This window comes from Lepidochelys kempii, chromosome 6 (assembly GCF_965140285.1).
Source record: "Lepidochelys kempii isolate rLepKem1 chromosome 6, rLepKem1.hap1, whole genome shotgun sequence".
Classification (NCBI taxonomy): Eukaryota; Metazoa; Chordata; order Testudines; family Cheloniidae; genus Lepidochelys; species Lepidochelys kempii.
The window spans coordinates 14718164-14999882 of record NC_136385.1 but is presented as its reverse complement, the minus strand read 5'-3'; the positions used below and the strand labels follow the sequence as shown (position 1 = coordinate 14999882).

At 51.9% G+C, this 281719-nt stretch overlaps 9 protein-coding genes and 4 non-coding genes across 22 annotated transcripts in view; 8 read left to right on the top strand and 5 right to left on the bottom strand.

Annotated features, from left to right (window-relative positions):
* The window catches only part of PATL1 (PAT1 homolog 1, processing body mRNA decay factor), a 22693-nt gene extending 17256 nt beyond the window's left edge, over positions 1 to 5437 (top strand). For all 4 annotated transcript variants that reach the window (XM_073346867.2, XM_073346865.2, XM_073346868.2 and 1 more), the window contains 2 exons: positions 3580 to 3729; positions 4234 to 5437. In XM_073346867.2, the coding sequence (XP_073202968.1) occupies positions 3580 to 3729; positions 4234 to 4255 (172 nt within the window). In that variant the 3' untranslated portion in view covers positions 4256 to 5437. The remainder of the gene's footprint in view (positions 1 to 3579; positions 3730 to 4233) is intronic.
* An 11714-nt stretch (positions 5438 to 17151) lies between these two features.
* Positions 17152 to 43186, top strand: OSBP (oxysterol binding protein). 2 transcript variants are annotated; one of them, XM_073346862.2, is made up of 14 exons: positions 17152 to 17587; positions 30559 to 30767; positions 33534 to 33784; positions 34988 to 35186; positions 35708 to 35810; positions 36129 to 36183; positions 36609 to 36740; positions 36947 to 37192; positions 37423 to 37543; positions 39480 to 39583; positions 39875 to 39970; positions 40573 to 40745; positions 41023 to 41243; positions 41337 to 43186. In XM_073346862.2, the coding sequence occupies exons 1-14, from the start codon at positions 17271 to 17273 to the stop codon at positions 41477 to 41479; spliced, it is 2370 nt and encodes a 789-aa protein (XP_073202963.1). In that variant the 5' UTR covers positions 17152 to 17270; the 3' UTR covers positions 41480 to 43186. The 2 variants fall into 2 exon arrangements, with proteins under 2 accessions (XP_073202963.1, XP_073202964.1); XM_073346863.1 differs by lacking the exon at positions 17152 to 17587 and adding an exon at positions 18203 to 18281.
* A 4618-nt stretch (positions 43187 to 47804) lies between these two features.
* Positions 47805 to 47877, top strand: TRNAV-UAC (transfer RNA valine (anticodon UAC)). Its single transcript has one exon. It is a non-coding gene; the product is annotated as a tRNA-Val (tRNA).
* Positions 47878 to 48425: 548 nt separating this feature from the next.
* Positions 48426 to 48498, bottom strand: TRNAK-UUU (transfer RNA lysine (anticodon UUU)). The gene has a single exon. It is a non-coding gene; the product is annotated as a tRNA-Lys (tRNA).
* Positions 48499 to 87759: 39261 nt separating this feature from the next.
* On the top strand, positions 87760 to 88386 carry LOC140913175 (proto-oncogene Mas-like). The gene is given in 1 exon segment (XM_073349096.2): positions 87760 to 88386. A coding segment is annotated over 1 exon segment (627 nt).
* Positions 88387 to 100625: 12239 nt separating this feature from the next.
* ACY3 (aminoacylase 3) lies at positions 100626 to 138513 on the top strand. 2 transcript variants are annotated; one of them, XM_073350590.2, is made up of 7 exons: positions 100626 to 101004; positions 133524 to 133775; positions 134425 to 134620; positions 134702 to 134795; positions 136847 to 136954; positions 137278 to 137387; positions 138278 to 138513. In XM_073350590.2, exons 1-7 carry the CDS (start codon positions 100979 to 100981, stop codon positions 138467 to 138469), a joined length of 978 nt encoding a protein of 325 aa, XP_073206691.1. In that variant the 5' UTR covers positions 100626 to 100978; the 3' UTR covers positions 138470 to 138513. The 2 variants fall into 2 exon arrangements, with proteins under 2 accessions (XP_073206691.1, XP_073206692.1); XM_073350591.2 differs by lacking the exon at positions 100626 to 101004 and adding an exon at positions 132773 to 132869.
* On the bottom strand, positions 115619 to 115701 carry TRNAL-UAA (transfer RNA leucine (anticodon UAA)). The gene has a single exon. It is a non-coding gene; the product is annotated as a tRNA-Leu (tRNA).
* Positions 121057 to 121139, top strand: TRNAL-UAA (transfer RNA leucine (anticodon UAA)). The gene has a single exon. It is a non-coding gene; the product is annotated as a tRNA-Leu (tRNA).
* A 13368-nt stretch (positions 138514 to 151881) lies between the features above and the next one.
* Positions 151882 to 157465, bottom strand: LOC140913793 (calcium-binding protein 2). The gene is made up of 6 exons (XM_073350589.1): positions 157220 to 157465; positions 154812 to 154842; positions 154073 to 154216; positions 153154 to 153263; positions 152888 to 153035; positions 151882 to 152034 (listed from the first exon to the last, which is right to left on the bottom strand). The coding sequence occupies exons 1-6, from the start codon at positions 157463 to 157465 to the stop codon at positions 152006 to 152008; spliced, it is 708 nt and encodes a 235-aa protein (XP_073206690.1). The 3' UTR covers positions 151882 to 152005.
* A 16561-nt stretch (positions 157466 to 174026) lies between these two features.
* GPR152 (G protein-coupled receptor 152) lies at positions 174027 to 181556 on the top strand. Its single transcript, XM_073350588.2, has 2 exons — positions 174027 to 174109; positions 178073 to 181556. Exon 2 carries the CDS (start codon positions 178120 to 178122, stop codon positions 179074 to 179076), a length of 957 nt encoding a protein of 318 aa, XP_073206689.1. The 5' UTR covers positions 174027 to 174109; positions 178073 to 178119; the 3' UTR covers positions 179077 to 181556.
* Positions 181557 to 182192: 636 nt separating this feature from the next.
* On the top strand, positions 182193 to 211449 carry LOC140912448 (coronin-1B). Of its 2 annotated transcripts, none has more exons than XM_073346859.2 (11): positions 182193 to 182384; positions 184416 to 184618; positions 185141 to 185263; positions 185514 to 185643; positions 188086 to 188267; positions 188761 to 188880; positions 189382 to 189486; positions 189717 to 189862; positions 190032 to 190089; positions 190435 to 190713; positions 210459 to 211449. In XM_073346859.2, the coding sequence occupies exons 2-11, from the start codon at positions 184418 to 184420 to the stop codon at positions 211029 to 211031; spliced, it is 1917 nt and encodes a 638-aa protein (XP_073202960.1). In that variant the 5' UTR covers positions 182193 to 182384; positions 184416 to 184417; the 3' UTR covers positions 211032 to 211449. The 2 variants fall into 2 exon arrangements, with proteins under 2 accessions (XP_073202960.1, XP_073202961.1); XM_073346860.2 differs by lacking the exon at positions 210459 to 211449 and adding an exon at positions 191559 to 192541 and having other exon boundaries at positions 182197 to 182384.
* A 681-nt stretch (positions 211450 to 212130) lies between these two features.
* RPS6KB2 (ribosomal protein S6 kinase B2) lies at positions 212131 to 219755 on the bottom strand. 4 transcript variants are annotated; one of them, XM_073346854.2, is made up of 15 exons: positions 219274 to 219753; positions 218358 to 218392; positions 217974 to 218094; positions 217228 to 217296; positions 216989 to 217136; positions 216677 to 216734; positions 215648 to 215748; positions 215468 to 215558; positions 215224 to 215314; positions 214809 to 214916; positions 214356 to 214418; positions 213939 to 214016; positions 213344 to 213451; positions 213136 to 213248; positions 212131 to 212700 (listed from the first exon to the last, which is right to left on the bottom strand). In XM_073346854.2, the coding sequence occupies exons 1-15, from the start codon at positions 219343 to 219345 to the stop codon at positions 212529 to 212531; spliced, it is 1428 nt and encodes a 475-aa protein (XP_073202955.1). In that variant the 5' UTR covers positions 219346 to 219753; the 3' UTR covers positions 212131 to 212528. The 4 variants fall into 4 exon arrangements, with proteins under 4 accessions (XP_073202955.1, XP_073202956.1, XP_073202957.1 ...); XM_073346855.2 differs by lacking the exon at positions 219274 to 219753 and adding an exon at positions 218815 to 219227; XM_073346858.2 differs by having other exon boundaries at positions 212614 to 212700; positions 213109 to 213248; positions 219274 to 219755.
* A 14901-nt stretch (positions 219756 to 234656) lies between these two features.
* On the bottom strand, positions 234657 to 264185 carry CARNS1 (carnosine synthase 1). The gene is made up of 10 exons (XM_073346853.2): positions 263973 to 264185; positions 257928 to 257946; positions 256758 to 257010; positions 256221 to 256310; positions 247325 to 247812; positions 246805 to 247003; positions 245879 to 245964; positions 244790 to 245021; positions 242624 to 242895; positions 234657 to 240045 (listed from the first exon to the last, which is right to left on the bottom strand). Exons 1-10 carry the CDS (start codon positions 264086 to 264088, stop codon positions 238810 to 238812), a joined length of 2991 nt encoding a protein of 996 aa, XP_073202954.1. The 5' UTR covers positions 264089 to 264185; the 3' UTR covers positions 234657 to 238809.
* Positions 264186 to 281719: the final 17534 nt, after the last annotated feature.

Here is a 281719-nt window from a genome sequence, read left to right as displayed (position 1 = left end):
TAACAAGGTCAGCTCTCAGACTGCTGCGCTGGGCATCACAAAATGCGGAAGAGATGGCCAGCCCTCTGTGGAGATAGAGGCGGTTAGGGACTATTTAGAAAAGCTGGACGTGCACAAGTCCATGGGGCCGGACGAGTTGCATCCGAGAGTGCTGAAGGAATTGGCGGCTGTGATTGCAGAGCCACTGGCCATTATCTTTGAAAACTCGTGGCGAACCGGGGAAGTCCCGGATGACTGGAAAAAGGCTAATGTAGTGCCAATCTTTAAAAAAGGGAAGAAGGAAGATCCTGGGAACTACAGGCCAGTCAGCCTCACCTCAGTCCCTGGAAAAATCATGGAGCAGGTCCTCAAAGAATCAATCCTGAAGCACTTGCATGAGAGGAAAGTGATCAGGAACAGCCAGCATGGATTCACCAAGGGAAGGTCATGCCTGACTAATCTAATCGCCTTTTATGATGAGATTACTGGTTCTGTGGATGAAGGGAAAGCAGTGGATGTATTGTTTCTTGACTTTAGCAAAGCTTTTGACACGGTCTCCCATAGTATTCTTGTCAGCAAGTTAAGGAAGTATGGGCTGGATGAATGCACTATAAGGTGGGTAGAAAGCTGGCTAGATTGTCGGGCTCAACGGGTAGTGATCAATGGCTCCATGTCTAGTTGGCAGCCGGTATCAAGTGGAGTGCCCCAAGGGTCGGTCCTGGGGCCGGTTTTATTCAATATCTTCATAAATGATCTGGAGGATGGTGTGGATTGCACTCTCAGCAAATTTGCGGATGATACTAAACTGGGAGGAGTGGTAGATACGCTGGAGGGGAGGGATAGGATACAGAGGGACCTAGACCAATTGGAAGATTGGGCCAAAAGGAATCTGATGAGGTTCAATAAGGATAAGTGCAGGGTCCTGCACTTAGGACAGAAGAACCCAATGCACAGCTACAGACAAGGGACCGAATGGCTAGGCAGCAGTTCTGCGGAAAAGGACCTAGGGGTGACAGTGGACGAGAAGCTGGCTATGAGTCAGCAGTGTGCCCTTGTTGCCAAGAAGGCCAATGGCATTTTGGGATGTATAAGTAGGGGCATAGCGAGCAGATCGAGGGACGTGATCGTTCCCCTCTATTCGACATTGGTGAGGCCTCATCTGGAGTACTGTGTCCAGTTTTGGGCCCCACACTTCAAGAAGGATGTGGATAAATTGGAGAGAGTCCAGCGAAGGGCAACAAAAATGATTAGGGGACTGGAACACATGAGTTATGAGGAGAGGCTGAGGGAGCTGGGATTGTTTAGCCTGCAGAAGAGAAGAATGAGGGGGGATTTGATAGCTGCTTTCAACTACCTGAAAGGGGGTTCCAAAGAGGATGGCTCTAGACTGTTCTCAATGGTAGCAGATGACAGAACGAGGAGTAATGGTCTCAAGTTGCAGTGGGGGAGGTTTAGATTGGATATTAGGAAAAACTTTTTCACTAAGAGGGTAGTGAAACACTGGAATGCGTTACCTAGGGAGGTGGTAGAATCTCCTTCCTTAGAGGTTTTTAAGGTCAGGCTTGACAAAGCCCTGGCTGGGATGATTTAACTAGGAATTGGTCCTGCTTTGAGCAGGGGGTTGGACTAGATGACCTTCTGGGGTCCCTTCCAACCCTGATATTCTATGATTCTATGATCTCCTAGTCCCTTCTGGCCTTATCTATAAAGGGCTTCACCCACCCACCAGCCCCTGGGGTTCAGTCTGGAAATGAGAGATTGGTGGTCAATTGTTAAGGCACTGGGTGTGGCCAAAGTGGTGACCAGTCTGGACTCAGATGATTCCTAGAGTTCTTCAGAGTCAGCCACTATTCATTAGCTGACTTCTTATAGGCCAGCTAAGCTGTCTCTGGGAACTGAACTGTGGCCTGCATACCCTATTGGATCCTCATATGGGAGCATGACTGAGTGATTGCTACTTCTCAAACAGTCTCCCAGTGGCATTTCAGCCAAGTTGGTGGAGGCTTTTTGAGCTTTTTCTAGTAGGAACCATTGCTTAGGGTTTCACTGTCACATGATGGTGCTTCCTTCCTGCTTCTTGACACTTACCCTCTTTCACTTTTTGTTTGGCTTTGGTTTCATTAATGGCTACGTGGCAAAAAGTTTCTTTCTGGTCTCGTTGAGTGCGTTTTACATGTCTTGGGGTAGAATGTCACCCTTCTTCCATGCTTAGACTAGGCCCTGGGCTATAGCACACTGTGTATCCGCTGTGCTAACCCAGCAGGTCCAGCTGCTTTGGACACTTGCAGTTTCTTGTCTTGGGGGCATCTGACTAGAGGTGAATAAACTGACCATCAAGCTTCCTTAAGCCAAAGTTAACAGGAGGAGATTTTAACAGGAGGAACAAAGCTTGCAGTAATTGCATCGCTTGTGTGCGTCCACATCTTTGCTACTTGTGTCGGCGGTGCACGTCCTCGCCAGGAGCACTTGCACCGATTGAAGATGGCTCCTGAAAGCCAGCAACAGCCAATGTAAGCAAGACAGTGTCTACACTGATGCTGTGTCAACCTAACTTCATTCACATTTCAGAGTAACAGCCGTGTTAGTCTGTATTTGCAAAAAGAAAAGGAGTACTTGTGGCACCTTAGAGACTAACCAATTTATTTGAGCATAAGCTTTCGTGAGCTACAGCTCACTTCATCGGATGCATACCGTGGAAACTGCAGAAGACATTATATACACACAGAGACCATGAAACAATACCTCCTCCCACCCCACTGTCCTGCTGGTAATAGCTTATCTCCCCCCCCCCCCCCCCCCCAAACTCACTCTCCTGCTGGTAAAAGCTGTAGCTCACGAAAGCTCATGCTCAAATAAATTTCCTTTTCTTTTTCATTCACATTGATTCTATGCTGCTCATGGAGGGGGAGTTATTAAGTTGTTATAGCAGACAAATTATGTTGGCGGGAGCAAAATTTTAGTGTGGACTCTTAGTTAGGTCAACATGAGCTGCCTTGTGTGGACCTCACTCTGTAGTGTAGACCACAGCTTAGTCTGGTTCCCCTGAGCAACTTTCCCTCTTTACCTCTCTTATCCTTCTTGAGAGAATCCCTTTCTAAATAGCTATAGTCCTTTTGATCTGCCATGTGCATGGGCCTCTTCCTGGTCATGATGATGTCTCTTAATGACCCTCAGTTGTTTGCAGAGGAATGGCTTATCTGGAGCCATTCTGTTTCCTTCCTGCTTGTTTTGCCTTGTCTTCTCTCTTAAACTAAACCAATATAGTCCTATAGCAAACATCCCAATAACCAGGTCAACATACAGAATTAATAAATTATTGCAGAGCGTCTTCAATTTGGTCACAACTGGATTCCTCAGTGAAACAGACCCTATATACCGTCAAAACCTTGTTGAAACTGCCAGTCTCTATCTGCTGATAGGAGGTCATCTCACAGAATCTAGCTGGGTTTAGGAGAAGCCAATTAGGCTATCAGTAGAACTCCCATTCCTGTGCTTCTTGTCATCCACCTTGACCGCTAAATCCTGCCTGGGGTTGATGCAGGGAAGCTCTGTCATCTTGCCACCTACTCACACCTTCATCTGTGCCCTTCTCCTTGGCAGGACGGAGCTGATGTTCATGGCAACCCGAGAGCTTCTGCGGATCCCTGAAGCAGCGCTGGCAAAGCCAGTATCCACCCCCTCTAACCTGCTGTCCCTTTTTTCTCGCTATGTTGATCAGCAGAAGCTGAACGTGCTGGAGACAAAGTTGCAGTAAGTCCCTGTTTCTCATCTGGTTTAGTGCTGTGTTTGCTGTCCTGCTTCCCATGTGTAATAACAGGGAGGGGGGCAGGGAGTTGTGCAGTGGCAGTGAGGATTTGAGTGACACTCAGCAAGTGAGGAACAGGGAGTCAGGCTCTGTTGTCTGGAGCTGGGTGGATGTCAGATGCTTGAGGGTGGGGAGGAAGGAGTATGGCTGGGGAAGAGGTGACCAGGAGATATGTAGAGTTAGAAGGGTGTGGAGGGGGAGATTCAGGAGTTCAGCCCTGCTCTCCACAGTTAAACCATCAGGGATTTTAGGAGAACAGAAAAGTGGGAATTGCCAATGCTGGACAGGCAGCGATGAAGACCAGTGAAGGTGGCGGGGATCTCAGTGGTGTTAGATGAGGCTTGAATGTCTGCATGTGCTCCAGCCAAGGAGGGGACACCGATCTCCATCACACCCTAGTACTGCGGCTATCTAACTCTCTCTTGTTCTTGTTTCCTCTGCCCTGCCAGGTTAGTGCAGGGGATACGGTAGGAGGTCTTGACAGGTCCTCAATGCCGGCTGCCATCCTTGCCGCCGCCGCCACCACCACCACCAGAGGATTGCAGTGGAGGAGGGGAGGCAGTTGCTCCCCTGAAGCAAAGCCTTGTGGGATTTTTCTCTTGGATATCTGGCATGGAAGACCTCTCTTATGCTCTGTGAACTTGGTTGGGTGTGTGTTTGGTTTGTCCTCCCACCCTTCGCTGCTAGGTTGCAATTCGGCATGTCCTTGCTGTGTTCCCATTTCCCTCTGCATCTTCACAACAGCTGCTGCTTTCTCCCAACACAGCCCTGTCTTCCCCCACCTACCACATTCAGGCTACTGAGGGAGTGGTGAGGAACCCACCCTCTCCTCCTTCCTGCCCCCCTGTCAATGCAGAATCCAGATAGCCAGGGAGACCACTAGTTGTGGGGAGAATCCCCATGTGCTCTGGAAGGTGGAGTTGGGGGCCTAGAGAGACATCTGTTGCCCAATGTCTCCTAAATGTTTGGAGGGTGTGACTTTTAGATGACAGGATCAGAGGGACAGTCTCTTTCTTCAATTTTTGCTCATTGGCTAAAACGTGAGAATCTGCTGGCTACTCCCCACCCCCATCCAAGCACTGAGATTTGGTCCCACCCCTCATACTGCACAGGGTGGGCTCTCCTGTCCCAGCTTGTCTTGGGCCTCTCATTCTTTCTGAAGTTGCACAAGCTGGGCTCCCCTCTGTCACCCCTCCTAGTCCTGTGACACAGTGAACACACATCTTTGCACACTTGCCTTGTCTTCCTGAGAATCATTTTGCACCCCTCTCTCTCACACCTGCCCCTTGGGTCAGGCCCATGCTGTCAAGAGCCCTCCAAGACAATAACCAAGGGGCCTGGCTTTGATCCCTAGTGGATAGAGCCGCTAATCTGAATGAATTTTCCATACCCAACCACTGCTAGATCCTGCTGTTTTGCTCCTTTTGGAATGTGGTGGGGTTTTTAATCTTACTTTGCTTTTAACAACAAAAATATTTGCACATGTAGGTATTCTACAACCAGTAAACTCCTCCCTATTAATAACCAGCTGCCCCTCCCTCCTAAATCCGCTGCTTTCTCCTAATCCCTCTCCCCAAAGAATTCTCCCCTCCAACCAAAACCACCTCCCCATAACTACTCTCCATACCCACAGTCGCCCCCCACCCCACACCCTCCATTTCCCTCACAACCAATCGAGTGGACCGTTCTTTTATTATATTATTCCTTTTTTGTGCTTTCCCCCTCCCTCCCTCCCTGTTTTTGGTTCTGATGAAAATAAGTTTCTAAATTTACATTTTTATAGGGTATTGTAAATAAAAATGAATTGTATACTTGGGGGAGAGTAGAGTGCTTCCTTCCACTTGGTGGTCTTGTGCCTCTTGGAGCTTTTTCCATCATCCCAAAGTGCCTTCCAGACAGGCTATCAGCAAATATCTCTTACCTCTAAAGCCTGAGGTGCAGAAAAGATTTTGATAGAGGGCTCTTTAATCTAGTGGACAAAAGTATAGCAGTATCCAAGACCTGGCACTTGAAGCTAGACATTTTCTGACTGAAAATAAAAACTTGTGCCTCAAAAACGAGGGTAATCAGCCATTGGAATCACTAGCCGAGGGCTGTGGGGGAATTCTCCATCTCTTTGTTGTTGAATCAGAATTGGACATCTTCCTAAAACAATATGCACTAGTTCAACCAAACATGGGCTCAGTGCAGGAATTGCCAGGTGCCATTCTCTGGCCAAACTGTGCAGGAGGGCAGACTAGCTGATCATAATGGTCCCTTGTTATACTCTGTCTTGATCATAGTCTTGGGAGTGGAGTGGGGGAGCTGTTTAACAGGGCATAGCACCACTACTGAAAGTTACGGCAGGATGTTAAGAACATCTCCACTGGAAATTGCAGGACTTGTCAAATCAATGTGAATCTTCAAGGCAGAACCTGACCAGGACCCCACTGTTACCATCTTGTGAACTTGCCAACTTTTGTGAAAAGTGCCAGGGAGGTTTTAACAACCAAGAAGTCTGCACTTCTGTTTCACGTCTCATTTGGAAAAGGGGACGTGTGGGCTCTTGCTACTGATTCAGAGGAAAGAACATATCCTGAATCATCAATGCTGCTCCCCTTAATAGCAGCCAACTTAACCTTTGAGGTCTCCCATCTCTGTGCTGACAATCCTGCTTAGCAGGTGCAGTTAGGCACTCTCCCCTCTTTCTGTACCTGAAGTGGAATGGCTGGATGATGAAGTTGTTCCTAATGGAATCTCAGTGCAAGCATCAGTTACCTACCAAAGGAGCAGCCTGAGAAAGTGCCAGGGCTGATATGTTCAGCACCCAGAGCTACATGTGAAATCAGATCAATCTCCGCTAAGCTGCCATTTGTACATGATATGGGTACATACTGGCAGAGCAAGAGCTGAAAAGATCACATCCCTGGGGACAGGTGGCCCTGCCACCCTGCATTGTTGAGTACGTCAGCCGCTCTGTTCTGAACCAATTGGAGTGGTTTTGTTTCAGGGGTATGCAGTCTCCTGGGCAGCTATAGATGGAAGCACCCTTTTCTCTGGGCCAGGGTTAGCCGCAAGGATTCCAGGTGAATAAGGAAGTAATGGCTCATTTTAGCAATCCAGCAGCAAGCTGCTTTCAGTGGAGAGTGATGCTATGGAGATAGGGAGTTCTTCAATGTGCTTCCATTGCCAATCACCATCTCCTCAGACCTCGATTTGGCCTCAGCAGCTGCTCTTCATTTAGGGAGTTCATCTCAACCAGCATGGGGGGGGGGGGGTGCAAAGATGATGTAAAGCTGGTTGGTGTTTCCCTGGTGCTGGCATTTTAGACCATGTTGTTCACGTAGCTCTTGAATACGGACCCAACCTCTCTCTGACCCTAAGGAACTCCGGAGGGGGAGGATCGAGTGGTCATAGTGGCACAACTGAAACCCTCTAAGTGCAATCCCACGGGCCTTTGCTGCTTGTGAGGCAGAACAGCAGGATTTCATGGTTACTGTAGAGAGGTCCAGCAATGGGAGACTGTGTAGCTAGTAGGAATGGGTAGGAAAAGGATTTCCTGTCCTTTGAGAATTTGAGGTTTCAAAGAATTTTGCCCTCCCAACTCAGGGTGATTTCTAAAATATGTATAAAGAACAGGAGGACTTGTGGCACCTTAGAGACTAACAAATTTATTTGAGCATAAGCTTTCGTGAGCTACAGCTCACTTCATCGGATGCATGCTGTGGAAAATACAGTGGGGAGATTTTATATACACAGAGAACATGAAACAGTGGGTGTTACCATACACACTGTAACGAGAGTGATCAGGTAAGGTGAGCTATTACTAGCAGGAGAGGGAAAAAAAACCTTTTGTAGTGATAATCAAGGTGGGCCATTTCCAGCAGTTGACAAGAACATCTGAGGAACAGTGGGGGGGGAGATGTGTAATCCACTCCCAGTCTTTATTCAAGCCTAATTTAATGGTGTCCAGTTAGCAAATTAATTCAAATTCAGCAGTCTCTCGTTGGAGTCTGTTTCTGAAGTTTTTTTGTTGAAGAATTGCAACTTTTAGGTCTGTAATCGAGTGACCAGAGAGATCGAAGTGTTCTCCGACTGGTTTTTGAATGTTATAATTGTTGACGTCTGATTTGTGTCCATTTATTCTTTTACGTAGAAACTGTCCGGTTTGGCCAGTATACATGGCAGAGGGGCATTGCTGGCAAATGTACATTGGCCAAACTGGGCACCTGAAGCCAATTAGAGCACCTGAAGTCACCTGATAAAAACCCCCTGCTTCAATCAGCCAGGGGAAGGAATTGGAGCAGAGTGGTTTGGAGTTGGAGCAGAGAGCAGTTTGGAGGAGTTAAAGTAGAGGAGAGTTTGGAGAAGTGCCGTGGCTGGCTAGAACACCAAAACCCCAGGTAAAGATACACCTGCCTTGTGCACAGAGAGAGGGCAGGAAGCCCCACAAGCTGAAGAGCAGGAGAGGGAAGTAGCCCATGGGAAGGAAGCACTAGTTCAAGTGGTTTGCCACTATCCCTGGGCTGGGACCTGGAGTAGAAGGCGGGCCCAGGTCCCTCCCTCTCCACTACCCTTCTCTGAGTTACTAGTGGGACAGTAGATGCCCTAGTTCAGGGACAGGAAACTGTGCCCTGAACACACCTCCCCTCACCCCCTCAACACCCCCCACACACACACACACGAAGAGGAAGTGTGGGACCCATCATCATCATCCCAGCGATTTGCCACAATATTGAAATGGGATTTTGAAACTTTTTACCCAAATTTTTTGAGTCAGATTTGTCAAACTTGACCCTACTTGGAAACAGTTTGGGGTTTGATGAATAGGCATTTTTTATTTAAAAAAAAAATTTTTTTTTCAAGAAATTCCTGACCATCTCTTACATCTGTCAATAACACCAACACTGTCTGTTCCACAGAATCACAGAATCATCCGTGACAGATCAGGGTGGTGGTGGTGGTGGTGGTGGGTGACTCTTGTGAGGGGGACGGAGGCACCCAGGAGGTATGCTGTGTGCCAGGGTCCCGTATTCAAGACATTACAGAGGGATTGTCGAGGATCACCACCCTTTGACTCCTGCCCCCTACTGGTCATCCATGTGTGCACTAATGATACTGCAAGGTATGACCCTGAGCAGATCAGAAGTTACTACAGGGCTCTGGGAATAAGAGTGAAGGCGCTGGAGGCGCAGGTGGTGGTCTCTTTGATCCTTCCGATCAAGGGTAGGGGGCCAGACAGAGACAGACACATCCTGGAAATGAATGCCTGGCTGTGAGGATGGTGGCGCCAGGAGGGCTTCAGCTTCCTTGACCATGGGATGCTGTTCCGGGAACTAGGATTGATAAGCAGAGATGGGATCTACCAATCAAGGCAGGGGAAGAGCATATTTGAATACAGAGTGAGGAGGGCTTTAAACTGGGTTCAACAGCAGCAGCTGACAAAAGCCCACAGGTAATTCCAAAACATGAAGACCTGGAAGAAGGGTTGGAATCTGGGTGGAGCATGGGCCATTACAGTAGGGGTAAGAGAGAACATAAGGGAGAAATCAAATCAGTATCTTAGATGTCTGTATACTAATGCAAGAAGTATGGAGAATAAGCAGGAAGAACTAATGCTAGTTAATAATACACAACTATGACATAGTTGGCATCACAGAAACTTGGTGGGATAATACACAAGACTGGAATATTGGTGTAGATGGGTACAGCTTGCTCAGAAAGGACAGGAGGGAAAAAAGGGAGGTATTGCCTTATCTATTAAAGTATACGCTTGGGCCTAGGTTAAGAAGGAAATAGACAGACTTGTTGAAAATCTCTGGGTAAGATTAAAGATTAAAAAGGGTAAAAAACAAGGGTGATGTCATGGTAGGGGTCTACTACAGACCACCTAATCAGGAAGAAGAGGTGGATGCAGCTATTTTTTTAAACTACTAACAAAATCATCCAAAGCACAGGACTTGGTGGTGATGGGGGACTTCAGCTACCCAGACATATGTTGGAAAAATAACATTGCAAGGCACAGATTATCCAACAAGTTCTTGGAAGGTATTGGAGACAGTTTATTTCAGAAGGTGGAGTAAGCCGCTAGGGGAGAGGCTGTTCTAGAACTGATTTTGACAAATAAGGAGGAACTGGTTGAGAAGTTGAAAGTGGAAGGCAGCTTAGGTGAAAGTGATCATGAAATGGTAGACTTTATGATTCTAAGGAATGGTAGGAGGGAAAACAGCACAATAAAGATAATGGATTTCAAGAAGGTAGACTTTAGCAAACTCAGGGAGGTAGTAGGTAGGATCCCATAGGAAGCAAGTCTAAGGGGAAAAACCGTTCAAGAGAGTTGGCAGTTTTTCAGAGAGACATTATTATGGGCATGAGAGCAAACTATCTTCCTGCGTAGGAAACATAGGAAGTATGGCAAGAGACCACCTTGGATTAAGATCTGAAACTCAAAAAAGAGTTCTATAAAGGGTGGAAACAAGGCAAATTACAAAGAATGAATATAAACAAATAACACCAATATGTAGGGACAAAATTAGAAAGGCCAAGGCACAAAACAAGGATTAAACTAACTAGAGATGTAAAGGATAAGAAAAAACATTCTACACATACATTAGAAGTACAAGGAAGACCAAAGACCAGGTAGGCTCGTTACTCAGTGATGATTGGAGGGGACGGACAATAGCAGAAAATGTGGAAATGGCAGAAGTGTTAAATGACTTCTTTGTTTTGGTTTTCACCAAGAAGGTTAGTGGTGACTGGACATATAACATAGTGAATGCCAGTGAAAATAAGGTAGGATCAGAAGCTCAAATAGGGACAAGTTAAAAATTACTTTAAAAAATTAGATGTCTTCAAGTCACAAGTGCCTGATGAAATACATCCTAGAATTCTCCAAGGAGCTGACTGAGGAGGTATCTGAGCCATTAGCAATTATCTTCAAAAAGTCATGGAAGACAGAAAAGATTCCAGAGGACTGTAAAAACACAAATATAGTGCCCATGTATAAAAAGGGAAATAAGGACAACCTGGGGAATTACAGACCAGTCATCTTAATGTCAGTACACGGTGGAGCAAATAATCAATTCACAAACACCTAGAAGATAACAAGGTGATAAGTAACAGAATGGATTTGTCAAGAACAAATCATGTCAAACCAACCTAATAGCTTTCTTTGACAGGATAACAAGCCTTGTGGATAGGGGGGAAGCAGTAGATGTGGGATATCTTGACTTTAATAATGCTGTTGATACGGTCTCTCATGAAGAAAAGGAGTACTTGGGGCACCTTAGAGACTAACAAATTTATTTGAGCATAAGCTTTCGTGAGCTACAACTCACTTCATTGGATGCATTCAGTGGAAAATGACTGTCTCACAAACAAACTAGGGAAATGCAACCTAGATGGAGCTACTATAAGCTGGGTGTATAACTGCTTAGAAAGCCATTCCCAGAGATTAGTTATCAGTGGCTCACAGTCAAGCTGGAAGGGCATATTGAGGGGGCCTTGCAGGGATCAGTTCTGGGTGTGGTTTTGTTCAATATCTTCATCAGTGATTTAGATCATGGCATGGAGAGTACACTTATAAAGTTTTTGGATGATAACAGTCTGGGAGGGGTTGCAAGTGCTTTGGAGCGGGGTTCTCAATCTTTTTCTTTGAGACTTACCATGCTATAAAAACTCCACAGCCCACCTGTGCCACAACAACTCTTTTTCTGCATATAAAAGGTTGGATATTCGGAAACACTATTTCACTAGGAGGGTGGTGAAGCACTGGAATGGGTTACCTAGGGAGGTGGTGGAATCTCCATCCTTGGAGGTTTTTAAGGCCCAGCTTGATGAAGCCCTGGCTGGGATGATTTAGTTGGTGTTGGTCCTGCTTTGAGCAGGGGGTTGCACTAGATGACCTTCTGAGGTCTCTTTCAACCCTAATCTTCTATGATTCTAAAAGTCAGGACTGGCATTAGTAAGAAGCAAGCAGGGCAATTGCACAAGGCACCACACCACAGGGTGCCCTACGAAGCTAAGCTGCTCAGGCCTTGGCTTCAGCCCCGGTGGTGGAGCTCAGGGCAGTGTGGGCTTTCTGCCCTGGGCCCCAATGAGTCTAATGACAGCCCTGTTTGACGGACCCCCTGAAACCTGCTCACATCCCTACAGGGGGCCTCAGTCCTCTAGTTGAGAACTGCTGCTTTGGAGGATAGGATTAAAATTCAAAATGATCTGGACAAACTGGAGAAATGGTCTGAAGTAAACAGGATGAAATTCAATGACATGCAAAGTAGTCCACTTAGGAAGGAACAAATCAGTTACACGTCTACAAAATGGGAAATGACTGCCTAGGAAGGAGTACTTCAAAAAGGTATTTGGGGGTCGTAGTGGCTCACAAGCTAAATATGAATGAACATTGTAACACTGTTGCAAAAAAAGCAAATATTATTCTGGGATGTATTAGCAGGAGTATTGTAAGCAAGACACAAGAAGTAATTCTTCTGGTCTACTCCATGCTAATTAGGTCTCACTGGAGTATTGTGTCCAGTTCTGGGTGCCACATTTCAGGAAAGATGTGGACAAATTGGAGGAAGTCCAGAGAAGAGCAACAAAAATGATTAAAGATCTAGAAAACATGACCTATAAGAGAAGATTGAAAAAAAATGGGTTTGTTTAGTTTGCAGAAGACTGAGGGGGGGCATAACAGTTTTCAAGTATATAAAAGGTTGTTACAGGGAGGAGGGAGAAAAATTGTTCTCCTTAACCTGTGAGGATACGACAAGAAGCAATGGGTTTAAATTGCAGCAAGGGTGGTTAGGTGGTCATTAGGAAAAACTTCCTGTCAGGGTGGTTAAACACGAATAAATTGCCCAGAGAGGTTGTAGAATCTCTATCATTGGAGATTTTTAAGAGCAGGTTAGAGAAACACCTTTTAGGGATGCTCTAAATAATACTTAGTCCTGCCTTGAGTGTAAGGCACTGGATTAGATGACCTCTCGAGGTCCCTTCCAGGCCTACAGTTCTATGATTCTCTGACCAGGCCCTGAAGCCTGACAGAGAAGACTAGGGTAGATGGGGTCTTCTATTCACAGGCCCTCTCTGATCTAGGAGCCTCATTGTAGAATAATATATATGTTGGGCTGGAAGGGACCTGGAGAAGTCATCAAGTTCAGCACCCTGAGCTGAGGCAGGACCAAGTAAACCTAGACCATCCCTGATAGGTGTTTATCCCACTTGTTCTTAAAAATCTCCATGATAGGGATTCCACAACCTCCCTTGGAAGCCTATTCCAAAGCTGAACTACTCCTATAGTTGGATAGTTTTTCCTCATATCTTACCTAAATCTCCCTTGCTGCAGTTTAAGCCCATTATGCCTTGGCCTACCTTCAATGGACATGGAGAACAATCGATCACTGTCCTCTTTATAAAAGCCCTTAATGTATTTGAAGACTGTTATCTGGTCCACCCTCAGTCTTCTTTTCTCAAGAGTACACATGCCCAGTATTTTTAACCTTTCTTTGTAGGTCATTTTTGTTCTCTGGACTCTCTCCAGTTTGTCCACATCTTTCCTAAATGTGGCACCAACTGTAATGGTTGCAATGCTGTTTGCCTGAACTTGCACAATGTCTGAAACGATTGCTCCTTGTGAATTGCTCCATTCATTTCAATGGCTGCTCACTCAGAGGATACTACTTCAAGATCATACTACTTCGAAGTTATGATTATTAACTATTGCACTGCTTGTTACAATAAGTAAGAAAGGAAAGTACATAAGGGCAGGTGTGTGAAAAATGTATGACCTAAACCCTGGTATAGACACTGCGAGGTTGACAGAAGAATTCTTTTGTCAACCTCATTACTGCCTCTCAGCAAAGTGGATTTACTACAACTATATAATATGGAGCTATACCTATCTCATAGAGCTGGAAGGGACCTTGAAGGTCATCAGGGTCCAGTCCTCTGCCTTCACAGCAGGACCAAGTACCATCCCTTATTTTTGCCCCAGATCCTTAAATGGTTCCCTCAAGGATTGAACTCACAACCCTGGGATTAGCAGACCAATGCTCCAACCACTGTGTTATCCCTCACGCCCTAAGAAGAACCCCCTCCAGTACTGTAGTGTCTGTGCTACAACACTACAGTGGTGCAGCTGCAGCAGTGTAGCTTAAAATTTCTAGTGTAGATATACCCTAATTTAAGAAAATCCACGTTATACTTGGAGTGACTGCTCATGCTGGTGCTACAAATGGGTAGTCTCTGGCGATACCACCGCTCCTTCCTACAGTCAAAAAGAAGTGAAGTCCAGGGAGCACAGCAAGGCATCTGACTCCCACTGAAGGGATGCCATGTCCAAGGATCCATGGATGCAAGATGTTTTGTTAGAGGAAAATATTAATGTTGCAACGTGTGTGATATTTGTAATAGTTGTTGCAAAGAAATTCTAGTATAGGCTGGATAAGTGATGATGTATTTCAGTTTCAAATGATGCAATAACTTTGTATTCAATATTCCCTATTGAATATCCACCATTCTTGAACATCAACATGTAAAGACATGTTTTAAAACACAGTTTAATTCACTTTAATTAAAATACTGGCCGACTGTTAAGAATACAGAGTAGGGTTGGAGGGCTGGGAGTGCTTGGTTTGAAAAAAGGCAGCAAGGATCAGGATGAGAACCACTGCTCTAGGAAGCGATGGTTGGGCCTTGGAAAATGCCCGTCACGCCTCATGGGCCTGAGAAGGAGGCGGATTGGGTGGCAAAAGGAGATAGACACCAATCCTAGCCTATGGGAGATGGAGGGAGAGCAAAGGGTTTTTTTGGGAGGGGATTCTCATGAGTGTCTGGCTGCTGCTATGTCCCCTGGAAGGAGACAAAGAGAAGGGATGAGAAGAGAGGCTAGGAAACGTCCAAGAGCTGTCACTAGCAAAAGGAGCCAGAAAGAAGAAGGGTGGCTATTTGTTTCTAGAGGAGATGAGAACCAGTTATTTGAATCCAGACGGGATGGCTTTCAGATCAAAGATGTTATCAGTAGCAGTGGTGTTACAGCAGCCTTGGAAAGGAGGATCCAGGCTTCAGACGGTGCTGCCAGAGAAGGATCATTCCTCCTCTAGACCTCAGCCCAATTCACATTAAGGCTGGTCCAGCCTTGACAATGGGCTTAGCTTGGCTGAGAACCCAGTGCAACCTAAAGAAGGAGCCAGCTGGAGAGGGGGACGGGGGGGAAGGATGTCCAGCCTCATCTGGGCCCAGCCTGTTAAGCTAAGGGAGACCACAATGACCAGGGAACTTACCCTAGCAGCAACGATTTCCATCTCCACTCCAGTGGGACAGGGTACACCTGAAAAAAATGATACATGAACAAATGATACCTGGAGTGAAGCATAATATCAAATGTGCACAGATGGGAAGGTGCTTTAAATAAATACTTATTCTATACACCTAATTAAAATGAGGCAATGCAGCCTTTGAGAATACCTGCTGCTACCCCAGCGGCTCACAAAGAAAAGCACAATTCTAAAAGTGAGCAAAGTAGTGAGAGCATCCACTGTGTGTAATTAATTAGGCAATCACCTAGTTATTGGCTTGGGCTAAGATCCTCAAAGGTACTGAGGTGCCTAACTCCCACTGATTTCAATGAGTGTGAGGTGCCTAAATACCTGTCAGGATTTGGGCCTCTCTTAGTCAGTAACAACTCCTCACAGTTACTGCAGATCAAGTGATGACTGTCTGAAGAAATCAAGGTGCACTTGAAACATGCAATGCCCATATGTACAATACACCAAATTCTTCATTATTTGTGTTAACAGTGCCGTGATCTGGTAGCAGCATCATCTAACCACACACAATTTTCTTATGCTGTTTCTAATCCCATCTTCTCAGTTGAGAGTGTGTGATGTCAGAGTCTGCATGGCATTGGATTGGGAGGGGTTTCATGGTGTATTTGGGGTTTGATCTTAGAGGAGGCTTGGAAGTTTGATTGATTTCACTGTTACACAGACAAACTGATGAAACATATTACCATCAATAATAATCAAAATGTACAGATGGGCAAAGTAAGCAAAATGCTGCTTGAGAACTTCTTAGAGTTTGATTTAAGGATATTTACTTTGTATATGTTGACATGTGACGCTGACTTCCTCTGTGACCTTGGGCAAGTCTCTGTGCCTCCATTCCCCATATGCAAAAAACAGAGATAATAGCACTGTCCTGCCTCTCAGGGCTGTTTGCAGGAGAAATACATTAAAGATTTTGAGGTGCTTTGAGATCTACTGATAAAAAGCTCTATATTATTATATTCTGCATCCATTAGTCATTGTCCAATCCTGACTGGGCGGTAAGGTGCAGTGTTTCATGACAGTGGTGCATTTGCCATCTTTTCCACACAATTATGCTTTTTGTTTTCTTCATTGCTCTTCATGGAACAGTTTTTTTCTCACAGCTGATAGGGAAATCCTTATCTTGAACTTCTTCATATTTTGGTTGTGACAAGCAGAATATACTTTTCCATCATGCTCTCTTTTCCAGGCTCTACATGTCTCCTAATTTCTGCCTCTAATTTATGGTCAACCATTTGGCCAGGGTCTGTGGATTTCCCTTAATGTAGAACAGCTTGGTGGGACAAATCCATGCAGGGATAGGGGAGCAGCCTGGCTTCAATTCACTCCTCCAGCCCTATGCCATCCTTTTCAGATGGTGGTTTAGGAGCCTGTGTGTCTGTGGGGCTTTGATCGGGGAACTCGGGTTCCGTTCCCGGCTCTGCCACAGACAGCCATGTGACGCTGGCTGAGTCCGTTGCCATCCTGAGCCCATTTGCCCAGCCATGACCTGGGGCCTCAAAGAGGCCAGACCCAGCAGATGGCGACGCTGGTAAGTCATGCTAGGGTCCTGGCGTGGGGACAGGTCAAGGGTCAGCGATTGGCAGTCCAGGGTGAGAGTAACTCAGGGTCAGGGGTCACAGGTCACCAAGGTCAGAGGTCACCGAGACCCTGGCTTGGACACGTCCACGAGCCCTACTGCTTCCTGGATAGGTTGGCTCCTGGTTCAGCCAATCCCAACATTAAACTGGTGGAAACCCCGCCTACTGGAGCCTACCCAGTCAATCAGACACAGGATGAATCACCTCTCAGTGTGTGGCGTCGCCTTATCAGCACCTCCCCCAACCAATAACGTCTCTGCTCTACGGCGACGTTAGCTTATCCCCGCCCACATCTCCCCATTGGACGCAGATAGCGACGAACAGGCAAAACAGCCAGGGGGAAGGAGGAAGACTAGGCCAATGGGATGGCAGTGATGGCTATCGCCAGCCAATACGCTGCCAGGACCCGCCCAGCAGAGGCCGCTGTGCCAATAGGAGCGCACGGGCGGGGCCGCGGGGCTGGCGGGCGGGTCTCTTGCCCCCGGAGAGGGGTAGCGCTGCCAATGGGCAGAGCGCGGGGCGGGTGACGGCGCAGCGCACGGAGAAAGGAGGGGGGCAGGGCACTTGGACTCCGGCGCGACGAGCTCTCGGACGCGGCGCGAGATGTCAGAGCTGCGGGCGGCGGGTCCCGGGCCCGGGACAGGCCCAGCGGCGGCGCCCGGACCCTCGGCACCGGCCGCGGGAGGCGGCGGAGGCTCCGGGCCCGGCCCGACCACCCCGCTCCCCTCGCCGGCACCGGGCGGCGGCGGGCCAGGATGCCCCGTTGGAGCGGGCCCGGGAGGGGTGACAGCCGCTTCCGGGTCGGCCAGCTCCGCTTCCGGGTCGGCCCGCGAGGGCTGGCTCTTCAAATGGACCAATTACATCAAAGGGTATCAGCGGCGCTGGTTCGTGCTGAGCAACGGGCTGCTGAGCTACTACAGGTGAGACCCCGCCCCCGGGCCGGGCCCCGCCCCCAGCCCTCCTGCCCCATGGCAACGGGCTGCTGAGCTACTACAGGTGAGACCCCGCCCCCGGGCCGGGCCCCGCCCCCAGCCCTCCTGCCCCATGGCAACGGGCTGCTGAGCTACTACAGGTGAGACCCCGCCCCCGGGCCGGGCCGGGCCCCGCCCCCAGCCCTCCTGCCCCATGGCAACGGGCTGCTGAGCTACTACAGGTGAGACCCCGCCCCCGGGCCGGGCCCCGCCCCCAGCCCTCCTGCCCCATGGCAACGGGCTGCTGAGCTACTACAGGTGAGACCCCGCCCCCGGGCCGGGCCCCGCCCCCAGGCCTCCTGCCCCATGGCAACGGGCTGCTGAGCTACTACAGGTGAGACCCCGCCCCCGGGCCGGGCCCCGCCCCCAGCCCTCCTGCCCCATGGCAACGGGCTGCTGAGCTACTACAGGTGAGACCCCGCCCCCGGGCCGGGCCGGGCCCCGCCCCCAGGCCTCCTGCCCCATGGCAACGGGCTGCTGAGCTACTACAGGTGAGACCCCGCCCCCGGGCCGGGCCCCGCCCCCAGCCCTCCTGCCCCATGGCAACGGGCTGCTGAGCTACTACAGGTGAGACCCCGCCCCCGGGCCGGGCCCCGCCCCCAGGCCTCCTGCCCCATGGCAACGGGCTGCTGAGCTACTACAGGTGAGACCCCGCCCCCGGGCCGGGCCCCGCCCTCCTGCCCCATAGCGATGGGCTGCGGCGGCGCCACTACAGGTGAGACCCTGAGCTCATTTGTGCTCTGTGAGCTGACCTTCCCCAGAGCAATGGGTGCTGACCTACTACACCCCGCTGGAGATGGGTCCTGCCGACTGAGTCCCTGCCCCACCCCCAGTGGTACGTCCCAACTCCTGAGCTATGGGTGAGACCCTTCCCCTGACAGCAGTGGGGTCCTAAGCTGCTTCAAGGAAATCCCTATTTCCCTTTCTGAGCTAGACAGTCTCCTCACCACTGTGTCGTGGCCTCCCTCCCCCAAGCTACTGCAGGTCATGCGGACTGCCTCCCATTGGGACCCCATCCTAGGGAGAGTGATTTAGCTCTGCAGCTATTATCCCAACCCTTCCCTCACACTGATACTTCTCCGGGCCTGGGATGTCCCAACAAAGAGGCTCCTTTTCCCACCCAAAGCAATGGGTTCCTCGGGTACTGTATCTCTTGCTCTATATCCCCCTCCCTGTCTAGAGCTTGCTGGGAAGGGCCCCTTTTACATTCTCCTAAAGTAGCATTAAGCTGCTCAGTTCCTGTCCTCACATCAAAAGACTTATACATTAACTCAGATAGTGATTATTTCCCAGTAGGGGGAGTTCTCCCCTTCTGCCCCTCACAAGAAAGGTTGTTCTTGTAGTTAAAGGACTGGATTGGGTCATTCAGTTCCCTGCCGTGCTACAGACTCCATGTGTGACCTTGGAGAAGCCAGATGCTCTGTGCCTCATCTGTAAACTGCAAATAATATTACCCTGCCCTGCAAGGGTGTGGTGATGATGGGCCAGATAAGTACGTAAACCAACAGACTTTTTCAGGTAGCAAGGTCCCTGCCCCCACATGTGAGGAAGACTCAAAACCCCTAGGGAAAGAGAGAGGACCCCCTTGCTTATGCCCTGAACAGTGGGCTTATCTGCTGCTACAGGTACCTACCCTTAGGAAGAGACACCAGTCATGCCCCCCCCCCCCACCTTTGCAATGAGCTCCTCAGTTACAGGTACTGGTGGCAACCCCTGCAGAGAGAGTTTCCCAAGAGCACCAGGTTCCATGGTTGCTGTAAATATCAGGGATCTTCCTGTACAACAAGACCCCTGTAGAGAGAGATAGTAGCAGAACTAGAGGGAGTTCAGAGAAAGGTGATGAATATGATCAAGGCCTGGATAACTCTCCCAGGCAGAGAGATTGAAAAGACTGGGATTGGTACTTTAGAGAAAAGGTAAATGAGAAGGGTCATGGTAAAAATCTATAAAATAATCACTGGTTTTGAAAAGGGGAGATTGGGAGCTTCTGTTCTCCGTGTTTTCTAACACTAGACCAAGGGACATTCAAAGTCAATACTTTTTTCACACCAGTGTGGTATTAGCCTGTGGAACTCACTGCCACATGAAGTCACTGAGGTTCAGAATTTAGCAAGATTCAAAAAGGGATTGGACAGCTATATGGAGATTAAGAACATCCCGATTAATTAAAGATTTTTGGAAGGGATATTAAAGATTGGCTTAAGTCTGAAATTTATTAGGATGAGAGGTTTCAGAGTAGCAGCCGTGTTAGTCTGTATTTGCAAAAAGAAAAGGAGTACTTGTGGCACCTTAGAGACTAACCAATTTATTTGAGCATAAGCTTTCGTGAGCTACAGCTCACTTCATCAGGAATGCATCCGATGAAGTGAGCTGTAGCTCACGAAAGCTTATGCTCAAATAAATTGGTTAGTCTCTAAGGTGCCACAAGTACTCCTTTTCTTATTAGGATGAGAGGAGGCCTAAGGTAGGAGACAGATTATCCCTCTCCTGCCATGGCAGCGTTCTTACATCTTCTTGTGTGCTGACCACTGGTTGAAACAGAGTATGGGACTAGATGGACCTTGGACCTGATCCAGTCTGGCAGTTCCTATCCTTACCCCCAGAGCAGTCAGCTACTGGGGATGACTAACCAGAAACCCCCTCTGTCCTTGTTACAAATTCCAGCAAATAGATCCTCTTCCAGGAGATTCCATCCCATCCCCATCTCTTGGTAGCTATGGGCTTTTCAGCTAACACTGGCACTGGAAAACCTAACTGAGGCTCCTGTGGGAGAGATCTACTCCCATCCCCTTTTCTGTGCAAAGAGCTTCTAACTAACAGAGATACAATGATCTTACCTCCTGAGCATCTGTGGAAGGAGACACACGTCCAGACTAGTGGGTTCCTTAGCTACTACAAACACATGGGCAACCAGATGCCCAAACAGAGCAGCAGACTCCTCATCTACCGTAGGTATTTGGGCATGGGAACTCCCTCCCCTGCCTGCCCTCCAAGGGAAAGACAAACCCTTCCATATCTCCACCCAGCACAATGGGCTGATGGTCTGTTATAAATATGGGGGCGACCAGGGCCACTCACTCCACTTATTCCCTGGGACTGCCACCCTCCCCCATCCAAACCCAGAGCAACAGGTTGCTGAGCTATTCCAGCTACAAGCAGAGCAGTGTTGCCTAGTGGATAGAGCACTGGACAGGGACTCAGGAGACCTAGGTTCTCTACCCAGCTCTGCTACTGGCCTGCTGGACCACCTTGGGCAAATCATTTCCCCTCTGTTTCCCCCATCGGTAAAATGTGGGTAATGATACTGACCACTTTTGTAAAGCACTTTGAGATCTACTGATGAAATTACTAGATAAGAGCTTGGTACAACAACTGGCTCAGCCCTGTCCCAGGGAGAGACCCCCTCCTCCCCCAAAGATCAATGGGCTTCTCAGCTGCTAAAGATAACTCCAGCAAGAGAGATGTCTTTTGTCCTGGGGACATTCTTCTCATGAAAAGCAATGAGCATTCAGAGTGCTGAGATACTTAGGTAGAGAGATGCCTGCCCAAACTCTTGCTGGATAAAGATCTCCCATCCCCCTGCTGAGTCTGCTCCCTCCCCCCAGCACTCACCCAGCCAGAGTTACTGAGCAAAGGTACAGGGGCTGCCCTGCCCAGTCACCTTAACTGGGCTCGCTGGACAAATGGTTCCTAAGTTATTGCAGAGACTGGGGTTCCCTCTTGCTCAGAGTCACCTCCCTCCTCCTCACTGAGCTACTGCCGGGGCCAGAATTTCCCCTCACTCAGTGGGGAGATTCCCCCATGTTATCCCTTCCTTGGAGCAATGCTGCTACAGATGAGGGGTTCACTGCCAGTCGCTGCCCCATCTGAACTCTCCTCCTCTCTCACTCAATCATAACCCCTATGTACTGAGGCCTTCTCTTCCTGATGTTCCCTCTGAGGCCCAGCTGGCTGAGTAGAGCCCCAAGAATTCGGTAAAGTAGCGGGAGGGTGACTCCATTGTTCTTTTGGTTGGTGGCTGGTGCCCGTTAGGAAACTTCAGGGCCAGGAGGCCAACTCTAAGTCTGTGCACTCGCTCAACACCGTTCTGCTATTTGGCCGGTAGAGAATTGAGCAGACATCATTCACATTCCCTTGTTCAGCTCAGTTTTGGGGCATCCTGAGCTGCTGGAAAACCCTCCTGCTGCCAGCCTGTAATTCCCCTTCCCCAAACTGGGAGATGGCACCTCGTTTCCATACCTAAACTGGGTTACACACACACACTGAGCTAGTGACCTATAAGTAGCACTGGCAGCTGCTAACCCTAAGCCTCTTGCAGCCCATTGTACGTTGCCCTGCATCCCCTAGGTTGACACCCTACCCAGAATCACAGGCTACGCACAGCAGCCCCCGGCATGGCAGTTGGTCCATAACACGTCTCCTGGGTTCCTTCCCCACTCTGGGGACTAATCTGAGCTTTAAACAAAATATTTCTTGTTCTAAGTGCGTGGATCAGTGAGGTGTAAGCTCAGGGGATGTGTGGTCAGTCCAGCCCTCTAGTGCCTTGCACCAGGAGGGAAGTGGAAAGCAACCTCTCTGTTTGGGTGAGTGGGGTAGCAAGGGCATCGCCCACCCAGCCAGAGGGGCCATGTGCACCTCCTGCCCCCTCTGACTTTTGGAACTCTGAGGCAGCTCCAGTCTGCTCCTTGTGTAACAGTGCTGCTCAGTCTGGCTGTTTGTGGGTACCTAGGCAGTAAAGTGCTACCGTGTGGGTGGAGGGATTCTGTGCTCTGGGCCCTCCAAGATGCTGGGGTGGGAATAAGGACTGCTCTCCTGTACCAGGGTGAGCAAGTTAGAACCTTCTGTAAAAACCCACTGAAATCTTTCTCCAGTGCCGTCTTCCCTGAAGGATCTCAAAGTGGTGTTTAGATTGGATTCAGGGATCACTGAATTGGAGTTGGCCAACATGCCCAGGTTCCGGTGGGGAGTGTGATAAGATTTGAATCACCAAGGCCATTTACATCAGCACTTTGTGCAGCCCGGTATCCACCACCACACTGGGGCCTTGAGTCACTATTTCCTCCAGGGCATGCCTTCCTGAATTTCTCACGCTACTGTTTGTGGTGCAGGGGTTCTGAAACTGGGGGTTGGGACCCCTCAGGGGGTCACGAGGTTATTACATGGGGGGGTCGCGAGCTGTCAGCTTCCACCCCAAAACCTGCTTTTCCGCCAGCATTTATAAAGATGTTAAATATATAAAAAAGTGTTTTTAATGGTGTTGCACTTAGAGGCTTGCTATGTGAAAGGGGTCACCAGTACAAAAGTGTGAGAACCACTGTTGTAGCACCTCAGGGTTCGCTGAACATCTCCCATCTGACCTGGCTTTGCATGCTTAGGTTTGGGCAGCCAGGAAGTAATTTCATTGCCACCTGCATAGTAAATATTTTCAGGTAGAACAAAACTGTTTGCACACCCTGCCTGTAGCTGACATCTGAGCCCCAGAGTCTCCACAAGGGTTAAAAACTTTACCAGGGGCCTGGATTGGAGAGAGAGGGAGGGGGTGGTTCTTCCTGCCAAGCCCGGCCCTACCCCCCCTCTTCCATCTCCTGACTGTTGGGCTCTCAGTACTCTGCTCTACCCCAGCCTCCTAGCTGCTTCGGGTGTGAGTGTATGGGGCTATGGGTACACTACACATGCTACAGCTGTGGCTACCCCGCTGTAGCACTGTACTGTAGAGGGGGCTTTGCAGCTGCAGCTACCCCACTGTATAGGGTGACCATATGTCCCAATTTGGCCAGGGCTGTCCCCTTTTTCAAATCTGTCCCAGCCGTCCCTACTTTTTCACCAAAACTGGGCTCTTGTCCCAGCTGCAAGGCAGAGCAGAGAGCAGCGGCTGCTGCTCGGGGTTCAGCTGAAGGCAGCGTAACCCTCCAGCAGCAGTGGAGAAACGTGATGCTGGCAGGCAGTGCTGCCTTCAGAGCTGACTCCTCCTCCCCGCCCAGGCTGCACAGAGCTCAGCAGGTCAGCCCCAGCTGCTGGCGGCACAGGGCTTGGCAGGCTAGCCCCTGGTGGCATGGGGAGGGTGGCTCTGGGGACAGCTCGGGCGAGCCCTCTGGGTGGGGGCAGCTCTGGCAAGCCCTGGCCATCCTGTTTTTACTTTAAGAAATATGGTCACCCTATCGCTGTAGCCCTGGACTCGAGAGGGGGGTTTGCAGCTGCAGCTACTCTGCTGTAGTCCTGGACTCGAGAAGGGGGTTTTCCTTTGAGGTAGGAAATTCACATCCCCTAGAGGTGGCAACTAGGTCCATGGAAGAATTCTTCTATTAGCCTAGCTGCATCTACCCCAGAAGGTTAGGTTGACCTAACTGCAACAGTAGACATGGAACTTAACAGCCCTGAGTGACGTAGCCAGATTGATGTAATTTTTAGGTGTAGACCAGTCTGCTGCTTTATTGCTTTGGGTCCTCCTGAGGGCCTGCCACAAGGCCTGCTTCTGCTCATATCTTTCCTCAGCAGCAGCCTAAGGGAGAAGGACAATCCAGTGGTCAGAGCACTAGCCTGATACTTGAAAGACATAGGTTCAAATCCTGGCTCTACCACAGACTCCCTGTGTGACCTGGAGCAAGTCACGATGCATCGGTGAAGTGAGCTGTAGCTCACGAAAGCTTATGCTCAAGTAAATTTGTTAGTCTCTAAGGTGCCACAAGTATTCCTTTTCTTTCTGCAAATACAGACTAACACGGCTGTTACTCTGAAGTCTGTGTGTGTGTCTCTATTTTACAGATGTCAGAGTGGCACTGCCCAGCTTCTCCGGGGTGTAGTGGGAATGTTAGATTGTGAAGTGCTCAGATGGTGATGTAAGTGCAAGTAGCTGAGACAGATTCTTGAGACCCTCACTGTGGTCCAGAGGGCTGGGAATGGCAGCTATGAAACTGACAGGTTTCAGAGCAGCAGCCTGTTAGTCTGTATTCGCAAAAAGAAAAGGAGGACTTGTGGCACCTTAGAGACTAACCAGTTTATTTGAGCATAAGCATCCGATGAAGTGAGCTGTAGCTCAGGAAAGCTTATGCTCAAATAAATTGATTAGTCTCTAAGGTGCCACAAGTACTCCTTTTCTTTTAGCTATGAAACTGACCAGCATCTTGTTATGTCACTCTGCTGATGCTCAGGAAAGCCATGAGCAGAGACACTGCAGCCTCAGGAAGGCAGCCCTGCATTTGGTCATGTTGGGAGGATTTTCTTCCCAACCTTAAGGGCTAGAAACATCATTTCGTAAATAAATGAAAGCTTAAATCCTCAGAAGGCGGTGACTTATCCTCCCCACTCTTGACACCAGGTCTATGGCATCTCAGAAAAGTCCCAGGAAAATGGTTCAGGAGTTATGTCTCAGGCAGGCATCTTGATTATAAACTGTTTAAAGTGACAACACAGAGGAAGGGTGCCCAGCCTGGCTGAACCCAGGGTGGGGTGGCTGCTTGTTAGCTGTTCTCCTCTAGGTAGCCCTGTATTATTCATAGAGTAACTAGAGCCTGGAGGGTAAGAATAGCTGGCAACACAAGCTCATGTTACACAGCTGGGGGTGTGGGAGGGCAGAATGCACAGTTCCCCTCCCCCAGCCTTCTTGTCTGATGCTCTCGAGCAAAGACTTCCAGGGTTTAGAGAGTGCTCAGGAAAAGTGGCAGCCCCTGAGATAAAGCAGCTCACCCCCATGTTGTCTTCTCCCCCATCTCCAAGAGGGTGACCTACATCAGCTTCCTTGGTGTGCCAGCTATAAGCTGCCAAGGCCAGGGGGAAGGTGTGAGTGTGTGCCAGCCCTTGGCTGCCTAGGTGTTGCTTGGTTATGCAGGCAGGGAGATGGCCCCGCATTGTACCACAGCGATACAGTGGGAACTTTGAACTCATCCTGAGCTGGGGTGGGGGAGGGAAAAGTTGCAGCGTGAATAACTAGATTGGCTGCTGAAGAGCTCATGTGACCTTCAGGGCAGGGAGGCTGTGTGTTCTTGCTAAAAGTGAAGTTGAGCCAGCAGGGGGCATATGGAGGGGGGGAAGGGAGATCCCTTGACCTTAATGGGGGGGGGGGGGAAGAGAGGACCCACCCTTCCAGCCATGCTAATTCTGCCATGGCTATTTGGGGGCCTTTCTCTTCCCATCACTATTGCCCAATCAGTGAGATCAAAGGACAGGATCTAGCAGGGACATCTCCCCTGGCCAGCTCTGGAATTTCCTGCTGGGTGGTGGGTGTTCTGTGCATGCTCCGCTCCCTGCATTACTGGGCATGTTGACAGCAGTGTGTGATGTGGCTGGCCGGAAATTCACTAGTCCACTTGGTTAATATTTACTTTGGGGGCGGAAGACTGTTGTGTGAACTCTGTGAAGCCACATCCACCTGGGGCTTAACACCCCCAAAAGCTCGCCAGTCTGGCCGAGTCCCAGCAGTGAACATAAAATCCCCAAAAAGAAAAGGAGTACTTGTGGCACCTTAGAGACTAACCAATTTATTAGAGCATAAGCTTTCGTGAGCTACAGCTCACTTCCTCAGATGCATATCGTGGAAACTGCAGCAGGCTTTATATATACACAGAGAATATGAAACAATACCTCCTCCCACCCCACTGTCCTGCTGGTAATAGCTTATCTAAAGTGATCATCAGGTGGGCCATTTCCAGCACAAATCCAGGTTTTCTCACCCTCCACCCCCCCACACAAATTCACTCTCCTGCTGGTGATAGCCCATCCAAAGTGACAACTCTTTACACAATGTGCATGACAATCAAGTTGGGCTATTTCCTGCACAAATCCAGGTTTTCTCACATGTATGTATGGGGGTGGGGGGGATGTGAGAGAACCTGGATTTGTGCAGGAAATAGCCCAACTTGATTGTCATGCACATTGTGTAAAGAGTTGTCACTTTGGATGGGCTATCACCAGCAGGAGAGTGAATTTGTGTGGGCGGGTGGAGGGTGAGAAAACCTGGATTTGTGCTGGAAATGGCCCACCTGATGATCACTTTAGATAAGCTATTACCAGCAGGACAGTGGGGTGGGAGGAGGAATTGGTTCATATTCTCTCTGTATATATAAAGTCTGCTGCAGTTTCCACAATATGCATCTGATGAAGTGAGCTGTAGCTCACGAAAGCTTATGCTCTAATAAATTGGTTAGTCTCTAAGGTGCCACAAGTACTCCTTTTCTTTTTGCGAATACAGACTAACACGGCTGTTACTCTGAAACCTGTCATAAAATCCCCAGCCATCTGGCTTGACTAGTGTGCGGCTGGCTGGCTGGGCTAAATTATCAGGCCGTTCTATGAAGTTCAAGATGTTGCCCTATTAATAGAAATGCCTGCCAGTGTAGAGATCACATGAGCATAGAAAAGCCTCCCCACCCAGACTCTTAAAAGGGGATAGGCCTGGCCCATTAATAGAACAAACTGGGAGCCACTGCCAATGTGGGGGGTGGCATGGGAGGCGGAGAGAAATGCCTCTGGAGCTTGCCATATGCTAGTGAAAGCTGGCAGAGAAGAGACCTGGTTAATAATGTCCACATAGCAGGGAGCTCAAATCAGAATAAACCACCAGCATATGGGGTGCCCGGCACTCCACAACCACCTCTCTCGCTGATTCTGGGGTGAAGCTGCTAAGGTCTCAAAACCCCCACCTTCTCCTCCTTGGCTGGAGTTCTGTCTAGGAAAGAGGATGGGATGCTGGGGGAACAGGTGGCTGCTGAGATGGTGCCATGTCATAAGAACAGATATGTTGGGTCAGACCAATGGTCCAGCTAGCCCACTATCCTGTCTGCCAACAGTGGCTGGCACCAGATGCTTCAGATGGGGTGAACAGAACAATGCCAATTATCAAGTGAACCATCCAGTCCCAGCTGTTGGCAGTCAGAGGCTTAGGACGCCCAAACCATTGGGTTGTGTCCTTGACTATCTTGGCTAGTAGCCATTGATGGACCTATCCTCCAGGAACTTATCTAATTTTTCTTGAACCAGATTATACTTTTGTCCATCACAACTTCCCCTGGCAAAGAGTTCCACAGGTTGACTGTGCATTGTGTGAAGAAGTTCTTCCTTTTGTTTGTTTTAAATCTGCTGCCTATTTATTTCATTGGGTGACCCCTGGTTGTTGAGTTATGTGAAGGAATAAATACTTCCTTATTCGCTTTCTCCACACCATTCATGATTTTATAGACCTCTGTCGTCTCCCCTCTTAGTCCTCTCTTTCCCAAGCTGAACAGCCCATGTCTTTTTAATCTCTCCTCATATGGAAGTTGTTCCAGACCCTTAGTCATTTTTGTTACCCTTCTCTGTACTTTTCCCAATTCTAATCTATCTTTTTTGAGATGAGGCGATCAGACATGCACTCTTTATTCAAGGTGCAGGTGTACCATGGATTTATATAGTGACATTATGATATTTTCTGTCTTACTATATCGCCCTTTCCTAATGGTTCCTAACATTGTTAGCTTTTTCTACTGCCGGTGCACATTGAGCAGATGTTTTCAGAGAACTATCCACAATACCTGCAAGATCTCTTTTTTAAGTGGGAACAGCTAATCTAGACCCCATTGTTTTGTATGTATAGTTGAGATTGTTTTCCAGTGTGCATTAGTTTTCACTTACCTACACTGAAATTCATCTGCCATTTTGTTACCCACCTGCCCAGTTTTGTGAGAGCCCTTTGTAACTCTTCAGTCAGCTTTGTACTTAACCATCTTGAATAATTTTTTGTCTACAAACTTTGCCACCTCACTGTTTACCCTTTTTTCCCAAACCATTTATGAATATGTTGAACAGCTCTGGTCCCAGTACAGATCCTTGGGAGAACCCACTGTTTACCTCTTTCCAGTGTGAAAACTGATGATTTATTCCTACCCTTTGTTTCCTATCTTTAACCCAGTTACCGGTCCATGAGAGGACTTTCCTCTTATCCCATGACTGCTTGGCTTGCTTAGGAGCTTTTGGTGAGGGACCTTGTCAATGGCTTTCTGAAAATCCAAATACACTGTATCCACTAGATCACCCTTGCCCACGTGTTTGACCCCCATCAAAGAAGTTTAATAGATTGGTGAGGCATGATTTCCTTTACAGAAGGATTCTTCCCCAATATATTGTGTTCGTCTATGTGTCTAATAATTTTGTTCTTTACTATAGTCTCCACAAATTTGCCTGGTACTGAAGTTAGGCTTAGTGGGCTACAATTGCCAGGACCAGCTCTGAAGCCTTTTTAAAAGTCAGTGTTACATTAGCTATCCTCCAGTCACCTGGCACAGAGGCAGATTTAAGTGATAGGTTACAGACTACCGCTATGGCTTAGTGTGGGGATCTCCTTCTCATGCTCTCCGGTGAAGACTGATGCAAAGAATTCATGTAGTTTCTCTGCAATGGTCTTGTCTTCTTTGCATGCTGCTTCAGCGCCTGGATCATCCCGTGGCCCCACAGAGAGTCTGGCAGGGTCCCTGCTTCCCCTGCACTTCCCCCCCCCCCCCCCCAAAAAAAGTTGCTGTTTAGTTTTTGAATCTTTTGCTAGTTGCTCTTCAAATTCTGTTCAGCCCAGGGGTGGCCACCCTGAACCTGAGAAGGAGCCAGAATTTACCAATGCACATCGCCAAAGAGCCACCGTAATATGTCAGCAGCCCCCCCTCCGCTCCCAGAGCCACCTTCCCGATCCGCTGTTTCCTGGCATGCCGGAGGAGGGGGGAGGAGCAGGGCATAGCAGGCTCAGTGGAGGGGGCGGGAAGGGCTGGAGTGGGGGCAGGGCCTGTGGCAGAGCCAGGGGTTGAGCAGTGAGCGAACACACACACGCCCCCCCGCCCCCCCCCCCCCCCACAGTGGAAAGTTGGCGCCTGGAGCTCCAGCCCCAGAGTCGGTGCCTGTACAAGGAGCGCATAGTAACTTCTGAAGAGCTGCATGCGGCTCCAGAGCCACAGGTTGGCCACCCCGGTTTAGCCTGCCTAATTATACTTTTACATTTGACTTGCCGGAGTTTGTTCCTTTCTGTTTTCCTCAGAAGGATTTGACTTCCAATTTTTAAAAGGTGTCTTTTTGTCTCTAACCAACTCTTTTACTACTGTTTAGCCATGGTGGCATTGTTTTTGTTTGGTCCTCTCACTGTTTCTGTTGTTTGGGGTATACATGTAGTTTGAGCCTCTATTATGATGTTTTTAAGAAGTTTCCATGCAGTGTGCAGGCATTTCACTCTTGTAACTGTTCCTTTTAATATCCATTTAACTATCTTCCTTATTTTTGTGTAGTTTTCTTTTTGAAGTTAAATGCTACTGTGGCTTGTTGTTTTGGTATTTTTCCCCCTACGAGGAGGTTAAATTTAATTACGCCATGGTTGCTATTACCTAGTGGTTCAGCTATGTTCACCTCTTGAACCAGATCCTGTGCTCCATTTAGTTCTAAATCAAGAATTGCATCTCCCCCCTTGCGGGTTCCAGGACTAGCTGCTCCAAGAAGCAGTCATTTATAGTGTCTAGAAATTTTATCTCTGCATCCCATCCGGAGGTGACATGTTCCCAGTCAATATGGGGACAGTTGAAATTCCCCATTATTATTGGGTTTTCTGTTTCTGCAGCCTCTCTAGTTTCCCTGGGTATTTCACAAGCACCGTCAGCATCCTGGTCACATGGTCAGTAGTTTATTCCTATTGCTATACTCTGATTAGTCAAACATGGAATTTCTATCCATAGAGATTCTATAGTACAGTTGGATTCATTTAGGATTTTTACTTTATTTCAGTCTGCTTTCTTTCACATATAAAACCACTCCCCCACTAGCATGACCTGTCGGCTTTCCCCCAGCCCTTAGTTTAAAAACTCCTCTGACTGTCTTAATTTTACATGCCAGCAGTCTGGTTCTGTGATGCCCATCTCAGTGTTGACTTGGGTTACCCATTGTTTGCCTTTGTTCCCCAACCTTCTCCACCATAATTGCAGATCGAAAGCGGAGATGCGTCACACCTGTCGTGGGACCATTAACCTAGCCACAGCCAACATCACTGTGGAGGACTCCTGCAACTTCATCATCTCCAACGGTGGGGCACAGACCTACCACTTGAAGGCCAGCTCAGAGGTGGAGCGGCAGCGCTGGGTCACGGCCCTGGAGCTGGCCAAGGCCAAGGCTGTCAAGATGCTGGCTGAATCAGGTAAGTGGTGCCATGCGCGGCTTCTCCGAGGGAGCTCTGTGGAAGAGGAGGGAGGGACCCAGTGGTGGTGCAGTGCAGAGGACTTGGGGGAAGCTAGGAATGCGTGAACATGAAGACTGAATTCCCTTCCTCTCAGGGGAGGGAGTGCTCTCCTAGGTGGGGCTTAGGGTCCCAGGGTGCAGTGCTGTGTGTCAGGAGGCGGGATCTGAGACCCCTAAGTAATTGGATCTCCCAACTCCTGTAGCTACCTGCTCGGAGCTCTCTTGGGAGCTGCAGATGATGAGAACCTCGCACCTGAAAGCAGCACCAAACGCTTCACCCCAAGATACCAATCACCTTTCCATTTTAGGGATGTGATGTGTAGCGTGGGGGTCGATACAGTTTTACAATTGGGATTCCTGGCATGTTTCGTTCCATCCTATTTAGATTTTCAGCTCCTCGGGGCAAAGACCACGCGTCTCCAGCCTTCCCCAGCACCAAGCCCATGGTTCTCCAGTCACTGCTCAGTGCTGAACTGCGTGCCCGATGCCCCATGGCAACACACGGCCTGGGGGCTCGTTGCCTTCCAGTTTGCTTTAGCATAAGGGGCAGATGGACCCTGCTTTACCCAGTAGGCTGTTCAATCTCTGGTAGAGCTGTATCTCCACAACTACACCCTGTTTCTGTATCGTAAATCTGCCTGGCTCCCCATCCCATGGCTAAGCTGCTGTGTTCTGCAGCAAGAGGCTTTTGAGGCCGTTCTTCCCCCTGGGCTGATGTATTTAGCTCCACTGAATTTTATTTCCCATGGGAACACGGGGGTCTGACTGTGGCTCAGCTACCGCCTCGCGCTGTCTGGGGCTGTGGCATGAATGCACATAAAGATCTGCTCATGCACTTACATTGGCTCTCCACACTCAGGCAGCCGCTGCTTGGAATGTTCAGGAAAGTGAAATCAGCACCCTTGGTAGGTGTCCAGCCATACCCAGGGGCTGAGTTTTGTGTGTGACAATCGGAGTTGTCTCTGAACCTCTCTAATAGTGTCAGCTGTTACCTCCCTTAATACAAAATCCCAGGTCTTCTCTGACTGCTGCTTGAATGGCAGCTGTCACTTTCGCACCATGTAACGTAGAACAAATGATGGAACAGGTCTGGAAAATGAAAGATTACTTGCAGTTTTGAGGCGGGGGGAGAATATCCCAATTTTTCTATACCTTTTCCAGATTAGCCCCTATGGACATAGCAAATGATTAGCTATATCTGTTTGGGACAGTATGTACAGCTGCCAGCACAGTGAGGTATCATTCCTGAGTAGTGCCTTTGGGAGCGACCCCCAATACAGTTATTTAATGTAGCTCTGCGTTGGCCTGCTTGGGATTTCTGGACCTCTTTTTTTTTTTTTCTTTTTTCAGGACAACGTAGACCACTAAAAGATCAGCTGTCATGTCTTTACTGACTTTGACAATGCTAAGTCTTGATTACAATCTCTGCCATCTCTAACCGTGAATTCCAAGATTCGGGGCTCTGGTATTCCTGAAATGTCTTTGTTTTCTGAGTTCTAATATATACCCTAGTGTTGACTCTCATACAAGATGTGTGTTAAACAGCAAGCTAGCCACATGGTCAGATCAGATCTTTCCCTTAAGATTTCCTGGCTTGATCTGTTCTGATAGTGTATTGGACTTGGATAGTGTCTTGGATAGACTTCTTGGAGCCACTTATGCAGTGAACAGCCCTGCCCATTACTGTCATCCTGGCTTTAGAATAATCATTTCAGATTCTGTTTTGAAATAGAGGAGAGCGCAACAAATAGCCTGTCTGGAGTAAAAATATTCTCCGTCTTTAACTCCAAATCCATGCCCCTTCTCAGCTGTCTGGGGAGCAAGGTGAGCTTTACGCTATGGCCTGTGGGTGAGCAGACATGTGCTGTTAGACCAAGGAAGGAAGCTCAAAAGCTCCTGTCTGCTGAAGCTCTGCCCTAACAGTTCAACCAGGGCTCCAGCACTTCAGCTGCTGAGATGTCACATGGGTGGAAAAGGCAGCGTCCAGTCTGCTCCGAGGGTAGAACCGGGAGCTGAGACATGTTGGTAGCTGGCACGGAGCATAGGTGTAATAATTCTTGCCAAGCAATTGGGCTGCTGCATTGAGCGCTAGCTGAAGTTTTGTGATGTGGCTTATGTAGATTGCAGTACGGGAGCCCAGCTGCCAGCATGGATGGGTCACTAGCAGTGGTTCTGTAACCCACAGCCACTCAGCCTGGCACTCTGTGCCCACCAGCGGTGGCTGGGCCACAGATGGAGCCATGGCTAACAGAGCTGGCTCTTTTAGTCCAGGTAGGAGTGGCTTATGGTTTGAGAACCGATGAAGTGAGCTGTAGCTCACGAAAGCTTATGCTCAGATAAATTTGTTAGTCTCTAAGGTGCCACAAGTCCTCCTTTTCTTTTTGCGAATACAGACTGAGACGGCTGGTACTCTGAAAAGAGGTCCTAGGGTCAGTCCCCACTGCTGAGGCCCCAGCCAGGTGCTATAATTCCAACCTGAGCAGCCATTGGATGACAGCTGCTGTCAATCATTACTGACCTCCAGCTGGATTGGACAGGATGAGGCACCATTTCCCCTGAGCTGTCCAATCCACTACCATCACTTTGTGGAGACAGAATGTAGGAAGCGCTGACTGTGTGTGGGGAGCAGGGGAGGGTTTGGTAACACACTTGGCTGGTCGGTGCTGAGTATCCCTTCCTGGCTGGATGTGATGTGGCTTGTCCTTGACCCCCCCTCCCCCCCCAGATGAGTCGGGTGATGAAGAGTCCGTATCACAGACAGACAAGACGGAGCTGCAGAACACACTGCGCACCCTGTCCAGCAAAGTGGAGGACCTGAGCACGTGCAACGACCTGATTGCCAAGCATGGCACGGCGCTGCAGCGCTCCCTCAGCGAGCTGGAGACCCTCAAGCTGCCCGCTGAGAGCAACGAGAAGATCAAGCAGGTCAACGAGCGAGCCACACTCTTCCGCATCACCTCCAACGCCATGATCAACGTGAGTGTGGCCAGCTGCGGGGGGTGGAGCACATGGGAACTGCAGGGATTACACACCCCAGCGTGCACTGCTCCAGATTGGAGAGGCTTCTCAGATCAGTGCAGAACTGTGCATGCTGGATCATGTGCTGTGTGGGGCAAGCAGCCATGGCCTGGGTCTGTGCGACACAATAAGGCCCTGATCACTATTGCAGTGAAGGCGATCTCTGGAGCAGGGGGCAGATGTATTGTCCTCTGTAAATCAGTACAGGTAAACTACGGGTTCCTGCATTGCCATCGGAGCCCTCTGTTGGGCAAAACACGAGCACCTGTGGCCTACGTGCCCTCCCTGTTATGGTGAATGCCCTGCGGTGCCTATCTAGGGCTTCTGTGGCTATTGCGATCAGCCCCTGCAACAGCACATTGAATTGGGTCGCCTGGTGGGCAGAGAAGAGGTGTAAAAGGATGTAAATCCCTTGCACCCTTTTACACCTCTGCCCACCAGGCAGCCTGATACAGTGTGCCACGCTGGGGGTTGATCGCAGTAGGACGTAGGAAGGGATGGGGATGGGGCAGGATTCCACATGGAGAACGGTTCCAGCTCAGCTCTGTGATTTTCTAAGAGGCCAGTGAAGGCATGGTTCAGTGATCGCTCATCTGGCCATAGAGGGTTGAGGTATCACCGCCCTGGTGTCAGAGGGAGATGGGAAACCCAGTTATAGGATGTGGGGTGTGGGAAGTTCCCAATATGGGCTGGTCCCCAGAAGGGAGCTGGGGCTGTGAGGGAAATGTGGATCTATGCTCGCTCAAATGACTGATCCAACGGTGGCTTCAGCTGGGAGCCCCCTCCATTTCTCTGCCTGCTGTCCCAGCTTTGTAAGCTGCCAAGCACTTGCCAGGGAGTCTCTGGCCTCAGAGCTGCCTCTAGTCTTCAGAACCTCAGCACAGGGGCTCACAAGGAAGATGTTGTCTTGACTGGCCAGAAGGAATTATCGTCTGGGTGGCTACAAGGCCACTTGAGCTGGGGTGGTGGCTGGGACACTGCCAATGGCTTGAAAATTCCCCTGCAGCTCTTGTTTGTCCACAAGGGGGCAGCATTGCCCCGGGTGGGAATAAGAGGCATCTGAAGCCTACCAACGCATGCTGAGCAGACCCCTCTAAGGCAGCGCTTCCGGGGCAGGGTGGAGTACAGAGCTGTGGCAGTGACCTGTGCTCTTCCTTGCAGGCCTGCCGAGACTTCCTGATGCTGGCGCAGACGCACAGCAAGAAGTGGCAGAAGTCCCTTCAGTACGAGCGAGACCAGCGCATCCGTCTGGAGGAGACTCTGGAGCAACTGGCCAAGCAGCACAATCATCTAGAGAGAGCCTTCCGAGGGGCCACCGTGCTGCCAGCCAGCACTCCCCGCAGCGGGGGCTCCGCTAAAGGTCAGAGGGCAGGGCTCCTTCCCCGAGGCTGCACTACAGCTGTCTGCTGTTGCTCTTGCTGGGTGATGCAAGGACTGGTGGGATTGGGAGCTCTCTCTCAGGCATCTCCATCGTTATGCACTGCTCCCTTCTAGAGCTCCCCCTGCTGAGAGAGGCTGGGACTGGAGTAGCCAGGAGCTTCTGCCACAGCAAGTGATCCTGCCCTGCTCCTGCTGGAAGAGATCAGGACTGAAGTAGCTGGGAGCTCACCCCAAAAGCAGCACTGCTGCCCCGCTCCCAACAGTGCCCTCTGGTCTGGTGGGAGAGGCTGGGGCTGGAATAACTGGGAGCTCCCCTATAGCCAGCACTCCTGCCCTGCTCCTTGTAGCACCCCCTGCTGGGAGAGGCCAGGACTGGAATAGCTGGGAGGTCCCCACACAGCCAGCACTGCTGCCCTGCTTCCCATAGCACCTCCTGCTGGGCTCCAGGCAGATGGAGACTGAAGACTCTCGTGTATAGCTTGCCACCATTCCCTCTTGCAGATGAATGCTGCCCAGGGAAAGGAGACCTGAGCGACGAAGATGATGATAATGAGTTCTTTGATGCACCGGAGATCATCACCATGCCGGAGAGCATGGGCCACAAGTGAGTGATCTCGGGCTGAGTCTTGGGCATCGTTCTCCCTACTCCTCTGCCTAGCAGGGAGGATGCCCCTTCCCTACGCGTACATCTGTGGATGATCATGTAGCTCTGCTTCTGCTGGTAAGCACCATACTGTAGGTTACTGTGATGAAGAGGGGTAGCTATCAGCATGGCCTGGGCCTCTCCACCTCCCTGCCATGTCCTGTACCATTCCTTTGCTCTTCAATGTGCATCAGACTGAGAAAAGCCTCTGATGGCTTGGGGGAGGGAGGGCATTGAGGGGTGCAATGTGCTGACTTTTGTTTTCTCTACTTCCTGTAGACGCACCGGCAGCAACATCAGCGGCGCCAGCAGTGACATCAGCCTCGACGAGCAGGTAGTTCTGTACCCAGGGCAGGTACAGTCTTGTTGCTGATGGAAGCCCCCAGAGAGAGAGAGAAGCTGTCTGGGGGACATGGGCAGATATCCCAAGGAATGTTCCTGGCACTGTTGACTTGAGCTTGCTGGGTGCTTTAAGCAGGCATGAAGCCAAGGGCCTGACAGGCAGGGCTGTGGGTATGGGAGTGCATGAAAGCTGAGTGGGGGAAGAACTAGGCCTTCTGGGAGTGGAGTGGGAGGAGATCTGGTGGACTTGGTCAAGCAGGGTGTCCCAGGCATAGGAAGCTGCATGGAAGGAGGCTGGAGGTAGAGAGAGGGACATGAAGGGAGGGAAGGAGTCAAGACTGAGAAGAAGTCATGCAGGGCCAGGAAAGCCTGCAGACCGGCTTTCCCTTGGTCATGCCAGCATGGTCTTGCCCTCAGTACAAACATCAGCCAGAGGACACGAAAAAGGAGAAGAGAACTCGGATTCCCAACAAGCCGAACTACAGCCTCAACCTGTGGAGCATCATGAAGAACTGCATTGGGAAGGAGCTCTCCAAGATCCCCATGCCGGTGAGTCCCCCAGCCTGCGGGGGTGCTCTGGGGCTAATCCTTTGAAAGAGGGTGACCTCCAGTTTTCTGAGGAACAGCTGGGACTGAGGCTGCAAATTGATGAGCCCCATTGATCTAAGGTTGTTAGGTTCCCAGTGCTGCGGCTCCCTGGGCAGCCAAGATCCTGGGCTCCTCTCCTGTCTCTGACTCCTCTCTCCTGCTCCCAGGTGAACTTCAACGAGCCTCTGTCCATGCTGCAGCGCCTCACCGAGGACCTGGAGTACCATGAGCTGCTGGACCGAGCAGCCAAGTGCGAGAGCTCCCTGGAGCAGCTCTGCTACGTGGCCGCCTTCACAGTCTCCTCTTATTCCACCACCGTCTTCCGCACCAGCAAGCCATTCAACCCTCTCCTGGGGGAGACCTTCGAGCTGGACCGGCTGGAGGAGAACGGCTACCGCTCCCTCTGCGAGCAGGTGTGAACAGCCTCTGCCCTAGAGGGCAAGCCAGGCTGCCATGCCGTCTGTGCTGGGGCTCCTTAGAGATCTCCTCCAGCTGGAGCTCCTGGTGCTGCCATCCCTCTCTACCCAACCCCAGGGCCCCACAGTTGTGTCTCTTAGAGAGAGCCAGGTGCTGGGCTTGGGAGTGGCAAGTAATGGCACAGGTCCCTTGGCAACTGTCTCGTTCTCTCCCTTATCTCTCCCAGGTAAGCCACCACCCTCCCGCTGCTGCCCACCATGCTCACTCCAAGCACGGCTGGACGCTTCGCCAGGAGATCAAAATCACCAGCAAATTCCGTGGCAAATACATATCCATCATGCCCCTCGGTGAGTCCTGGCCACCAGCATCCCTACTGCTAGGCACTAGGGAGGGTTCCTCGAGCCATGGCAGAGTGTCCCAGGCCCCTTAGTGGGGGTTTCTATCTCCACTCCCCTTGCTGTTACCCTATGTGCCAGCGAGGGTCTCCAGCCCCTCCTGTAGTGTTGTCAGCTGCCCAGGAAGGAGGATGGTAGAGTGTGGTGAAGATGATGCCCCCTCTCCTCTCCCAGCTCAGTGCTCCTTCTGCCCCAGCCCATCGCAGGAACATGCACTGGAGAGCCAGATTTCTGGGATCCATTTCCACTCCACCACTGCCTTGCAGAGTGATCTTGAGCAAGCCACCCAGCTGCCATGCCTCAGTTTCCATAGTGGGAATGGCCTGAGCTGGTGGGGAGCTTGGAAAGCACGAAGCAAGTGCCACTGCAGCAGGCTAACCCCAGCCACACAACTAAGGTGACATTTATAACACCTAGCTCTGACCTAGAGCTTTTCAGCCATAGAGATCAGGGTCACAACCCCTATTTTACAGGGGGGAACTGAGGCACAGAGAAGGGATGTGACTTATACAAGATCACCCTGCTGACTGGGGCACAGCTGGGAGCTAAGCTTTCTCTAAGCTGCGCGACCATGCAGCAAGCTATAAAAGGGCCACGCAGGCGGGGAGAGGCGCCCCTCGCCCAGCCCAGCCCTGCTGCAGCTGCCAGTCCAGGGAGAGGCGCCCCTCCCCCAGCCACTAGCTGCTGCAGTGAGAGAGGGCTGGGGGAAGTCCTCTCTCCCCGTTGCAGCCCTGGGGCAGCCTGCACCTCAAACCTGTCATCCCTGGCTGCACCCTCTGCCCCAGCCCTGAGCCTGAACCCCTCATCCCCGGCCCCACCCCGGAGCCTGCACCCCCAGCCAGAGCCCTCACTTCCCCACACTCCAACCCTCTGCCCCACCTCTGAGCCCCTCGGCCCCACGCCCGCCACACATCACTTCCATATTGGTGCACGTAACAAACTTCATTCTGCACATGGATGTAAAAAATTAGAGGTAACATTAGCTGGGATTAGAACCCAGGTGCCCTGACTCTCAGCCCGGTCCAGTAGGCCACGTTGTCTGAGTTTCTTTGCCAGTGGAAGGAACAGTGAATATCATGGGTCTGAGGGAGTTCTAGTCAATTGGATGGTAACCCCAGAGTGGTGGGGGATTGGTTGTACAATTGGAGATCTGGAAAGCTGCTTATAAGCTGTTGAGAAATCGGCGTCTGCAGTATTTGTTGGAGAGTGTCTTGCTCTTTTATACCCCTTGTGCAAGAAATCAGACATGCTCTGGGACCCGTCCTTCAGCCCCCTGGCTGCTGCTCGTGTGCTGCTTCCTGGAATTGGTTACATGGCACAAGCATCTGTCCAGAAACCGTGTTAGACATAACGGCAAATACACACATCGGGCTGAAACCACCAAAGTAAAGGGAAGTGCCGCTGCGTGAACGCAGTTGGTCACCTCTGAGGAGATTGGAAAACAAATGAGCCCGGCAGTGTTATGGCTCCTGCAGGGACATCCTCAAATCCAGTGCTTTCCCCATCCCCCGCTCCCTACAGTGCTCTCTTCTGGGAGAGGCTGGGGCTGGAGTAGCTGGGAGCTCCCCACACAGCCAGCTTGGTACTTCCTAATTGCATGGCACATGTGATTGTAGGATAAAAGCAGATTGGGTTGCTGTTAAGTGTTGGGCTGGGTGAAGTCAGGTTCGTGTTGCATTGGGGGCTCTTCTAGAGATGGGCGGGAGGCCTGGATGGGCGCAGGTGTGTGCTGTCTGCAGCATTGTAAGGCAGCCGCTGGGGTTAGACTGGCCATTCCCTTCCCCCATTTTTACTGCTTCTGCAGCGTGGGTGGGTGGAGTTCGTCCTGTCCCAGCGCGGAGGGGGTGTCTGCTAACGGCTGTTCCAACCTCCACCTCCCTGTCTCTAGGTACCATCCACTGCATCTTCCACTCCTCCGGCAATCACTACACATGGAAGAAGGTGACCACCACAGTGCACAACATCATAGTGGGCAAGCTATGGATAGACCAGGTGAGCAGGCGGGTTTGGGAACATGTTCACGTGGCAGCACTGGGAGGCAGGATTCCTGGGTTCTGTTCCCAGTCCTGCAGCAGCGTGGATGGGAACAGGGGCAAGTAAGTCCAGGAACGGGTTGTACAGCAGCAGCCAGGACCCCTGGGTTCTATTCCCAGCCGTGTGACTTGGGCTAGGCACCTAACAGCCATGGCTTAGTTTCCCCATCACTACCATGGGGGTGGGGGCTTGGAAAGTGCATCGTGAGTGCTGCTGAGCCTAGTTAACCCAAACCTTACTCCCCTGCAGTCTGGTGAGATCGAAATCATCAATCACAAGACGGGCGACAAGTGCAATCTCAAGTTTGTTCCTTACAGCTACTTTTCCCGGGATGTGGCCAGGAAGGTAAGAGGGGGATTCATGGCTCATCCTCATCCCGAGTCTCCTCCCCCACCCCCGAGCAGGGTGCAGTGCTCATCGGGGCAGTGCAGGAGAGGGGCTTGGGGGATAGAGGAGGGGAGAGAACAAAAGGGCCAGGTGCTGTGGGGCAGAGGGGGAGACAGGATGGGAAAGGACCTGTGTGAGCTGCTGCCCCATGACAGGTGAAGGAGAGGGCAGCACGTGGGGTGTGACATGGCAGCTACATCTGGGGAGTGACCTGCCCAACCAGCCCTGTATTGCTGGCTCAGCTCCAGTCCCAACTAGCTGTTCCTCTGGGGTCAGGAGCGCGGAGATAACGGGGCTGGGGGTAGATGGGATCTGGGGAATCCATGGAGGGCGCAGTGGGTCTGGGGCGAGGAATCTGGTGAACTCCTGAGCGGAATGATGGGTTAATGGAGAGGAAGGGGGTGGAATATGGTGAATTTCTGGCTCCTGCAGCTGGCTTTGGCTGCTGGGAGTGGCACTAGAGGCTCATATGGGAACTTCCCCATCTCTCTGCTCCTGTGCTGGGTGGCTGGGGAGACAGCTGCACCCAGTGCCCCACTTTGTACTTTCCATCCCGGCAGGTGACAGGGGAGGTGACAGACCTCTCGGGGAAAGTGCACTTTGTCCTGCTGGGCACCTGGGATGAGAAGATGGACTGCTTCAAGGTGCTGCCAGGCAGTGGGGAGAACGGTGCTGAGGGGAGGCAGAGAGCCGAGGAGAGTCGGGTCCTGCTGTGGAAAAGGAACCCCCTCCCGTGAGTGAGGGCTGCTGGGCTGGGGGTGTGGCGGAGACACTGGGGGCTAGATGGTCCAGCATAGCCCCGGCTTCCTTCTGGGCTGTCTGAGATGCAGGTGCCGGCTCACGCCTTGCCATCTCTGCCCTCCAGTGCAGAGATCAGGGATTCCCATGGGACAGGGAACCGCTTCCCCACAGGCGGAGCAGGCCGCAGGGCTGGAGGGAGGATGCCATGCTGGCAGGATCTTCAGGGGTCGCGTCCCCCGGCCGTGTCTCACCCTTGTCCCTCGGCACAGGAAGAACGCGGAGAACATGTACTACTTCTCTGAGCTGGCTCTGACGCTCAACGCCCTCGAGAGCGGCACCGCCCCCACTGACAGCCGGCTGCGGCCTGACCAGAGGCTGATGGAGAACGGGCGCTGGGATGAGGCCAACGCCGAGAAGCAGCGGCTGGAGGAGAAACAGCGCATCTCCCGCAAGAAGCGCGAGGCCGAGGCTATGAAAGCCACGGAGGATGGTAAGGAAACTGTTGGCTCCCTGCCCCTCTCCTCGCCCCAGGCGGCGCTGGTGTGTCTGACACCCCTCCCGCCAATCTTCCTTCCCCCTCCAGGCGCTCCCTACGACCCCTACAAGGCTCTGTGGTTCGAGCGGAAGAAGGACCCTGTTACAAAGGAGTTGGCGCACGTGTACCGGGGAGGATACTGGGAGAGCAAAGAGAAGCAGGACTGGAGCTCGTGTCCGGACATTTTCTGAGCTGGAAGTGGCAGGATCAGCAGCAGGAGGAAGAGAAGGAAAGAGGATGGAGGTTGAAGGGAAGCAGCCGATCATGTGACTTCCTTGCCTAGCGCTTTCCTCGAGTGTCTGTCTGTCTTATCCAATCGCTCGTTCCGAATCAATCACCACAAGCAAAAGCCAGTGGCGGTGATTGGCTGGGTTGCCTTAGCTGATTGACACTGACATTGATGTCTAGATCCCCGGGGCTGGTGCTCTGTGCCCCAGGTGGCCGTGTCCCCCAGCTCCCTTACGCGGCTGTCTGTCTGTCCAGCTTGGCTCAGCCCGACTCCTCTGGGAGCTGTGGGAGGGAAGAGCTCTGGAGCTGTTAGAAAAGGACTGGCCCTTGTTAACACCCTTAGACAAGGGGATGCACACAATGGGGCTGTGGGACAGAACAGAAGCCTCCCAATGTACTTCCCATGGGGTGGGGGGCTGTTTGCGGGAGCTGGGGATATCCTGTATCTCATTATTGTGGTGGGGAGGGGTCAGTCTCTCCTCCCTTAGGCAGGAGCTAGGGGCACCCAAGTGGCTGGGGGAGCCTGGTGAGTGCCCATGGAGACGGAGGGATGTTGTGGCAGGCAATGCAGAGCCATAGCTCCTCTTCCATCCCGGAGCAGGGGATGAGGCTGTGACTGGCCTTGCTCTCCGAGAACCCTGTCTGGGGCAGTGTCTGCTGAACTTTCTGTCTGATTTCAGAGAGGGCTGTGGGCAATGAGACCCCCACCCCCTCTGCTCTCCCCTCCTCTCCCGCCAAGAGGCACCCACCCCACTGTCTTCCCCCTCCCCATGTGCACTCTGGAAGGTGGGGAGCTGCGGTGGGGGTGGAGCATCCCTCTGGCCAAGCGAGCGCCTGTTATATAGCTGTATATTATATATATGTAGAGAGAGCTAATATTTTGTTTGATTTCTGCCCCCTCCTCCCACAGTGGGTCTCATTTTTGTAACACCCACATCTCATGTCTCCTGCACAGTGAGTACCCATGCTCTGTAGAGCTCCCACCCAGCCCCTCAGGCACAGCACTGGTCTGGGGGAGAGGGGGAGGAGGTGCTTGGGCCCAGAGCCATACTGGCTTTGGGCTAGGGCCCTGCTGACTTGGGATAGCATCCCTCCTTCTCCACTTGGCCACTCCCCCCCCATGTTAGTCACCTGCCCCTTCCAGCAGGAAGGATGGAGGCACTGATAGCGGCCACAGTTGGATCCTGAGGTTCAGAGGTGCTGCCAAAGCAGGAGAGGATCGGGCAGGGCCAGGAAACAGGCCAGCCCCAAAATCAGAGGGGCGTCTCTCTGCAGCCCTGAACCTGGCTGAGAATCACACACTGAGGTGCCTTCCTTGTATGTTTCATTCTGGGTTCGTTCTTTTCCCCCCTTGACTCCACCACCTCTGCCAACCGGGTGAGGGGGCAGTGTTCGTATAGACTGCTGGCTGGACGGGGCAGGTCCCCTCTCGCCGGCTGGGTGAGATGAGGCCAAGCCCAGTGCTAGCTGATCCCTGCTTGTTGGGGCAGGAGGAGGCACAGAGGGGGCATGGGCCCTGGATTCCCATGGGAGGGACACTGGTAGATTTAAAAAAAACTAAAACAAATCCCTCCACTTCTAGTTTTGGGGTTTTTGCCTTACTGTTTTTTTTTCTCTTTTTTTTTTTTTTTTTTCCAAGAAAACAACTAAATTAAAAAAACCTGAAAGCCCCACGGGGGTGTGTGTGTCACTGCCAGCTGATTCACTGAAGAGACCAGCTCCTGGCTGGGTTGGTATGTAGACCTGCTCCTGCCCAGCTGGGATGCTGGGGCTGAACTGGTCCCTGGCTTGGGGCTGTCTCTGTGGCTGGCTGCTTCTGCACAGGGACTGGCAATCAGGATGTTGGTCCCAAAGTCCCCTCCCCCTCTGGTTATAGTAGGTTCATCTGTGTACCTGGAGCAAGAGGCCCTGGAATGAGTGAAGACAGCCACCCCCCTGCTTTTCCTCCCTGACTTGTGTAGGTGTCTCTCTCCCCCTCTTCAGCATGCAGGCCTTCAGGCAGGCTGTATATGGTGACAGAGGCCTGCAACGCCAGGATGTGCTCCCTTCAAGCCACTGCCCAGCAGAGTTGGCGTAGGCTCAATGGAAAGATTGAGGGTGTGGGTATGATTTTGCAATGAGGGGGTCACAGGCAGAGGGTAATGAACCTTCCGCCCCGCCCCCCCCTTTCCTTCTCCATCATAGATGCACTTGGCTTCCCTAGGACCCCCACTTCCTGGCTTTTGCCAGTCCTTCCTAGGCTGGTTAGAGATAGGCCAGGTCCAGTCCATACCCCTTGGTTCCCTCTAGTCAAAGCAGTGGTGGACAGCTGTCCCCTGGTTCAAACAGGGCCACACAGTGTCAGGGGGTGAGGGGCATTAAGTGCTGGCCTGGCAATGTTTTAACAAGGCCCTCCTTTCAAAAAATCTTCTGTCACTGGCCCATCGGCTACTCCATGGCAGGGGGGGCATTCCCCTTCCCTCTGCCCCCAGAATGCCCTGTTGTCCCCTCTCCCACACATCCCCCCCTTTCACACTCTGGCTGTGCTCATGTTAGCAGCATGCACACAGCCCTGGTTAGAAGCTGTTCCTTGAAGCACTGGTGAAGCAACTAGGCCTGTGGTCACTAGTTGTGGGGGTGATGGACCCTCTCTGGGTTGGGGGGTTAGGTGGGGAATCTAGGGAACCCCCCCCCCAGTGTCCCCACCAGCATAGGAGAGAAATAGAGCTCCCTAGGCTGATGGGTGGGTGGGGCATGGCTCCAGCCTCCTCTCTCAGCTCTGTAGGTGCTGGTGCAGAGGGGTTTGCAGCACCCTAAGTCCCCAAATCCTCTTGCACTGGAGGAAGGCAGCGGTGTGTCCTAGGACCTGTAGGGGGTAGAAGTGGGAAGTTCCCCATTGCAGCAGCACCAGATAACAGCGGGGGGGCTCTCAGAGGAGTGAGCTGCTTACCAAGCTAAGCTAGCCCTAGCCCTAGGGTGTAAAGCCAATTATTCTCTGCTTCCCCTTCTTCCACTAACCAATTTTGCTCCATGCTACACCCCTGCGTGTCCCCTAGAGTCAGTTTCAGACCATAATACTACATGCTTCCCCTGCCCACCCTGGCTAGAGGACTGGGAGTGGGAGGCGCAGGGCAGGGATCCTCAGGGATAATCACCAAAATAAACTGACTCTCATAATGCATTGAGGGGAGCAGGGGGAGGAATTGCACCCCTGTAGCCTCCTGCTGCAGAAGCAGCATGCGAGGGGGTGATCCTTCCTGGCTTAGCCCTCCCTTTGCACCAATTTATGGTGCAAGGAAAGAGTGAGATTCATCCTGCTACTCAACCCTCCTGCTTCAGTGTGACTGCTACATATCTTCCGCCCAGAACGCTGCAGCCTCCTGCAAGCTGAAAGGTTGGGGCAAAGCTGCCTTCAGAAATAATGACACCTAGTGCTAGTTCATCAGCAGAGCAGGGTTATCCCTGTTCTAGAGTGGGGGAAACTGAGGCACCTACATAGCACTGGTAGGAATTAGCCACTGGCCTGCAGGGTGACATTGGGCAAGCTGGGACTAGAACCTGACTATCGTGTGCCCATCCACTGATCTATCCAGTAGACTATGCCATCCACCATGTATTTAATTAAACACATACAGCCCTGGGTGAATGCAACTGGAGCTGCTGCAAAAGCAGGGCACTCACTGCAGGACCAGGGCTGGCTGGCAGAGGGACACCCCCTCCAGCCTGGTTTATGGCTACCAGCCTAGCCCAACTGTAGTGTTGCCAAGTCTCAAGGAGGAAAAAAAACCCAGCACTGCCTCTCAAACCACACAAAATCCATTTCAGAGGGAGGGGAATGGGATCAGGGCTTAATTTGTAGTGAAAAGGCTGCCCCCGCACAAATTAAGCCCTGCATAAACACCAAAGGGGGCAGGAACAGTGGGAGATTTTCCTCCTCCAGCTTCTAAACGAAAAACTCAAATGTTTGCAACAGGGTTTAGCAAGATGGGGGAGGGGGAGAGATGACACACACGCACCTCTGTCTTTCCATAGTCAACAGCCAACACTGACTAGGAAAGGTCTTCCCCACCCTTCAGCCTGAAGCCTCCTTGAGGATGAGTGGGGTGAGCACTAAGCTCTGCTAGCACATGGAGGGAGAGCCAGACTGTGAGCGAGGGGCAGGGGATGGCCCTAGGACACCCAAGGGAGGGAGCGAGGCGTGGGAGGTGGTGCCAGGGCCATTCTCTGGGTGACTGACCCCAGCCAGCGGGACAGAGGAGGCTGCGGCAGGAGGTGGGGTCGGCAGCACATGTCCTGGTTGACGGCAGCACTGCATTGGGCTCATGGACCTGGGGGTGGCCGGCCAGGCCCCTATGTAATGGGCTGGGACCGCTCCAAGCTTGCCGCTCGACTCCCCTTGCAGTGCCCTGCGGAGAGAGGAGCAGAGGCAGGTTCTGCGCCAGCAAGGGCTGGCTGGGTTCCCATCCTGCTTTCTGGCTAGAACTGCCACTTCGTCATGGGTCTCAGGGCCTATTGTGGCCTCCTGGCACTGCCCTCTCCCCCTCCCACCCCTGCTTCCTACAGCAGCTCTCAGTGCCTGGAAGCCCAGCTGGGGGAGCCACAGCTGCGGGCACCAGAGCCCCCAGGGCGGAGCATCTGGTTGGGGCAGAATCCTGCACTCTCCCCAAGGTCAGCCTGACATCCCCATGCAGGGGGCTCTCCTAGGGGCAGCAAGAGGGTGCGGGGGGAGACCCTGCTTGCCACCCTATCTCCGGGGCAATGGATCCCAGGGGAACAAGGCAGGGGAGTCCCTGCCACTGCCTCCCCATCCTTGCATGCTGTGGTGTACAGCCACCCTCACTTCTCGCTGCTGCTGGCAGCGGGCTGCTGCCTTCAGAGCCGGGCGGCTGGCGAGCGGGTGGCTGCTGGCTGGGCTCCCAGCAGCACAGAAGTGAGGTGCCTATTGCATAGAAAGCCCAAATAAGCAATCTCCCAATAAAAGCAGCGCAAAACCCTGCGGGCCGTGGCGCCTCAGAAATTAAAGAGACTAAAAAGCCCAATTCTGCCTATTAGGGCCTGACACCCCTGAGCTGGGGGCTGCAGTTGTCCAAGTCCTTCTGCAGCAGCGCTGCAATGGCCGCTGCCGGGCGCCAGAGACCACTGCGGAGTCACTCGGCTGGTCCTGGCTGGAGCCCAGAGCCGCGGAGCCACAGGTGGCAGCCTGGGGAGAGACCAGCTCCGCCCTCGCCCCCTGCTCCCCCAGACCACGTGCAGTACTGATCCGCCCGGCCCCCTCCCTCCAGCGGCCAGCCGGGGCCCAGACTTCTCTTCAGCCACTGACCCCACCACCCCCAGCTTCCCATAGACCCCCGGCCTCACCCACTTGACTGTCCAGCAGCCAGCTGCTCCCCCCACCTCTCCCCTGAGAGACCCTCCTGGGGCCCCCCATCTGGCCCCACCCACTCTCCCTAGACAGCCCCTTTTTGCATCTCCCCAGCACCCCATTACTCAGCCCTGCCCCCACCTAACATCCCAGACAACCATCCACTCCCCTTTGAGCCAGCCTCCCCTGATACCCTGCAACCTTCACTCACCTACCACTGACCCCGCGCTTAATCCAGCCCTCCCCCAGACCCTCCCCCCCCCCACTAGCACTCCCCCCGTTCTGTGCAGCACTGTCTCCTAGCCCTTGCACTGCCTGGGGGCAGGGCGCGTTGTTCACGCAGGTAGGGTGCTGGAGGTGGTGGTGGCCTAGTGGGTATTGCACTGGGCTAGGATTCAGCCCTGCCTTCCAGTCTCAGCCTGGCCAGGTGACTCTGAGTTATGATTACCTTCACCTCAGTTTCCCCATCTGTGAAATGGAGGCAGTGACCTTGCCATCCTCTGTAAAGCTATGTGAGAGCTACCGATTAAAGAGTGGTAGCTAAACACGTGGCATTATTATATACCAATTATTTTAGTCACTCTATAACGGGCGCAAATGGGAGCAGCAACAGAGGGGGAGCATTTCTGGACATGGCTGGTTTTTCTAGGGTGCACACAGCTGGCTGGCATTCACCATAGCTCTGGGATCCTTCCCATCCCCACTTCCCCAGCCCCATGCATGCAGACTTCGCACCCTTCTTGGGGAAGCAGCTGGTCATAGTGAGTGATCTGCAAGCAACCACCGCACTGACCCTAGCTGTGTGGTTTCCTGCAGCCAGGCAGGTGCTCTGAGCACTGGGCAAGGTGAACTCCCAGCATCTCCTGGGCCTGTCCACAGCAGCTGTGTTCCTCCCAACTGCTGTATGACCCCTGGCCTGCGAGAAGGGGAGCCACCCTACAGAAGATGGTTTCATAGTGTAGTGGTTATCACATCTGCTTTACACGCAGAAGGTCCTGGGTTCAAGCCCCAGTGGAACCAACTGTGGCTCATTTTACAGGCAGCAGTGAATAATGCTAGTGAGCCCTATGTACCTCTCCTCAAGAGTTGATTTTATCCCCCAGCAGGGGAGAGGTGGTGTCACCCACTGTTTCTACCAGTTGCCCCTGATTGAACGTACTACATCCAGCCCTGGGAGTGCAGGGCTCTGTCATTTCACTAGGGACTGGCAAAGGTCCCAGCACCAGCCCCCACTCCAAGCAGGGCAAAAGGGATCAGTAGAATCCCCACCACCACTCCCAGGGGTGATCAGAGGGAGGAGCCAATTGCCCCCTCACAGGTGTCTGCCCCTGAACCCTGACCCTGCTGGTGACATTCCCTCCTGGGAGAAGAATGTAACTGCCCCTGGAGAGAGAGACAGAGAGAGCAGTGCCAGAAGACTGGAGTAGATAGGTAAGGGCCAGAGGGCGGCTGGGGTAGGTGGTCAAAGGGTCACTTGGTCCTGGCCGTTTCCCAGAACCACCCCATGGTCTGCAGCCTCTGTACGTCTAGGTGAGGCAAGGAGATGGGGGATAAAAAGTCATTGGTATCACCCAAACAGGGACTTGAACCATGGACCCTCAGATTAAAAGTCTGATGCTCTGCCAGCTGAGCTACCCAGGCAGCCACCTGCTGTCTTTTCCCACAGCTGAGAATCACTAATCCAAGCAATTGTATTAGCTGCAGTTTCGATGCATTTGTAGCCACATCTGCATGTTCATTTAAACAACACGGGACGTCCAAAACCTGGGGAGAAAACATACAAGAGACAAAAAAAGAAAGAAAGAAAGAAGGCGACGAAGCAGCAGCTCTTAGATAAACTAAATTATATCAGAAGCAGGAGCTTGAACCTGGCTACCCCCCAAAAAAATTATTATACCTAACCCTGGCCTGCATTGTGCTTATCTTCCAGTTACCTTTTAACCACCCCTGGAGTCCTAGGGCTTTGCCCCTTCCTCCATCTCTCCCCAAAAGGCTGTCGTGGATGCAGGAAAACTCCCTGGTGGCTGCATGTGGACACAGTGGCCACATCTGAGAAATGCTAACCCTGCATTCCCTTTGTGAAACTTCCCTGGGTCCTGTTTATCGGGCACACACTGAGCAGCGCCCTGAGCTCGAGCATGCCACCCAGGTGTAGAGCAAATTGCACTCTGTTCTAATGCATTATTTGAGAAATAGGGTATGATCTGCTAAATTCATATGCCCTAGTGTGTTTGAGACACACCAGTTCAACCGAGGTGATGCCCAGCCACACGCAACCACTGAGATTACCTTCTTCACCTGGGGGACTTGGTCCCATCACTCTCTTACAAACTGTTACACTGGCTCCCCATTTGCCATCACAGCAACATTAAGCTAACCCTCCTTCTCCCACATTGTGGGGGCGGGTGGGAAACCAGGAGTTCCCAGTCTCACCACGCTCTCCTGCTGGGGTAAGGAAAGCTAGATAAAGAGCCACCCCCAAGGTGGGTGTAATGCAGACATGATGACCATTGAGTACATTCTCTTCTGGACTCCATAGGAGATGAATGCTTCAGAAGGGATGGGATGGATCATAGCTAAGCAGGAAAGCAATGGAGCTCAGAGTGGCCCCAGAGGGCTTGAGGTAGAGAAGAGGGAACATCTGCTTGTCCTCACAGCTCCCCACCAGGCTGCTGAAAAGACATGAAAACCCGCAATGAGAGAATCCTTATTCCTCAAAGCAAAGCTCACTATAGCAAAAACAGCAATAGGGCACTCACCAGACCAGTGGGCCTTAAGCGCCAACGGATGTGTACCTGCCTAGGTTCATGTCCCACTTTTGGTAAAAGTGATCCTTTTCCTGCTCTCAAATCCTCTGTTCAGCATAGAGGTCACAGATCACAGGATTCAGATCTCTTCTCGGAAATCGCTCGGGCTGAGCCAAAAGCAAGCAGCCCTCCAACCACTAACAAAGGACAGCAGAATTCAAGGCCAAGTCATGTCAGGAAAGACCCAACCATTGAAAGAATAAAGTGTTCCTCATGAGACTTACAGCACGTAGGTTAGGGTCCCATCCTCACCACCAGTTGTATCTTTTGCTCTTTAAACCCCCCACCCTCCCAAAAAATGAAGCCTGGCACAGCTGAGTCCCCCAAAAAAAACAATTTACTAAATGCTCATAAACAAGCTAGGCCTGGCTATTCACCAGTGGCAACTCATTACTTTTTCGAGATGTGAGGCACAAGTCACAAATAATTATTTTCACTCCCACCCAATGTATAATTTATTAGCTATTAAAAGCTGGCATTTATAGTGAAGCAGCAGCAGGTGGACCAGTCATCAGCTACAGCTTCTTGCGCTTATGCACCATGGGGCCCCCATCCCCATCCCCTGCAGCATAGACTTAAAGGCTACAATCCTGCCGTGGCCGCACCAAGCCATGGCTACCACAACACCACCATTAGAAAGGGATTCCTGGGCATGGTAAATTGCCATGGTAACAAGGCAGCTTCATGAGGCACTCTTAGCTATACCAACGTTTGGGCCTCCCACAGCATGGCATGCTTCAAACTTCCCAGTGGTGCATTTCACTGCTGGAGAGAGTGAGTTTTGACATTTTAATCAAATCACAATTTGTCCTTAAATCAGTATATATTTATCAGTTAAATGACAAAAGAATATGCCAAATGTATTCGGGAGCTTTTGGAACTTCTTGGTTCGGCTGTGCCTCACTTGCCTGGACTGATGAGCCCCCCCGCCCCGCTGCTTACCCACCACTACTCTAAGAACATAAGAACAGCCAAACTGGGTCAGACCAATGTTCCTTCTCGCCCAGTATCCTGTCTTCTGACAGTGGCCAACGCAAGGTGCCCCAGAGAGAATGAACAGAACAGGTAACCATCAAGTGATTCATCCCCAGGGACACCCAGAGCATGGGGTTGAGTCCCAGCCCATCTTGGCTAACAGCCACTGATGGACCTTTCTTTTTTGAACCCCTTTATAGTTTTGACCTTCACAACAATCCCTGAAAACAAGTTCCACAGGTTGACTGTCCCTTGTGTGAAGAAGTGCTTCCTTTTGTTTGTTTTAAACCTGCGGCCTGTTAATTTCATTGGGTGACTCCCAATATAATATGTGAAAGAGTAAATAACACTTCCTTATTTGCTTTCTCCACAACTGTGATGATTTTATAGATCTCTATTATATCCCCTCTTAGTTGTGTCTTTTCCAAGATTAAAAATCCCAGTCTTTTTAATTGCACCTCATACAGAATTTGTTCCATGCCTTTAATCATTTTATTGCCCTTCTCTATAGCTTTTCCAAGTCTATCTTTTTTTTCAGATGGGACGACCAGAACTGCACAAAGTATTCAAGGTGTGGGTGTACCATGGATTTATATAGAGGCATCATGATATTTTCTGACGTATTATCTCTCCCTTTCGTAATGGTTCCTAACATTCTGTTCCCTTTTTTGACTGCTGCAGCACATTGAGTGGATGTTTTGGGAGAAATATCCACAATGATCCCAAGATCTTTCTTGAGTTGTAGCAGCTAATTTAGACCCCATCATTTTGTATGCATATTTGGGATTATGTTTTCCAATGTGCATTGCTTTGCATTTATCAACATTGAATTTCACCTGCCATTTTGTTGCCCAGTCAGCCAGTTTTGTGAGATCCCTTTGTAACTCTTCCCAGTCTGCTTTGGACTTAAGTATTTTGAGTAATTTTATATCATCTACAAATGTTGCCACCTCACTGTTTACCAGATCATTTATGAATATGTTGAGTCTTTGGCTACTTGCTCTTCACATTCATTTTTGGCCTGCCTGATTATACTTTTACACTTGACTTGCCAGAGTTTTTGTTTATGTAGGATTTAACTTTCAGTTTTAAAAGAATACCTTTTTGCCTCTCACCGCTTCTTTGATTTTGTTGTTTAACCATGGTGGCACTTTTTTGGTGCTCTTACTATGTTTTTTAATTCGGGGTATACATTTATTTGAACCTCTATTGTGGTTTTTTTTAAAGTTTCCATGCAGCTTGCGGGCATTTCGCTTCTGTGACTGTACCTTTTCATTTCTGTTTAACTAGCTTCCTCATTTTTCTGTACTTCCCCTTCCTGAAATGCTACTGTGGTAGGCTTCTTTAATGTTTTCCCTACCCACAGTGATGTTAAATTTAATTACATTATGGTCACTATTACCAAGTGGTTCAGCTGTATTCACATCTTGGACCAGATCAAGAATTGCCTCCCCCATTGTGGATTCCAGGATTAACTGCTCCAAGAAACAGTCATTTATCTCTGCATCCTGTCCTGAGGTGATATGTACCCAGTCAATATGGGGATATTTGAAATCCCCCATGATTACTGAGTTTTCTATTTTATAGCCTCTTTAACCTCCTGGAGCATTTCACATTCACTATCACCATCTTGGTCAGGTGGTCGGTAAAATATCCCTACTGCTGTAGTCTTATTATTTAAGCATGGAATTTCTATCCATAGAGATTTGAGATTTTTGCTTTATTTGTCTCTATGCTTTGTTTCACATATAGTGTAAGTCCCCTAGCAGCACGACCTACTCTGTCATTCCTGTATATTTTGTATCCTGGTGTTACCATGTCCCATTGATTCTCATCATTCCAACAAGTTTCTGTGATGCCTGTTATATTAATATCCTCATTTAATACCAGGCACTCAAGTTCACCCATCTCAGGATTTAGACTTCTAGCATTTGTATACAAGCACTTATAAAATTTGTCACTTTTTAGCTGTCTGCCATTATGCAATGTAATTGAATGGGATGCTTTCATTTGACTGTTTCTCTTCAGTTTCTACCTGTACTTTATCAACTTCTATCCTCTCCTTCTTACTAGGATATAGAGAATCCCCATGAAAAGATCCCCAGAGGGATGTCTCTGCCTTTACCACGTGCTCCTCCGCACCTGTCAGCTTTCCCCCAGCCCCCTTAGTTTAAAAACTCCTCTACAACCTTTTTAATTTTACATGCCAGCCATCTGGGTCCGTTGTGGTGTTGATGGAGCCCATCCTTCCTGAGTAGGCTCCTTCTTTCCCAAAAGGTTCCCCAGTTCCTAATAAACCAAACCCCTCCTCCCTACACCATCCTCTCATCCATTCCTTGAGACCCTGCAGCTCTGCCTGTCACTGGCCCTGCACATGGAACTGGAAGCATTTCAGAAACATGGAGGACCTGGATTTTAATCACTTACCTAGCAGCCTAAATCTGGCCTCCAGGACCTCTCTCCTACCTTTCCCTAATGTCATTGGTACCCATGTGTACCACGATCACCGGCTCCTCCACAGCACCGCACATAGCCTGTCTAGATGTCTCAAGAGATCGGCAACTTTTGCACCCTGCAGGCAATTCCCCATGTGGTTCTCCCAGTCATCACAAACCCAGCCATCTATATTTCTAATAATCAAATCCCCCATTACTATAAGGAAGAGACAGGTAATAACTGGGATTCCCTCCCTTGAAGAGGTATCCTCATTGCAAGAGGATACTATGACATCATCTGGAAGGAGGTTCCTAAATATGAGATCATTTCCCTCCACTTCACTTTGATGTTCTTCTTCTCTGAGACATTCATCCTCCTCATCAACACAGAGGCTGTCAGACTATGGGTAGGACCACTCTGCTGTGTCCCGGAGAGTCTTGTCTGTGTACGTCTGTCTCCCTTAGCTCCTCCAGTTCAGCCTCTCTGGTCTCCAGAGCCTGTACTTGGTCTCTGAGGGCCAGGAGATCCTTGCATTGAATGCACACATACGCCACCTGCCCCCAAGGCTAGCAATCAGACATTCTGCATTCAGTGCAATAAACTCTGCCACTGGACTTCTACTTGCATTCTCTTTTTACTCCTGCAGCCATATTCGTTGGGTTTTGTTTTTGTTTTGTGGGAGGGTCTTTATTGGCCTAAGTCTAGAGACTGTTCATCAGGTGTATCTGGCTTTCCCACTCCCTTGCAAAACTCCCATGTTCACTAGCTCCTCTGGTCACTTAGGAGCGGGCTTTCTAAAGCCCTGAGTAGCCCCACTCCCGGTAAAGGGTTGATGGGTACTAAATGGTTTAGGGATCAAAGCCTAGTTAAGAAGCTCTCAGCTTTGCCTAGCAGGCCAGTAGTCTCAGCACATGGCCCCCGAACAAACAGACCACACTATATACTTCAGTCAAGCTGCAAGCACACAACAAACTGACAACAAAATCACTCCAAGGTTCACATAGTCACTCCTACTTCACCTGGAGAACTCCCTCGCAAAACTCCCGTTAGCTGCTCCTGTTCACTGGCTGGGATCTGGTCCCTTCAAAGACATAGGACACGGTGAGCACCACTAAAGGGCTCACAAACTATTTAAAGACATACTACCCTATTCCTATTCACTATAATCCACCACTCCCCAACCCACTACGGTGGGTAACATTCATCCCCTCCCCTTCACTGACTCTCCACCCCCCAGTCTAACCATCACCCCCATTCTCTGGGGAGTTAACGCTGTGACCTACCCATCACCCCAGCTTCCCTCTCCTTCAGCAAACATCACACCCCACCTGCCCCAGACCTCCATCGAGCAACATTTCCCCTGAATGCATCCGATGAAGTGAGCTGTAGCTCATGAAAGCTTATGCTCAAATAAATTTGTTAGTCTCTAAGGTGCCACAAGTCCTCCTGTTCTAGTTCCCCTACAGTTGGGGAGCTGGTCCCTTTGCACTGTGCTACAATAGAGAAGTGGCCAGCAGGTGTCACTGTGAGATCAAGGAAGAAAAGGAAGATGTTCTTTCGACCCAGCTATCACGTGCTCATGGCATGTGGCTCAGAGGCACTAAGTCAAGGATGGTATTAGCCAATGGTCTATGTTAAGTGTAGTATACACCACATTAATAAGTATTATGTGCCTGGTATTACTCACTCACATCCACACAAACACACAAATAAATGTGTTAGTCTCTAAGGTGCCACAAGTACTCCTCATTCTTTCTACACCTATATACGTGAGTGTTGGGAAGTTTTGTTAACCAACTGTATTATGCTTTCCCCGCAGTTCTGGCACACACATCAAGTATCCCACAACACTTTGCAAAGCTGAAGTCAGCTTTGACATTAGACAATAGGAAACGTATCAAAGGCAAAATACTTTAATGTGTTGCCAGGGTACAAGCTGATACCTTCGCAGACCAGTACCTGGAATGCTAATATCCAGAACAAAGATAACGAAGGTACAGAACAACAAGTTAAGGAACTGGGACAAACTGATGGATTGGATTTTAGTGACTTTAGAAAGTTTTGTAACTTGTAAAATCATCTGATAAATTCTGCTATCTGGAATGTGTTTCTTTGAAGCACATGTTCTGTGTAAGGTGAACATGCAGTGAGAATTTGCTTCTGAGAAGTATTGTACTGATTTGTCTTTAGACAATAAATTTGGCTAAGTTCATTTATTTGGTCTCTTGAACATTTTAAGAGCAAACTGCGAGTGTGGTCAGACAACTGGCTACACCTTTTAGTCAATAAATGGGAAACAGAAGGGCAAAAATAAAAATCAGTCAGTGATTAAAACAGAAAAAGCCATTATTTTTCACGGCTGGTTCAAGGAAATTTGGTGTGAATCACATCAATTGTTTTTGGATGGAAAGGAAATTTTGGGAAGAAAAGTACCACATTTGGCAACATTCTGGGGGTTTTCATCATCCAAATAAAAGTCATTTTTCAATGACAACCTCAGAAAAAGAAATCTGAAAAATCTGGGGGGAAAAGAGCAAGAAAAGAGTTTCCAAAAATTTCATTGAAATTTAAATATATTTTCCAACCAGCTCTGCCTGAGCCATGTGCAAGGGCCAGAATGGTGAGGGGGTAGGCACTCTGAGCCCCAGGGCCTGTATAGAGGGACCTGTGAGCTCTGCCCTCTGCTGTTTGGAAAAAGAAACAAAAAATGTGGGTCCATCAATAGCTCTTCCTTGCAAGCAATCTGCAGGAAGGGGATGTCGAGAAAATGAGAAGGAAACTCCAGCCTTTCCCTTCACTGGGCCCCTCTCTGTGAAGGGCTCACTTCTTCCTGCTCTTCCTGAGATGCTAAAGGTCCACCTTGCAAAGTGAGATTCTGTAATGTAGTAAAAAGAAGAGGAGTACTTGTGGCACTTAGAAACTAACAAATTTATTTGAGCATAAGCTTTCGTGAGCTACAGCTCACTTCACCGGACGCATATTGTGGAAAATACAGAAGATGTTTGTTTTTATACACACAAATCATGAAAAAATGGGTGTTTAGAAATAGAAAATAACAGAACGCCACTAGCCGTCACCTTCAGCCCCCAACTAAAACCCCTCCAATGCATTATCAAGGATCTACAACCTATCCTGAAGGATGACCCAACACTCTCACAAGTCTTGGGAGACAGGCCAGTCCTTGCCTACAGACAGCCCCCCAACCTGAAACGAATACTCACCAGCAACCACATACCACACAACAGAACCACTAACCCAGGAACCTATCCTTGCAACAAGGCCCGTTGCCAACTGTGCCCACATATCTATTCGGGGGACACCATCACAGGGCCTAATAACATCAGCCACACTATCAGAGGCTCGTTCACCTGCACATCTACCAATGTGATATATGCCATCATGTGCCAGTAATGCTCCTCTGCCATGTACATTGGTCAAACTGGACAGTGTCCACGTAAAAGAATAAATGGACACAAATCAGATGTCAAGAATTATAACATTCATAAACCAGTCGGAGAACACTTCAATCTCTCTGGTCACGCGATTACAGACATGAAAGTTGCAATATTACAACAGAAAAACTTCAAATCCAGACTCCAGCGAGAGACTGCTGAATTGGAATTCATTTGCAAATTGGATACAATTAACTTAGGCTTGAATAGAAACTGGGAGTGGCTAAGTCATTATGCAAGGTAACCTATTTCCCCTTGTTTTCCTAACCCCCCCTTCCTTAGACGTTCTTGTTAAACCCTGGATTTATGCTGGAAATGGCCCACCTTGATTAGCATACACATTGTAAGGAGAGTGATCACTTTACATAGGTTATTACCAGCAGGAGAGTGGGGTGGGGGGAGAGAAAACCTTTTGTAGTGATAAACACCCATTTTTTCATGATTTGTGTGTATAAAAACAAACATCTTCTGTATTTTCCACAGTATGCATCCGATGAAGTGAGCTGTAGCTCACAAAAGCTTATGCTCAAATAAATTGGTTAGTCTCTAAGGTGCCACAAGTACTCCTTTTCTTTTTGCGAATACAGACTAAGACAGCTGTTACTCTGAAACCTGTAATGTAGTAGTTACTATGCCTGCTGTATATCCCAAAGGTCCTGGGTTAGAGTCACTGGATTTGTGCTGAAGTGACAGTTTTCATATCCAACCCCATGCTGTGATTTCCAGGGACTGATTGTGTTGTGATGGAGTTTTCCAGGCCCTTGATCATTCTCATAACCCTTCTCTGAATCCCAAGATCCTCTTGGAGATGGGGTGACCTGAGTGGCCACACCATTTATTTATACGCAAAAATATTATAATAGTCTTAGTATTATTCTCCATCTTATTCTTTATTCATCCTGACTGAGTGAAAAGATACTGCATTGTATTACTCCAAGCATTCAACAATCACAGAAATGGAGGGCTGGAAGCGACTGTAAAGGTCATCTAGTCCATCCTCCCTATGTGGAGACAGGGCCAAGTGTACCTAAACCATCCCTGACAAGCGTTTATCCAACCTGTTCTTAAAACACCTCCGATGATGGGGATTCTACAACCCCCCTGGAAGCCTGTTCCGGAGTTTAACTAGCCATATAGTTAGAAAGCTTTTCCTAAGATCTAACCTAAATCTCCCTTGCTGCAGATGAAGCTCATTACTTCTTGTCCTTCCTTCAGTGGATACAAAGAACAATTGATCCCTCTCCTATTTATAACAGATTTGAAGACTTATCAGGCCCCCCCTCAGTTGTCTTTTCTCAAGACTAAACATGCCCAGTTTTTTTTAAACCTTTCCTCATAAAAGGTTTAGAAAACCTGATCTATCATTTTTGTTGCTCTCTTCTGACTCTCTCCAGTTTTCCACATCTTTCCTAAAGTGTGATGCCCAGAACAGAACTCCAGCTGACGCATCACCAGTGCTGAGCGGAGAGGGACAGTTACCTCCCGTGTCTTACATACAACACTCCCGTAAATACACCCCAGAATAATATTAACTTTTTTTTTTTTTGCAGCTGCGTCATTGTTGACTCATTCAGTTTACTCTAACCCCCAGATCCTTTTCAGCAGTACTGCCACCTAGCCAGTTATTCCCCATTTGGTAGTTGGCGATTTGATTTTTCTTTCCTAAATGAAGTACACTAAACTGGGAGGAGAGGTAGATACGCTGGAGGGGAGGGATAGGATACAGAGGGCCCTAGACAAATTGGAGAATTGGGCCAAAAGAAATCTGATGAGGTTCAGCAAGGACAAGTGCAGAGTCCTGCACTTAGGACGGAAGAATCCCATGCACCGCTAGAAACTAGGGACCGAATGGCTCGGCAGCAGTTCTGCAGAAAAGGACCTAGGGGTGACAGTGGACGAGAAGCTGGATATGAGTCAGCAGTGTGCCCTTGTTGCCAAGAAGGCCAATGGCATTTTGGGATGTACAAGTAGGGGCATTGCCAGCAGATCGAGGGACGTGATCGTTCCCCTCTATTCAACATTGGTGAGGCCTCATCTGGAGTACTGTGTCCAGTTTTGGGCCCCACACTACAAGAAGGATGTGGAAAAACTGGAAAGAGTCCAGCGGAGGGCAAAAAAAATGATTAGGGGACTGGAACACATGACTTATGAGGAGAGGCTGAGGGAACTGGGGATGTTTAGTCTGCGGGAGAGAAAAACGAGGGGCGATTTGATAGCTGCTTTCAACTACCTGAAAGGGGTTCCAAAGAGAATGGCTCTAGACTGTTCTCAGTGGTAGCAGATGACAGAACAAGGAGTAATGGTCTCAAGTTGCAGTGGGGGAGATTTAGATTGGATATTAGGAAAAACTTTTTCACTCGGAGGGTGGTGAAACACTGGAATGTGTTACCTAGGGAGGTGGTGGAATCTCCTTCCTTAGAAGTTTTTAAGGTCAGGCTTGACAAAGCCCTGGCTGGGATGATTTAATTGGGGATCGGTCCTGCTTTGAGCAGGGGGTTGGACTAGATGACCTCCTGAGGTCCCTTCCATTCCTGATATTCTATGATTCTATGAAGTACTTGCACTTGTTTTTATTGAATTTCAGACCAGTTCTCCAATTTGTCAAAGTCATTTTGAATTCCACTTCTGTCCTCCAAAATGCTTCCAACCCCTCCCAGCTTGGTGTCATCTTCAAATTTTGAAAGCATATTCTCCACTCCATTATTCAAGTCATTAATGAAAATATTGACAAGTACCAGACCCAAGACTGATGCTGGCAGGACCCCACTAGATACACTTTCCCAGTTTGACAGCGAACCATTGATAACTACTCTTTGAGAATGGTCTTTCAACCAGCTGTGCATCCACCACAGCAATTGTCATCTGCACCACATTTCCCTAGTTTGCTTATGAGAGTGTTGTGGCACTGTGTCAAAACCCTGATTAAAAATCAGGATATATCATGTCCACTGGGTCCCCCCATCCACTTGGCCAGTAATCCTGCCAACAAAGGAAATTAGGGTGGTTTGGCATGGTTTATTTTTGACAAATCCACACTGGTTATTCCTCATTACCCTATTATCCTCTCAGTGCTTTATTGTTTAATAATTTGTTCCAGTATCGTTCCGGGTATCAAAATTAGGCTGACTGGTCTATAGTTCCCCAATTCATCTTTGTTCCCCTTTTTAAAGATAGGTACTATGTTTGCCCTTCTCCAGACATATGGGATCTCTCACTCGTCCTCCAAGCATTCTCAAAGATAATTGCTAACAGTCCCAGCCCCCAATGTATTTGAAGACTGTTATTAAGTTTCTCCACAGCCTTCTCTTTTTTAAATTAGATACGCCCAATTCTTTCAACCTTTCCTCTTAGGTCATATTTTCCAAACCTTGCATTTTTGTTGCTCTCCTCTGGATTCTCTCCAATTTGTTCACAGCTTTCCTAATGTGTGATACCCCAACCTGGACGCTGTTACACAATACTCCAGCTGAGGCCTCATCAGTGCTGAGTAAAGCAGGACAGTTACCTCCTCGTGTCTTACATACGACACTCCTGTTAATTAGAAACCATTCCTTCCCCAAGAATGACAAGAATCATAACCAAATGGGGGGGGGGGAGCAACAGTGAGAATATTTGGAACTATCAACTATTCTCTTAAGAAAAGAAAAAGAAAAGAATCTCAAGCAATTGAAAACCCCTGATAGCAGCAAACGCTCTACGGAAAACCAATACTCTTTAGATCTTCAGTCTAATGCACTCTCAACCAAGCTATTTCAGCTGCCACAGGTCAGGCGGGCATGGATGCCAGTAAGAAAAAGCCAGACATGATGGACATCTGTGTGATGTTCTGTACCTCGTGGGAACACCCTACACCCCCACGTTCATCTTTAGAAAATGATTGTGTGGTATCCAATGCAAAGTTTGTCATGTTGGGTGTCTTCGGAAGGCTTGTGATGCACCGAGCATTGTTGTTATAGTGATGTGATAGTAATTGTTGTTACAGCAATGTTATAGATTATCATTTCATGTATATAGTTATGAGGCTGAAAATGTGTCTTCGTGGCTTAAAATAAACCCAGGCAAAAACTCTCCAAAAGCAAAGAGGCAGTTCACACCTCCTCAGGGCATGTATGGGACAAACCCAGCCCAGCCTCACAGGAACAAAGGACACTGGCCTAGGCAGCAACAAAAGGATCTTCCCCCCAGAAGTCACCCCCGCCTCACCTTTGGTCAGTTTGGGACTGCGATGAGGTAATGCTCACTTGACTCTGAGGTGGGGGGGCAAAGTCAAGAGGGAAGAAAGGACATGATAAAAGGAAGAGACGTTTGCCATGCTCTTCCTCTGTCTTCCACCTACATCTACAGACACCACCACGTGACTGAAGCGCTGATCAAAGGGGAGAGGCTGGTTGAAGGGCAACCAGCCAGTCTGTGGTGAGAAGCATCTAAGGGTACGTCTACACTGGAAACTTCAAAGTGCTGCCACGGGAATGCTCCCGTGGCAGTGCTTTGAAGTGCGAGTGGTCGTGTGCGAGCGCTGGGAGAGCGCTCTCCCAGCGCTCCTGATAATCCACCTCCACAAGGGGATTAGCTCCCAATGCTCGGAGCCTGTCTACACTAGCACTTTAAAGCACTCAGACTTGCTGCACTCGGGGAGGTGTGATTTTTCAGCCCCCATGAGCCAGCAAGTTAGAGCGCTAAAAAATGTAAGTGTAGACATAGGTTAAGTTTGTAAGGGCATTGAATCATAGAATATCAGGGTTGGAGGGGACTTCAGGAGGTTATCTAGTCCAACCCCCTGCTCAAAGAAGGACCAATCCCCAACTAAATTGAAAGTGTTAAGATCAGCTAAGAATGCATTTTGCTTTTATTTCATTTGACCAAATCTGACTTCTTACGTTTTGTCTTATGATCACTTAAAATTTATCTCTGTAGTTAATAAATCTGTTTGTTTATTCTACCTGAAGCAGCGCGTTTGGTTTGAAGTGTGTCAGAGACTCCCCTTGGGATAACAAGCCTGGTACACATCAATTTCTTTGTTAAATTGACAAACTTATATAAGCTTGCAGCATCCAGCAGGCATAACTGGACACTGCAAGATAGAGGTTCCTAGGGTTGTGTCTGGGACTGGGTCCGGAGATATTGGCTAATGTCATTCACTTTCAAGTAGCTGGGAGCAGCTGACATGCCAGAGGCTGTGCATGAACAGCCCCAGAGTGGGGGTTCTCCCAGCAGAGCAGGGTAAGGCTGGCTCCCAGAGTCAAGGATTGGAGTGACCTAGCAGATCACCAGTCCACATAACACCAGGGGAATGTCACAAGCTGACTCTAGTGAAGCAATTAATCCAGGAGCATACATGACAGCAGGCATTAAGAGGGAAATGAGAAGGGCCAAAATGGAGTTAGATGAGGAAATAGCTAAAGGTGTAAAAAATAAACAAGAGATTCTTGAAATAGATCAAGAAGCCTGTGAAAGAAATTGGTGGACCCATGGGTCACTGGGAGCTAGTGGGAGCAATTAAAGAAGATAAGGACATTGCTGAGAAGCTAAATGAATTATTTTATTGGTTCTCATTTCTGTATATTGACTTTTGACCTGCCTTGGAAGATAACACCAGGGCTGCAGATCGGGACAAATCACGTGCCCAATGCTGAAAAAAAGACTATGATTGTGATGGAAGGACACAAGAAGATGGAGGTGACAGAAGAAGGCAATTCCTAAATTCCTTCTGTCTCCCTGCCCCTTTCTCATAGCTCCTTTGCCCATACCTTCTCCTTTATCCATTCAATCTGTCCCAAATTCATACTGGACTTAAAGATATGAAGGAGGAGTTTGCTTTTTACCCCATCTGGGTTGTACCCACCAAGTGGCTCCTTTGTCCTTTCTTCCCAGTTTGGGACGACCTTATCTCACTTTCCTTCACCCTTGTGAGGACTGATTGAAGGGCACATTAGGGCTTAAACAACTGTGTTTCTAGGAAATCAATGGCTTTTTCCAAAAAGCAACCCCACCTGAACAGGGACTTGAACCCTAGGCCCTCAAATTAAAAGTCTGTTGTGCTATCAACTGAGCTACTCAGGCTTTTATATAGCTTTTTTCGCCCTGCATATTAAGGAACATAAGTCACTCAACTCCAGCCTAGAAAACAGAGACTTCATAGAAGAGAAGGAGATTCCCAGACATGGGGCTTTTTGCAGAACACACATTTCAACCCCCACCTAAACATCTTTCCTCATGTGAAATGAAGTTTACAGACACGTGGCAGTTCGCGCTCTAGACTCACCATCCAAGACAGTAGAATGTAAGAATAATGCTACATGCCCCCTTTTAGGGCTTCTCCCTGAAAAGAACTCAGATTTTTCCACTCTGCTGTAGACCCTGACACTCAGGTGAGATGCCTGCGTGGGTAGGAAGGAAGAAAGGAAGGAAGGAGAAGGAAAATACTCCCACAGGAAGGTTCTATAGCGTAGTGATTATCATATAGGCTTTACACGTAGAAAGTCCTGCGTTCAAGCCCCAGTAGTGACAATGTTTACAAAAATCCAACATTGTAGTTTTCAGGGGCTAATTTTGTTTCATTGGGGCAGATGGTGTTTGTGTGACACCACCAAGCTGGCTCCAAATGCGTCCCATTGCAGAGGAGTATCACCAGCCTCCAGCATTATGAGACAATCTGTAATAGCCAAGTGTCTACTATTCTTCAGACAATAGAATCTCACGCAATTTTTTTGCATCTTTAGATACGCTTCTTCTCATATTCAGTATAGCCCACCCCAAGAGGTCAAATACCTGTTGTAAACCCTGTGTCCCAAAGCCCTGGAGAGAAGGGACCTGAAGCAGAGCTCTGTGTAATCAGAAAAAGCTGGTCTCTTTTGCCAATAGAAGTCAATTCAATAAAAGGCATTGTCACACCCACCGTGTGCCTGTCATAATGCAGACGCCCTAGGGACAGCCAGATGGGGTGATGGTCAGCTGCAAAGGGCTACATTTGGAGTCAGCTCAATGATGGAGAGGTGACAGCGTCACAAACACTGTCTACCCCAGCAAAACGAAAATCAGCCCCTGAAAATTGCTGTGCTGGATAGGCGGGGTCTTAAACACCCACAGGTCCCAAGACAATACAACAGAATCTCGCACAATCTCTCTGATGCCTTAATCATAGGTCAGACCCCAAAATCAGGAGATTGGCTACATGGTAAAGTTATTAATGATGTAGAAATGTTCACTTTTTTATTTGGAAAGGAAGAGGATGATGTATTCATAGCACATGAGGATGCTGAGCTACTAGCCCTTTTGTAACTAAGAAAGATATTAAATAGCATCTGCTAGGAGTAACCATTTTAAAGTCAGTACGCCCAAACAGTTTGTACCCGAGTCCTAAAAGTTGGCTGAGGAGGAGATCTCTGGTTCATTTTTAATAAGTTTTGGAATACTGGGGAAGTTCCAGAAGACTGGAAGAGAGCTAATGTTGTGCCAATATACAAAAAAGGCCGACGGAATGATCCAGGTAATTATAGACCACTTAGCTTGAAATCAGTTCCATGTAGGGAGATCAATTGTATGGTCTTAAACTGGATGGTCCTGTTTTTGAGAGGCTTTTCCCACATCCGGTACTGAGACAAAACTGGATGTGGTTTTGTGGGGTATCAGATGGGGAAACGCCACTCCGCCCTCTCTGGCTCTTACAAATTACACCTCTCCTATGCTGTGACCGCAAATGCATTGTCACGTTGATGGGGGCAGGGTAAGGCTGGCAAGGGCTGGGCCACGCCTTGTTCCCAGAATGTCCAGTATTCCAGGAACATGGCCTCCTTCGTACTACTGCAAAATACTGGAAAAGCTGATACACGATTCAATCAGTAAAGACTGGGAATATAATTAATGCCCATGAACCTGGTTTTATGGAAAGTCAGCCTTATCAAACCAACTTGATATTTTTGGATGAGATGACAAAGTTTGGTTGATAAAGGTAACATATATTTAGACGTTTGTGAGACTTAGCACTACACAGCATTCTGATTAAAAAATTAGCCCTATCCCACATCAAGAGGAACCATCTAACCCCTCAGGAGCAATGGGATCAGCTCTCTCTTTTTTCTGTGATACAGGCTTCATCCAGATACCAGCTCCTAGGCATCTCGTGATGTGTGACTTTGGGTGCTCTCCATGTGAGCAACTTTGTGGTGTGATGGGGTAGCGTGCCAACCTCAGGCCTGGAGAAGAATTCAGGGGCGTGGTGGTATGAAGTAGCTCCTTCAGCACTGCTACAAATATCCTTCCCCCCGCCCCCCAAGCCCCATCCAGTCCAGATCAAGGAATTCAAGGGAACGATTATGACAGGGTCTAGAGAAAAAGCTAAACCAGACCAAGTGAGTTAGGGGTGGCCTAAGTTAATCATTTACTTTAGTGTTGTTCAGTGTGATGACTGAATGTCAAGTGGAGTCAGTCACGATTCACTATGTGAAGAACTGTGGAGAGAAAATGGTTTTTATCCCTATTGTTAAATGGAGATATTGGGGGGTAAAACATCTCAACCTGAAGTGGGGTTTGAACCCACATGGGCATATATCTATACAATCTTAATTCCAATGCCTTAGCCACTCAGCCATTCTAGCAAGTGACCTGCTGGCCCTTTTGCCATAGTGCCATTTATTTCCTGGAGCAATGACTCACTCACTGCAAGGTTTCCTGACTCTTTAGTGAGTCAGGGGTAAGCTGTGAGGACAGGTATTTCCTGTTCTCTCCCTCATACACTTTCAGCTCTGTTCATACCTCTCTAAGCTCCATCTCTTTCTTCCTGACTGTAATTTGCAGAGATCCTGCCTACCACAGCTGCAAGGATCACCTTTAAATAGAGTCCTGAGGGGCCCTTATCCACCAGCAAATTGCTTAGTGTAGTGGTGTGCTTGGTTCTTTTACATGCAGAAGTCCTGCTTTGAGCAGGGGGTTGGACTAGATGACCTCCTGAGGTCCCTTCCAACCCCGATATTCTAGGATTCTATAAGGAACTGAGTTTGAGGCTCATGCCAGTAGAACCAGCAGCTCCTCTTTGAAGCACCAGTGTTTAAATAGGACTACTGTACCCCTTTACTCTGCATTTCCATGGCTTCTTCTCCCCAGTCCCCTGTGGATTATAGCAGGGAGGTGAAGGCAGTGGAGGAAATGGGATTTGATCATCAGGCAAGGGGAAGTAGGGTGTGTGGTGACAGTGTAAACTGCTTGGTGACTTGCCTGCCGGGTGTCAGCGTGGGGGACACCAAGACAGGCGTCTGATGAGCAGTGAGGAGGAGCTTGCAGTTGTGGTCCATGTTGTTACCAGTGATGTGGGGAGAGATCCTGAAAGCTAAACATAGGGTGACCATATGTTCTGTTTTGGCTGGAACAGTCCCTTTTTTAAGCCCTGTTGGTAAGAGCAAACGAGACAGATGCACAGTTTTGCCAAAAAAAAGATAGGATGCGACCCCTAGCAGGGTGCGGAGGACGTGTGCAGGGGGCGGGGAGTGACAACACCAGCCCCGCATGGCAGGAAGTGCTCAGGAGAGCAACTCGGGCCAGGCCAGCCCTGTGTGGGAGGGTGGCAGGGGATCTCGGGCTGTTCCATGGGGGCCTCAGGCTGGCCCTGTGCAGGCAGGAGGCAGGGAGAGTTCGGGCCAGCCCCACGTGGAGGGGGGCCTTGGACCCCACGTGGTGTGTCCCATTTTCCCTTTGGGAAAATATGGTCACCCTACTAATTGTAGACTGCTAGGTCAAAGGCTCCAGGACAAGGCCTCAGCAGTAGCGCTCTCTGAAATGCTTCATTTCCCGGACCAGTCCAGCTAGGCATGCGGAATGCCAGGGTCTCCATGTGTGGTTGAAAAAAAATGGTGCCAAGAAGAAAAGTTTAAGTTGATTAGACACTGGGGAACATTTTTGCTGGCCGGCTCCACCTGCATCAAAATGGAACCAGATGGCTGCCAAATGAATAAACAAGATACCAGAGGAATGTTTAAAGAGAGAGACATGGGTACTGCAGTGGTGCGTGCGCGTGTCCAGGAGAGGGGATGCTGCATATTACAAGCAAATAGGCGACAGGGACAGGGAATTTACACAGGTAAGTTCTGCAGAAGGTGGAACCATATGGGGCTCCCAGCAAAGACAGGCACATTTCACCACCCAACAGAGAGGCCCACGGGAGGCTGCTCAGGAATTTGGAGTGTGCGGGCAGAGAGGCGTAGCTAGGTATTGTTTTAGTAGAGGTGTGTGTGTGTGTGTGTTCTTGTTCTGTTCGGCTGTAGAAAAGGAGAAGGAAGTCCACAGATGCCATGCTTGTAATACAGTAAGAGATAGAGAAGCAGCTAGAGCACCAACAGAATAGCTTTTATAGAAAAGGCATCCAGTAAAGTGGACAGTGCTGAGGAAAGATGGAGTGTCTGAGGATTGACCGACTATAGTGAATGCCCTACACAGATCACCTAAAAAACAGGGATCTGAGCATGTTCTGGAATGATGAGTCCTTTTGAAATGAAAGGCCAACTATGCCAAGTGTCAGCCCACCATCCACTGCTGTTTATCAGATTGATGGACTGTGTCAGCAGGAAGATCCCAATAGGAAAAGGCGAGAAGCTGCTCTATGCAGATAATACAGCAATAAAGGCATCCTCAAAAAAAGGATGGTAGAAGAAATGGTAAACCAGTGGTTTGACCAGTAAGCAAGAGTGGGATGAAAATGAGCATGACTAAGACTGAGGTCAGGTGGGTCAGTAGAGGTGCGACAGCCATTAAACCAGACTGAGCAGTTCAAGGACCATGGCAGCGGGGTTATGGAAGTTGGCGAGTCTGAATGGGAGACCCAGTCTAGACTAGGGAGTGCTGGAAGAGTGTGGAATAACATTTCAGATGTTGTCTATGAGAAGATTATGCCACCAAGAATGAAAGCATAACTGTACAGAACAATTATGCATCCTCCAATGCAGTATGGTGCAGAAGCTTGAGTGGCAAAGAGATGGCAGGTTCAACACCTACAAATGTTTGAGATTAGATGCCTTCACACCAGACGAGGAGTTCATGAACACAATGAAAGCACTGTGGGGAAAGTCAATGTTCATGATGTGGCGGACAAAATCCAGAAAGTGCAATTTTGCTGGTAGGGACCTATACAGAGGATGAATGAAGGAGACCTGGTGAAGAGAGCATGGAAGGAGAAGGTAGCAGGAAAGAGACCCCAAGGAAAATTGAGGAAGCGATGGATGGATGGCATCAAAGAAGATGGCAAGCAGGTGGACCTTAGTGCCACCTAGGACAAAAGAAGATGGTAGATGATGGTATTTCAACCAGACCCCAGTCAATGGGGTAATGGAAAGAAGTGTGTGCAGAAGTGACAGAAGCAGCAAGAAACCACAGAAACAGACACAAAGAAGAAGCAGAAAAGCCAAGGACACAGCCAAGACAAGCACTAGGAACACGGCCCTGAGCAAAGCTAGGAGACAGATTTTGGGCTTAGTGCTGCCTGGAAAGGTGCTGGGAATCATAAGCAATAACATTGTCTCTCATTGTTTGATTTCTACTGTGTTCAGGGGAACAGGACTTTGTACATTCTTTGTAACTGTAACAGAGTTGGCTGCCTCCCACACACACCCTCAGGGCCAGGGGTAATTCTGCAACACCCTGCCTCAGTTTCCCTTGCTCCTGGGCTCCTCAAACTTCACACACAGGCTTCTTTCTGTGCAAACATCCCTCCTTAGGTTCTGGGTTTATTAATAGTTCAGTTACAAACAAAACTTAAAGTCTCAATATAAAGTCCACACCATCCACCTCAGTTCCCTGCTTTACGCCAGCCACTCCCAGCCCTACTTGGCTGGAGTCTTGTTGTCCTGGTCTCTTAAACTCCTCTGTAGTCATCTGCTCTCTACAACCTGCTGGAGTCTAATTCTCTGCAGCTCCCTCTGCCACAGCTACCCTCCAGCTCTTTATAGAGACCAGCTGCCCTCTCTCAGGCCCCATGGCAAGGCTGCTAATGAGGCACAGATGTGCTGGATCTGTTCCCTCTTAAAGGGACCCCATTCACCCTGCAATAATAAACAAATAAGACTGCATTAAAGAAATGCTTAATTCCATCATCAATTTCTCCTCCTAATTAGAGCAACCCACCAGACTCCAAATGTTTGCCTATTCACCCAGGCTGAAAGAGGGAACTCTCACTCTTGAAAAATACAGCAAACAGCCTAAGGTAAGTTTTCTATAAAATGTTTTCCAGCAGAATTCACATCCTTGGTGTGGCCAGCTCTGGTGATTTTACCACAAGGCTCATGATATTTGATCTTCTTAAACACCTACCTCCTGGAATTATGAGAGTCTCAGATTTAATTTAAGGGGAAAAAAAGTGAATTGTTAGCTTTCGTGGTTGTAGAAAAAAGCTGCAAAATGTGAACTCAAAAGGCTCCAAACCCAGGATATCCATAAAGGAACATAATATAAGTTTGGTTGTTTTTACTCTTGATTGAAAACAATCCCAGGAGTTTTTGGGGCCCGATTCACAATTTATGAATGTTTGGAGCTGGCATTAGCTCTCCCTGTTCATAGACTGCTGACATACTACACCATTATGAAAAAACCTAATTAGAGCCAAGCAGCAGCTCTGCCACCATAGGCAAGAATTGCTTTCTGTTTCAAGTTCTTCTAAGTGCTCTAATATCCACCTGTTATTTGGATTGCCTTGAAACTTCATGTTCCTCCAGACAATGTGGGGTAGGGTGAGTGTTCCCAATTTGGGGTGATTTGACTAACAGGTCCCTGAAATACGTCCCCCTCCAAAAAAGAGCTTTTCTTAAGATTGACAAATTCTTCCAATGTTTTTTTCCCCTAGACCTGGGATCAAACCACAGCTCGGATTGTGGCCCAAATGATCTCAGTCTCCCAGCATTTACTCCAGCCATTGTACGATGCACACCTCCTATAGAGGAAGCAAAAGTGACAATGGTATTCAACAAAGAATTTCACTGTCCAGCTATCAGAGTAGCAGCCGTGTTAGTCTGTATTTGCAAAAAGAAAAGGAGGACTTGTGACACCTTAGAGACTAACAAATTTATTTGAGCATAAGCTTTTGGATGAAGTGAGCTGTAGCTCACGAAAGCTTAAGCTCAAATAAATTTGTTAGTCTCTAAGGTGTCACAAGTGCTCTCCAGCTAGGCACTGATGCTCATGCATCAAATGGATTACACTGTGCATGTTATCTACCTAAACTTGATATCTTTTTTGGATGAGATTACAAGTTTGGTTGATAAAGGGAATAGTGTTTGATCGCAATGGTCCCTTCTGGCTGGAGTCTACGAACTTTAAAAATTCACATTGTTTGAAATAATCCTTTAAAGGTCATAACACATCCCAGGATTTACATGGGTCCTGCCTCCAGCCCCCAGAGATGCTCTGTACCAACCCAGAATAACACATAAACATCTGCAGTCTTTATACAATGTACTCCACGGTATCGGTCACACACATGCACTTCTCATATCTCTTTTCACAATCACAACACTGTGGTGCTCTTCAGCTTAGTCCCCAGATCTCATATGGCCATCAGATCACACTGCTGTCAAGGCGCTCCAGCTAATGCCACCACCATTCAATACACCTCCACCTCATAGCGACGGCAGCTGATGTGTTTGCTGATAATGCCCAGGGGCTATTGCCAGCTCCAGGGGGGCAGAGTTAAAGTTGGGTTAGTGTGGACCTTACCTCTGCATTTCCTGGTTTCCAAAGGTTTGAGTTTTGCTAAACTGTTCTGGAAGGTGTAACAGGGTGAATTTGCCACCATAGCATCTGCTCATGCCACAGTGCAACTTGGAAACAGCTCTTCTGCTCTAGCACCGCCTGTTGTTCATCATTTGTGGTCTGCAGCTTTCATGGCCCAGCCCTCTGGACAGGTCACCTTCCAGTTCAGTCCCCTTCCAGAGGTAGCAAAAAAGGCCAAACAGAAAACCCAGTGTCTACTGGCCTCTGTGCCAAGCTCTCAGCCCCCATCTGGGACTGATCAGTCTCTATGTCTTTTAGCCCTGAAGCTTGTACCTCCGCTCTTGCTGGGGGGTCAGGAGAGGAACCCACGTCCACCCTCGCCTTTGGGTTCCAGCCCAGGGCCCCTATGTTAGGCAGCCAAGGACAGCACCGTGCAATAACCCCACCACTTCCCTAGGCTGCTCCTACCTTCTCCCTGGTTGTCGGCATCTCTCACAGGCTGCAGACTCCACTGCTCCTGCTCTGGAGCTGTCTCCTCACACAGCTTCTTCCCAGCCAGCTGCTGAGAAGCATCCTCAAGTCCACCCCCAGCCTCTTCAGGCAGTTATTAGCTCTGTCCTTAGATCAAAGCCCTTCCTGCTAGAGCTGGGTTCTCACTGAGGCCAAGTGCAGGCCCTCAGCCAGCTTCTCCTCCACCTGGCCCTTCCATCCGCCCTTTCCCCATCAGGCTTGCGAGGTCCAGCACAGCACAGCACACCACCCCTCCCCTGCTGAATAAGGGAAGAGGCAGCATACATGTTGGTCCCCTTCCCAAAGCTCATCCCAATTGCCAGGGAGAGAGGGGTGCCATGTCCCACCCACTCTGCAAGGCTCCTGGTCCTGGGCCCTTAAAGAAACAGTAACAAGATTTCCTCCCAAATACGACTTATAACCCAGACCACTTTCCATCTACCAATATCTCCTATTCCCAAGGTCCTTGGACTCTATCTCTCATAGAAACACAAGGGTGGAAGAGACCTTGAGAAGTCATCAAGTCCAGCCCCCTGTAGTGAGGCAGGACCAAGTAAATCTAGACCATCCCTGACAGATGTTTGCTTCCCATGAGAAAGGAGTGCTGCACCGCTGTCCTTAAGGGTAAAACACATTCCCCAGCAACCTTAACTCATGAGTCTACATAGATAGACAGGTGCTGATCCTTGTAAATTACACTTCCAGTTCATATTCTCTTTGGTTTTCTTGGTTGTACCAAGCAGCTGCCCAGAAAGCAGCTATTTTGTGTGTGATCATGAGCCACATGGCAGCGCATGATCCAAATGATAAATGAGGCTGTTTATAAAAAGCTTTTGAAGAATGTCCTTGTTGTGTTTTCTGCTGGCAGGCCCTGTGGTCTGAAGTCAACAAGCAGAAGGTGGTGACAGAGGAGCTGTCTGCTGGTCTCTGCTGACAGTGAAGGGAGCTGACTGAGTGAGCCAGCACCTCATTTGCATGTCAGCTGTGGATAGTTTGAGGACATTGGGGTGTAATCTGGCTCGGTTTTGCATTGGGAGCCAATATTTTAGAGATTACTTTATCAGGAACCACCTGGGCATGAGCTGGTCACTGACTAGGTTCAAGGGTCACCCTAACAGGAACTAGGGTTTGCTGAGGTTGGGTAAGAATCATAGCCTATCAGGGTTGGAAAGGACTTTATGTAGTTCAACTATGTGCTTCCAGGAGTATCAAGCCCCAACTTTTGCCCCAGATCCCTAAATGGCCCCCTCAAGGATTGAACTCAAGCCACTGAGCTATTCCTCCACTCTGGGAGAGACCTGGGAAAGCTACAAACCTAGTGATGAGAGAAATTGTGTGTGCCTAGCTTGCTGTTGTGATTATCTGTTTGTGAGGTAGGGAGTGAGGTGGGTTCCTTATGCCACTGATTCTCTTATATTTGAAGAGGTGACATTCATAGGGGCCTTCTGTGGGCAGAGTCCAGCAGCAGTTCTGGTTACCTGGTCAGCAGGGGCCAGAAAAGCGATAGGTGAGAGCCCCCGTACAGGACAACAGCAGACTAAGAGCAGTTGTGTGGACTATGGTAGAGCAGAGGAGTTTATGACAGCCGTCATGCCAGTCTGAAGACTCTAGTAAGGCCTTCCTGTCCTAGCTGCTGCACTTATTATGGAAGGACAGGAGGGAGCGCCCTAGAGCTGCCTAAGGAATGGGGACTGTGATTTTTCCTGGCACTTCTGGAGCCGCAGATTGTGAGTGAGGAATTTGGGGACCCATTAACTGGGGTGGGGACACAGAGCTGGAAAACCTGCATCAGCCACTCGGGGACTGTGATTCATGCTCCCTGAGGTAGCAGGTGGTAGAAAGTGTTAAATTGCAAAGTTTGTCCAAGTTCACCCTGTCCTGCCCTTTTCCTTCCTCCAGTAAAGTTCTTCTGTTTAGACCTCTGTTGAATGTGCATGCAAGTGGGCATAGATTTGCCTATCAAAAGTGCGCTGAGTGGATCTGGGTTCCTAGATTACTGGGTGGAGGCTAGAACCAAAATTAAGCAAGTTGTAGAGAATCCCCTAGATCAGGGGGTGGGCAAACCTTTTGGCCCGAGGGCCACAGCGGGGTGTGAAACTGTATGGAGGGCCAGATAGGGAAGGCTGTGCCTCCTCAAACAGCCTGGCCCCCTGCCCCCTATCCAACCCCTCCCACTTTCCACCCCCCTCAGAACTTCCCACCCCTCCAACCCACTCTGCTCCTTGTCCCCTAACTGCCCCCTGGGATCCCACCCCACTATCCAACCGCCCCATTTCCCATACCCTGACCGCCCCAGAACCTCCGCCCCATCCAACCACACCCTGCTCCCTGTCCCCTGACTGCCCCCCGGGACCCCCTGCCCCTTATCTGACCCCCTGGCTCCCTTACCATGCTACTCAAAGCAGCATGTCTGGCCACCGCGCCGCCCAGCCAGAGCCAGACACACTGCCCAGCAGGGGAGGAGCCGGGGGCTAGCCTCCCTGGGCCAGGAGCTCAGGGGCCGGGCAGGACGGTCCAGCCCGTGGGCTGTAGGTTGCCCACCTCTGCCCTAGATAGAAGGACCCGGCCCCTATTGTTGCCAATGCAGTTGGGAGCAGGTTACATGCTTACGTCACTGCAGCTGCTAATGAACCAATTTCTGCCCAAATTGAGACAATCACAATTCTGGGACACCTGTGAAAAATGATTTTTCTGTGACATCACCAGGCGTTAACATGGCCACAAATAAACCCTGTGAATGAAGACCAGAACTTGAACCCCTGCTTGCGCAATGAGTCAGGATAAGGGCCCTGCACATGGCATGAGCTGCTCCTGGGAGAATGTGAGGCTGTCACGGGTGCATGGGTTCAGTGCTCTGGAACTACTCGGAAAGAAGTAGAGACAGGCCCCTCTTGTAGTGGGACACCGCTGAGGGCACACTCTCACCAGGGCAAGTCTCCTCAGCTTCAGCACCTCCTGTGTCTGACCTCGGAGCATTCAGCACCCCTGCTCCCTGAAATGAGCTCCCTGCAGTGAGTCCACCTAGATGGGACCTGGGGAAACCTTATGCACCCCCACTTCACAGTCAGCAGTGACTCCCAGCCAGCGTGGAAAATAGAAGGGTTTATTAGACATCAGGAACACAGCAAAGAACAGTGCTTGTTAGCACAGAAGGGTAGAAAGATTCAGCCAAGTCCATCTTGGGGAAGCCCTGGGCTATCCCCCTGAGTCCCACACCAGGAGACTGACTCGCTTCCAGCAGCCAACCCTCAGTCATGCCCAGTTGCCCCTCCTCCGCCCTTTGTCTCTTTCCAGGCAAACCAGTCACCTGGCCACCACCTCTGGCTTTGTTCTTGAACTCCTCCGCCTAGCTCTTGCAGAGGATGGGCCCTAGTCATCCCTTGCCAGGATACAGAGGGTCCAGCTGTTGTCTGGGCCCAGCAGCTAGATGGCAGTCACACCTGCCTGCTAGGGGTCTCTGCAAGTATCACACACCCTTGTCCCGCCACCTAGATACTTGTGCAATACGCAGGGGAAACAGGCACCCACACTGTTCATACAAAACATTAAGAAAATTCCCACTTTGTCACAAAGGTCTATTGTGTTTTCTATCTGAGGATTGAGGCTGGGTCTGCCCCATCTACACTAGAAGCTAAACATGTCTGACCCCAGATGAGAGGAGACTGGCAACCGTTGTGAGCCGTGAGTCATTTCCCTAATGTGCACAGGGGGCAGATAGGCACCTGCATCTTGAACCGTGCTCTTATAGCCCTTCAGGGGTCAGCGAGATGTTCTGGTTTGGCAGATGCCCCTTGTTCAGGAACTCCAAGATTGCAGAGCATCCCATATTGCATTCACACACATCCCTCAGTGTCATGGGAATCTGCATAGTGATAGGCAGAGCCATCAAGGAATGCAAAGGTTAAAGCCAGACTCTCATCCTTAAGTCAGTCTCCCACCCCCCTACTGGGTTATCTGCCAGGCCGAAGCCTGCTCTGGAGGCAGCGCAGTGTAGGAGCTGACAACCCCACCCCCATTGGTATGCTCCCCTAGCACATCCCAAGGCATTTTGGGTGCCTACCATGATGAAGGCATGGGACCTTCTCCATCTCTGCTGGCAGCTCAAATATTTCCACCACCCATTCAGAGGGAGCCAGGGCAACAAAGGCACAGAGAGAAGCCCTGTAGTGAGGCAGGCAGCTGCCCCATTCCTGGAGAAGAGAGCTTAAAAGCAGCCCTAGAGAGGGCTGCAGCTGGGAAAAGCTAGGCTGATTGGGGAAGCAGCCACAGCTGGGGCCAGCCCAATCAGGGCCCAGGTGACCCTGCTTAAAGGGCTGTAGGCCAGGAGCTGCAGAAGTCTCTTTCCAGTTCTGAAGAGAGAAAGGCTAGCTGCCTGAGAGGAGGGTACCTGAACTGAAGCAGGGTTGGGGAGCTCCAGCCTGGTAACTCCCCAGGTTGAAGGCCTACAGAGGTACTGGGGCTGCAGAGATACAGCCTGGGAATAGGCAGAGGCAGCAGGTCCAATGATGAGTGGCCATTGTAGACTGCAGTCTGCCCCAGTGAGAGGGGGCTAAATGAGGATGGGCAGTAGCCATTGAGGCATGGTGGGTTTAGAGGGTTGGGGGTTCCCCTGGGAGGGGAAACCCAGAGCATAGGGGTACTGCTGGGGCAGAACTCTAAGGTAAAGGGCACCAGGGTCCAGGAGGGACACAGGGCCAGTGTCAGGTGAGACACTGGCCTGCAGAGGGCTCTCAATATGCTGGAAAATAGCTAATTCCCAGATGACCAGAAGGAGGTGCTGTGCTGGTGAGTCTTTGCTCTGTTACAGCCCCCCCATTCTGTCTATCCTCCTCACCCTATAGCACAAGGGTTGGTGGACATTTGCCCCCAGGCTCCACTCTGGCAGAGGCCCTATGTTCCCATTTGCCCTGTGTGCTGAACCTTTTCCATATGCCACAGAGTCCCACATCCAGGTGATGAGGGGCCCAGTAGCTTCCATGGGGCAGCTCTGATGGGGCATAGGGTGAGGCCTCTGGGGCATGCTCTGTGAGCTGGGGGTGGGAGGCAGATGGCAAGAAGCGGTCCCCATGACTGGCACAGATGGGCCCTCCACCCAGATGCAATGAGGAATGAGCGGGCACTGGGTAGCTGGGGCTGGTGCCCTCAGCAGCAGCTGCAATGCCAATCAGACCTACCCCACCCCCTCTCTGGGAGAAGCCAGGATGGGCTGAGAGTGGGCACGGGAAGAGCAGACCCAGCCGCAGACCGAGGGAAAGGGACAGTGGCTGGATGGAGAGAGGGTGAGATGTGGGAGGGAAATCCCCATCCCAACCCCTCCTGCTCTGGCTCAGGAAGGTGCCTCCTTACCCTCCTCAGAGGTGAACTCTGAGGATGAACCTCTGAACTCTGGGGCTGCACTGGCTAAGGACAGCAACCGTGAGTAGGGTACAGAGAAGGGATGGGCACATCAAAGGGACTTTTGGGTTGCGGGACTGTCAATGAGCATGACAGGCAAATCATAGATTGCGCATCCAGTCCTATTATTTTTGCCCCACAATTCAGTTACCAAGAAACATCCACTGTGGGATATTGGTCTCTCCCTGCCATCCTCTCATACACACGCTTGTTAGCAGAGAGCAGGTGACTCAGACATGGCCAGTGATGTGTTTCACGGATCATTCCAGCCCCTCCCGAGCCTCATAGAGCTATAGAGGGAGAAGGGAACATGAGGGTCATCTAGTCTAACTCCCTGCCAAGGGATTTGGCCTGGAACAGCCAGATCCCAAGGAGTGGGAGTGAAAAATATCCAGAGATAGTGCCCATGAGGTTTGCTAGGGTCAGAGAGAGCCATGGAGAAAGGTTGATGGGTGCGGACCAGCTTGGACACAGAGAGAGAATTAAACACAGAGGGAAAGATGCATAGACAGAGAAGGAAGAAACAGAAATGGGAGGGGCTGTTGCCATGTCTAGGTAGAGAATGGCAGGTGGGATAGATGTGGTGGGGGAAGTGGAGAGTGAGAAGTTATGTCTGACTAATAATGGCAAAGAGCACATAATCCATCTAGCAGTCCCTTACCTTCCTTCCTCCAGCCCCTGGGGCCTGAACCGGGTGTTTGTGGAAGCAGGGCTGGAGCCGATCCTCTTTAGAATCTCAGTGTCTCTCAATCACTAACTCCTGCAGGATCTTTCTGGGAAAGTTTTCTGACCATTTCCCTGCCAGTCCCTGTGTAGCAGCCAACACTCAGTCCCTGCCAGGTCTTGCAGAGAAATATCTTCCCTCCTGCACCTGCTGGGGAGAGCAGGGGACACAGCTCACAGTATCAGGAGGTCTGGTGATCACTGGGTGGTTTGATGACATCAGGCAGTAACAGGACTCTGCACATTGCTTCTGAGCTTCTAAATGTAAAGGAAATGGCTTGCCCAAGATTAGGCCTCCTGGGACAGATATCCTAGAAAGCTACATTTATCATTAAAGGTTCCTAATGTATTGAGGCTGTAACCCGGCTATGTTAACTAGCATGGAACTTAGTACCTTCATAATTACTCCATTTTCCTCTCATTTTTCCAGTTAATATATTTCTGTGATGTTTCAATCATGTGACATCATACAGACTCCTATATGGGTCATTGGTACAGCTGGAACCTTTAGTTCCATCACACTGACCTCTGCCCCTTGAGCTAATGCAATAACTGATAGCAGTAGTAGGTTATGCTCTATGTGGGCCAGCAGTAGAAGGGGATGAGACACGCACTTTGCCATTGGGCTTCACAGCTGTTTGCTGGCGGCAGAGGAATGGCAAGACTCAGGAATGGTGGGTTCCATTCCAGGCTCTGCAGGGGAGTGTGCTCTTGTGGGCACAGACTCTCCTGCCTTTGTCTCCTCCCTCAGCAAGTTGTCCCAAGCTCCTTGCCCCATTCTCCTTGTTCAGCCAATCCCAGGCTCCATAGGCACCGACTCCAGGGGTGCTCTGTGGCTGGAGCACCCCTGAAAAAAAAATAGTAGGTGCTCAGCACCTGCCAGTCAGCTTCTCCCCCAGCACTTCCGCGGTGGAAAGAAGTTAAATAGTGGGAAAAGTGTGTGTAAGACAGGGTGCTCTCCGCTGCCCTTTCTTTTTGGGGGAGGGGGGGAGGATTAAAAATGGGGGGGGGGGGAAAGCAGGATATTTCCCACCAAAATTAAATTTGAGGCTGGAACTGCTGTGTTTCTAGGAAATTAGTGGCTTCCCCCCAACCCCACCCAAAAAGTCAATGTTTTCTCATTCAGATTTCACTGTACATATTGGTAAGGCCAGTGAATGCTGGCCTAAAAGCAGTGACACACCAAGGAAGTGAAGGCAATGCAAGACTCAGGACTTTTTCCTAAATGCACACTTCAATCCCACACAAACTTCCTCCTTCTAGTGAAATGCAGTTTGCAGGCTCGTCTTACAGTTCAGCCTCTAGATCAGGGTGCTGAACATATGGCCTGCAGGCCAGATCCACTCCCTCCCCCACCCATGGAACCGTTTCATCCAGCTCACAGACTTCCTGTGAATTGTCAGGCTTGTCTACATGACCCCGCACTACATGCTATGGGGGTGTTATTTGTAGAGCACACCAGTGTGTTGAGCTCTAACACCCTTGTGTATGTCCTGCTAGTGTGCATTGATGTAGTCCTATTTCAAATGCACACTAATAAACATTTAGTGCACCTGAGCAGGGTCCACCTGGAGGAGTTAGGGTGCAATACAGATCACTGCTGTAGTCCAGACTCCAGGGCCATGTAGACATGCCATTCATTTCTTTATGAGTATGATGGTGGCCAGCTCATTGTGGGACCCTCATGTCTACCTGAGGGTGGGTTCAAATCCTGGTGAGTAGCATTAGTTTGTACTTTAAGACCAACCAGGACTGCTGCACAACAATCCAGCAAAACCTCACAAACGGGTGTAGAACCACTTGGTCATACTGAAGAGTCATAAGTCTAGTGGAATTTTTGAGGAAGTGTATGCTAAAAGCTGCAGAAATAGTGCGCCCAGAGAAGCAGCAAGTGTTTGCAAATATCCACCTCTCAAGAAACACAATTGCTGAGAGAAGCAACGATTTAGCTGAGAATTTGAACAGTCAGCTCTGGGACAAGGCTTCACCGCCTCCTGGCACTGAACCTTGGAGCCTCCAGCACGGGTCTGGTGCTCTGACAGCTGTGGAACAGCCCCTGGAACATGATTCCAGGCCTTGACATGCCAGGAAAGACCAATTGTTGAAAGGGCTCTAGGCGATGCTCCAGGCGATGCTCCAGCCATGCACTGCACTAGAAGTGCCATGCATGAAGGAGAGGTCTACACTAGACAAATGTCACAGCAGTAGGTCTCACATGGGAGAGTTAAGGTTGTGGTGGTTGTTTGGGTGGAACTCTGTGGTGTGGAATTGCAAACTTCACTGTGTACATGCTAGGCTTGTTACCTCATTTTTTAATTCTAATGTGCTCAGAAGGTGAATTTAGAAGACGGGTGTCAAACTCATTTCATATGGCAGGCCTGGTCTCTGCCACTTGGCACAGACCACCTTCAGCACAAGTTATTAAAATAGAAATAGCTAAAGACAAACCATGTTGGCAATTACCTACATTTATTTTAGATTTTGACTGCTACTGCTGCTCCCAGATACCTGGCATCTCTTAGCTTGAACCACTGCATCATCATTTAAAGCATCTGTTTGGGCTGAGGCTATCTTGAGTATCGAGATCAGGTGTGTGTGACTTAGTTGAGAACAGCATTTAAATTTGTAGATGATGGAGAATACTTGTTCACACACGTACGTGCTCCCAAACATGGAAAGAAGTCTTGAAGCAAAGGACTTCCGTTTGGGATAATTAGATCCCAGATATCGATAAAACTCGGGCACACCGATAGCGTAAAGCTTGCCCTTCCACCGAGGGGGACACACAAGTTCCATTTGAAGCTCCTCCGGTACATGATGCACAATGACTGGAAATAGTGTGCTGAAAATTGCAAACTCTCCTTCATGGTTCCTGAATCAGAGAATCATTCTTGTCTCAGTTCAGCAATTTTGCCCATGTACCTTTCTGTGGCCTCATCACATTGAGTCCCAACAGTGTCAGGTAGTGATTTCAAGGCAGGGAAAATGTGCTACATAATGCTGCTGAAGAGTAATTTCAAAGGCGTGAATGGTAGCACAGAATTCTGTCCCTTCTTGGTTGCACTCCTGCATTCTTATGTTGAGTGGGTTAAGCTGCTGTGTAAAATCCGCCATGAAAACTATGCCTTGAAGCCGTTCATTGTCCTCTAATTCAGTGACACTTTTCACTTCCTGATCCATGAAAAATTGGATTTCACCATGCAATTCAAAAAGTTACTTCAGCCCAGCGTACTGGCTTAGCCAATGACTTCAGTGTGATACAGCAGTCCATGATGACTGTCCCATTCTTTCAAAAGCTGGTGGGAGACCTGAAGCTCAAATAAAATTTTCAGTTCTAACAATCACATCCATCACATGATTCAATTTCAGCACTTTTACTACCCAGAGCTTCTTGATGTGAAATGCAGCGAAAAACTGTTGGTTATGATTGATTTGCAATTTGACCTTCAATTTTCTCACAACTCCAGCTTTCTTGCGCATCACTGAGGGTGCTCTTTCTGTGTCTGGACCCACAGCTCTTGTCCAGTCCTCATCCAGTTTGTTCAGAGCTTCCGCCAAGTTGCTGAAAAGGTCATTTGTTGTTACTGGGTCTCTAACAGGAATCAATTCTGAGATAATACAATAGAATCCCACAGTAGTGCTGTTAAAGAAGAAAGATTTTTTTTTTTCCCCGTGGATGATTTGGACAAATAAAAAGTTGTTTCTGAATACATTTTTCCATGGAAAGATTCAAGTTTTGAGTGAAAAATTAAAAACCAAAATATTTCAATTCTGAAATGTCACTATTGTTGCTTATGGGAGATGTAGTTCAAGTGCCTCTAATTCCCATTTTCCTCTATAGACTTGGCTCCCAGGTCAGACTACATCTGCCATGATGCACCACAGTTTTCCCTCTTGGTGAGAGGGGGCAGTTCATTACGGTAGTCACATGGACACAGTGCATAGTGGGAGATTTAGTTTAGCAGGATAGCCTGGCCCATAGAGAATGGGAGCATGAGGTAAAAACCAATTACAACTCCCATGAGGCACCACAGGGGATAAAAATATTGTTGTTTATGCTTAAAATATTTCCATCTGTGGTGTTTAGTTGTCTAACAAAAAAATAAAAAAATACAAGGAAATTGGACATTTTTTGCAAAAAATTTGATACAAAAACCTAATTTCTCAACAACAAATAATGTAGATTGGAAATTTTGGCCCTCCCCCACCTCCCATATTTCTCTACACCATAAACTCAGCTTTCTACAACATCTAACTCAAGCAATTTAATCTTGGGCAAGTCATTTCCTTTATGTTTATGAGAGCAGGAGCAATGTGCAAAGCCCTGTCGCTACCTGATGTTATCGAACCACTCAATACTCATAAGACCTCCTGACGCTGTGATCATAGAATCATAGAATATCAGGGTTGGAAGGGACCCCAGAAGGTCATCTAGTCCAACCCCCTGCTCAAAGCAGGACCAATTCCCAGTTAAATCATCCCAGCCAGGGCTTTGTCAAGCCTGACCTTAAAAACCTCTAAGGAAGGAGATTCTACCACCTCCCTAGGTAACTCATTCCAGTGTTTCACCACCCTCTTAGTGAAAAAGTTTTTCCTAATATCCAATCTAAACCTCCCCCACTGCAACTTGAGACCATTACTCCTCGTTCTGTCATCTGCTACCATTGAGAACAGTCTAGAGCCATCCTCTTTGGAACCCCCTTTCAGGTAGTTGAAAGCAGCTATCAAATCCCCCCTCATTCTTCTCTTCTGCAGGCTAAACAATCCCAGCTCCCTCAGCCTCTCCTCATAACTCATGTGTTCCAGTCCCCTAATCATTTTTGTTGCCCTTCGCTGGACTCTCTCCAATTTATCCACATCCTTCTTGAAGTGTGGGGCCCAAAACTGGACACAGTACTCCAGATGAGGCCTCACCAATGTCGAATAGAGGGGAACGATCACGTCCCTCGATCTGCTCGCTATGCCCCTACTTATACATCCCAAAATGCCATTGGCCTTCTTGGCAACAAGGGCACACTGCTGACTCATATCCAGCTTCTCGTCCACTGTCACCCCTAGGTCCTTTTCCGCAGAACTGCTGCCTAGCCATTCGGTCCCTAGTCTGTAGCTGTGCATTGGGTTCTTCCGTCCTAAGTGCAGGACCCTGCACTTATCCTTATTGAACCTCATCAGATTCCTTTTGGCCCAATCTTCCAATTGGTCTAGGTCCTTCTGTATCCTATCCCTCCCCTCCAGCGTATCTACCACTCCTCCCAGTTTAGTATCATCCGCAAATTTGCTGAGAGTGCAATCCACACCATCCTCCAGATCATTTATGAAGATATTGAATAAAACCGGCCCCAGGACCGACCCTTGGAGCACTCCACTTGATACCGGCTGCCAACTAGACATGGAGCCATTGATCACTACCCGTTGAGCCCGACAATCTAGCCAGCTTTCTACCCACCTTATAGTGCATTCATCCAGCCCATACTTCCTTAACTTGGTGACAAGAATACTATGATCTCTGTGTCCCACCGTGCAGAGTGGGCCAGACATTTCTCTGCCTACACTTGGCAGGTGCTGGGTGTCAGATACTCCATAGGGACTGGCAGGGACATTCTCCATGTCTGGATAACAAATTATTACTTGGAAAACTTTCCCAAGAAGATCCAATTTGGAGAATTGCAGTTAGTGACTGTGAAGTGGATCTGGCCCAGCCCGGCTCCTGTAAACACTCAGTTCAGGCCCCAGGGAGGAAAGAAGGTAAGGAACTGCTGGATGGATTCAATGCTCTTTACCACCATTAATTAAACATGATTGTTCTCTCTCTCTCTCCGGCTATCCACTTCCCCCGGCCCCACCCCATCCCCAGTGCTCTTCCTTGTCTCTACATGGCCAACATCCTGTCCAGTTTCTGTTTCTCTGTCCTTGTCTGTCTGTCCAGCTCAGCCCCTGTGTTTAATTCTGTCTCTGTCACTTGCTGTCAGTCCAAGATGCTCCCCACCCATCAGCCTTTCTCCAGGTCTCTCTCTGTCCCTAGCATCCCCCATGGCCATTATCTCTCTCGATATTTCTAACTCCCACTCGTTGGGATCTGGCTTTTCCCGGCCAGGGGCTGGGGAGGGGCTGGGATGACCGGTGAAACAGCGCTGGGGATGTCCGAGTCACTGACCCGCCTTTGTCTGTTCTCTGCTAACAGGTGTGTGTGAGAGGGGGAGAGGGAGAGACCGGCATCCTGCAGCAGAGGTTTCATGATGGCAGAGTTGAGCACAGTGTCCCTTCCCCCAACATTGTTTGGCCTAGATTATGAAGTGGAATATAACGAGACTGGATGCCCACTGGCTGATGCACCACCAGGAATCATCTACAGCATCACTGTGCTCATCTGCCTGTTCGGGCTGGTGGGGAACAGGATCGTGCTCTGGTTCCACAGCTTCCACATTAAGAGTGTCCAGGACTTGAACCCCAGTCAGCACGGTTCGTTGTTTGACCAGAGAGAGACAGGCAACACCAGCAAGGTCTGAACTCAAAGCTCCTTATTGAAGAGTGCACACAACAATAGAGAGCAGCCCATCTCCAAAGAGAACCAGCCAGCCTCTAAGTAAAACTAATAGGTTTTTATAGACAGTTCCGTCGCGTCACAGATTTATTCATAAAGCAGCCCACCCCTCCCCTATGTTAGTTAAAATCCTCTTTCTCTATTATGCATGCACTTCTACCCCCTTATTGTAGATAACTTTTAGCAAATCGCAATGCTTCACTAATTTTCTTATCGGTATGGGTGTCAACCAGGAGACAAGGAGTTAAGAACAGACATAACACAAAAACAAGGAGTGGAAAACAGTGCCTCCTATCTCAACAAACTGTTCCCAGAACATTTGGTACAAAAACGTAGGAATGCAGGCCTCCCCTTTTTTCTTACTCCCTGCAACTTAAACAAGTATTCTTTCATTCTACTTATTTTTTTTTTTAGGGACTTTTCCAGCAACCTTTATTGGCCTGACTTTGGTTCGGTTGGCATAACTGCTTCATATTTAATTTTTTTTACCTAATAGTCCCCCCTTTGCCCCTAGAGTGCCATAGGGGAACTCTTGGGATATACTGGTCTCTGTGTGGAGTGACTTAGAAATATTTACTGGTTGGTAGGGCACAGCTTGGTACCCATTTAACAGCCACATCTTAACATAACATACAAAACTATTAGGCCACAAATAATTACAACGGCACTGCGAAGCAAGTTATGTAACTAGCCACCTATGTTTGGAACCCAATTGAACAAATTGCTCCACCATGAGTGGATTCGCTTTTTTTTATGTTTTTTTTTTTTTGCAACTCGCATAAGGTAGTTTGCTCTTTCTTAGGTGGCGTTATAAACGTCCGGAACATACACACAGCATTCTTGCCCAATTAACGCACATGTTTCTTTTTGAGAGGCTAGCAAATATTTAATGCCAAGCGGTTTTGGAGAACCATCTGCCTTAGTTTTTTTTGATTGGTTGCCAAATTTACCAAGGCATTGGCAGTAGTATTTGCCATTATTTTTAACATTTTTTGAAGTCTTATGACTCCTTCCCCAATACGCCAGGTGGCACCTCCCCAGGTGAAGACAAATCCTGCACAAGCACTCATCCAATCATTTAGGGCGCACCAAGTAAGGGGGTGTGAGTCATTCACATTTTTTTAGCCCTTTTTACATTTTTGATTTTTTATTTTAGGGAGACGTGTGCGGTATACTACAGGTGGTTCTAACCAAGCCAAGTAGCAGGATCCTCTCCATGAAGGAGGGAGGGCTAGGTATGCCTTGTTACCACACACCCAGTATACTCCAAAAAGGGTAGGAGTGACTTTGGACCAGGTATTATTAATAAGTTTGTACCATTCGGTCCAAGATGGGAGGAGGGAGAATTTAGCCATGGAGATCGTTAGAGGAACATAAACACATAGTATGAGTTGGCAGGTTATACCCAAGCGTACAATTTATAACGTAATGCTTAATTAACTTATGTCCTTTATATAAAATATTTTTTTTATGCAGATTGCACTTGTTACCCACGAATTTATACCACGCGGAGGTGCAAGAGGTTGCCCCATTCAGGAGAGAGAGATTAGGACCTCTTTTACTTCCAAAATGAGTGCCATTAAAGTAGGCTGCACACTCACTATTACCCAAAGCTATTTTCCCTTCTTTTAATAGGCACCATTGACCAACTTGTTTTTAAACTATTAGATACTTGCTTTTAGAGATGCCGGTATCAGCCCAGGTAATATTTTAATTGCCTGAAGAATTTTTTTAGGACGGGGTCCAGGTCATATTCATTGCACTAAGGGGAATAGGAACCATGGGAAGACCTTTGTGGCTATCAGCTGGCATTAATGAACAACCAGCATGAGGTGTTTTGTAGGGCTGGCATACAAGATTTCATTTCATGGGCAAGACGAATAAATGTATTAGAGCTGTGTGATTCTATAGTTTTAACTTTTTGTACCACCAAAAAAGAAAAATAACAAATAACAAACAAGTTAAAAACACAAGAACCCAGCTTAAAGAGCAGGGCCAATTTTTTTTAAGAGGACACTACCAACTTAAGGTTTTTCTTAGCTGCAGCCAGAGCTTCAGGTCACCCAAAGGAGTGGTAGTCCATTTGTCTTGAGCACAGATGTCGTCCGCTTCTGATTCACCCGGTTTACGGTGGGGTGAATGTGCATAGCTCCCTCGAAGTCCAACGCCATCTGCTTCTGGGGAACCTTTTTCCAGGTCAGGTTCCCTAGAGGTGCAATACAGGTTAGCTCCATCAGTGGACAAGGGAGAGGTTACTAGCATTTTACTGGTTTCAGAGTAACAGCCGTGTTAGTCTGTATTCGCAAAAAGAAAAGGAGTACTTGTGGCACCTTAGAGACTAACCAATTTATTTGTGCTCAAATAAATTGGTTAGTCTCTAAGGTGCCACAAGTACTCCTTTTCTTTTAGCATTTTACTTTGTCCTTTCCCCTGCTGTCCAAAAGGAGGAAAGGAAAAAACCCAGAAGAAGGGACAGGGTGATCAGTAGTCGAAGTGAAGTCATCTTGATGTGGAGGGGTCTTTTTGCAGTAAGAAGCATGGGTCTAGGCAGTCAGTCCTTGGCACTTTACAGCAGTGTTGGTAGTTAGCAGGACTTAATAAGGGCCTTTCCAGCATGGGGCCAGAGTAGTCTTTTGTTGATGGACCTTTCTGTAGACCCAGTCACCTGGTTTTAACAAATGGCAGGTTTGCTCAGGATTCTTGGAGCAGGACTTCTTTCACCTGTAAATGCAGAGACCTAACACATTTCATTAATGTCTGGCAGTGTTTTACAGATCTCATAGCTGCTTGGCACATTCAAGCCCCCCTCTTTCTTGGCTGTCAGCCAAATCCTAGCTGTGAGTAGTGTCCTTAGGCAGGCCAGCGTCTTATTTTTTGGACCGAGCTACAGCGATGAATTAGCTCGCCCTTTTGAGGTTTTTTGGGGTTTTTTTGGCTTTTATTAACCTGCCAAGGAAACTTTTTATTTACATACCTTTGTTTAAAAATGAACACATATACATTGCCCATTATACAGCACTTTAGTCTTATTGTTCAATGTATGCCACATACACCCTTCTAGGAAAATGACTTTATTACGGAGCTTTGGAGCAACAAGCCAGGACAAGCACACCCACTTTTGAGGAGTCCACTTGGTACAACCTCTGGTGTCCAATAGCTTTTTTTCTTTCCCAACCCTCTGGCTAGAAATTTGAGGTAGCCAGAAGGATCCCATGTATAATATGGGGAGTGGGTTAACCTTTCATGTCCTTGCTTCCAAAGACTGTTGGTGTGTGAATTTTAACAATTTTTTTTTTTAATTAAAAGATCTGGACAATTAAATTTTTTTTTTACTTAAGCAAATGTATTAAACTTTAATATATCACATTTTCCTGATATTATTCAAACACTTTGTATTCCAAGTTGAATAAAACAAGTACCTGCATTTTGATTTAACCCTTCTATTTAATTTTACACTAAACTGTCCTATGAAAAATTAAACACAGCAATTCTGGCCACAAGACAAACACCACAAGACAGGACATAGAACACAGAACATAATTCCTATTGTGCTAGTAAATTCATGAGATGTTGAATTGCTTTTCAGCTGGCATTAGTTTTCTCTGATTTTTTGAAAGACAAAAAGAACATAGATCTACCCCTTCTGGGCAGTCAGTCATTACTTAAAATATTTCCTTTTTATACAAATACCCTTGATAAATGCAGGCAAAACAGAGGAATTACCCATATTTTCTTGTATTTGTTTTATAGGCAGCCCATCAGTTAGGTAATTTACATGAAAACAAATTTTTTTCAGCTTGCTTTTGGATTCACAGCTTAAAGATTGTTACTTTAAAAAGGGCACAATAAACTTTACCAGACTTTTGATTGCCTTTTACTTTTAACTCCTGTCTTTACAACACAACTCTAAAAAGGAAAACACCAACTATTGTAGCCCCTTACAGTGTAATAGGATCTTAATTAAGTAGCATTATATATTTACATTTTTTATACATTTGGGCGGTTAAATTTTAATAAAACCCCATATGTTCTTTTAGCTAATTTGACTAAATTTTTTATAGCCAAATGATTTCAATCACATAGTTTCTTTGCCTGGATTTATTTACAGACATTTCTTTTAAAAAAAGGCCCATTTTCCTTTCAGAATGGCTGCAAAGAAACCAAAAATTCTTTTTCTTTAGCATTTTTACAAATTTCAACTGATAATTCCCTCCAGCAACTACAGAGTTAACTTTTCACTTCAACTGTCTACATCCTCAACCTGGCTGTCTCCGACACCTGCTTCCTCCTCTGCTCGACTACTTATCTCATAGCTTATGTGGTGAAATATCCATTTTGTGTGAAGGTTGTTTTTATTTTCATAATGTTGCTATTTAGCATGCTGGCTCTGTCGACGTACAGCACCAGCCTGTACCTCCTGATGGCCATCAGCACTGAGAGGTGTCTCTCCGTCCTCTACCCCATCTGGCACTGATGCTGCCGGGCAAAACGCTTGTCTGCCCTTGTCTCTGCCCTGCTCTGGGCTCTCTCCATGCTGGTGTCCTGTCCAGTGGGTGTTTTTTGTATTGTTCTTTTAGATGAAAACTGTGTCAAATCCTTCCTACCCATCTTTGTTCTGAATGTCCTGATATTCACTCCCATCATGGTTCTGTCCAGTTTGACCCTGTTCATCAAGGTCCAATATAGCTCACAGCAACGTCAGCCAGGAAAACTCTATGCTGTTATCCTGCTCGCCGTCCTCTTCTTCCTCCTCTTCACTGTCCCTCAGAGTGTTCAGATCTTCCTCTCTTATCGTAACACATACAATCCCAGTGAGATATTTCATGTGCTGGCCTCTGCAAGCAGCAGCACCATCCCATTTATTTACTTTCTAGTCGGGAGCTATGGGAAGCGGCGATTCTATGGCTCCATCAAGATCTCACTCCAGAGGGTTTCTGAAGAGAAGACAGATTCCAGAGAAGATGGAGAGACCACGAGTGCAGAGCCAGTGGAGGCGGTCACTTAAATCCATACAGCACCCAGCCTGGGAGACCCTGTTCTGAGGATGGAAATTTCTCTAGATCCCAGAATCAAAGAACTCAGAATGGGAAAGGACTTGGTAGGTCACTTGCTAATTCTTCCCCATGCCCACCCAGAGCAGAGTCCTTCCCTAGAGGAGAGCCCCAGGGTTCTGTGCAGTTGTAAAGAACAACAATGGGTCACATGAGGCCCAATCTGCTCCCAGTGGAATCAGTTTGGAAAGTCCTATTGACTTGAATGGGATCAGGGTCTATTATGGTCTGATCTGCTTTGTTCTAAAAATGCCTCTGACATGTAATTTCAGTTTTGGTGGCAAGTTTTCCGTGGTATCACCTGGTGAGTGTTATCTCTTCTGTAAAGAATTAGTGTTGAGAACATCTCGCAGCCTCCCCACTTTCCCTGTAAATATGCTGAGTAAAAATTCAATGGCCTGGAGAAATGGTGGGGGGGGAATAATAGTAGCATGACTAGGACTGTCCCCATGTAACTCATTCCCCAGCCAGCTCCCTGTGCAGACACACTCCCATGAAAGGCAGGGGATCGTTCCGTGCAGCTCTGGACTCCCGCTGATCCCAGCTGATATTTGAATAGTTCACCTTTATTCCAATGGAAATAATACAAACTAACAATCTACTAATCAAATTCAAACTCCTCTACTAATATTGCCAGGCACCAGCGCTCCAAAATGACCAGGCTAACTGCCAGGTATTGCTCTCTAACTCCTCTTTCTCTGTATTCACCCCAGCCTTGGTGATTTGGGGAATGTGAGACAATCTGGGGAATTGATTTACAGGGTATAAAGTTGTTGTGAGTGTTAGGGGGCTTATTCCTTCACCCACTTACTTCCCTGGTCCTTCTCGCATGAACAGAGAGGAACAATACCCGAAGTCCAAAGGTGCAAACAATTCGATGTTTATTGGGGTGAACTTCCAGCAAGCATGATTCCAGTTTCCTTCCTTAATATCCTCCTTCCCAGCTCTGACACCACAGAGCCTCACACCTGTGTCCCTGTTCCCATTCCTGCCCTTAACCAAACATGATTCCAACTTCTTTACTCCCATTCCCTGTTCCCATTTCCCCCTTTAGCAAAACATGATTCCAATTTTCTTACCCCCATTCCCTGTTCCCATCTCCCCCTTTAGCAAAACATGATTCCAATTTTCTTACCCCCATTCCCATCTCACACACCCACATGCCCACCCACACCCAGTCACTTCCTCATTGACTACAGATTATATAGTAAAACTTGAGTTCTGCTTAACTATACCTTAACCAATCATTTTCCTGAAATTTAACTAACCAATCCTAACATATTGTAACATGATTATGTAACCAATTATATCCCACCACCTCAATTAGTTTACACCCAGAAAAATTAATTATACAGCAGACAGGAACAATCACAGAACCAGACAGAGATTATAAAGACAAACAATAGCAAAGTGGGAACTATAATGACAAAACAATACAGAAGTGAGGATTTCACATCCCAGCTATTGATAAGTGAGTTCTTGCCAGACAGGATGCTATCAAACTAAGTTTCCTTTTACATTTTCTAGGCACTTCCCTTTCTCTGGAGGTGATAGGAATACAATCCTGTCCTGATAGTGCCTAACAGCCCAATAGCACCTTATTTCAATGTGACTAGTTTGGAATGTGAGGATGTGACCGTTCGCTTCCCAGCTTATGGCTGCCTCTGCTGTTTAGCCAAAGGCCTGAGCCTAAGCACAGGGCCACAAACTGTCACAGTAAGAGAAGGCCCTTACACTGGCAGACAGTGGTTTTGATTCTTTCTTTTATACCTCTAGAACTAGCCAAGTGATAAGAATACACCTAAATTCTGAGAGTATAGGCCTTTACAGACAGGCCTGAATATCTATATCCTTACATGAACTCTCTGCATGTAGCCGTATCTGGCTGCAAACATCATTTTGATTCTACAGCTGTTTTATTGCCTTGCTACTGCCTCTGTACCTCCATCTTGGACTAAATCCCAAGGGTTGGGGGCCCAGGGATACTCTTGTCTAACTTCGATGGTCGTCCATTCAAACGGAATCCCCCTGGAAACGGAGATGGCTGATGCCCAGGGCACACCCTTGTTTCAAGTGTGACTTCCATGGGGAGGTCACTAAGCAATAGATCACCTGGTGAGGGACTCTGAGCACCAAGGTTTCACCTGGCAAAGGAGATGGGAGGTTGTAAAAGAGAGGGTTTGTCAGTGGCCATTTTAGAGACCGAGATGAGGGCACTGACTGCAGGAGAGAGAGAGAGTGCCTGGCTCAGAAGATGAGCCATGTGCAGGATTGGGGACCCAGGACTCCCTGAGGGACTCTGACCTTCACCCAAAGCATACACCAGCATGGTGAGGAAAGCGAGGCAGGGAAATGTGCCTAGATTTCTTATTGCTTTGTCTAGATATGTATATTTCTTGCACTAGCTACCAGAAAGAGTGATTGGTTTGAAACCCTTTTGCAAAGCTCGTGTGTCTGTTTGTTTCACTATCACGACCCCCTGAAGAGGTGAACTGTAAACCCAGAGTGCTCAAAAGTTTGGCAATCTGGGAAAGGGTGTGTCTAAGCTACTAGGGAGTCTGGGGCGGGGTCAGCACTGGTGCTGGGGGTGAGGGCTGCTGGGCCATCTGGTCCCATTTCTGTGAAGGGCTAACAGAAAGAGAGCCTGGGCCCAGGAAATGTGCCAGACAGGCCAAGGGGAGGGAAATGCTGCAGCCTACTCAGACTGAGGGACGCTTGAGAGCACAAGGGGCCCGTGGGGTGGGACCCAAACCCAGCAGCCTGGTGAGCGTCCAGCCAGGGGAGCTTTGCTAGGGCTGGATGGGACAATGTGATTAAACACTGTGTCACAGTCACTTTGCTTGGCCTGTGGCTGCTCCTTGTCTCTTGCCTGAATGGGAGCCTTTTGCAAAGGCCCCAATGTCCAGAAGGACCAGACCAAATGAGTTTTTATTCCTGTGGGTGCTCGTGGCATTTCCAGAAAGGTTCTTCTCTTCCTCCCAAAAGAACTGAAAACAAAAATTTCAGCAGCATCAAAACGTTTGGACGTTTTCCAATGAAAGAGTTTTGACATTTCATTTTGAGGCGACATTTCCTGAGCAAAACATTGATTGGAATCGAAAGGCCGTTTCAAAATGACATGGGAAAAGCTGCCTTTGATGTGACTGAATTGGCTTTTTGATGCACCACTTCAGCAAGAGATTCAAAAAAACCTTCAGTTTGGGTTAGAAACAAACTGATTTTCTTTTCCCTGGTTTCTCGGTTTGACCACACAGTGACTACACGGACGCTCTTACAGCAGCGTAGCTGCAGCGGCATAGCTGTGCCGCTATAAGCTCTCCACTCGAGACATGGCCTAAGGATGTAGAGAAATTGTATGAGGTTCAACCACACTGTCTGAGGATCAGCAGGCACTTCTACTATTACAAGCTATGTCAGAATCATAGAATATCAGGGTTGGAAGGGACCTCAGGAGGTCAGCTATTCCAACACCCTGCTCAAAGCAGGACTGATCCCCAATTAAATCATCCCAGCCAGGGCTTTGTCAAGCCTGACCTTAAAAACCTCTAAGGAAGGAGATTCCACCACCTCCCTAGGTAACGCATTCCAGTGCTTCACCACCCTCCGAATGAAAAAGTTTTTTCCTAATATCCAACCTAAACCTCCCCCACTGCAACTTGAGACCATTACTCCTTGTTCTGTCATCTGCTACCACTGAGAACAGTCTAGAGCCATCCTCTTTGGAACCCCCTTTCAGGTAGTTGAAAGCAGCTATCAAATCCCCCCTCATTCTTCTCTTCCGCAGACTAAACAATCCCAGTTCCCTCAGCCTCTCCTCATAAGTCATGTGTTCCAGACCCCTAATCATTTTTGTTGCCCTCCGCTGGACGCTTTCCAATTTTTCCACATCCTTCTTGTAGTGTGGGGCCCAAAACTGGACACAGTACTCCAGATGAGGCCTCACCATTGCTGACTTTCTGGGGATGGAGTGACATTCAGCTGCAATGGGACACATCTGGAGCTCGCTTGACACAGACAGTGACAGCCTCACACTAATACCGTTTCCTGCTGCAAAACAAAATCAGCCCCTGAAAACGGCAGTACAAGGTTTTCCGGATTTTATAAACATTGTCACTCACACAAGTAGCTGCTGGTGCTCAAACCCAGGACTGTCCGTGTGTAAAGCAGATGTGATAACCATTGCATTGCATATCCATTTCAGCAAAAATGGGTCAGCCATTTCTGAGCATGAGATCAGGGGAAAATACATTCATTTGCTCATGTTAAAAGGGTTCCTAACTCTGTTTTGTCACAAGCCTCTAGCACCCTCATGCTTTGGAGCAGAGACTTGAAATGTTGCCAGAGGGTAGGAGGGGGGATTGCTCTGGTGTCAGGGATGTCCCGGACGACTGGAAAAAAGGCTAATGTAGTGCCCATCTTTAAAAAAGGGAAGAATGAGGATCCTGAGAACTACAGGCCAGTCAGCCTCACCTCAGTCCCTGGAAAAATAATGGACAGGTCCTCAAGGAATCAATTCTGAAGCACTTAGAGGAGAGGAAAGTGATCAGGAACAGTTAGCATGGATTCACCAAGGGCAAGTCATGCCTGACTAATCTAATTGCCTTCTATGACGAGATAACTGGCTCTGTGGATGAGGGGAAAGCAGTGGACGTGTTGTTCCTTGACTTTAGCAAAGCTTTTGACACGGTCTCCCACAGTATTCTTGCCAGCAAGTTAAAGAAGTATGGGCTGGATGAATGGACTGTAAGGTGGATAGAAAGTTGGCTAGATTGTCGGGGTCAACGGGTAGTGATCAATGGCTCCATGTCTAGTTGGCAGCCGGTATCAAGTAGAGTGCCCCAAGGGTCGGTCCTGGGGCCGGTTTTGTTCAATATCTTCATAAATGATCTGGAGGATGGTGTGGATTGCACCCTCAGCAAGTTTGCAGATGACACTAAACTGGGAGGAGTGGTAGATACGCTGGAGGGTAGGGATAGGATACAGAGGGACCTAGACAAATTAGAGGATTGGACCAAAAGAAATCTGATGAGGTTCAACAAGGACAAATGCAGAGTCCTGCACTTAGGACGGAAGAATCCAATGCACCGCTACAGACTAGGGACCGAATGGCTCGGCAGCAGTTCTGCAGAAAAGGTCCTGGGGTTACAGTGGACGAGAAGTTGGATATGAGTCAACAGTGTGCCCTTGTTGCCAAGAAGGCCAATGGCATTTTGGGATGTATAAATAGGGGCATTGCCAGCAGATCGAGGAACGTGATCGTTCCCCTCTATTCGACGTTGGTGAGGCCTCATCTGGAGTGCTGTGTCCAGTTTTGGGCCCCACACTACAAGAAGGATGTGGAAAAATTGGAAAGCATCCAGCGGAGGGCAACAAAAATGATTAAGGGACTGAAGCACATGACTTACGAGGAGAGGCTGAGGGAATTGGGATTGTTTAGTCCGCAGAAGAGAAGAATGAGGGGGGATTTGATAGCTGCTTTCAACTACCTGAAAGGGGGTTCCAAAGAGGATGGCTCTAGACTTTTCTCAGTGGTAGCAGATGACAGAACAAGGAGTAATGGTCTCAAGTTGCAGAGGGGGAGATTTAGATTGGATATTAGGAAAAACGTTTTCATTCGGAGGGTGGTGAAACACTGGAATGCGTTACCTAGGGTGGTGGTGGCATCTCCTTCCCTAGAAGTTTTTAAGGTCAGGCTTGACAAAGCCCTGGCTGGGATGATTTAGTCGGGGATTGGTCCTGTTTTGAGCAGGGGGTTGGACTAGATGACCTCCTGAGGTCCCTTCCAACCCTGATATTCTATGATTCTATGATTCTATGAAAAACTCTCCAAGAACAGAGAGGCAGTTCACACCTTATAGAGCATGTATCGGACAAACCCAGCCCAGCCTCAAAAGAACAAAGGATGCTGGTCTAGGCAACAACAAAAGGATCTGTTAGACCCTCGAGGGAGTCACCTCCTTCCTTTGGTCAGTTTGGAACTGCAATGAGGTAATGCTCACCTGACTCTGAAGGGAGGATAGGGGGCAAAACCAAGAGGGAAGAAAGGACATGATAAAAGGGAGACACGTTTGTCATGCTCTCTCTCCCACCTACATCTACAGACACCACCAAGTGACTGAAGTACTGATCAAAGGGGAGAGCCTGGCTGAAGAGCAAGCTTAAGCTGCTTAAGGTTGTTTCTGTGCTTTATGATTGGCTATGTGAATAACAAGTTATAATCAAAACCGCAAGCCAGGGCATATATGGAAACGGTTAAGAGGAACACTATTCACCTTGCAGGTGCATAACCGCAATATGACGTTAACATAAGATTGGACAATGTATTAAATGTTCCAAACTGCAAAGGACAAAATGAAATGATGGGTTACAGGTTTGTTTAAAGTCTTGCAAAGCTTTATTGTTAAGTAAGTTAAAGTTATTATGATGGAACGCAATATTTGATAATGATTGGATGGTATGCAGCTAAGCACAAAATGTTGAATGAGATAAACCAGGAGTCTATAAAGACCTAGAGATTGCAAACCATCTCAGGCCAGGGTGAGCTGGTGGGTGCCTGATTGGTAAGCGATTGCCTTTCTGTTTGTGCCCATTATTTCTAGACGTCTAATCTTTGATTAAACCAGTTGAGCTTGCCTATTTGATGTCTCATCGATCAATCAATCAAACCAAACCCATATATTACACTCTCCAATCTGCTAGGCAGGCTAGGGGTCAGCCTGGTCCTGGGGCAGCTGGCCTGTGGGGTCTCATTTCTATGAAGGGGTAACAGACCAACAGGCTGGGCCCAGGAATGTGTCAGAAAGACCAAGGGGAGGGACAAGCATTGCAGCCTATTCACACCAAGGGACGCTTGAGAGCTCAACAATCCAGTGGGGTTGGACCCAAACCCAGCAGCCGGGTGAGTGTCTAGCTGGGGTAGCATTCCCAGGGCTGGGTGGGACAACGTGAATAAACACCATGTCACAGTCTCTCTCCTACACCTGTGGCTGCTCCTGGTCTCTTGCCCTGAACAGGAGCCGCACACAAGTTCCAGAAGGATCAGACCAAATGGGTTTATCATTCTTTTGAGGGCTTGCAACATTTTCAGAAAGGTTTTTCTCATCTGGCCAATGGAACCTGAGTGCTGGGGGTGTCCACAGAAAGGGGCAGAATGGGGGTGGGGGTGGCAGCTCAGGTTCTGGCTACCAGCTGGGATTTTCAAATACCTGCACAGCACCCCTGCCCACACAGTCAATCCGGCCAGGTTCTGCAGCTCCAGTCAGGTCAGAGCGCAGCTAACTCAGCAGGCGCCAGGTAAGCCCCTCACCTAAGAGGAACTTATTGGCTGATCCAGAGACAACAACAGCTGCCCCAGACACTGCACTGCATGCTAATTAGAAAGGGCCAGGAGGTATGATTGTGATATGAAGTTATCTGGATCTGAGCCATCTCTACCACATGGGTGTGACCAAAACTAAGAGACGCGAGGGCACCTTGAGGGATCCAACATGCGTCACTTTAGTGCTGAGTTGTGTAGGTTGTAGGACACAGGGGTCTTCTTGCCATGGAGTTGTCAACAATGAGGTGAGAGGTGAGAACAATCTTGTGTTTAATGATGGGTGAGTGAGAGTATAATGTTAGATGGAAACTGTGAGTAGGGATGAGGGGGATTGTAAAAGGATGTGAAGGGGTTTTAAAATGTAGCAAACATTGGGTTGTCCCTCAGGAGCAGGCTCAGGGTTTGAGTATATGGAACAGGTGTGGGTAGCTCCTGTTCAGTACAGCTCCCCTAAACACAAGGTCTTCCCTAGCAAAGAGAAGGCCTTAGACTCTGTGCTACAATTGTCATGTGCCCCGTTCCCTAAGTGATGTGTACTATCTGCAAGGCAGAGTGCAAGAACAGGTGTTCTAGGCATATTAGGTCATCGCTTACAGAGGGCAGAGTTCAAGTTGCTTTGATGTGTACCTTACCGCTGAATTTTCTGGGTTGTCAAAGTTGGAGTTTGAAATACCTTAACACTGTGTTTCCTGGTTTTCAGAAGTTGAGTTTTGTGGAACTCAATATTCTTCTAGGGCACAAAATACCTCTGGGCAACCTTAACTCTGCATTAACAAAGTTTTTTGTCAGTGAATTTCCTCGTTCTTTTAACAGGAAGAGAAATGTTTGGTGTAGGAGTTAATGGTAATTTAGGTGGTTGTGGTTCTTACCTGAGTTTGCAGTTGATACTCTGCTTTGACTAGGTAATAACAACAAAAAGACTTCACTCTGGTAAAGTGCTTTTCACTAATAGATGTCAAAGAACTTCATGTCATCCCCTTTATACAGATTGGAAACTGAAGCCCAGAAAGGGGAAGTGACTTACATAAGGGCACTAAGCAGGGCAGTGGCAAAGTCAGGATTACTCCCAGTCCAACAGTCTCTATCCTAGGCCCCACAGTTGCTATGTGGTGCCTCAGTGCTCCTTCCCACTCCTGTACATTTTGCTATAGTAGAATGGGGCTAATGGTCATGCTTTGAAATGTTTGCAAAGTGTAGCTGCTGAGAGGGCCTGTGAGAGCAGTCTCAGGCATCGTCTATGTCCCAAAATCTTGACAGTTCTATTACACATGACAGTAACTTGAAGCACATAAGAGAAATCTGGGGTGTCTCATTCCTTCTCCACACCCCTCCCCCATCATTCCCCGCAACATGTCCCAACACACACCCCAACATTTCCAGCTCCATCCCATTAAGCCATTAGCTGACACTGTAGAAGCCACTAGAGAGAAGTTGCTTCTTGCTGCACTACGTTGGTGGATACACAGGCAGCAGTTTGGGCCTGGGCTGCACTCTGAGCTGGGCCCCTCACCCGCACTGCCAGCCTTGCCCAGCCATGCCTCAGACCCTCCCAAAGAGCCCAGCTCCAAACCAGCCTGCCCACCCACCCCAGAGAGAAGTGAGATGCACTTTAATCATTTCCTGGTTTTCAGGTGTTTAAATGTGTTACCTTCATCCCGCCCCCTCCAATCCTGGCTCACATGGGGGGGGGGGCGGCAGGAGAAGAAGAGGGTCAGAGTACAAAAGAATAGTACAAGCACGTAGGGACAAAATCAGAAAGGTTAAGGCACAAAATGAGTTATCCCTGGCAAGGGACATAAAAGACAGTAGGGAGAGTTTTTATAAATATATTAGGAGCAAGAAAAAGATAAAGGAGAGTGTAAGTCCACTACTTAGTGAGAGAGGAGAGCTAATAACAGATGAAGGCTGAGATATTTTGCTTTGGTCTTCACTAAAAAGGTTAATGGTTACCAGATACTTAATAGAATTAACATTAATTACAAGGGGGAAGGAACACAAGCCAGAATAGGGAAAGAACAGGTTATTTATATTTAGATAACTTAGATTCATTCAGACAGAAGGAGCTAATTAAATTCATCCTAGGGTACTTAAGAAACTAGCTGAAGTAACTGTTAGCAATTATCTTCAAGAACTCAAGGAGCATGGGGGAGGTCCAAGAGGACTGGAGAAGGGAACAAAAAGGACCTAGGGAATTATAGACTAGTCAGCCTAACTTCAGTGCCTGGAAAGATACTGGAACAAATTATTAAACAATCAATTTTAAGCACTTGGAGGATAGTAGGGTAATAAGGAATAGCCAACATGGATTTGTCAAGAACAAATCATGCCAAACTAACCTAATTTCCTTCTTTGATGGGATTACTGGCCCAGTGGATAGGGGTGAGCTATAGATGTGAGAGATCTTGTTTTTAGTAAGGTTTTCAACACAGTCCTGCATGATATTCTCATAAGCAAACTAGGGAAATGTGGTCTAGACAAATTGCTGAAAAGCGGGTGCACAACTGGTTGAAAGACTATACTCAAAGAGTAGTTATCAATGGTTTGCTGTCAGATTAGGAAGACATAGTGGGGGTCCCATGTCTAGTGTCCTGAGACCAATAATATTCAATATTTTCATTAATGACTTGGGTAATTGAGTGATGGGTATGCTTGTAAAATTTGCAAAGGATACCAAGGTGGGAAGGGTTAGAAGCACTTTGGAGAACAGGTTTAGAATTCAAAATGACCTTGACAAATTGGAGAATTGGTCTGAAATTAGCAAGATGAAATTCAATAAAGACAAGTGTAAAGCAGGGCTGGATTAATTCTCCTGTGGGTCTGAGGCTATTAGATTTTGTGGGGCCCCTGTATACAAGTCTTTTTCCTGGGAGGGAGTTTGGTGCAGGAGGGGGCTCCCATTGGTTCCCAGCCAATGGGAGCTGCAGGGACAGTGCTGGGGGCTGCCTTCCCCCACCCCCGACAGAGGCCGCAGAGACGTGCTAGCAGCCGGCTGCTTCCGGGAGCAGCGTGGGGCCAAGGCATGCAGGCAGCCTACCTGAGTGCCCTTCTGCACCGTGGGACTTTTAGCAGCCCAGAGTTGGAGATCGCTGTCTGTGATTTATTTTTGTGGGAACCCCCTTGAGCTGGGGCTTTGGGCTGCAGCCCCTAAATCCCCTGCCTTAATCTGGCCCTGGTGTAAAGTACTGCACTTAGAAGGAAATATCAAATGCACTACTACAAAATGAGGAATAACCGACTAGGTGTAGTGCTGCTGAAAAGGACCTGGAAGTTATAGTGGATTGAAAGTGAGCTAACAATGTGATGCAGTTGTGAAAAAGGCTAATATCATTCTGGGGTGTATTAACAGAAGTGTTGTACATAAGAAATGGGAGGTAATTGTCCCACTTGGTACGGTTGAGATCTCAGCTGGAGTATTGTGTCCAATTTTGGGTGCCACATCTTAGGAAGGATATGGACAAATAGAAGAGAACCCAGAGGAGAGCAACAAAAATGATCAAAGGATTAGAAAACCTGACCTAGAGGAAAGGATACAAAAAATGGGCATATTTAGTTATAATAAAAGAAGACTGAAGGGGATCCTGATAAATCTTCAAATACACTGAGGGCTGTTCTAAAGAGGATGGGGATCAATTGTTCTCCATGTCCACTGGAGGTAGGACAAGAAGTAATAAGTTTAATCTGCTGCCCAGAACCTAGCACATACATAGAGGGGAGAAATACAGGGCTGATAGCCCCTCCCCACCCCTAACTCCCCCACTTCCTCTACCCCCACCTCATGTCACCCCTCATATTGTCCAACCACTTCTGTCTTCTGCTCCCCCCAGCCCCCACTACTCCCCTGTACCTCAGCCCCCCAACTCCTCTTCCCTCCCCTACCACCCATTAACATTTATCTCCCCATAATCCCCCATCCCTCACTCCAGACCCAAACCCCTCACTCCTATTCCTGCCTCCTCTGCCACCCCTAATCACCCCTCCCTTCCCAGTAAGCATTCACATGTGTAATTTATTTTCTTTTCAAAAACAGCTTGAGTGCCTTCTGAATCATTTCCTTTCCTCAGATTACATTTCTCCAAAATAATCACATAAAAAAACCTTGACAGAGACAGATTTTAGCCAAATGTTTACAATCCAGTGTCAGGTTTCTGCCCTGGGTGGGTTTCAAACACCAAAGTTGCTAGAATCTGTGAACTTTCAGAATTGCTATTTTTATGTTTTTCAGGGTGGGTAGGGAGTTGTATCTCAGGAACCCCTTAGTCAAATTACCCCAAATTTGGATCGCTGAACCTACTCCACACCCCTATGAGGCACAGCAAATTTCAAGACAACCCATGTAAGTACGGGGATTTTCAAGCACTTAGGAGAATCATCCGTTAAACAAGAAAAGCTTTCCAATCTTAATCATAGCAGAGCTGGTGCTCCACTGTAATATTGCATGAAATAAATCATCATCAGTTGCTTTGCTGTCCCCAAATCCGCAGCACAGGGGAATGCTGAAAGGAGGAGTTTTAGGAAGGAGAGAGGAAAGGGGCTCTGCACATCCATCTGCAGTATAGGCAGCTCCAAAAGATGTGAGGGGGCCCATTGATCTCAGTATGATGGTATACGCAGAAGGACAGCGCCAAGGGGGAGATGATACAGCCTGAGACAATAGCTCCATTCATCTCAGTGGGTGTTCTCAGCCCCCCCCCACACCCCGTGCTCCTCCCAGTTAGTGCTTGGGAGCCTGTGCTAGGCACCAAGCCTGCCCATTCTCAATTCCTCACCCCCAATCTCAGCACTGTGTACTCGGTGCATGCTCCTAGCATGCCTGTACTCAGCTCTCCCCCAAGAGGGCAGGGCTTCCTCAGCTGCTGGCTTGCATGGGGGGGCTAGGGAGCAGGGGCTCAGACCCTTTCAGAGTAATAGGGCCCCCAAGATCTTGGCTCCACATGGGGGGCATGGCAGAAGAGAAGGCAGAGACACCCACAGAGGGGGAGCCCTCCCAGATCCCAGCTCACAAGCACTCAGTCCAGGGGATTAAAAGAGAACTTTATTGGGGGTTGCGGGGGGAGAAGCAGGAAAACTAGAATAAACTTGGGAAAGCAAGTGATTAATTACCAGTTCCTATTAGATAAGATTTCCACCCCACCCCTTTGGTGTCTTACTCGTCCACATCTCAGTCCTCCTCTGGCAGATGTGAGTGGCTTCCCTCCCCAGCTCTCTGTGTTGCAGTTTGTTGTCCAGAGATGGAGGAATCCAACAATTCCGTCAGGTCAGTGTTTCCCGTGGTGCTACTGGGAGCTGATGAGATTTGTGAAATAATTGTGGGTTCTATGATAAAAGCATGAAACTTGCCAGAGTCTTAGGGCATGACCTAATCAAGATTCTCAGATCTGGGGGCCTCACCAGCTCATGCCACATTGGCTCTGGCAGTCGTATGCAATTCTAAGATGCATTTTTTCTACTGATGTTTTTTCTGATACTGATTGTTTATGGTATTAAACCACCCAGTGGGTTTTCATTTTTGTACATTTAGATTCCTATTGTCTTAGGTGTCCTAAAAACTAAAGCAATGAATTATTATGGCTTGAGACAGGGGTAGTCGATAGGTGGACCACAGGCCAAATCTAGACCTCCAGACTCTTTTAAATGGATCCCAAATATTTTTATTTATTATTATTATCATTATTGTTATTATTTTGTCTGGAGTCCAGACCTTGACTATACATTGAACAAGAAATTTGGACCTTGACAAAAAGGAATTGACTACCCCTGACTTGAGATCATACAAATATATTAAGAATGTACATGCTTAGTAGCATGCCACTAGGGAGTATTCATTAAAAAGTGAATGCTATAGAAAAGTAACTAACTCAATCCGTTAAAAAGGTTCTGTCCATGACCAGAAAGTTACATTTCTATTTGCTAAGAATGATATTTCAGATTGATCTAGACATAAAAGATGTTGCTGAGTCACAAAAAGATTGAATTAAAAAACAAGGAAGTTATTCACAGGCCTCAGTGTATTGAAACATCGCATTCCCTGCCATTTTTCAAGGAGGAGAGCTGTACTTGGGCCTTGGAGACCTCCCTTGCCGGAGGTCTGTGGAACAAGGAGTTTGTTTTGGTTGGTGGGCTCCGTTAATGGCTTGGTTCTGACTTGGTTTGTCTGTTACAAATGTGATGTGCTGCTGCTGCTGCCCAATCTTCTCAGCCTCCCTAACAGAGACAGTCGCAGAAGGACTGGGAACGGTTTTGGTGTCCAGTTTAGCTCAGTCTGCACTCTCTCCTGAGAAGGGGTTGCCCGTGTCTTCTATGATGTCAACAAGGGCCTTGGCATGTCGCGACAAAGAAGACTGAATATGTTTTGCCTGCTCACAGTGCTTTGTGTTAGACACTTTTCAGTTGGCTCATCTCTCTAGTGAGGCTTCAAATCCTCCTCTCAGCCTGGCCACCTCTTGGCCCACTGTCATCGAGGCCAAGGGGCCTCTGGACTTTGTGTCGACCAAGAGCTCCACCATCCCCTTTGATTATGGCATTATTTTGCTCATGAGCTTGGCCGAGTGCTATTGTAGAGCAAACATGTGGCTTGTGAACTGTGAAGGTCGCCTTTAGGAAGGCTCTAGCTGTGTCTGTATGAAGGGGAACCATATCTTGGAGGTGAACAGGCACCCAGCAAGTATAATTACTGTGATCTAATGCAAAGAACCAAGGTGGCAGCTTTCCAAGGTGTTCAATGTATGGAGCAAAGTTTGCCTGGTGGATTGACAGCACATAGGTCAATACAAGAAGCTCCTGATTAAGTGTGGCATGCCAGAAGTGGAATACTGGATTTTCTAGTTTTTGCTTGTCACACCATTTACCCTACCCCATGGGGGCCTCATCTTCCCTGAGATGTTGGGTAGACTGCGTGTGTGCATTCTGCAGCAAGATGTACAGACCGCTGGCGGTTACTTCATGGGTGCGCCTAGTATGTGTGACATGAGACACTTTCAAGAAGTCAGCTGTTCCTGGGGAGTCCACTTTGGCTGCCATCTCTCCACTATCTTCTAGCCAATCACCAGTCTCCAATGAGCTTTAGACTTGTTATATTCAGTTCTAGCTTAATGACAAATTTGTCCTCTCCATCCCCAGGGGGCCAGGTCCGCTGTATCTGTTCGGTTATGGTGAAAAGGGGCTGATCCACAGAGAGTGTATTTTCTCTGCAGTTCTTCAGGGTGACCCACAGCTTTCTCAGTTCTTTTTTGTTAGTTTGTTTGTTTATGTGTAGTCCTGTTAAACTTGATGTAGCAGGGCTGGAGCCAATGTCCATTGTTCTTGTTTAAAGTCTTTGCAATTCCATCACCATCATCTAATCTGCAAATGCCTGTGGCTTCTGGAGGCAGACGGGACAAGGGGTAATGAGAAATGGGTGGGGGGTCCTGGGAGGCAGAGGGGGCCAGAGGTGATACAGAGGTGGGGGGGAGCCTGGAGAAGCAGTGGGGGCCAAGGGAGATGGGAGACTGGTTGGAGAAGCAGTGGCGGTCAGGGGGGCTGGGTGGGGGAGCTGGGGGAGGTGGGGGGGACAAGGGGGATGGGGAACCAGCAGGGGTCGGGGGGACAGGAGAGGCAGAGGGGGTCTGGGCAATAGGGGGATGAGTGGGGACCAGGGAAGGCAGCAAGGCCAGGGATGCCAAAATACAAGTTCACCCAGGGCACCATTTGCCATAAGGCTGGTCCTAATCTAGCTACTGCCTCTCAGAGAGGTGGATTACTACAGCGATAGAAGAACCCCTCCTGTGGCCATAGTGAGCGTCTACATTAGAGCATAGCAGCGTTTTAAGGGTTGATGTAGCCAGAAAGTTCTGGTCGTTCCACTGGAGCACAAACCCAGGACCTTCTGCAGGTAAAGCAGCTGTGACAAACATTACATTAAAAAGAACAGGAGGACTTGTGGCACCTTAGAGACTAACACATTTATTTGAGCATAAGCTTTCGTGAGCTACAGCTCACTTCATCGGATGCATACTGTGGAAAATACAGTGGGGAGATTTTATATACACAGAGAACATGAAACAGTGGGTGTTACCATACACACTGTAATGAGAGTGATCAGGTAAGGTGAGTTATTACCAGCAGGAGAGAAAAAAAACCTTTTATAGTGATAATCAAGGTGGGCCATTTCCAGCAGTTGACAAGAACGTCTGAGGAATGGGGGGGGGCAATAAACATGGGGAAATAGTTTTACTTTGTGCAATGACACATCCATTCCCAGTCTCTATTCAAGCCTAAGTTAATGGTGTCCAATTTGCAAATTAATTCCATTTCAGCAGTCTCTCATTGGAGTCTGTTTCTGAAGTTTTTTTGTTGAAGAATTGCAACTTTTAGGTCTGTAATCGAGTGACCAGAGAGATTGAAGTGTTCTCCAACTGGTTTTTGAATGTTATAATTCTTGACATCTGATTTGTGTCCATTTATTCTTTTACGTAGAGACTGTCCAGTTTGGTCAATGTACATGGCAGAGGGGCATTGCTGGCACATGATGGCATATATCACATTTCCCCATATTTATTTCTTCCCCCTTTTCCCCCCCACTGTTCCTCACACATTCTTGTCAACTGTTGGAAATGGCCCACCTTGATTATCACTACAAAAGGTGTTTTTTTTTTCTCTCCTGCTGGTAATAGCTCACCTTACCTGATCACTCTCATTACAGTGTGTATGGTAACACCCATTGTTTCATGTTCTCTGTGTATATAAAATCTCCCCACTGTATTTTCCACTGCATGCATCCGATGAAGTGAGCTGTAGCTCAGGAAAGCTTATGCTCAAATAAATTTGTTAGTCTCTAAGGTGCCACAAGTCCTCCTTTTCTTTTTGTGGCTACAGACTAACACGGCTGCTACTCTGAAACCAAACATTACATTGTGGCATCTCACAAGAAGACCCCGAGCATCTGGTTCTATTGTAAAGAAGAGAGGAGTTCCTCTTCCCGACCAGGAGAAGTGACACATGAGAAATGGCCTCCCACAAAATCTAGCAAAAAACCTCCACATTAAAATCAACAGAGCTACATCTACAGACTCCAACCTTTCTCTAGGAATACCACCATTTCACAGCAGCCCAGGGAGGTAACTAGGTAACTAAAGCTAGAGGCACTCAATAATCTCTCATTTCATCAATGGTCTTAATTAGAGCCAAGCAAATGATTGATGTTTCGGTTCAGGGTCCAAACCAAAAAATCAAGAACAAAAATGTGGTTTGATTTGAAGCTAAATTGATTTTTTTCATCTTGTTTCAGATGGTTTGGGGTGTTTTTCCATGCCTTTTTGAGGTATTTTTTAATTAGCTAAATTTCTAAACAAACTACCCTTCCGAAATGAGATGATCAAAATAAACCGTTTGACTTTAAAAAATTGCTCTTCCCTGCTCCCTTTTGTTTTTTGGCCAAAACTATTCATTGAATTCAACCCAAATTTGCAAGTAGTTTCAGTGGCCTATACAATATATTTTTGGTGAATTTACTATTCACCAAAATTTTTTTAAAAACACCCAGCTCTAGTCTTAATTGCAAAATTCTGGATCGTTCTCTGATTATTTCCCCTGCTTCTCTCCCCTTCCGCGCCCCCCCATTTTGTCATGATGACTCAGGGACCTTCAAATCTTCTGTCTGATGCTATGTCTACCCAGGAACAGGTAGGGAAGTTAAGGAGAGCTAACTAAAGGTATGATAATGCACATAGGTTATAGCAGGGGTTCTCAAACTGAGGGTCAGGACCCCTCAGGGGGTCAAGAGGTTATTACATGGGGGGTTGCGAGCTGTCAGCCTCCACCCCAAGCCCTGCTTCACCTCCAGCATTTATAATGGTGTTAAATATAAAAAAGTGTTTTTAATTTATAAGGGGGGGGGTCACACTCCAGAGGCTTGCTATATGAAAGGGGTCACTAGTACAAAAGGTTGAGAATCACTGGATTATAGTGTGTTCTGGAGCAAAGTAGCCTTTGTTCTATGTAACTTAATCCTCTGTTGGCCAGAAGCTGGGAATGGGCAACAGGGGTGGATCACTTGATGATTACCTGTTCTCTTCGTTCCCTCTGAAGCACCTGGCCTTGACCACTGTCAGCAGACAGGATACTGGGCTGGATGAACCATTGGTCTGACCCAGGATGGCCATTCTTATGTTCTTTTTTGCCTCCACGCTCTGTGATCATAGAATCATAGATGTGTAACCCATCACTCCTTCCATGCCTTGTTTGTGCTGATAGACAAGCTGGGGCTTGAGTCCCTCAAACTTCAAAAGCCCGGTAATTACGCAAATTATGCTGGATAATGGCAGTGCCCCAGATGTGGTGTGGAGTCAGCCTCTGGTAGGTGTCTGTGTACAGTACTAGCAGGGAGCACTTCTGCACCACCTAGAATGGCTGAGTCATTAAGGTGTGGGACTTAAACTCCTGTGGATGTGTGCCCCATGTGGGTTTGAGTCCCACTTTTAGTACAGCTGTTCTTTTGTCCCTCTCAAGAGCAGGGTCTCCTCTATTTAACAACAAGGATGCAAGTTTCAGGGAGGGCAGGTCACTTCTCAGGTCTTTCTCTGCCTACTAATCACCTGGGCAGATCTTTGGAATGATTGATTAGAACCATTTTCCTATTCCCCAGTTCTTAAGGTAATGGCTAAGCAATTAATGTTATGTTAAAACTCCATAGTAAGGCAGGTGAAGGTGGCTGATTGACCAGATCTTTTTAGGGGTGGAGCTAACATGCTGTACAGTCTGCTCCATGGATCTAGCAGTCATTTCAGTCTGACAGTTCAGACTAGCCAATGGTGCTTCCAGGCTGAGGTCTGGGTACTTCATTCTGGGTATTTCATTCTGTGTGTGTGATTTCTTGCCTGAAATAATTACACCAATACAATCTCTGGGAGTAAACTATGCTGGTACAAGCAGCACTTAATCTGTGCCAGGGTTGAGCCTGGCACCTCTAGTCTTGGCAGTTCATAGCCCGGGCACCTCTGGGCTTCCTGTATCAGTTAAGAATGTAAAAAAACCTGCTTGAGCCCCAGCACCCCATTCATTACAAATTAAGCACTGGACACAAGGCACCTTTATACTGATATAATTGCATCCCTACCTCTATAGCTATCCTGGGATACTATCCTTTTTTTCCAGACAAGCCCTTAAGGAGCATCAGTTTAGCTCAGGAATGTGACTTTAGGGGTGAGAGATTGTAATGCGAGCTGGAATTCAAAGCTCACCTCCGATTCATGGGGGATTTTGCAAAGGGGCATTTCTCATTAAGCTGTTGTTGGAACATCAGTGACTGAAATTCTCTTAATTCCAAAGAGACATGAATGAAAAACATCATGGATCTCACTCTGATTAGTTTGTGCTGTTTATTTTCTTCTTTGCCCTGGTCTAGATTTAAAATTTAGATCGATCTATCTACGTTGTTCAGAGGTGTGAAAAATTCATACTCCTGTGTACCGCAGGTAAGCCAAACTAGCCCCAGTGTAGATGCAGCCACGTCAGTGGAGGAATTCTTCCAGCAACCTAGCTACCACTGCTCAGGGAGGTGGGCTACCTACATCAATGGAAACGCCCCTTCTGTTGGTGTAGGAAGAGTCTGTACTGCATTTGCAGAGCTACCGATATGACGCCCATAGTGTAGACATGGTCTTGGTCTTGCTGGGTTGCGGAGGCAGCATCTGCCGCTGATGAGTATGGTGTAATCAAGGAGAAATATAAAGGTAGAAGTCAGGTGTACCTCTGAGGCATTTTTCAGTTGATTGAAACAGGTGAGTTAGAAAAGTGTTAGACTGAAGATCTTAAGGGGCCCCTTGTTCAAGTTCTGCTCTTGGTAGCTGTCTGGGGCCGATTTCCTTTTTAAAAATAAAGAGAAAATAGTCAGTGGCACCAAACATTGTCATTGCTGACAACTCTTGCTGTATTCTCTCAAGCCTTGTGATCTTCGGGGTTTCCTTAAAGCCCAAGCTCCTGAAGCCCTGTGATTATGGGAGAATCACTTTAAAAAAAATACGGAAGCAGAAAGTCGCCAGCCCCCCGGGTGCAGAGAAAAGCTTGGAAATGTGACCGAAGTGAGCCCAAAAGGCTCAGAAAACAGAAGGCAAAAAAATAAAAAATAACACCATTTTAAAAATGCTCATTGATTTCAAACACTTGGCAACCCCACACTGGGCTTTTCACAGCTACAGCTTGAGCTAGAGAGCCAGGTTTTATAGGTGGGGCTGTAACAGGACCCCATCCTGTTTATCAGGCACAGAGGGGGCTATATGATGCACGCTAACAGTGGGTTATACCCAGTCACTGACTACACGTCTCTGCCATGGAGAGGAGGCTCCCAGCTAGGGAATGGTGAGAGAGGCTGACCCACAGGGAATGTTGGAAGTGGATGTTAATTTGGGTATTTCTCTCTGAAATATTCCTGTTTGTGAATCCCCTTTTTGTGAGGGACTCACCTCTCTCCTCTAGACCCAGCCAGTCAGGTTTCTTTTCATGAGGTTCCACAGAAGCACCTAATGACAGCTGGTTCTGTAGCCTGATGGCTATTGTGCCTTCTTTACAGACAGCTGTGCTGTAGTTTGCACCTCACTAGAACCACCAGCTCCTTATGAAAGCCCAGAAATGTAGGACTCTCCAACATCTTCCAGTGCTGTGCTGAGACAGGCCCAAGTAAACCTAGACCACTGGTGACATGTGAGAGAAAGGGGAGTAGGAGGGTTAACCTTCCCCTCCTCCTTTTTGGGAAGAAGAATAAAAACAAGAGAAAGTGGTAGGGTTACTCTCCAAAAGTAAATTTTGAGTTGAAAAATGCGAAAACATTTTTCCTAAGAAAACAAAAAATCTTTTTTTTTTTTTTTGGTAATTAGGATTTGTGTTTGTTTTATTTATGGTCAGAAGACTTCCCAGATTTCAGCCCGCTCTAGTCCAAGCTAAGCAGCCTCCACCTCCATGTACATCTGGTCTGATCCAATATGACAATTCCTGTGGTTCCTATGTCCCATTTGGTTCTTTCACCTCCTTCTGAGGAAAGGTGTCTGTGAATGTTGTTACAGAACAGAAATTCCCTTTCCCCCGGGGCTGCTTTCGCTCTCTCCCCATTGTGACCAGGTGCCTGGGATGGGCTACACTGAGAATGACACACACAGGGCAGACTGCAAGAAACAGGGCACACAGTCCCCCAAAATGGTGATTTATTCTATAATTAGATTCACCAAACCAGTAACAAAGGAACTTCTGCAGTACCACCCTGGTTAACAAGAAGCCAAACAGAGTCCCCTTTAGGCATTCCAGCCCCTGACTCCCAGCCAGACAAATAGGTGTAATATAGTGAGAGGTACTGAAAACCCAATTCACCATATGTGAGGTTCTACCAGTCCCAAGGGATCAAGCACTTACCCCCATATCAATATATATCTCAGATCTTACCCAAATATCATGCTGTCAGCCAATCCTCAGTAAGCTAACTAAAGAATTATTAATAGAAGAAAAGAATAGAGTTATAAATTGTTATAAGATCGTATACATACAAATGATTGCAAAGTCCTTAGATCAGGTTTGTAGCATTAATGGAGTAGACTGCTGGTTTCCAAAAGTTACTCTGGTAACTTCTGTGACGTTCTGTACCTTGGGGGAGCACCCTGTAACCCGCATATTCCTCATTTATATATGATTGTGATCTTACATATAAAACATGCCTTGTAAGGTATCAGGGGAAAGGTTATGATCTGCTGAAAGTCATTTCTCTATCTATATATGTGTATCATTAATGCATATGAAGTTATGAGAATTGTGTTGTATGGTGGTCACTACAACATGCTGTAAATTGAGGAATCAGCCAGATATTAGCTCCCCAGAGGCAACAGCAAGGAAAGTAACCAAAGCCCAGGTGGGGTGTGAAAAAACCCATCAACAGCAATTGTCCAACAAGGGAGCTACAATTCAATGACTCACCTGCGTGAGGCCACACTAGGGGGATTGCTCAACCTTGCCTGGAGACTCAGCAATACCCACCAGACATGCCTGGACTTGTGTTTTCCAAGCACATGGACTGAGGGTATAAAAACAAACATAGGAGGCCATGCTTGGCCTTTCTCCTTCACCCAACTATGCTGCAAGCAATAGGCCACTCTGAAGACTCCAACTAAGGGGACTGGCCCAGATTTCAAGGGTGAAATCTGTATACTATGGACTGCAGTATACAGTGGGGTGAGAAAAATTGCTTAATCTAGATGTTGCCCAGTCTAATAGGGTTAAGAGTTTAGACTGCGTGGTTGTATTTTCTTTTCTTTTGGTAACTAACTCTGACTTTTTGCCTATCACTTATAATCACTTAAAATCTATCTTTTGTAGTCAATAAACTTCCTTTACTGGTTATATTTGCCAGGGAGTTTGTATGAAGTGTGTGGCAAATCTGCTCAGGTTTTGCAAAGGCTGGTGCATATCCACTTTCCATTGATGAAGTGGTGAACCAATTAATAAATTTGCACTGCCCACCTTGAGCAGTGCAAGATGGTATATTCCTGAGGTGCAGTGCTGGGAGCTGGGGGTATTTCGCTGGTGCCTTTCCCTGTGTGATTCATGAGTGGATCTGTGAGCATTCATGCAATTAGCTGGGTGTGGAGTCTCCGCTTGCAGTTGTGCTGAGTGATAACAGCACCTGGAGGGGTTTGCTGCTGCTCACTAGAAAGGCATTGTGAGAGACAGCCCAGGCTGGAGAGAGTTCAGGGGGATCAGTGGTCCCACAGTCCCAGGCTGCACTCTGGGGAATGTGTCACAACTTCCAAAAGATTGGAAGGTCCTTAGTCCATTTTTCAAAATACTCCTTTTATTTGTAAATCCACAGTCCAGAAAATTGAAGCAGGAATGAGGCAAAATGGGGATGTCTCAGGAGTCTTTTATATCCTCTGCCATTTGCATGGAAATTTAGTATCCCAAACAAAGCCCGCAGCCCCTCTATATGGCAAGTTACTGACAAAGATACAGTCCAAGGTCACATGTCTATATCACATGCCATTACGTGTTTTGCTGAATCACAGGGCGTGACCATTGCCTCCAGGACTGGATTTAGGGGCAGACAACCCAAGTGACCACCTGCATTCGGAGTGCTGTTTTTGGTGTTAACAAGTTAGCAACAAAAGAGAAAATAGAATGTATGAAGTAAAATGTTTCAGATATTTCATTTGTGGATTCATTTTTCACTAACCTCCTAGAACGTTCTGAACCTTTGTAGAATATCATGGAACCTTCCAGACTTTCTGAGAACTACATTTTCCTCAAACCTCTTAGAATGTTGTAAGCCATGCCCTTGCGGGTATTTTAGGGATGGGGTATCGCCAGTCAATCAATGAGATATAAGAACGAAGTGAAGTGAGAGCCCAGTGGCTATATTGTGAACCTTGTTTTATTGTGTACTTATGGAAGTGTACTTGTGTTTTAAGACTTGAAGAGTGTAAGTAGCAACTAATAAAGCATATATTTATTGAGACGCCAAAGATATCTATGAAACCCCTATCTGTGCAACAATATAAAAGAAATACTGTTATTTCTTTTGCCATGTTTAATATGTAATGTTTGATGACTTTCTAAGACTGCAGAACATTAGGGTGACCAGATGTCCCAATTTTATAGGGACAGTTCCGATATTTGGGGCTTTTTCTTATATAGGCACTTATTACCTCCCACCCCGTCCCGATTTTTCACACTTGCTATCTAGTCACGCTAGCGGAACATAGACTTTTGCTCTCCCTAATACTATCTGTTCTCCCCCAGTAGAAAATAAAAGATGACCCCCAAAGAAGCCTTCAGGAGCTCAGTATAGGAAGTATATTCCAGTTATTCTTAGGTACATTTCAGTTATTCTTAACGTTAAAAAGTTTCTATAAGCTTATGGTCTCTCTGAACAGACCACTTCAGAGGGCAACATGATACAAGAGGGAAAGATAGCACCATGACACTTGTGAGAGGGAGTGGAGCTGGGAGACCTAAAGGTCAATACTTCATTTATGTCTTGATGTCTTCAAATCCAGTCTGGAGTCTGTCTGGAAGATGCTTTAGCCAAACATAAGTTAGTGGGCTCAACACAGAGGTAACTGAGTGACATACTCTGCCCTGTATTATATAAGAGGTCAGCCTAGAATCTGATCTAATGGTACCTTCTGGCCTTGAACTCTAAATCTATGGGCTTCACTTGATTGAAACCAGCTTGGAGAGTATTAAATCATCTGTGAACATTTGAAACTTGGCAGCCTCTTTTCCTTGCAGTTGGAGGGCTGCAGGTATTGCTCAGGATGGATGGGGATGGAAACAGCTGTGTTTCTAAAGTGTCCAGGGCTTGCTTTTTGAGAACAAACCCAGGCCTTGGACTCTGCATCCTCAAATTAAATGCCTGAGACTCTACCCAATAAGCTACCCACAGTGCAGTTTATTGGATTGCACTGTACATACTGTGTAATGTAGGTCAATGCACTTCAGCCTAGAAAACAGCAACACACCAAAGAAGAGAAGGAGATTCCCAGGGATCTTCTTCTGTGGGGCATTTTCTCTACTGAAGTTTTTCTGAGTCTGACTGCATATGGTATTAAACCACCTGCTAGGTTTTCATCATTGTAAACTGAAAACTTATATTCCTATTGCTTTAGGTATCCTAAAAACTAAAGCAATTATAGTGGCTTGAGATCATACAAAAACATTAAGCATTGACATGCCCTAGCATATCACTGGGGAGTATTTTAATTTTATAGAAAAATAACACAAGTTTACAAGTTTCTGTTGGTGACCCAAACATTACATTTCTCTTTGCTAATAACATTGTTTCAGATTGATCTATGCATAACAGGATATTGCTGTGGCTTAAAAAGATACTGTCTATAATTGCAAAGTGCCCACTATTCTCCAGGCAATACAGCAGAATCTCATGCAGTTTCTCTGCACCCATAGATACATGTGTGTACAGTCTTCTATTGCTGAGCACTCACTACTACCAACCCCAAGAGTTCAGTGTTCTCTTGTAAGCCCCATGACCTGAAGCTCTACAGAATGGGACACTCACTACTGACTCCTGTTGGTGAACAAGGAGAAGAACAGCCCAGATCTGCATAGGAATTCCAGATGGGCAGGGGCTCCATGAGGGACCGAATTCTCTGCTGCCATCTGTTGAGCATGGGGAAATGACTGGGTGTTCCATGTCTCATTTGCATTTCAGTTCTGTGACTGTTTGGAGCATTTGGTTAAAATATAGTTAAGTTTTGAGTTTGGGGGCAATAAAATGACACTAACCCTGTTGGGCAATGAAAGGACAAGAAAACTGCAATAAATGTGCTGGGGTGAGGGGTCACCATGACTGAAATAAGTTCTGGAACAGCTGAGTGGGGTCACCATGACTGCAAAAAGTTCTGGAACAGTTGAGCCTGGAGATGGCTTTGAAATGAGACAGGTTTTTTAATCTGTTGCCAGAATGTGTTTGTGAGAAAAAAATAAATCTGTTATGAGTTCTTTATGCCACTTATTCTTCTCTGGAGAGCCAGCACACAGGTAGTTTCAAGTAGGTGACTGGGCTTGAGGTACTCTGTAGAGCTGAGTTGATGTGGTTGTGAGGCACTATATAGCACTGAGTTAAAACAGCTTTGAGGAAGTAAATGGAGCTAAATTGGGGCAGATTTGAGGCTGTGGATTGAGCAGAAGCTGCAGTAAACAGCAGCCTTCCTGAAGGACTCAGCTATGGTTTCTCCACCCAACAATCACAGCTCTAATCACCTGAGGTGGTAGAGCTTGATAGAGCAGCCAATGCAACATTTCCCTTGCGGCTGGAGACAGAGCTGTCAGAATTCTTGGACTCCACCCGTCATGCACAATAAACTGTGAGTGAGCGAGCCAGGAAAGAGGGAATTAATTAAATAAGTTCATGGAGGAGATAGGTCCATCAATGGCTATTAGACAAGATGGCTACACCTCTGACCGCCAGAGGCTGGGACTGGATGACAGGGGATAGGTCACTCAATAATTGCCCTGTTCTGTTCATTCCCTCTGAAGCATCTGGCACTGGCCACTATCAGAAGACTGGATACTGGGCTAGAAGGACCCTGGGTCTGACCCAGTATGGCCGTTCTTATGTGGTAGCTAGAATGAATCAGCCACTCACAACTGGAAGAGAAAGACTGAGGTTGGGACTATTGTTAAGACACCCTTGATTGGGAAGAAGTCTTAGCTCATAAATATTATTAATTGATGAATTGCTGGCTTTCCCAAGTTTATTCTGTTTTTTCCTTTCCCCACGGTAAAGGTCTTTGTTTTAAACCTCAGAACTCAGTGCTTGTTCATCATAGAATCATAGAACTGGAAGGAATCTTGAGAGGTCATCTAGTCCAGTCCCCTGCACTCAAGGCAGGACTAAGTATTATCTAGACCATCCCTGACAGATGTTTGTCCAACCTGCTCTTAAAAATCCCCAATGATGGAGCTAACACAAACTCCTGAGGCAATTTATTCCAGTGCTTAACCACTTTGACAGTGAGGAAGTTTTTCCTAATGTCCAACCTAAACCTCCCTTGCTGCAATTTAAGCCCATTGCTTCTTGTCCTATCCTCAGAGGTTAAGAACAACAATTTTTCTCCCTCCTCCTTGTAACAACCTTTTCTGTACTTGAAAACTGCTATCATGTCCTCTCTCAGTCTTCTCTTCTCCAGACTAAACAAACCTAATTTTTTCAATCTTCCCTCATAGGTCATGTTTTCTAGACCTTTAATCATTTCTGTTGCTCTTCTCCGGACTTTCTCCAGTTTATCAACATCTTTCTTGAAATGTGGCACCCAGAACTGGACACAATGTTCCAGTTGAGGCCTAACCAGTGCGGAGTAGAGCGGAAGAATTACTTCTTGTGTCTTGCTTACAATACTCCTCTTAATATATCCAAGAATTATGTTTGCTTTTTTTTGCAACAGCGTTACATTGTTGACTCATATTTAGCTTGTGATCCACTGTGACTCCAGATCCCTTTTTGCAGTACTCCTTCCTAAGCAGTCATTTCCCATTTTGTATGTGTGCAGCTGATTGTTCCTTCCCAATTGGAGTACTTAGCACTTGTCCTTATTGAATTTCATCCTATTTACTTCAGACCATTTCTCCAGTTTGTCCAGATCATTTTGAATTTTAATCCTATCCTCCAAAGCACTTGCAACCCCTCCCATCTTGGTATCATCCACAAACTTTATAAGTGTACCCCCATGTCATTATCTAAATCATTGATGAAGATATTGAACAGAACCGGACCCAGAACTGATCCCTGCAGGACCCCACTTGTTATGCCCTTCCAGCATGACTGTGAACCACTGATAACTACTCTCTGGGAACAATTTTCCAACCAGATATGCACCCACCTTGTAGTAGCTCCATTTAGGTTGTATTTCCCTAGTTTGTTTATGAGAAGGTCATGCAAGACAGCATCAAAAGCCTTACTAAAGTCAAGATATACCACATCTACTGCTTCCCCCTTATCCACAAGGCTTGTTGCCCTTTTAAACTTCATGGGGAAGTGTTGCCCATTGGGTGTTCCCAGGGTGGTATATATAGTTTCCCAGATTTCTAGGTGGGGAGGTGGAGACAATGTTGCTGGAGTTTTTGGTAGGAACCCCTAGAAAATTGAGCCTGTCCCTTTTTCCTGCTGCCAACATCTGCCAGAAGGATTATATGTTACAATGAGTGCTATTGAAAAAGCTGAACCAGACTAAATGAGTTAGGAAGGCACTAAATTGGGAATTTACTTTTGTGTTGGTTGATTGATGATTGAAAATCAAGAGAATTCATCTTTATCCACTAAATGAAAAACTGTGGGAAGGAAAATAGTTTTATTTATGGTGTTAAACAGTGGGTGCTTGAGAGGCAAGAAAATGTTTTTTTACCAGAAGTGGGGTTCGAACCCACGCAGACACATGTCCATTGGATCTTAAGTCCAACGCCTTAACCACTCAGCCATTCTGGTGATTCCCATATATTACCTGTTGCTAAAGTGAGCTTTGATCCCCAGAGCATAGCTTTACCTACTGCTGGTTTCCATGGCTCTTTAACAGCTCCAGGGGGGAAGCTGTGAGGTTGAGGATTCTCTCATCTCTCCCTTTTGTTTCCTAAGAGTGGTTGCTTCATACAGTTTCTCACATGGCTCACTAGTGAAACTGTGCTTAACAGATGCCTTCGGGCTTCCAGCTTACTATGAAAGAAGCAGGTGTTCTTGCAACACCTGCCTTGGAACCTAGTATAAGGTGAATCGTAGCCACAGCTGACACTTGTCCCAGCATCTTCAACTTTTTCCTGATGCTTGATGTACTTCTTGTCCAGCCTTGCCAAATTCAGTTTCTGGGTGCACTTCTTAAAGCATGGTAGGTGCCACCAAGCATTGTGTTTGACTAGGTCCTCCATGGTGGTAGTCCCCAAAGATTCAGCTACTAGGTGATACTCTGTCTCCCCACTAATGCGTAAAAATCATCAAGACCAAAGTAAAATCAAGGATTATGTAATAAATTACTTTGGGATTGTAATTAATTATGTTATGTAACTCTGTTCATACTGCTTGCTGATGGACTCTGGTAATTTCTGGCTGGATGCTGACATCACAACCCTTCTGGCATAATAAACAAAGCGTATAATTAATACCACTGAACTGCTTCTTTTTTGCCAATGACGGCAATCAACTTGAAGCCTTCCTTCCATTTATAGTCATCTGTAATATAAAAAAAATTAATTAGGTGTCAGCATTAACTAATAATGCAGTACTGTCAGTCAGGGGCCATCCTTTAACTTTCTGAGGGCTGCATAGTTGACATGCCTGTGTTAACGTATCTTTTTTTTTTTAAATTGATTTTTAACCATTTTCTCAAATACGTATCTGTATAAGGGAGGAGTTCTGCGGAAAGGGATCTGGGGGTCACAGTGGATCACAAGCTAAATATGAGTCAACAGTGTAACACTGCTGCAAAAAAAGCAAACATCTTTCTGGGACATATGAGCAGGAATATTGTAAGCAAGACACGAGAAATAATTCTTCCGCTTTACTCCACGCTGATTAGGCCTCAACTGGAGCATTGCGTCCAGTTCTGGGTGCCACATTTCAGGAAAGATGTGGACAAACTGGAGAAAGTCCGGAGAAGAGCAACAGAAATGATTAAAGGTCTAGAAAACATGACCTATGAGGGAAGATTGAAAAAATTAGGTTTGTTTAGTCTGGAGAAGAGAAGACTGAGAAGGGACATGATAACAGTTTTCAAATACATAAAAGGTTGTTACAAGGAGGAGGGAGAAAAATTGTTCTTCTTAACCTCTGAGGATAGGACAAGAAGCAATGGGCTTAAATTGCAGCAAGGGAGGTTTAGGTCTAACATTACGAAAAACTTCCTCATTGTCAAAGTGGTTAAGCACTGGAATAAATTGCCTCAGGAGTTTGTGTTATCTCCATCATTGGGGATTTTTAAGAGCAGGTTGGACAAACATCTGTCAGGGATGGTCGATAATACTTAGTCCTGCCTTGAGTGCAGGGGACTGGACTAGATGACCTCTCGAGGTCCCTTCCAGTCCTGTGATTCTATAATTGTTCTAGGTTTGTCATAGAATCATAGAATCATAGAATATCAGGGTTGGAAGGGACCCCAGAAGGTCATCTAGTCCAACCCCCTGCTCAAAGCAGGACCAATTCCCAGTTAAATCATCCCAGCCAGGGCTTTGTCAAGCCTGACCTTAAAAACCTCTAAGGAAGGAGATTCTACCACCTCCCTAGGTAACGCATTCCAGTGTTTCACCACCCTCTTAGTGAAAAAGTTTTTCCTAATATCCAATCTAAACCTCCCCCACTGCCACTTGAGACCATTACTCCTCGTTCTGTCATCTGCTACCATTGAGAACAGTCTAGAGCCATCCTCTTTGGAACCCCCTTTCAGGTAGTTGAAAGCAGCTATCAAATCCCCCCTCATTCTTCTCTTCTGCAGGCTAAACAATCCCAGCTCCCTCAGCCTCTCCTCATAACTCATGTGTTCCAGTCCCCTAATCATTTTTGTTGCCCTTCGCTGGACTCTCTCCAATTTATCCACATCCTTCTTGTAGTGTGGGGCCCAAAACTGAACACAGTACTCCAGATGAGGCCTCACCAATGTCGAATAGAGGGGAACGATCACGTCCCTCGATCTGCTCGCTATGCCCCTACTTATACATCCCAAAATGCCATTGGCCTTCTTGGCAACAAGGGCACACTGCTGACTCATATCCAGCTTCTCGTCCACTGTCACCCCTAGGTCCTTTTCCGCAGAACTGCTGCTTAGCCATTCGGTCCCTAGTCTGTAGCTGTGCATTGGGTTCTTCCGTCCTAAGTGCAGGACCCTGCACTTGTCCTTATTGAACCTCATCAGATTCCTTTTGGCCCAATCTTCCAATTGGTCTAGGGCCCACTGTATCCTATCCTACCCTCCAGCGTATCTACCACTCCTCCCAGTTTAGTGTCATCAGCAAACTTGCTGAGGCTGCAATCCACACCATCCTCCAGATCATTTATGAAGATATTGAACAAAACCGGCCCCAGGACCGACCCTTGGGGCACTCCACTTGATACCGGCTGCCAACTAGACATGGAGCCATTAATCACTACCCGTTGAGCCTGACAGTCTAGCCAGGTTTCTATCCACCTTATAGTCCATTCATCCAGCCCATACTTCTTTAACTTGCTGGCAAGAATACTGTGGGAGACCGTGTCAAAAGCTTTGCTAAAGTCAAGGAACAACACGTCCACCGCTTTTCTCTCATCCACAGAGCCAGTTATCTTGTCATAGAAGGCAATTAGATTAGTCAGGCATGACTTGCCCTTGGTGAAACCATGCTGACTGTTCCTGATCACTTTCCTCTCCTCTAAGTGCTTCAGAATTGATTCCTGGAGTACCTGCTCCATGATTTTTCCAGGGACTGAGGTGAGGCTGACTGGCCTGTAGTTCCCAGGATCCTCCTTCTTCCCTTTTTTAAAGATGGGCACTACATTAGCCTTTTTCCAGTCGTCCGGGACCTCCGCCGATCACCATAAGTTTTCAAAGATAATGGCCAATGGCTCTGCAATCACATCCGCCAACTCCTTTAGCACTTTCGGACGCAGCGCATCCAGACCCATGGACTTGTGCTCGTCCAGCTTTTCTAAATAGTCCCGAAACACTTCTTTCTCCACAGAGGGCTGGTCACCTCCTCCCCATGCTGTGCTGCCCAGTGCAGTAGTCTGGGAGCTGACCTTGTTCATGAAGACAGAGGCAAAAAAAGCATTGAGTACATTAGCTTTTTCCACATCTTCTGTCACTAGGTTGCCTCCCTCATTCAGTAAGGGGCCCACACTTTCCTTGACTTTCTTCTTGTTGCTAAACATCTCTTGCTAGCTGCAACTCCAGGTGTGATTTCACTCCAGGTGTGATTTCACTCCTGCATGCCCACGCAATATTTTTATACTCTTCCCTGGTCATTTGTCCAATCTTCCACTTCTTATAAGCTTCTTTTTTGTGTTTAAGATCAGCAAGGATTTCACTGTTAAGCCAAGCTGGTTGCCTGCCATATTTACTATTCTTTCTACACATCGGGATGAGGTCTCAATAAGGATTCTTTAAAATACAGCCAACTCTCCTGGACTCCTTTCCCCCTCATGTTATTCTCCCAGGGGATCCTGCCCATCAGTTCCCTGAGGGAATCAAAGTCTGCTTTTCTGAAGTCCAGGGTCCGTATTCTGCTGCTCTCCTTTCTTCCCCGTGTCAGGATCCTGAACTTGACCATCTCATGGTCACTGCCTCCCAGGTTCCCATCCACTTTTGCTTCCCCTACTAATTCTTCCCGGTTTGTGAGCAGCAGGTCAAGAAGACTTCTGCCCCGAGTTGGTTTCCTCCAGCTCTAGGCCAGGCTGGGAAGCCCCACACCTCCATGCTTGTTCTGATCTATGGCAATTCCTATTTCCATGTGGTTCTTTCATCTCCCCCTGAGGAAAAGTGGGTGTGAATGTTGGTCCAGGAGAGAACTCCCTTCCCCTCCTTCCCCCGTGCTGCTTTCACCTCATCCCGATCCTGACTGGGGACCCTCCAAAACTAGAGCAGAGACAGTCTGCAAGGTACTGTCCCCTCAGGATCAGGAATAGGCCCCACTGCAGAAGAGGTCGGTCTACCTAGAGGTAAATTTGATGAGTGGGAGAGCCAGCAGCATGAGCCTTGGTAGAGGGAGAGGAGCTAGGAGACCTGCAGGTCAGTGCTTCCTATATCTCCTTGATGTCTTCCCATCCCACCTGGATGCCCTTCTAAGATCAGCATTAGTCAAACACAAGTAATTGGCTTCAATACAGAGCTGAGTGAGTCAGTTTTTCTGCCCTGTGGATATCAATCTAGTAATGTTGATTTAATGGCCCTGTCCGGTCTTAAAATCTGTAAATTTCACACTTGATTGAGACTAGCTTAGAGGGACTAAGGGTTGTACTGGTGTAATTATTTCATGAAAGGAATCAACACCCCTCATTGAAATAGTTATGCCAGTACAAAATCTGAACATAGCCCAGACTTCAGCCTGGAAGCACCATTGGCTAGGCTGAGCTAGCAGACTGGAATGACTGCTAGGTCCATAGAGCAGACTTTAAAAACATCAGAATGGCCATACCAGGCCAGACCACAATGGTCTGCCTAGCCCAGTAGCCTGTCTTCTGACAGTGGCTAATGCCAGGTGCTTCAAACAGAATGAACAGAACAGGGAAATAATCAAAGTGATCTGTCATCCAGTCCCAACAGTTGGCAGCCAGAGGCTTAGGGACACCCAGAGCATGAGGTCACATCCCTGACCATCCTGGCTAATAGCTATTGACAGACCTATCCTCCATGAACTTATCTAGTTCTTTTTTGAACCCAGTTATACTTTTGGCCATTACAACATCCCCTGGCAACGAGTTCCACAGGTTTGACTGTGTTGTGTGAGCACTTCCCTTTGTTTGTTTTAAACCTGCTGCCTACTTAATAGCACATTTGCCCCACCCCCTATAGGCTGGGACCAATCAGCTCCCTCCACCTGCCTCACAGTACAGTTTTAATGCAACTCACCATTAATGTAGCCCATTTTTAGGCCAGCTCCTGCCCCTCCCCCGCCCATGCTCTTTGTGCGGGACCCATCCCCTCACACCTTTCATGTCCTATTTGTGCTGATAGACAAGCTAGGGCTTGAGTTCCTTGAACTTCAAAAGCCATGTAATTACCCAGTTAATCCCAAGGGCTGCTGGATAATGGCAATGTTTTGAATGTGGTGTGGTCAGGCTTTAGTAATAATCTCTATGGTGCAATGGAAATTTTGTTATGTATTCACCAGAATGGCCGAGTGGTTAAGGCGTTGGACTTAAGATCCAATGGACATGTGTCTGCGTGGGTTCGAACCCCACTTCTGGTAGTAATGTTCTTTTCTCCCTTTCAAAGCCCAGTGTAGCCTCTATTTGACCATATCCTGCAAATAAAGACCCACAGCTGTCCTGAGCCAGGGGCTAAGGGGCTGTTTAATTACTGTACATAGTCCTTCAGGCTTGGGCTAGAGCCCAGGATCTAGGACCCAGCAAGGTGGGAGGGTCCCAGAGTTTGGGCTTCAGCCTGAGCCTACACAGCAAGTAAACAGCCCCTTAGGCCAGCTGTGAGTTTTTAATTGCAGCGTAGATATACCCATGGATGCAGGACTGTCTGTGCCTGCCAGTCCCCTGAGCGAATCTTTGGAATGATTCATTGAAACCATTTTCCTGTTCCCCAGTTCTTAATGTAATAGATTAGCCAATGATCCACCTCATTTTCAGTCTTCATCTGAACAGCACAGAGGTAAGTGATTAACTTCGGCCCCTCATTGACTCACTGGGTCTGGCTTAGCTTTTCTCTATCTCTTCCCTCAGACTAGCTCCCGGCAGTGAATTCCAGGTGCTGGCTGGGAAAGCTGAGATTTGAGTTACTTGGATGAAAGATGAAACCAGCCGCTGCAAATCCCACCTTGTCTCCTGTCAGCCCCTTCCACCTGCCCCACCGTGGACATTTAACACCACTAACCCCTGTAGCCCATTCACAGCCCAGCTTCTGGATTCCCTTGCTCTCTGTGAGGGACCCATCCTATCCCATTTTCCCTCTCCTATCCATGCTGACAGCCAAGCTATGGCCTGAGTCCCTCTAATGTCAAAGAAGCCCTGGAATTACTCAGTTAATGCCTGGGGATGTGTATTTTCCCTAAGTGAAGGGTTAAAGCAGCATGTTCTAGGTGGCTCTGTGGCAGACTGGATAGCATGTTGGCCTTCTAGGGCAGCACAGTGATTCAGTTGTAGGCTTGAGTTAAGTCTTGTTCTAAATTAATTGATTCCTGCAGCTATCCCTTAGAAAATACAATCCATTAGGGAAATATGTCCAATACTTTCCCAACTTTGCTTCCAATCGGGGCTCCAGTTCATCTCTCCTGGTATTGCTGATGTCCCATGATGTGTTCTAGATAGATATCCCTCGACCACCTGATGGAGTCCAACACCATGAGTTGCCGCATCAGCTCAGCGTTGCGTTGATTAATTGCGCATTCTCACAACACTCATTTGTTACTGGGGTCCCATGCACCCCAATGATCAGCATGGGCAAATGACTTACAAGGAGAGGCTGAGGAACTTGTCTTATTTAGTCTGCAGAAGAGAAGAGTGAGGGGGGATTTGATAGCAGTCTACAGTTACCTGAAGGGGGGTTCCAAAGAGAATGGAACTCGGCTGTTCTTGGTGGTGGCAGATGGCAGAACAAGGAGCAATGGTCTCAAGTTGCAGTGGGGGAGGTCTAGGTTGGACATTAGGAAACACTATTTCACTAGGAGGGTGGTGAAGCACTGGAATGGGTTCCCTAGGGAGGTAGTGGAATCTCCATCCTTAGAGGTTTTTAAGGCCCAGGATGATTAAGCTGGGGTTGGTCCTGCATTGAGCAGGGGGTTGGACTAGATGACCCCAACTCCTTAGGGTTGGTCTCTTCCAACCCTAATCTTCTATGATTCTATGCTGGCACTCATGAACCACAGAGGGAATTCATGAATGTCAGCATGGGCTGCACTGGAAACCTGGTGGCTGAACTTTGTGATTTTGTCCTCACCCATAACTATTTCACATTTGGGGACAATGTATACCTTCAAATCAGTGGCACTGCTATGGGTACTCGCACGGCCCCACAGTATGCCAACATTTTTATGGCTGACTTAGAACAACGCTTCCTCAGCTCTCGTCCCCTAGTGCCCCTACTCCACTTGCACTACATTGATGACATCTTCATCATCTGGACCCATGGAAAAGAAGCCCTTGAGGAATTCCACCATGATGTCTACAATTTCCATCCCACCATCAACCTCAGCCTGGACCAGTCCACACAAGAGGTCCACTTCCCAGACACTACAGTGCTAATAAGTGATGGTCACATAAACACCACCCTATACCGGAAACCTACTGACCGTTATAGTTACCTACATGCCTCCATCTTTCATCCAGATCACACCACACAATCCATTGTCTACAGCCAAGCTCTACGCTACAACCGCATTTGCTCCAACCCCTCATATAGAGAGACAAACACCTACAAGGTCTCTTACAACTACAATACCCACCTGCGGAAGTGAAGAAACAGATTGATAGAGCCAGAAGAGTTCCCAGAAGTCACCTACTACAGGACAGGCCTAACAAAGAAAATAACAGAACGCCACTAGCCGTCACCTTCAGCCCCCAACTAAAACCCCTCCAACGCATTATTAAGGATCTACAACCTATCCTGAAGGATGACCCAACACTCTCACAAATCTTGGGAGACAGCCCAGTCCTTGCCTACAGGCAGCCCCCCAACTCACCAGCAACCACATACTGCACAACAGAACCACTAACCCAGGAACCTATCCTTGCAACAAAGCCCGTTGCCAACTGTGCCCACATATCTATTCAGGGGACACCATCACAGGGCCTAATCACATCAGCCACACTATCAGAGGCTCATTCATCTGCACATCTACCAATGTGATATATGCCATCATGGGCCAGCAATGCCCCTCTGCCACGTATATTGGCCAAACCGGACAGTCTCTACATAAAAGAATAAATGGACACAAATCAGACGTCAGGAATTATAACATTCAAAAACCAGTCGGAGAACACTTCAATCTCTCTGGTCACTCGATTACAGACCTAAAAGTTGCAATTCTTCAACAAAAAAACTTCAGAAACAGACTCCAATGAGAGACTGCTGAATTGGAATTAATTTGCAAACTGGACACCATTAACTTAGGCTTGAATAAAGACTGGGAGTGGATGTGTCATTACACAAAGTAAAACCATTTCCCCATGTTTATTCCCCCCCCCCACACACACACACACACACACCGTTCCTCAGACGTTCTTGTCAACTGCTGGAAGTAGCCCACATTGATTATTACTACAAAAGGTGTTTGTTTTTTTTCTCTCCTGCTGGTAATAGCTCACCTTACCTGATCACTCTCATTACAGTGTGTATGGTAACACCCATTGTTTCATGTTCTCTGTGTATATAAAATCTCCCCACTGTATTTTTCACTGAATGCATCCGATGAAATGAGCTGTAGCTCACGAAAGCTTATGCTCAAATAAATTGGTTAGTCTGTAAGGTGCCACAAGTCCTCCTCTTCTTTTTGCAGATACAGACTAACACAGCTGCTACTCTGAAACGTGCATTGGAAAAGTTCATGATGCCGAGATTTTTCACTGAGCGGCAATCTATATTCAGAGATAGGCTGGGATACTATTCCCACCAATGGACTTTGTTTTAAATGGAATTACTGGCCCCGCCGTTATTCTGGGGGACCCAGTATATCCCGTTTTGCCTTATGAATCCTGATATCAGAGGCCCTGGCAGATTACACTCTCAGCCGGTGCAGAATGATTGTTGAATGTGCTTTTGGAGGTGTGAAGTCCTGTTGGAGATGTCTATAAACCCCTTGCCAGGTGGGCCCACTGCCATTACCACACCAAATCACCAGTAACAACACAACCTTGCCAAAAGAAAAGGTGCATGAACAAGTGCAAACAGTGAAACCACGCAAAAGAGAGAAACTGTCTACCGTTGCATGGCCCCTGCCGCCCCCACTTCCCCTTTCCCTTCCTTCCCCATTTGCCATGCACGTTGGTATTCCCTGGGTCAGCCTTTCATATGGCTGGCTTTCTTCCCTGGGTCCTCCAGCTGGTGAGCTAATTATGTCCTTAGCTCATCAGGCTCCCTACAGTTCTAAGTGATCTTCTACCCTGCTACAGCCAATCAAGCCACCCAACTCCCTCCTACTCTCACCACACCTGGTGTCCTGGGTGATCTAAGTAACCAGGGCACCGGCGGCTCCATTTTTAGCTGCTCACAGCCCCCTGTCCCTGTTACAGAGCTGACCCAGTGAAACACACAACAGGGGTGGGAGCATAGAAGCAGATACAGTATACTCCCATGGAGCCAAACTCTATTAGCTGAACCTCTGCATTATCTGAAGCCCTTCCTAGCCCCCTGGCATGAGTTACATGAGATGAGTTACATGGCATGCCCTCTGCTGCATGTAGCTCCTGGTGGGGGACAAGGAGAGGACTTGGATAATGGAGCAGAGACCAGCCAGGATTGCAAGGAAGAGGAGCCTTGGGCCGTGGGGGAGACTATCCTGCTGCTGAATGGCTCCTGAACTCTTGATTATCTGAACTCCCGATCATCCGAATAAAATCCGTGTTAGCCCTGCTATTAGGAGAATCAGCAGTGTACTGGAGATAGTACCGTGGCTCTCACCCTGTGTTTTTCACTGGTTCCTGGAGTCCCAGGCCAGAAGAGACCATTGTGATCATAGAACTTCCCCCAAATCATTGCTAGAGCAGAGCTGTTAGTCAAACATCCCATCCCGAGTTAAACATTGCCAGTGACAGAGAATCCACCACGGCTTCTTGGTAAATCATTCCAGTGCTTAACTGCTCTCACCCTTAAAAATATACACCCTCTGGATCTGTCTAGCTTCAACGTCCAGCTATTGGGTGGTGGTAGACCTTTGTCTGCTAGACTGAAGAGCCCATTGTTAAACATTTGTTCCCCATGTAGGTACTTATAAACTGTGATCAAGTCACCCTTAGCCTTCCCTTTATTCAGCTAAATAGGAGTCTAGCACTATAATGTTTTCCAGGCTGTCCCACCATGGGAGACCAGGGACCCAATTCTGATAGGAAGACTAATGGGTAGGGCCGCATGGTGCGGGACTCAGGAGACTGGGGTTTCATTCCTCGCTCTACCCAGATTTCCGGTATGAAATTGGACAAGTCACTTTGCTGCCCCGTGCCTCAGTTTAAAAAGGGGACACTGCTGCCCTACCTCAAGGGGGGGCGGGGCAGGGATTGTGAGGACAAAATCTATGACTGATTTGTAGATTTTTAAGGCCAGAGGGGTTCGTTGGAATGTCTGGCCTCTCCCCCTGGATAACCCAGGCCGTAGGACTGCGCTGATTCGCGCCTGGCTGTGATGTGCCACGGGGTGAGGGACATACAGGCACCTAGACAGCCCCATGTCAGTGCACAGTGATTCCCCGACAGCAAAGGAGGCAGAGCAGTGCTCGACTCATGGCCTCGCTGCCTCGCTATAGCACTGCTCTCTCCTTTACATGCCAGCCGAGACCGAGCACCCAAGTCTGGACTAGATGGGCCCCCAGGGTGTGCGGGGCAGCCAGGCCTGAGCCTCCTGTTCTAATAATACTCATCCCTAGTTCTTCTCTGCCATAGATCTCAAAGTGCTTTTCAAAGGAGGGCAGTATTATTATCACTCTTTTACCAATGCGGAAACTGAGGCACAGAGTGGTGCGGTCACATACCCACGTCATCCAGCAGCCGAGCCAGGAATAGAATCCAGGTCTCCATCCACTAGGCCACGCTGGGTGAAGGGGAAATTTGGGGTGAGTGGCCTAAATTCTAGGTCCCACCTCCCAGGTGGCATCTGAGGGAATGCTGAGAGGATCCTGGCCTCGGGCAGGGTTTGTACTCAGACACCCACCCTGGCCTTAATGGGTGTTTCACACCCACACAGCAGCGAGCTGAAGTGGCCCACTGGTTAAGGTCAGGACTCTGGAGATGTTGGTTTGACTCCCAGGTCTGCCACAAACTCCCTGTGTGACATGTGCCTGTGCCTCAGTTTCCCCTCTGTACAATGGGGATAATGGCACTGCCTTATCTCCCAGGGGTGCAGTGGGTATAAATACATTAATGATTGTGAGGCAGCAGGCCTACAGGGGCCAGTTAACTGTGTGCAGAACTCCCCAGAGTGAGTGCAAATGTATGTCACTGCATCATCTCCCCAGAATCCTCCCAGCCTACGGCTGTGTGAGCTGAGTCTGTGGCTATAAAGTGACAGCCCCGGGGCACACTCAAAGCAAGGACTCCTCTCAGCTTGGACTGAGGCCCTGGGGGATGGGGAGGCATGGCACGGACTGGCATTGGCCTGACTCCCGAGCTCAGGACTTTCACTTCCATGCTGCAGTTTCCTGACTTCCATCCACTACAACAATAAATGGGGAACCGAGAAATCTCTACTGCTGGGAGACGATGGGGGGAAGGTGCAGCTGGGGAATACTGCTGCCTTCACAAAACTAAATCTGCTGATTTTAAAAAATAGCCCGTCTCGTGCTTTGAGCCTGTCACGCAGCTCACTATAGAGCCAGCGAGCTGAAGGTCATCAGACCATCCAGTGTGACCTCCTGCATAGCACAGGCCAGAGAATATGGCCCATTTACCCCTGCACTGAGTCCCATCGCTTAGAATCATAGAATCATAGAATATCAGGGTTGGAAGGGACCCCAGAAGGTCATCTAGTCCAACCCCCTGCTCAAAGCAGGACCAATTCCCAGTTAAATCATCCCAGCCAGGGCTTTGTCAAGCCTGACCTTAAAAACCTCTAAGGAAGGAGATTCTACCACCTCCCTAGGTAACGCATTCCAGTGTTTCACCACCCTCTTAGTGAAAAAGTTTTTCCTAATATCCAATCTAAACCTCCCCCACTGCAACTTGAGACCATTACTCCTCGTTCTGTCATCTGCTACCATTGAGAACAGTCTAGAGCCATCCTCTTTGGAACCCCCTTTCAGGTAGTTGAAAGCAGCTATCAAATCCCCCCTCATTCTTCTCTTCTGCAGGCTAAACAATCCCAGCTCCCTCAGCCTCTCCTCATAACTCATGTGTTCCAGACCCCTAATCATTTTTGTTGCCCTTCGCTGGACTCTCTCCAATTTATCCACATCCTTCTTGAAGTGTGGGGCCCAAAACTGCACACAGTACTCCAGATGAGGCCTCACCAATGTCGAATAGAGGGGAACGATCACGTCCCTCGATCTGCTCGCTATGCCCCTACTTATACATCCCAAAATGCCATTGGCCTTCTTGGCAACAAGGGCACACTGCTGACTCATATCCAGCTTCTCGTCCACTGTCACCCCTAGGTCCTTTTCTGCAGAACTGCTGCCTAGCCATTCGGTCCCTAGTCTGTAGCTGTGCATTCGGTTCTTCCGTCCTAAGTGCAGGACCCTGCACTTATCCTTATTGAACCTCATCAGATTCCTTTTGGCCCAATCTTCCAATTGGTCTAGGTCCTTCTGTATCCTATCCCTCCCCTCCAGCGTATCTACCACTCCTCCCAGTTTAGTATCATCCGCAAATTTGCTGAGAGTGCAATCCACACCATCCTCCAGATCATTTATGAAGATATTGAATAAAACCGGCCCCAGGACCGACCCTTGGGGCACTCCACTTGATACCGGCTGCCAACTAGACATGGAGCCATTGATCACTACCCGTTGAGCCCGACAATTTAGCCAGCTTTCTACCCACCTTATAGTGCATTCATCCAGCCCATACTTCCTTAACTTGCTGACAAGAATACTATGGGAGACCGTGTCAAAAGCTTTGCTAAAGTCAAGAAACAATACATCCACTGCTTTCCCTTCATCCACAGAACCAGTAATCTTATCATAAAAGGCGATTAGATTAGTCAGGCATGACCTTCCCTTGGTGAATCCATGCTGGCTGTTCCTGATCACTTTCCTCTCATGCAAGTGCTTCAGGATTGATTCTTTGAGGACCTGCTCCATGATTTTTCCAGGGACTGAGGTGAGGCTTACGTTTGGCTAAAGCATCTTCCGGGAAGGCCTCCAGGCTGGTTTTGATGCCACCAAGAAAAAGAGAATCCACTAGCAGTCTGTTCTGATGGTTAACCACCCTCGCTGTTAAAGCCGTGTCTTGTTTCTAGTCAGAAGTGTCTGCCTTCAGCGCCAAGCCTTTGGTTGTCATGCCTATTCTCTGCTCAGAGAGCAGCTGGTGTTTTCTCCCAGGGAGGTACTGAGACGCTGTCACCAGAACCCCACCCTGCTGGATCTTCTCCTCCATAAGCGAAACACACGGAGCTCTTTCAGTCTCTCATTGTCAGGCATTTTTTCCCACCATCAAAGCCTTTTCCCAATTCTTCCCGGCACCCTCTCCAATTTTGCAGCATCCTGGGTGCTCTCATTACTGGTGAAACAGGGCCAGAGAGACTGAGATGAGAGTGAGGAAGCCCAGGTGGCAAGGAAAGGCAGGCCCTGCAGTAGCCCTCAGTGGCTATGGGGCCTGAGGTCACAGGGCCGGGAAGCTGGAAGAGGTTCCCTGCAGCACATTTGGTGCGGGGCGCTGGGGTACAGGAGGCACAGAGTGGGAAGGTGACTGGTGCAGGGGCTGTGCGTGCCAGGAACTGAGCAATGGCCCCTGGTGAAGGAGCCTAGAATGGGAAGGTGACACCAATTCACTGGCCCAAAGGATACCTAAATAGCCCCAGGGACTAGCAGGAAGGGAGAGCGCAGCAGCGATCCCGCTTTCTTTGTGAGGGAAGCTCCAGTGAGGAGGCCGCATGGAGATCCCCAGGGACTGACAGCCTCTGTGTAGCTGCTGACTGGCTACGCAGCCCACCAGTTTGCCCACACCACACCACACACTGCCCCTCCCGCTCCCCTGCCTCCGGGACAAAATGTTTGACTTCTGCCATGGAGAAACGCCCCCTGCAGGCATGTGAAGGAAATACAGTCTCTATCCCACCCATAAGGCCAGATCCCCAGCTGGTGTCAATCAGCCGTAGCGTCATTGGAGCCAGTTGGCCGGATCCCCAGCTGGGGTAAATCAGCTGTCGCTCCATGGGAGTCAATGAAGCAATGTCAATTTCCACCAGCTGAGGATCTGACCCTTTAAGTCTCTCTGCCGCCTTAGCGCCAAGGATAGTGGCTGTTTTGTGGCACTGCAGCCTGGGCAAGCTAACTCCCCACGTGGGGAGGAAGACGGTCACAACGCAGCCACCAAAGTGGGTGACTGTGCCTCATCTTCCCAGGGAGCATGGGCACCATTGGCGGGAGAGGGAGAAGGGACTGTAGGCGCTGACCACCGGGTCCCTCTCAGCCAGACACCTGTGGTGTTCTTGTCTATGTGTTAACTACGTAGCTCACACCGAAGGGCATTAAGTTACTAGCGATGACTTACTGTTAAGACTAGTGGATTACCTGAATATAAACAACATGACTCCAGGGGCTGGAATAGAGTGAGGGGCTGCTCAAAGAAGAGCTGGACACCCCCAGGGTCTTAGTACAAGGGAGCAGGTTCCTTCAAGAGGAGACAGGGCCCAATCTACCCAAGGCTGGCTTCTTTAGAGAGAACGAGCCCAACTCAGCCCACCTGTAGTGATTAACCATCTAGGTGGCTGGTTGGCAGCTCATTGGGTGAGGAGCACCTGAGCCTGCAAAGCTACCAGAGCGCAGATAAAAGAGAGTGGGTCTAGGGGGAGGGATTCCCCAAGCACCCATCCTGGCTCTGCCCTGCCCTGCCCCGCCCCGCCCCGCCCCGCCCGATCCTATCCTATCCTATCCCATCCCATCCCATCCCATCCCATGACAGGAACCTGCCTGGTTTGTACCAACCCAGCTCCAGGGGCAGGGCTGGTGATTGGCAGGGCCAAACTGAGCCTCTATAGGGACCCTAATGAAGAGGGGTTTAGACTCTCTCAAAGAGCTAATACATCAGACCTCCCTCTGCTTGAGGTACTCTGCGGTCAGTAACTGATTGATAGAAGGGAGGGAGCTGAGGGCAATGCACCCTCAGGGCCACCAGGGGGCAGGCATCTCAACACTTGTACTTTCCCAGGGAGTCAAGGCCATAGCAGTGGGTCTGGCTATAGACACCCCCAGCTCCCATCAAGCTCATGGATGGAGTTTCCCTCCGGCTTTCTCCTGTTCTCCCTCCCACCCCCAGCAGCCCTTAGGGTCTTCCATGCCCTCGGAACCAGAGGCGGCCTTGGGGCCCTTAGAGCTGCTGTGTCATGCTTTCTCTGGGCGGCTGCAGCTGCATGCCCAGGCGGAAGGGAACATGCCCTGCCCCTCGCAACGAGCTTAGTGCCGCTCCCACCTGGCAAAGAGATCGAGGGGGAGAGGCTGTGGGTCAGGATGGAGGGGCTTCAGCAGAGTGGGGGAGCCCAAGGCTAGGGTAATGGGGGGCCGTGAGTCAGGATTGAAGGGCATTGGCACAGCTGCAGGGGCCAGGGCTTGGATAGCGGGGCAGCTGCGGGGCGGGCCTAAGCTGCATTAGAAGACCTGGCTGTGGCTACTTCACCCAGAGTAGTGAGGGACAAGAGCAGACCAGCAAGGGGGCCTGTGGACAGTGGAGGGGCAGGGCAGGAACAGCAGGGGGATGAAATCAAGTTTGCAGGGACTTCCTGTCTATTCTACCAGCTCCCACCACCAGCTCCCGCTCATTCCCCCCTCCCCAATCTCCCTGTGTGGGGCAGGCTGGGAGAGCATGCGGGGCACAGGGGGGCACTGAGAGATCTGGGCAGGCTTTAGATAAGCATGTGGGGCCTGATGCTCAACGGGTGCAAATGAGCAGACTCCAATGTAGCGACACCAGTGTACACCTGCTGGGGCCCTGTCCCTTGGACGCTGGGATATGGAGCCAGAGGAATCCAGTCACTGCTCCCCAAACCTCTCAGGGTTCCCCCAACCCTTTCCAAGGCCTGGAGTTCACTTTCATTTCCTGGGGACTGTACATCCAGCATCTGGCCCCTTGAGATGCCTGTGATCTGGGTTAGGGTCACCAGGTGCAGCAGGTCTCCTGGCTGGAGGCCATGAGGGAAAGCCTCAGTGAAGAGGTCGCTGCCAGCCCTGGGGTATAATTCACTCAAGTTCCAACAGTGGGAGGTAAACATTAAACACGGAGGGGCTCCATGGCTTGGACCTGGAGCAGCTTCTCACATATGGGAGGCCCGAGGAGATTGTTATTGACGGCCCTTGACTGGCAGTGGACAGAATCAAAGCTGGGAGGTCTGTCTTGACATACACCCACAACCAGCAGGTGGGCTGGGACCTTTATCGGCTGCCTGAGAGGTGAGTGTTCAGCACTCCAGGATACGCCTTTGGCTGGACCATTTCTAGCCTGTTTCATTCACTGTCCCGTCGCCCCCGCGCAACAAAAAGAAGAGGACGTGCCCAGGAATGGAGCCAAACTGATCAGAGGAAACGCCTTTCTACCCCACACCCAATCGGCCTGCGGCACTCATTGCCACAAGGTATTGTTGGTGCTTAGCAGGATTTCTAAAAGAGGCAGTCATTTTGATGGAAAAAAAGACCGTGCAGAGTTAGGATACATGTTCAAGGAATAAACTAGGGTTATGTAAGGACTTTAAACCCTTCACAACCCTGCAGCCTCTAACAACTGGGGGCTAGAGTGACCATTGTCTGCGGGGCAGGTGATCCTGCAACTGCAGCGTTTCTTTCATGTGAAGCAGCTGGGGCTAGCTATTGTACGAATCAGGATGCTGGGCTAGATGAGGCGTGGGTTGGATCCAGTCTGGTGGTTCCTCAGCCCTGTGCTCCCAGGGGAAGGAGGCACAGGAGGGAATGATGGAGGGCCAATCTCTGCGCTCGCTTGGTCTCAGTGCCTGGAAACTCCTCCCCATCCTTGTGGGTTTTTCTTTTTTGTGAAGTTGGCAGATTTGGCTTCCTGCCAGTGGCTTTCATGTTCCTCTTATAACCCCTTGGCCCCAGCATCCTGCTGAGGATTCTGTCCCCATCTGGACCGCCCTGAGGCTCTTCCACACCAGCCTGTGGGTAAGTGTGGCTGCCTGGATATCACGGGGTGACTGGCCCTTTAAGAGGGGCAGGGATCCCCCTGGGCATCAGGGAAGCCATTGGAGGTACTCCTAAACTCCACTCCTTCTTAAAGGGCCAGTTGCCCTGTGTCATAGGTTCCAGCCTTTGGAGAACCTGCTGTGGCCAGTGCACCTGCTGAAAGCCAGGGAGGCCAGCCCCAGCACCCCTGCCATGCAGTGTGAAGCCTGGCATGGGCACTGCCAGAGCAGATTCCCAAGAAGAGCAGGGCACTGTCTGTGGGCTGAGTAAGGGGAAGCCCATATAACGCCTACACCGCTGAAAGGAAGCTGTTCACAGAGGCATAGAGACAGGGGTGGGCTCCACACTCCTCTGGCTGAGGAACACTTCGCTGTCAGGGGGATTGAAGCCCCAGTAAATACTGATGGGGGAAAATACCGGCAGGGCCTCCAGCTGGAGGGTGACTGTAGCAGGGGGCATCCCAGCTGGCTTCTGGGCATCAGTCCCCTACAGTTACCCCTCACACACACACACAGGCCAGGCCAGGCCAGGCCAGTGGAGATGATATCAGAGTAGCAGAAGAGCCACTGGATGGGGAAGATCCCATATGGGCTCTCACCTGGGCAGCATCCTCTGTTCTTCCCCCTCCCACAGGAGCAGAGCAGCCGCAGGAATGGCAGCCTCTTGCCGTCTCAAGCCCTTGAGCCGTGTGGCCGTGAGTGGGGGCACCCATGGCAATGAGATGTCGGGCGTCTACCTGGCCAAGCACTGGCTGCGGGACCCCATGGAGCTGCAGCGTGACAGCTTTGCCGTCACGCCCTTCCTGGGCAACCCGTGTGCCATTGAGAAGTGTGTGCGGTACGTGGGGCGGGATCTGAACCGCACCTTCACCACCGAGTTCCTCAGGTGAGCTGCCCCAGCACGCACCACTCTGCAGTGGTCCCCAGGGCAGTGGGGAGAGCTGCCCCAGCACGCACCACTCTGCACTGGTCCCCGGGGCGGTGGGGAGAGCTGTCCCAGCATGCAGCGCTCTGCACTGGTTCTCGGGGAGTGGGTGGGAAACTTATCCCATGATGCATCACTGTGGAGAGGCTTCCAGTGACGGGTAAGGTATCCCATGATGCATCATTCTGCAACAGTTCCCTGGGCTGGGATGAGTTATCCTAGCATTCAACACTCTGTACTGCTATCCCAGGTGGTGGTGGGAAGCCCAGGGATCTTCCATGAGCTGGGGCTTCATAGCCCATGAGAGAGCACCGTGTGGGGTGACTGATCACATGCCCCACATAAGTGGATAGGGTTTCCCTCACACTGCACCCCCCATGGGACCCCTCTTCCCTCACACTACTCCCCCCAGGGATCCTGCCCCAGAGGGATCCTCCACCCCTCATACTGACCCCCCCAGAACCTTTCCCACACCATGATTGGGGCCACCAACGTGAACTGAAGTGGAGAAGGCTCCCAGCAACTGGGGGGAGGGTGAGCCCTACTTGGAGCCATCCCCTGGCTCCGGGGGCCCTGGTGGCTCCATGTGACTCATCTCTCCCTATCCCAGCTCTGCAGAGGCAGAGGACGAGCCCTATGAGGTGGTCCAGGCCCGCAAGATCAACCAGACCTACGGCCCCAAGGGCTCAGCCCAGGCCTTTGACTTCATGTTTGACCTGCACAACACCACGGCCAACATGGGCTCCTGCCTTATCGTGGACTCAGAGGAGAGCCTGCTGCCCATGCACATGTGCCACTACATCCAGGTGCGGCCAGCCTCCAATCTCTCCACTCGCCCTGCATTAGGCCAGGGTCCCCCATCCTAACCCCTCTCCTCTCTCCCCCAGACGCACTACACACGGAGCCCCTGTCCCATCTACCTGTACAAGTTGCCAGGCGAGGAGACTTACTCTATCAACTCGGTGGCCAAAGCCGGGCTAGGTAGGGAGCACTGCCAGGGGGCAGGGAGAGCCCTGTGGAGTGAGCGAATCTGTCCCAGGGCAGGGAATGGCATTGCTCAGCTACCCCCCCAGAGCCCACCCTCCCATGCCCCTCTGGCACCAAGCACTGCTGCCCCCCACCACGTCCTTGGTTATGTCACCTCCTCCCCACCCCATCACCATTCCAGCAGCTTCACACCCCTGCCCCCTGTGCCCCATGTCCAGTGCCCACTGCCCCTTCAAGCCCCACCTCCCCATCCCCAAGTTCTGCCCCCACTCCTAACCCTTGCCCTTTTCTCCCCAGCCCTCAAGCCCTGTCCCTTAGTCACTTATCCCCAAGGCTTCTCTCCTCCCATTCCCAGTGCCCTCTCTTCCCCTCATTCCCATGGCTCCCCATCTCCTTCTCCTGGGAGACACACCCCCTCCCACTGCTGCTCCCAGCTAAGCCCCACCATGACCTCCTCCCTCATAGGGCGCTGCCTGCCCCAGCTCTGAGACTGGCTTCTTCGGGGCTCCCATGGCAAATGGGGTGAATTGGGGTGGCTCGACAGAGTGCAGTAATGCTGTGTGGGGCTCTGTCACCCTCCAGTGTCCCGATCACAAATACAGATTTCTGAGGCTGCTGCCTCCTGAAGTTCACACCGTAGTGGCTTCTGGCTGTGACTATAGAGGCCAAGGGTTCAATCCCCATGCTGAGGATTATTGCATAGGTGCTCTGTCAGCAGATAGTAGCCATCCTTTCTCCAGTCATTCTCGGATCATTGAATCCACATCCCTGCTGATGCTCACAAACTTACTGAGCTCCATCTTAACCCTAATTAGTTATCACACTGCTTTTCTAAGCAAGCACATTTATTCCTAAAGTGAAAGCATGACAGAGAAAAGCTGCTAAAACAAAAGACTCGACACTACTGGTAATAAGCTTCCCGACTCCTGCCACGGCTCTGCCCAGTGATCAGTCCTTCAGACCCCACCCATGGATGTTTCTGTGGTCACCAGTTCATCACACCAGGGGACTCAGAACAAGCATCCCCATGAATTAATGTGTCCCTCTTTCCTACAGTTTGGCCCTCTGCTCTTGTCCTCATGTAACCAGTGATCAGCAGACAAAGTTCCCATTCTCAGGGTGAAGCTCCTTGCATAGCAGAGGAGTTACATTTGCATCCTCCTCCCCCTCAAGATTTCCTAGGGAATCACTTCACTTGAAATGCCCAGTCTTGCCTGGCCCATTGCTCCAAGTAGTCCTTTGAAGCTCCTAACTTGCCCCAGGATTTACCTTAGTCCTGCCCCGCCGAGAGACGTTCCATGCCATCCCCCAATAACACACAAACATCTGCATTTTCAATACAACTAATGCCTAAGGTGCTTAAACATACCAAATTAAGTTAAACTTCCTTGAAAGAAGGTTTGTGCAGGATATTTCAGGGAATTGCCCTACACAACCCCCCTACCCCACTGGGAGGCTCATCTGGACCCTTGCTGATCTGATGGGTAGACCCCACCTTTCATTTCCAGCCTGCATTTATGCATGGCTGGGTGATCCCCCTTCGTTCTTGTGCCGATGCTGCCCCTTTAGCTTGGCTAGCTCATCCCCCTCCCTGGTGTTTTCCCCCCAAGGTGGTTAAAGTTTTTCCAAAACCTGGGATTGAGCCAGGCTTAGAGTGCCAGGCCTTCAGAGAGGGATGGGTTGGAGGTCACACCTGAGGTTGATGGCAGAGGCAGGGATGAACCCCACGGCTTCTGCATCCCCATCCAGAGCCTTTTCCGCTGTCTCATGCATGGCAGGTCTTGAGAGCAGTGAGGGCCAGGTGTGTGAGGTCGGGGTTGGGGGTGAGTGGGATGAAAGGACACGGGTAGTATTTTAGCAGGCACCTGGGGCATAGCTGTGATTGAGGGAGGGGGTGGGTGATGCTCTCCCCTGGGGCAGGGCCCCGGGGGTAGCAATGGGCATTGGGGCATGTTTGGGGGACTCCTTGCAGCATGCTCTGGGGAGAAGTGCTGGGGAGGGCGCGGTAGCCAAGCTGTAACTGGGTCTCTGTGGTCTCCCTGCAGCGCTGGAGCTGGGGCCACAGCCCCAGAGGGTGGTGAGAGCTGACCTGTTTGCTCAGATGAGAGCCCTCATGGCCTGCGCACTGGACTTCATCGAACTCTTTAACAAGGGTGAGTTATCCCAGAGGAGCCATGAGCTATCCCACCTGGCATCACCCTGGAGATGAATTGAGCTATCCCATCACACATTGCTCTGCAGTGCCCTAGGGGTGGGTGAGAAAAAGCCTCAAATATCAGGACTGTCCCTATAAAATCGGGACATCTGGTCACCCTAGGTGAGGCCCTCCTCCCATATTAATACTTTGAGGAGGTCACCTTCCTCACCAGCCACAGCGGTGGGAGCCTGTAATTAACTGGGGGGGCGGGGGGGAGAGCAGCCTTCCTATGCAGTGCCCCCCCATTCTGAGCTCTCTGCTGCCCCCTTTGCCCCATAGGCACAGTGTTCCCTGCCTTTGAGATTGAAGCCTACAAGATCACCGGGCTCATGGACTATCCCCGCTACCCTGATGGGGAGATCTCAGCCATGGTGCATCCCAAGCTGCAGGTGGGTGTGGGCTTGGAATAGGGTAGTCCCAGCACCCTGCATTGTTGTTCTCTCTGGGAGAGACGGATCACAGCTGTAGCTCCAGCGTGTGCGCAAAGCCAGCCTGGCAACGACAAGGCCTGATTCACTAGCCCAGATTCTCTCTCAGCCCTTCTCTGAGCTCTGGGTAGAGCTGGGGGGGCAGGGGAGGGTGGCTTTAAACCACCTCTGTGCTCCCTGCATTGTGGGTTGTGCGCCTGGTCGCTGGTGTGGGTTAAAGCAGCCTAAGGGCTGCTGTGAGCTACCCTCTGCTCTCCATGGTCCCAGGGTGGCAGAGAATATCCAGAGCATAATGCACCCCACCCCCACACAGTCTAGCCCATAGTGGGGGCTGGGAGCAGGGCTCTTACACCAGCTCTAGAGCAGCTGGGATAACTCTGCTCTTGTTTCTACTACTGAGCAGCACAAAGGGGCCTTAGTGCAACTGAGGCCTGTACCCCAAAGGCTCCGCCATGGCAAGGCAGTGCCAGAGTTAGCCCCAAGCTCAGCGGGGTGAAGCTGGGTTTATTCCGGGGCACGGGGCGAGTGAAGTTGATTCCATGTTCTTGGTTATGCAGCCCTCAGGCTCAAGGGAGCTGTACACTGTAGCAATACAGCATCAGGCTGGGTGACACTGGACAGCCGGGAGATGAGTTGGGGTGGGCTTAGTTCACAAGGCACTGTGACCTGCATGGGGTCTTGCCACATATCTAATGAAATGTTTGGTTACCAGAGAGTACTGCCAGGACAGTGGGGATCCTGGCCTCAACCAGCAGGGGGTGCTGTAGGGAGCAGGGCAAGAGCACTGGCTGTGGGGGAGGAGTTCCTGGCTACTCCAGCCCCAGCCAATCACCAACCTGTTCCACCCTTAGGATAAGGATTTCCTCCCCTTGAATCCCGGGGACCCAATCTTCCAGACCTTCAGTGGGGAGGAGATCCTGTACAAGGACGACACAACCATCTACCCAGCCTTCATCAACGAGGCTGCCTACTATGAGAAGAAGGTGGCCTTTGCCAAGATGGAGAAGCACACATTCTCCATGCCCGGCCTGCAGCGAGAATGAGCCAGGTGGGCCATGGGCTAAGAGGGAATAAACAGAGTCTGAATGGATATGACGGTGTGTGCCATGAGGGATGGGATGGGTGTTACCAGGCGGACATCACCCTTGTGTTGTGATGGAGGGGCTGGGCTGGGTGTTGGGAGCACTATCTGGTAGCACCACCTATTATCCAGGTTCCCCGACACTTCCCAGTGCACGTCTTTTCTTTCTTTCTTATAACTTTGAAAAACTGACCATTCAGGCTGAAACTTTCCAGGCCAGCCTGGTGTCTGCCTCAGGCAGAAATTTTTTTGGAACATTTCAGCCATTCAGCCTTTTCCCAAGAACAAGGCTAGGGCAAAGGTGTTGTTTCGCCAGGTTAATTTCTACAACGGTTTCTTTGCAAGGTTCTAGCGCCCCCAAGCAGCAGGGTGGCCTTGGAGGAAGGGAAGTGCCGTTTGCCATCCCCATCAAAATCCACCCAAATCTGGCCAAGTGATAAGCCTTTGGAGAATCTGAGTTTGCACACGCTCAGTAGGGCCTTTTTAATTCCCTGAAGTTTCTGTCCACACTGAGCATGCTCCAACCCCTCCCAGCTCCTAGAAGGGACTAGAGTGCCCATGGGCCCGCCCCACAGGGTGACTGAGCGTGCTCCAGTCTGGGGCTGAGTCAGATTTTCCCTGCAATTGTTACTCCTGTCTGCTGTGGTGCCAGGCAGCAGCACACAGAGCGGGGCACCTGGCTCTCCTGTGCACTCAGTGACCCCCTCAGGTGCTGTGGGGGAGGTGCAACCTGAGTCGACTGCAGTAGCAGGAGCAATGCAGGAGTGAGGACAGGTGTAGGGTGGGAGAGTGAAGAGGTAGGGGCTGTCTTGGGGGAGGCCCTGGGGGAGGAGGATGGGCAGGAACCCATGCAGCGGGAGGGGGGCTGGAGCCAGGGAAGTGAGGGGGTGGCGAAACAGGGCTAAAGGTGAGGGTGGGAGGTGTGGTGAGTCCCCTCAGGCATGCCGTGGCCTGGCTCAGAACTGGGCGATCATAGAGGCCAGTTCCAACCTGCTGAGGGGAAGCAGAAGAGGCTTGGAGTAGCATGGGATGGGTCTGTCCCACACACACCCACCCCCCCACCCCCCAGTCCACTGTTTTCTTCCTCTCATATGAGGCCAGGGCAATAATCAGGATCGTTAACAGCCCCCCAAAATCATGGGCCTGATCCCTAGTGCCCCCTGCTGCCACCAGTGGGCCAGCTCCAGTGGCTGCCCCTGCCTTCACGGGGGATTGCTCAGCATGGCTCTGCCACCCCGGGCATAGCCTGGCTTCCTGCGCAGCCCCGAGCCTGAGCGGTGGAGCCTCCTTTGGACTCAGGGTTTCACCCCCTGCCGGGAGCAGGCGCAGCTGGGGCGAGAGCAGGGAATGGGCCCCATTTTGGGCTCAGCTGTTCCACACCCAGCCCTGGGGTTTAGCTTTAACCAGCCCTGCGGGAGGCAGAGAAGCCGCAGGTGGCATCGGCCAAAGGCCAGGGTTAAACGTTAGCCCTGCAGTCTGCTCTGGCCTGGGGCTGCCAGGGCTGCCTGCTGACTCCCCTGGGGAGCACAGTGCAAATGGCCCTTGCTCAGTACTTCAGAGGTGGTGTCTGCCAGCTGGAGACCAGGGGCGCCGCCAGCCTTTTCCTGGTGGGGGGCTGAGATGGGCTAGACAGAAGGGGGGGGACTGTGCCCCTCACCATGAGGCCCTGCCCCTCTCTGTGGCCCCACCCCCTGCTACTTCTCAAAAGGTCTCCCCTTCTCCTTCCCCCGCCCCCCGAGGTCCTACCCCCTGGCCAGGTTAGAGGCTGGAAGCCAGAGCCAGGCAGTTTCGGGCACTGGCTACTCGCAGCCAGTAGGAGCTGCCTGGGAAGGGCGACTCAGCTCTGGGGCCAGCAGAGCCCTCGAGGAGCAGCAACCACGAGGGGTGGGGCCCAGGAGCCCAGGCCAGAGTGGGTTAGTCCAGGCTGCTGTGGGGAGCCCTGGACCCTCCACCTGTCCTGGGCAGTGTACCCCAGCAGGCAGAGACAGGGGCCAGGGCCTACCCTCAGGCACACCAGCTCCCACACCCAGGCTTACTCCTTCGCTGCTGCTGGAGCTGGGTGCCCAGCCAGCAACCGCTGCTCTCTCTGCTCTGCCTTCAGAGCTGGGCGGCCAGAGAGCGGCAGCTGCTGCGGGGGGGGGGGGGGATATGCAAATTTTGCAGTGACTATAGCTCCAGCAAGTCCCCTTCCCCGCCCCCCACCTAGCCCTGCCCCTGCTGGAAACACTGTTGGACGTACAAACCTCATTGCGGAGCAGTCACTAGAGGGAGACACAGACCAGCACAGCGGTAACCTGGGGGATGGTAAACTCATCCCCATCATTGCGTTATCTTCCTGGGGCTGGATGGGAGCTGGGGACCTGGAGGAGAAAGGCACTATGTCCCATTCCCCACTCCCCTGAGCCAACTAGTCCCAGCCCCTGGGGGCCACATGGGATCCAGCACCCCCAAGAGGAGAAAGACACCGTAATTCCATTTCCCACCATCGAGCCAGCCAGGCCCCTTCCCTCCGGGGCTGCATCAGAACACAGGAACAGCTAGACTGGATCAGAGCCAGTGCAGCTAGTCCAGTATCCTGTCTCGGACCGTGGCTAGCACCAGATGCATGAGTTTAACAGTCAGCACTCTGCATTCCCAGACACATTCACCTCTCCCTCCCACCTCTCCTAGCTGCTTTATTCATAGGAACGAAATGTCTCCTTCTACTAAACATCAAAGAAGGTGAGTCATGTGGACTCCTCCCCCCAGCCAGAAAGGGGTGCTGCAGGGGTTACAGGGATATAGCAAATTGAGACAGAAAAACATTCCATCCCCCTATGCAAAAAATCCCATCTTTGCCTTCCCAGGAATCTGGCCTTGCTTCCTAGAAGCAGGAGACAAACGACAAGCTTGTGGGAATACCTCCATTCTAGAACCACCCACATATGTGAAGAATCTGGTGGGAAATAGGTTTATTTCTATTTATTCTATTATGCTGAAGTTTGGATGCAAACTGGCAGCAAATATTTCACCACAATGAAAAACAGCTGGTCTTCACAAGCTTGAGCCTAAATCATCCATCGCTGCTGTTGAGCCCCTTGACTGAGCTGTCCCCAGTATCTATGGCCACCCTCTGAAAAGGGGCCTCTATCGTAGGCAGTGGCCTCCTGGCTACTGCACACGTATCAGGGGCTTTTTCCAATCTTGCATAGGAATCACATATTATGCAGTATTCCTCAGCTGCCTCAGTTTCCCCATTTTCAGCTGCGGTCTTGACCAAAGCAATGAAGAGTTGTGCCTCAATTTCCCCTCTTTCAGCATCAATCTTGGCCGAAGCAATGCTGAGCTGTGCCTCAGTTTCCCCAAGGCTAACATAATCCTATCCCCTAAAGAATTTGGTTAAGGATCAGTGCTGGGATGCAGGAGGCCCAAGGTCAATTCCCTGCTCTGCCACAGATTCACTGTGTGACCTTGGTTAAGTCATTTCACCTCTTCAGACTTCACTTGCAAAATCAGGATAATGATGCAGCTTCAGTTGTTTCATCTGTTTAGACTGCAAGCATTTCAGACAGGGATGGCCTATGACTCTGTGCCTGGGACAATGGGCCCCAATCTCATTTACTGTGTCCATGCAGAGTCCGGCAGAACAGGCCCTGATCTCCATGACTGTCTGTACAGCGTTCTGCACAATGGAGCCCTGATCTCAGCCAGAACCTCTAGGCACTGTCATAAATACAAATAGTAAGAATAATAGATTTAGAAGCCAGAAGGGATTGTTATGATCATCTGGTCACATGCATAACACAGGCTAGAATATCTTGCTGCAGAGGAAATCATTTATCTGCACTCCATGCAGAAACTGCTCTCTCCATGGGTAAGAATCAGCAATGTGTGTCAAACCCACTGCCTTTCAATATCTTCCAAGCTCTGAAAGGCCAACACACAATCCATTATCGCCACCAGTACAGGATACTCACTGTACACTGAGCCAGACCCCAATGGGATCATCATCAACTTCCATGCGCTCTGGATTGCACCATTAGTGTATTTCCTCTCTCAAAGATGAATTGGGGTTTGCCAAAGCCCAGAACTGTAGAGTCTGAGATGGAAAAGTCCCTTTACTTTCTAAAAACTAAACCAGACATACCCTGAGGCTTATCTTCCTGCAGAAACTGACTGGGATAGTGGAATAAACCATTCTAGTATATCTCCCCCTGTGGAGACCCTATTCCAGAACAAAACTAACTTTAATCCAGAATATTTACTCTGCTTTGGAAGTCACTTTTATTGTGGAATAGAGCAGCCACATGGGGACTTATTCTGGCAGACCTGTAGCAGAATCGTTTATTCCACTGTTGCACGGCTGGTCAGTTTCCTTGGGTAGATAAATTTCCAATGGGATCAGAAAAGAGCAATTTTAAAGAAAGCCACTTACTAGCGTGGGGGGGGGGCCTCACCCAGCGGGGAGATTGAACCTGGATACAAGGCTACTGTCTCAGGGATGCTGCTTGCAGGGGTGGCCAACTGCTGCAGCCCAACTGGGATATGGGGCAAACTCATGAAACAAAGAACTGCTCTTTTCTAGCTAAGGTACTTATGCCCCCCTCCATAGTGTCTGAGTGCCTTCCAGTCCGTAATTGGCTGAGCAGGCTATATGCAGTATTGTGGCAGGCACGTTCGCCCCAGGATAAGAGAGACACAAAGTGCGTGAGGTAATCACTTTTATGAGGCCAGCTTCTGTTGGTGAAAGAGACAGGCTTTCGAGCGTATACAGGGAAGACCTGAAGCAGAGTTCTGTGGAGCTTGAAAGGTCATCTCTTTCTCCAACAGAAGTTGGTCCAATAAAAGATAATTACCCCATTCACTCTGTCACTCAGCTTGATGGCATCTCCAGTGTCTGTCTATCTTGGAATCACACACCCCATCCATTCCAAACTCCCAGGGAATTTCTAGGCAGTGATAGGCAGAAAACTATTAAAATGCGGGGGTGGGGATCTGAAATGGGGGATCCACAGAGCCCCGGCATCTGATTAGCACAGCCACAGCATCAAGCACCTCTCCACTTGTCTGTAGCTCATACAGCTGGTTGACCGCGCCTTTAATACCGGCACACATAACAACACCCCCATCTCAGCTCAGCATAGCCTCCCACTAGAGTTTAACATGTTGACACCCTGGATGACTGAGTGCCCAATAATAATGGTGGGGAGGGCCAGAGGGAATGGGTGGGATGCAGGTAGCCCCTGGCATGGGACGTGGTGAGAGGAAATGAGGGATTCTGGCATGGGTGGAAGAGGGGAAGTGGGATACACAGAACCCCTGGCTGGGGAGGAAAGAATTGAGGTACCCTGGTATGGTGCCCACAGATCCCCTAGCATAGGAGGGGCCCACACAGTAGCAGCTGCAAAGGGGTTAATGGGCATAAGCTCTGTGAGGAAGTTGCTGACTAGCAACAGCTGAGCTCACAGGCTGCTCCTGGAAGGAGAAGCCTCCTAGGGAGAGAGCAGCTGAGCTCCCAGGGCAGCAAGACCCTGGCCAGAACAGCATCTGAGCAAGGGCCCTCCCAGGGAGCTGGAACGGGCCCAGCCTGCAAGGGGCTGCGCGGCCAGGCAACCTGAACAGACTTGCCATCAGCCTGAAGGTAGGAAGTGGCCGTGGGAAGTAGCAGTGAGTGGGATGGATGGAGCTGCTTACTCTAGGGTTCCTGGGCTGGAAGGAAGTGGGAGGCCTGGGTTCCCCTTGCCACTCCTGCAGGAAGGGGAGGGCACAGCTCTGCCACAAGGGAGCTCGAGGACTCTTGAGCCCTGGGTGGGGATGATGGCTCAGGCCCATTATTTTCTTGAGGAAGGGGCTGGGATAACTAGGACAGGGGGTCTCAACTGGAGGTGGGGGGAGTCACACCTGCCCTGCCCCCCCATATTGCTATATGGGAGGGGATGGATGGTCTAGTGGTTAAAACACTAGCCTGGGACTTGGTTCAATTCCCTGCTGTGCTACAGACTCCCTGCATGACCTGGGCAAGTCCCTTAGCAGCTCTGTGCCTCAGTTTCCCAATCTGTGCAACAGGGATCACAGCACTGCCCTGCCTCCCGGGGAGGGAGCGTGATGGTTCATACGAAACAGATTGGGCGGTACTCCGTTACTACGGTGATGGGGGTCTGATAAGGATGGTGTCACACACAGACAGGAGGCTTCTACCCCAGGAGCCTGGAGAGCAGCGGATGCTCTGCTCAGACCGGCCGAGCCAGGTGACTGCAGCATCGGCAATGGAGGATGCTGCGCGCTGGAGATTAGCTCGTTGGTGGAGTTAGAACCGGGGGGAAAGACACCATCTCTGAACTATGCAAGGTCCCCGCAATGGCAGCCCAGTGGGGAAAGGGCAGTACTAGAAGCAGCAAAGGGTATGCACCCCATAGGGCAAAGGGGAGCACATGGGACTGACACGAGCTCTGAGGTGTCAGAGCAGAAATACGGGGAGTCCGGGGGAACTGATGCCATCCACTCCATCCCCCACCCCAATCCCACTCCCCTTCTGGGGAAATGCTGGCGCACACACCAAGGGAGCGAATCCAGATCAGTGCAGGGGTCGCAATGGGAGAATCCACTCTCAGGAGCCCTTCTCCCCCAGCCCCACCCCTGGCTGGGGCTCTCAGACCCAGGCCCCTCCAGCGGCTTTGCCACGGGCAGGGAAAGGAATGAGACTACAAGCATGGAGATCTTCCCTGGAGCTGGGACCCAGCGGGGTGTGTGACAGCCGACACACTGGGCACTGAAGTGGGGTCCGCCGGAGCTAAAGGCACAGAGCCACTACAGCTGGAGCTCGAGATCTGGAACAGACTCCTAACCTCTCTGGATGAGCACCTGTCTCACCCTGCCCTCTGCTGGCTGGGTTCACAACTGCTCTTCTACACGCTGGTGGGATTCTCCTTTAGCTCAGCAGCCTGGGCAGAAGGCTCTGCTCCAGCCCCGCTGACAGGCAGGGAAACCTGGAAAGGGACACTAGGGGGCCACAGCCAGGTGACACTCTGTAGTGCAACAGCCAGCGGGAGGGCAGCATGGCAACCATGGGCCTCAGGACTGGTCCATGGGACGTAACCCATGAGGAGCAGCTTTGAGGGACCCAAGAGCTGATTCTCTCTAGGGGGCTGGGAGCTAGGGGTCTTGCCCCAGGCCTTGAGCCTGGTCTGTCTCCAGCACTGAGATCCCCATGGTCCCCAAAAAGAGTTAGATCCCAGGGGGAAGTGCTGGAGCAATGGGGGGCAGTTGAGATGGAAGGCTGGCCCAGTGGTTACGACACTGGCTTTGAGGGGCCTGGATTCAAGTTCCAGCTTTCCCATGTGCTCCCTGGGTAACCTTGGGCAAATCATGTAGCCTCTGGGTCTCAATTGCCCCATCTGTACAATGGGGATCACAGCACTGCTCTGCCTCATGGGGAGCTGCGAGGGTCAATACACTAAGGGGTGCACAGGTGGTAGCTTGTGTCAACTGGGTGCACTGCACCCTATGGGCTCCATGCATCCCTCCATCCCCCCACAGCTCCCTGCTGCCACCTGCCATCCCCCTCTATTGCAGGGACTCTCTGCATTCCCCCAGTCCCTGTGTGCCCCCATTCTCTCATGCTAGGGACTCCCTGTGCCCCCCACTGGCCCCTTCCCCTATATCAGGGCCACCCATCTCCTCCCCACCTCCCCATGCCAGGGTCTGTGTGCACCCATCCATTCCCATTTTCTCCAATATCAGGTTCCTCCAATCTCCACCCCACCAGGGATCCCAGGTACCCCACCAGCCAGCGAGAGTGGCTGGAGCAGCCTCTTCAGCTCCAGCACCCCCTGGCTATAGTCACTGTTAGGCTGGGGAGTGGCACCTTCCCACGCCTCAGCCCTCTGGCCAGGTCCCATCCAGCCCCACTCCTTCAGGTGAATCAGTCCCTGAAAAGTGGACAAGTCTCTACCAGGAGTCTAGCTCAGTTGGACTCACTGGTCAGTGCTTGTGGCATAAAGCAGGAGGGCTGAAGCCCAGACACGCAATCACGGAGTCAGTGAGGCTACAGGGCCTACCCTGGAGGAAGAGTGAGACCCCTTGAGGGTCTAACAAACTGAAGGGGTTCCTCCAAGAAACTGTTTAAAAGGTGCAATGTAGCACCAATCCTGTGGCAGTTGGTGTGAGCAGTGGGATACTGAATGTATCAGTAGTATTTTGCAATACTGACTTGCTGAAGTAAAAAACAAGGTTAGTCAAAGGAAAAAGCAAGAAAATGGCATATAACTATCTCCCTAAGAAGGACATCATAAACCTGTGCTGGGAGAGAGGGTTAAGCATTGGAAAGCTCAACAAGAAGCAACTGAGTGCATGGCTGGAGAAGGATGATTGGACCAAGAACCAGATTCCAGAGCCAGTTGAAGTTCTAAGGCGGTCCAAGATCAAGAAAGGCCACAGCAGCAGCAGGACGGCCTCAAGACCTGATTCTCCTTTCAGCAGGGAACCTTCATGACCTGGTTCCCCATTAATAGACTTGAAGTGGTGAGAATTGGAGCTGGGAGCTAAGGATCTTCAAGTAGAGTGGCAGAGACTGGAGTACTGTGCAAGGGAGGGAGCTGACCAGGAGAAGCAGCAAAAACATGAAAAAGAACACAGAAGCATGAACTGGAGATGGAGAAATGGAAGTGGGGAAAGACCTCGGGATGCCAATCCTCAGGAAGCCTAGATACCATACAGTTGCCCCAGTTTAAGGGGATGATATAGATGCCGAAATCACTGCCTTTGAGAAGCCTTGTGATTTGAACCAGGATGACCCTGCTTACCAGCTCCAATGTCTTACCTACTAACTCAGTACCAGGGTACAATGCAGACATGTGAGTAGCTTTGTCACCCCTGCCCTCTAACCTGGGGTGCCCTTTACATGACTTTGCTACTGTAGACTCCAGTCTGGACAACTCACGAACAACAAGTCACTCCCAGCTGTGTCTGTGTGTGGGCTGCAGCCAGCCAGCCACACATGGATGATGCTCTGGCTTTCACCAGCCTTGACTATATTTCAGGGTGACACTAGCATACCCCCAGTCCTAGATTTTCCCCAGAAACGTACATCCTGTGCTGCCCAGCCCTTTCCTGGCCAACACATGTTCACTTAAAGTCCATCATTTTATTCATAGAAATGATATGCACCCACCTGCTGTCCTAAATGGAGGTTCCCAAACACTTCTGTTTAGACACACTGGATTAGATAAAGCAAGTTTATTAGCTACAGAGGGAGAGAGCTTTGAAGTGAATACATAATGAAGCATAAAAGTCAGAAAGGGTTACAAGAAAAGTAAAGATAAAACACAAATAAAGCCTCCCTGAACGAACGACGTTAAATTCACAGCAAAATTTCTCTCACCGCATGCTCTCAACAGTTTTACGGGCCAAACTTCCTAGGCCAAACCCTCTCTCCCCGCACAGGTTTATGATGTCCTTCTTAGGGAGATAGTTATATGCCATTTTCTTGCTTCTTCCTTTGACTAACCTTGTTTTTTACTTCAGCAAGTCAGTATTGCAAAACACTACTGATGCATTCAGTATCCCACTTCTAACACCAACTGCCACAGGATTGGTGCTACATTGCACCTTTTAAACAGTTTCTTGGAGGAACCCCTTCAGTGTGTTAGACCCTCAAGGGGTCTCACTCTTCCTCCAGGGTAGGCCCTGTAGCCTCACTGACTCCTTGATTGCGTGTCTGGGCTTCTGTGTAACGGCTGCTTCCTTTGTTCCTTCTGGTGCAGCAAATCGATGGACAGAGTGAAAGGAAGGAGGAGTCCCTTGGGGTGTCTGCCCCCTTTTTTTATAGTCCTGTCCCCACTTTGAGATGCATTTCCAGCTGGGAACAGGCGACAGGCAGCCTGTGTGGAGTGGAACCCCAGGCTGGTTCTTTGCTAAGATGTAGGGTTTTTGGTTTGGGGTTTTTTTGCCCCTGCCCCCTTTCCTGCCAAAGAATGGCCACTTAGCAGGTAATGGCCCTGCTTGTTGACACCAGGCTGAGGCATCAATTTGTCCTTCCTCTCTGAGGAACTGGTTTGGCCACTCCCCAGAAGTCTCTGGAAAACCTACTTCTAGTCATGATCTCCGCTTATGTTTAGAACTTCCCATAGAACGTGGCTATGTATATTTTGCCATGATATTATTGATCAGCAAATTATGAGTTTTTTCACGGATACCTCTCACGGCATGCCTTGTACAATAGGGTGTGGACTCAGGGGTACAGTCTGTCTCACTCGGTTCCAAAGCAATACAGGTATACAGCCAAACGGATAGAATTGATAGTGGGGGCCATGAACAATTTGAAAAGACTCCACTGCTTAAATCTGAAATGACACCTGAGGCTTACAGGAAAAGGTTTGGAGTGTATGCAAAAGATCAAGGTTGTGACACATATGGAAGCCACCACCCTGATGGAAGAATGATGATGGGGCAAAGATGCAGGTGTCACTACACTGGAGGATCTGGGGAACAACTTTGTAAGATATGTCCCTACAAGCTTAAAACATGGTTAGCGGACAGAAAGCCTAAGGCTGTAGTGGGAGCAGAAGGTTAATGGGAAGACATTCATGGGCTGGAGGGACTGTGGGACAGAGAGAATTCTTGCTGGTGAAACCCCATCAAATCCTGAAAGGCAGGACAACCTGAAGGAAGATTCCAAATGGGAAGCCATTGGCCCTACCTATGGCTGAGATCCCTTGGCAGACATCCAGGACATCAGCTTTGACTTCCTTTTGGGGAATGAATGTGTCACTTTAAGATAAAATTCAGCCCCTCCTCCTGGCCTAGCCCAGAGTCTGAACCAAGCAGACCGGAGGTGTTAGTGACAGTGCATATAGGGAGAAGGAGGAAAGGTTAAGGTCGGGAGACCCATAAGCAGACAGCTGTATCCAAGTGGGGCAGAGGAATGGACCCAGCCATCTCCACACAGCAGATGTGAGTCACATGGGCTCAGGCACAACTTCCCTGAGGCCTGCTGCTGTGACCAAGGGAGCCAGCCTGGGGAAGTAGAGGCCAAGCTAGGTCCAGTGGTGGCTGAGGCCCTAGCTAAGCTACTGGACTTGGACACAACTACTGGACTTGGACACAACTTGTCAGGGCATGGCCATGGACCTGATGGGTGCGCCTACCCAAGACAGTCTGAATCACAGCCCATCAGGGCCGGGGACCATAAGACAGGACTCTGTCCTGAGGGTGAGGGCAACAGGTTGACCCCACCAGACGCTCACAGGGTCACTTCCTAGCCAACCTAGGGGTCAGGACACCCCGGTCTGCAGCCAGGATGGCTGACCCATGGAGGAATGTGGGTTCCGTGCCCTCATCTTTCCCTGGAAAAAGACAGGGAGGAGGTAGTGGCAGGACTCAGTTTCAAACCCAAAGGGTCTGGGGTGGCCAAAGGGCTGGGGACTGCATGGAAATTTCCCATGTGCACCCTGCTCATGTCATCAAACAGAACAGACCAAAGGGAGGGTGTGAAACAGCTCTGCCCTGGGGTGTGAAACCTGTACGCTTGGTTAGAAACTGTGCTGTACGCATCTCGCAAGTGCCAGGTAGAACTGCTACCATGGAAATGGGCATTATGCTAGGGCGTCTCCTAATAACCATGGTGGGCTCAAGCCTCCCAGGTCAAAGGGTAAAGCCGTCTTGCTCAGTTCGGCCCCCAAGGGAGGAGAGCTGTGCTGAAGTGGAAATCTTCTGTAATATTTTTATGAATCTTGTGTGCCTCAGTTTCCCTCTGTACTGTGTTGCTAGCCAGTTTGGGAGTGGAGAGTTAAATCAGTTCTTGGGGGGGCTGTGTGGGACAGGAGGGGAGTGTGTATGTGAGAGACCTTGCTGTCTGGGCCGCAATGAATAGGTTCATCAGAAAACTGGTTGAAACTGACCCAGCTCAAGAGAGGGTCCTGAGAGACAATGGGAAGCCCTAAGGACTGGACACTGGACAGCAGGCAGGGCTGTGAATTCTGCATGTCCTTGCCTGGAGCCAAAGGATTGGGAGGTGACCAGTGGAGGACCAAGAGTGGGCTTCTGGAAGAACCTGGCCCCGACTAAGGACGCCAGAGAGACACAGTGCCTGAGATGGAATTTGCTACAGCAAGGCAGGTGGTTTGCTCGGGCTTGGCCAGAAGGATTGTGCTTTAACCTTCCTTTCTTTGGGCTACCCTCAGGACTTGGAAAGCTGTATGCCAGGGGACTAACCAACCCTGCCCTGGTTGGAAAAGCTGCCCCGTGTCACTGCAAATACCCGCTGGAGTGCATCAGGCCCTGGAGAGTTACACATCCCTAAGCGGACTTCTGGCTCAGTTGGCCTTGCTGGGCAGAGCTCCCCACATGAGGCAGGAGGGCTGGAGCCCAGAGGCAAGTGAGGGTGTGGCCAGCCCTGGAGGAAGAGTGGGACCCCCTTGGGGGCCTGGTCCACTGAGCAGAGTCCTCCAAAGCAGTGGTTCCCAATGTTTTTCTCTGCCATGGCATACCTTGATACCATCATATGACTCCTGTAACGTCAAGTTCATATGACTGTAGTGTAACGTTGCGTCTATCATAGGTCACTCTTAATTTTGAATCTTGAATATTCAGGAACCAACCCATAACGAGGCTAGTAGGGTTAAAATCCAAACAAACATGGTGGCTAGCATTAGATTGCGATCTGTCATTTGTGCCAGAATTAACATTTTCAGACAGTGGAAACTAACATTAAAGCTAAATATAAGAACTCTGGACATAAGCATGCTCAGTGGAGACAACAACACACCCTTGAGAATAATATTTTGGGATGACAAGCAATTAATAATTAATCATTTCTGGTCATTCCCAAAATAGTCTTCCCAAGTACATGTCACTTTCTCCACTGTCTTTAAATGTGATATAATTAATTATAATGCCGTTCCAGGTCTGGCTCGTTTCAGCTTTTACCCTAAGTCAAAAGTAAATATAAAATTTAGGCTTGAATTGTATGTCTTTTTTTATGTGCATCACCATCAAAGGCTCATTGCACCACATTGCATTCATCAGGGCACGTCTGTCTCTGTTTACTTTTTCTCCCTCTTAGCCTCACTTTGGGAAATGGAATGTGACGCGTGCATAGTATTTGAAAGGGGCCTCGTCCCGGAGAGCAAACGTACAGACTGCCATCCAGCTCATTGAAATACAAGGGAAGGTTTTTTATTCTTACGTGTAGTTTTTTAATAAATTCCACAGCCCGCCTATTGGGCTCCCAGCTGGGGTGCAGGGCCTGCCCTCGTCAGAGACTTAGCAGCCCCCCAATGGGGTTGCCAACTGGGCATTCAGGCCCCTGCTCCCTGGCAGCGCACTGTGAGGGAGAGGGGCCAGCAGAGGGGCAGGCAGACCCGGTGGGAGGGGTCTTCTTAGGCCCATAAGGGAGGCGTGAGGGAACTTCCTGCTGGCGAAGAAGGGGGGTCACCAGTTGTCAAGAAGTGGGGATCCACTTGGAGCTGCTCGGGTCCCCTGGAGGCTGGAATGGCGATGGCGATGGGGGGTGAGGGCCTTGTTAGCGGGAGGACAACATCATCACAAACTCTGAGAGAGACACAACGTGGGACCTGGAGTGAGCAAACACCAGCACCTCCCAATGCACATCCTGCACAGCACAGCCGGACTGCACTGTCCTGTGCTACCCCACACTGCATCCCCTAGACCGTAACCCGTGCCACAGCTCCCCCTACCAGGCTTCAGGATGCTGCTGCCCACCCCAAGCAGTGCATGTAGAGCTTCTACAGGAGGGGGCACAGGGCTGCAGGGGGGCTGTGAAGGGCAGGGTGAGGGCTTGGAGCAGCCAAAGGGAGGAATCATGCCCCCCGGGGAGACAGGATGCTGGGGGGAGATTGTCCCCTCCACCCCGCAGCCATCACTGCCACTCCTCTCATTTGCCCCTCCCCAGTCCTAGCTTTGGCTCCCTCCCCTCCTCCATCCAATCCCAAAGGAGGCAGCTCTGCCCCCAGGCACCCTGTGAAAAAACAGCCCTCCTGGGGCTCTAGAAAGTGAGTCTGAGCCTCACCCTGTTCTGGAGGGGGTGGGGGGTGGCTCTTTAGCCCAGGGACCTAGACCCTATAGTTCTGGGTTAAGGGCCCAGCACACAACTAAACACAAGGGGGAGAGCACAGAGAGGACTGCGGGGGTGGGAGGGTGTCACAGGAAGACACTGGCAGGGAGAGAAGGGGGAGATCTCTGCAGGGATGAGTCCTTGCTGTGGGGGGGGGGGCAGAGGAGGTATCCCTAGGGCTCAGTATGAAGGGAGGTGGGGGGTCTCTAGCACCAGTGGGTGGGAGGCAGGTTCCCAAAGGCCAGTGCAGTTAGTGGGGTGAGGGGAGTCCCTGGGGTCAATGGGTTCCCCAGGGGGTTGGTGGGGTGGGTGCTGCAGAGGGTGTCTCACCGTCAAAGTCCACGTGGCCATCCCCATTGAGGTCAACGTCGCGCAGGATCTCCTCCACCTCCGGCAGCGGGACCTGCTCCCCCAGCAGGGCCAGGAGGGCGTCCTTCAGCTCCATGCTGCTGATCTCCCCGTCCCCGTTCCTGTCCAACTGGGGGCAGGGGGACAGAGAATGGGGTGAGCGTGGGACCGCCCGACTGGATGGGTGCAGCCACATCCCCACCTGCTCCCCCTCCCCCCTGTGCCCATGTTCCCCTACACCCCCATACCTCACGGAAGGCGATCTTGAGCTCACGCACCCCCACCATGTGGGCCGTCTCCTCCCGCAGTTTCGGCCCCATCATCTCCACAAAGTCCTCAAAGTCCACGCGCCCACCCACTGCGGGAGAGACAAGGAAATCAGTGCCCAGCCCCCGCAATGGGGAGGGGTCCCACGGAGGGAAGTCACATCAGGGGAGTGGGGTCTCTCTGGGACAGGGGCAGGTCTCACAGGGGGAAGCAGTGTGAGGGGAGGGGGCGTCTCTCTGGGGCAGGGGCAGGTCCTATGGCAGGGGAGCAGTGTGAGGGAATGGGAGTCTCTCTGGGGCTGGGGTAGGGTCCCACAAGGGGAGCAGTGTGAGGAGGGGGGTCTCTCTGGGGCAGGGGCAGGGTCCCACGGGGGGACCAGTGTGAGGGGAGGGGTGTCTATCTGGGGCAGAGGCAGGGGCAGGTCCCACGGCGGGAGCAGTGAAAGGGGAGGTGGATCTCTCTGGAGTAGAGGCAGGTCCCACAGGGGGAGCAGTGTGAGGGGACAGGGGTCTCTCTGGGGCAGGGGTAGGGTCCCATGGGGCAGAGGAGTGTGAGGGGATGGGGGTCTCTCTGGGGCAGGGGAAGATCCCACAGGGGGGAGCAGTGTGAGGAGGGGGGTCTCTCTGGGGCAGGGGAAGGTCCCACAGGGAGGAGCAGTCTGAGGGGATGGGGGTCTCTCTCGGGGGCCAGTGCTGGGTCCCAAGGTGGGAGCAGTGTGAGTGGACGGGGGTCTCTCTGGGGCAGAGGCAGGTCCCACGGTGGGGAACAGTCTGAGGGGACGGGGGTCTCTCTGGGGCAGGGGCAGGTCCCACAGAAGGAGCAGTGAGAAGGGGTCTCATGGGTGGGTGAGATGCAGTGCGGGGAGGGACCCCTGAGGGTACAGCCATTCCCCACACTCACTCCTCATCTTGATGTGCTGGGAGATCTCAATGAGCTCCATCTCAGTGGGCATGTAGCCCATGGTGCGCATGCAGGCGCCCAGGTCCTTGTAGCTCACAAAGCCATCTTGGTCCGTGTCGAACTCCTTGAAGGCGTCCAGCAGCTCTGCCAAGAGGAAGAGCCAGAGCCACCCTCAGCGCTGGGGTGCCTATCCCGGGTGTCCCCCTGGGGGCTCCAAGGAAACCAGCCACAGTGGGGTGAGAACTGGGTCAGAACCAACCCGAACTGGCCATCGATGCATGGGGGTGACCCCTTCTTTGGCCGCTGCACTGATGCCACCCAGCGCCCAAGCCCCTGCTGCCAGGACCCCCAGGGGTGCACGGTGAGGGGTTCCACCAGTAGCAGTGGTTCCAGCTGGGACGCCCCCTAGTGGTCATTCTAATTGTAAAGTGGGCAATGCCAGGTGGGATATGCTACCCAGAATCCTCTGCTGCAGGCTGGGCATGCCTAGGTTTGCCCAGAGACATTCTAGCCCAGGACAGGGTCACAACTGGGAGAGTCTACAAATAAATCCAGACCCACCCCCTCAGATTGGCAGGCACTGTGCCCTTCCTTGTGTCCCTGGCCATTGACCCAGAGGGGACTGGGCATGTCTGAGAGACAGGCACAATCTATTGCCCCACCTCTAAGAGGTCAAACAGACATGCCTGGGCCCCAGTGCCCCCCTTCCAGGGGCAGGCCCCCACTCCTGCCAACTCACCATCCAGTTCTACTGGGGAAAGATCTCTCTCCTGGGGGCAGAAAGAAGAGCAGGCAGTTAGACTCCAGGAACGTGGGGAGGACCCCCCTTAGATAGGCAGCCCCAGTACAGAGCTGTTGTCAGGGAAACCCTCCCCACAAAACCCACCCCTAGGAGCCATGCCAGCATGACAAGCAGGGTCAGGAGCCAGGGCAGGAGACAGCAGGAAAGGGCTAACTGGGAAAAACTGCCCCCATCCCAGAGCAAGCAGGGATTGAACAAGGCAAGTGGGGGAGGGCAGAGGGTAGAGCAGCCCCAAAAAGCAAGCAGGGGTGGACGACAGGGGCTCCATGCCCAGGGTGTTTCCGTGGCTCCCAGGGATGCTGGGAGCTCAGTGCTAATGCCCCCAACCGCTGCCCTTTGTAACTCGATCCCCATCACCTTCCCCACTAGCCTTGAACAGCAGGGTCAGCGCAGCAGAGCCACACGCCCCCAGCCCCACAGCACAGCCAGCACCCCACGCCAGCCTGCCTCAGCCAACTGGCCCCCTAGCGCCTGAACCAGCCAGTGCCCCCGCCCCAGGCCCAGATCAGAGCTGGCATCCCCTAGAGGGGAAAGGCCTTGTGTTCCATTCACTGCCCCCTGAGCCAGGCAGTCCTCCCCACTCCAGGGCCAGATCAGAGCCAGCATCCCTTAGAGGATTTTGGGCCCAGCAGTGATATTTTATTGGAGAAATGTGAGGAGGGGTCTCATCTCTTTGAGCACACACCTCATTGCAGAGAGGGGTGATGTGAAGGGTCCAGTGGGGGAGGGGAGGCGCGGGAGGTGCTGTCAGGGTGGCAACTTCATTTAGAAGCCACAGAAGCAGGTGAGAAATCCCAGCCAAAATTAACCTGCTGAAACTGGGATTAAGGAGATTGTGGGCAAAGCTGTGATCTCCAGCCCCAGCCTGGTTCAACGGCCAGCTCCCAGTGCCCCCCACCCCACCCACACTCCAGCCCTCCAATGGTTCAACCCGTTCAACCCCTGCCCCACTCCCCCCAGCAGGGCCCTGCTCCCCACTCCATCGCCTGAGAGCCCCTACTCCCCCATCTCTGACTGGCCCCGGCACTGGCTGCCCCACGCCCAGGGATAATGGGATTGGCGGGCTCCCAGCAGGGAGCTGAGAAGGGGTTATTTATACCAGCTAATCGGGGTGACAGGGTGCAGGCAGCAGGGCCATTGTTAAGCCCCAAGGGCGCCATGCCATGCTGCAGCCCACTGAGCTGCCTGGGGGGCAGAGAAGGACCTGGAGGACTGGGCTCCATCCCTCCAGGCTCTTGGCCCCAGGGAATGATGGGCACCAGTGGGGCTGTGGAGTGGAGCATCTGGGAGTGGGGACCCCTGGCCCACCGGTGCCTGCAGTGCCCCATTCTCCCCCACCCCTTGGGCCCTCTGAGCCTGCCCAGCGCCTCCCCGCTCTGGAGGAGCCTGGGGGCAGGGTGCCTGCCCCCCAGCACCGTTCTGGGCATCAGAAAGCTGTACGTGCTGCACAGCCACCCTGCCCTGCTGCCCCCATCCCACCCCAGCATGCCCCCACCATGATCGTGCCCACCCAGCCATGGTCCGCCCTCCCCACCCAAACAATCCAGCTAGCCATGCCTCATCTCACCCCAAAGAGCTCCCCAACCAACACCGTCCAACTGGCCATGCCCCCACTGCCTCCCTACTGCAGCTGCCTCTCCTCTCCCAGCCCACCCCCACACAGCACTCCCCACCCCACATGCCCAGCCCTTCTCACACCACAGCCTGTCCTCTCCATGCCCACACTTGCCGGGCACCTTTTTGCCCACATTTCCCCCTCTTCGTACCCATGATCCACCCTCTTCCCTCGAGCCCAGCCCCCCACAACAATCCATCCACTCCTCCTGCCCCCACACACCCATACCCCACCACCGCACCTGTATTTCTGCTCCTACCCCCTGTGCCTCCATGCCCTGCCCCATCCCACCCCCATGTCCTCATCCCACTCTGCCCCCACATCCTGACCTCCTCAAATCCCCATGCTGTGCCCCATCACTGCTCCCACTCCCATGTACCCATCCCTGCCCCCAACCCAGTGTCCCATGCCCCACACCCAGCACTCGCATGCTCCACCCTGGAGCCCCATGCCCGACCCTACACCCAGCGCCCCCATGCCCACCCCTGAACGCCATGCCCCGCCTCAATGCCCCATGCCCTACCCTACACCCATGCCCCCCGCGAAGCCCAATGCCTCACCTCAATGCTCCATCCCACACCCAGCACACCCATGCCCCACCCTGGAGCCCCATGTTCTGCCCCACTCCCGGAACCCCTATGCCCTGCCCCACATCCAGCACCCTCATGCCCTGCCTCCCTGGTGCCCCATCCTGCTCTGCCCCCCCCATCTCCGCCCCAGGCAAGCGCACCCTGCCGAAGACAGTGTTGAGGAAGGGCGAGTAGGCCTTGGTGGCGTCGGCATGGGCATCGGCGTGATGCTTCTTGCCATGCTTGCGCCCGTGGCTGGAGTGTGAGCTGCGACGCGACTCGGAGCCGGGGCTCTTGCTGGCTTTGGGCTCCTCCTCCTCCTTAGGGGGCGCCTGGCCCCCCTTATTCAGGTCCTGCCCCTCTCTGCATGTCTCCGACTCGACCTCATCTAGCCGCTTGTGGGGCATGGGGCCGGGCACCGGGGCGCGGCAGCCAACTCTGGGACAGGCAGCTCCAGGTCAGGCACAGAGCAAGCGGACGGGACAGCGGGGCCTTAAGAAGGAGTCAGAGAAATCCTCTTATTTTCCCACCCCCGCCCCCAGGAACACCAGGGCTGAGGGGCAAAGCCAATTAGCTGGGATTACAGGCAGGACACTGGCAGCTCAGCCGCTCCAGCACCAGCCCCACCTGTATGAATTGCTGCCCCCCACCAGTGCCCCCTGGCACCCCCCCCCCCCAGCTCCCTGTCCCTCTCCACTGCCCCCCATGGCTCCCCCTCCTCTCCTCACCCCCCCCCACTGCCTCCCATGGCTCCCCTTCCTCTCACTACTGCCCCCCGATCCTCTCCCCTCCTCATCCCCCCCATTGCCCCCACAACTCTCCAGCTCTCCCTCCCCACTGCCCCCTTGTTGCCGGCACCCAGTGCCGAGAGGCTGAACAACAGCTGGAGTGGTTCGTTACCGGGTGTACTACACCCAATAATCACAACGGGGTGGAGAAGCAGAAAAGTTTATTTGCAGCTGCAAAAAGGTACACGGAGAATAAAATCTCAAATCCTGCACAACAGAGCAGGAAGTTACACAGGCTTTTATACATCCTTTTTCCCAGCATACTTATCCAATAGCAAGCTGCTCCAAGTATCCATATAGCCAGCCAATCCAGTTCCCAGCTAGTTCCCTGATTCTCTGTATCATTTGTTAAACTATACATAAAGCTGCTTTATTCAGCATTGTTCTTCCATATCTGCCCTGTTTGGCCTTGCTTAGTTTCAGGCAGTCTGACTCTGTAACATACTGTTGCAGACTCTCAGCATAACTGCTGTGTATGCCTCCAGGCGGGGGCTGGGGGGGCCAAGGACACTTGGGCCTAGTAGGCAGAGCTGCTGCGAGTGCCTCCAGGCGGGAGGGGGGGGCCAAGGACACCGGGGCCTAGTGCGAGGGGGCTTCATCGACACTCGTGGTCTTCCATCCCCTCAAGTTACCTAGTGGCTATGCCCCAGTGTTCCCAACACCCTCACACTCCCCCTCCCCTCACTACTGCCCTCCTACCCCCAGCTCCCCCTCCCTTCCACCCCCCAAAACTCCCCCTCCGGGCCTCCCCCCATGGCTCGCCCTTCCCCCTGCTTCCTCTCCCTCACCATTGCACCACCCACAGCTCCCTGTCCTCTTCCCACTCTGCTCTCTGCCCAGCTCTCTGTCTCCTGCCCACTGCCCTCCTCCATGGCTCCCCTCCACACAGTTCACCTTCCCCTCAGCACTGCCTTCCCCCTACACTCCCCCTGTTGTGCCCATCCCCACCACTTCTGCTGCCCCCTCTCCTCCCTCATTCTTCCCAGTTTTCACAGCCTGGCCTAGAAGCTCAACCCAACCCCACACACCCCTGGGCCACTACCCAGCCCTGCCTGGAGAAACTGGGGATCCGCTGCTGGGGCGGGCGGGGCTGGCAGTGCAGGCTCCTCCCCCTCCCTGGTGTCAGAGCACCTCCTGCTAGGGAGGGCCCCCTATGTTAGAGCCACTGCCTCTGGATACTCAATGGCAAATCCACTACAACCAAGATATTCTTACCACTTTGGGTAGGCATAGGGCCCACAGTGGCCAATGCTCAAATGTATCTTGTGTCAGCAGCAAGGGGTGCAGAGGAACTCACTGGGGTCCTGCAGGTCTCTCACCTCTGGCGTCTGTCCCAAAGTCTGCAATAGTCTCTCACGTCACTCTCCATCCCTGACCAGTAAAAATCCTTCCTTAACCTCTCATGAGTCCTCTGTGCTCCCACATGCCCAACCGAAGGGCAGTCATGCACCTGAAACCATTAACCACCACCCCCACCAACCAGTGCCGGGCAGGCACAAGTCTGCTTGTAAGGTTTCAGAGGGCTTTTGTTGTTCCTCAGGAGCTTCCCTGTACAACCTTCCTGCCCCTTCAGAAACCCTTTCCCTGCTTCCCCTCCCTGGGGTTCGTGAGGGGTGGCCCCGGATGCTTTCTAGAGTGGGGGCCACTCTCTGCTCCAGGCTGGCAGCTGCTAGCTGGGACAGTGTCTTCAGTTCATAGGGTTTAACTCCCCTGCCCAGGCCCGAGCTCAAGCTACTTTCCTCTGCTACGTGGCAGTTATAGTTGGTGTCGGCCTCTCCCACACCTGAAAGCACACTGCTTTCTCCTGCTGAGCTGGCGCTGGCTGTGCCCTCCCCACCCCGCCCGGTGGTTTTTTGGTCTTTACCATTTCCTTCTGAGATCAGAACATTGCATTTTTGCAGCAGGTTATTGCATTAACAGCTTTCGTCAGCGTTCAGCCATCCTTTCCCACCGGCCATTCTCTTTGAACACAATCCGGCACCCCCGCTTTTAAGGTACCCACCAAACCATCTCACTCCAAACAAGAGCAGTGGAAACTACCTCAAAGTAGGGGGACCATGAGTACCCGAACTGTGGCCCCGCCTCCTCCTGCTGGGCACTATCCCTTCTCCCCAAGCCCTGTCCTTGTGCCACCCCATCTTCCCAAGCCCCCAGCCTCCACTTGCTCCTCTCCGCCCCCTTCCACTCCCCATCACCCCCCCTTATGGTTGGTAACAAGTGATGGGTCCATAGCCTCTTGACACCCATGATTCCAAATGCACTTTAGCAAAAGGCACAGGAGTTTTCTATTGTCCCAGTGCCAGGAGATCTATCTTTCCTCCCTGCAGCTTGTCACAGTCCCTGACCATCTTTTCTCTGACCAGAGAATTCTGGGCCCCACTGTCTCCACCCTCGGCGTTCTTTACCATTCACCTTTCATAAACTCCAGTGGTGGAGACCTCACAAAATTAATCAGGCATCCCTCAAGCACCTCTGTGTTAATGACAGCTGTACTAACCTGGGCTGAACAGGACATAGTGTAACACAGAGACCTGGTTGTGGTTCAAAAGCAGTGTCAGCGACTCTTGGCACACCTGATACGCTCGCTACACCTAACGCACAGTTGTCACGCTATAGAGCCAAAAGGTGGCATGTACGATATCAATGGAAAAACAAACAGCTCACTGGTCATTAATATCCTTGGGTGATATATGCCTGGGTCTGTAGAAAGAGTTATAAATATAGGCCAGAATTATGTTCTTAAAATGTGTTTAGCAAGCAATGCATAAGCCCAGTCTGCCCTGGACAAAGAAATGGGTATTTGTTTGTCTAACCAACCTCATCCTCAGGCAGAGTCAACGAAGGCACCTTTACATAAAAGGTAAACAAAGCCATCAACCTAGTGAGTGGGGGAGATAGCATCTTAGCTGTAAAGACAGAGGGTCCGGACCTCAAATGAATCAACTGATTGTTTACAATATTACTGTATTATGAAAAGGTATCAACAAAGGTCTTTTATGAAAGCTAATGACACACTAGTGATTAATATCATTGTGAGATGTTGGTATTAACACTCTATGGGGAATTATGGATGCTCACGGATATCATGCTTTAAAATCTGAGACCTGATAAAAGGAGAAACATGTTTTCTCCCAGACAGTGGGGAAGGCAGCTGGCTACCTGTCACCAAGAAAATTAAGCAATATATGACCAAAAGCAATGAAAGCCCAATTTACATATGAGCCAGCAGGGGGATGGGGAAACCATAGAAAGAGAAGAACAGCATGAGGACATCCTGAGCCTGGGGAGAAAACAATGAGTTTAGGAAGATCTAAGGAGACAGAAGAAGCCAACATTGCATCCACCACTGGACAGACACAAGGGGCCAGAGCTCTTGCAAGCTGAGAAAGATGGGCCCTTCAACCAAAGGGGTTGACATCCCTGGGAATTGAACATAGGTGAGAAACCTGCTTAGGCAAAGATCTTTCATCTAGTAAGACAAGGGACACCAGCCCCTTGTACTTCTGTGGAAGGTCCTGACAGAGAGAGAGAGAGAGAGAGAGAGAGAGTCAGCCGTGGCTGGACAGAAAAAGACTGGTAAGAATACACCATGAACCAAAGCTGTAGCTCGTTAAGTCTTAGCCACTGGAAAGTGTATTTTACTTTTATTTGCTTGTAGCCACTTTGTCTTTATCCCTTGTATCTTAACTCATGGAAACCCTCTGTCTCTTTGTTAATTAACTTGCTTTACTTGTAATTTGAACAAATCCTGAGCTGTGTTCGAATTGAAGTGATTGCTAACGCCAGTTAAAGAACTAAGCTGAGTTTTTGTCTCACTAAAGGAGCACTGGACCTTCTTACTCCTCGGAGTGTTCCAGGAGAGGGCTGGACATTTCAGGGCAGATGGTTTGGGGGAAATTCGGGACTGGGAGGTGTTGGGGTCGCCCTGCAAGTAGTAACCAAGACTGGTGGAGACCAGGGTGGGGCTGTTGTGTTGTAAACAGGCTGCCGGAGCCAGAGCGCTGAACAGGGTGGCACAGCATAGACACTCAGGGAACTGCATGCTGGCAGCCGAGCATTTAAGCAGAGCAGGGTTACAGGGCATGCAGTGACAACTTCTCGCTGGCCTGGGTTGAACCCACAAATATGACAAAGGGCTTAGTTTCTTTTCACTTAGAGCAAGTGTGTCTTATGCGTTCAGTCACCCCCATAGGTAACACATTCCCTCATACAGCGGGTCTGCGAGTGAGATTCCCAATGTGAGTGCCTGGGCTCCCAACCATGCTTCTTTTTCCCAGAGTTAAACTAGGCTCCCACCTTTCCACTGGGCTACTGCCCCTCCCTTTGCAGTTTGCACTCTCCAGATGCTCTAGCTTGCACATAATCATCAGTGAGATTGGCTGCTTTTTGGGTAGAATCCAGCAACTTATCCCAAATGGCTTGCCTGATCTCTTCAGAACAACATGCTCAGGGACTGTTCCTGGGTGAAGAGATCAAACAGTTGGTCCTAATTCTGTGCCCCTGTCCCCTTGGCCCGTTTTCTCATCAAATCACGCAATTTATACACACATTCCCTATAACTCATCTTGTCATTCATTCTGAGGCCTCAGCATTTCATCTAAATGCTTGAGGAGTAATTCACATCCTTTGCAATGCACTCTTTTTAAATTTATCATATTTCAAAGCCTGGTCAATTGGCATTTCATTAAATACATCCAATGCTTTACCCGAGAACTTAGTAATCAACGTTGTGTTGTTCTTCTGCTCTGGAACTTTATGAACCTCACAGAGTCTTTTGAAAGTGGTAAGGAATTCCTTAATAGGGTCTACTCCTCTGTATGCAGGGCACAGCTTATCCCAGCTGGGTGTCCCTTGGGGAGAGAGAATACCTGTGGGTTGGGGGATCTGTCCACGCCTTTCCTTCTCTTTCAGCTCCATGGCTTATTGGTGGGCAGCCACTTCCAGTACCAGGGCCCACCAATGTGCTTCTTTGGCTCTTCACTCCACTTCCCATTTTGGGTATTCACACTTGCTTTCTCATTGTTCAAATTCCCATTCTGGTGTCCTCATGCTGCTTCTCAGCATCTCTTGTCAGAGCTTCTTCCTCCTTCTCCAGACCAGCTAGCTCTAACTTTGCAGTTGTTTCACTGTCACTCATTTGAAACTTCCTTTGTTCTATTTCCACACCCGAAATAAACAGAAAATAATCAAACTGTAACTGTTCTTTGATTTGTACTTGGGCATCACTGTTTTACAAAAAAATGGCCAAACAGACCAATGATCCATCTAGACCAATATCCTGTCTGCCAACAGTGGCCAATGCCAGGTGCCCTGGAGGGAATGAACAGAACAGGGCAATTATCCAGTGAGCCATCTGCTGTCATCCAGTCCCAGCTTTTGGCAGTCAGAGGCTAGGGACACTCAGAGCACTGGGTTGCACTTCTGCCCATCCTGGCTTATAGCCATTGATGGACCTATTCTCCATGAACTTCTCTAGTTCTTTTTTGAACCCCATTATAGTTTTGGCTTTCACAACATCCCCTGGCAATGAGTTCCACAGGTTGACTGTGCACTGTGTGAAGAAATTCTTCCTTTTGTTTGTTTTAAACCTGCAGCCTAGTAATTTCAGAGGGGGAAATTGCTGAAATTCATTGGTATATTATGGGAAAGTATAAATAGCACATTCTTATTTACTTTCTCCACACCAGTCATAATTTTATAGACCTTTATCATCTCCCCTGTTAGTCATCTCTTTTCCAAGCTTCACAGTCCCAGTCTTTTCCATCTCTCCTCATACGGAAGCTGTTCTAGACCCCTTATCATTTTTGTTGCCCTTCTCTGTACATTTCCCAATTCTAACATCGTTTTTGGGATGGAGTGACCAGACCTGCACGCAGTATTCAAGGTGTGGGAACACCATGGATTTTACCAGTGCTTGAAGTGCAAACCCCAGTCAGATAGCAAGCTGTGTGTGTAAATCTTGTTTGACTACACAAGTGTGACACTTGGGGGTTCAATCCAGATCAGTAAGGGGTTTTGTCACCCCCTGCCCTGTAACTCTGGGTGCCTCTGTGTTGTGCAGCTTTGAATCAGTGCCCTGACACAAGCAATGGGTATAACCAGGGCCTCCTGCACATCCTCTCTAAGGGGACATCCTCTTCCCCACAGCCCCACAGCATTCTCACTACGGGGTTCAGGGGGTCCTGGAGCAAGGAGGGGGCAGGATCTCTCTCAGGCCCCACCTCCCCAGACTGTGTTTAATGAGCTGCAGGAGTGGATTTACCATGAAACAACCCATGCGGTGGCATGGGGCCCCCAACAATAGGGGGCTCCCAAAATGCAGGACAAATCTTATCTGACAACCTGCCCTAGCGGTGCAGCAGGGCTCAGGCAGGCAGGCTGCCTGCATGCCATGGCCGGTGGCCCCACGCCGCTCCTGGAAGTGGCTGGATCCTGGCATGTCTCTGCACGCCCCAGGCAGCACACGGAGACCCGCTGCCCCCCTCCCCCAAGGGGTGTGCAGAGACGTGCCAGCAGCAGGGCTAAGGCAGCTCTCTGCCTGCTCTGCCTCCCTCCCTCCATGCCGCGCTGCTTCCGGAAGCAGCTGGCACATCCCTGTGGCCCCTGGGGTTGGGGGGTGTCTTCATGTGCTGCCCCGCCCCGAGTGCCAACTCCGCAGCTCCCATTGGCTGGGAACTGTGGCCAATGGGAGATGCAGGGGTGGCGCCTGAGGGCAGCGGCATGCGGAGACCCCCCGGCACCTCCCCGCCCGCACCTAGGAGCCGCTGCCAGAGGGGAGTGAGTGCCGGTCACTTTGGGAGCCATGCCGCCCGAGGTAAGCACCGCCCACCTACACCCCTCCTGCACCCCAAACCCCTGTCCTGGCCCCGAGCCTGCACTCCGCACCCAAACTTCCTCCCAGAACTCAACTCCTCACCCCTTCTGCACCCAAACCCCCTGCCCCAGCCCAGAGCTCGCACCCCTCAGCAACAGACCTCCCTGGGTGATGGGGCCAACCCTGCAAGAACCTCTCAGCTGGGGTCTAACTGTGCCCTGGGGATTACGGCAGAAGATTGGGCTTCAGGAGGCCTGGGTTCAAGCCCAGCTCAGCCAAAAACTCCCTGTGGGACCTTGGGTAGGTCCCTGTATCTCTCTAGGCCTCAGTTCTCCAGCTGCACAGAGGGAGCCAGGGCTGCTGTGGGTATGGCAAGTAGCTCACTAGATCAGTGGTTCTCAACCTATTTACCATCATGGACCACATATACAGCTCTCTAGGTGTTATGTGGACCACTTCCACACAACATATATACTATCTGTATGGCCTGGAGGATGTCACATGGGCTGTGGCTGTGTGTGAGTTGAGAACCACTGCACTAGATACTACTATCAGCCTGGCCCTTCCAGTAGGGTAGGGCTTAGCATATTGCAGTTGGGGTCTAGCGAGCCTCCCTCACCTTGCTGTCTGCTCTGGTCTCATCATGCCCACGGTTTCCTGGCTGGAGGCCCCAGAGGGTTCTGGATCTGTGCCCATGGGGTCCCTTACTCTGCAGATGCCCGATAAGGAGCTGCTGCCTTACTATCTCGGGTGGCAGCTACCCTCTCTCCTGAGCTTAGCATATTCCCCTCCGAGCCACAGTAATAAGGGGAAACCAGTAACAGATAAAGCCAGGGTGTTGTGGGGCTCCTTCCTCTTGCACATCTGATAAACCCTGCTAGTACTTGTTCTAGGTGGCTGCTAAGCTGTTCACAGCCCCGGTTATCTGGACTTAACAGATCTTGGCTTTTTCTGTTGAGTTGAATTTTTGACTGGGGTAGGAGATGCCAGATGGTCTGGCTAGGGAGAGGGGCTATGACCAGAGTCCCAGGGGAGCCAACTGAATTAGGGTGAACTGCAAAGAATGGGGCAGACAATCCCCAAAGCTGGTGGATATTCCAATACTTAGATTTACCAAACCAGCACAAAACAGCTTCTATAATACCTCACTGGTTACCCAGAAGCCAACAACACAGTTCCCTTAAAGTAACCCAGCCTCAGGCCTCCACCTAGAGACCCAAAGTCAGGTATGATGAGGATTTCTGAAAATCTTATTCATCATATAAAAATGTTCTACCAATCCCAAAGGATCAGACACATTACTTCCCAGGTTAATGTATATTCCAGCTCTTACCCAAATACCTGCTACAGCCAATTCTTATTAACTAAACTAAAATTTATTAAAAAAGAAAAGAGAGTATGGTTAAAAGATCAGTATACATACAGACATGAGTACAGTTCTTGAGATTCCAATTCATAGCAGAGATGGTGAGCTTTGTAGTTGCAAAGAGTTCTTTCAGAATTAGTCCATAGGTTATAGTCCAGTGTTTATATTCAAGGTGGTCCAGTCAGGACTGGGATCTCAGTCCTTGGGATTGGTACAACTTTTTTATATGATGATTAAGATTTTCAGTAATCCTCATCATATTTGACTTAGTTCTGTCTCATTATCTTTCCTTTTTTAATAGTTCCTAACATTCTGTTAGCTTTTTCTATTGCTGCTAAGTGGCTTAATGGCAGGAGTATTTAAATACACCCAGAACTGAGAATCATTGTGTTACCCCTCTTCCTCAGCAACAGTGAGCTTTTCTGGCAATGAGACCATGTGTCATCTCCCAGCCTGTCTGCTCTACCAGCAAACTTGTTGAGAGGCTGCCAGTCCAAACCTTGCCTTGCTGGTAACAATCAGTGCAACAGCTATAAAACTATAGAACTATAAAATCATGGATAGGTTAGCTGGGGACTATAAAATCATGGAGCAGGTCCTCAAAGAAACCATTTTGAAGCACTTGGAGGAGAGGAAGGTGATCAGGAACAGTCAACATGGATTAACCAAGGGCAAGTCATGCCTGACCAACCTGATTGCCTTCTGTGATGAGACAACTGGCTCTGTGGATGAGGGGAAAGCGTTGGATGTGATATATCTTGACTTTAGCAAAGCTTTTGACACGGTCTCCCACAGTATTCTTGCCAGCAAGTTAAAGAGTATGGACTGGATGAATGGACTATAAGGTGGATAGAAAGCTGGCTAGATTGTCGGACTCAACAGGTAGTGATCAACCGCTCAATATCTAGTTGGCAGCCAGTATCAAACAGAGTGCCCGAAGGGTCGGTCCGGGGGCCAGTTTTGTTCAACATCTTCATTAATGATCTGGATATGGGATGAATTGCACCCTCAGTAAGTTCGCGGATGACACTAAGCTGTGGGGAGAGGTAGGTACCTAGGTGTCCACAGTGACCTAGAAAAATTGGAAGATTGGGCCAAAAGAAATCTAATTAAGTTCAACAAGGACAAGTGCAGAGTCCTGCACTTAGGAAGGAAGAATCCCATGCACCGCTACAGGCTGGGGACAAACTGGCTAAGCAGCAGTTCTGCAGAAAAGGACCTGGGGATTACAGTGGACGAGAAGCTGGATATGAGTCAGCAGTGTGTCCTTGTTGCCAAGAAGGCTAATGGCATATTGGGCTGCATTAGTATGAGCTTTGCCAGCAGATCGAGGGAAGTGATTATTCCCCCCTATTCAGCACTGATGAGGCCACATCTGGAGTACTGCATCCAGTTCTGGGCCCCCCACTAAAGAAATGATGTGGACAAATTGGAGAGAGTCCAGCGGAGGGCAACGAAAATGATTAGGAGGCTGGGGCACATGACTTATGAGGAGAGGCTGCAGGAACTGGGCTTGTTTAGTCTGCGGAAGAGAAGAGTGAGGGGGGATTTGATAGCTGCCTTCAACTACCTGAAAGGGGGTTCCAAAGAGGATGGAGCTCAGCTGTTCTCAGTGGTAGCAGATGACAGAACAAGGAGCAATGGTCTCAAGTTGCAGTGGGGGACGTCTAGGTTGGATATTAGGAAAAAACTTTTTCATTCGGAGGGTGGTGAAGCACTGGAATGCGTTACCTAGGGAGGTGGTGGAATCTCCTTCCTTAGAGGTTTTTAAGGTCAGGCTTGACCAAGCCCTGGCTGGGATGATTTAATTGGGGATCGGTCCTGCTTTGAGCAGGGTGTTGGACTAGATGACTTCCTGAGGTCTCTTCCAACCCTAATCTTCTATGATTCTGTGACTCACATCTACATTGGTACAATAGCCCTGAGATGGTTTATGGGAAAACAAAGATTAAGTTAAAGAACAGAGGGTTAAGTCAGGGGTTCCCACTCTGTGGGATGCGACACAGTCCCGGGAGGTCTGCCGGCAAGGGTGGAGATGGGGGATGGGGCATGTAGGGGCATTTCTCCCCCTCCAAACACCCTGGCCCTTCAGCACAACTCCAGGGCACACAGCTCCATCCACCTGCCCTGCCTGACAGAGGCTGCCTAAAGACCATGTGGGGGGGAGTTTGAGGGGGACTGCCTAGAAGAAAGGGATTTTTTGGGGTGGGAAGCTGGAGTCGGAGGAGCAGCAGAGGTGCAGCTGGAAGGTTTCCTCCTCCCTTCCTCAGCATCTGGCTTGCAGGTAGCAGGGATGGGGAGTGGCTATTTTGCAGTGGGGAGAATCGGGGATCCCCCTACTCATGCACCAAGCTGTCCCCTCCATCTCGGTTGCCAGCGTCAGGGTGTGGGTGTGATGTTTTGCAGTGGGTGGGGGGAGGGATCAGGTATCCCCTTCCCCAGGGCACTGACCTGTCTTCTTCCCCCCTCCCATCTCTGCTGTCCGTGCTAGGAGCCACCCACCCCCTCCATTGCAGGGTTCCCTCCCCAGCCATCCATCTCTTGCCAGGATGGGGCATCCTTAGCCTGTTCTCCTTCCTGGTGCAACAACATGTTTTAGTGAAGCTGGATTTTCAGCACCAGCAGCTATCAAAAAGGTGACCAAGCAATGCTGAAAATTGAAGAGGCAATCAGGTTGAGCCTCACTAACCCACGTCCCTGGCTGAAAAAACCTATGCGAGGAGAGACTGGCACGTCCATCCTATTAAGAAGACTCCTGGTCCGTGAGTTATTTTTTACTTTTATTGACAATATTTGATTCTTTTCTAATTAGCAGAGAGAAGGGCTGGGTCTTTACTTACACACTAAAAAAAATTGAGCACACCTTCTAGTGTGCAGAGTTGGACAACGCTTTTGTTTTAAAAATCAACAAATAATTACACAATGTGTTTTGTTAACCATGTTGTTAACATTGTTTGGTTGCTTATTGTTCAGTTTGGTACAAACTTGTGTTTGTCCTGTTTGAACACCACATTCTGCACTCAACTGTTTTTTTTAAAGTGTAGTTGACTAAACTGGTTTCAAAGATCTTGACGCATTTCTCAGAGGCATATTACTAGGGACTTCTCTCATTACAAGTGCTTGCGTTCAAATGAAGAGGAAACAGGTACATGGTTTAGTTACAGCAGGGATCAGCATCCTTTGGCATGCATCCCTTCAGGGAAATCCGCTGGCGGGCCGGGACGGTTTGTTTACCTGCAGCGTCCACAGGTTTGGCCCATCACAGCTCCCACTGGCTGCAGTTCACCGTTCCAGGCCAATGGGGGCTACGGGAAGCGGCATGGTCCGAGGGATGTGTTGTCGCTGCTTCCCGTAGCCCCCATTGGCCTGGAACGGCGAACCGAGGCCAGTGGGAGCTGCGATCAGCCAAACCTGCAGACGCAGCAGGTAAACAAATCGTCCCAGCCCACCAGCGGATTTCCCTGATGGGCTGCGTGCCAAAGGTTGCCGATCCCTGAATTACAGTGTGAAAGTAATAATTAACACTCATAATTTCACTTGAGAAGTGCTAATAAGTGAGCTGCAGGGAGAGAGGGCCCATGCCTGATAATGGTGTGGGGGGGGGGGAGCATGAGAGCAGCCAGTTTCAGCAGTGTCACTGAGCATGCTCAGTCTGCATGAGCCTGCTCAGTACAAGCCAAGCAGCAAACCAAGGAGGGGAAACGTGACCCCACATGCCCCCCACACATGTCACCATGCCTATTGCAGTTGTACCGGTGGGCATCAGGGGAAAAAGTTTGGGAGCCCTGCTTTAAGTGATACTACACAAGAGGAAAAGACAGGGCATGGGTACAAAAAAACTAAACCAAACCCGCTTCCTAGGGTCCAAACCTTTGTTTTAGCCAGTCACAATCTTTGTCTAAGGAGTTTTCTTACTCACACCAGGTTGCCAGCATCTCTAGCCCCACAAGCTAGCAGCTCCAGCTTTCACAGGCTCTAAAGGCGCTTTACCCTACGTCCCCAAAGTGATGGATAACTAGGAGGTCTCTCCCCTTCTTTTTCTAGTCCAGTAGACATTTTACAAGTATTCTTTGGAGGATTTTCTCCCCTGCTGTGTGTGTCTTCCTTTGGATTTCCCATCCCCCTGCTGTCTCATATGTAATTGGGGCTTCCATTGTTTAGGGTCCAGAGTGCCCTGTGTCTATTAAGGACAGGGAGACAGCTGCCTTCCCTGCCTGCCTGGGGGGAAATCTGTTTCTCCCTTTGTTTGGTCACAGACTTTAAAGCTTAATGTCCGTGAGTATCCATGATTCAGCATGCAGGGATATTACAGACTGTGACCCAAGGTGCCCAGGGTAGCCCAAACTGAAAATGCCAGGGTCAGGGCAGACAGCCAAAACTGATGGTTAACAGTGATGTTAGATTCACCAACCAGTCACAAACTGCTCCTGATCCCCCACACTGGTTATCAAGAAGCTGAAAAAAAGAAATCACACAGCCCCCTTTATTGCATTCCAGTTCTTTGGCTCCCAACCAGCACATAGATCTGGTAAAGCGAGAAGTTACTTAAAACTTTATTCATTATACAAAATGTTCTTCTGATCCCGAAAGGGCAAGCTGCATTACCAGATCAATACTAGTTTGGATCTTACCCAAAATACCATGCTGCCAGCCAATCCTTTAGTGTCTAAAACTAAAGGTTTTATTATAAAAGAAAAGAACGAGAAGAGAGTTGTTAAATGGTCAAAGAAATCAGATACATACATATGACTTCAGAGTCCATGTATCAGGTTCTTAGCAGCATTGGTGAGTTTGCTGACTTGTAAAGTCCCTCTGGAACACATCCAAAGCTTGGATGGGTCTATCAGTCCTTTGTCCAAAACTTCAGTTTGTAGAGAAGTGGCTCCAGAGGTGAGACGCAGGATTGAAAACAAAATGGATGTGATGCAGCTGCCTTTTTATATCCTTTGTTATGTGGCTTGTACATCCTTTGTCCCAAACACAAGCTCACAGCATATAGGCATGGAAAAGTATTTGCAGTTCCCTGTCCACAGGCATGTCCCTACATGTCCTGCTGACTCATAGGCTTGATGGGCCATCAAGCAGGTTGGATAGTCCTGATGCAAATCTGTCTGGGAGTGTCACCCAGATATACACCACAAGTTTGAGATATCAATATAGCACACATATTTGCCCGCACGATACAAAGATGATACATACATACAAACAAGCTTATCATATTTAACAAATTGTACCTTTTCCTCTGATCACTTACATCGCCTATCCGGTATAAGATTCATTGCAATTTTGTGATACTGGCATTGATAATATTATAAATGGTTACCCACATTCCATAGAGTGTCACACAGACATCTCACAGTTATATTAAACACCAGGGTGTCCCCGGCTTTCCTAAAAGACCTTACTCACTACACTTTTATAAGTACAGTGATATTGTAGGCAACCAGTTGATTCAATTGCTTATTCTTTGAGGTTTAGATCCCCGCTGGGGTGTCTTGACCCTGATTGTCACTTACCCTTTTATGTCATGATAACTGGAGACAATAGAAGCCACCACCCAAGGCAATCAGCCACCAGAAAGAGCCTGAACTGAGTTAAGCTGTGTGGTTGAAAGGGTTTCCCTGGCTGGGATTGACAGCAAACGCAGGGGCTAGGGCAGGAGTGAGCAAACTACGGCCTGCGGGCTGGATCTAGCCGCTCAGGCCTTTGGATCTGGTCCGCGGGATTGCCACTCCTGTGGTGCCGCAGGCCCCGCGCTGCTCCCAGAAGTGGCCAGCACCACGTCCATGAGGCCCCTGGGGGAAGGGGGGCAGCAGACTCCAAACGCTGCCCTGGCCTGTGGGTACCTACCCCCGCAGCTCCCATTGGCCAGGAATGGGGAACCGCGGCCATTGGGAGCTTCGGGGGAGGTACCCACAGGAGAGAGCAGCACGCAGAGCCTGCTGTCCTCCTTCCCCCAGGGGCTACAGGGACATGGCGCTGTCCACTTCCCAGAGTGGCACGGGCCCGGGGACAGGGCAGGCAGGCAGGGAGCCTGCCCTGGCCCTGGTGCACGCCACTGCCACCCTGGAGCCGCTCCAGGTAAGTGGCACCTGGCCAGAGCCTGAACCCCTCCTGCACCCCAACCCCCTGTCCTGAGCCCCCTGCCTGCATCCCAACCCCCTGCCGCACCCCACACCACTCCTGCACCCCAACCCCCTGCCCTGAGCCCCCTACCACACCCCTCATCCCTCCTGCACCCCAAGCCCCTGCCCTGAGCCCCCTCCCACACTCTGCACCCCTCCCTGCACCACTGCCCTGAGCCCCCTCCCACACTGTGCAGCCCCTCCTGTACCCCAACACCTTTTCCTGAGCCCCCTCCCACACTGTGCAGCCCCTCCTGTACCCCAACACCTTTTCCTGAGCCCCCTCATACACTCCACACCCCTCCTCTGCCCCAACCCCTTGCCCTGAGCCCCTTCCTACACACTGCACTCCCTCCCACACCCCAACCTCCTGCCCCAGCCCTACATTCATGGCCCTGCAAGGAGTTGTGAGCGTAGCCATGACGGGCTGAGCTCCTTGGGGCACAGGACCAGCTGGAGAGGCAGGCTTCAGGATTTCTGAGCAAGGAAACGATCAGCGGCTGATTGTTCCTGTTGGTGCAGGGGCACAGGACTGTGTGGGAGTATTCAGTAGATAAACAGGACTGCACCACGGAAATGCAGTTGGAAATAACCCTGCAAGGCCCCAAATACTGGGGGGTGGAGCAAACTCTAGGACAAACCTGGTCTCATTGCACTGCTGTCCCCCCGCCTGCAGCTGCGGTGTCTAACAGGCACTAATCGAGGGTCCTGTGGGCTGAGCTGCCCTTTGATTGCTCAATTCACAAACCCACCTGTTCCCCACTGGGATCTGATTCTCAGAAATGCTCCCTCTTCCTTTAACCCAAACCCACATTTTCCTCCCCCAAAAACCCCAACTCGGCCGGCCTCTCTCCATCACTGGTTGCTGAGCAACATGTTTTTTCTCCTCCTTTTCTCCCTTTGCTCTTGGCCCACAGTTCAGATCACTGTGCTCCCCGGGCCAGGGCCAGATCCTTTGTTTAACCCCACACTGATCACCTGGAGTCGACCCCTGGCAGCTGATGAAAACCTTCCGCCCTGATTTTGCCCTAGGCTTTGTAGCCGGACAGCATTTGCAGCTGCGGTTTCCCACTCTCGCTGGTCCGCAGTTTTGTCTAACCACATGCCTGCTACATGACACAGACAGAGCTGGGCAGCAAATCTTAACTCACCTCCCTCAGGACCCCCAAAGGAGAGGAGAGGAGGGGGCAGCAGACCGGCAGCACTTCCAGGATCCATCTGAGATCAGTCCCCACCCCCGTGCTGGGTCCAGCCATCCTGTGAGACACAACCACTGCCCCAAAGAGCTTATAGTCTAAACAGACCAGCCAGAAACAGGGCGGGAGAGGAAACTGAGGTGCAGGGCAGGGAAGTGACTTGATCATATTTACCCAGTAGGCCTTGGGAAGAGCAGGTCTCCTGGCTCCCAGTCCAGTGCTCTATCCACTAGGCCACGCTGCCTCTTAACTCATGTTATTCCCCAACTCTCCCAGCCAAGGCACTTGGTCCCAACAGCCTGTCCCTGCTGACACGCACTCCTAACCCCGTGAATTCCCCACCCCGGGCTGGCAGGTGCCCTGTCCTGTCCACAGGGGCCATCCTTGGGCTTTCACTTGACGGAGTCTGCAGCCATGGATGAAGCTAGCTGAGCAGGTGAGGACAGGCTCTAAGGCCGGATGTCATCTCTTCCCAATCCAATTGGTCCCAAGGGGTCTGTGGCTTGGGGCTGGGGCCTGGAGTCGGGCTGCAGCAAGCGCTAGCTGGACTGCCCCCGGTTGAATGATATCTGCCTCCCCACCCCACTGGCTTGCATCATACCCCCACCCCTCCCCTGCTGCTTCCTCCCTTGCCACCAGTATAAATCAGCTTCCTGCTCCTACTGGCTCTCATCCGTCTCCAGAGACGGGGCAGCGATTGGACACCAGGCGGGGGCTCGCTTCATCCTAACCCCTGCCTGAATCTCACTGCAGACACTTCGGGTAGGTCCTACTTTATCCCCCCTTCCCGTGGGTGACCTCCCAGCCTTTGGTGGCAGCTTGCAGGGGGGCATTGAGACTAACGCTTCATGAATGGCACTAATTAGCTGGCACCAGACCCTGCCTGGCTGGCTCTGCAGCCTGGTCCTGCTCTGACAGGCTGGCCATGACCAGAGACTGTGTGACTGATGCCCAGGTGGCCCTGCCCATGGTCTCCATCTCTAGGCTGGACGGTGCATCTTGGCATCGGTGGGCACTTGGCTCCGTGCCAGCATCAGGGGGGAAAATATCTTCTCCCAGCCTCAGAGTCAGGACTTGGGGAGAGCCCTGGCCCAGGAGACAAGTTCTTCTGGGTCTCAGCCCTTTGGTGCCAGTCTGGGCAGAGGGGCACTGGGGGCAGAGCCCAAGCCCCAGTGCCATGAGCTGCGTGTCATGGCAATGTCCATGCCCACCAGGCTGTGGCTGTGTGCCGTGGTGGTCAGAGGGAGCCATCCCTTCCCTCCCTGGCTCTAGGCAGAGTCTCTCTTTCTCCCTGCCACTCCATCCCTACCCCCTCCAGTCCTGTCCGTTTCCCCAGGGGCAGTTATGGGGCCTGATTCCCCATGGAGTGACCCTGGAACAGGGCAGGCAGGCAGCACAGGGGGACAATGACTGGTGTGGGTGCAGGGATGGATAGCAGCCACCCTCCTGGGCAAACCGTCTGCTGAGCTGGCCCCCTTTCCCAGAGGAGGGGAGCAGTAGGGTCTGGGTTCCTGATTGCCCCCCTGCAGGGGTATCGGGGAGGTGCTAAGGGGTCATTAACCCCAGTAACTTCCATGGGGCGGCTCTGATAGGGCATAGGGTGAGGCCTCCAGGGCATGTTCTGTGAGCTGGGGGTGGGGGGGCAGATGGCAAGAAGCGGTCCCCAGGCCTGGCACAGATGGGCCCTCCACCCAGATGCAGTGAGGAATGAGCGGGCGCTGGGTAGCCGGGGCTGGTGCCCTCAGCAGCAGCTGCAATGCCAATCAGATCTGCCCCACCCTCTCTCTGGGAGAAGCAGGATGGGCTGAGAGTGGGTGCGGGGAGAGCGGACCCAGCCGCAGACCGAGGGAAAGGGACAGCGAGATGTGGGAGAGGAATCCCCATCCCGACCCCTCCTGCTCTGGCTCAGGAAGGTGGCCCCGCCCCGAGATGGGGAACCCCTGCAAGCCACCCTTTGGCACCCTCCCCATCCAGAAGCTTGTGCCTCCTGCTGCTGCAGGCCTCCCACTGCGGGCACAGGAGACCTCACTCAGCACAGGGGCAGGGCAGCCCCTGCTGTCCAGAGGGGGAAACTGATGCACAGTGCTCATCCCGCACATAAGCAGCAGAGCTGGGGAGAGGACCCAGGAGTCCTGACCACACCCTCCCCCCACTCCTAACACCACTGTTTGCTCACTGTTAGTGGCGAGGTCTCTCTGTTCTCCATACCCTGGGCACCCCCTCACTGGGCCAATCCCTGGTCTATGCTGGTCTATGCTGCCCCCAGTGGGAGGGAGGGAGGGGTCAGAACCATTCTGTACTGTCCAGCTTTGAGGTAATTAGAGCAGCCCTGAGGCTCCACAGCCTGGCACACCTAGGGCAGGTCTCAGATCAGGGCCCCGCTGTGCCAGGGGCTGCACAGGGTGAGAGACACTCCCTGCCCCAAAGAGCTCATGGCTTAACTAGACAAAGGACGGCTCATCATTCCCTATGGTTGCCTGTGAGAGAGGCAGGCATTGAAGCCAGATCTCCTGGGTCCCAGTGTCTCAGCCACAAGCCCAGCTTCCCCATCACGCTGTCTGGAATGGCTTATGAGACTGTGAGTGCCAACCTCAGGGCAGGCTGTCAAACACAGAGCAGACACCCCAAACTGGTGGAGTGTCTATCATTAGATTTCACCAGCCAAGTTCCAGATGTAGTCTCCTGGATCACTATACCAGTCTTACCTCGGAGTCACAGACAGTCCCTCAGACTCTCCACTCTATCTTGCCACTCGGACAAACTGGGCTTAGTGATAAATGGTCACTAACACCAAAAATCACAGGTTGCTCCCAGTCCCAAGAGACTGGTCACTTACCCCAGATCAATTGGTACCGTAGGTCTTACACCAAAGACAACGCCCTATAGTAAACTATCTAAAGGTTTATCAACTAGGAAAGAAATAAGGGAGTTATTTACAGGCTCAAGCAAAGCAGATGTAAGCAGAGTCTGAATGAGCTCTCCCCTGACATCTAGTGGTGAACTGTGGAAAAAGAGTTCAGAAGCAGATCTCGTTTGCATGGGCACACCCACCCTGCCTTGGTGCTCAGCATGATGGGATTGCTTGTGCAAATGATCATTTGTGGCTAGTGTTGGATCCGCAGTCTCCTTGTTATTGGGGCAGGAGTAATAAAGGGTTGTTATCCTTGTTGTGTGAACCTAGGACAGCAGAACTGTACCTGGCCTACCCCGATGGAGGTTGGCCATCCCTGGTCTAATACTTAAACCTAGGTATCAGTGATTTCAGCTCTGCAGCCTGTAGTAACACTCTCTAAATCAGCTCTTTTATCATACCATGGAGAGAAAGAAGGACAAATGATTTCTACACCCCATAACCAGAATCCAGCATGTACAATCTCGCTGCCGCCGAGAGCTAGAGAGATCCAGAGGGGTCTCCCCCCACTGCTGGGATACAGGGCCTCCGAGGGGTTCAGATTAGAAAGATCAGTCACTGCCTTGGGGAGAAATACCTCGATCAGCTGCCAGGCCGGCAGACATGAGTCTGTCTAAACATGGAAGGAGGCACTGAGGAGAAACTGAGTCTCCAAACTAGGCTCTGCACACAGTGAGGCCCAGGGTTCCATATGTGCAGTGGCAGGGAGTTCGACAGGACCCATTCACAGTGCCATCATCCTATGGGAGCATGGCTGCTTTGAGTGAGCATCTCCCTGGGATCCCCGGGGGGACATATCCCGTGGGTAATGCATTTACAGCTATCTGTGTGGCTGTACAGCCAGGCAGCTATGCTCCAGTTGGAACCTTTTCACATCAGCCCCCAGCCAAAATAAGACAGGCTGCAACGTCCCTAGGCTAGGACAACCTCTGCTGGCCAGGGAGCAATTTGGGCCAACATGGCTATTTGAGTACCACAAAGAGAGGGCTGTGGGTTGGCAAAGCAGCCCAGTGGATCAGGACTCAAGAGGGCAGGGCTCCATTGCCATCTCTGCCACCAAATCAGTGGGTGATCTCGGGTAAGTCATTTCCCACCTCTCTGTGCCTCAGTTTCCCCTCTCCAACTGTGTCTGTCTGCATTGTTTAGATTGAGAGGTTTTTAAGGGCAGGGACTGGCCATCTGCACAGTGCCTGGTTCAGTGGGGTGCAGATCTCAGCTGGAGTGCTAGCACGATGCTATTGACAAGCATTCCTAATCCCGACTGCTACTCTGTAGGGACCCCAAAGGGACTGGCAAACCAGCTAATCCCACAGGCATCAGAGCAACAAGGGTGGCACTGTTGGACAGAAACCCCTGTGGTGCCAAAGCTATACAGGATCCATGACAGGAGCAGCTGGCTTTAATGAAGCAGCCAGGAATAGGACCCAGGAGTCCTGACCTCCCCCACCCCCAACACTCCCTTCTCAGAACATGTGCCAGCCTCTCCCTGACAGTGAGTTGGGGAAAATTCCCCCTGGAGACAAGGGTGTGATTACTGTTCCTAGCACTTGGAGAGCCTGTGAGAGACAGGCCCTCCTGCAAAGAGCTGTCAAGGTATATAGACTCAGAGTGATGAAGGGAAACTGAGGCACCAGGGGGAAGTTATTTGCTTAAGGTCACCCAGGCCAGTGGCAGAACTAGGTCTCCACCTGGTGCTCTAGCCACTGGACCATGCTTCCCCTGCAGGAGAGGAAGCTGGCAGTGCCCATGTCCTAGGGGCAATGGCTGGGTGAGAGGCCCTGCCCTGATTCCTTCCATGTCCCTTCCATTGGCAGGCTGGCCCGCCTGGTGCTGCCCATGCTGAGACTGCTTGGAGGGGTGGATGGAGCCATTTAACACCTCGCACGCCAATGGGACGGAACCCTTTATACCGGCATCATGGCAGGCAGCCTTCCTGATCGGCACGCTGGGCATCGGGCTGCCAGCCAACACCTTCATCATCTGGCTGACAGGGTGGCGGCTGCAGCGCCGGGGCCTGTCCGTCTTCATCCTAAGCCTTGCCACCTCTGACTTCCTCTTCCTCTCCGTCACGGTCACGCAGATCATGGAGACCCTGCAGGGCGACAGCTGGGTGCTGGGCGCCCCCATGTGCCGCCTGCGCCACTTCCTCTATGACTTGAGCTACCACTGCAGCCTCTTCCTGCTGGCCGCCCTCAGCGTGGACCGCTGCCTGCTGGTGCTGCTGCCCCTCTGGTACCACTGCCACCGCCCCCTGTGTCTCTCCAGCTACATCTGCCTTGGTGCCTGGCTGGTGGCCGCCCTGCTCAGCATCAAGGGCTTTATCTTCGCCGACGTCGTCCTGTGGCCGGACGGCGTGCTCGCCTGCAGCAACATCCGAGGCAAATACGAATGGCCCCTGCGCCTCCTGGAGGTGCTGCTAGAGGGACTCTTCCCCTTCACCATCATGGTGATCACCCATGCTGCCACCTTGGCCCGCACCTTCCGGCGCCACACTCGGCCCCCCAGCCAGTTCTACCGCATCGTGGCCGCCACCCTGTCGGCCTATGTGCTGCTCAACCTCCCTTTCCAGATCATCCAGCTGCTCTTCCTGGCCTCCTGGGAGCACGAGGAGTTCAACAGTCGCATCTTCCCCTTCATGGTCTACTTCGGCTACCTGATCAACCTCAACAGCAGCATCAATCCTCTCATCTACATCTTCTTCGGCTCCAACGTCTGCATGGGCTGCAGCCGCTACACAACCTCCTCCCTTGCCATGGCCCTCACCAAGGAGCAAGGGAAGAGTCCTGGGGACACACCCAGCAAGTCCTTCTCAGCCTAGCCCTGCCAGCAAGGCTAAGCTCCATGGCCCAGCCCCTGCTCTGGCACAGCTCCAGTCACCAGTTGAGTGGTCACTGGCTCCCCTGACAGGGCCCGGCCACAAGGAGGGGGGTCTGTGCACAATTGTAGGTTTACTATGTAAATGGATACAAGGTGGGGCTTGGTCAGGGACAACCAGCTCCAGGTAGCCACCAGGGGAAGTCACACCAGTGCTAAGGCCCAGTTTGCCCCCATATTTTCCCAACCTAGACAAGCTCCAGCGGGGACAGATCCTCAGCAGATGCAAACCAGGCCCAGCTCCACGTGCAGGTCAATGACCTGGGAACACCAGGCCCTAGGCAAGGCAATGTAAACACTGACGTGGCTGCAGCTGCCAACCCATAGGTGCCAGGAAACACTGCGGGGAAGGGGACTCTGCCCCTTTGGGACTATTTGTGCCTGGCAATCTTGCCTTTAGGTGTGCCTCCCAGATCACTGTGTTTTAATACAGTGGCTGTTCTGCACACTACAGCTAGCTACCCAGCACTGAGGGTACAGGTGCCCCCCTAACTCTGTCCCCTAGGGCCCCTGCAGCCTGACCATTCTGACCTGCAGAAAGCAGGCCCAGTCTCCTCTTCGCACACATGACTATGACACAGAAGCTGCAGTCCAGGTGTATGCGGGGGATGGAATTAGAACCACACACCTGAATGGTCAGAATTAAGGCCATGGGGCTGCCTTGGGGATCCCCACCTTCCCACACCCACCAGGGGGCAGGTACTGCTCCCCCCTACCGCTTCATGGGGGCAGGACACCCCATAGAGGGCCACACCCCACGGCTTTAATTCTGACCCCTTGGGCCTGTGGTTCTTTAATTCTGACCTTCTGAGCTGTGGGGGGCCACACACACACAGCTCCTCCTCAGTTGCCTCCAGCAGGGTGTCCAGTGTGTGGGCCTGGCTGCCCACCAGCACCTCCTGCTAGGGACTCAGAGCCACCTTTTGCCCTCATCAGGAGGGAGTGGGGTAGAAGCGGTGCCCTGGAGATGCGCTGAGCTCATGTCAGCCTAGGGGCTCTCAGGTGAGTGACCGCAGGTAGGGACATGGGGGATCAAGGGGAGAAGGGTTCCCCCTGCTGAGTAATCTCAGCCACACTGACACAGAGGTAGGGGGCTGAAAGCTGCATCACAAGGTGTTGGAGGGGGAAGTGATTTTCTCCTACCCCCAGCCAGGGGCACGCCCACATTTCCAGGGAGCTAAGTGCATAGCAAAAGGGGGATCCATCCGGGGCCTTGGGATCCAGACCCCAGTTAGTGTGTATCTGCCCAGTGACCCCAGTAGGAAGAGAGAGGAGCTGCAAATTCATTCCTGGAGTGAAGAATGAGGAAGCAGGACAAGAACTCCCCTTTCCCACGCAGGCCACTGGCAGAAGTGATTGAACCCGTGACCTAGGGAGCTAAAAACATAAGCCTCTACTGCTTGAACTAATCCCCCTGCTCTGGGAGTGGATGGGTCACTACAAAAAGTAATTTTCCCTCCCTTGGTATTCACCCCTTCTTGTCAACTGTTGAGAATAGGCCACTTCCACCTTAATTGAATTGGCTCGTTAGCACTGACCCCCCCCCCCACTTGGTAAGGCAACTCCCATCTTTTCATGTGCTATAATATATATTCTGCTTATTGTATTTTTCACTCCCTGCATCTGATGACGTGGGTTTTAGCCCACGAAAGCTTATGCCCCAATCAGTTTGTCTCTAAGGTGCCACAAGGACTCCTCCTTGTTTCTGCTGATTCAGACTAACGCAGCTACCGCTCAGGAACTTGCCCCTGCTCTGTTAGCTACAGATGGAGCAGGCCCAGCAAGCTGTAGCGAAGGCCCAGGCACCCCAGCAAGAGCAGAGCACCAGGCAGAACGAGCCTGAGTGACAATAGCTCCCCTCAGTCCGATTCCACTCCCCTCCTTGGGGCCGCATTCTGCCCCCACAGGCCACTGGTCACCTCCTACAGTCGCAGTTGCTGATTCTTTACGGGCCCCTCTCAGGGCTCCTTTTACCCAGCGGTGCCAGGTTAGGGTGGGGACCTCATCTGTGTGTGCCTTCTGGGCTGCAAGGAGAGTGTGATCACCCATTGTATTTGCTGTGCTGCCATGTCCAGCACCAGTGGATTTGGTGGCCATGTGGCTTGGGGTGGCCTGTACAGATGCTGCTTGGCTACCTGCTGCACCCCATATGCTAGCAAGCTTTTGCTCTGCTCTAAGGCCGCTGCGCCAGTCCAGCTAGGGACAGGGAAGTGTTAAAGCTGCTGTCACCCCATGAGAGGAACATCCTGGCCCGGGGAGCATGTCTGACAGCCCACTGCGGGTCTGCCCTCTGTTGGCCCAGGCTCCGCGAGGGGTGCTGAGACAGACCTGTGGCCGTACGTCCTGCACACTCAGCGCCCTCCCCAGCCCCACACATATGTGTTTGTGTGATGTCGCTTGTCCTCTGGTTTTATTAAATGTGTTCCTGGAGAGGGCGTTCTGTGCTTCTTTGGGGACCCCTGCAAAGGGGCATGGAGAGCCATATATCTGGATGGGAGCTGGTGTCCCCTGGAGGGGAAAAGCCCCGTGTCCCATTCCTTGCCCCGCTGAGCCAGCCAGTCTCCCGCCCTGGGGCCAGATCAGGGCCTCCGCTGCCAGAGGGAAAGGCCCCATGTCCCATTCCCTGGTCCCGGGAGCCAGCCAGACCCCGCCACCCGCTGGCCTCTCTCTCCCGCTGGTTTGACCGGGGGAGCCCAGAAGGGGGTGCTCCATCTCCTCAGTCCCCGGGAGGGGGGTCACAGCAGTCAGGCCCAGCCCCGCATGGGTGTCTGAGATGACAGGCGTGCATCCGGTGAAGTGAGCTGTAGCTCACGAAAGCTCATGCTCAAATAAATTGGTTAGTCTCTAAGGTGCCACAAGTCCTCCTGTTCTTTTTGAGATGACAGGATCCATCCTCACCTCCCTCTGGCTCCCCTGAACTGGCCCATCCATGTGACCCATCACTCCCGGTCCTGGCCCATCCCCCCCGTTGGCCCATCCCCATTCCCCGCCCCCCAACCCCCTTTGGCCCATCCCCCCATGTTGGCCCATCCCCATTTCCCCCCTCCCCCCGCTGGCCCATCCCCACCCTGGAGCTGACCCCCCCGCGGCCCGGGGCGGGCCGATCTCGGCGCAGCCAGTCCCAGGCCTGGCCCGGCCCGGCCCACGCAGGTGAAGGGAGCGGCCTCCCCCGCTACTTCCTGCCGGCCCGGCGCGGCGCCTCCATCCGCCCGGCAGCGGCCCCGACCGCCAGCGCCAGCGCCAGCACGGCCGGTGAGTGCGGCCCCCTGGTGGGGGGGCGCCGGGGTTGGGGGGCCCAGCCCCGGGCTGGGGGGGCCTCGCTCACGCTCCGGGCCGGGCCGGGCCGGGCCGCCGGCGTTGGTGTCCGTGCGGCGGGGTGTACGGGGAAGTGGGAAATGAAAATCCTGCGGGGAAATGGTGAAATCGGGGGGCAGGTTACAGTGTGCTTCCCACCCCCCCCCCGCCCCACCTTCAGTTTCGGCCCTCTGCCCTGAGCAGAGTTCATGGCATTTTGCCCTCCCGTCTCTAAGATGTGCCCCCGCCCCCGCCCGGCTGGCTCTGGGGCGTGTCTGATTCCCAGGGCATCGGTTTCTGCTCCGGGTGGGAATCGGGAGTGATCCCCCCCTGCTCGAGAAGTGCGGGGCCGGGCTTCCCCCAGGCTGAATCCGGAGTGATCCTGCCTGGGGCCTCACCCCTGGGTGGTTCTGGGGCCAAGCTGACCCCTCTTTTTAGGGGGGCTGTTGAACGTGTGGGGGGGGGGTCTGAGCTGCATTTGCCCATCCCCATGGCATCTGACCCCCAATCAAAGAATATCAGGGTTGGAAGGGACCTCAGGAGGTCATCTAGTCCAACCCCCTGCTCAAATCAGGACCAATCCCAACTAAATCATCCCAGCCAGGGCTTTGTCAAGCCTGACCTTAAAAACCTCTAAGGATGGAGATTCCACCAGCTCCCTGGGGAACCCATTCCAGTGCTTCACCACCCTCCTAGTGAAATAGTGTTTCCTAATATCCAACCTAGACCTCCCCCACTGCAACTTGAGATCATTGCTCCTTGTTATGTCATCTGCCACCACTGAGAACAACCGAGCTCCATCCTCTTTAAAACCCCCCTTCAGGTAGTTGAAGGCTGCTATCAAATCCCCCCCTTGCTCATGTAGCCTCTGTGCAATGGGAAATACCACCCCGCCATCCCTGTTGATTTCCTCACCCAGGTCCTGTATCCTACCTTTTGTTCTGCCCCTAGGCACAGGAGGCCTTCAGGCCAGACCCTCTCTTGCCTCAGTTTCCTGATCCATTGGGGCTAATGATCCTGCCCTCACCCACCCACTCTAGAGTGCTGTGAGCCCAATACTCTGAGCAGGGACACCCACCCCCATGGCCCATTGGGCACCCTGGGCATTTAGATGAGAATGCTGTCCAAGAGGGGTGTTTGGTTTGTGTGATCTGAAATGGGGTGGGGGGGACATAGGCTGTGACCCTGGAAACCCCTGGACCATCTTCCTCTGCATCAGCATCTTGCTGAGAAGCCCCCAGCAGAGGGTGATCTAGCCAGGGGGAATGACCCTCTCCCCCCCAAAAACACCTCCTTCACCAAGATTGGAATTTAACCAGGGGGCTGTGAAGGGACCCATGTCTGTTTGTGCTAAGGACAGCGTGTCTGAGCCCTTTGCCCGCAAACCTAAAGATGATGCTTGGCTCATTGAATGGGGGAGCTGGTTGAGGGCTTCACCTTGTAAACAGAGCCCCTGGAAGGCTGGGTTTCAGCCCGAACCCAACAGGCCCCTTTGTCCTGCGAAGCTCGGGCTGATAAGGGAGGAATTCTGGGTTATTTTGTGGGGAGGTCTTGCCCTTTCCCATGAGCCTCATGCTCCTGGCTGTGCCCCAAGTGGTAGGATTGATGTTTCCCCGACATCCTGCAGATCAGAGTCAGGGGGGAGCCAGCCCCTACAGCCCGCACAAGGCTCCAGCAGCAGTTTCTAGGAGACCTTGTCTCCACTTCCCAATCCCGCCATGCTGTGGCACTGAATACTTCGTTCACTTCCTGCCCTAAACTCTTGTATAACATGGCTGTGCAGTTACAGCTGCCATGCTCCAACCCTGAGGCAGTTGCATCCTGGCATTGAGCAAGGGATCCTGTATATAAAGCAGTTGCGCTCCACCGCAGAGACAGCTGCCACTCAGCGTTGGATGAGGGGTCCTGTGCGTATTAAATCAGCTAGCGTGTCCCACCCAAGAAGTCGCTGCATTTCAGGCCTGGCCTCTCTGACTCTTGCCCCCCCAGCCATGTCGTTCCGGAAGGTTGTGCGTCAGAGCAAGTTCCGCCATGTCTTCGGGCAGCCCGTCAAGAACGACCAGTGCTATGATGACATCCGCGTCTCCCGCGTCACCTGGGACAGCAGCTTCTGTACTGTCAACCCCAAGTTCGTGGCTGTGATCGTGGAGGCCAGTGGGGGAGGAGCCTTTATGGTGCTACCAGTGCTCAAGGTGACTGGGGTAGCGGGGGGCAGGAGCTGAGTCCTACCAGCTCATTGCACTGGTGATACTAATGTGCTTTGAGCCTCAGGCGAGATGGGAATGGGGAGAGCTGTGGTTAGCCTTGGGGTAGAGAATGGGTCTGTGTGAGGGTCTATTTCCCCCCCCCCCCCCGGTGCTGCTTCCACCTGGCAATAAGGGGGACAGTGTAGTTGGGAAGGTGATGTCCTGGAATTTTGTAGTTCACAGATGTAATGAGTTTGTTCTCAACTGCATCACATGTGCATCCCTGAAAATATGCCCCTACACACACACACACACACACACACACCCAAAATCAACAGGATTGCAAGTGTATATAGGAGGAGCCCAGGGCTGGGATAGAAGGGAGCTGCGGGTTGGGACGGAGGGGCATTGGCAGAGCTGTGGGGGGAGCCAACAGCTCGAATAGCAGGGGAATGCGGGTCAGGACGGAGGGGCTCCGGCTGTAGATTGGGGAGGAATCTCCTGTGACTCTGCCCCTTCTCCCCCCAGACAGGGCGCATTGATAAGTCATACCCCACGGTGTGTGGGCACACGGGCCCTGTCCTGGACATCGACTGGTGCCCGCACAGTGACCATGTCATCGCCAGCGGCTCTGAGGACTGCACCGTCATGGTGAGAGGGCTGGGTGCAGGGGTGGCCGTATGTGGGGGAAGGGGTTGGGGCAGGGGCAGCCAGCTCTGTCTGGATTCGGTGTAATTAGCAATCTCTCTCCTCCCCATGTGTGTCAGGGCATGCCCATGGTGGCAGGTGGAGCAGATGCCCTGTGTCAGCCAAGAAGGTTCTCTGATGGGGTGAGGGGGCACAGTGGGGTGGGCTCTCTGGGGGGGGCACAGGCCCCCCTCTAACCTATGTGCCCTGACAGGTCTGGCAGATCCCAGAGAATGGACTAACACAGCCCTTGACAGAGCCTGTGGTAGCCCTGGAGGGGCACTCGAAGCGCGTGGGCATCGTCACCTGGCACCCGACCGCCCGCAATGTCCTCCTCAGCGCAGGTACAGCCTCCCCCTCCCCATGATTCTGGGGGGGGGCGGGGGCAGGGCAGGGTCCTGGCAGGGGGGCAGACGGGGCTATATGTGGAGGGCTCTGTACCAGATGACTGGTGAATAGTTAATGTAAAGCCTTGTTTGTTTGTTTGCTTTGGTTTTAAATGGCTCTGAAGCAATAAACCTAACTTCAATCCCAAGCAAATTAGTAAAGGGCAGGATTATCAGATGCATAGATGAGCACGATATGTTGGGGAGAGTCAACACGTTTTTTGTAAATGGAAATGATGCCTCACCAATCTACTAGAATTCTTAGGGGCTGGGGTGTCAACAATCGTGGATAAGGGTGGTCTAGTGGACTTGAACTTTCAGAAAGCCTTTGTCAGAAGTCTCTCACCAAAGGCTCCTAAGCAAACTGAGCAGTCATGGGATAAGAGGGAAGGTCCTCTCATGGATCTGGAACTGGTTAAAAGAGAGGAAGTAAAGGGTAGGAATAAATGGTCAGTTTTCACGGTGAAGAACACTGAGCAGCAGGGCCCTCCATGCATCTGTACTGTGTCCAGTGCTGTTCAGCATGTTCATAAGTGATCTGGAAAAAAAGCAAAGGAGGACGTGTGGCACCTTAGAGATGAACCAATTTATTTGAGCATGAGCTTTCGTGAGCTACAGCATCGGATGCATCCGATGAAGTGAGCTGTAGCTCACAAAAGCTTATGCTCAAATAAATTGGTTCGTCTCTAAGGTGCCACAAGTCCTCCTTTTCTTTTTGCGAATACAGACTAACACGGCTGCTGCTCTGAAACCTAGAAAAAGAGAAACTGAGGTGGCAAAGTGTGCAGATAATACAACATTACTCAAGATAGTTAAGTCTCAGGCAGACTGGGAAGAGTTACAAAGGGATCTCTCAAAACTGGCTGACTGGGCAACAAAATGGCAGATGAAATTCAATGTTGATAAATGCAAAGTAACGCCCATTGGGAAACATATTAACTATACATACAAAATGACAGGGTCTAAATTAGCTGTTACCACTCGAGAGAGATCTTGGGGTCATTGTGGATAGTTCTCTGAAAACATCCACTCAATGTGCAGCAGCAGTCAAAAAAAGCAAACAGATTATCAGGAACCATTAGGAAAGGGATAGATAATAAGACAGAAAATATCATAACGCCTCGATTTAAATCCGTGGTATGTCCACACTACAAATACTGCGTGCAGCTCTGGTCTCCCCATTCCAAAAAAAAATATTAGAAATGGGAAAGATACAGAGAAAGGCAACAAAAATAATGAGGAATCTGGACCAGCTTCCATATAAGGAGAGATCGAAAAGAGATAGCTAAGGGGGGATATGATAGTGGTCTATTAAATCATTAATGGTGTGGAGAATCGGGAAGTGTTACCAACTCCTTCACATAACACAAGAGCCAGTGGTCACCCAGTGAAATTAAGAGGTAGCAGGTTTAAAACAAACATAAGGAAGTGCTTCACACAACGCAGTCAAACCTGTGGAACTCATTGCCAGGAGATGGTGTGAAGGCCAAAAGTATAGGTCCATCAATGGCTATTAGCCAAGACAGTCAGGGACACAACCCCATGCTCAGAGTGTCCCTAAACCTCTGAGTGCCAGAAGCTGGCACTGGATGACAGGGGATGGACGCCTCAATAATTTCCCTGTTCTGTTCAGTCCCTCTGAAGCATCTGGCCATGGCTAGGATACTGGGCTAGATGGACCATTGGTCTGACCCAGTGGCCATTCTTATACTATCTGGAGTGGGGAGGGGCAAGGGGGATTACCCCCTTCTCTACCACCACCACCACCCCCCCGCTGTGATAATGTGGTGATCGTGTGGAACGTGGGCATAGCCGAGGGGTTGGGGGAGTTGTCTCTCGGGGTCGGGGTGTGATGGGCTGACTTACGAGGAGAGGCTGAGGGAACTGGGATTGTTTAGTCTGTAGAAGAGAAGAATGAGGGGGGATTGGATAGCTGCTTTCAACTACCTGAAAGGGGGTTCCAAAGAGCATGGATCTAGACTGTTCTCAGTGGTAGCTGATGACAGAACAAGGAGTAATGGTCTCCAGTTGCAGTGGGGGAAGTTTAGATTGCATATTAGGAAAAACTTTTTCACTAGGAGAGTGGGGAAGCACGGGAATGCATTACCTAGGGAGGTGTTGGAATCTCCTTCCTTTGAGATTTTTAAGATTAGGCTTGACCAAGCCCTGGCTGGGATGATTTAGTTGGTGCTAGTCCTGCTTTGAGCAGGGGGTTGGACTAATGACCTCCTGAGGTCCCTTCCAACCCTGATATTCTATGATTCTGTGACTGGTCCCCCCAGGCTGTGATAACGTGGTGATCATGTGAAACGTGGGCATGGCCAAGGAGCTGGGGGTAGGGAGTGGAGGGTTGAGGGAGCTGTCCCTCGGGGTCAGGGTGTGATGGACCAGTCCCCCCAGGCTGTGATAACGTGGTGATCGTGTGGAACGTGGGCACGGCCGAGGAGCTGTACCACCTGGACAGCATGCACCCCGACCTCATCTACAACGTCAGCTGGAGCCACAACGGGAGCCTCTTCTGCTCCGCCTGCAAGGACAAGAGCGTGCGCATCGTGGATCCCCGCCGAGGGGTGGTCGTGGCGGTACGGACCCCTCTGGGGCCCCCCAGCATGGGCTGCAGATGGTGGGACAGACCCACCCTGGACCCCAGACCCCCAGCTCCAAATGATGGCCCCTGGGTTCTTCCCTATCCTGGCAGCATTGCATGGGTTCCCCTCCCCTCCTGTGCTCTGCAGACCCATTCTGCCCCCTGGCTGAGTGTGGGGCCCAGAGGTGCCCTGGCGTGGGGGCAGGGTGTTAGAAGTCTGATCTGGGGAGTGGGGGGTATTTAAAGGCACCAGCTGCTCCCATCAGTGCTGATGTGGGGGTAAGTTTGTCCCTTCCGCCTGGTGGGTGGGGGGGGTGTGAACCTGACTCCTTTACCCCAGTGGAGTTGAAGTTCCAGGGGGGTGGTGGCGGCCCCAGGACCCTTCTTGCCATGCAGCACTTGGCGTGGGGGTGGGGAAGCTAGTGGTTGGGAGGGGGGCAGTGTGTCAGTCCGTCCCTCACCCTGCTGTCCTTCCCCTACTCCTCCAGGAGAAGGAGCGTGCACACGAGGGAGCGCGGCCCATGCGTGCCATCTTCCTGGCTGATGGCAAGATCTTCACCACAGGCTTCAGCCGCATGAGCGAGCGGCAGCTGGCGCTCTGGGACCCGGTGAGCTGGGGGCTTTGGGGATACAGGGGGCAGGCGTGCCCAGGAGGGTCCCCTGGGATGGGAGGTATGCCAGTTTGCCCCCAACAGGGCTGCATGGCACCGCCCCAGTGCGGAGTAGTGATGTCCTGGCCTCCCTGCAAGGCCCTGGATTGCTGACCCAGGATCTCCCACTACCAGCAAGGCCAGGAGCCAGTCTTGCCCGCCCACATCCACTTGGGGCCAGGGATCCATCGTTGGCAGCTGTACTGGAGGAGAATAACGCTGGAGAGGGGCAGCTGGGCTCCCTGGTGGCTGCTGCCTCTGCTGGCTTCCCCCAGTCTGTCCTCCATGAGGGTGAGATCCCAGAGGTGGATTCTTCTTGACCCCAGACCTACAGACATGCTTCAGGGCTAATATCCTGGCTTTGGCAGGGCGGAGGGTTCTCCGGATGGGCGGGATCTGGGTGCGGGGCCTATCCTCTCCATCACCAACTCCTCTCCTCCCTTCCCCATCCCACTGCAGGAGAACCTGGAAGAGCCCATGGCGCTGCAGGAGCTGGACTCCAGCAATGGAGCCCTGCTGCCCTTCTATGACCCCGATACCAATGTCATCTATGTCTGCGGCAAGGTAGGGGTCCAACCATCAGGGGGAGGTCCTTCCCCTGCTGACCCCAGGCTAATGCTGTTAGGAGCAGCCTGTGGCCACACATAGAAGGGGCTGGTACCAGCTTGTGCTGATCCACACAGGGCGAGGATGGGTGGGGGCAGGTGGCACTGCCAGTGTCCATGGGGATTCTGTGGTGTGATGATGCCCATATGCCACCCCCCATTTCTCTCTGCCTCCCTCTTCCCCCACAGGGGGACTCAAGCATCCGGTACTTTGAGATCACAGAGGAGCCACCCTACATCCACTTCCTGAACACCTTCACCAGCAAGGAGCCCCAGCGCGGCATGGGCTGGATGCCGAAGCGGGGTCTGGACGTCAGCAAGTGTGAGATTGCCAGGTGCGGGCTCCTGAAACGGGGCATGTGGGGTGGGGCTGGCACTGATAGAGGGATTGGGGGTGACTGGCGGGCGGGGGATGGGGGGCAGTGATCCTGGAGATGGGGGTAATCTAGAGGGGATGGGGGGTGACTTATGTTCCGCTAACTCCTATGCTCCCCAACTGTGCAGGTTTTACAAGCTTCATGAGCGCAAGTGTGAGCCCATCATCATGACAGTGCCAAGGAAGGTGAGTGCCTGGCACAGCAGAGGGAGGGAGATTCTGTGTGTGGGGGTCAAACTTTGGGTGGGGGGCATCCCTGTTCTGTGCCCTTCCTTGGTAGCAGGGCTTGATGCAGAGCAGTGGCTGCAGCATGTCCGGTTGGAACGCCGCTGCTGCCCCTCAGAGGAAGGAGCTAACTCCCCCGCAACAAAGCTCCTTTCCAAGCCAGCGTCTTGGAGTTGGGAATCCCCAGCCTCAGCTCTTGCTGGCCATGGGGCTGCCCATAGTAGGGGGGCTGCCTCCTCCCCAGTGGCTGGGAGTTCCACAGGCTGGTGCTGCATGGCTGACCCCATGTGCGTGTCTCCCTTGCAGTCGGACCTGTTCCAGGACGACCTGTACCCAGACACGGCTGGGCCAGATGCAGCCATGGAGGCTGAGGAATGGGTGGCCGGGAAGACAGCAGGCCCTGTGCTGATCTCGCTACGCGAAGCCTACGTGCCCAGCAAGCAGCGGGACCTGAAAGTCAGCAAGAAGAACGTGCTGCATGAGAGCCGCCCAGCTCCCATCTCCAGCACCGGCAGTGCCACGCGCCTCAGTGCCACGGCTGCGCCTGCCGCGGTACCCAGCATCAGCATCAGCACCGCCCCCGGGGTATGTACAGCATCCCACTGCTCTCCTCACCTGGGTTCGAGCCTGCTCAGCCCCACCCTGTGACACAGGTGGGAGGAGGAGCCTGTGCTGCCTGGCCCTGCTCTGTGGTGCTGCGGCTGCACCGCCGACCCGGGGCTGGGGCCGCTCCAGCCGCAATGCTGGGCCTGCGCCTTCAGAGGCGGGTCGGGCCCGGCGGGGCGGCTGGCCGGTGCTTTGGGGGTTGGGGCGCTAGCTTGGGGCAGGGGCCAGCGGCCACGGTGGGGGCTGGGCTCTGGTGGGTGCGGAAGGGGTGGAGCCTCAGGTGGGTAGGGCTGGGGGGCTAGCCTCCCCAAGTCAGTGGTTCACCCACCGTCCATGGGGTGGGGGGCCTGGGCTTTGACCCCATGGTTGATGGTCTGTCTGCAGGGTGGCGGGCGGGTGAGGGCCTGGGCTCTGGCCCTGTGGCTGATGGTCGGTCCGTCTGTCTGCAGGGTGGCAGGCGGGTGGGGGCCTGGGCTCTGGTCGGTCGTTCGGTCTGCAGGGTGGCGGGCGGGTGGGGGCCTGGGCTCTGGCCCTGTGGCTGATGGTCGGTCCGTCTGTCTGCAGGGTGGCAGGCGGGTGGGGGCCTGGGCTCTGGCCCTGTGGCTGATGGTCGGTCGGTCGGTCTGCAGGGTGGCGGGCGGGTGGGGGCCTGGGCTCTGGCCCTGTGGCTGATGGTCGGTCCGTCTGTCTGCAGGGTGGCAGGCGGGTGGGGGCCTGGGCTCTGGCCCTGTGGCTGATGGTCGGTCGGTCGGTCTGCAGGGTGGCGGGCGGGTGGGGGCCTGGGCTCTGGCCCTGTGGCTGATGGTCGGTCCGTCTGTCTGCAGGGTGGCGGGCGGCTGGAGGAGGTGCTGCAGGAGCTGCAAGCGCTGCGGCTGCAGGTGAAGGAGCAGGGCGAGCGCATCAGCAGGCTGGAGGAACAGCTGAGCCGCATCGAGAACGGGGATGTCTAGGGTGGCTGGCGAGGGGGAGGGGCATGGCACCACCTTCCAAGGGATTGCATAAACCAGGGTTTTGACTCTTCACCTCGGATCTGCCAGTAACCCCCCTCCCGAGGTGAGGGGGGCCCTGGGCCCCACTCCCACCTCTCCCCTTCCTGCTCTGCCGTGGAGAAACTTTTCCCTTTTTTATATGGCTGACCAAAACACCCCACCTCTTAAAGGAGTGGGTGGTTCGTGTGCCCCCCCTCCCCCCTTGCCTTAGGCAGCGTTGCCCTCTCCTGGAAGCTCCTCTCACTCTGGACAGGGTCACTCACCCCAAGAAGCTGATGTGCTGAGGGGTGGCTTCCTGCCTCTGTCTGCCCCTGGTGGGGAATGATGCTGGGTTCAGCTCTGTCCTTTTCTTCCCAGCCCTATGCAGGGGCCCCTCTCTGCCTGCGCAACCCCCTCCTCTCCCAGCACAGGTCCTGGCTTTAGAGGAGCCAAACACTAAGCTCCACCTCCATCCACACCCCTGCTGCTGGCCGAGGTTGGGTGCAGCCTGGCCCCGCCCCCCTCTTCCCATGCCCATGGGAACACAGGGGGCAAGATCGGTGGGTCGCTGTGCTCAGCTTTCCCCTTTAAATCAGACTTGGGTCTGCAGCTGCCACCACCATGCCAGTGCAGTGGGGTTGGAGTAGGGCACATCCCTGGTTTTATGTGACTGTGCCCTCTTTAATAGCCACGGGGGGGCAGTCATAGGAGGGACCATTCAGACCCAGCAAAGTGGCTTCTGCCTAGATGCAAATAAGGAAAAGAGAAAAACCACATGCAGAGCCCTGTGCAGGGCCAGATCTATATTTTCATTCCAAATAAAAGGTCTTTATAATAAACCCTTGGGCTGGGCGTGTCTTACTGTGGGCCCCATGCTCCAGCCACTGCACCGGGGGGCTGGGCACCAAGAGCTGCAGCAGCTAACCAGGGCCCCGCAGGGAAACTGGGGCAGAGCGGGAGATAAGCAGGAGAGCTGGCTCAGGGGCAGACAGTGGGTATATACAAGACAGGAGGGGAGACCTTTGTACCAGCAGTGGGCACCTGATGCCCTGGGAAGGCAGCACCCAAATAGCTGTGCTAAAAAGAAATGGTTTGCTTTGCCCATTTGGGCGTCTGTAACTCACTGCCAGTGGACAGCACTAAAGTGCTTAGCCTGCTGCAAGGGCCTGCTCCACTGGAGAATGAAAACAGGCAGTGCGTTGCCAGGGGGCAGCCCCCCTCCTGCCACAGGCGCAGGTGGTAGCGGGGAGTGCGGGGGAACTAGAGCCTTCCTGCGGGGCTGATTATCCCAGCAGTGCCCACCTGGGGGCGTGGGGCTCCTGGGGGGGCAGCCAAGCAGGGAGGCTGCAGCGGGTGTCTCCTGATTTCATTTGTTGCTCTGGCTGGGCTGTTCCCCAGTCCCTGGGAGCTCTGGCACCATTTCCCCCTTTGGCTCGTGTCTGTTGCAGGGAGAGCTCAGCTCCAGCCCTGGGGCAGATCTAGCCCCCAGGGCAGTGTGCCCCCACCAATGCGGCTGGCAGAGATGCAGTGGCTGGCAACCATGTCATCCCCCTTTCTTCCCCCTCAGGGCCATGAGAACAAGGGGAAGAGATGGTTTCCCACCCACATGTTGAGCTCAGGGTCCTTCCTGTCACAGGCGCAGGCAGGGCCTTGCGGGGGAGACAGGAAACCAGTGGTTGGGGCTAATGAGCTGATACGGCAGCAGGGCTGGGGCAGGCAGGAAAGGAGGCTGCAGTGAGCACAGTGTGGTGCTGGGAGGTGAATTCAGGGCCCAGCTGCTCAGCCCTGAGCAGGGTCTCTAAGCAGTAGCCCATGTCTCCCTTGCAGCCATCTTACTTCCCCAGTGCAGCTACAGTTGTTTAACCCCCTGGGCAAGTCTGTCCTGTCCCTCTCCTGGACCTGTTAGAGGATAACAGCTTTCTACTGCTATCTGCGCCTGTTCTGTGCCCAGGGGAAGAGATGTGTGGTGGTGGTTTGACCGGCCTGAGAGGGGAAAAAGAGGAAATGAGCATCAGCCCCCAGCTGCTGTCTGTGGGCACCATCTGCCTTGCGCTCCCTACCTGTGGGAGCCGTTGAGCCGGAGGGGAGCCTGTGTGTGTGAGCTGATGGGATGGATATGGGATGATTGTGGATAGTTGAGCCCCACTTCCCCCAATTCCTGGAGAAGTTTCCTGTGCTCCACCCCAGCAATTTCCCATAGGCAGCACCTGGACGATCCTGGGCTTCCTCTGTGCCCTGCCTGTCTGCAGCTCCACCTTCTCCACATGGGCCAGGTTGGGCTGACAGAGGGCACAGCAAGTGGGTTGTACCCCATCCCCTACCAGTCACTGGTTCGAATCCAGCCCTGCTCGGGTGGTAGTGGAGTGCCCCTCTACTGGCTTTTGGACTACCTCCTTATGATGAGTTGGGTAGGCCTCAGTTCCCACGCCCTCAGCCACTGCCCAAATGGGCAAAAATGCCAAGGACCAAGCCCCCTTGCCCGAATCTTGGGCGGGGAGAGTTGGCTGCCTGCTCTGGAGGTGAATGAAACCTGTGGCCTATAAACAGTTGAGGGCTCGATGCAAATCAGCTGATTAATTTGCATAAAGTGCCCCCCCGCCCGATGGGGGCTGCACAGTCCTCGGCTGCTGTTGCAGCTGCTCCCCAGTGCAGCGGGCTGGATGGGCTGGCAGGAAACGCCCGCCCACGGCTGCGCGTCTCTGTTGCTCCCCGCCAGTCGCACAGTCCCCCACCCTGCCGGGAGCTGCCAGCTGCCATCATCTCGCAATGGTAAGGACCCTCTCTGGGGGCTGAACCCCCCCCCACCATCCCCAGGGCAGGAGGGGGGGGAACTCCCCCCTCTATCCCGGGGAGATGGGAAGCTAGAAGTTAGATAAGGTTAATGGGCTTCTTCCCCTGGCTCTGCCCTGGGCACCAGGCTGGGCCAGGTATGTTTGGAGGGAAACTAGGCAGGGGGCTGGTTTCAAGCCAGGATGTGAATGGCCTGGGGGGGCGTGGGGGGAGGGTAGAGATGCATGACACACACCACCACCATCACCCCCCCCCCCCCAACTGGGAACTCAATAGGGGCAGGGACTGGCCTGGGTCTGTATTGGCAACAGGTGGGGTGGGGCCCGGGTGGGGCCCTCCCCATACAGAAGCATTGGCAAAGGGCACGGTGGCTGCCACCTGATGGCCTCATGCCCCAAAGGGGAGGCCTGGCTGGAGCTGGAACTCTAGGGCAGTGGGATGGAGTATGGGGTATCCTAACCCCTCCCCCACCCCTGCCCAGGCCCTGCTCCCAAGGTCTGACACTCAGCCCAAAATTTGCCCCCCCCCCCTTTCCCACCTAGGTGAAGGGACCATGTACCGGGGGGGGTTGCCTGTGCCTTTACTGTGCCTCAGTTTCCCCTCTGTAAAATGGGAAGGAGATCTGTTATTGGGTCTGTGGAGGAAACAGCTGAGTAATGGCCACTGCTGACCCTGCCATTCCCTGTACCTCACCACAGGCAAAACCATGGGCAGATGGGCAAAGGCTGCTAGGAAAACCGCATCCAGAACAGCACGGGCCGCCCTGCTAACACCAACAGGCTCCCACAAAACCCACTGCTCCCTCCCCTCCCCTCCCCTGATCACTGGTCTGCTCCTCTTCCTCCTTCCCTGGGTCTCTATTCACTGCCCCTCCCCTTGAGAGCTGCTGCCAGCCCTCAGGAGCTGCTCTGGAAGTGGGGGGGGGGGGAGATGCTGTAATCCATAGCCCTGAAACATGAGGGGAAGGTGCCGGTGCTTGTGTGGTGCCCCCCAGCTTTGACTAGAGGCGTGCAGTCTCTGTGCGGAGGGGGGGGTTGTATTGGATGGGGGGGGGGTTAGTTGGAGCAGCTTGGCAGGTTGTGATCTGAGGTACCCTGAGCCCTGCTCCCCCGCTCCAATGTATGTGATCCCAGGACAGAGGCGCCTGTGGTGCATGAAGGCACCAGTCTGCTGCTTTCAAGGCTGAGTTCTGCAGTAGCCGGGCAGCGGGGTGTCTTGCCCTGGGACGTGGCCACGCTGTGGTGCCATAGATGCTTCAGGGGAATGGGCCAGGCGGGGAGATAACAGCCCTAGCATAGCTCAGCAGTGGCCAGGGTGGGCAGCTCCTAGTCGCTGTCGCAAAGAGAAGCTATTGGCCTGAAGCCCAACGAGCGCCGACCTGAGATGGGCGAGCGCCAGGCGGGGGTGCTGGGGCGTTGCTCAGAAGGCAGCTAGGTGGTTGCATGGCAGAGAGGCGGGTAACTTGGCGCTTCTGCTCCTGGTTGGCAGCGGGTGAAGTTTCGTCTCCCCCTGCCCAGGCAGACCACGAGCCAGCACAGGGCACCCAGCTCTCGGCTTGACAGCCTTCGGGCCATTTCCAGTCCATGGTCTGTAAAGACTCCATTTCTCAGCAGCCCAGCACAGTTCTCCTCCTCCCCTCGGCCCCCGCCCCCCCCCCCCCCCCGGTGCTGCAATGAGTTAGTGCTGGTGCCGCCCCTGCCTCTCGGGCTGGCCGCATGCCTACTCCACCTGGCCCAGCAAAGGCCCGAGCCACCTAAGACAGGAGAGAGCCCCAGCCAGACTTGCCTGCCCCAGTGAAGACAGGGCTGCTGTTCAGTGAAAGCAGAAGTGGAGCTGGGCAAAGATCAATTGCCCCCTCTGCCAAAGTTCCTGCTAGCCCAGCCTTAGGCTTCCCCCATGCGCAAGGCAGCTGCCCACGAGAGAGCTGGAGGCAGAGAGGCTTAGACAGCCTGGGGCATAGGGGCAGTGGAAGCTAAAGTGATAAAGCCCCATTAGAGGTAGGCCTTCTAGGCCCGCAAACGTTACAACAGACCCCCTGCAGCCCATTCTGCTCCAAGGGGCAGCCCCACCTCCTCTCCTGGCCCCCCCCCCCCACAGCCCTCAGTGTTAGGGGCTCCTGGGGCAGCTGCCCCTGCCCCCATCCCAAGCAGCTCAGCTTTTGGCCCTGCTCCCTTCCAGCCAGCTGGGATCTCCTGCCCCTCTGGGCACTGGCCAGGGCCCCGTGGGGCTGGCTGAGCCCCCGTGGCTGGCAGTGCGGTGGGCTTAGGGGCCATGGGAGCTCAGCAGAGCAGCTGCTGGGTGAGGTACACCATCCAGTCCCACCGGGCCTCTCAGCCCCTGCACTGTTGGGAGCCCCACAGGCCCAGCACGGGTCAGGAGGGGGAGCGGACCCCACAAACACACACACACCACACCCCACACACACACACCCTTCCCTACTGCTCCATTTCATTGCAAGGAGTTCTCCCAAGGATAAATGACTACAAGTAGCAGGGGGACTACATCAAACCCCCACGCAAGAGGCTCAGACTAAATGTACATCACAAAGCCAGTCAAGGACCAGACGAACAGCCCATGGCAAAACAGCAGAGTCAAGGAGGTGTTAGCAGCAAAGAGGCATCCTTTATGTCAAACCCTAGTGAGGCTAACAGGAACGAGAAAAGCGTTAAGTGTGAAAGTGTAGCTAGGCAGGCGAAAAATTGAGCCACAGCTTGCTAAAGAAGCAAAAAATAACAGCATGCTTTTTTTTGAAGTACGTCAGAAGCAGGAAGCCTGCAAAACAGTCAGGAGATGATAAAGGTGCTAAAGGAGAACTCAAGGAAGACAAGGCCATTGCAGAGAAGCTAAATGAATTCTTTGCATCAGCCTTCGCTTCAGAGGATGTGGGGGATATCGTCCCATCCTACCCTGAAAGCTAGCCTTTTGGGGGGGAAATCTGAAGTACTGTCCCAAATTGATGTGTCAGTAGAAAAGGTTTTGGAACAAATTGATAAATTAAACAGTAATATGTCCCCAGGACTGGATCTTATTCACCCAAGAGTTCTGAAGGAACTCAAATATGAAATTGCACAACTACTAACTGTGGTATTGCTTCAATCAGCCTCTGTACCAGATGACTGGAGGATAATTAATGTAATACCAATTTTTAAAAGGGTTACAGAGGCAATCCTGGCAATTACTGGCCAGTAAGCCTAACTTCAGTATCGGGTAAATTGATTGAATCTATAGTAAAGAACAGAATTATTGGTAGAGTCCCTTCTGTAAAGGGAAATCATGCCTTACCAATCTATTAGAATTCTTTGAGGGTGTCAACAAATATGTGGATGAGGGTGATTCTTGGACTTGGACTTTCAGAAAGTTTTTGACAAGGTCCCTCACCAAAGGCTCCTAAGCAAACCAAGCAGTCATGGGATAAGAGGGAAGGTCTTCTCATGGATCAATAACTGGCTAAAAGACAGGAAACAAAGGGTAGGAATAAATGGTCAGTTTTCAGAATGAAGAGAGGTAAATAGCAGGGCCCCTGGGGATCTGTATTGGAACCAGTGCTGTTCAACATATTCATAAATGATCTGAAAAAGAAAGTGAACAGTGAGGTGGCAAAATCTGCAGATGATACAAAGTTATTTGAGATAGTTAAGTCCAAAGCAGACTGTGCACAGTTACAAAGGGATCTCACAAAACTGGGTAGCAACTGGGCAACAAAATGGCAGATGAACTTCAGTGTTGACAAGTGCAAAGTAATGCACACTGGAAAAAAATAATCCTGACTAGACATACAAAATGATGGGAGTCTAAATTAGCTGTTACCATTCAAAAATGATCTTGGAGTCATTGTGGACAATTATCTGAAAACACCTGCTCAATGCACAGCAGTGGTCAAAAAGACTAACAATGCTAGGAACCAGTAGGAAAAGGATAGATATTAACACTGAAAATATCATAATTACTATATAAATCCAGGGTACACCCACAAATCTCAGAAATGATCTGGTTGAACTGGAAAACATTCAGAGAAGGGCAACAAAAGATGATGGAGGGTCTGGAACAGGTTCCGTATGAGGAAAGACTAAAAAGTCGGGGGCTGTTCTGCTTAGGAAAGCGATGACTAAGAGGGGATATGATAGAGGTCTAGAAAATGAACGATGTGGAGAAAGTGAATAGAAAAATGTTATTTATCCTTTCCTACAATACAAGAACCAGGGGTCACCCAATGAAATTAATAGGCAGTAAGCTTAAAACAAACAAAAGGAAGCACTTCTTCAAACAATGCACAGTCAACCTGTGGAACTCATTGCCAGGGGATGTTGTGAAGGCCAAATGTATAACTAGGTTACAAAAATAATTAGATAAGTTCATGGAGAATAGGTTCATCAATGGCTATTAGCCAAGAGGGTCACAGATGCATTCCCATTCTCTGGGTGTCCCTAAACCTCTGACTGCCAGAAGCTGGGACTGGACGACAGGGGATGGTTCACTCAACAATTGCCCTGTTCTGTTCAGTTCCTCTGATGCATCTGGCCCTGGCCACTGTTGACAGACAGGATACTGGGCTAGATGGACCATAGCCTGACCCACTATGGTAGCTCTTTATGTTCCTATTCCTTGCTCCTCAGAGCCCCCTGGCAACATGGGTGACCCTGTGCCGGCTGGCAGGGCCCTGCCTGGCTGGCTATAGTTCTGGGAAGGGCTGCTCTCTGGGGCAGGGACAAGTGGGGCCCCATCCCTGCAGTGGTCAGCACTCTGGCCTGCTGCTCTAGGGAGTCAGGCTTGGCTCACACTGAGAGGCTGAGTTTGCTGAGCTGGGCCCAGTGCCAGCCCAGGGGGCTAGAGCTCGGAACAAGTGGGGGCTGGGCCCTGCAGCTGCTGCCAGCTGCAAAGCCACCTCTCGCACCACTGCTGTCACCGGCCTGACCGCAGCTTCCTGTTACCCTTGTCAGCCGGGTGAGGCCTGCACCCCCAGGAGCCACCCACACAGGCCATGTAACATGTGATACACACCACCCGCTGTCCACCCACCCCCGACACACGGCAGAGTGGGGAAGCCACACCAGAGCGAGACTCTCAGCCCCTGCAGGGCACTGAGAATGAGCTGAGCAGAAACCGCTCCCCTCCCCCGACACACACATGGCCTGGCAACCGACTGCGAGGGGCACGAGACCCGACAATGCACCATCCAGGCCTGCGCCCATCACCTGAGGGCGGGGGGAGGGTAAGGCACCCCCCCCACACACACACGTAAACACACTCACACACACACACACACCCCTGCCTAACTCCCCACCTAGTGCCAACCCGCAGCCACCTGCACCCAACTCTCCTCAGCCCTGCTAATGCCCCCCCAGTGCCAACCAAAGGCCCCTGTGAGCCACGTGCCCCCCCAGTGCCAACCAAAGGCCCCTGTGAGCTGCATGCCCCCCCAGTGCCAACCAAAGGCCCCTGTGAGCTGCATGCCCCCCCAGTGCCAACCAAAGGCCCCTGTGAGCTGCGTGCCCTCCCAGTGCCAACCAAAGGCCCCTGTAAGTCGCGTGGCCCCCCCAGGGCCAACCAAAGGCCCCTGTAAGTCGCGTGGCCCCCCCCGTGCCAACCAAAGGCCCCTGTAAGTCGCGTGGCCCCCCCAGGGCCAACCAAAGGCCCCTGTAAGTCGCGTGGCCCCCCCCGTGCCAACCAAAGGCCCCTGTAAGTCGCGTGGCCCCCTCCAGTGCCAACCAAAGGCCCCTGTAAGCCACATGGCCGCACAGCAGCCTAATTAGCGCTCAGGAAACCCCCAGCCCCAGACCTGCCGTGGCTAGGGGAGGGTTGATCCAAACCTGCAACAGCTGGGGCGCCCCTCCCCAGCCCCAACTCAGCCCCAGCCCAGACCTGCCTTGGCTGGGGCGCCCCTTCCCCGGCTCCACCTCAGCCCCAGACCTGCCGCAGCCGGGGGAGGGGCTCTCCTCGCTTGGCCCAAACCCAACCCCCAGCCTGAACCTGCCACGGCCCAGGGAGGGGCGCCTCTCCCCCACAGCCCAGGTGCTGCTGTGGGACAGAGAGAGCAGGGGGGAGTCCTCTCTCCCTGCCATAGCCCCGGAGCACCTTCCTGCACCCAAAACCCCTCACCCCGGCCCTGCTCCAGAGCCCGCACCCTCCCCTGCAACCTTCTGCCCCAACCCTGAGCCCCCTCCCACACTCAGAACCCCTTGGCCCCCCCCACCCCCACCACATGAATTTGTTATGTGCACCACATCACCTCCATATTGGTGCACATAACGTAAGATGGGTGGGAAAAATTAGAGGGAACACTGCTGGCAACCCACAGCCCCCTGCACCCACCTTGGGCTCCCCACATATACACCCTAATGACCCCCCCCCAGTGCCAACACACAGCCCCCTGCACCCAGTCCTGGTCTGCCTGCACACACCCAGCCTAATGGGTTCGCTGGGAGCCTCCCAGAATCAGGCTCTATCTCCTGGAGGCTACTGAAGCCAAATCAGGAGATTTTTGGCCCCTAAAAGTCCAGCTGCACAACGGGGCTAAGGCAGGCTCCCTGCCTACCCTGGGTCTGCACCTTCCCAGAAGTGGCCAGCACATCTCTGTGGCCCCTTGGGAAGGAGATCAGGGGGGCTGTCCCTGTGCTGACACCGCATCTCCCATTGGCTGGGAACTGCGGCCAATGGGAGCTGCAGGGGCAGTGCCTGCAGGCAGAGGAAGCATGCGGAGCCCCCTGCCCACCCCACAGGGGCCACAGAGACATGCCAGCTGCTTCTGGGAGCAGCTCGGGGCCAGAGCAGGCAGGGAGCCTGCCTTAGTCCTGCTGCGCCACTGACAGGGAGCCTTCTGACAAGGTAAGCGCTGCCTGGCCGGAGCCTGCATCTCTCACCCCCTCTCACACCCCAACCTCCTGCCTCAGCCCTGAGCCCCCTCCCGCACCCAAACTCCCTCCCAGAGCCCACACACCCTCCTGCACACCAACCCCCTGCCCCAGCCTAGAACCTCCTCCTGCATCCAAACTCCCTCCCAGAGCCCGCACCCCTCACTCCCTCCTGCCCCCCAACCTCCTGCCCCAGCCCAGTGAATGTGAGTGAGGGCTGGGGAGAGCGAGGGACAAAGGGAGGGTGGATGGAGTGCCTGGGGCAGGGCGGGTAAGGGGTGGGGAAGGGGTTGTTTGGGTTTGTGTGATTAGACAGTTGGCAACCCTACCCTCCAGTGTCAACCCACAGCCCCCCACACCCAAACCTGACCTCCCCCTCAGCTCTGCCTAACATCCCCCCATGCTATCCACAGCCCCCTGCACCCAACCCTGGGCTTCCCACCTCAGCCCTGCCTAATGCCCACCAGTGCCAACCTGCAGCCCCCTGCACCCAACCCTGAGCTCCCCACATATACACCCTGTCTAACGCCCCCCCCGTGCCGACCCGCAGCCCTGTGCACCCAACTCTGAACTCACCACACCCTAACACCCCACTCCATCCCCAGCACCCACCTTAGGCTCCCCCACCTCAGCCCTGCCTAATGCCCCCCCAGTGCCAATCTGCAGGCCCTGCACCCAACCCTAGGCTCCCCACAAACACCCTGCCCAACACCCCCAGCCCTTGTTAATCTAAGCTGAGATTCCCTCAGTACTTCAATCAAAAACACTGTTTTAAGTAAAATATAAACCAGATTTATTTACTACAGAAAGATAGATTTAAATGATTATAAGTAACAGGCATAGAGATCAAAGTTGAATACATAAGAAATAAAAAAATCTCACAGTCTAAATTCTACAGAGTAAACAAGATTTGAATCAAGCAGTTTCTCACCCCACTGGATGTTTCAGGCAGTTTACAGTTTTTATTACACAGGGGGAATTTGCTTCCCAGCCTGGGACCAATCACCCCCGTTCAAAGACTTTGCTTTCCAAACGAGCTTCCAGGTGTTGCGATGTGGGAGGAGAGAGGCCAAGTGGTGATGTCATTGACCCTCACTTAGACTTTCTCTCCAGGTGCTAGAAAGATCCTTGCTGCGACATTGCGGTTAGGCAGCCCCCATTGCGTACGTGCCCTCTCTGAGGAGGCTCTGGGAGAGTGGATTCTTCTTGGTGTGCCATCAACTCGTACCTGGCTGGTCCTGATGTAAATTTGTCGTCAGTTGCTCCTTTGTTGCCACTGAAAGGCTGGCTCTGTGCGTGTCCCGCTTACCACATATTTCAGTACCAAACATACAGTAATACTTCATAACTTCACATGCCATGATAGTACAGACAATCCAACCGAATAGCAATGTTCAATGGATCAAGACTTTATAAATGATACCGCACAAGGCATACCTTTTTTAAAATATCACAATCACCACTCGGTGGTGAATATGGGGGTCCAGGGTGCTACTTTGAGGTAGTTTCCCCTTCCATACAGTAGAACAGGTTTATTATGGTTTCTCTGCTCTAACAAGCTCCAAGTCTGTTTATAGGTATGAGCTGAAAAGCAGCATTACCACAGAGCTTCTTAACACATGGTTTGATCTTATTTACCACTCTGAGCATGTTCAAAAGCTTTTCCCAAAAATCATGCATATTGCACCTTTTCATCAGGCTTACCATCAGCCCCAAATTCTTTATCACAAGGTTTACCATTAGCATCAAAATTTTTATCAGGAGGTTTAAGAGCAGCACCAAACCCTTTATCACAGATGGGCATTTACAAGTAGCTCTGTCATATCCTGCCCTCTATTTAGACAGTCTGGTTTGTTCAACACCCATTGTGTCTTTCAACTCCTTCCTGAACCTTAGCATGTGTTCAGTTACTGGCTTTTCTTTCTCTTCAGTATGGGTTCTCAATCCATTCATATCTTCGGGGCTTTAGAATCATAGAATATCAGGGTTGGAAGGGACCTCAGGAGGTCATCTAGTCCAACCCCCTGCTCAAAGCAGGACCAATCCCCAACTAAATCATCCAGCCAGGGCTTTGTCACGCCTGACCTTAAAAACTTTTAAGGAAGCAAATTCCACCACCTCCCTAGGTAACGCATTCCAGTGTTTCACCACTCTCCGAGTGAAAAAGTTTTTCCTAATATCCAACCTAAACCTCCCCCACTGCAACTTGAGACCATTACTCCTCATTCTGTCATCTGCTATCACCGAGAACAGTCTAGATCCATCCTCTTTGGAACCCCCTTTCAGGTATTGAAAGCAGCTATCAAATCCCCCCTCATTCTTCTCTTCCGCAGACTAAACAATCCCAGTTCCCTCAGCCTCTCCTCATAAGTCATGTGTTCCAGTCCCCTAATCATTTTTGTTGCCCTCCGCTGGACGTTTTCCAATTTTTCCACATCCTTCTTGTAGTGTGGGGCCCAAAACTGGACACAGTACTGCAGATGAGGCCTCACCAATGTCGAATAGAGGGGAACGACCACGTCCCTCAATCTGCTGGAAATGCCCCTACTTATATATCCCAAAATGCCATTGGCCTTCTTGGCAACAACGTCACACTGTTGATTCATATCCAACTACTTGTCCACTGTAACCCCTACATCCTTTTCTGCAGAACTGCTGCCTAGCCATTCGGTCCCTAGTCTGTAGCGGTGCATGGGATTCTTCCGTCCTAAGTGCAGGGCTCTGCACTTGTCCTTGTTGAACCTCATCATATTTCTTTTGGCCCAATCCTCTAATTTGTCTAGGACCCTCTGTACCCTATCCCTACCCTCCAGCGTATCTACCTCTCCTCCCAGTTTAGTGTCACCTGCAAACTTGCTGAGGGTGCAATCCACACCATCCTCCAGATCATTAATGAAGATACTGTACAAAACCGGCCCCAGGACCGACCCTTGGGGCACTCCACTTGATACCAGCTGCCAACTAGACATGGAGCCCTTGATCACTACCCGCTGAGCCCGACAATCTAGCCAGCTTTCTATCCACCTTATCATCCATTCATCCAGCCCATACTTCTTTAATTTGCTAGCAAGAATACTGTGGGAGACCATGTCAAAAGCTTTATTAAAGTCAAGGAACAACACGTCCACCGCTTTCCCCTCATCCACAGAGCCAGTTATCTCATCATAGAAGGCAATTAGATTAGTCAGGCATGACTTGCCCTTGGTGAATCCATGCTGACTGTTCCTGATCACTTTCCTCTCCTCTAAGTGCTTCAGAACTGATTCCTTGAGGACCTGCTCCATGATTTTTCTAGGGACTGAGGTGAGGCTGACTGCCCTGTAGTTCCCAGGATCCTCCTTCTTCCCTTTTTTAAAGATGGGCACTACATTAGCCTTTTTCCAGTCGTCCAGGACTCCCCCAATCACCAGGAGTTTTCAAAGATAATGGCCAATGGCTCTGCAATCACATCTGCCAACTCCTTTAGCACTCTCGGATGCAACGCATCCGGCCCCATGGACTTGTGCTCGTCCAGCTTTTCTAAATAGTCCCGAACCACTTCTTTCTCCGCAGAGGGCTGGTCACCTCCTCCCCAAGCTGTGCTGCCCAGTGCAGTAGTCTGGGAGCTGACCTTGTTCGTGAAGACAGAGGCAAAAAAAAAGCACTGAGTACTTTAGCTTTTTCCACATCCTCTGTCACTAGGTTGCCTCCCTCATTCAATAAGGGGCCCACACTTGCCTTGACTTTCTTCTTGTTGCTAACATACCTGAAAAAACCCTTCTTGTTACTCTTAACATCTCTTGCTAGCTGCAAGGTTCCTGGACTCAGCTTCTTGGCTGTTACAGGCATGGGAGCTGCATCTCGACTTGATTTTTCACAAGCATATAAAGATGGGTGTCCTAAAAAACTGGGACCTGGATTGGAGTACCTCCATCACCCCTTTCCCTGAGAAATTAGCTATGTGACTGCCAGGTGTGATTTGGCCTTCCTGATTTCACTCCTGCATGCCCGAACAATATTTTTATACCTTCCCTGCTCATTTGTCCAATCTTCCACTTCTTGTAAGCTTCTTTTTTGTGTTCAAGATCAGCAAGGATTTCACTGTTAAGCCAAGCTGGTCGCCTGCCATATTTACTGTTCTTTCTACACTTCGGGATGGTTTGTCCCTGTAACCTCAATAAGGATTCTTTAAAATACAGCCAGCTCTCCTGGACTCCTTTCCCCCTCATGTGATTCTCCCAGGGAATCCTGCCCATCAGTTCCCTGAGGTTGTCAAAGTCTGCTTTTCTGCAGTCCAGGGTCCGTATTCTGCTGCTCTCCTTTCTTTCCTGTGTCAGGATCCTGAACTCGACCATCTCATGGTCACTGCCTCCCAGGTTCCCATCCACTTTGGTACTCCACAGTCTGGTGAGGTAAGGATGTAAGGGGATTCTGCATTTTGGCTGGTCCTGTGTCAGCTGTCTCCCAACCTCAATATGTCCATATGCAAGAAATCCATCTCCTCTTCTGGTTTTTACCCTGTGTTCCCCACTCCTAGCACTGGGAACTTCCCCACCCCCTTTTCTTAGGCATTCATGATTTGTGTCTCTAGGTTACAATTGCTTGCTCATTAGTCAGACACACCTTTTTCCAGCAGCTCTCCGTCAGCTGCTTTTTGTGTCTTACCAGCCTCTCTCCTCTGCCAGCTGAGTGATTTGCATGCTCACAAACATTGCCTGGAAGGTTCCTGGACTCAGCTTCTTGGCTGTTACAGGCATGGGAGCTGCATCTCGACTTGATTTTTCACAAGCATATAAAGATGGGTGTCCTAAAAAACTGGGACCTGGATTGGAGTACCTCCATCACCCCTTTCCCTGAGAAATTAGCTATGTGACTGCTATGCTCTGAAAGGCCAGTTACACAGTCCCCTCTTTGAACCTAAGTTACAGGCAGCATGCCTGGGTGCACAGATGCTGAATCAGCCACTCAGTCCTGGGCATCCTCTCTCAAGTGACCAGTGAGGCAATATCCATGTGCTCCCACTATTCTTTCCCCATTTTCCTTCTCTGGCGTCCCCTCTTGGACACATCTCTCTAAGCTCTCTAGAGCAGAATCTATCCCTTGTATAGCTGCAAAGGGCTCACAGCTAATGGCTGGAACAGTTTTCTCAGTGCCAGGCATTCCACCCCTCTCCCTTCCTGAAGAGGTGCTGCCTTCAGCTGTGGTGCAGGAGCTGGTCTCAATCCCCCCCCCCCATGAATCATATTACTTCCCTTTGCTACAGAGGATTCAAAGAGATTTTCTCCCTTTCCTTCAGCAGGTTCTGGGACTATACTCTTTCCCCCTGAGGTCCCAGCAAAATATTCCTTCTTGTTCCAGGCTACAACAATCTGAGCTATATGGAAAAAATCATTGCCAGTAACCATGTCAATGGGGATATCATCCACTACTCCTACCTTTAATGCAGTTTCTAACCCATCAGTTTCAATGTGCCTTATAGCCAAAGGCACAAGAGTCTAGAAACCTCCTACTAATAAAAGCTCTGCCATCTGTCCTGGCCATGTCTTATCATCTCAAATTACATTCGAATTAACCACAGAAATCTCTGCACCTGTATCTTCCCATCCTACATTTTCCCTGCCATTAATTTTGACAACCTTTATGTGTTCCACGCCTGCATCTGCAGAGGCCAGTCCCATAAAATCAGTGTGAAAAGAGCCAGGTGCCCCAGAGGCTCCTGTGTGGAGGACAGCAGCATCAACAAGGGCTCCTTGCTGCCTGCTTCCTCCCCGCACAGGGCACTCATTTCTCAGGTGATCAGTGGAATTACTATGATAGCACCTTTTGGGCTCGTCTAGTTTCACTGAAGGTTTGGGATGGGGATTAGAAGAATTGTTTTGGGGTGGTGAGTGCCCAGCCTCCCACTTTCTTCCCAGGGGCAAAATGAGATTCTCCCATCCCACCAAGGTTTAAACCCTCCACCCCAACCCTTTCTGTGACTTACTCTGAATAGGTTTCAGAGTAGCAGCCATGTTAGTCTGTATCCGCAAAAAGAAAAGGAGGACTTGTGGCACCTTAGAGACTAACAAATTTAATTGAGCATAAGCTTTCTTGGGCTAAAACCCACTTCATCAGGTGCATGCAGTGGAAAATACAGTAGGAAGATTATAAACAGAGAGAAAGAGAGAGAGAGAGAGAACACATGAAAAAATGGGGGTTGCCATACCAACTCTTAACAAGATCATTCAGTTATCACTGCAAAAGTTCTTTTTCTCCTGCTGATAATAGCCCACCTTAATTGATTGGTCTCTTTAAGAGTTGGTATGGCAACCCCCATTTTTTCATGTTCTCTGTATATATCTATCTTCCTACTGTATTTTCCAATGCATGCATCCGATGAAGCAGGCCCCAGCCCATGAAAGCCTATGCCCAACAAACCTGCTAGTCTCGAAAGTGCCACAAGCACTCCTCATTCCTTCTGCTGATACAGACGAACACAGCTATTACTCTGAAACCTGTAGTTATATGGTGAGTTATACTACTCAGACTGGAAGCAAATTTAAAATGAGCACAGAGAAAATCTCTTAACCTTAGTCCATTCCTAGGCTAAAGGGAGCTACAAGAACTGGAAATTGTACAAACCCAACCATCTTACACTCTTCACATCATTATCTATTTGTTTGCAATACAGTAGGAAGATAGAGAACATGACAAATGGGGGTTGCCATACCAACTCTTAACGGGACCAATCAAATAAGGTGGGCTATTATCAGCAGGAGAAAAAAAAACTTTTGTAGTGATAATCAGTGGATCTCGTTAAGAGTTGGTAGGGCAACCCACATTTTTTCATGTTCTCTGTGTGTACATCTTCCTACTGTATTTTCCACTGCATGCATCTGATGAAGTGGGCTTTAGCCCAAGAAAGCTTATGCTCAAATATATTTGTTAGTCTCTAAGGTGCTACAACTCCTCCTTTTCCTTTCACTCTGAATAGATGTCTGGGTCTGCTCAAAGCCATCAGATAGAGATGCCATCTCATCCAGTTTGCACGTTTTTATCCCACAGACACTGTTTGACATCATCTTTATATATGCCTAGGAAATGCTCCTGAGCAACAAGGTCAAACATTTGTTCAAAACTTTCAACAGCTTTCCCCCTCGCCCATTTTCCCATTAGATCTTTCAACCTGTTTATATATTCTCCATTACTCATACCAGCATTTCTCTTAAGATTTCTAAATGTCACTCTGTTTCAGTGGTAATCTGAAATCATTTTGAAAGGTTTTTTGAATTTACGGTAACCTAAAGCATCCTGAATTGGCATTTCATTGGAGTATTAAGAGCTTTACCAGTTAACTTTTCAATCGGGGACGGGGGACAGACTTTCTTGTGATCAGGAATCACATGAGCTGCACACAGGCTCTGAAAAGTAGTAAAATATTCTGTGATATCACCCATCTCCTTATGTGCAGTACATAACTGCTCCCATTTGTGGATTTTGGGAGAGATGGGGATCAGTGGGGTTAGATGATTCTGGTTCTGCTTTTCTAGCAAGTCCAGTTGGAGTTTTCAATCTCTAGCCTTCCTCAGCCTCCTTGTTTTTCAGCTCTAGAGTTCCTTGATGTCCTGTGTCCTCTCTGGCAGCCTGTTTCCCTTTCTCCCCGGTTCTTTCATTTTCAACCGATGCTCAGTTTCTTTCTTTTTCTGCTACCTGTAGTCTGTACAGCTCTAACCTGGCAACTGTGTCACTCACTCATTTTTATGCCTTTCTGCTCCTATTTCCCTTTCCCAAAATATGCAAACACAAAATAATAAACTTGTAATTCTTTCTTGACCGCATTGAGGCAGCCTTAAAGTCTCACTTAAAATCTCTACACCAGTGTCAGAAGTGCAAATCTTGGTCAGAACAAGCTGTGCATTTCATCCTGCTCATTGTGTCACAGAGACAGGATTCCTGGGGTATAACCTGGAACTTTAGGACCACTGTGCCCCCTTAACTCTATAACCTGGGCTGTTTCTCACAAGGCTATGCCAGTGACAAGCAGCAAACCCCTCCACTTACTGTGATCACTCAGCCAACAGCACGTTTTGCTCATCCAGCTAAACTGTATGAATGCTCTCTAAGTCACTCATGAATTGTACAAATCACCCTAGCCTCCAGCTTGCACCCCAGAAATATAGCATCTTACACTGCTCAAGACTTCCTTGGACAGTGCAAGCCCATTAATTAGCTTGCCACTCCAACAAAGGGTAGTGGATATGCATCAGCCGCTGTTAACCTGAGATTCCCCCAGCACTTCAACCAAAAACACACTGTTTTAGGTAAAATCTAAAACAGATTTATTTACTACAGAAAGATTTAAGTGATTATAAGAAGCAGGCACAGAAATCAAAGTTGGTTATGTAAGAAATAAAAAAACCTCGCAGTCTAAATTCTACAGACTAAGCAAGATTCGAATCAAGCAGTTTCTCACCCCACTGGATGTTTCAGGCAGTTTACAGTTTTTATTACACAGGGGGAATTTGCTTGCTAGCCTGGGATCAATTTCCCCCATTCAAAGACTTTGCTTTCAAAATGATCTTCCAGGTTTTGAGAGGGGGGAGGAAAGAGGCCAAGTGGTGATGTCATTGACCCTCACTTAGACTTTCTCTCCAGGTGCTAGAAAGATCCTTGCTGTGACATGGAAGTTAGACAGCACCCATTGCATATGTGCCCTCTCTGAGGCATGTCTGGGAGAATGAATTCTTGACAGGACCAGCCAGACATGTCTTGGTGGCCTGATGTAAATCTGTCTTGTCAGTTTCTCCTTTGTTACCACTGAAGGCTGGCTGTGCACATGTTCCACTTACCACATATTTCAGTACCAAACATATAGCAATACTTCATAACTTCACATGCCATGATAGTACAGACAATCCAACTGAATAGCAATGTTCAATGGAACAATGATACTTCACAAGGTGTACTTTGCATAAAATATACCACAATCATATCCCAGTAGTGAATATGGAGTCCAGGGTGCCGTGTTACAGCAGCACAAACCAATTGTGTTGAGCATGGGGAAGGGGAATCCATGCAGTACCAAGGTTCCAGGCATGCCCACAAGCCTGGCACACCTGCAGGCAGTCATTAATCTCCTCGCCTTCCCCTCCTCCCCCAGCACTCCGCCATCCATGTCCCACAGGGGCTGCTCTCTGCAGGGCCGGTACTCCTGCTGCTTCCGGGAGCCGTGCTGGGCTCAGGCTCCAACCCAGACAGCAACTCCGTGACTGTGGTCCTCCTGGTCTTCCTGCTCCTGCTGCTGCTCCTGGTGCTGGCCCTGGCCTGGCGCAAGTTGAGCCATGATTCAGATGGCAGATATCACCCACGCCACCTGTGCCAGCCACACCGCCTGCTGGCAGCCCTGGCCAGGCGCTGGCATGAGCTGCGAGGGCAGGTGCCCCCTGAGAGGCACTGGCAAGGTGAGGATGAGGACGAGGACGAGGAGACCCTTCAGCAGGATGAGGAGGAAGGTGGAGGAGGGCAGGAGCAGCAGAGTGAGGAGGAGGGCACTGCTGTGCCAGAGGGGACCCCGCCCAGCGACGCCGCCGGGGGAGCCCTGGAAGAGGCAGGGGAAGCAGAGGGCGCCAGCGCTGGGGGCCTGCTCAGTGACCTGCACTCCTTCTCCGGGACCGCAGCCTGGGAGGACAGCACAGCGGAGGGAGGCAGCCGCCAGCATGTCACTGCCCTCTAGAGGAACTGAGGGAAGGACACGGACTACAGGGGGGACTGCAGCCCCCCACTTGCTCACTGGGGAGCAGCTGGAGTTGAACAACTGCTCCCAGCCCACCCCCGCAAAGAAGCTGGGATGAACTGCTCCGCCCACCCCACCCCTCCCTGCAGAGCTCTCCACCCCTTGCCATGGGGCTGCAATGGGGTCCCCTGCACCCCACCTCTCCCCCCCCACCACCCTCACAGCTGGAGAGCCAGCCAAAGCAAGGCCGGGAGCGCCCCCCCAGACTCTGCATTGACTCTAGCACCCCTCCCCTCCCCCCACTGCCTGCACCAGGATATGGGGTGTGACACTGGCATGAGTGTGTGGCTCCACTGCCACTGGGGAGCTGCTGATTGGCCCACAGGCAGCGCTACAGGCACCAATAAAGGGGCGGCATTGCTCACACCCTGGCACACTCTGCAGCTTCATTCACCCCAGCGGGGAACGCAGGGGGTGGGGCTGCATGGGGGCGCGGAACCCGCTGTGAACCACACCCCTGGAAGAAGGGGGAGGGAGAGTAACCCCAGCCTTCGGGCCTTAAGGAGGGCTCTCCAGGCCCCCCTGCCCCACAACATGAGGCTCTCCCACTGGACAATCCCCCGCACTGGCTACGCACCAGCTGGAGTGACCCCCACCCCCAAACACCATGGAGCAGCGGGCAAGGGGGTGGTGGCAAACTACCTCCCCTCCCCCAGCAACAAGAAGGGACGGCCACAGCACAGCCATACCCAGGCTTTAATTGGCACAGACCCAGCTGCAGAGAGGGGCTGCCTGCCCCGCAACCCACACACGGTGACATGGAGTACAGCAGACAAGCCAGCAACCCTCCTACCCAGAGGAGGCAGAGCGTGGTCGCTTCCCTAATACTCAGTACCCCACTGCCCCCCACACCCCATGCCTCTCCAGGCTCTGCTCCCCCACATACCCTGCTCCCCCAGGGTTCTGAGCCTCACCCCCCACACTGCCCCATCCCATCACCCTAACCCCCACCACACTCTGCACGATGCCCTTCTTCACACAGGCCCCCCCAGCCATGCTCTGCTCCCTCCCCAGCACACACTGACCCCCCCCCCCGACAACGCCCCTGCCATGCTCTACCCTGCATCCTCTGCTCTCCTCTAGCACTGACCCCCTCAAACCCAAAACATGATTTGTAGCAATAAAAACAGAGCACCAAGGAAAGGTTAAAAGCCCCGTGGGTGGGACCTGCAGCCCAGGGCGCCGCTCAGGACAAGCCCAGCAGCCCCTGCCCTCCACAGCTGGGGCTGCCCCACCCTCTGGAATTGCAGCCCCGACAAAGCATCTCCTCCTGAGTCCATCCAGGCTGGGGGCTCCCGATACCTCCCAGCCCCACTCAGCTGTCGGGGGCTATGTCCACTCCATGGGTCACCGACAGGCTGGGCACCTCCATGGGGAGCCTCCCACTGGCCCAAGCTGAGTCTCCTGCCCAAGCAGGGGCACCATGCCTGCCTCAAGCTACCTTGCCACCCGGCCCCGGCCCCCCTTCTGCTTCTTGGTGCCTGTTGATGTCTTGATAGGAAGGGGGGCCGTGCCCTCTGGTGGGGGCGGCAGCAGCGGCAGCCCTAGCTCCATGGGCTCCACCGCCAGGCTGGGCTTGAAGGCCTCGAAGGGAGAGAACTTCAACGGGCTGAAAGCAACAAGGAAACTGGGAGTGAGACCCCCACAGAGAGGGAGTGAGCCGGCCCCATCCCAACCCCCACAGGTGGCCAGGCCTGGGAACCCTGCAATCAACAGCCCCACGCCCCAATCCACAGCCCCCATCCCACCCCCTCCTCGGGAACATTGTGATCAACCCCAGGTCTTGGCACTACCTCCCTGCCCACCCAGATCCACAGCTCCAAATGGCAACACCATACAGAGAGAGGTGTATCTACTGCTGGGAAAGCCCAGGAAGGGGATGCTAGAGCCACTGCCCCCTAGAGGGGAAAGACCCCATATCCCACTCCCCATCCCTGAGTCAACCAGTTCCCCTAGGCTGGCGCCAGATCAGAGCCAGCGCCCCCTAGAGGGGAAAGGAGCCTTGCCTGTTGGTCACCTTGTTTGGAAGTGCCCCTAGCCGTACCTGACAGGCGTTCTGGGGCTGCTGTTGAGGCGGCGAGGGGAGCGCACCTTTGGCTGGAAGGAGAAGCCCTCCTTAATGCTCTCCAGCACCGACGGGGCCACATACGTGAAGCCCTGCAGAGAGCATGGAGGTCAGAGCAGCAGGGATGCCACAGTGCAAGCTCCACCCCCTCCCAGCTGAGACAGCACCCCCTGCTGGGAGTCCTTACCAGGAAGGCCTGGTTGGCACTCTCACTAATGGAGGCATCGTCAGGGCTGTCCACGGGCGTCTGACGAGTGAAGCGGGTGTCGAACTGGCTGACATCGTCATCCGATTGCTGCAGGGCAGGAGGGAGGGGGACAAAGAGGGGTCAACCCAGAACGGGAGGGGCAGCCTGGCATCAGCGCCATTTGCCAGTGGGGAGGATGGCAACCAGGCTTGCCACATAAAGGATCTGGCTTCCCCTTTGCCATCCAGGTTTTCCTCCCCGAGGGGGCTGGGAGCTGCAGGGCCCCATGGGGGCTGAGCGCCCTGCACAGCTGTCCTGGACATCTGGGTCCCATTCTCCAACACTGTCTCGGTCCACCTACCCGCAATCCTGGGAAGGCTGGGCTGCAAGGAGCCCTAGGTGTGAGTGCTCTGCACTGCCACCCAGGTGAGGGTGCTGGGAGCTGCGAGGTGAGACATCTATTGCCATATGGGAGAGAGCAAGGCAGGCCTGTGCTGGGCTCAGCCCAGGCTGGGCTGGGCAGGGCAAGCAAGGAGCAATGGGCTGGCTCTCTCCTGCCATTGATGAGTGGCTCAGGGCAAGGGCAGGGCAGTACCAGGCAGGGCCTGAAGGGTGGGTCCAGCTTGCGCGCCAGCAGCTCATCCCAGTTGACATGGCGAAAAAATGGCTGCTTCTGTAGGAACAGACATACAGGCAGGAGGTCAGAAGCCCAGCAGCTGCTCCCCCTCCCCTATTGCCCAGCATCTGCCCAGCTCAGGCCTGTGCCCTCCCCTGGGCTCCCCATGCAGACGCCCTCTGGTGCGGGGAGTCCTAGGCCCAGGAAGGCTATGGCAAGGCTTGGCACAGCCTCCACCCCCTGCCTAGAGCCATGGCACATGGAAGGGAGCCGCCTCCTGCCACTGACTCCGGTGTGCCCATGGGTGCAGGTAGGGGAGAGAATCCCCCTTTCAGAGCGCTGTGTACTGCCCCTTCTCCACCTCCAGAAGGCACCCTCCCACCCCACCCCACCTACCTGCACATCGGCTGCGTCGCCCGTCCCACCCCCAATCCTCTGGCTGGGGTTTCTCTTGAGGAACTGAAAAGAGAGAACGGAGTCAGGCCACCCCTCAGGGAGCACGGCCTGGCAGACATGGGGTGGGGGGCACTGTTTATATACACACACACACACACACACACACACACTAAAGGGTTCCCCCCTGCCCCCACCCTGATTCCACATCTAGTGGCAGCCATTTTGGTGAAACCCACACAAAAGCTCTGATCCAAGATCATGCCCTTCTGGTTCTGGGGCTGACAGGTCGGCAGCTGTGAGGAGCGGAAGGGAAGGAGATGGCAACAGCGTCAGACAGGGGCAGGTGCCAGTAACCATCTGGGGGCAGTGGCACCTCCTCATACAGGTCAGGAGCGTGAGGGGCAGCATCCTAATTGGGGGGGGGAGGGAGGAGAGGGCACATGCAAGCAGTACCTTCTTGAGTAGATCGCGGGCATCGGGGGTCAGGTAAGGTGGCAGCACCAGCTTCCCCTTGAGGATCTTGTCAATGGTTTTCTTCCGGTTCTCAGACGTAAAGGGCGGCTGCAAAGGAAGCACAGAGGGGGCTGAGCACCACGAAAAAGCGGGGGTCATGCTGGGAGAGGGGCATGACTCAGCATACCTCAGTGGGGCACAAGGGCCACTGAACCTAGTGCAGAACAAAGGTCTGGGCTGGGGTGGAGGGTGCAGAGTGAGGGACCGCGCTGGGGTGAGGGAAGGTGCCCTTTGGTGCAAAGGCTCATGGGACAGAGCAACAGCCAGGCCCAGCACTGTACCTGGAGAAAGGGAAAACCCTCAGCCTGCGGCTCCGGCCCCCCACCCCCATGTTAACAGCACAAGCAGAACTTGCCGATCCAGTGAGCATGTCGTACATCAAGGCCCCAAGGCTCCACCAGTCCACGGCCCGGTTGTGTCCACTCCGCATCAGGATCTCTGGAGCCCTAGGGGTGGCACAGACACCCTGAGCTGCTGGGCCAGCCACTCACCACCCCAAGGCCCCTAGGAGAGCAGTGCGAGGGGAAGGGCAGTGTCTCTGGGGCCGGGTCACACGAGGGAGCAGTGTGAGGGGAGGTGGGTGTCTCTGGGGCACCTACATGTACTCAATGGTCCCACAGAAGGTGTGGGTGACGGCTCCCTCATGGATCGACTCCTTGCACAGTCCGAAGTCCGTCAGCTTGATGTGCCCTGAGAGAGACGAGACCCCGTGGGTCAGACCTCCGGAGCCAGAGCTCTCTGGGCCCCACATCCAACCCCGCCGCCCCCGGGCTCCATACCTTGGCTATTCAACATGATGTTCTCTGGCTTCAGGTCCCGGTAGATGATGCCGTTGCAGTGCAGGTGGCCCAGGGCCAGCGTGATCTCGCTCAGGTAGAAGCTGCGGCACAAGCAGGAATGAAGCAGTCAGTACCACCTGAACACCCGCAGCTCGCGGGGGCGCTGCTCCCTGATGTGCCAGCCATGCAGCTCCCCCAGCAGAAGCAGCAGCTGACATGCCCAGTCAAACCAGGGGGATGGCTCCCACCATGCAGAAGAACTGGGCACTGCCCAGGGGAGCCAGTCAGGTCCTGGGAAATACTGTGGGCACCCCCATGGCACAAGAACCTCTTCACCACTCACAGACCAGTACAGCCCCCCTCTCCCAGGCTGGCTGGGCCCCAGCTGGCATTTCCTCTCTGCCTTCCTGTGCCCTCTCTCCTGCTTAGCTCTGCACCTGTGCATCCCATACCCGCCTCTCCTTGCTGGGACCCCCATGCTCCCCCCAGCCCATCTCTACCTCCTCCCAGCCTTTGCTTGTCTCCCGCTGGAGGAGGTTGGCTGCCATTTGAACCAGTAGCGACTGCCACTTTGTAACCAAGGATTGTGGCATTGACCATGGTGTCAGCAGGTCACAGTGAGCCTCAGGCTGCCCCTGGCAGTGTGCACAACGTGGGACGCTGAGCTGTGCCAGTTACTACGTATTGCAACCTGCTCCCATTCTCTGCTGCACACAAGCCCCTGCCTGCCTCAGGTTCTGGCGCCAGCAGGTTGGCTCTGCCTTGGTGCTCTGGCACGGGAGCACCGTCTGGCTTTAAACACAGCTCTGCACTCGGCACCAACTCAGTGATCCCTCTGAAGAGCCGCAGTCTGTGGTGTGTTTACACAATGGGAGCAGGTCGTTTCCACACAGACTTTGGTCAACACAGCAAGGGCGGGACGGGCACTGGGCTGGAGTTTAGGAGTCTACAAAAACAATCACAACACAGCCAGAGCACTGGCGGGGTGAGGGGGTGGGTTCTGTGCTCCCAGCTACTCCAGTCACTGACCATGCTGTGTCCTCCAGGAAAATGCCCTCACGCTCCAGCTGCATGAAGAGCTCTCCACCTGTAGACCCAAAACAAAGAGGTACCTGAGCTCCCCACACAGGTCCTGGCTCCTGCCCCACATCCCCCCACACCCAGAGAGGTCATGAGAGTAGAGAGGGGCCAGCTCTGGCCAGATTGCAGGCCGACAGCACTATACAGTCTCCAACAATACTGTGCTCACATAGGTCACTCACATGAAGCCTGCTCTCTCCCCTAGCCCTTGCTAGGGCCAAACCCTCCCAAGCCACCCCTGACCTCAGCCCTGCCCCATACCACTCAAGCACTCAAGGATGAGGTAGAGCTTGCCACCCGTCTGGAAGGCGTAGATCAGGTCCACGATGAAGGGGTGTTTGATGGCCTCCAGGATGTTCCTCTCAGCCTTGGTGTGAGCTGTGTCCTTGGCGTTGCAGGCGATCTTGGCCTGGGGGGAGACAGACAGAGAGAGGGGCATTAGGGTGCCAACAGGGGACATCTCCAAGCTCAGAAGCAGGAAGGGCTGGCCAGCTAGTTACCTTCTTCAGGACTTTCATGGCAAAGATCTTCCCAGCGTTGGTCCCCTGCACCTTCCGCACCTGGAACACCTGTGAGGGAAGAGAGGGGACTTTAGGGAGGGCGGTTGTACAGCTAGATCCCCACTGCCGTGCCAACGACAGGCAGGCAGCTTCCTCCAGCAACTCAGGGGACCATCTGGGAAGAGATGCCCCGATGGAAACAACATGACAGTATTCAGAAATGCAGCCACAGGGCCTTATGGGAGTTGTAGCTCAGCTGTCTCATGCAGCCCCTCTGTAAGCCAAGCTCCCCAATCACACTTACTTTCCCATGATGCACTGGGGCCATGCGAGAGCCACTTGGTGCCGCCTGTCCTTCGCAATAATTGAGTTCATGATGCATCCTGGGAGAGGTAGTCCAGCTAAGGAGCCAGGGCCAGGAGGCATTTGAAGTACATTACCCATGTGGCACCACAATGGTGTGTCAGAATTGAAATTTCTGATCAGTTCTCTCCACCAGACAAGTTACCCCCAAAACAGAGCCCTAGAGCAGGCCCTGGCAAGGGTCCCAGCACCCAATCCTTCCCTCCCACCCTTCTCGTTTTCCTCCATAGGGGTTTCTGCTAGCAGGGGTCCAGGAGAGAAACAGGGGTGAGTCAGTCCCACAGTGGCATCCCCCAGTACAGAGGGGTGTGTGCATAGGGAGGCACACACCCTTGCCCCCCACAGCTGGCCCCATCAGTCCGATTCCCCTGGCCCTTCCCTACCTTGCCGTAGCCACCCTTGCCCAGGACACGCAGCAGCTCGAAGCAGTGTGGCCCAATGCGCTCAGGGCCATTGTTGACGCTGCTCTCTGAGATCTCGATCTCCTCATAGTGCCCCACCGGCCTGAGGGAGATGGGCAGAGATGTGAGCAGGGAGCACATGCTGGAGACGCCGTAGGGAACAGGGAGGAAGAGCCACCCAGGGAGAGGACATACTGGACCAGTGATCAGCTGGGGGAAAGCCCCTGGGAATAGGGCAGGTTCTGGCTCCTGAGTGCCCACTCCCTCAGCTCAGGAAGGCTGGTTCGATTCATCAGCTCCCCAAAGAAAGAATGACATTTGTCGAAAGCCCCTGCCCCCACCCAGCCCCTTCCCTGGGCTACTTACTCCAGGCCATTCCCCCGCAGCTCCAAATCCATCTCCTAGGACAGAGGAGGGGAAATCAGACAAGCACACACTGACAATCCCCACAAGAACAAGGGGTCACAGGGATTAGGGGCAGTCTGCCAAGGGGCACAGGGGCTAGGGGCACCAGAACTAGGATCAGGCACTTGGAGTGTAAGGGGGCACCAGGGCTAGGAGCAGGCAGCCAGGGGTTGGGCATGGGGCAGAGGGGTGAGGTGTGTACCAGGGCTAGGAGCAGACTGCCTAAGAGTGCCAATGGGGTGTGGGGCACCAGTTTTCATGTCTGGCTGCTGGGAGGAGCCAGGCTTAAGGTCAGGCTGTGGAACAGCAAGGGGACAGGGAGACAACAGCCTCCCCAGGGGCAGGGTAAGGCGCTAGTTTCGCTGGGGTGTTATTAGTCACGGGTAACAAGGACGCTCCGTGATTGGAGTGCAGTCACCTTCTAAGGACATTGCTCATCATGCTGCCCAGAGTCACAGACTGTGGGGAGGTGGGACAAGACGCAGGGGGCCGAATCACTCACGCCCCTTCCTTGTGGAGCGTGGAAGAAAATCACATGCTACCTGGACACTGGAAGCAAGAGCAGAGGGAAGTGCTAAGGGGGGAGCGGGGGATAGGGGAGCACAAAAGCCCAGCGGGTGGGGAGGGGGGACTTCATATGGGGAACAGGTAGCAGGGTTGAGAAGCAGATTAGGGTGTCCTAGGGGGATATGGGGGTGTCCTGGGGGGAGCTGAGGAGCAGGTTGGGGGACCAGAGGTTCAGGCAGGGGATACATGGGTGCCCTGGAGGGCAAGTGGGGGCCCCTGGGAGACCAAGTTGGGGGGCCCAGCAGGGAAAAGATGGGGGCCCTGGGTGGGGGGGTCCCGGGCCGAGGCTCTGTCCACCCCCCGCTCTCACCGCCCCCAGCTCGGGCTCCTCCCCGTCGCTCCCCTCCTCGGTCTCCAGGTCGATGTCGAACACCCCGGCCATGGCGCCGGCGACAGCAGCGACGGCCCCGGGTTCCCCCGGCCGGGCCCCGCCCCCTCCTGCCCGGTGGCGCGTCACAGGCCTGCGCCCGCCACCGTCCCGGACCCCGAGCGCCGCGTGATGACGTCACCCAGGCTTCTGGGCCCCGGTTCGCGGAGGGGCTCGGGAAGGGAACGAGGAGCCTTGGGCAGCGCGGCGGCGAACGGGCTGCAGCGCGGGTCATCGGGCGCGCGAGACACGTCCAGAGGCCGCGAACCGGCGGAGCAAGAGGCGGGTTGACTCCGATGCGCTATTGTCAGCGGCAGGAAAAAACCTTTGGTCGGGAAGGGACCCAGCCGCGGGGGCCTCTGGGAAACGTGGCCCCGGGGTCGGAGCAGATGTATCCGTGCCCCTCCCGGGCCCCCCCCGCTCCCCTCCCCTGTGAGTCCCTTCCCGCGGGGGCCCCTCTTGCCTCCCCCCGGGGCCTTCCCCCCGGCCCCGCCACGCCCCCTCCCTGGGCGGGGCTCGCCTTGTTTTCCAGGCACGCCCCGGCCGGGAGTCACACGCCTGTCTGGCCCCACGGCACCCTGCTCCGCACATGCCGGGGGTCCTGTAACACGGGCTGGATTAACTCTCCTGTGGGGCCCCTGGGGGTTTGGGGTGCGGGAGGGGGCTCGGCTGGGTCAGGTGGTTGGGGGGCAGGTGGGGTCCGGGAGGGAGTTTGGGTGCGGGAGGGGGCTCGGCTGGGGCAGGTGGTTGGGGGGCAGGTGGGGTCCGGGAGGGAGTTTGGGTGCGGGAGGGGGCTCGGCTGGGGCAGGTGGTTGGGGACAGGTGGGGTCCGAGTGGGAGTTTGGGTGCGGGAGGGGGCTCGGCTGGGGCAGGTGGTTGGGGACAGGTGGGGTCCGGGAGGGAGTTTGGGTGCGGGAGGGGGCTCGGCTGGGGCAGGTGGTTGGGGGGCAGGTGGGGTCCGGGAGGGAGTTTGGGTGCGGGAGGGGGCTCGGCTGGAGCAGGTGGTTGGGGGGCAGGTGGGGTCCGGGAGGGAGTTTGGGTGCGGGAGGGGGCTCGGCTGGGGCAGGTGGTTGGGGGGCAGGTGGGGTCCGGGAGGGAGTTTGGGTGCGGGAGGGGGCTCGGCTGGGGCAGGTGGTTGGGGACAGGTGGGGTCCGAGTGGGAGTTTGGGTGTGGGAGGGGGCTCGGCTGGGGCAGGTGGTTGGGGGCAGGTGGGGTCCGAGTGGGAGTTTGGGTGTGGGAGGGGGCTCGGGTAGAGAGTTGAGGTCTCGGGTGCAGGCTCTGGCTAGGAGGCGCTTACCTTGGGCTGCTCCTGGTCGGTGGTGCAGCATGGCTAAGGCAAGATCCCTGTCTCCCATGGCTCCACGCTGCTCTGCTCCCCAAGGTGGCCGGCATGTGCGCTCTGCATGGTGCCAATGGGAGCTGGGGCAGCGTGCAGAGATTCCCTCATTGCCGCTCCCCTCGGGGTGTTCTAAGACTCGGGTACCGGTGTCAGGCCCATGGCACGGAGACTTGCCACGGGCGGGATGAAAAGAAGCCATGGACTGCATCCGGCCCTGCAGGGCCCCCGCCTTAGCCCGAGGCCGTGGGCTGCAGCATCTAAAGCCCCTGCATTAATCTGGCCCTGCCTGTAACAACAACAGACAGCCTGGGTGCCAATGCCGTGAGGCCTGCCGATCTAGCCCGGCAAAATCCAGGGCCAGGGCCATCCTTAGGCATACGCAGAATACACAGCTGCGTAGGGCACCATGTAATTTGTGGGGCACCAAATTTCGTGGTGCCCTAAGCAGCTGTATGCAGCTCTGGCTCCAGTGGCCAGCCCCATCCCCCAGTCAGCCCCCCTGCTCCGCCCCCACCCTGCCCCCATTCGACCCCTTTCCCCAAGCCCCTGCCCCACCCCGCTCCACCTCTTGCCGCCCCTGGTCTGCCCCCACCGCGCTCCCATTCCACCCTTCCCCCAAACCCCCTCCCCCGAATGACGCAGCCCACGGGATTAGCGGGGGTACTGGAGCTGGCAGAAGGGGTCGGTCCTGCCCCTGCACACACCAGCGGCAGCAGCGGGAAGCAGAGCGACCTGGCGCCAGCCTGCTCCACTCTGCCAGCTCCCAGCCACATTGCTCCGCTTCCCGCCACTGGTGAGTGCAGGGGTGGGCCTGACCCCTTCCTCCAAGCCCCCTCCCTCAAGCGACAGGGCTGGGAGCTGGGGGAGCAGAGCGGGCTGGGGCTGAGTCGCTTTGCTTTCTGCTGCCACCAGTGAGTGTGGGGGGGCCCCGACTCCTGCTGCCGGTGCCAGGCCCCCTGCTTATCCCCCACGCTGCTCTGGGCCCCCCACAGCTCCTGCCCCCATGGCCCTGCAGCCCTTGAGCACAGTCACACACACCCCCCTCATGGAGGGGCTGGTCCCCCAGTGGAGCAGCCACTTCCCCCGCGGGGGGCGGGGGTAGTTGCTCGGGCTACGTAGGGCACTGCCATAGGTAGGGATGGCCCTGGCCAGGGCCCAGTGGTGTCTAAGCGAGGGGTAACTGTGATGTTCCCCATGGTACAGTCTGGGTCTGAACAGCTCTGCTCTCTCAACTCTCCAACCTGGGATGCTTTGCTGTGAGAACAACCACTCCCGGTCTGCTCACGCACAGCCTCAAGCATGTAAAATCACTCCCTGATGATATGAGAGCTTCTAGCCAGCCGCTCCTGAATTATATTACAGAGAGACACCAGTAAATTCCCAGTCTCAGATTTGTCCCCAGAAATGTGCATCTTGTACTGCCCAGCTCTTTCCTTCTGGGCAGTACAAGCTCACAGAAAGTCTGTTACTTCATTCATAGAAAATGATATGCACAAACCCTCTTATCTCAAATGGAGTTTCCCAAACTGTTCAAACACACGCTGGTTTAGATAAAACAATGAAGCAAGTTTATTAACTACAGGAAGATAGATTAGTGATGACAAGTGATGAGGCATAAAAGTAAGAACTGGTTACAAAGCAATAAAAGGTAAAACACAAACTAATATGTAACTTAACAAGCAAAGTGAATTTAAAGCAAAAGATTTCTCTCACCGTATGCTTACAGCAGTCTGGCTGGATTCCTTCAGCGAGGACCCTCCCCCAGTTCAATGATGCTTCTTTTGTCTTTTAAGCATTATTGATAGAGATGAGGGGAGAGAGGTGATTTGAAGCCTCTGTTCCTTTTTTTTATATCTTTTCCTCCTCTTTGAGAATCATCTCCAGCTGGGGTTCAGGCGACAGCCAGTCTGTTTGTCAAGATGTAAATTTTTCACTCACACCTTTCTTCCTACCGAAGAATGGCTGATTTAACTAGGTGATAGTCCATTTGATTGTGTGTACTATCATTATATGTGAAGTTATGAAGTTTTGCTATGTGTGTGGTACTGAAATGTGTTATGAGGTTGGGGAAAGCCCACAGCCAGCCTTTCAATGGCAACAAAGGAGCTGCTAGTAAGACAGATTTACATTAGAACCAGCCCGTCAGTTGTTGATGACTCCTCAGAGAAGGCATGTATGCAATGGGGGCTGCTTAGCACCTAAGTCACAGCCAGGATCTTTCTAGCCCCTGGAGAGAAAGTATAAGTGAGGATTGCTGACATCACTGCTTGGCCACTCTGCTCCCCCATAGAATCATAGGACTGGAAGGGATCTTGAGAGGTCATCTAGTCCAGTCCCCTGCACTTATTGCAGGACTAAGTATTATCTAGATCAGTGGTTCTCAAACTAGGGCTGCTGCTTGTTCGGGGAAAGCCCCTGGTGGGCCAGGCTGGTTTGTTTACCTGCTGCATCTGCCGGTTTGGCCGAACGGAGCTCCCACTGGCCGCGGTTTGCCATTCTAGGCCAATGGGGGCTGCAGGAAGTGGCGCAGGCCGAGGGATGTGCTGGCCACCCTTCCTGCAGCCCCCATTGGCCTGGAGCAGCAAACCGCGGCCAGTGGGAGCCACGAACAGCTGAACGTGCGGACATGGCAGGTAAACAAACCATCCCGTCCCGTCAGGGGCTTTCCCTGAACAAGTGGCGGCCCTAGTTTGAGAACCACTGATCTAGACCATCCCTGACAGATGTTTGTCCAACCTGCTCTTAAAAAGCCAACGGGAGGGCTAGAACTTTTTAAAATTGGGAAAAAACTTTTCCTTTGTCTGTCTCTCTGTTCCCTCGGGAGAGGAGACACAGAGCAGCAGTGCTGTAAGAAGCTTGCCCCAGGTATGAAAAAAATCATCAGATCATACCTAGAACTACTCATTTGAAACCCCAGATATGTAAGTAAATCAGGAAATATCTAGGAAGACATGATTAGGTTTATCTCTTATTTCTGTAAGGCTTGTGGATTCCTCTGTGCTAACCTCCAAATGCTTTTGTTTTGCTGGTAACCATTAAGCTGGACCTCAAGAAAACCATTCTTGATGCTTAATTATTATATTTGCTCTTTTTAAATCTAGCAATATCCTAAGTTCCAGATGTATTTTCCTTCTTTTTGTTTTTAATAAAATATACCTTTTTTAAGAACAGAATTGTGTTTTTGTGTCCTAAGAGGTTTGTGCAGATGTTGTGTAATTAGCTTGTGGCAACTGCTGATTTCCTTTGTCTTCTTTCTCAGCTCATCCCCGGAGGGGGCGGGTAAAAGAGCTTGAAGGTACCCCCCAGGGAGGAATTCCCAAGTGTGCCTTCCTGGGTTCAAAGGGGTTTTTTTGCATTTGGGTGGTGGCAGCATATACCCAGGTCAGATAGAAGCTGTAACCCTGCGGGTTTAATACAAGCCTGGAGTGGCCAGTATTAATTTTTAGAATCCTTGCGAGCCCCCACCCCCTGCACTCGAAGTGCCAGAGTGGGGAATCTGGATATCCCACAACCTCCCTAGTCAATTTAGTCCAGTGCTTAAGTACCCTGAGAAGTTAGGAAGTTTTTCCTAATGTCCAATCTAAACCACCCTTGATGCAATATAAGCCCATTGATTCTTGTCCTGTCCTCAGAGGTTAAGGCAAGGTTAAAACAACCTTTTATTTACTTGAAAACTGTTATCATGTCCCCTCTCAGTCTTCTCTTCTCCAGACTAAACCCAATTTTTTTCAATCTTTCCTCATAAATCCTGTTTTCTAGACCTTTAATCATTTTTGTTGCTCGTCTGGACTTTCTCCAATTTGTCCACATCCCTCCTGAAATGCGGTGCTCAAATGTTTGCTTTTTTTGCTTCAGTGTTATACTGTTGACTCATATTTACGTTGTGATCCAATATGACTCCAGATCCCTTTCTGCAGTACTCTTTCCTAGGGAGTCATTTCCCATTTGGTATGTGTGCAAATGATTGTTCCTTCCTAAGTGGAGTTCTTTGCATTTGTCCTTATTGAATTTCATCCTATTTACTTCAGACCATTCCTCCAGTTTCTCCAGATCATTCTGAATTTTAATCCTATCCTCCAAAGCACTTGCAACCCCTCCCAGCTTGGTATCATCCACAAACATTATAAATGTATTCTCTATGCCATTATCTAAACCAGGGGTGGGCAAACTTTTTGGCTGAGGGCCACATCGGGGTGCGAAACTGTATGGAGGGCCAGGTAGGGAAGGCTGGGCCCCCCAAACAGCCTGGCCCCTGCCCCCTATTCACCCCCTCCCCCTTCCCTCCCCCTGACTGCCCCCCTCAGAACCTCCAACCCATCCATCCCCCTCTGCTCGTTGTCCCCTCACTGCCCCCTCCCAGGACCCCCTGCCCCAAACTGTCCCCCCGGGACCCCACCGCCATCCAACCCCCCTGCTACCTGTCCCCTGACTGCCCCACCGTGACCCCTATCCACACCCCTGCCCTCTGACAGGCCCCCCCAGAACTCCCACCCCCTATCCAACCCTCCCTGCTCACTGTCCCTGGACTGCCCTGACCCCCATCCACACCCCCGCCCCGACAGGCCCTCCGGGACTCCCACGCCCTATCCAACCCCCCCTGTTTCCCATCCCCTGACCGCCCACCCCGCCAAACCTCTGCCCCATCCAACCGTCCCCTGCCCCCCAGGACCTCCTACCCCTTATCCAACCTCACCCCCTGCCGCTGCTGCTGCCCCCTTACCATGCCGCTCAGAGCAGCCGGAGCTTGCAGCCCTGCTGCCCGCATGGTGAGCTGAGGCTGCGGGGGAACATCAGGGGAGGGGCTGGGGGCTAACCTCTCTGGCCAGGAGCTCAAGGGCCGGGTAGGACAGTCCCGCAGGCCGTAGTTGACCCACCTCTGATCTAAACCATCTCAACACCTGGAAGACTGTCTGGAAGACACAGACTTTGAGAGGAAATGCAGCCTGTATACAAAGAACTGTAAGCTGCCTATAACCTCTCTTAGGGTGAGAAACTGCTTGATTCAAATCTTGCTTAGTCTGTAGAATTCAGAGTGAGTTTATTTTTATTTCCTATGTAACTAACTTTAATGTCTATGCCTACTACATATAATCACTTAAAATCTCTTTCTATAGTTGTTAAATCTGTTTCCTATTTTACTTAAAACTGTGTTTTTGGTCGAAGTGCTCAGAGAATCTCAGCTCAGGTTAATAAGGGCTGTTGCATGTCCACTACCCTTTGTTGGAGTGGCGAACTAATTAATGAGCTTGCACTGTCCAAGGGAGTTTTGAGCATTGTAAGACGGTATATTTCTGGGGTGCAAGACTCAGGGCTGGGGTGATTTGCTGGTGCCTCTCTTAATTGATGAGTAGCTTGGAGAGCCTTCATGCAATTTAACTGGGTGTGGGGGGGCCACATGCTGATGGCTGAGTGATCACAGTGCCTAGAGGGTTTTTCTGTTTGTCACAGGCATAGCATTGTGAGAGACAGCCCAGGCTGGAGAGTGAGACGGGCACACCAGTGCCAGGTTGTACTCCAGGGGTCCCATCACAGTGGCACAGTAAGGAGGGTGAAAAGCACAGCTTCTTGTTCTGATCGAGATTTGCACTTCATACATTGGTGTCGATATTTTAAGTGAGGCTTTAAGTGGGTTGCCTGAACACAGTCAAGAAAGAGTTACAAGTTTGTTATTTTCTGTTTGCTTATTTTGGGAAAGAGAAATAGCAGCAGAAAGGCATAAAAATGAGTGAGAGTGATGAAGTTGCAAAGTTAGAGCTGTACAGGCTGCAGGTAGCAGAAAAACAAAAAAGAGCACCAATGAATCTTGGAGCTAAAGCAGGTGGATACAGAGAGAGAGGCAGGCAGAAAGGAAGCAGTGCACGAACGAGTACTAGAACTGCAAGCCAAAGAAGCTGAGGAAATGGAAAAAGAGCAGAGGCACCAATTGGACTTGCTAGAAAAGGAGAATCGGAGCCATCCCACCCTAATGATTCCCATTTCTCCAAAAATCCACAAATGGGACCAGTTATGTCCTATATATAAAGAGACAGGTGATGTCACAGAATAGTTTACTACTTTTGAGAGTCTGTGTGAAGCTCATGTGATTCCTGATGACAAGAAAATCCCACCCTGATTGCAAAATTAACTCGTGAAGCTCTGAATATACCCAATGAAATGCCAATTCAGGATACTTTAGATTACTGTAAATTCAAAGAAACAGGTTTGAAATGATTTCAGATAGGGTGACATTTAGAAACTTAAGAGAAATGCTGGTATGAGTCATGGGGAATCTAATGGGAAAATGGGTGAGGGGGAAAGGTGTTGAAAGTTTTGAACAAATGTTTGGCCTTGTTGCTCAGGAGCATTTCCTAGGCATATATAAAGATGATGTCGAACAGCGTCTATGGGATAAACACATGCAAACTGTGGATGAGATGGCGTCTCTATCTTATGGCCCTGAGCAGACCCAGGCATCTACTCAGAGTAAGTCACAGAAAGGGGGGTTTAAACCTGGTGGGAAGGGAGGGTCCTGTTTTACCTCTGGGAAGCACAAGGATGGCTGGGCACTCACTTCCTCAGAACCATTCCTCTATTCCACATTCCAAACCTCCTGTGAAAACAGAAGAGACCAAAAGATGCTGTCACTGTAATTCTATCGATCACCTGCTGGGAGGAAGAAGGCAACAAGTAGCCCATGTTAATGCTGCTGTCCTCAGCACAGGAGCCTCTGAGGCGCCTGACACTTGTAATATTGGTTCTGTGGGATTAGCCTCTGCAGAAGCAGGCATGGAACACATAAAGGTTGTCCAAATTAATGGCAGGGAATATCTGGGATGGGAAGATACAGGTGCAGAGGTTTCTGTGATTAAGCAGAGTGTAATTCAAGAAGGTGACGCATTGCCAGGACTAATGGCAGAGCTTTTATTAGTAGGAGGTTTCAGTATTCTTGTGCCTTTCGCCAGAATGTGCATAGAAACTGATGGGTTAGAAAGTGAATTAAAGGTGGGGGTAGCAGACGATATCCCCACAGACATGCTTATGGGAAATGATTTTTTCCCTGTAGCTCAGGCTGTTAAGGTGTCTGCCTGCAGCAGGAAGGAATATTATGCTGGGGCCCCAGAGGGAAAGGGTAAAGTCCCAAAAACTGCTGAAGGAAAGGGAGAAAGTCTCTTTGATTTTTCTGCAGCAAAGGGAAGAGCTGCTGGGAAAAGGTGCATCTGACCAAAGAGTAGACACTCTGAACCCAGAGAGGACAGATCACAACCATCTAGGAAAAGGAGGCTGGGAAGGTCCTAATGCTGGGAGTGGAGAACACAGGGTAACCTCAAGAGTGGAGATGGATTTCTTGTATATAGACAGTCCTGGCATTGGGAGACAGCTCCACACAGGGCCAGCCAATGTGCAGACTCTCCCGACAGCCATACCTCACCAGACGCTGGGGTACTAAAGCCCAAAAGATACGATTGGATTGAAAACCTATACTGAAGGGAAAGAAAAGCCAGTAACTGAACATATGCTAAGGTTCAGGAAGGAGTTGAAAAACACAATTGGTATTGAACAAAACAGACTGTCTAAACAGAAGGCATAGTATGACAAAGATACTTGTAAATGCCCATCTGTGATACAGGGTGGATGCTACAGTTAAATCTCATGATAAAAATGTGGATGCTAATAGTAAACCTGATGACAAAGAATTTGGGGCTGATGGTAAACCTAATGAAAAGGTGCAATATGCATGATTTTGGGGGAAAGTTTTTGAACATGCTTGGAGTGGTAAATAAGAACACACCCTGTGTTAAGAAGCCCTATGATAATGCTGCTTTTCAGCTAATACCTGTAAACAGAGTTGGAGCTTCTCACACCAGAGAAACCATAGTAAACCTTGGTTGCTGTATGGAAGGGGAAACCTAGGCATACCACCAGGGCTGGCAGGTTTGTATAATTTTTAGTGGTGCCCAGAACAGGTGCAGGAGGGGGTTTGGGGTGCAGGCTCTGGGAGGAAGTTTGCATATGGGAGGAGTGCGGGCTCTGGGATGGAGTTTGGATAATGGGTGCAGGCTCTGGGCTGGGACAGGGGGTTGGGGTGTAGGATGGGGTGCAGGCTCAGAGGGAGTTTGGGGTGCATGCTCTGGGAGAGAGTTTGGGTGCAGGAGGGATGCAGGCTCTGGGAGGAGGGCTGGGTGCGGGCTCTGGGCTGGCACAGAGGGTTGGGGTGCGGGAAGGGGTGCAGGGCGTGGTGCTGGGCCAAGGATGAAGAATTTGGGGTGCAGCAGGCAGGCTACCCTGGGGCTGGGGTGGGGAGCCAGAGAGGACTCCCCCCCAGCCCTCTCCCTGTTGGCACCAGCAGTCTCTGAGGGGGGGGCCCTCCTGGCATGACACTCAATCCCCCTCAGGCTGCTGCTCAGGAGATCCAGCCAGGATAAGCCACCCCCCACCCCCCGAGCTGAAGCGGAATCACCTACTGGGGGGGGTTGCCATGCACCTCCCGCCTCTGCAGGTGCAGCAGCCGCCTCAGCCTGCTCCTGGTGCCACTCCCCTGTGGCCAGCGAGGAAGAGCAGCGCAGAGCTGCCCGGGACAGCTGCCCGCTGCCGAGGGCAGGCAGGGACACTCGGGGGAGGCATGTGGGAGCGGCAGGTGGGGCCGGGGAACACTCCAGGGCAGGCACATGGGGGTGATAGGCAGTGATAGGACCCAAATTTGCTGGAGCGCGGGCACCACAGGCCTATACAACTTGCTCTACCTGCATACCACTTCATTGCTTTGATGGCTAAATGTCTACACTTTAGAAAACATTAATATCTACATTGAATTAACACCAATTGGAGAAGCAGAAGGGTTAAAAATGCTGCGAACATACAACTAGATGCTTTTTAGCAACTCCGAGAAAGCACACTTGCTAACTTTTGACATCACTAAACAGATCCACAAAGCGTTAAAAGGTACACAGACCTTTGCAAGAGCATATGGGTAACACTACAATGTTTAGCAACACTTGGGAGTTACATTGTCAAAACCTAAAGAAGAACCTTGACACACTGCTTTGCATTAGTCAGTGACTAATACTCTGGCCGTAAACTAAGGGGGGAGGTGTGGCACACTGTACCTCAAAATAGCACCTTGAACCCCCATATTCACGACTGTGATGTTTTGTACAAAGTATGCCTTATGAGGTATCAGTTAAGAAGAATTGATCTGTTGAACATTAATATTTTGTTGAATTGTGTGTACTACCACTGTATGTGAAGTTATGAAGTTTTGCTATGGGCGTAGTACTGAAATATGTTGTGAGGTTAGGAGACACCCACAGCCAGCCTTTCAGTGGTATCAAAGAAGCAGCTAGTGAGATGGATTTACATCAGGACCAGCCAGACAGGAGCTGATGGCCCATCAAGAAGAAGCCACTCTCCCAGAGCCTCTTCAGAGAGGGCACATACACAATGGGGGCTGCCTAACCTTAATGTCACAGCAAGGATCTTTCTAGCACCTGGAGAGAAAGTCTAAGTGAGGGTTGATTACATCACCACTTGGCCTCTGTCCTCCCCATCTCATCACCTGAAAGATCGTCTGGAAGACAAAGACTTTGAACCGGGGAGATTGGTCCCAGGCTGAGAGGGAATGCAGCCTGTGTATTAAGAACTGTAAGCTGTCTGGTACATCTATTACAGTGAGAAACTGCTTGAATCAGATCTTGCTTAGTCTGTAGAATTTAGAGTGAGTTTATTTTCATATGTGATCTCTATGTCTACTACTTATAATCACTTAAAATCTATCTTTCTGTAGTTAATAATCTGTTTCCTCTTTTACCTAAAAGCATGTGGTTTTGGTCGAAGTGCTCAGAGAATCTTAACTCAGGTTAACAAGGGCTGTTGCATGTCCACTACCCTTTGTTGGAGTGGCAAACTAATTAATGAGCTTGCACTATCCAAGGGATTCTTGAGCATTGTAAGACGTGTATTTCTGGGGTGTAAGGCTTAGGGCTGGGGTGATTGGTGATGCCTCTCTGTATAATTGATGAGTAGCTTGGAGAGCCTTCATGCAATTTAACTGGGTGTGGGTGTCCACATGCTGATGGCTGAGTGATCACAGTGCCTGGAGGGGTGTGCTGTTTGTCACCAGCATTGCATTGTAAGAGACAGCCCAGGCTGGAGAGTTAAAGGGGCAGAGAGGTCCCACAGTTCCAGGCTGTACCCCAGGGGTCCAGTCACAATACTTCACAAGGCCTACTTCATATAAGATTTATCATAGTCCTATAGAAGTGGTGAACATAAGGGTGCAGACTCTCACAGTAAAACACCCAGATTGGGGCTGCATGAGGCTTGGAAACTAATCCCCTGTATGAGCATCATGGCTCTCCCAGCTCCTACCTACTCCAACTGGTAGGTTAGGGGCTCAGTCCCTCTAACTCTCAGGGCTGGGAAGAGTGGGTCTGTCAGTCCAGCCAACTCTATCTCCCCCTCACTGCCCCCAGCTTGGTCTTGTCCCCTTTCCTTCGACCCCAACCACACTCCCCTTGCTTTGGGACCAGGGGCAGCCTTTTGAGGGACGTTGCTCATTGCACTGCCTGGGATCACAGACTGGCTGCATGGGGGACTGTGCTGTCATGGGGATGGACCCACAGGAACAATGGGTCACTCATCCCCATTCCGTTGGGGGGGGGAGGCCTGCATACACTGCCCCTGCACCACTCCCTTGCCTTCACTTCCCTGGGGTCCAGTTGCACCATCATCTAAATGTAGTCATGAGGCTGCAGTCCCCTGTACCAACTGTGATTTCCCAGTAGGGCCAGCTGTATTCAGGCCTTTGGGACCTAAACCAGCCTTTCGCGAAACACAGCATCACTTCATCTCAACAGCAGGAACGCTGAACGATAAGAGAGGATTAAAGCAACACAGGTCCTCCCCGTATCCAGATGAAGGACTTGTCTAGGGAATGAGCAAATCAGGAACAGTTAGACAGCCTTTGATGAACTCCATGCATGAACACTCGTGCTGGAATTACGGAACGTGTTCCTGCTTAGTTTATCCCACACAGGGAGTTGATCAGGAATAGATATTGCACTTTAAATTCACACTTTACCTTAATCTAAGTCAGCTTTCAAGTGGAGACAAGCTCTGAGAGGCTTAACTTAACCAGACACCCCAACTTTAGATCTGGAGGTGGGGCAGTCTGTTTCCCTATAATCCTGTCTCTCTCTCATCTCCTGCCAGCTGAGGCAGATCTTACCCCTCTCCAAGTTCCTTTGTCTGTACCAGCCATCCCAGACCCAGTCAATCCAGGAAGGGTAGGGATAGACTTCCCAGCAGTTGTTCTTTGCATTGTCTTTTCACCATTAGTAAATGGGGGGAGGAGAGGGGGACTCTCTCCAGCTCAGTATTTACCTGTCGGGATGGGACATCAAGCACAGCCAGTGCTGGAGAATTCTCGAAAGATGTGGCCGCTCATATAACAGCAGCCACTGCCATGTTACTGCAGGCCCTTTGGCTGCCTCTTTGGAGATGCCAGGACATCAAGCTTGCTGCGTAGCTGCAGATCTATAAAATCCCAATTCCGCTAACTCTGCTCTACAGCAGTGAAATGTGGGTGCTGAGGAAGGCTGAAGAGCAGCAGAATGATTTTCATTGTTTCCATCGGCTGCTCCATAGCAGCAAGACAAGATCAACAATAAGGAAATTCATAGTCGAACCCAAGCAACTGCCTCTATCAGCACAGGTTTCACTTTCCTGGTGCAGACATGCTCTTAGGATGGAGGATGAGTAAATTACAAAACGTGTTTACTCAGGAGAGCTGCTACATTGACAGTGATCACATGGGTGCCAAAAGCTTTGTTGGCATGACAAGATTGCCAGTGATGGACATAAATGAAAGATCTTAAGGAGCAGATTGATCTGCGTAGCACGTGATCTGCGAGGAGGCCACATCCCTGGGGATTTGCCAAGGTGATGATGTGAGGACTCTATGAGGTGTTTGCTTCTCTTGGAATGAACCACCTTTGTAATCCCAGTGAGTAACATACAATTGAATGAGCAGAGGTACGTATAATATTCATAAAATAATACAGACATCTTCCCGGGGAGGCCACAACACCAGAGAAATCTCCCCTCCTATTCCTATCCCACAATTACTAGCCATGCTACACCCTAGCAATTTGGTGGCAGAGAATTTCATGGGGGATGATCAGAGCTCAGTTCACTCTGTGCCACTCTCCTCACCCCCCTCTGGCACCCTTCCTCCCTGTCTCTCTCCTTTTCATGATCTTTAATCTGACCCACCCCCCTCCTGCCTTTCCCTGTAACTGGATCTCAGCCTGGCAAGGGCACCAGAGAGCCAGCCACATGATACTGTGGGGCTGATGGCAAGAACAGCTGGTGTCCTTAGGAATCCACTGAGTAAGACAGTTCTGGGCAAAGCAGATCCTGCTGCTTGCGGGGGAGAGGGGTGTCTGCTCCTCCCTCTTCTCTTTAATCCTTCCCCTGGCGCATATGGGGCAAGTTTCCCGGGGAAGCTGGGGGATCTGCCCCCCTTTTAGGAGATTAGCAATCTGTCTAGAAGATATGCTGTAAATCAGCTTGTAAGAGAAGATCTAGGACCTGTGTTAGGAGGAGGGGGGGGAGGTCAAGCGAGATGGCCTATTCTGGCCTAAGAGTCTGTGATTCCCCCTACTCAGTACCTTGCTTCATGGGCCACAGGGAGACCAGAATTACCAGCATGCTTATACCACTCATGGCTCTGTGTTATGGCACTGACTGGCCCAGCCTCATTCTTCAGGGCTATACTTAGAGGCGTTTTCAGCAGATGCCACCATTACACACTCTTCAGTAAGCAAGCAGGTTTTGACTCTTAGGAAGACGTACTGGGTGGTTGGTTGTTTTGGGTTCTGCAATGTTCTGGTAGGCAGTGATCCTGGGGGTGAGGGAGCTGCCTGAGAGGTGGGAAAGTTTGCTGTCTGCCTTGGGCTTTCACTAGAGTCAGTTTCTGGAGGCAGAGTTGATCCTTGTGAACCAGGCACTGGGGTTGGGCTGAGCCACATGGAAGCACGGATTGTCCTGTGTGCTGTTTGACCACCTCTGTTTCAGGACTCGTGTATGTAAATAAAGTGAGTTACCTTAGACTCTATCCATATTTCACATCACTGATTTCTCTTCTGCTGGGAAGATGATCTGCAAGGTCTCAGAGGTCAGCTGCCCCTAGCAAAAGAGCTATGCTGGTGCCAGGACTAGGTCACTGATGTCAGAAGGGGCAGAGATACTGTACAAAACAGTGTAGTCCTTTAGAGGAGGATTTGTGGCTGGGACAGAGCAGGATATGTTAGGGTTGGAGCTAGCATGAGCACTGACTGGTAAGAGAGAGCATCCAGTGCTGAGCCTCCACCCTGCTCCCCACAGCACAGCGTGTATGTCCCCCACACACACATACACTGGGGCATTGGGGTCAGCACAGACTTCTGGGGACAGCGCCCCCTAGCGCCATGCTGGTTCAGCAGAAGGGGAAAAAATGAGATGCGATCCACCACCCCTAGCCAGATCTCAGTCTCCCCTGCCTCTCATCACACGGGGGTTAGGGAGGCTCTGTGTCCCACAGCTCCAAAGCCTTGGTCCTGTCATTAGAAGTGTCACCAAAAACCTGCTCATGAAACCTGCTCTGCACTGGGCTGGGCGCTGCAGGATGCTGCTGAAACAGGGATGCAAGACCATGCTGGGCTCTGGATGTGCAGCCTCCTCTCCCTATGGGCCACCTCTGCCCAGTGCTAGAGCCAATGCCCTTCTTGCCCCTTTGGGCCACTGCTCTGCAGGGGAAGGAGGTACGTTCAAGGTGTTGGGCATTCCCCAAAGCTGGGCATGGGGTGGCTCCCTGCTTCTGTCGCCATCCTGCTAGCATGTGAGGGGTGGTCTTAAAGCAGCAGGCTCCCCCACATCCTTCCCCAGCTGCGGGGCAGGACTCCAAATGACATGGTCTAGGTAGCCTGCCCTTAACACCCACCATACCTGGTGGCAGATGCAGGGGGATCCAGGCTCGGGGGGGGGGGGGGGGAGGAGGGGAGGAAGGAAGAGCCCCAGGGCAGCAGTGATGCAGGGAAGGATTAGGTGAGTTTGGCTTTCCTGCCCCCCCCCCACACACACTTCCATCCTGCTTGCGGGGGCTCCCCAGAGTTGAACCAATGGTGTTGCAGGCCCCATGCCCAGGGGGATGCCTCTGGGAAGTGAAGAGCATCCTGGGGAACCTAGCAATGCCTGGGTATGGAGGTGAAGCTGGCATGACCTGGGGTTCTGCCAACGACTGGTGAAGGCCAATGGGATGTGGATGGTGCTGCTTGCTGGCCTCCTGGCTGGGGAGCAAACGGAAGTGTGAGGATTGGGTGCCACGCAGGCACTGGGGAGACGGGCATCAGAGCTGACAGCAGCCCCCCATGCAGAGATCTGTGCCAGGGCCCCTGCTTGGCAAGGTCTTGAGAGATGAGCCCAGTTCTCCACTGCAGAGTTTTGCACTGTCCTCTGACCCAGCCTGCATCAGAGCCAGATTACTGGGCTGGATGGGTCCACAGGTCTGATCTCGGGTTGTGGGGGGCAGATGTACAGGGCTGGCTGGGCCCATGGGTCTGATCTGGGGCAGTAATTTCTTCACTCCAAACTGGTCAGAACCCCAGCATTTTAGGCAGCTGAGTCTGAATCCCAGGGCCCTGGCTCAGGCCCCTCTAGGCAATAGCTGGGGAGGGGGCTGGATGGGCTGATGCTCTCTTAGTCCCACATGCTGTTTGTCCCTGAAGTGCCAGAATCTTGACCTCAGAAAAGGGCAAGTCTGGGGGCAGGGAAGGGGCCTGCGAGGGATCCCAAAGCACAAAGTGACTTGCTCATTGTTCAGAATGGAGCTGGGGCACCCCAGGCTGCCCTCCATTTTAGAGTGGGCTCCAAGAGGTTTGCTGAGCTGGGAGAGGAGGCCCAGGAGGTGGATGGGCACTATGGGCTCTGTCTATCTGCAGCAGCTGCTGGAAAAGGTAGGGCCACAGAGGCCAGGAAGGTGACCCCTTAGCAGAGCTGGCCTGGAGAAGCCATCATCATCTTCTCTGCTGCGGCTCCTCCAGTTGAGACCCAGGAGGGGGAGACTCTGGGGTGGAGGGAGCTGGGGCCCAGGTAGCCCCAGGGCAATGGTACTGTGGCTCCCATGGTGCAGGAGTTGCTGGGACGGACCCTGCAGACAGGAGGGGCACAGGGAGACAGCTGACGATGCCTCATTTCTCTGCCACTGGCTCCCTCCATGTCCTGCTCTTCCTTGGCTGCTGGATCTTCTTCCAACCCTGCTGCAGCTCAGGGTGCCAATAATGCCTCAGGGACCTGCATATTTGCACATGGCATTTTATTGGGGAGGGACTACTTTGTCCGTCTGCTGCCGGTTACAGAGGCGGCAGAAGGACACAGAGGTGGGGAGTGTCACGAGGAACTCCAGCCAATGCTGACAGGGGGATGGGCTTGCTAATGCCCCTGTCCTTGGGTACCCTGGCATGGGATGCCATGGCTACAAGCACCATGGTAATGTCACTTCCCATCTCCCACCCACCTCCCTCTGCCCTGGTTCAGGGCCTCTGCCCCTTTAAGACATCACAATTTCCAGATGCTCCTCCCCTCATTGATGATGTCATCATCCCCAATGACCTCACAATCTCTTGCTGTGACATCAATAACACCAGTCATGAGGAAGCAGCAGGAATCCATGGGCTCTTAAAGAGGATGAGAACCTGACCAAGCTTCCTTTAGACCTGAGTCTTGCTTCCTTCTACTTCTGCTAATTTGTTACTGTAAGGTCACGGGGGCTGCACACACTGGTTTGTTATTATGGAAGTCTCTCTGGGTGCCATGCGCTGGTTTGTTATTGGAGAGTCACTCACGAACACTAGGGCTATGCACGCTGATATGTTAATATTGTAGGGTCTCTCAAGGTGCTGCACGCTGGTTTGCTTCTATAGGATAATTTAAGGATGCTAGGATCTGTGCTTTCTGGTTTGATATTATTGTAGGGTCACTTAGGGATGCCAGGGCTGTGCATGCTGGTTTGTTGTTATTGAAGGGTCACTTGGGCTGCTGTGCACTGGTTTGTTATTGTAGGATCACTTGGGGACACTAAGACTATGTGCAATGGTTTGTTATTATTGTAGGGTCTCTCAGGGCATTGGTTTGCTTATTATAGGGTCACTTATGGATGCTAAGGGCTATGCACACTGGGTCGTTATTGTAGGGTCACTCCGAGGCACTGGGGCTCCACGCGCTGGTTTGTTATTGTAGGGTCACTGGGGCTCCGCACGCTGGTTTGTTATTGTAGGGTCACTCAGGGGCACTGGGGCTCCACACACTGGTTTGTTATTGGAGGGGCACTGGGGCTCCACGCGCTGGTTTGTTATTGGAGGGGCACTCAGAATCACTGGGGCTCCACGCGCTGGTTTGTTATTGGAGGGTCACTCAGAAGCACTGGGGCTCCGCACGCTGGTTTGTTATTGTAGGGTCACTGGGGCTCCACACACTGGTTTGTTATTGTAGGGGCACTCAGAAGCACTGGGGCTCCGCACGCTGGTTTGTTATTGTAGGGTCACTCAGGGGCACTGGGGCTCCACACACTGGTTTGTTATTGGAGGGGCACTGGGGCTCCACGCGCTGGTTTGTTATTGGAGGGGCACTCAGAAGCACTGGGGCTCCACGCGCTGGTTTGTTATTGGAGGGTCACTCAGAAGCACTGGGGCTCCGCACGCTGGTTTGTTATTGTAGGGTCACTCAGGGGCACTGGGGCTCCCCACACTGGTTTGTTATTGTAGGGTCACTGGGGCTCCACACACTGGTTTGTTATTGGAGGGTCACTCAGAAGCACTGGGGCTCCACACACTGGTTTGTTATTGGAGGGTCACTCAGAAGCACTGGGGCTCCACACACTGGTTTGTTATTGGAGGGTCACTCAGAAGCACTGGGGCTGTGCATCCACAGCCCTCAAAACTGCTGGAGGGTTGTGCCTGCTTTGTTAGTGTAAGTTTTTTGTCCTTCCCTGGGGCTAGGCATGCTAGTTAGTTAGCACAGGGCTGCTCTGGAGCCCTGTTTTTGCTTGTTAGCATGGCTAGGGTTCCCGCATCAGTGCAGGCTGTTCAAGCGCTGGGGCTGCAAGCTCAAGCGGGTCAGTTCAATGTCTCAGGTTCAGTGGGTTTGTAGGTTTCCTAGTGAGAAGTTTGTATAGGGCATGTGTTATCGCAGGGTCTGTGCTAGGACTTGGCCCACAATTGTTTGTTATTGTAGGGTTGCTGACAAGCATGGGAGGGACTGCATGCGGTGGTTTGTTGTTATCTGGTAGGTTGCTGACGAGCACATGAGCGGGTTGCATAGGGTGGTTTGCTATCAGTAGGGTTGAGCACCGGAGGGGTTGTGTACTGTGGTTTGTTATTGTAGGGTTGCTGAGGAGGTAGCATACAGTGATTTGCTAAGGTAGGGTGGCTGAGGAGCGGAGTGGTGGGGGGTAGGAACATGTGTACAGTGGTTTGTTAGTGGAGGGCCACTTGTAGCCTTAAGTCTCCACTCCTGGAGGCTCCAGCCCCTCAATCCTTCCCCTCCTCCCCACCATGGGTGAACAGATGCCAGAGCTGAGCTCGTGCCCAGGAGATTAGGGTCCGCGACCTACAGTCCTTCCCAGGGCTGGTGGACTTGGTAGCGGGAGCCAACTGGAGGATCTCAGTGGGGAAGAAGGGATTAGGGAAGAGTCTGCAGAGAGGGTGGGGGATCCCTCCAGGGACAGGACAGTTCAGCTGAGGGAGGAGAACTAGAGGATCAGGACAGGGCAGCTGGGGGGAGGGTGGGGGAGCTGGAGGAGCCCCAGAGGGAGCAGAACAGACGCCATACTGATGCAATCCCATGTCACGCACACATTGGTAAGAGCCACGCCTGCCTGAGACGACACTAGGGACCCCCAGCTCCCTCCTGGGGGGAAAGGGGCAGCTGCTGGGAAAAAACAACAACACTGGGATACAGAGGAGCCACGTAATGCATGCGCCAGTGCCCCAGCTGGTGGGAATACACCAGGGAGGATGAGGCCGGGGGCTCCTCCAGGACCGGATTTGAGCCCAGCAGGCCCTAGGGAGAATGGGGGGAACAGGACAGAAGCAGCAGGGTGGCCCCCTCCCCGGGGGCTCCCTGGGTGCTATTTGAAGTGAGAGAGGAAGTGGGTGACAGGATAGTGGGGTGAGTCGATGCCCAGCACCTGGCAGACACCCAGCACCTTGAGGCAAGCCTCGCGGCGGCTGGGGCTGGCACAGGCCACGTTGCAGTAGGGCTCTTCATATTCACGGGTGACCAGCTCATCCTCCAGCAGGTTGAGGCGGATGACGCCGCGCTCGTGCAGGGCCTGCAATGTCTCCACACTGGCTGTGGACTTGAGGGCCTTCAGGTGCTGTGACACCACGCACATGACGCCCACCAGGTGGGTGCGGGGCTGGGCATGGGTGGGCAGCAGCGGGGGCACCCCACAGGCAACCATGACAGAGGCGAGCATGATGTCCACCCCGTAGATCTCCTGGATCCAGTCGCGCAGGTAGAAGCCTCCCATGCGGGGGTTGATCTCAATGAGCTTGGGCCCAGCTGCCGTCAACTTGAGCTCCACGTTGAAAACGCCATTGGTCAGGCCGCAGCCCAAGCAGCACCGGTAGGCGGCGCGCACCAGCTGGGCCTCGCAGTCGGGCGCCAGGCAGGTGGGCATGCTGGCTGCTGTCTCGGTGAAGTGGGGCACACGGGTGGGCCCGTTGTCGGAGACGAAGGCGGCCAGCATGCGCCCATCATAAATCACAATATCCACGTCGTGCTCTGTGCCGGAGACATACTCCATCAGCAGCATGGCATTGCCCCAGCCCAGCCCGATGCCTGGGTGATCCGTATCCTCCCGCAAGTCCCGTGAGATCTTCTCAAAGTGCAGGTGGCACTGCTGCACATTCTCTACCAGCTTAACCCCCACGGCACCCGCCCCATACTCTAGCTTCATGACACCGGGGAAGGAGAGATGGCGGGCAGCCCGCTCCACGTCAGCGTGGCTCTCCAGGTGGCAGCAGGGAACGGCATAGAGCGCCTCTGAGGCCCAGCCAAGTGGGGCTTCCTTGCGCCGGCGCAGCAGGTGTTGGTGGGTGCGGCTCTTCTGCTTGGCCACCCGCATGGCTGCCACCGGGCTGCAGCGCAGGCCCAGCTGCTCACACACTAGGGCCGTCAGCACCATGCAGTCGTCCCAGTAGGAGAGGCAGCCGTCCAGGTGCAGGCCCCGCTCCCGCACCAGCCCCACCAGCCGCTGGGCATGCTCTTCATCCCGCCTGTGCTCCGTGGTGTCGTAGTGGATGAAGGTCTGCACCAGCTGCGAGGCAAAGTGGTTGGGGTCTGACTCCACCAGGTGAATCTGGAGCAGGGGGGGCACAGAGAAGGGGGGCGGGGGAGAGATGCAGAGAAGTGGGAGAGAGACCAAAAAGGGGTCACTAAGGACTGGGGCAGGCTCCATGCCCTCCCCGCCAGGCGCCGCAAAAATGGGACTGTCCTTGGGGACGGATCCACACCCCACGGTGGGATGCAAATAGGGCGTTCCACTCATATCCAGAACCCCGGCGTGGGAGAGATGGAATTGTCCACGTGCGTCCAGACCCCATGTGGGGCAGGAGATGGAGGAAAGGTCCAAGCATTTCTATGAAGGGAGATGGGATGGGTCCATGTGTGCCCATGCCCCCGAGGGGTGTGGGAAGGAGATGGAATAGTCTATGTGCATCCAGGGAGGGAGATGGAATAGTTCACTCACACCCATGGCCCCATGAAGTGGGGAGAAGAAACAGAAAGGTCCATTCACAACCAGGCCCCATGGGGTAGGGGGAAGAAACTGAATGGTCTACTCACACCCAGGTTCCATATGGTAGAGGGGAGGAAATGGACCGCTTCACTCCTGCCCAGGCACCATTCAGTGCGGGGAGGGGGAGAAGATGGAATAGTCCACTTACACCCAGGATGAGTGGGGGGATATGGAATGGCCCATTTGTGTCAGGATGGAATGATCCACTCGTGCCCAGGAGGGGTGGGGTAGACTGGGAATGGTCCACTTATGCCCAGGCCCCATGGGGTGGGGAGGAGGAGACGGTGTGGTCACAGGCCTCATGTGCCAGCCCCCATGGGGCATTCCTGGACCCCAAGGCAAGAGGAGATGGGATGTTCCATCCAGGTTGAGGGGGCGAGTGCATCTGCATGCTAAACGCTTTCCAAGAACAAGCCCGGCATGGTTGCGTCCAGTTTTGTGCAGGGGCTTTGGGAAGGGACCAGCCGCCAGAGGGGCGGGGCCAGCACTGACACAAAAGGGCACCCCAACCTGCCTGGGCTGAGTGCCACCCTGGACACAGAGGACCAAATCCCAGCCTGGAACCAACCTGGAGCTGCTGCCAAGAAAGTGGGGCTGGGGGAGTACACAGGAGTGCTCACAGCCTAGGAAACTGCACTCAGCATCAGTGGCAGGGCTGTGCCATGGGATTCCTTTCTCACACCTCTGAGCAGAGTCAATTTGCTTGGGATTTGGGGGGGGAGGGGTGTTCCTGTGAGAGAAGTTAGCTGGCCTCATGAGATCTAACTCCAGGAGCTAACAATGTCAAGGCTGGCAGGTGTTAACTCCAGAGCCTAATGCTTGTGGAAAATTTAAAGACAGCAGCACTATTAACTATTCCACTGCTGATCAATTTTCCAGGAACGTTCTGCTATTCCAGAGCTGTGGCAGAATTGCCCACCTTTTCCCCACTCCACTGGGGCTGGAGATGGGCCAGACCACTTGCTCCTGTCTCCCACAGTGGTGTGACGTTGGGCTGGGATACAGACCGTTCCATTACCCAGATTGCAGCAACCATCACAGACTGTATTTGCCTCAATTCAGTGTCTGGGCTGGGACCTGGTTCTCCTCTGTCTGGGGTCAAGCACTCATCTCCCCTTCCCCACACCACTCCTGCCCCTTCTCTAGTATTCCTTCGCCAGCTGACGTTCAGGCCCACGTCCCCATGTGCCCAGACGGCCTCAAAGCAGAGGCATGAGAGGGCACGGCAAAGGGAAGGGAGAGCAAGAGCTGTAGGCTACATGAATGGTCCCAGTGATTTAGAACGGAGAGGTTCGGGGGCGGAGGAGATGAGACACCCATGGCTCAGTGACCTGAGGCTGTGGGCCGGACTGGCAATGGATGGACAGCCAGGGGTCAGAGTTAAGGTGATTTTCTCATCCAGAGATCTTATGGGGCTCCCTGGTGTGCCCCTTGATGCATTACCACCCCCTCAGCAAAGAGAGGTCTGAGCTGTAGCCCTAGGGGATAGATCTGGAGTAGCTACCTGCACAAAGGTAACCATGGTTAACACTGGCTTATGTCCCTTCCAGGAGCTGCCCAGCTGCCAGGACTTTTGATTCTGCACACAATGGACACGGGAAGCTCAGCACCCCATAGACCCTGCCCCCAATCACTCCCCACATTGCCCCAGTGCCAGACCTCCAGCACCCACCCTGACAAGGGTCAGCACAGACGGGACAATAATCCCCAGCTCACCCTCGGAGAAGCACTTTCCCATCCACCTGTGACCTGGGCTGCGGCAGCCCCCTAGCAAAGGCTCAGGTGCGGTTTCTGTCCAGCTGGGATGCAGGGGGGAGCCCCTTTGTGGCTGGGATGTGGGGAAGACTCAGGGGAGTCTCCCTAGAGCTGGGATATCAGAGAGGGCTGGCTGGGATACAGGGGAGGAAATGAGGAGCACTCCCATGGCTGGGATGTGGGGGAGGGACAGAGAGGACTCCCCCTGCAGCTGGGGGTGGAGGGTGCATCCCCAACCTCCTCCATTCGCTCTCTCTTCCCTGATGCAGGTTATGCCATGTTGGGTCGGACCCATGGCTAAGGACAGCCATCTCCCTCAGCTCCACTCCATGGCGGAGGGTGGGGGCTGTGCTGGGCAGCGTGGGGCCCGGTTTCCGCATCTTACTTTTAGCCCGTAGGCCCTGGCCGCCTCCCAGACGAACTTTTTGCTGACTCCTCCGGCCCCGATAACCAACACGTGCTTGCCCTCCATGAGGTGGCACTGCGCACGCCGCAACATCGTCTCCACCAGAGGGCGCGAGGACTCGCCTGCCGGCACCCCCACCGCCTGACTCATGGACTCGAAGAGCCCGCAGGTCTCCAGGCAGAGCTGAGAATTCATCTCCAGGGCCATCAGCTGCAGCACCTGCTCTGACGAGGTCAGGAGAAAATCCACACCTGCAATGGGAAATGGCCAAGTCAAGGGAACAGCCAGGATGGGTGTGCAATAGCAGTCAGGCCAAACTGGAGAGCACAAGAATTCAAAGACCCTGACCAGAGGCCCCCACAGGAATTGCAGGAGATGCTGAATCAAGCAAATTCATAGATTCCAAGGTCAAAAGGGATCCCTGTGATCATCTAGTCTGACCTCTGGTACAGCACAGGCCACAGAGCTTCCCTGAGTTAATTCCGGTTTAGAATGAGAGCAGATCTTTCACAGAAGCATCCAATCTTGATTTAAAAATTGCCAGCGGTGGAGAATCCACCACAGCCCTGGTTAGGGTGCCTTCTGGCCTTAAACGCTATGAAAATAAAAGGGGTAGAGAAGGCAGGCCAGGAAATCTCTCCTTTCCCCCTCTCTTATTTATACAGGCAAAGATTGATGAACCTGAAAGGTGGCAAATTCATAACTGATCCAAGGAAAATACTCATTCTCAGTTGCCCTGTGGGACTCATTGCCACAAGGTCTCAGTGTGTCCAAAAGCTTAACAGGCAGGGCCATCCTTACCCATATGCAAAGCATGCAGCTGCATAGGGCACCAGGAAATTTGGGGCACCAAATCTCCTGGTGACCTGCGCAGCCCGTGCTGCTCCAGCCTCTGCTTGAGCTCTTCCGCAGGCCCCTGCCCCTGCTCCGCCTTCCCCCACTTCCCCTGGGCCCCTGCCCCTTCTGTGCCCCAGCCCCCCCACACCAGCACTCACCGATGGTGTGGCTGAGGCCGGGTCGTTGTACTCCCGCTGCTGGTAACTCACCGGCTGCGGGAGTGCAGCGACCTGGCCTCAGCCACGCCACCGGTGAGTGCTGCGGGGTGGTTCCCCCCTACCTCCCAAGCCAGCCCTGCCCCCGCGGGGGGGACGACCGTGTAGAGCCCCAGAATTGCTAGGGACAGCCCTGCTAACAGGATTTGTAGAAAGAGGCCTGGACATTTACCCGGCTGAGGAGACCATCCAGAGTTATGTTAAAAGGAAAATTTTAAAGTCTAACTCCTTAGAAAGTTTCACGGGGTGGGTTATTCCAGAACAAGCCCCTAGGACAGGGGTTCTCAACCCTTTTTCTTTCTGAGGCTCCCCTCCCAATACTATAAAAACTCCACAGCCCAGCTGTGCCACAACAACTGTTTTTCTGCATATAAAAGCCAGGGTCGGCGTTAGGGGGTAGCAAGCAGGGCAATTGTCTGGGGCCCCACACCACAGAGGCCACTGTGAAGCTAAGTTGCTCAGGCTTTGGCTTCAGCCCTGGGTGGTGGGGCACCAGTCCCATGCAGCTGGACTTCAGCTTTCTGCCCCAGGCCCGAATGAGTCTAATGCTGGTCATGCTTGGTGAACCCCCTGAAATCTGCTCACAGCCCCCTAGTTGAGAACCACTGCCCTAGGAGGCTCCTTCTCCGGCTGCTTCATGGCAAGGTGCATGGGTATTGTTGGAGATGGGATACCAGGCTAGATGGGCCCCTGCTCTGGACATGCATGTGTGGCTACAGGCCTTTCTGAAGGTCCCAGCTGGTCAGTGACAAATACAGAGTGACAAATACCGTGAAGGTGCTATCCTCCCCTCGTCCTGCCAAGGGCAGCAGCGCCCTGACCCTTTAACAGACCATGGGCCAAAGAACTAGGGCCAGGTCCCTACCCCAGCCAGGCACTTCATGCTGGGGCAGCTGAGGGCAACTTTGGCCTGCAAGGGGGAGGCTCTCTGCTGGGGCTGAGCCAACACAGCCAGCTTTGCCCTACACCGCCCATTAATGGGTGCACTGGGAGGGAGCACCTGCTCTGGATCCTCCCTGGCCGGATGAATAATGATCGAGACTCTGTGACTCCCCCTAAATAGTTAATGGCAACGATTGACAGGGCAGCTCACCAATCACATCAGTCTGGGCCCGTCGGCCCCCCCGCTGCTCCACCGACAGCCCCGCCTCCAGCTCCAGGAAGGCTGACATGGCAGCCTCAGCCTTGTGCTTGACCTGGGCACGGATGGCCGCAAGCTGGGCCTCATCTGTCACCCCCTGCTGCCGCAGGCTGCTCTCCAGGCTCTGGGGCACTGTGGCCTGGTGTTTCAGGGGCTTATCAGCCCGTCCCACACCGCACACCACCTGGGGGGGGACAAAACCAGCGCCATGAAAACCCCGCATCTCCCCCCCCGCCACCACATGCAGTGGGAGCTGACTGTGAGGTCATCCAGAGAACAAGCTTGGTACTAACCAATCAGATCCTTCGCATGTCTCACGGTTCCAAGAGCCCTGATTTGTGGAGGCTCTTTTCTCCTGCTCAGGAAATGGAATGTACCATGTGCAAGGGTGGGCAGAGGGGGAACATGAGAGAAAATAAACCCAGCCCAGTCCAGTGCCACACGCTGCAGACAGGACAAAGGTGAGCTTATGACCTTTGACCTCCACCTGGCCTGGGTTCAAAGGTCACAAGTGACGATGATAAGATTTTTCATTTTGAGACTTTTGCAGATCATATTAAATTCATGACTAACTTGGTCCAAAAAACAATGTAAGGTTCCATATAACTTTACCCATTGCCCTGAGCCAGCCAGTCACCCACATGGGCCAGATCGGAGCCAGCACCTCTTAGAGAGGAAAGGCTCCATGCCCCATTCCCTGGCTTCTGAGCCAGGCATGCCCCCCATCCTTGGACCAGACTGGAGATGGTGCCCCCTAGAGGTGAAAAGTACCATCTCCCATTCCTCACCCTTCCCAGCTAGCCAGTCCCACCCCCTTGGCCTGGATCAGAGCCAGCACCCCCTAGAGGGGAAAGGCCCCATACCACATTTGCTTACACCGGGGGCTGCCTCTGTATTTGTCTCTGGTCAGGGCATGAGTGATCCCCAGCTTCTCACCGTATCAATCATTGCCCTATTCTGAGGCTAAGTGGGGGCATGGGGCCCAGCCAGCTGCATTGGCAGGGCGGGGTGAGGGGCACGTATTCACGGCTGCCCCGTTACCTGGCTCAGCAGAGGCTGGTCACCCCAGGATCTGCAGACGACAGTGCAGATCCGGATCGCCAGGTCAGGCCTCGGAGATGTGCTGCCTGGGAGGGGCAAGGTGATGAGGAAGGGTCAGAGGGGCAGGAAAGGAAAGAGGGAGTCAGGGGAGAAAAAGACAGAGGGAAATGGGAGAGAGAGAGATGGAGAAAGAAATCGGGGGATGGAGAGAGGGGAGAAAAAAGAGATGAGGGTGGAGAAAACAAAGGGAAGGTATGGAGGCGACAGAAGAGAAACAAATGAAGGGTGTAGGAATGGAGCGGGGCGGAAGGAGACAGAAAGAAGCAGCAAGGGGGGCAGAGAAAGAAATGGCATCGGGATTCATGCAAATCAGCTGCACAGAGTGGTGCCCTCCGTCCTGAGGGATTCTGGGATTCTGGTAGGGCCACCACCCACTGAATGTATGGCACCTGTCCCCCACTGCCCCGGGGGATACTGGGATTCCAATATGACAGTGGCTCCCCCTGCCCTGGGGCAATATGGCAGTGGCAGCCACCCCAATGAGTTGGGGGCACTGTTCCCTCTAAGCTGTGCGCATGTGCACGCGCACACAGATCCTAAACCCCGTGCACTCGGTAAAACACCACGCACACAAAAATTTGCACAGAAGCACAACAATTTGCACAGAAGAAATTTTTTGCACACACAGCCTGTCAAAAATTAGAGAGAACATTGGCTGGGGGATTCCCAATATGGCACGTGCCCCTTCCCTCCTCATGTCCCAGGCTAACTCAACTGCATCCTGTTTTTTTCCCTCCAGATCTTGCCCCATGACGCCATCTCCAAAGGCTGGGCCAGGGTGGGAATGGGGGTGGGCTCAGTGAATCATGGTGGCTGCAGGGGCAGGTGATGAGGTGTGAGCCTCTCTGGCCAGGGGGGTCCCTTACTTGGGGAGGTGCGGTTGGGGGATTTGGGCTGGGTGAGGCAGGCGGTGGGGATGAAGGCCTCCAGCAGGGCGCTCTCCTCCTCCTCCAGGGTTTCCAGCAGTGCCAGCACTGCTTGGAGCACGGCAGCCTGCTCCACCTTGGCATGGAAGGTCACAGCGTGGGCCCCACTCCAGCGCCAGCCCGATGGCTTCACCACCACCTGCAGGGGGCGACAGCACACTGCTCAGTGGAGCCAACCAGGCACAGCCACTGCCCCCATCCCTACCCATAGGGCTTCCCTCTCTCCCTTCCCCATGGATCTCCCCCTCTTACAGTGCCCCCTTCCTCAGCTGTAGGGCCCCCCATAGAACTCCCCTTCTGGCTGTGGGTCCCACCTCCCCACAGGCTCACGTGACTGTAGGGCTTCCCCCGACTCCTGGCTGTATGCTCCACTCCCAGCAAGCTCACCTGACTGCAGCCCCCTCCCACCCCGCAGGCTCACCTGACTGCTGGGCCCTGCCCCCGGCCCCGGCAGGCTCACCTGGCTGTAGGGCTCCATGGTGTTGCCCTTCAGGAAGGCCTCAATCTCCTCCTGGATGAGGTTCTCCTGGCCCTCCTTGCCACTGAGCTCCACCATGCGGACGGCGCGCTCAGCAGTGACGTCCCGCAGTGGGCGCAGCCGCTTGAAGGTGAAGGCCAGCGTGGGTGGCACCCCCACCTGGGCCCGCTGGTCCAGCAGCTGGCGCGTCAGCAGCTTGTCCTCCAGAAGGCGGGCCAGCTCCCCTGAGCCCGCCGTGGGGCAATCCAGGTCACGCGCCAGCTCCCCCGCTGACTGCCCATGCTCCTTGCATGGCCCGAAGGAGCCCATGAAGTAGGTGACGCGGCGCGGGGGCGAGAACTCGTCCAGGCACGTGCACCCACCCAGCTCGAAGGAGACAGCCTTGGAGACCAGCAGGGATGACTCGCCAGGGTGCTGCTCAGAGGGCACCTTGGCCAGCCAGCTGGGCGACAGGCACAGCAGCATGTTACCTGGGGGGGGGCGGGGGAGATGTGGAAATATAGGGAAGGGCAAGGAAATATAGAGAAATGGGGAATAGAGAAATAGAGAGATGGGGAAGGGGGAGGTCCGTGGTGAAGGAGGGGGGAAAGCGGATGACAATCTGTTACCATTACATCACCAGCAGCCAATCAGAAAGCTGCTATTTATACAGCAATTAACAGACTTTCCTCTACTGGGATTTCGTCTCCTCTCCCTACACCTCACAAGGTAGGAAGGTGCCAGCCTATTTTGTACTTAGGAACTCAGTAGGGGGCGCTCTCCCCATGCACTCACTGCTGCCCCAATGCCCCAGCACAGCATTATGGGGTACTATGCTGCAGGTAGCAGGGCAGGGTGCTCAATAGGGGGTGCTCTGCCTTTGCAGTCTATGCCCCCAATGCCACAGTGCAGAACTAGAGGGGGCTATGCTGTAGAGAGTGGAGGACATTCTCCCCTTGTACTCAGCATTAACCCCTACTAGGGGGCGCTGTACTCCTGGTGCTGGTGTCACCTTAAATAAGAGACACAAACCAAGATTGGGGGGGAGGGATAGCTCAGTGGTTTGAGCATTGGCCTGCTAAACCCAGGGTTGTGAGTTCAATCCTTGAGGGGACCATTTAGGGATCTGGGGCAAAAATTGGGGATTGGTCCTGCTTTGAGCAGGGGGTTGGACTAGATGATCTCCTGAGGTCCCTTCCAACCCTGATATTCTATGATTCTATGATCTTTAACCACTTGTGGCGTTCCGACATGCCGGAGGAGTCAAACTCCCTTCATTGCATTCTAGGCTTCCCCTGCGGCTCTTGTCCTGCTGTAGAGTGACTCAACAGCTGCCACACCCCAGAGGTGGCTGCACTGCAGGGCCAGGAGAGGGACCCCCTGGACGGCGTTTGTCAAGCTGCTGGATTCTCCCCGAGGAAGGACCTTGGAGCTCTCCTTATCAATGACTGATGGGGCTGAGCTGCCATTGTATTTTCCCACAGAGCTCCCACCCAGCTCCCACCCAGGGCTCCGGCTTCCCGCCAAGAGTAAGCAGCTTTAACAAAGCCAGGAATCATTCCAGGGCCAAAGGGAAACTTAAGCTGCTTGGCTCCAGTTCCCAGCACCCAGCGAGGGAGACCGGGCAGGCAAATGCCAGGAATGTGGAACAACTGCTGGAAGCCCTCCACTTAGGCCCGGGCTGGAGTCCTTCAGCCCAGGGACCTTGCTAGGGCAAGGTTACAGCTGAGAGGAGAGGCCAGGATAGCCCCAAGTACACTGCCAGAGCCAGTCAGGGGCATAACAATCCTCAGCCTGCACGGAGAGCTAGGGACGGCCTCACTACGGTTACGCTTCCTCCTGCTCCCCCATTCCCCTCTGCTCCAATCCACCCGACGCCAGCTCCTCCCCCAGACTCAGCCCCCACATATCAGCCCTTCCCCCTCCCCATACACCAGCCCTTCTCCATCCACCCCACATACAGGCCGGCTTCTCCCTCACCCCCCACATACCAGCCCCTCCCCCTCCCTCTGTCTGATCTGTCCCCACCACACATACACACCAGCCTCTCCTCCTACCTACCTCCCATATTAAGCCCTCCCCCTATTCACCCCCACACAAAGACTACTCCCTATCTACCCTTATCCACCCCCTGCCCATATCCACTCCCCCTTTACTCCTATTCATTACCCCCCCACCCCTCTGGCCGATATAGCCCCTAGCCCCCTCTGATCCTAGATACCCTCCAGTTCCTCTGACCACCTCTCCCCCATGCTGCCCTTGCCCTGCTTCTCCCCCCTTTGATTCCAGTCAGTTTCCTCCCACCCCTTTACTGGGGAGAGGGGTCATTGAGAGCGCAGGAGAGAGAGTCAGTTCTGGTGCCTGGCACCACCACAGCCAGGAACAGCAATGGCTGGGAAAGTCCTGCTCAGTTCCTGGCATCCCCGGGCTGGAGCATGCCCAGTCGTTCTGTGGGGCTGGCACACGTGCAGCCTGGCCTGATCTCGGAGTGGACGGGATGGGGATGCTCAGCGAGGACAGAGTCCTCAGAGGATTTAGCTGCCCAAATCCTTCCCGAGCACATGCACACTCCGATTTTTCAAAGGCTGATAACTTGGCCAAATTTGGTTGCCTTCCCACAGGGCCAGCAAAAGGCAAGTCCCTGACACCAGGGCGACCTGCCCCTCCCTGCCCCCCCACCCCAATTTCTAGTCCTAGCTCCAGGGCCATCCATAGACATTTTGGTGTCCTACACAAGCACCCCCAAGTGTGGGGGGAGGCGTCCCCAGGCCTCTGCGGGGGGGGGGCAGGAGCAGGCTTGGGGGGCAGAGGGGAAACTGCCCCCCAGCACGAGCCAGAGCAGCAGAGCGGGTTGGGGCCTAGTCGTTTCATTTCCTGCCACCCGGTGAGTGCAGGGCAGGTCCGACCCCACACTCACGGGGTGACGGGAAGTGGAGTGACCCGGACCCAGCCCACTCCGCTCTGCTCCCCTGGCTCCCAGCCTTGGGACTTGGGAGCAGGGGGGAACCGGCCCCCGGCACTCACCGATGGCATGGCTGGGAGCCAGCAAAGCAGAGTGGGCTGGGGCCGGGTCACTCCACTTCCCGCTGCCCGGTGAGTGCAGGGCACCCGACTCCTTCTGCAGTCCCCGGGGATGTAGCTTAGGGGAAGGGGTGGAGTGGGGACGGAGCAGGAGAGGCGGGGGCTTTGGGGAAGGGGTGAAGTGGGGGCAGGGGCTGGGACCAAGGGGCGGGGATCATGGGGAAGAGGTGGAGCAGGGGTGGGGGCAGCTTTCCTGGGTGGCTCAGCCGGGGAATCGGGCTGGCTGCTGGAGCAGCACGCAGCTGCGTAGGGCACCAGGAAATTTGGGGCAATTGGTGCCCCAAATTTCCTGGTGCCCTACACAGCTGTGTACTTTGCGTATGGGTAAGGACGGCCCTGCCTAGCTCCAAAGCTGGGGGTGGGGGGCTAGAACGTTTCAGAAAAACGGCAGGAAGAATTTTTTTTACAACTTGTTTCCCCCTCCCAGAAACAGCTAAACCATTTGGGCTAAAATTTCCTCCCAAAAAAACAGCCTGAAGCAGACACCCAGCATGGGAAAGTTCTGCCCCAACAGTTAAAGCTGGGCAAAGTTAGAAGCAACTGAAAACAGGGTCTTAGAATGGAAAGTATCAGGCAAACTTTATAGGCAAGCGCTACCTGCTCCCAGGCCCTTGGCTGGGTCTTACGTAGATGGGCTGTCCCAACTCAGACCTGATCCAACCATGTCACTGTCTGCAGCGCCCCCAGGGCTAGGAACCCTCTTCACCAGCCAGATCACTGGGCCCTGCTTGTGGGGAGGGGGGGAAATCAGGAAGTGAGGCAACCAAGGTGGGGGAGGAGCCGCCCTGAGCAGCCAGTGGAACTATTTTCTCAGGCAGATTAACGTGTATCTCTGAGGGCTGTGGATGCACCCCTGGAACAGGTCCTTGCTGACTCAGAAATGCCATTTAAATAGAGAGATCCTGGTATTCAGCGCTCCTCCTTTGCATCCTCTCTGGGCCTGCACAGTCTATAAGCTCCACAGGGGCAGGCAGGGGAGCCGGAGTCAGGATTCCCCCCTAGGAGGGGATAAACTCTCCTCAAAGCTCGCACGGTTTGCAAATTGCAGTTAAGGGACAGAGCATCTATTTGCATACCTCTCCTGTATATATTTCCCTAAAACCCCTCCCCTCGCAAACAGTGTGTCTATGACTTTTTTCTGAACTGATTTTTACACCCTAATCTGTGTGCATGTACGTGCACATACTGGTTTATGTGTCCAGTTATAAAAGGTAATATATATTTTTCCTTTAGCATTTATCCCAAGTGCCCTGCCCCGGACACATTGCTGCTTATTTCTGCTGCCACCTAACACTTAAAAGTAGAACTGGACAAACTGTTTCAGCTGCAAATTTTTTCAGCCAAAATTGCAGATTTAGGTCAACATTTTGCAGATGTGTAAAATTCACCTAATTGTTCTGGTCAAAAATCTTCCCTCCCCTGCTCAAAATTCCAAAACAATCAAAATGTTTTGATTTTTTTTTTATTAAATCACTTTTTGTTCAGAAATGCACTTTGATTTTCTTAGCTCAGTGGTTTGAGCACTGGCCTGCTAAACCCAGGGTTGTGAGTTCAATCCTTGAGGGGGCCATTTAGGGATCTGGGCCAAAAATTGGGGATTGGTCCTGCTTTGAGCAGGGGGTTGGACTAGATGACCTCCTGAGGTCCCTTCCAACCCTGAGATTCTATGATTTGGCCCCAAACTAAATTTTTTATATATTAGTTTATTGAATGTTTCAGATTTTTTTTCCATATCGGCCAGCGAATGGAAAAATTTGTTATTCACAGAGCTCTATTGAAGAGCCTTTGTTTCCTTTCATAAACCAAACAATAAATAAGGAAATTTCTAGTTTAAAAAATGTTGCTAACCCAGAATTTGGATGGTAAATAGATCCAGTTGATTTAAACGGTGTTATTAGAACATCGTAGTTCAAATTTCTTTTTAAGTTGGGAAGTCAGGAAATTGGAAGGGTCAAGGAACATATCAAAAAGTCAATTCATAAATGTCTTGGTTACTGTTCACCTGTCCCTATACCTTGACTCTACTCCCAATGTAGACTGGGGGTTAGCAGGCAGGTATAAGGGGAAGAGTTAGGTTCAGGGGATGGTGGTCAGGATGTGATACTAGAATCTGGGCTGAATTCTGACTGTGACGCTGCACCCCATAGTCTTCACAGAGATTGTTATGGTATGGGTAGGGCACAACAAAGATGTGTTTTACGCAAGATGGGTCATGTGAAATATCATTGGAAATGTTATGACATACTGCATATGATTATCCTATTTGTATGCAAGTATCATTTTTGTATCTAAAGTTAGGAATATTGATTATATATCTGTTCTACAAAAGCGTTTACACCTGGGGAATGCCCATTAGACAGAATACAATCAGTCTAGCTGGCTCCTTGTGAGGAAAAGCCATTAGAAAGAACAAAAGGTCTCAGAAGATGTTTATCACCCACAGACAAGTCTTCCTGGGGATGCTACAAACAACCTCTGACTCATGGCTGCTTTTGACACTGCAGGGTCATGTGATCAAGTTATCTGGTACTGGATTCCATGATCGTGCTAAAGGAGTTGGCAGATGTGATTGCAGAGCCATTGGCCATTATCTTTGAAAACTCCTGGCGGTCCCGGACGACTGGAAAAAGGCTAATGTAGTACCCATCTTTAAAAAAGGGAAGAAGGAGGATCCCGGGAACTACAGGCCAGTCAACCTCACCTCAGTCCCTGGAAAAATCATGGAGCAGGTCCTCAAGGTATCAATTCTGAAGCACTTAGAGGAGAGAAGAGTGATTGGGAGCAGTCAGCATGGATTCACCAAGGGCAAGTCATGCCTGACTAATCTAATCGCCTTCTATGATGAGATAACTGGCTCTGTGGATGAGGGGAAAGCAGTGGACATGTTGTTCCTTGACTTTAGCAAAGCTTTTGACACGGTCTCCCACAGTATTCTTGCCAGCAAGTTAAAGAAGTATGGGCTGCATGAATGGACAATAAGGTGGGTAGAAAGCTGGCTAGATTGTCGGGCTCAACGGGTAGTGATCAATGGCTCCATGTCTAGTTGGCAGCTGGTATCAAGTGGAGTGCCCCAAGGGTCGGTCCTGGGGCCGGTTTTGTTCAATATCTTCATAAATGATCTGGAGGATGGTGTGGATTGCACCCTCAGCAAGTTTGCAGGTGACACTAAACTGGGAGGAGAGGTAGATACACTGGAGGGTAGGGATAGGATACAGAGGGCCCTAGACAAATTAGAGGATTGGGCCAAAAGAAATATGATGAGGTTCAACAAGGACAAGTGCAGGGCTACTGCACTTAGGACAGAAGAATCCCATGCACTGCTACAGACTAGGGACCGAATGGCTCGGCAGCAGTTCAGCAGAAAAGGACCTAGGGATTACAGTGGACGAGAAGCTGGATATGAGTCAACAGTGTGCCCTTGTTGCCAAGAAGGCCAATGGCATTTTGCGATGTATCAGTAGGGGCATTGCCAGCAGATCGAGGGACGTGATCATTCCCCTCTATTCGACATTGGTGAGGCCTCATCTGGAGTACTGTGTCCAGTTTTGGGCCCCACACTACAAGAAGGATGTGGAAAAATTGGAAAGAGTCCAGCAGAGGGCAACAAAAATGATTAGAGGACTGGAACACATGACTTATGAGGCGAGGCTGAGGGAACTGGGATTGTTTAGTCTGCGGAAGAGAAGAACGAGGGGGGATTTGATAGCTGCTTTCAACTACCTGAAAGGGGGTTCCAAAGAGGATGGATCTAGGCTGTTCTCAGTGGCAGCAGATGACAGAACAAGGAGTAATGGTCTCAAGTTGCAGTGGGGGAGGTTTAGGTTGGATATTAGGAAAATCTTTTTCACTCGGAGGGTGGTGAAACACTGGAATGCGTTACCTACGGAGGTGGTGGAATCTCCTTCCTTAGATATTTTTAAGGTCAGGCTTGACAAAGCCCTGGCTGGGATGATTTAGTTGGGGATTGGTCCTGCTTTGAGCAGGGGGTTGGACTAGATGACCTCCTGAGGTCCCTTCCAACCCTGATAGTCTATGATTCTTCCACGGGGGTGGGGGAAACCACACTGGAAACCAAAGGATCCCTGTCATATGTAAAACCTATTTAAGGCAGGGGAGTGATATACTCAGGATGGTTCTTCACTGAATCCCCGCCCAGGATGAATGCTGGTAAGATCTAAGAAAAAAAGACTGGCCTGGGGAGGAGAAGGACTGAGCCCAGGCTGGAAAAGTGTCTGGCCTGTGAAAGAAATACCTCGAGTTTTAAGCTGCAAGCAAGAGCAGCTTGCCTTCAAGAATTTCTGCAATCTGCCTAAAACAACATTTAGGGTGAGAAATTAAAACAACGCGGAGTCCGGTGGCATCTTAAAGGCTAACAGATTTATTTGGACATAAGCTTTTGTGGGTAAAAACCCACTTCTTCAGATGCATGGAGTGGGTTTTTACCCACAAAAGCTTATGCCCAAATAAGTCTGTTAATCTTTAAGGTTCCACCGGACTCCGCGTTGTTTTTGAGGATACAGGCTAACACGGCTACCCCCGATACTTGGTGAGAAATTACTACTTGTAACCAGTTTATTTAATATCTTAAGCTTAGTTTGCATGTTTGTTTTATTTGCTTGGTAATCTGCTTTGATCTGTTTCCTATCCCTTATAATCACTTAAAATCTATCTTTTGTAGTTAATAAACTTGGTTTTGTTTTCTCTGAAACCAGTTTGTTGAATTCATAACTGGAGGGAAAAAGCTGTGCATATCTTCCTCCACATTGAAGGAGGGGGTGAATTTCAATGACCTTATGTAACCCACACACCTCCTGGGTGTGGTATTCTATAGTGGCACTGAGACTACTTAGAGAGCAATTACAGCCTTAATTTCAGCCTTAGCTAACAGTCAGTTTAGTTCATGCGGTAGAGGCTCATGAACTAAGGTCCAGAGGTCCCAGGTTTGATCCCACCCACTGGGGTCTGTCAGCATTACACTTACGTTGCATAGTTCTCTGTGCAGCATAAGACAATACAACTTTGGGTTTACACTCCAGAGGGGGCGTACCCTTGAGTGCTGGGCAATTCCCTAGCTGAGCTGATCTCAGTGTCTGTATTTTTCTGAAGCTAGGTGTTTCCCTATCTGTGTGTGTGCTGGAGGAGGCTTGAAGGCCTGGCTCAGCAGGACAGTAAGGGAGCCCATGCTAGTGGGTTGGGTGAGCTCAGTGGTACCCAGTACATCAGGTGGCACCCCAGACGGGGCGGGCCGGCAGGGAGGGGGAACCCGTCACACTGACATTTTCAAGTAAATAATAGGTTGTTACACAAAGGAGGGTGAAAAAACTTATTCTCCTTAACCTTGGATAGGACAAGAAGCAATGGGCTTAAATTGCAGCAAGGGAGGTTTAGGTTGGACATTAGGAAAAACTTCCTAACTGTCAGGGTAGTTAAGCACTGGAACAAATTGCCTAGGGAAGTTGTGGAATCTCCGTCATTGGAGGTTTTAAAGAGCAGGTTAGACAAACAGCTGTCAGGAATGGTCTAGTTATTAGTCCTGCTGTGAGTGCAGGGGCAGGGGCCTAGACTAGATGATCTCCTGAGGTCCCTTCCAGTTATACACTTCTGTGATTCTTCTATGATTTTGGGTTTCTGTGATAACGCTGTAACATCCTATGTTTTATTACAGTCCCCTGTGCTGTGCCAGGGTTGGTCCCAACTGAGCAAACCAGCCTGGGTATTCAGGGCAAACAGGGCACTGAATTCCCACCCATTCCTTGATTTAGGGGGAGGAGGAATTCACAGCACATGGCAGTGCAGGGACACAGGATGTGGCACTCACCTGGGCACTGGGAGCTACCCTCCAGCAGCACAGACAGGTACGAGGTCGGGGATCCCAGGATGCAGATGGTCACATCCCCCGAGCTGAACCCTAAGAGACACAGGGGAGGAATTAACCACTTATTCCCGCCAACGGCACTGTGCTGCCCTCTAGGCCTTGGTGCTAAGGGATGCCATGTGGCTGCCCTCCATACCCAGCCATGCTCCATCTCCTAGCCTCGTGCTAAGGGCAGTGGTGCTGGAACTAGGCATGCTGGGGGTGCCCCAGCCCCTCATATACAGGATTTACAAAACCACGGGTTAAGGGGTGCCATGTGGCTGTCCTTCATACCCCAGCCATGCCCCATCTCCCAGTCTATGCTAGGGGGTGCTGTGCTGCTGCCCTCCTTACCCTGGCCATGCCCCACCTCTCAGCCCAGCACTAGAGGGCGCTGTGCTCCCAGATCCCCCTGGGTTGATGCCACAAGAGGGATTTCTGTAAGGCAGTGCTGTAGCCCCAGCATGCGAGTGGTGGCACCCTGGGTGGGCTGGCATGCACCTGTTCTGGGCTCCTTGGTGCGGTCGACTGTCTCTGGCAGCCCCTCCTGCTGCAAGGTGCATTGCAGCAGGTTGTAGTAGTAAGTAGTCCAGGCATGCGCCTGGGTGTCCTCTGGAGAGGACTTGCAGTCCAGAGACACGTCCTGATGCCAGGAAGGACACGGGGGACTGAGTGATGGCAGGGGCTCTTGCTCAGCCCAGTCCAGCTCCTTCAGGATCAGGGGCTGATCCACATTGATTTGATCCAGAGACAGCTGCAACAGAGATGGGGATGGGAGTGTGAATCCTGATGCTAGTGCCCTGGGGCACAGATCCCCCTGGGGGCGGGGCTGGGAGTGTGAATGCTGGTGCCCCAGGGCATGGATCCTGTGTAGGGGCAGCATGGCTCTGGCTGGGGGGTAAAGCCCCACAGGGTGGGCGAGGCAGGTGCCAGTTGCCCAGGGGCAGCAGAGGCCTGGGGCAGGGGCTGGTTTTCAAACAAAGCATCTCTTTTTCCTCCCCAAAGGGGGCGGGTCACGTGGGGCCGGAGCTAAGCAGCTTGAGAAGCAAGGCTGTAAACAGATCTGCCTGGGTCAGTGAGCTCAGGGAAGGGAGGCAGGAGTAGAAGTAGGGAGAAGGGGAGAGATTTCTGCCTCCTGCTGGGACGCCCTACCCCCTCCTCCACCACACACCCAGTGCAAGACCTCGCCAGAGCTGTTGTGCAACAGTGCCCTGGCACGGCACAGCTAGGGCTCCAGTGCTGCAAACTTCCCCACAGCAGTACCCTGACCAACCCTGGTGCTGTGATCTTCCCCACAACAGTACCTGGCAGTGCCCAACCAGACCCTGGTGCTGCAAACTTCCCCACAGCAGTGCCCAGCCAGCAGTATGGCTAGAAGACTCCCACAGTTATGGTAATTTGCAGGAGTCTCCCAGTGTCTGAGGGAATCGGACACCATTTTCCCCCTTATTAGCACCAGTACAGCAGGGCCTGCTTCAGACCTCCCTCCTCCCCAGCTGGACACCCCCCCACGCCCCCACTTCCCTGCCTCCCTGAGTCCAAATCCCTCTGCTAAGTTCCTGGGGCCGAGGACACTGGCTCCCACTTGGGACTAGAGGGCCCGGAAGTGGTTCCTGGGGACTTGAGGCAGGGCAGGGGGCTGGATGGGGAACAGCAGCGGGACAAACTCACCATCCTGCCAGCAAAGAAGCTGCAAGAGAAAAAAAAAAGAAGAGAGAGAAAGAGAGAGGCACCAGTTGCAGGTTTCCGTGGGCAATGGGGAGCAGCCTGTCACCCCATCTTCCATCCACAGGGGGCGCCAGTTGCATGCTCTGCTCACCCCTCCTCCAGCATTAACTGCACCCACACAGCCGGTCAGTTCCGGCGTCAGGCTCCTGCGCCCACCGCTGAATACCTGAATAGCACTGCTGGGATAGCAGGGGCTGTCAGTCAAGGTTGAGGGGCACCAAAAGAGCTCTGTGTGTGGGGAGCCCAGGGCCGGGATAGCAGGGGGGCTGTGGTTGGGACGGAGGTGAGATGGGGAACCCAGGGCTGGGATAGCAGGGGCTGCGGGTCAGGATTAAGGGACATTAGCAGAGCGGTGAGCTTTGTGACCCCCGGGGCATTTTAGCTGAGCTGGCCCTGCTCTGAAGGTCAGTGATAGGGGCAGTTTGGCCAGGGGGTCCCCTCCTGTCTGGGCTCATGTCCCAGGCAGTCTCTGAGTCCTGCCCCAGATGCTCATTGTGCAGTTCCTCCTAGCCGCAGAGCTGAGACATTCCCAGCTCCAAGGACAGAGGCTGGTTAAGGTAATCCCCCAAACCTCTAGTGCTGGCTCAGCAGGGACTACAGGGCCCCACTCCCTAGCCCCACTAGCTCAGAGCTCCCTGCTTCTGGGATGCTGCTGAGAACCAGTATCCCCAGGCTGCAGGATCCCAAGAACCCAGGAGTCTGACAAAGAGGACACCCAGCTGACAAGGCAGGATCATTCCTCATGGGAGTAGGGCTAGGCTGGGGCTTCGAACTCTTCCCTTGGGACAGGGCGGAGGAGCCGTGAGAACAAGAGGTTGAATTTATAGCACGTCCCTCACTTTCCTGAGCCAGCAACAGAACCCAGGGGTCCCAAGCCTTGGCCATCAGCCCATCCCTCCTCTTTATCTGTTCTCCAGCAGCTGCCATTCCCTTGCCCTCCCCAGCAAAGCTATTCCAGGGCAAACTTCTCCCCCTCACTCCCTCCTGTCCCTGGTGGTGAGAGTCAGCTGAGCTGTCATGTGTAGCTCCTGGGCCAACCGACTGGTCACTGTGGAGCTCTTCTCAGACTGTCCCTGCCCTTCACGCGCCGGGCACCACCCCCAGGGCTCTGGACTGGAGCTGGTGCACTTGGAGTGCATTGCTTCAGAGAGCAGGGCGGGGGATGCAGTAGTGGGGTACTCTCCGTTCGCAGGCAGTGCCCGCCCCCAATGCCCCAGTGGAGCACTAGGGGGCACTGTGCCATGAGATGCTTCCTTTTGATCATATACCACAGCCCTGTCCCCTGGGGGGGTCAAAAGTCCCATTTGGACACAAGTTGAGGTGTCCTGGGCAATTCCATTCTGCCTCCACGATCCCCCCACAATCCATCCCAGATGGTCTCTCTCCACTGCCTCTTCTGCACAGGTGTGCAGTGGCACTTTGGGGTATTAATCAGCACCAGGCCCCACCCCAGAGGCAGCTGCACCTCAGCACAGGGTAAGGCATTCCCTCTATACACAGCTGCCAGGCTCCATCCTAGAGATGGCTGCATTACAGCATCTAGTGAGGGACCCCTGCCATGCTCATAACACACCTCAGAGGGTTTAAGGGGGTGAAGCCACGGCCGGAGCTTCCCACAGGGGCACAGGCATACCCAAGGTGACCCTTCCACCCCCAATGGGATTAACAGGGACATGCAGCTCTGCCAGGGGAGGGTGGGAATCTCATTACTGGACACCCCCTCCCTTCCTCCATCTGTCTCATTCCCTTGCTCCCTGCCCGAGAAAACAATCACCGGGGAAAGGGATGAAAAATGGATTATGTGAAATTAAATGAGGGGCAGAAACAGCCCCTGCCCAGGAAGGGGCTGAGGGGACACTGGGAGCAGAGCAGGACAGGGAGGAGTAGGGCAGAGTCAGCCCCTCCCCGGTGGGACTGGACAGGAGGGGCTCGGGGGGGGGGGCGTGGGAGGCAGGATATTACCCCTCTCCTCTATGGGGTCCATGGAGTCAGTCAGTGCAGCAAGGACAAGATGTGGATGGACGGATTCCTGGCCAGATGGACACGGCATCCCTAGCCAGGCCCTGCGCTCCCCATCCTTACTCCCTGGGGCCTGTGAGAGGCCAGGACTGTGAGGGGAGCTTTAGGGAAAGCACCCCGGGAGCTGGGATTGCTCTGAGGATATAAGAGCCCCTAAGCTGGAATAGCACGCCCCGGCCCCAACCCCCGCCTGGTTTAGCAACATCGGAGTAAGAGGCAGGGCCTGGAATTGGGAGGATCCCTCCAGCACACAGCTACCTCTATGCACTCCCAGTCTGGCTCTATGTGCAGGCAGGACGGGCACCGCACAGGGGCTGCATAGCTTCCGGAGAATCCCCATCAGTTGGTCAATCTCTGCCTCTCTGCCTATGCAGACCCTCAGCCCTACCATGTGCCTTTCCCTCACTTCCAATCACTCCCACGCCAAGTGCCACAGCACCAGGAGGGCCCTGCCAGCCAAGCGAGAGCAGGCCCTACCGATAAGTGGACCACGGGGGGCGGGCAGTGACACCCCATCCTGGGCAGGTTGTGTCCTCCCCCGCTGGACAGAGGCCCGACCCGGTGACTCTTGGACAGCCCCTGGCACAGCTTGCCATGCCCATGAAGCCACCTGGGACTCTGCCCAATGGCAGCTGGGATGTTAAAGTGCCTCTCGCTGTGGTATCAGAGTCCTGGGCAGCCTTGATTTGTCTGGAGCCCCATGAGCCAGTGATGGTGTGGTGCCAATCAACATCAGTCCGCCAGAGCCAATGGAGCCAGATCCCCAGCTGGCATCAAAATCAGCATCACTCCACTTGAGTCTGTGCCCACTTGCAGCAGCTGACGCTCTGGCCCCACATGTTACAAAAAAATAAACCCCGCTTCCGTGTCACCAACGCCACCTGGAATCACTCCTGGGGTGCAAGTGTGCAGGCTCCCCTCTCCCTCCCCTCCAATCTGTGGTCACCCAGCGCTGGGACAATGACACTTTCCCCTTTGTCTAGAGTCCCTTTCCCTCCCTGCTTCCCTGTGCTGCAGTGTTTGGGTTGCAAGGCAGTAGGAGGGCAGGGGATTACAAATTCATCTCACATAACTGGTGGAACTGGAGCTTAATTATAGGAAACAAGACACATTATTCTGGCGGGAAGGACGGGTTTGTGCTGAAGGGGTAAGGACGCAGGACACCTGGGTTTAATGCTCAGCACTGTTACTGCCTCCCTTTTATGACCTTAAGCAAGCCGTGCCTTGGTTTCCCCATCCGCAACACAGAGATAACGATCCTTTATTTCAATTGTAAGCACGTCAAGGCAGGGAGGGGCTGTCTCTCACTTTGTGTCTGTGCAGTGCCCGGCATGATGACGGAGCCCCAACCTCGGTGACTTTATGTCCATGTGCAGCACCTGATGCGACAGGGCCCCAATCTCAGTTGAAGCGCATATGTGCTACCATCATACAAATAATACATTGACCTAGAAAAGCATTTTGTTTGTTCTGTAAAGAAAATTTGCATTGGACATCAAATTGTAGCCCACGCCTGACTTTAAAGAGCATCCAATTTAGAAATGGAGTTTGAGATGTTCGAAGTCAAGCCAGGAATAAGCCGCGTAAATTCTGAGAGCTTCCCTGGGAGCTGGATGGCTAAAGACATTAGTCAGCTTTGGAAACCACAAGCTTGACTTCAAAACAAGCTCTTTTTTTTATCATCACAAACCCTGATGCCAAGGGCTAGGAAGAAATGGTTGTGATTCTATCGCCCTTTAGGGTTATAAAGATTTCCCAAATTCCAATAGAGGGGATAATACTTAGACATTATAATTTAAGGCAGTGTTTCTCAGGGACAGGAGCGAACTCTATGGGGGAGCACAGAGAGCTAACCAGGAGCCCGGGGTGTGGGTGGGGCAGGGGGAGGGTTATGACAGACCTCAATTGTTCCCCAGTGTTCCAAAATTCATTTAATAGAGAAGTCTCCAGCTGCTGTGGGTGGGAAGAAAGCCTAAATGTGGCCCAAGGAGAAATGACACCTCAGCAACTGCCTGAGTTTGCACAGAGCCTGAGACAGTAGCTCTGAGAGCTGCGAACTGCCCCCAGTGTGACTGATACAGCAGTGTTTACCTGAGTCCACACAGAGCCTGAGACAATAGCCCTAAACTGTGTGACCCACCCCTGTGACTGACGCAGCAGTGTTTGCCTGAGTCCGCAGACAGTAACTCCGAGAGGCATGTCATGTCCCACTCATTTCATGAGCTGCTAACTCAGAGGACACTTTCAATGTTGATCCTTTTGTGGCAGCTTCCTGGACCCGGGGTGCTGCTTGCAGCATCTGGGTAACATTGATTTAAGGCAAGGAGAGTAATGACAAAATGCTGCATGGCTACACTGACTTGTTTTCCACCCAAGGCCTGTCTGCCTGCATCTTCCAGCCCCATTCTGGGCTCTCCCAGCGAATCCCTCATTAATACACTCCCTGGTCAGTCAGGGTCACTCTTCATGCCAGGGCTGCCCCTGCAGATCAGAGATGCTTTTACGTTTAGTGGCCCAGTGGAGATGGGGGTGACTCAGCAATCCCAGAGCCAAGGCACAGGCGTGTGGAGCTGAGAGGTGCGGGGTGATGGTTTGCACGCCCATCCCACAACTGCAAGCTCCTCTTCATGGGTAGAGCTCTGAGGCGGAGGAAGGGATCTGCCAGTCCAGAGCTCATGACAGAATGAGGGACAGGACTTTGTTCCTAGCCTCTGTCCTACCCCAACATCTTCAGACAGATGCAATCTGCACCTATGTGCAGCTCTAGTGCTGTTATTAGAGAGAGCCACCGAAAGACAAGCAAGGAACACAGGGACTGGATGCGACAAATCCCTATGGGCACCCGCCGATCCCCACCTAGGGCCGATGCAAGGATGTTTCGCCTCCTAGGCGCCCCCACTGCGACAGTTCCCCACCGCCCTCTCTCTCTCTCCCTCCCCTCGCCCGGGAGCCGCGTGCGGCAACTCCCCTCCCCAGCTCACCTCTGCTCCGCCTCCTCCCGGAGCAGGCCCCCCCTTCTGCAGCCTCCCAGGCTTGGGGCGCCAATCAGCTGTTTGGCGCTGAAGCCTGGGCTGGAGAGAAGCAGAGCGGGGCGGTGCTCAGGGGGGGAGGCGGAGCAGAGGCGGGGGAGGGAGCGGTTCCCCTGGGCGCCACCCCACCCCCGTTACTTGCTGCAGGCGGCCCTCCCCGCGGCCCCCTGCCCCCAGCTCAGCTCCGCTCCACCGCCTCCCCAGAGCGCGCTTTTGGCCGCCCCCAACCACTTGGCGCCCTAGGCGACCGCCTAGTGGTTGCACCAGCCCCGTCCCCACCTGGTGTCAATCAGCAAGGCGCCATTGAAATCCGTGCTGATCTCTGTGTCAACCGTGCACCTGTCTCAGGGGAGGTGCACAGAGAGAACAGCACCCCCCAGAAAGGGCCCGACCTGTCAGAATGTCCGCTCCGCTGGGGCCCGGCCGCAGGGACCCCCGCGCAGCTGCGCGCCGCATTCTCCACAGGGGTCAGTGTGGCGATGTTGCGGGACGGGCATCCCCTGGGGATGCAGCGGGGGACCTGGGAAGCTGCCAGGCCGCAAGTCCCCGGGCTCACTGCTCCCGCCGGCCCCGGCCTAGCCCTGCACCCGCTCCCGACGGGGCCAGCGCCGGCATGGCTCAGGAGCCCCGACACTGCGCCTGCCCTGCGCCCCTCCAGCCGGCCCGTCTCGCCCCGCGTGCAACAGGCTGGGCTGGGGAGGCGACCCAGGCAGCCCCGTGCCGGGATGCTGCCTGGGACCGCAGCCCCTAGCCCCCCACAGCCTCGGCTTCCCCGCAGCCCCCAGCCCAGTTCCCCGTTGCCACCAGCCCCCTCAGCTCCCCTCATCCCCCAGCCCAGCAGCCGGGGCACCACGATCCACAGACAAAGCGGCTCCGACCGGTGCCTCTCTCCGGGTGCGGTGCTCGGACACCCCGGGGCCGGGCGGAGGCTCTGACCTACCCCCGGGCAGCAGCGGCTCCCGATCGGTGGCGTCTGGCTGGCGGCAGGAAAGAGGCGGCTGTGAACGTCCAGGGATTAAGGCAGACGGGCTTTATATAGAAACCCAGCTGGGGCATGCCCAGTGCGGAGCACCCGGCTGGGGAGCGGGAGCGAGTGTGCCGGGGGGCCGCGCCGGCTATTGCCACGGAGCGCGGGCTGTGAGTGCGGGGCTGCAGCGTGTGTCCCAAGGAAGGAATGCGCGAGGGGGCAGAGTGAGTCCCAGGGAATGCGTGTGCAAGAGGGGCACAAGGCCAGCCCGGACCTGCCCACGCCCCACCCCCATCATGCCCCCTTCCCTGCCACTGCATCCTCCATAAACACAGGGCAGTCACTGCCCAAAAGCTTTACCACCGCAGGGCAAGGTGTGGAGCAGTGCCCTGCACCCCTCCAGAACATCAAATCCACCTCTGCTGAAACCATTGCAGGACTAAGGAACATCCAGTCCTGCTACCTTAACTCGGGGGCAGCGTTAGATGCTTACAACTCATGCAATCGTAGGGGGCCCTGAGGCAGCGAGGGGCCCCCTGGAGACCAAGATGCTGCCTGCTGGGCATCAGTTGCTCCGTCCTGCTCAGTGCCATGCAGGGCTCAAAATGTCACCCTCTGCACAGCATGACTTCACATGCACTGTCTGTGCAAGGTCACTGATAGGGCCCCCCCCCCAGTTCAGCTTTGGAGGAGTCCCACGGGACAAACACCACCCCTGCCTTAACTCTGCCCTCTGTGAGTGACCCCCTAACCCACCCCTCACAGACATGGCATACTCTGCCCTTCAGCTGAGACTGCCTGCTGCCTGGATAGGCCACAGCAGAGAGCAGGAGAAACTGACAGACCATGTTCTCACTAAGGAAAGAATCCCAGTTAGGCTGGGTTTAATGAGCACCAACTGGCTACCCCAGCTATCCCCAGCCACTGCACTGGCCACCCCAGAGCTGCCAAGTGGTCCCACTCCTTGACCTAAGGATTCCCTCTGGACCATCACCTCCTCTGAGCCCTGGCATCTCTACTTCAGAGCCCGCAGCAAGAAGAGACCATTGTGCTCCTTTCCTCGCACAGCCCCCAGAGCTCAGCCCAGAAATGAGTGGTGGGGCACATGAGCCCATGGGTGCCCACGCCCTTCTCGCATATTCAGCTGCTGCTCCTAACACAGTGCAGGGCAGCTGTGGTGCATGCAGACCAATGAAAGAATACAGTTCTGTGGGACACAGCAAACCACCCAGACCGGCACATCTCCTCAGACAGTCCTCCTGGCCACACCACACTGACAGTCTATGTCCCCACTACCTCCTGCCACAGCACTGAGGGGCAGAGGTAAGGTTGTGGGGCAGAGCTGGGGTTTACCTTACCTCTGAATTTCCTGCTGTCAGAGGAATAAATGTAGGTGCAGTAGATGTTCTGCAAGGATAAGAGATGCTCCTTTCCATTCCTGCTCTTATCCATCCATCCATCCATGGAGAGGAGAGCACACTCATAAAACGTGCAGCTGACACCAGGCTGGGAGGGGCTGCAAGTATTTTGGAGGGCAGGATTAGAATTCAAAACAACCTGGACAAATCGGAGAATCAACAAGATGAAACTCAAGAAACACAAGTACATCACTTAGGAAGGAAAAATCAGATGTACAGCTACAAAATGGGGAATAACTGGCTAGTCGGTGGTGCTGCTGAAAAGGGTCTGGGGGTAACAGTGGATCACAGCTTGAATATGAATCAAGAGTGTGATGCAGTGCAAAAAAGGCTAATATTCTGTGGCATATTAAGAGGAAGGTTGTATGTAGGAGACAGGAGGTAACTGTCCCCTCTATTCTGCTGTAGGACACTGTTGAGGCCTCCGCTGGAGTGCTGTATCCAGTTCTGGGTGCCACACTTTGGAAAAGATGTGGACAAATTGGAGAGATGCCAAGGGAGAGCAACAAAAATGATAAAAGGTTTAGAAAACCTGACCTATCAGGAAAGGTTAAAAAAACTGGGCATGTATAGTGTTGAGGAAAGAAGACTGAAGGGGGATCTGACAACAGTCTTCAAATCTGTTAAGGGCTGTTCTAAAGAGGATGGGGATCAATCGTTCTCCATGTCCACTGAAGGTAGGAAAAGAACTAATGGGCTTAATCTGTAGCAGGGGAGATTTAAGTTAGATATTAGGAAAAACTTTTGAACTATAAAGGTAGTTCAACTCTGGAACAGGTCACCAAAGGAGGCTGTGGAATCCTCATCACTGGAGGTTTTCAAGAACAGGTGGGACAAACCCCTGTCAGGGATGGTCTAGGTTTACTTGGTCCTGCCCCAACGCAGGGGGCTGCACTAGACGAATTCTTGAGGTCCCTTCCAGCCCTACATTTCTGATTCAATTATCTCTAAAGCAGTTTGTTCCATCTGCCCCTCTGTTTCTGCTTCCATCCACCCCTTAAGCAGGTCCTTGATTCCACCCCTTCTGTCCCCACTCTTTCTGCTTCCATGTATCCATCCCTGTACACGCACATCCGTCCAGCAGGGTGCCCATCACCCTGGTATTAGGCGGGAGGAAAGTTTGGAAAGTAGTTTGGAAAGTTGGCAGGTGAGATGCTTTGCTCAGGTTTCTGCTTTTAAGTGGCCTTCATGCTCTCTGACCAGCAGGTGGTTTAGCTGAGTGACTGTGACGTTATTGACATGAACTGTGACCGTATAGATCATTGTTGCAACCAAGGTCCTATAGTTGCACCAAATCTTGTACAAAGGAGGTCAAGAAGGTGTCTATGAAAAGGTTGTAATTTGTGGGTTATGATTAGGCTGTCTGTATGTGTGCATCATTTTTGTATTTGAAGTTATGAATATTTGGCTATGTACTTGTATCTCAATGTGTTTGATTCCAAGGGCTTGGCTACACTTGCAAGTTAGAGTACATTAAGTCAGCCCTGGGACACTCCTGAGGTGTCCACACTGGTAAGGCACATAGAGTGCCCAGACTCCGCAGCTTGAGCACCCCTGGTACTCCACCTGCACAAGAAGCATAACGCTTGCTGCACCCCAGCTGGAGCGCCACAGCGCCAGTGTGGACACCCTGGTCTATTAATGCTCTCTGATCGGCCTCCAGAAGTGTCCCACAATGCCTGTTCTAGCCACCCTGGTATCACTTTGAACTCTACTGCCCTGCCCCCATGTGACCAACCGTCAGACCTGCTCTTTAAATTCTCTGGGAATTTTGAAAATCCCCTTCCTGTTTCCTCAGCAAGGCATGGAGTGCTCTCAGCGAATATTTCAAGGTGACCATACCTCCACATGCCAGGCAATCCCCAGTATGGAGCAATGGCGAGGTGCTGGACCTCATCAGTGTTTAAGGGGAGGAAGCTGTCCAACCCCAGCTGCGCTCCAGTTGTAGGAGCAGATATCAGATGGGCAGATATCAAGGGCCATGATGGAAAGGGGCCATGACCAAGACACACAGCAGTGCAGGGTTAAAGTGAAGGAGCTGCGGAATGCCTACCAAAAAGCACGGGAGGCAAACCACTATTCCAGTGCTGCCCCCCATGATCTGCCATTTCTATAAAGAGCTGGACGCAATACTTGGGGGCGACCCCACCTCTACTCTGAAGACCACCACGGACACCTCAGAGGCTGTAGCAGCACAGAGTTCAACAAGGCAGGAGGAGGAAAGTGGGAGCAAGGGTGCTGACGTGGAGGGGAACTGCCTGGCATCCCTAGATGCATGCAGCCAGGAGCTGTTTTCAAGCCATGAGGAAGATAGCCAGTTGCAGTGGCGGTGCTTGGGGAAGAACAAACAGCGGAGGAGGTGCCTGGTAAGTGGCTTTTATTTTGGGAAAGAAGTTATTTAGTGTGGGCTCTTGAGGTGAGAAGGGTTAGGGCTGCATGCGTGCCTAGATGCGGAATAGGGCATTGATGTGATCTCTCACATCGCGGTAATTGTCCTCAGTGATCTCTTCAAAGGTCTCATACAGAAGCTGGTTCCTTGGCAAGCTACTGTGCTCCTTGTCCCAGTAAGGCTAACATGTCCGCGCCACTGTGTCGTGAGGGGCGGAGAGACCATTGCTGCACATAGGCAAGCTACATAAGGGCCAGGGCAGAAGCCACATTGTAGTAGAAGACCCTCTCTTGCTTCCCAGGTCACCCTCAGGAGTGAGATATCTTCCAGGATGAACTCATCCTGTGGAAAATGTGGGGACAGTGTTCAGGCACAGAATCCCAGAGGACAGTACATCCATGAACAATCAGTCCCCCTTGACCCTGTGTCACAGAGTGTGGAGGAGTCAGGGCCCTGCACCCTCCTCTTCCTGCGATTCACTTTGACTCTCAGCCAGCCAGTAAAACGGAAGGTTTATTGAGCGACAGGAACACAGTCCCAAACAGAGCTTGTTGGTTCAACCAGGACCCCTCAGACAGGTCCTTCTGGAGGGCAGGGAGCTTAGACCCCAGCCTTGGGGTTCCCTCTGTTTCCCCAGTCCACTCCCAACTCAAAACCCCCTCCAGCTGACTCACCCAGCCTCCCCATGGCTCCTCCTCCAGCCTTTGTCCAGCTTCCCAGGCAAAAGGTGACACCTCGCCCCAACCTCCCGCCCCCCCAGCTCAGGTTACATGCTCAGGTATTGTCCCTCCAGTGAAGCCACACCCTGCTATCCCATCCCCAATGCAGACAGTCCCAGTTAAACTCCCCTGTGACATTCCCAGGTCAATCCGCCACACTCCCTGCTCCGTCACACCCTGTGCTTACTCACCATTTTGGGACTCCTTTATGTGCTTTATGTGCACTCACTTTGGGACCGGCAAATTCTGCTATTGTGTACACTGTACTTGTCTTTAAGGACAGGTGAATCATTGCTCTGTCTGGTGTGAACAACGCTACCTCTGTTAAGTGTTGCATTTTGGCTTTACAGATGCAACTGTGAGATCCCAGCCATCCTTGTTATCAACGGCCGAAAGACTCCAAAGAATCAGGAAGCATCCACGAAGAACCAAAGAGGACCTGCTGTATGAAGTCATGCAGCAGTCCCTTAATGAAAATCAAAAAGTGCAGGAATGGCGGGAGACTGAAAGGAGTCTCCACCAGCAGAATGTAGATAGCTGGCACCAAAGCACAGAGTGGCTGCTAAGTACCGTGGAGCACCAAGCAAACTTGATACAGGCGCTTGTAGCAATGCAGACAGAGCACATTCACGGCCCCCTTCCCCCCGGAGCCCCTGTCCCAAAACTCTTTCCCTTGTACCCCCATTTCACCGCCAAGCCACTTTCCCCAACATCCGGGTTCTTATTGCCACCAGCTGCCTCCAACACTTGTAGCTTCACCACCCAGCCCACGCTGGGCCCCTCTAATAGCCCTGGTCTCTGGCTGTTCAAATTCAGTCTCCAGGTGTTGAAATTCCAAGGTCCATGCCTGAATGAAGCTTTCATCCTTCCCTTCACAAATGTTATGGAGGGTACAGCACACGGATATAACCGTGGGGATGCTGTCATTGGCCAGGTCCAGCTTCCCATACAGACAGCACCAGCGGCCCTTTAAATGGCCAAAAGCACAGTCAACGCTCCTTGCCGCTGTCAAGGCTCCTGTGTAGGATTTCATGAGCCACGGCATTAAAGGGTAAGTGGGGTCTCCAAGGATCACAATGGGCATTTCGACTTCCCTTACGGTGATCTTCAGGCCTGTGTTCCAAAAAATGCGTGCATCATGCACCTTTCCGGACCAGCCTGCATTAATATCCATGAAACGCCCACAGTGATCCACAAGCACCTGGAGAACCATAGAGAAATACCCCTTCTGATTTATATACTTGGAGGCTAGGTGGTCTGGTGCCAGAATTGGAATATGCGTCCCATCTATCACCCCTCCGCAGTTAGGGAAACCCATTTGTGCAAAGTCGGCCACAATGTCACACACTTTGCCCAGAGTCAAGGTTCTTCTGAGCAGGATGCGTTTAACGGCCCTGCACACTTCCATCAACACGATTCCAGTGGTCGACTTTCCCACTCCAAACTGTTAGCGACCGATCGGTAGCTGTCTGGAGTTGCTAGCTTCCAGATTGCAATAGCCACCCGCTTCTCCACCGGCAGGGCAGCTCTCAATCTTGTGTCCTTGCGCCGCAGGGTGGGGGCTAGCTGAGCACACAGTCCCATGAAACTGGCTTTCCTCATATGAAAGTTCTGCAGCCACTGCTCGTCATCCCAGACTTGCATGACGATGTGATCCCACCACTCAGTGCTTGTTTCCTGAGCCCAGAAGCAGTATTCCACTGTGGTGAACATGTCCGTGAATGCCACAAGCAATCTCACGTGAGTCGACATCAACGTTGGACTCCTCACTGTCAGTTTGTAGCTTAAGGAGTAACTCAACTGCAATTCGTGACGTGCTGGCGAGACCCATCAGCATATTGCTCACAAGTTCAGGATCCATCTCACAGACCGAAAGGGAAGACAGAGTGCGCAGCACAAAAAATGTTGAAAGATTGCTCCAAATTTGGACGGAAGCAAAGGGATTGCTGGGATGCAAAGCGATGCATCACAGGGCATTGGGACAGGACCCAGATTGCCCCACACCCCCTTGCCCCCTTCCCACAAGCCACAGCGCCAGAATGGGAAGAGGTGCTCTGTGGGATAGCTGCCCATAATGCACCGTTCCCAATGCCACTGCAATTGCCGCAAATGGCAGCGCTTTCCCTGCTGGGATCTCCAAGGGCTGGTTTAACTCACAGCACTCTACATCTGCAAGTGTAGCCATGCCCTAAGTAGCACCAGTGAAGCATTTGGCCAGCTTATTGAGAAGGGACTCTTCAGATTAAGTGCCCAATCAAGAATCACTTAACTGACAATGGACTTTGGGAGACTCCAAACACTTAACGGATAATGGACCTTGGAAGACGCCAATCCACATATGAGAAGCCTTCCTGGGAACCTTCAAGGTAACATGTGAGCAATGGCTGCTCTACCTGTAAAGAACTGAGTCATGCATGGACATGGGACTTGCCCATGAGACTCCAAACTTCATCTTGCTGCTGTGATTTTCCACAGTTAGAACAAAGGGGTGTCCTTCCACATGGCAGAGAATATAAAAGACCCTGGAAACCCCTCCATTTTGTCTTCAGTCCTGCTTCTTACCTCTGGAGGATCTTTGCTACACTGAAGCTCTGAACAAAGGACTGAATGACCCATCCAAGCTGTGGATGTACTCCAGGGACTTGATTTGAGCCTAAAGCCTCAACCAAGAACTTTGCCATTACTGTATGTAATTGATTCAGTTTAACCAATTTTAGCTCTCATCTATATTTCTCTTTTTATGAATAAACCTTTAGATTTAGATTCTAAAGGATTGGCAACAGCGTGATTTGTGGGTAAGATCTAACTTGTATATTGAAGTGGGTCTGGGGCTTCGTCCTTTGGGATCAGGAGAACCTTTTTTCTTTTATTGGGGTATTGGTTTTCATAACCATTCATCCCCATAAGGAGCGGTGCTGGTGGTGATACTGGGAAACTGGAGTATCTGAGGGAATTGCTTGTATGATTTCTGGTTAGCCAGTGGGGTAAAACTAAAGTCCTCTCCGTTTGGCTGGTTTGGTGTGCCTTAATAGTAAAGGAACTCCAGCTTTGGGCTGTAACTGCCCTGCTCTAAGCAATTTGTCCTGAATTGATACTCTCAGCAGTGTCCTGCCAGAGAGGCCATGTCGTTACAGTGACTCTGAACCCTAAGCAGCAATTCTGCTGTGGAGTATTGGGGCTGTGCTCCAACAGGGCTCGGGCCCCTGGGGCTGCAGGAGAAGTGTTGCTGTTGCATTTCCTGCCTTCTGAGAATGTGTATTGCAAGGAGGAATGCTGTATCATGTTTAGTAAGTGACGAGGGGCAGGGCGCAGCTGGGAATGCAGGAAATGGAGATGAGGGAGCAGATGGAGGTTCCTGCAGTGGAGGGCCAGATGCTCTGCAGACCCCATCCTCCTAAGTGGGGGCCCAACTTGGTTTAGCTGAGTCAGGGCAGGCCTAAGGAGGGGTTAGGCACCACAAAAGAACTCAGCTCTGCCCCCTCCAGGCACTCAGGCCCTGCCATGTGAGCAGAGCAAGAATCCCCACCAGGATTATAGGGCCTATGACACACAGCAGGGAAGGGGCAGACCCAGACCCCTGCCTCCTGAGCTTTGGGAACATCCTAAGCTGCAGCTGAACTTCACAGCCGGCCCAGACCCCTGTAATGAGTCAAGCCCTGGATCCAGACAGCTGGGATTGCGGGGCCACTGACTCCAGTCCCAGGCTCAGCTTTCAGGGCCCAGCCAGACTCAAGCGGCCAAGGTGTGAATGGCAATGGAACCAAACCTGCCTATGCCAAGGACGTTTGCACCAATGTGTGGAAGGGTGCACTCACCCCCAGCACCCCCTCAAGGCTGGGCATGGCATAGACACACTTTCCCATCTAGCACCCCCCGCCGCTGATCACTCCAGCCAACCCTGGGATCTGCCTTCTCTCAGCCCTCTGGCCAGGTCACTTGTTGTCCTCCCCAACCTCCCAGCCCTTCCCAGGCTAACAGAGAGCCCAGCGTACCAGCCCCACCTCTGGGCCCCAAGGTCCTTCCACCCCCTCACCACAGGGCTTTGTCCCCTTCCCAGAGGGGGCTCTGGGACTGCCCCCACTATCTGGTCAGGCCCACCCTCTACACTGGGTACCAGCCCCTGGGCCACTTCCTCTCCTTAGTATCAGCAGGCCTCTCCACATTCATCCCTCTCTCAGGGCTGGGACTCGCAGGGTTCCTCCCTGAACCCCCAACCCCCCTAGGCCTCTTCTTCAACCCTGCCAAACACAGTAAACCTCCCCTTCTGCTCCCCAGTTCCTTTATTCATAACAACCCCCAGCTCTTGCCCAGCTGGGCTCCATCTTTAATTGGGCCTGACCCATGCTCCAGGTGCTGCCGGGTGGATTAATTGGCCTTTCAGGCCCCATTGATCCTCTTCCCCCTTAAGCTGTGTCCCTAAATCAGCCTTGTTACATACAGCCCTTGTGAGTTTCCTCCCTGTACACTGCGGCTTATCCTGCTGCCCACCAGAAGAGAACCAAAGAGAGAAAAAAGCCAACTCCAGCAGTGGTGCCAGCTCATGGGATTGTGTCACCATATTTAGGGGTTTCCCACTGTCCCCTGATTGCAGGAGAACCCCTCCCCCAGTCAGGTTTAAATGAGCGAGGTTTGCAGGCCACATGGTTGGGGAGACGAGCATGGGGAATGTGAACTGCAAAGGCAAAGACAAGATCCTGCTGTTGATTAGGTTTTAAAATCTCCTGGTTTTTAAGATAATCTTGTAATTTTTCACAGCCCGACTCATAATTTTTGAGCCATGGGGCTTGGTCAGGGGGCTCCCGGTCAACAGCATGTATTCTTTGCCCCTATCCAAACTCCTTGACTTCCAGCCCCCTTGTGCTAACCACTAAATTCCCTCCCCTCCCAGAGCAGGGATAAAACGCAGGCGTCCTGGTTCCCAGCCCCCCCAGCTCAAACCACTAGATCCTACTCCCCTTTTAGGGCAGGTTATTGCTAAAGTGGGTAACCAATTGCTTGACTATTGCTGTTCAATGTTAAAAACATGCAAGAGTCCCGCTAGCCCAGCTCAGCCAATGGCTTGTTGAAAACAATGCAATATGGTACAGGTGCGAGAGAGTTAATAGGTCACCACCCGTTCCAGGAAGCGGGTCTTGCACCCTGCTCCATTCACCTGACCTGGAAGGGTGCTCCCAAAAGAGACCTTCAGATTAGCTCGGGTTAGAGGATGGCTGGGTACAAACTGAAAGTGCTTTCTATGGCACCAAAGAACCAGTCCAAGCGTTGCTTAACTTGCTGGTTTGCATCTTTCCTTATCTCTTGCTTTGGACACCACATTCCTGGTACCAGGGACCAGGAAGGCACCTCCCAAGCTTGTACCACGGAGAGCATCCATACGTCTTCCTTCTGACAGGCTCTACGCCTGCCTGTGCCAAGTGCTGAGCTGTGCTGGGTATCGGGGGACATGTAGCTTGACATGAGTGAACAGACATGCACAACATTGTGGGAAGAGAATAATACAGTTGGTTAATATAACTGTCCATATGCTGGGTATAATATGCTGTGCATGACATCTGACATATATGTACTGGCTCATATGGGCATAGAACTCAGCTCACAGCCCCCACTGTTCTAAACCACTAGACCCCATTCCCCTACCAGAGCTGAGAATAGAACCCAGGAGTCCTGGCTCCCAGCAGCCTGCTGCTGTAACCATTAGAACCCACTCCACCCCCACAGCTGGGAATAGAACCCCAAAGTCCTGGGCCTCCCCCACCAAACATTAGACTCCCCTCCCCTCCCAGACCCAGGGATAGAAGCCAGACATCCTGGCCCACAGTCCTGTGCTGTCCTCCTGGTGAGTTACTCCTGTCCCAGGGCTCCCCCTAGACCACCCTGTCCAGTGCCCATATTGCCCATGGCTGCCAGGTTCGTGCAGGTAGACAAGTTCCTGGGGCTGTCAGGGTTTCTCATTCGGGCGGTGGAGATGACAGTTCAGAACCAGGTCACAGGAGGCCTGCACAATCCTCACAGGTCAGAGAGTTGGCTTTGCGTCCTCCCACACTGCTGCCCTGGCCCAGGCTCAAGAGCACCGAGGCAGAGCACGCTGTAGTTCAGGTGGCCCTGCATGTCAGTGACTAACAGGAATGCAAGCAAGGGATCCTGGCACGAGAGGTCCACAGGATTCCAGAACCGTACACAGCACAGCCATGCTCCAAAGAGCCACAGAGGGGAGCGGGGTCTAATGGCTAGAGCAGGAGGCCTGGGAGCCAGGACTCCTGGGCTCTGTTCCCAACTCTGGGATGGGGGGGTATAGTAATTAGAGCAGAGGAGGGAGGCTGGGAGTCAGGATATCTGAGTTCTGAGCTGCAGTGACCCCTCTGTGACCCTGGACAAATCACCTCTCTTTGCCTCAGTTTCTCACCTGCACTGGGGGTGGGGCTGTTAGACTCAGTGCTCACATGCCCTGCCCCTTCACCACAGCAGCTGGGAGAGCACCTCAAAGCTCCATTCCCCAACCACTAAGCTAAGGAAGACACTCCATCAGCTTGTAGCAGTGCAGGGCCCATGACATACAGTCCTGCAGCACAGAGCATGTTCAGTACAACCCCCCGCCCCCCCCTCCATTTTGTATGCCTTTCTGCATCTGTCTTGTCTATTTTGATGGTGAGCTCTTTGAGGCAAGGACTGTCTCCCCCTCAGTGCCTATGCAGTGCCAAGCACAACAGCACCCTGAACTCTGCTGGTGCTTCTAGATGCTTCTGTCATAGGAATAAGAACAAGAGTGACTGGAACAGAGAAAAGGCTGAGAGCTTAGCAGGGATCACCAGCACTAGCAGAGCCCGATGCAGAGCTGTGAATCACAGAGGGGCGACAGACTGGGAGCAACATCCAAATGGAGCAGAGATTCTAGTGATGATGTATGGGGTAACTGGAGTCAGTGGGCCGGATCCCCAGCTGATATAAAGGGCCAGAGCTCCATTAGCATCAATGCTGGTGCAAACAAGGCTGGACCTGATGCATCTCTCTGATTTCTCCTCCAAAGGGAATATCGGTCACCAATACTGGCAAACCGCTCGGGCCCCAGGGGCAGCCCCAGCAAGGTTCCCAGCTGGCCCAGGATTAGCTAACCCTCCCCTAGCCACAGCAGCATGAGTGGGCGGAAAGCAGAGCAATCTTCCCTGCACGTGGTTCTCTGTAGAAAGGGGCCAGGGCCTCAGTCCATACTGATGGGCATTTCACAGTGAAATTCCCCCTGGGGCCACGCAGAGCCTTATAGATTCATAGATACTAAGGTCAGAAGGGACCATTATGATCATCTAGTCTGACCTCCTGCACAACAAAGGCCACAGAATCTCACCCACCCACTCCTGCAAAAAACCTCTCACCTATGTCTGAGCTACTGAAGTCCTCAAATCGTGGTTTAAAGACTTCAAGGAGCAGAGAATCCTCCAGCAAGTGACCCGTGCCCCATGCTACAGAGGAAGGCGAAAAACCTCCAGGGCCTCTTCCAAACTGCCCTGGAGGAAAATTCCTTCCCGACCCCAAATATGGTGATCAGCTAAACCCTGAGCATATGGGCAAGATTCACCAGCCAGATACCCAGGAAAGAATTTTCTGTAGTAACTCAGATCCCACCCATCTAACATCCCTTAGACTATGAGCATCAAGACTTAGCTTCTGCAGCAGCCGGGGGATGAACAGTGAGAGAGCAAATGACCAAGACAGAGAACATCTCCACCTATGGCTGGAGAAACCCTAAGCAGAAATGAAAGAGGATTATTAGGTGTTTTACGATAGCACCAGAGCCCCAGCTAAGACTGGCACTAGTGCTGGTCAGACGTTCTGTGCCCCAGGAGAGTAAGGCACTTAAATACCTTTGAGGATCTGGGCCTTAGAGTCTAAATGGGCAAAGGAAAGATTGTTATTCCTTAGGGAACTGAGAGAGAAGTGACTTGCCCAAGGTCCCACAGGAAGTCAGCGGCAAAGCCAGGAACCAAAACCAGGCGTTGGGTGGACAAGTGGACCCAAGTTTTGTCCTTAGAATTTCCATAGATTTTAACACTTTTTTTTTTCAGGGGAGTGGCGGGTGCTAGCCCTATTTTGTGCTTTGCAAGTCACCCATAAGAGGGGTGGTGTGTGGATCGTTCTGTCTGGGTCAGTTTGGCTCTAGCAGCTGGGAGCCACCCCTGACCTCACCCCACTATTGCTGGGTGCTAAGGGCTGCTTGTTTGTGAATTCACTGTGGCTCTGGGGAGCTGGATTTATTAAGATAATTAGCACCTTGCATCTTCCAGGCTCTGCACAAACATTAGCTAATGAGTCATCACAAGGCCCCAGGGCTACAGGTAACCATCCCTGAATTGTAAATGGGAAAACTGAGGCACAGGATCTTGCTGAAGGCTACACAGCAAGGCAATGACATAGTCAGGAGTAGAACCTGGGAGTCCTGGCTCCTATTTGTCTTCTGCCTCCCCCAGCTCTAACCACTAGACTCCACTCCCTTCCTAGAGTTGGCCTAGAACCCAGGAGTCCTGACCCTCCCATCCTACTTGGCCTGTTAGTATTACACTGTTCAGGTGGGTCCGTGAGGGAATATGAAGTTGGTCTTTTGGAGACTTTAAGGTGCTATTTGTCTGCCCCAAAACATGATCCTGGGGTCACTGAATAGACGGGTCTTGGGGGGATGGACAGCTAGATAGAGTATGGCCCAGTCTCTAGGGAAGAACGAACAGCCCCGGGGATTGGCCCATGTCTCACTGAAGCCAAAGGGGCTGTGCTGAAAGACCAGCCCCTGGCCAGGCATCTGATAGGGCAGGAAGAGCTAAGAGGCTCTGGAGCCTTTGTCACCTCACTGCTCTGTGAACCCACCCAGGAGCAGCTGCAGCTGAGAGCCCTCATCACTTGACAGCCCCTGAGGGGAAGCAGCTGTCCCTAGCCCTTGCTGAGGCCTGGACAACAGGCTTCTCCCAGCATTTCCCAGGTGACCTTCACCAAGGGAATCAGAGTCACCCCGCACCACAGGTGGAGAAACTGGGCAGAGAGAGGGGAAATGGGAAGGCCCAAGGCCATTCACAGGCAGTGGGCAGAATTGAACCCAGCTCACCAGCATCCTACACTAGGACCATAGCCCAAAGGCCACCTTTGCCCCAGAGGCAGCTGCAGTGCCCTCTGGTGGTAGAGGGGGGGCCAGGGGCCAGGCTGGGGCTGCCATATATATTTAGGACTAAGAAAAGGAGTACTTGTGGCACCTTAGAGACTAACCAATTTATTAGAGCATAAGCTTTCGTGAGCTACAGCTCACTTCATCAGATGCATATCGTGGAAACTGCAGCAGACTTTATATATACACAGAGAATATGAAACAATACCTCCTCCCACCCCACTGTCCTGCTGGTAATAGTGGGAGGAGGTATTGTTTCATATTCTCTGTGTATATATGAAGTCTGCTGCAGTTTCCACGATATGCATCTGATGAAGTGAGCTGTAGCTCACGAAAGCTTATGCTCTAATAAATTGGTTAGTCTCTAAGGTGCCACAAGTACTCCTTTTCTTTTTGCGAATACAGACTAACACGGCTGTTACTCTGAAACCTGTCATATTTAGGACTGAGGCCCCTAAGAGTCTCTCCAGCTGCCAGGCTCCAGCTCCCGACTGGATCAGGGACTGCCAGCTGCCTAGCAGCAGTCCCCACCGGGTCAGGGTTCAGGCAAGCTGCAGGGGCACGTGGGTGGGGAAGCCACTCAGACCTGCTCTACAAATAGAGGCCCTAGAGCTCATCAGTCTGCCCCAGGCAGGGGTGCCCAGGTAGGTAGCTCCATACACAGTGGGTGGGGCTAGGGCAGCAGGACCCCCTTGGCACTGCGAAGCTCGCTAATCCTGTTACGTGATGCGGCCAAGATGCCCGGGATGCCAACAGCTAGCCAAGGGGGCGGGGACACTCACTTCCTGTCACCAGCCAAAGGGGACTTGCTCAGCTGCTCAGTAACTGGCTCCTCCACAGCCCCCAAAGGCCAGGTGGGAGCTATTCACCCAGCCCTAGAAAGGAGCTGGCAGTCAGGCTACAAGTGATGGCCCCCCCTTTCACTGGCTCTGTCCCCCCCACTACCAGCCCCCTGCTCTATCCACTAGACACCATGCCCCTCCCAAAGCCCGGAGCAGACCCCAGGAGTCCTGGTTCCCAGCTCCAACCAATAGACCCCACTCCCCTCCCAGAGCTGCAATAGAACCCAGGAGGGCCAGTTGCCACAGTGCCCTTAGTGGAACCCATACCCTCTGCTATAAGCGTAGGCCTGACTCCTGGCTCCCCCTGCTCTAACCACTACACCCCCCACACCCTCACAGCTCTCTAGCACTCCAGTGCCTTCTGAATGCCTGGAAGTTTATCAGAAGGTGCAGGGGCCGCCGCAGGGAAAACAGGCAAGCAGTGAAAATGCTGGAACAATGTTGCCTCTCAGCAGCAGGGCAGGAGGTGGCCCTTTGGCATTGGAACGGGCTGCCCCCTACGTCCCATTTCTCCCACCCCACCCCATGGTGGGATGCAGATCTGGAGAGACAGGTGGGGATCTAGGGCTGCCACAGGACTGGGCATGGTCCATCCAGCTACAGAGAAGGGCAGAGATGGGGGTGGAGGACAGGACTAGAGGTGCCCAGGGGTGGGGCCCCAGGCCTGCTGAATGAGCTGGGGTGGCAGCAGAGCATGAGCCAACCCAGGGGATGGAAATTTCTTTGGGATCCTGCAGGCTTGGAAACAGCGTCATGGCAACCACCATCACCAGGAGCAACAGCATCAGAAGCTGCCAGTGTAATGAGCTCCCGCGGCACTTCAGGGGGTGGGGGCAGCCACCCACTGGGCTGCTGATGCTCCTAGGTGAAGGAGTCCTTGTAAGGCCCCAGCAGGGCCCCCCATGTCCAAGCCCCCAGGGGGCCCTGCCCAGATCCCCCCAGCCACAGGCCGAAAGAGGCATTGCCGGTCTGAATTCATTGGGGAGGATGGCCTGAGCAATAACAGGGAGCAGTGCCCCCACCCCACACAGACTGCCCTGAAGGACAACCTTGGGGTGGTGGGGAGTCAGCCAGTCTGACCCAGGCAGCACTGGTACCCTGCTAAGAATGCCCAACAATCCCCAGCCCCTTCTGTCCCATGCCAGGAGGGATCATCTCTGCCTGACCTCCCTCTGATCCGCCCCACTCCCATCTCGCACATCTCCACCCCCCAAATCCACTTCCGCTCTGGCCTGCCCCACCCCACACTGGCAGGGCTCCCCCCCTCTGCCTGAACCCCTCAGCTACCTGGTACCCCCCAAGATCCCTTCTGCCTCTCCCCCTCTCCACCAGTCCCTCTCGGGCCTGCCCTGCCCACCAAGACCACTCAGCTCTGTCCTGGGGAAGGGCTATCTCTGCCCCTCCTTTCATTTCACATAATCCATTTTCCACTCCTTTCCCTGGTGATTGTTTTCTCTGCTCAGGAACAAGACAGACAGGAGGGATGGAGCCCGGGAATGAGATTCCCACCCTCCCTGGGATTGAGCTGTGTGTCCCCATTTGTCCCATCGGGGCAGCCGGGGTCACCTCAGTCCCACACAGGGAACCCCTCATAGCCTGTCTCAGCGCCACGGCCCCAGAGCCCCCACATCCTGAATGGGGCCTGCTACAAGTGCTTCTCCCTGCCTCCCAGCAGCTAATGCAGTGGTTCTCAAACTTTTGTACTGGTGACCCCTTTCACAGAGCAAGCCTCTGAGTGCGACCCCCCCCCCTTATAAATTAAAAACACATTTTACATATTTAACACCATTATAAATGCTGGAGACAAAGCGGTGTTTGGGGTGGAGGCTGACAGCTCGTGACCCCCCATGTAATAGCCTCGTGACCCCCTGAGAGGTCCCACCCTCCAGTTTGAGAACCCCTGAGCTAATGCCTCCATCTTCCATAACGGTGCCCTGGTATGTTATTGTAGGGTCACTCAGGGGCTGCTCCTGCTGATTTGTGATGGTGGGGGTCTCCCATGAGTATCAGGGCTCCACCCTTTGGTGTATTATTGTAGGGTTTTTCAGGAGTGCCAGGGTGGCCTGCTCTGGTTTGTGATGGCCTGGGGGTGATGGCCAGCCTGGGGCGGTCAGGGCCTGGGGTGCCCCAGCAGTCTCACTCCACCCTGGGGGGGGCCACATGGGTCCCACTGCCTGGAACCACACCCAACTTGCAGGCCCCAAAGGCTGCCCACACGAGGCAGGGCCACGAGGTCGCTGAGTACGTCCATGGGTGGGGATATCCCAGCAGTGCGACCTCTACTCTCCCTGGTGCCTCCCTCCTCCCCTCAGGTCTGCGGCTCTGAGATAAATGAAGGGAGGGGGGTAATTCCCTTTTATGGACACCCAGCCAGCTAGTAGCTATAAAATCCCTCTTCATAGCTGTTCTCTAATTGCTCTACCTGTAAAGGGTTAAAAAGTCTCACTGCTATGCATAGGTAAAAGGAAGTGAGTGGGCACCTGGGAGTTTAATACCAGCCTGGAGTGCCCAGTATTAATTTTTAGAATCCTTGCAGGCCCCCACCTTCTGCACTCGAAGAGCCAGAGTGGAGAATTACCCTTGACAGGCTCCCTGGCCCTGCTCCCAACAGGCAGTGCGGCATGGGGGCACCTGAGGGCTGGCACACAAAGGCCCCTCTGTCGGCCTCGCTGCCCCGCGCTCCCTTTATCCTTTGTTCCCGGGAAACACTTGCAGTTTGTTCCGGCAGGTCCCTCCCGCCCCCGGCCTGACCCCCTGGGTGCCAGCACCTCGCCTGCTCCGAGTGTTTGTAAACAACAAAGAGTGGAGAGAAGCCAACCCCCCATGATACAGAATCCCCCCAGGCCCCAGTGAGCCCTCCCCCAGTATGAAAATCCCCCAAGTAACAGTGAGCCCCCGCATTATACAGATCCCCTCCAGGCCTCAGTGAGACCCTGCCCCTGCATTATGCAGTTCCCCCAGGCTCCTGGGAGATCCCGCTTTCTACAGATCCCCCGGACCCCAGTCAGCCCCCCATTATACAGATCCCCCAAGTACCAGTGAGCCCCCCATTACACAGATCTCCTCCAGGCAGCCCCCCAGTGATACAGACCACTCCCAGGCAGCAAAGGGTGTCTCTTTGAAGACATCATCTCTTCCCCCACCCAGCCTGGCAGTTCCCCATTGCTCAGCCCAGCAACAACCAAATGGGCCCACTTCATTTTGCCTCCG

Coding starts and splice junctions, on each gene's coding strand:
- OSBP (XM_073346862.2), top strand. CDS start 17,271: ATGTCAGAGCTGCGGGCGGCGGGTCCCGGGCCCGGGACAGGCCCAGCG. Junction 35,187..35,707: donor CAGCGGGGGCTCCGCTAAAG/GTCAGAGGGCAG, acceptor TCCCTCTTGCAG/ATGAATGCTGCCCAGGGAAA. Junction 35,811..36,128: donor CCGGAGAGCATGGGCCACAA/GTGAGTGATCTC, acceptor TACTTCCTGTAG/ACGCACCGGCAGCAACATCA.
- ACY3 (XM_073350590.2), top strand. CDS start 100,979: ATGGAGGAATCCAACAATTCCGTCAG. Junction 101,005..133,523: donor GAATCCAACAATTCCGTCAG/GTCAGTGTTTCC, acceptor CCCCTCCCACAG/GAGCAGAGCAGCCGCAGGAA. Junction 134,621..134,701: donor ACATGTGCCACTACATCCAG/GTGCGGCCAGCC, acceptor TCTCTCCCCCAG/ACGCACTACACACGGAGCCC.
- LOC140913793 (XM_073350589.1), bottom strand. CDS start 157,465: ATGCCCCACAAGCGGCTAGATGAGGTCGAGTCGGAGACATGCAGAGAG. Junction 154,843..157,219: donor TCAACACTGTCTTCGGCAGG/GTGCGCTTGCCT, acceptor TTCTGCCCCCAG/GAGAGAGATCTTTCCCCAGT. Junction 154,217..154,811: donor TTCCCCAGTAGAACTGGATG/GTGAGTTGGCAG, acceptor TCCTCTTGGCAG/AGCTGCTGGACGCCTTCAAG.
- GPR152 (XM_073350588.2), top strand. CDS start 178,120: ATGGAGCCATTTAACACCTCGCACGCCAATGGGACGGAACCCTTTATA.
- LOC140912448 (XM_073346859.2), top strand. CDS start 184,418: ATGTCGTTCCGGAAGGTTGTGCGTCAGAGCAAGTTCCGCCATGTCTTC. Junction 185,264..185,513: donor CTGAGGACTGCACCGTCATG/GTGAGAGGGCTG, acceptor GTGCCCTGACAG/GTCTGGCAGATCCCAGAGAA. Junction 190,090..190,434: donor TCATGACAGTGCCAAGGAAG/GTGAGTGCCTGG, acceptor TCTCCCTTGCAG/TCGGACCTGTTCCAGGACGA.
- RPS6KB2 (XM_073346854.2), bottom strand. CDS start 219,345: ATGGCCGGGGTGTTCGACATCGACCTGGAGACCGAGGAGGGGAGCGAC. Junction 218,095..218,357: donor CTGCGGGGGAATGGCCTGGA/GTAAGTAGCCCA, acceptor CATCTCCCTCAG/GCCGGTGGGGCACTATGAGG. Junction 217,297..217,973: donor GCAAGGGTGGCTACGGCAAG/GTAGGGAAGGGC, acceptor CTTCCCTCACAG/GTGTTCCAGGTGCGGAAGGT.
- CARNS1 (XM_073346853.2), bottom strand. CDS start 264,088: ATGCCCCAGCTGGGTTTCTATATAAAGCCCGTCTGCCTTAATCCCTGG. Junction 247,813..256,220: donor GGGTAGCTCCCAGTGCCCAG/GTGAGTGCCACA, acceptor GCCCCCCCCCAG/GTAACATGCTGCTGTGCCTG. Junction 247,004..247,324: donor CCATGGAGCCCTACAGCCAG/GTGAGCCTGCCG, acceptor CGCCCCCTGCAG/GTGGTGGTGAAGCCATCGGG.